We start from the raw sequence: 288,358 nt of genomic DNA, 5'->3' as shown, positions 1-288,358 counted from the left end.
CAGGTGAGTGTGCAGTTCTGCTGGTCAAAGGGGAAGTAGAAGATGTCCAGGCTACGAATGCTGGTTACCCGCATTGGTTTGCTATATGCAACGTGACAATTATTAGTCACATACGCAGAGAGGTTTTCCAGGGTCTGATCCACATTCATGCTAGGTGGCAGGAGGGGAGTGAAGTAAATGCTCTGGTTTCATAGCAGTTTACGTTTCTCTCTTAAGGCGAAGCTTCCCAATGTTGCTCATTATGGCCACTCTGCCATCTTTTGTGCCCACCACTTTCCCTTTCCTCGCGGAGAAGTTGATGAGCCGTGATTGTGCTCCTCTCTGAAATATGTTTTTAGTGGCCCCATGGAATGGGATTGGCCTGCACTGCCCTGGTCTGCTCCTTGCAAAAGGTCTTCCCTCCAGCTCCCCCAGCCCTGAAACTCATGATTCCATGATGATGTCTGGAAGCCACAGGTTCTCACTTGTCACAGTGAATTTATTGATATGACCACATTCTTTTGGGTCCCAGCTGATGAAAGGATTATTCCAGGTCTAGAGCACAGGGCACAGAAGGATGGTTATGGCTGGAACTTGGAGCTGGTTTATGCCAGCATCTCCTGCCCTTCCAGTCCCTTAAAAATATATACCTGTGTATGTATTTTTTCTCAATGTATGTACTATGGGTATATGATAAAAAATTCGACCATTCCAGAAAGTTCAAACATAAAAAGCAATCTTTCTCCTCCTCAATTCACTTCAACTCTATCCATATCTCCAATTTAGTTCCATTATTAATTTCTTATGTATCATTCTAGAAAAAAATTAATGCCTATTCCAGTATTTATTTTTATTTACATGGATGGGATCATACTACGCACGTTGTTATGCATGCTGTTTTTTTGAGCTCGTTTCCTTTTGAACTCTGATTGGTCTTTTTATCCTGAAGATAATGCTTCCCTTTCTCTAGCTAACAAAGTCTTACTGGCTTTCACTTTCCACTCAGGGAAATCTTAAGCTAGGTGCTGGATATATTTGGTCCGTGAAGCTTTCTTGGGGGCTTCCGACTGCATTGTCTTCCTTCTTCCTGTATATTCCATCTGTCTTTGAAAGTTGATTGACAGCCTAGAAAACTACTGGCCCCATTCTGGTTAGATGTATCTGTTCTCTTGGGCACTGTCAAATGCAACAAATGTGATTTTTGCAAAGCCAGAAATAAAAAGGAAGGAGAGATAAGAAAGATGAAGTTACATACCATCTTTAACCACAGAAATGACATCCGCATCCGAAGTTGTGCTTTCTGACGCATACAAAAAAAAAAAAAAAAAAAAATCCAGGATAATTAATGCCATGAAATCAGGTCCTACTCTACCTCCTGCCCTTGTTTCATAAGTGGTCCCATGCAACAATTCAACTTTTCATTCACAATTTCTGAAAGAAAAGTGGGTCAGAAAAATGCAAGTTGTATGAAAATCGTAGGGAAAAAAACCAGCATGGGGACCCGCTGGGAATATGTTCTTTATAGAATATTCCCTTAATGCGGGACTCAAGGACAAATGTACCCTGCAAAAATGTCACTGCAGCATTCTCCTTCTTGTCTCTCCACCCCATGGGATGAACATCGAACTTGTACACCATCCATTCGGGGGACTCATTGCTCACCACTGGACCAATGCAAAGTTGGGTTAACACCATAAAGACTCCTTATTCCCTATTAGCAGCTTATGAAAAGAATGTAGTCAGAACCCACCACTTCCAGGTTGACAGACAGAGTGAAGGAGATGCTGACCTGAGTGGGGATGCTGTAATTGATAACTAGATGGAAGTCCTTCTGTTTAAATACAGTCTGGAAGGCAGCAGGGTCCACCCCATGCTGGTCAAAACCTGAGCAGCTGATGGTGAAAGTGTTTGCCCTTCCTGTAGAGAGCAGAGACCTTAGGAGACAGGAATAGGGTTTCTGCGTTTCCTAAGCGAGAGGAGTGCCAGGCCTGGGGTCTGAGAGCCTCTTGGCAGAGAAAAAAAATGTGGACATGGGGTGAGGCCTGTAAGCCCCTCCTCAAAGGCCAAGCTCTTACTGCCAGGGCTGGGAGGGTGGGCTGGTCTGGTAGGCAAATGGCAGAAGGCGATGTGGTAAGCTGACCTTTTAGGGCTCAGGGCTCAGACCTTTCTTCCTGTGCTTTTGCTCCCATGTAAAGACTACCCAAATTTGTATGCAAACAGCCTCTCCGGGGAGTCTTATTCCTTCCATAGCGGCAACCTTTAGATGCATTTAAAGTTTTGGCTTTTGTTTGACCATACTCTTTTCTCTCTAGCTCTATTATGATTCTTCCTCATAGTCACTGACCAAAATTACCCTAAAATTTTTTCAATTTTCCCTTCCCACTTTCATATTTTCACATTTCCCGAAAAGTTTGGAGAGACATAAACATGAGTGTGGTGTAAAATATGTGGAGACTTAGGAAAGCTGTATGTGCATTTATTGACTACTTGCTGTGGGCTGTGTTCTACACCCTCCTCAAATTCAGTGACTTCTGCTAAGATCAGCGGGAGCCGTTTTCATCATCACTGTCTTGAGAAGTTCTCATTGATCATTCACCACGTGGTTGGTGAAGCTATACAATAAAACGTAAAAGCCCTTTTGCCCACCTCACCTGTGATCCAACCCCGGATGGCTCTGTAGTTATTCCTATAGTTCTAGCCCAGCAAGTTCTTTCCCATGCCTTTTCCCCTATCTCCCCATACCAGTTAACTCATAAGGTACATATCCAAACTAAGGAGAAAGATCCTAAGGCAGGTGAATGTTGTCCTTTTCCCTCCATACACCTCTTCTACTAGATCTTCCCATGTGAGATGGGTAAGGAGCTACCCTGTTCACAGTTCCTATATCTTTGTAGAGAGGATAAGTTGGATATTATAAAAGGGTGGAATTGGAGAGGTAGTAAAATGGTAGGACAGACCAGCAGATCCTATGCAGGCAAATGTGTACTAATCAGTGAAATGTGTCTTTCATCTGTCCCCAAAGGAAACCAAAACACGGATATCACAAAGAAAGGAAGTGTTTAACCCAGCTATTTTAGATGCACTCTAGTTCTGGAGAATAATAGTTTCTGGATTTTGTCCAGAACAGCATTCCCATTTTTCCCCATTTTTGCCCCATCTTACCTGGAAGCAGAAAGCTGACAGCGAGGCAGAGGGGGAGTCCCCTCCAGCACGCCACTCCCCTTCCATGCTCCTCTTCTGAATTCTTCTTTGGGGACTCACTGGTAGCCCCCAAACCCTTGAGCTTAAAGTAGCTTGGACCACACCTTGGTTTTTTGTTTTGAATACTGCTCATGACAGGTGATCAGCCAGAGAGGTCACAGCAAAGTGTCCTGCTTTGCCACTGTCTGGGTATGTCTTCCAGGCTCCAGGCAGGGAGGAAGTTGGGCCAAGACTCAGGGAGAAGTGCCTGTTTAGCAATCTTGTCTAGATGAGTGGTTTTAGATCTGAGTTCCAAGCACTTTTCAGGGGAAATGGGTGACTTGGAAGATAAAGGCTTCATCAGGTCCTTCTGGAAGTTACTGTACCTTAGAGAATGTGCATGGAACCCTGGGAAAGAAATAGTTATACAGGGATGTCTGCTAATTTCACAAGGAAAGAGCCTGTAATTATTACCCTGGCTGGTGTGGCTCAGTTGGTTGGGCACTGTCCTGCAAAGCTGAAGGTCACTGGTTCGATTCCAGTTCAGGGCACAAGCTTGGATTGTGGTCCTGGTCCCCCCTGTTGGGGTGCATGTGAGAAGCAACCAATCAATGTTTCTCTCATACATTGATGTGTTTCTCTTTCTCTTTCTTCCTCTCTTCCCCTCTCTCTAAAAATAAATAAATAAAATCTTTTATAAAAAACACATGTAATTATTGTGTTGCAGACCTAGAAACATATCCTTTATCCAGCTGTGGACATCAGTGATTATTGTCCATATTGAGTTAAGAAGCTTGATTGAGAAGTTAAGTTCCTTTCTCATGACGTGAACCTGACTAACATATCTCTGTCTTCACAGCTAGCACCATGGTGTGGATCTGCCTCATCCTTTGTTTGCACTATTGGGATAGCTTATTCATCAGGTTTCCTCTAGATATCTAGTTTCCCCATAGTCTGATCCTTCATTTTGTCATTATCCTAAAACAACTGTCGGGCTTACCCGGCCTTAGCTAATGTTTCCAAAGGCCTACAGCCCTGAGGCCACCAGGGAATATGTGTGAGTAGAAAAATCATTTGATGAACTTTTTGAAAATACATGCACTCACACCATCCCACCCCTATGGAAGGGTGCGTGTGTAATGTGTGTGTGTGTTTAAAAGCTTCCCAACCCTGGCTGGTGTGGCTCAATGGATTGAGCACAGTCTTGAGAACCAAAGGGTTGCTGGTTCGATTCCCAGTCAGGGCACATGCCTGGGTTACAGGCCAGGTCCCCAGTTGTGTGTGCGTGAGAGGCAACCACACATTGATGCTTTTCTCCCTCTCTTTTCCCCTCCCTTCCTCTATTTCTGAAAATAAATAAATAAAATCTTTTAAAAAAGCAAATAAAAGCTCCCTACGTGGTTCTGATTCACATTTCATTGATAATGGAAGTGTTTGTGAGGCTGTAGAGTCACAGGAACACCTATGTATGAACTGTGGGTGGAAATAAAGCAATTTGTCATGGTCTCTTAAAATAGAAGATGTATGTATTATAAGACCTATCAATTCTACTCCTAGGTCTGTACTAGCACTGCACTGCCAGTCTCATGTGGCTATTAAAATTTAAATTAATTAAAATAAAGAATTCAGTTCCCCAGTCACCATAGCCACATTTTTCTCTTCTTTTCACAATAGCCATACTCCAGATGTTTAGTATATGTGCTGCCGAAGTGAGCACTATTCCACATATTTAATAACCACATGTATATTAGTGCAGAATATGTAATGGAATACTATGTGGCAAAGAGTTTAACTTCACTTTACCCATCAATATGAATAAATTTTAAGAGCATCATATTGAATGATAAAAACAATCTGCAAGCCCTGGCTGGTGTGGTTCAGTGGACTGAGCACAGGCCTGTGAACCAAAGGGTCCCTGGTTTGATTCCCAGTCAGGGTACATGCCTGGGTTGCGGACCAGGTCCCCAGTTGGGGGAGTGTGAGAGGCAACCACACTTTGATGTTTCTCTCCTTCTCTTTCTCTCTCCCTTCCTCTCTCTCTAAAAATAAAATAAATAAAATCTTTTTTTTTAAAAGCTGCAAAATATATGAAGTATGATATTATGTAACATGTATGTGCATTCTGAAGTCTACATATTTAAATAATATATTGTTTAAAATGCATCCATATGCAGTAAAACTAAAACAAAAAGTAAGAGAATAATAAATGCAAAATTTAGGACAGTTATTACCTACTTGGAGGAAAGGGAAATGGCGCTTGTGGAATACTTCAAAGACATCAGTAGTTGTAGGTGAGAGATATAAAAGGACTAACTTTTCATTTTACATTGTTATATCATATTTCAGTTTTTCCCCATGGGTACATTTTCTTTTATTATTACAATTGACATTCAATATTATTTTATATTAATTTCAGGTGTACAACATAGTGGTTAGACATTTATGTAATTTACAAAGTAATCACCCTGATAATAGTGGGTCCCTGGTGCTGTACATAGCTATTACAATATTATTGACTATACATATTCTCATGCTGTACTTTACATCCCCATGACTATTTTGTAACCACCAATTTATACTTCTTAATCCCTTTACTTTCCTCATCCAGTCCCTCAACCTCCTTCCCATCTGGCAACCATTGGTTTGTTCTCTGTGTCTATGAGTCTGTTTCTGTTTGTGTGTTTATTTTGTTCTCTTAAAAGAAAAGATTGTATTTATTTATTTTCAGAGAGAGGAGAAGGGAGGGAGAAAGGGAGAGAAACATCGTTGTGTGAGAGATACATTGATTGGTTGCCTCTTGCACGCCTCCAACTGGGGACCTGGCCTGCAACCCAGGCATGGGCCTTGACTGGGAATCCAACTGGCGACCTTTTGGTTCTCTGGCTGGCACTAAATCCACTGAGCAACACCAGCCAGGGCTGCTTATTTATTTTGTTCTTTAGATTCTACATACAAGTGAAATTATATGGTATTTGTTTATCTTTGTCTGACTTATATCACTTAGCAAAATACCCTCTAGGTCCATCCATGATGTCACAAATAGTAAGATTGTATTCTTTTTTAATGGCCAAGTGATATTCCATTGTATATGTACTACATTTTCTTTATCCAATAGTCTGTTGGTGAGCACTTAGGCTGCTTCCATATTTTGGCTATTGTAAATAATGCTGCAATTAATATAGGGGTGCATATATCTTTTCAAATTAATACTTTCAATTTCTTCATAATAAATATTCAGAAATGAAATAGCTGGGTCATAAGGTAGTTCTATTTTTTATTTTTTGAGGTATCTCCATACTGTTTTCCATAGTGGCTGCACCAATTTTCAGTCCTTTAACAATGCATGAGGGTTCCCCCATGGACATATTTTAAAAACAGTTATATTGAGGTATAACTGATATAAAATAAGCTGTTTAAACACTACACTTTGACATGTTTTGACATATATATTCACCTATGATATCATCATCATGTTCAAGATAATGAACATTTCATCATCCTCCAAAATTTTCTTTGTATCCCTTTCTAATCCCTTTCCTGCCTGTCCTCATCACATTCTGATCCCCAGGTAACCACTGATCTGTTACTACACATTACTCTTACATTTTCTAGAATTTCTGTATCCTTCCCTCTTTCTTTATATATTTATTTAAAGCTATACATTTCCTTTGAAATATTTATCTTCCACAATTTAATATGTACTAGTTTCAAGTCTAGGAATTTTGAAAATTTAATTATTTGTTTGAAATGTGAATTATTTAGAAATACATGTGTTAGCCTACAAATATGTAAGAAGGTATTTATTTTTATTATTCATTTCTAGTTTAATTTTGAGTAAAGAAGCAGCATAGAAAAATTGGTTATGAACTTTAGAAGTTACAACAAGAATCTTGTTGGGATCTTTCTCGGCAGACTTTCCAGCCAAAAGCAGTAAGGCCTCCAAGAATGTTCAATCAAAAAAAATATGGACTATCCCAAGAGACTGATGGACACAGACTGGCTGAGTCCATACAGTCATTCAAACCTAGTAGTAGAGTTATGCTGAGGCTTCCAGGTCAAGAGACTCATTATTCTCAAAACCCCTTAATCATGAGAAGGCATGTCCATTCTTTTATCTCTCCCATTTCCAGTAAGAGACAAGTCACAGGATGTGAAGAACAGTAATATTGAACATAAAGGATGCCTTCTTTAGCCATCAAAAGATGGCAGGTAGTGTTCATAAACCATTTAATTCCTATGCCCATCTTTCTACACAGGATTTCAAGTCAATCCCTAAGAAGGAATCTGCCAAGGATCTTCCAAGTCCAGACAAGTACTGCTACCCTCACAAGTTCTGCGAAGACCAAAATACTGCCCCTATGGAAAGGATGGGAATTGAAATTGGAAGCTATGGTTCAGAAGATCATGGTCCCTAAATATTAGGAGTCTCTCCTCAAACAGTTCAAAGACTGGGGAAGACACAGTTACTCTGGATGACATACTGTCTTTGAAGGTGGGAGTGTTACTGCTCAGGATGCCAAGATGCAGAAGAGAGAAGGTAAGGTGGTATCTGATTCATGCTGTCCAACAAACCAGGAGTTGACCAGAGAAAATCATCTTGAGATGTTTTTAGAGGAGTGACATGGCAGTGGGGACCACAAAGGGAAAACTGAGACACACCCAGACACGGTCACTGCTGGAAAGGTAACTCCTGGTGCCCTGACATCTGCAACCTCACAGAGTGACCTAGGGAGACCAGATGGTCCTTTGGGCAGGGCAACACCTTAAATGTACCTCTAGCAGGTGTATCCATCCCTGAGGCAAACTGCAAGGCTGAAGAGAAGGAAACTGATAAAGTGACATTTCCCCCAACCAAGAGGATTTTCCTTCAGGAGACAGAAGAAGGGGAGTGTCACAAGTGTCTGTTGGTGATATAATCTTTCCTATAAGTCAGCCAGGCAGCTGCTCAGCTAGCTGCCTGCTAAGCAGCCCAGCACCAAGGAATAGACAAGGATCACACACAGTAACTATGCTATTCACTCAGCTCTTATTGAACGGAGGTTCACTCAAAGTAGAACATCAACATGCATTAATATCCTACTCAAACTTTAACAATATAAGAGATTTATAACACAGAGATGCACAGCAATCAATGGGGGATAATGTGAGTTCCAGAGTTTTAGTCTGTGGGTCCAGGAGACAGCACAGTGGGCAGAAGAGTTGTTAGTGTCTTGCAAGGAAGGATCTCTGGAGCCAGGTGGGCAGCAGAGGAGGTGAAATCCTCAGTCCAGTGGGGCAGAGCCTCTGGTGGCCAATGCCAAGAGAGATCAGCATGGCATGGAGCAGCACTCTGGTGTGTGGAGCTCAGCTGTCTCAGCAGTGGTCTGAAACCTGACTCAATTATACATGAAAGGTGGTGTACTCCATCCTTCTGGGTCTTTTTGATAAATGTCTTGGCACCCCTGATGCCAAGTTTGGAATTTGTCCAAGCACCTGTGGCTGTTACAAGGCTGTTTTGCTTAACACCCCTGCTAGCAAGAGTGGAATTTCCCCAGGAGCCTATCTACGGATGGTCCCTCTCTGCAGACATGGCCATTCTGATCACATGGGCAGATATTTTAGATGTGTCTCCTTGCCAGACATGTCCGTTCTGACCATGAGAGTAGGTATCTTAAGTGTGTCCCCTTGCCAGATGTGCCTTTAAGCAGTTTTTCTCTTGAACCAAAGTGTCATGGCTTACTGAAAGCCATTTTAGTTGACACGAGTGACTCCACTTTGTATTATATACTTTATGCTATCTTGATCAGACCAATGTCATTTTCTTGTCTCGCTCTCCACAGGGAAACCCATTGGTAGTGTGAATAAGCAAAAGAAACAGCAGCAGCCACTGCCTAAGCCCCGCTCAGCCCCCTCAGGTACTGGAAGTTTATGCAGATGGAGAGCCAAAGTCGAAAAAGCAGAGGAAAAGGGGGAAGAGAAGGAAGCATGGGGCACAGCCAAGGGAGTGAAAAACCAAATAAGCAGTCCCTATTCTAGAAATCTAAGGACCTCAGATCAAACTGAAGAATTCCACCCAGCCACTGGAAAAAAATCATGCTAAGAACAAGCCATTTCCCCCTTATGTCCATGCAATAAGTGTGAACTTGGAGCCGTTTGTACAATCATCAACACTGAAGAAGAGCAGAACAAATTGCTGAGGGGTCATAAGGGGCAGAGGTCTCTGACCCTACATCCAGCAGCACTGAGAACACAATGGTTCCAGCCTGGTCATTTGTGCTGTAGGGGACGTGGTGACCAACAGTCTTCTGTTATGGGGCACCTGGTTTGCTGTCTGTGTGGCAAGTTGGGACAGTTACTGGAAACATGGGCAATCTCTTTGGACCTCTTTCTCCCCAATATCACACAGCCACTCTCCCAAAGAATCTACCTCCTAAGAGAGCTATGGAAATGCAGAGTAAAGTTAAGGTATGGCACAAAAACCCTTCCACTGTATATATGTACTACTATATGGATGTATATGTCTTTTCAATTTAGTGTTTTGGGTTTCTTTGAATAAATACCCAGAAGTGGAATTGCTAGGTCCTTTTTTGTCTCTTGTTACAGCTTTTGTTTTACAGTCTATTTTGTCTGGTATTAAGTAGTGTTAGTACAGCTTTTTTCCCGTTTTCATTTTCATGAAATATCTTTTCCATCCCGTTATTTCAGTCTGTATGTGTCTTTCGATCTGAAGTGAGTGTCTGGTAGGCCACATATGTGAGGGTCTTGTTTTATTTTTCATTCAGCCACCATGTCTTTTTTTTTTAATGTATTTTATTTATTATGTTGTTACAGTAGTCCCATTTTTTCCTCCTTTGCTCCCCTCCACCCAGTACCCCCTTTCCCTCCAGCAATCCTACCCCCCTTAGTTCATGTCCATGGGTCGTGCATATAAGTTCTTTGGCTTCACCCTTTCCTATATTATTCTAACTTACCCCTGTCTATTTTGTTCCTACCAATTATGCTTCTTAGTCCCTGCACCATTTCCCCATTTATCCTTCTTTCCTCTCCCAGCTGATAACCCTCCACTGTATGTCTTTTGATTGAAGCATTTAATTCATTTGCATTTAAAGTAATTATTGATAGATATGTATTTATTGCCATTTTAGTATTCATATTTTTATTTATTTATTTTTTCTTCAGAAAGAAGACCCTTTAACATTTCTTGTAATACTGGTTTGATGTTGATAAACTCCTTTAGCTTTTTTCTTGCCTGGAAAGCTCTTTATCTGTCCTTCAATTCTAAATGACAGCTTTGCTGGGCAAGAGTAAAAGCAACAAAAGCTTGCCGTTGGCAACAACATAGATGGACCTAGAGGGTATTGTGCTGAGTGAAATAAATCAGACAGGGAAAGATAAATGCCATATGATTTCACTTATATATGGAATATAAAAAATAAAATAAATGAACAAGCAGAACAGAAACAGATTCATAGAACATTTTGATGGTTACCAGATGGGAAGGGGTTTGAGGGGATGGGTGAAAAAAGTGAAGGGATTAAAAGTACAAACTGGTAGTTACATAATAGTCATGGGGATGTAGAATACAGTATAGAGACTACAGTCAATAATATTGTAATAACTGTGTATGGTGCCAGGCAGGTATTGAAAAGATCATGGCACCACTTTGTAAGTTATGAAAATGTCTAATCACTAGGTTATACACCTGAAACTAACACACTATTGTACGTCAATTGTAATTGAAAAAAAAATTTTTTAATTTAAAAAATAAGGTTTTGTAATAAAAATAATACTTGCTCATTGAAAACAGTTAAGAAAACACAGATACAGATATAAAAGAAAATAGCAATCACTCATAATCCCGTTATCCAGGACAAAGTTGTTCATGTTTTGGTGTCTAGACATCCATATCTTTTTCTCTTCACTTCTTCCTAGTTTCTCTCTCTCTCTCTCTCTCTCTCTCCAGAAATAATGTATATATACTGTTTGTAACTTGTTTTCTCCACTTTATATATCATGGATCTGTTTCTATGTTTATTAGCATATTCTCACTTTAAACGGCTACAAAGCCATTTATTTAACTTGAACTTTTTAATTGAGGGCCTGAACTATCTTCCTGGCCCTCCTCCAAGCATTATATTTAGAAGGCTCTCTCTGTTTGATTTTGTGAAATCAGAAGAACCTTTTGGAAAAAATGATGATACAATATTTATTTCAAAGAGCAATTTATCAATGAGAGAGGCAAAGAAAAATGAAATGGAAATGATGATGAAAAGAACATTTTGCAATTATGACTATTTTATAGTAATTTCTTGCAAATGAGACTTGATCTTTTCATCCTTTTAAACTCTGAAAGTGTCTGAAAAACTTAAAATCACATGATATTACACCTGTTTAGGGTGAAGTGTCAAAGCTTCTGCAAGAGGACTCTCCACCCCAGCATTTGTAGACCTATCATAAATGTACTGAAAGACCAATGCTTCCTGGAAAGTCATTTATTGGGGCAGTCAATCAAGGTCCACTGATCTGGACCTCTATTGACAGGGGAGTCAGAAGTTGGTGTGGCTGAGGGACACTAAAAGTGTGCAGGAATGAGAACCATAGAGAGGGCCGTGGCTGTTCTGAACTTACTCGGTTGGACTGTGCTGCAGTTTGGGGAATATAGAAGAGGACATGGTAGTCACTGGGGATATGTGGTTAAGATTAGGAAAGAGGCCAGAGTCTGACTGGCTCTAAGGCAAGGAGAAACTCAAGCTGTGGTTTGTAGGGAGAGATGGGGGTGGGGATGTCCATCTAGGTGTTCCAGAGGACGATGACCGTGATAACAAAGGTGGCCAAGAAGAGCAGGTAGAGGCGGAACAGTAGGGTGTCCATCATGTGGCTGAACTGCACCCACAGGTTGACCAAGTGCTGCTGTTGAACTTCGTCTTCCTGCTGGCCCCTTGATGACCCAGGGGACGCGTTTAACTCTGCCTCTCTGGGACCCGGCACCTTCCCCACCAACTCCACAGGCTCCTTCAGACCTACAGAGAAAAACAGACACCTAGCCATAGGTTGCAAAGGTCACCTGGGAGGGAGGGGAACAGGGAAGAGGGCAGGAGCAGAGAAGTGGAAGTGTCACAAGAGGAAGTGCAGGCAGTGCTGACTTCCTTACCAGGCAGGTGGGCAGGGGTGAGGCCCAGGTCTTTGTTTCCCTTCTGGGGGGCAGTGGGACAGCATTTTGTTGAGCTGGTGTAGTGCAGAAGCAGGGAACGGAGCCACCGGGGCATGGGTGGGGGCTGGGTGGTGGCCAGGTGCAGCAGGTAGGTGATGAAGATGGTCTCCAGCAGGCTGAGCACCATCAGTGACAGACACAGAGCAAAGTAGAAACCTGAGGACAAAGCAAACTATGAATAAACCAGGGCAAATCATTCTACACTTTTCTTCAGCCTGTTTCCCCAAATTCAATCTTTCTACAGAACCCCTTTCCTTCTTAAGTGGAGAGATAGCTGGTTCTCCAGGTTCCCCTCTCTGTCCTCTGCTGCCTTTGCTTCCCCAGGAAGTGGGAGGGGCCATACTGATGAGAGGGGTGCCGCTGGCAGGGAGTAAGTCATTCATCATGAGCAGGAAGACGTTGTAGCCAAGCAGAAGGGTTATCTTGAATGGGGCGCGGTTCTCGCTTTCTGCTGGCAGGTAGAAGCTGAGGGCGTCGATGGCAACCAGAAAGCTACTGGGCACCAGAAGGTTTATGACATATAGTCTAGGCCTGCGCCTGATGGCCACCTGGTGGGGAGGAGAGAGCGTGGAGAATGTGACAATTAAATTGATGTCGCCTATATGTTTATTTGACTGTCTAACCCTTGCTGATGTGCTGTTTGGCTGTCTATGGGATGATCTTTTTAAGTAACACATGCCCTTCTATAGAAAGCCCCCAATTTGTGTTCTAATTTTTTGTGTATCCAACCTGCTAGGGATATAACTGTAGATGTTTAGTGGCAAGTAGGGCCCTTTGCACCATCAGATGGGGGCTGTTCCATTCTTGTAGGAGCCCAGCCACTACTTCTCTGTGCAAGGCTGGTAGGGTATAGGGTGGAGTGGGGAGCAGGTGCTAACCTCTAAGGCTTATTTTATTTTATTTTTTCCTTTTTATTGAATTTATTGGGGTGACACTGGTTAACAAAATTATACAGGTTTCAGGTGTCCAATTCTACAATACATCATCTGGACACTGTATTGTGTGTGCATCACCCTCAAAGAGGCTTAGATCAAGAGGAAAATCACAGGGCAATTGGGGTCAGAAATCGAAAAGTGACCCCTGGACTTACATAGAACATGATCTGGTCGTACACATCGCTGCCCACCAACAGCTTTAGAGTGGCCTTGTTGATGCCCAGGAACTCCCACTCTCCCTGGGTCTGAATGATGTCACGAGACGTGTCTGCTATCTCCCACACTTCCTTATCCATGCCCAGCAGCATGCTGTCCACTGCAAGGGAGGCCAGGGCAGCTCAGTCCACATATGTTGCCAAGCCTCCTGCCCACAAAATTCAATTCTTCTCCCGCTGAGTTTCTTCAACAAATTTTCTTCTAGGTCCTTTTAAAGGAGGGCATCAGCTTTTCAGAAGTAGGTTACACTATAACCGTTACGGGACCAGCAATTCATATGTGTGTGGACTGTAGCACTGACCTTTTTTGTTGTTGGTTATTGAAAACAAGGGTGAGTCAAAGTTGTTATGGGAATTTTGGATATGACTCAAAATGTGAGTTATTCCCATTTTCCTTCTCATTTCCTCAGTTGTATGATGCTGTTTCAGTGGAATCGATCTTGAACAGCTCAACATTTTAATAATTACATGCATACCCATTATAATGATTGATTTATTCAAATCTGCCGCATGATACCTGGTGGCATTCAGTTACATTGATTTACCAGCTCAAGTGTGTTAGCTATTAGGATTAAAAGGGTTGAGCTAAAAATTATAGAGGTGCAGTAGCTCAGGATCAGATACGGTGCAAGGGCCATATAAGATCTAAAGCACTAGTTTTGTTTTGTTTTTTGACTTTATTGAGGAAGTAAAGCAGTAGTTCTTTGTCTGCACCTTAGCAAAACCTGGAGAAATATATAAAAAAATAGCAGTAATTGAGCCCCACCTAGAACAATTAAATTAGAATCTCTGGGGTGATACAGTTATTGGTATTTTTAAAAAGCTTTAGCGGGCAGCCACAGTGGAGAAACACTGACCTAAAACTTTCCCTGATAATCCCTACACCACTTAAATACTTTCCTCTGAATCTTAAATAACTGCCAAAATGTGTCTCACTCACCTGTGTAGAGGAAGGAGGTGAAGGTGAAGGTGCAGTTCTGTTGGTCAAAAGGGAAGTAGAAGATGTCCAGGCTACAGATGCTGGTCACCCTCACTGGCCTATCATACTTTATTCGACCTTCACTGCTGACATATGCGGAGAGACCTGGAGGTGCTCGATCCACCTCCATGCTGCTTGTGAGAGGGAGGGAGAAAGAGGTGCTGTGAGTGCCTTTATCAGCTTTTGTCTCCCTTTCTTCCCAGGTCATACCTTACTGTGCTCTCCTTTTTGGGTCATTTCTCTAATGTCACTCTATCTTGTCTCTTCTACTACTCAGTGTTTTGTAGGAGTCAGTTAATTAAAACTGTGTCCCTGTCTGAATCTTTTAGTGTCCCTGTGCCCTGCACTTGATCCTAGGCTGTTCCTTGCAGATGGGTTCCACGCTGGCTTTCCCCAGCCCAGATACGCACGCCTCCACAATGAAGATATCTGGGAGCCACAGGTTTTCCGCTGATACAGTGAGTTTCTTGAGGCTGACACACTCTTCTGGGTTCCAGGTGATGAAAGGATTGTCCCACATCTGCAGGCAGGGCAGTGGGAAACAGAGGTGAGGGGTGGTCCAACCTTTCCTGATTTCCCTGTTCTGACCCTGTAACTCTACTCATGTCCGTAATGACCACAGCCTACTTCCTCCTCTTTATCCAGCCATGTGTCATTGGCAAAGCACCCTTTAATGGCTTTTGGTCAGGCAGGCCTTAAACATAGCTTAATACCACTTAGGTCCAGGAACACATCAATAGTTCGGCCTGCAACCACTTGACCATTTTCTTGGGTCTCCATTTCTACCTTCCTAAATTGGTCAGGGAGATTTGCATCCCCACAGTTCTAAATGGAGTTATTTGGTCTCAGAAAGATTCATACATTGGGTGGAGGTTTGGACTGGAAAACCTTGAAGTCACTCCTCAAACAAAAACTTATAAATGCAAGTGGAAAGGAGATAGTTGAATCTGCCTTACCAAGTTAATCCACAGGAATGATGTCATAAGCTGGAGCTGTACATCCTGGTGAAGAAATTCCCATCCAGGATTATTAGTGAAAAAAGACTTGGCCCACCCCCCTTCATATCCTTGCTGATATTTGCTAATTTATTGAGCCAGCCAGAGTTCTAAATGTTGGACAGTCTTTTCCTTACTTGTCTCCTCTTGTATCTAGGTACAACTCAGGCTTTTATTGACAGACAGACCACTTCCTTCTGGAGCACCCAGAAAGAATAGGAGTCGAGGATAAATCCTTCCTGAAAAATATATCACTGCAGCCTTTTTCTTTATGTCTCCCCATCTCATAAGAAACTCCTCTAGTTATATGAAATCCATTCAGAGTACCTATTGTTCACCACTGGACCAGTACAAAGCTGGGTCAACAGGGCAAAGGATCCTTGTTCCCTGTTTGAAGCTATGGTGCCCTGGCTAGTGTGGCTCAGTGGGTTGGAGCATTGTCCTGCAAACAGAAAGATTACTGGTTCAATTCCTGGTCAGGGTATATGACTGGGTGGTGGGTTCTGTCCCCTGCCAGGGTGCGTACGAGAGGCAGCTGATCGATGTTTCTCTCTCACATCGATGTTTCGCTCCCTCTCTTTCACCCTCCTTTCCACTCTCTCTAAAAATAAATAGAATATATTTTTTAAAGAAGCTGTGGAAGGTGGAGACCAGGTCTCACCACTTCCAGAATGGCAGACAGGGTGAAGGAGATGTTGACATGAGTGGGGATGCTGTAGTTGATGACTGGACGAAAGGCCTTTCTGTCAAACACTGCTTGGAAGGCAGCAGGATCCACTCCATTCTGGTCAAACCCCGAGCAGTTGATGGTGAAAGTTTCACCTCTTCCTGTAGAGAGCAGACTCTGTGAGAGCGGGTCTCTTGCCAGGGGACATGCTGGGAGGAACAGGTGACTCCTTCCTGTGCCAAGACTCTCCAAGGCCAAAGCCCTTCCTGCCATGGCCGGAGAGGATTAGCTGGTCAGGTAGGCAAATGGTGGAAGTCAATGTGGTGAACTGAGTCAGTGCTCTATCCTCATGCAAAACCTGCTCAGATCTATATGCAAATCAGCCTTGGTGCAATGGCAGCCACTTTAAGGAGTCTTCTAGTGTACCTATCACAATCCTCTTGAGTCCAGGCTGAGCACTTCCCTAAAACCAGTAGTTTAGGCTGCTCTTATGTACTTCTCTTCTGTATTTCTTCCTCAGGGACTTTTGCAATAAACTGCGTTAGCAAAAAGATAAGAGAAGTAAACAACTGCACTTACTAGGAAGATTTGGGAAATATGTAGTAGGTATTATGAATGGATGTTTACCTTGGTGTTGTGCATTGCTATTTTGCTCACCTCAGATTTAGATAGAGTGGGGTGACATGTAGTGGAAGGGGCATTGAAAGTCAATGAAAAGGTGGACTTGGAGAGGTGGTGAAATGGGACAGTCTGGTAGATGCTAATACAGGTAGGAATAGAGGAATGCTGTGTGTCCTGATCAGTGGAATGCCTTTCTATCTGTCACGAAAAGGAAATCAAGACACAGATATTATGGAAGAAATATTTAACGTGTTAATTCTGAACGCCCTCCAGGTGCTAGAGGGAAATTTCTAGATGTCTTCTGGAACCACACTCTAGTCTTCCCTGTTCTTGCCCATCTTACCTTGAAGCAGAAGGCTGACAGTGAGGCAGAGGAGGAGTCCCCCTGTAGCAGGCCTCCCCCCTTCCATGCTCCTCTTCTGAATTCTTCTCTGAGGACTCACCAGTTGCACCCAAACCCTTGAGCTTAAAGGAGCTTGGACCACACCTTAGTTCCTGGTTTTGAATACTGTTCATGACAGGTGACCACTCCCTGGTGAGAGGCTGTGGCCAGAGAGGTCACAGCAAAGTGTCCTGCTTTGCCCCTGTCTGGGTATGTCTTCCAGGCTCCAGGCAGGGAGGAAGTTGGGCCAAGACTCAGGGAGAAGTGCCTGTTTGGCTGCTCTGTGTTGAGATCAATAACAAAATAACTTGCCTTAGTGAGCAGTGTGGGCTAGGGGAATAAGAATTATGTTCTTCTAAGGCCAGGGAATTTGCAGATTTGGAAAAGTGACAATATTTAGGGATTTGGTTATGTATTCATTAGGTTTCATTGCAAATACCAAATTATAATTTTGACTTATGTCTCCATCACTTATTTATTTATTTTTCCAACAGCCCCTAACTAGATTTTCTCTTTCCAATCTCTCTGCCTCCCTGATTCATTCTCCCCCACATCAATGTTCCCCATATATCTTTTACTCTATGCATTAATTACATGATAATAGAAATCATAAAGTTAGCAAATAGAAGAGCTGTTTTTAATGTTTTTGTATTGTCAGTAGTGTTATACATTATCATAAAGTGGTAATCTCAGCTAACATCAATATTAATGGCATGTATCAATATTATATCTTATGTCACATCTCTATAAAATACACAATCGGACATCACATGAGTGAATTGGAGCATTGTTATGTTATATTAGTTACATTTCCAGAAAGACTTGGACATTTTTCTCTTGCAGAGGGATAAAGTTTCTTTTCGAATACAAAAGAAACTTTGTTTGGAATGCAAGAGCATGACAGTCCTAAATAGAAAATGCTGAGGAAGGCAGGAATGACTTAGGGGCCCAGAGTAGGAAAGTGCCAGAGAGAGGGCTGCAGTATCTTCCATTTGAGATATGCCATATGTACAGTCCTTCAGCCCCACACTCTCTGTAAATCATTTCTTTCCTTTTTTGGGAACTTGGCCAAAAGATTGGGCCATCATGCCATGTTAGGACCAAAGTACTGCTTATGTTTGTATCCACATGGACACACACACAGGGGCCACTGCACTCCTGGACTGGCTACAGGTGAAGGACTTTCAAGGGGTACTTGAGTTCTGCAGGTAGGCTAGGCTACCCGACCTTGGATCCAGAAAAAGAGGGTTAACATCAAGCCCTGCTGAATGTAGCTGAAGATGGTTAATGTATATCTTGTTTTTATCGAGGCTGGCTGAAAAACTGCACCAAATCTATTAGTTGGATTCAAAAGTAGACTTAGCTGCCAGGAGATGGAGATGATAGAGGCAGGGAAAAGAAAGCAGTGAGGTGTAGGCTCGCTTCCTACCCAGGGAGACCGAGTTGCAACTCTGGGATCTGGAAATCTCAGGTGCTGTTGCTGCTGGTGGTGGTAATGATAACTAGCATATTGAGCACCTTACTCTATGCCAGGCATTGTAACATCTTTCTTAACAACCTGACTTTAGGTAATCCTCCCAACAATCCTACAACCCAGATATTGGATAGGAGTATGTGGGAAAAAGCAATAGAGCCAAGGAAATAGAGATATGACAACTGGACTTTGTATTTCCTGATCATATTTTAGAACATAGTAAATTTGAGGAAAAATAAATTATGTTATTAACAAACAAAAAAAGAGCATCTACAGTCAGTTGATCATCTTTTAAAGAAACACCTAAAATGATTAATTAGAGACCATTTTCAAATATAGAAATAAAAATGATAGTACTTAAGATAACCAGGGTTGTAGATTTTCTAATGCTTGTGGCTTAAAACAAGCCATGCAAGATTCACATGTAAGTGTCAGCATGGATATCAGGTCTATTTCTACCTTCAGAGATCTTTGGATGTACAATGCACTTTCCACATTGGCCAGGCCTCCATCTCAGACAAATAATTAAGCACCTGGAATGCTTGTTTTGGAGGCCAGCGCTCAGAGTTCATCCTAGGACAGGGTTCCTTGTTACAAATGTGTTTTGGACATCCCTCCTGTGTATGCCTGCCTCCTCCTTCCCTTCTCCAGTAGGCTCTCTGTGATATTTAGACAGAGCTTCAGTAGCTGGGTTATTTTCTAAGTTCATTAGGAATAGCTTTTACCCTACATTCCCAGGAATATCCTGGGGGGTCCCTAAGATTCCCATTTAAGCTCCAAGTTCATGTCTCTTATAAGTCAGGCTGTAGGCTTTCATGATGACCCAGAATTAGGAGATGGTTCAGAAACTCTTTGGTGATTCAGCAGTCCCTATAGGAGTATCGGGGACTTTTCCCACACTTCCCACTTTCTCTGGTCATCTTTGGAGTCTCTGTCTTGGGTTCACATATCTCTAGGATTCTAAGGCACTCAGCCAGGACATCTAAAGACAGAGGCTTTGAATCTGGTTTTAACTGCCTCCTTGGGCAAGCCTGAGGCCAGTTGAGGACTCTTGTGGGCCTGGGATTGCACAGAGCAGAGATTCTTAACCTCCGTACAATTGACATTTTGGCCTGGGTGATTCTTGGTTTGGGGGCCTTTCTTAAGCACTATAATATGTTTAGTAGCATCTCTGGTCTCCCAGATGCCAATACCATCCCCCCCACCCTGACTGTAACTACTAATCATGTCTGCAGACATTGCCGAAGGTCCACTTGGGAGTAATTTGTGCACCATGGAGAACCACTGGCAACTTGGATTCCTAGGGATTTAACACATTTTTTAAAAATCCCAGATGATTATAGGATGGCCACTATGTTCTCTTCTCCTCTTTCTTGTTCTGACTGGTGGGGCAATTTATGGCTTATCTCCATGGAACTTCTCGGATGTGCAGTGAGCAGCCACTTGAGAATCCTTTCAAGCTTCTTGGTATTAGTATCTTGTGTCTCCATGGCTCTGCTCCAGGGAGTCAGGAAAAGGGAGATTGGGCCTTAGATCTCCTGAGGCTTCAGGATACGAAGGCCAGAGGCACAGACACAGGTCACTGGTTCTATTCCTCATCAGAGCACATACCTGGGTTACAGGCCAGGTTCCTGGTTGGGGCTGTGTGCAAGAGGCAACCAATCGATGTCCCTCTCACACATCGATGTTTCCCTCCCTCTTTTTCTCCCTCCCTTCCCCCTTCTCTAAAAATAAATAAATAAAATCTTAAAAAAAAAAATCTCCCTAGAAACTATATGGTGCCATCAAAGCCCTCTGACTTCACACCTGGTCACCTCCTTAGTGATCTCATCCGAGTCTGGCTTCTTCTAAATTATCCTCCACTGTTCAGCCTGTGTAATTTGTTTGAAATGCAGATGTGTCCATATCCTTCTTATATTTGAAATCTTTCAATGATTCCCATTGTCTTTAGCAGTTATGTTAAGATTGACGGAGCTAAAAATTTGTATTTCCAACACATTTCTGGGTGAAGCTGCAGCTACATGTCCCAGGACCACACTGAGAAAACCAGTGGCCCACAGGATTAAAAGGCTTTCTGTGATTTAGCTCTCATCTATCTTTCCATCATTTTTGCCTTGGATTTTATGTTCTAAAAGAGTTGTTCTTATCTTTAAAATGTGTAAGAATTACCTCACACATCTTATCCTCACTCCTCTGGCCCTAAATTGGAATCTTGGCCCCAAATCAGAATTGTAGGCAGTAGTTCTCAAGAACTTATGTTTTTAAACTAGATCCACAGATGATTCTATTGCTCATGGGCCTTGGGCTAACATGGAAAAACATTGCGTATTAAATAGCACCTTGACACTCAATATGTGATTTTTACAAAGATTTTATTTTTTTATTTTTTAGAGAGAAAGGAAGAGAGGGAGAAAGAGAGGGAGAGAAACATTGATTGGTTGCCTGTTGTACATGCCCAGATCAGGGACCGAACCTTCAATACAGGCATGTGCCCTGACGGGGAATTGCACCTGTGACTTTTTGCGTTGCGGGATGACGCCCAATCAAACGAGCCACACCAGTCAAGGCTCAGTATGTGACTGTACTCCTCCATGTTTCCTCAACCTAACATGTATCTTCTACCATTGTTCTCTCGTTCCACTAATAAATCATTAAAGTTCAGCTTAACTCAAAAAAAAAAAAAAGATTTGCCCTCGCTGGTGTGGCTCAGTGGATTGAGTGCCGGCCTGTGAACCAAAGGGTTGCCTGTTTGATTCCCAGTCAGGGCACATGCCTGGGTTGTGGGCCAGGTCCCCAGTTGTGGGCATGCAAGAGGCAACAACACATTGATATTTCTCTCCTTCTCTTTCTCCCTCCCTTTCCCTCTCTCTAAAAATAAATAAAATCTTAAAAGAAAAGAAAAAGGTTCAGCTCAATTCAAGCTTCTGGTCCTTTGTGAAGCCCCCCTCACACACACACAAACACACACACACAGACACATACACACACTGAACTCAGTTGTGACCCTTCAATTGGAAACATCTCTTTACATGGGCCCCTCTCCTCTTGCTCTGTAACCTCATTGAGAGCAGAGAGTATATCTTGTTCTTCCACCCCCCTCCCCCACCTTCCCTCTGTGTGTGGTATATAGTAGTGTGTAGTCAATAAATGTTAGTTAAATACCTGGTCTGACAGTTCACTATGGATAAGGGAAGACACAGGCACCTTTGGGCAGATGAAAGAAAAGTGGTTGAGAACCTCATAGAAGTCCTGAGGCCGTATCAGAGAAGTTACTTGCTGTTCCCATGGTGTGGCTGAGGTGGGGTCCCCCGTCTTGGGTGTAGTTAGGTAGAGATGGGGGTTGGCAGAAGCACAGCAGTCTGAACCAGGTGGGACCCAGAGACCCAGCCTTTTATTTTCTCTGACTGCTCCCTCTAAATTTCTAGTAAAGGGCAGGCTCAGAATGGCTTAACCAGAGCTACCATTTATTGAGTTTGTGCCATGTGATTTATACCGTGTTGGGCACTATACTCACAGTATTCAAATCCTCACAACTGCTTTGAGAGGTCAGCACTATGACTCCCATTTTGCAGATTAGAAAACCGAGATGCAGAGAGGTAAAAAAAAATTGGCTCAGTGTCCACCCATGTGGAAATTGGTAGAATCCAGATTCCAACCCAGGTCAGACTGATTCCATTGCTCTTTCCTTGCTCTTTTCATTATTCTATAGCTGAGAAGTCTGGTGGATTGATCAGAAGGCCCCCAGGTTTCCAACAGTGAAATCCCCAGGCTTAGATAATGCTTGAATCCAAAGTTAAACAGTGGGGATGGGAGCTGTGTTTTTGCAAGTCACGGACACCAACACCTTTCTCCTTAGCTTATGCTAAGGGGGGCAGGGGGTCATACTGCATGGCTTTCTGGTGATCCTATTCATCTGGGACCCTGGGGGATCAGGTTTGGGAAAATAGCTGTAACCTGACAAGGGAAGAATTAGATGGTGGAAGGGGCAAGTGAGAGGCATTGTTTTGCAGCCCATATGGATAGCAATCACACACAGAGACTGCTGGACAGGGCTCAGGACCCAGCAGTGCAGGAGGCAGTCAAAACAGCCAACCGCAGGATGGGGTAAACTTGAGGTCAGGCTAGCTTTGGTGCCTGGAGCAGGAGAGAAGGAGGGTCCTGGGACCCCTGAAGGACACCTGGGAAAAGAGTCCCATAGACAAGTGCTCCCCTGTGGCTGCCGCTTGGTAGGCCCAAGCTCTGATCCCAGGATCTCTGGACATATGACAACCCCTTATTTATAATTTTTCCTTTTCTCCCCTTCATTTTTCTCATCTAAAAAGTGAGAGGATTGAACTATAAAGTCTGTAATTCTTTATGCCTATGCCTCCCACCTAGAATTTGGTTTTGCTCTCTAGGTGTCAGCCTGCATGATAAATAGATGCTTTCTAGGGTGTCACATTTGGCCTCCTAGTTTCTGTACACTTATCAATGACTTTTTAAATCCATGTTTAAAAAAAATAACTTAATATGTGTTATTAGCACCACTTGACAAATAAAGAAATCTAAACTTGCAAGGCTAAGCTACTTGTATGAAGTTACCCAGCCAGCAAGTAGTGGAATCAGATTAGAACCCAGGGTTGCCAGATTCCAAAGGCTCTGTACCATACTATTTTTTCCTACTATTTAAAATAACCAGTGCCAATGATCAAATAAGAGAAGTTATCAAAGGAAGGATAAGAAATTGGATAGGAGAAAAAAATAGGCTTTAAATGAAGCCTGTGACTTCACATCCTGGAGAAGGCCTGAATGAAGGAAGGAGAGAGGAGGAAAAGATGGTAATGAGATAATAAATTTTCATTTCAGGTTAATATGAAACATGAAAAGGCAGAAAGCATGGAAAATACTGCTTATAAGGGTTTAGAGAAGAAGAAAGTGCACAAAAATGTGTGCCTGAGCCACAGGGTAGCACTGCAGATGAATGGATAAGATGAGGAGCTATTAGGCAGAAATAGGCCACCAAATGCAAGATGGCCCAGGTAGGACAGTTGCCATGGGCAGATTTTTCTAAAGAGGTCGTAAATTACCTTGCAAAGCTACTCAGAAGTTTGCCACATAACAACAGAAAAGTCTTTAGCACAAAGTGTCCTTATCATATGATTCTGTTATAGATATAATAAAAAGGCAGCAACCATACCTGTCAATTTTCTGGGAAAGCTCTAGTTTCAAAGGTTGTATGTACTTATCTGTTATGTGTTAAGATCACATGCTTGGATTTTGATTTTGGAGAAGATAAAATCACTATAATTATACCATGCCTTCTCTTACTGAAAGGAGATATAGCATCTTAATTCATGTGTCAAAAAAAGGATAAGTTGCATATTTCTTATTCAAATAAAACTTAAAGCTACTTGCTTGGAATAGATATGAAGAAAATGAGCAGAGAAATAGGTACCATAAAAATGGATGGACAAAACAAAGTGATGCAACTTGATCTTAAATAATTTCAGAACGGCTCAAACACTGGGTGAATGAGCAAAGTCAACATGTCAAGGATGAGTTTCCCGGTGAGGTGACTGTCTCAGGACAGGGCACAGAAGTAGAAGATCTAAAAGTATGACAATAAGTATCAACAGGAAAAAACTAAATCCATAGAGAACACGAATGTAAGATAAATTGCCCACATTAGGTTAGGGGAAATATACACTCTAGAAAGAAATGGATAAAGTGGAAACAATGAACTTGGGTATTAAGACCTATCATGGGGACGGGGAGGGAGGAGGTGAGGAGTATGGAAAACTGAGAGAGGGAAGAAAAGCAAATAGAAAAGAAAGTTGGTGTTTGGCACCCAGATCAGGGCCTTGCTCTTTCTCTTTTAATTCTCTTAAAGTACTACCTGATAAAGTCTTGATGTGGCATTGACCTCTCAACATTGAACTCCTAGAGGACCTATCTGGTTCTTATCCTTAGCTTGGAGGGCAGAAAGTGTAAGAGTCCAGTATCTAGAGTCTGGTTAGGTTCAAACCACACCTCTGCCACTTAACTAGCTGTGGAACCTTAGTCAACAAACAGCTCACTGGCCATTCCGTCACCTCCCTGTGCTTCACTTTCTCATTTATTTCATCTCACTTATTTGAATATATAAAATGAGGATAATAGAACAAAACCACAACTCTAAAACCTAAAGAGCTTTGAAAACCAAATGATTTTTCAAAAATTATTTGGTGGCAAAACCTGACCTGAACTGACAAAACTATTCATAATTTCATTTTTGCTTCCATAGCTTCCACTGCAGAGGCCTTAATGTTTGATTACAGGGTGTTGCTCTGTGCCCCACATGTTCAGAATATACAACACTTGAACAGTTGTTGCCTTTTTAAAACCTGAAAACTTTCAAATTCCAAAACACACTTGGCTCCATGGGTTTGTGGGATATGTAGTTCTTATTTCATAGGTTAACAGTAAGGATTAAATGTGTTTACTCACAAAAAGCACTTAGAAGAGTACTTTCGACGTGCTAATAACTTAATAAATGTTGGCTATTAGTATTCCTGTGCTGTGTCCTTTCTAAAGGACCACTTCGTAGAAAGCTGTGAGTTGAAGAACTGCCCAAATAGTAACAGACACACTAATTTACGTAGGTGAATTCAAGGCTCTTGATCTGAGCCTAGATTGTGTATCCACTGGGTCTTGGACATGCCTGGAGGACTGGCGATGGTCAGAGGAGTCCTCGAAAGGATTCTGGAAACAAGAGCCAAGGACTTCCCTGGAAAAACAATGCAGAGGGGAAAAAAGAAGAATCAAGGGACTCAAGTTCAGTTGAAAGACCAGGGGCCTGAGTACTGGAGTGACTCGAAATACAGCCAGGTATTTCTGCCTCTATACTCCAATTTCCATGGACTTCTGCCTGCAGACAGGAACGCAAGGGAAGAGCAAGTAACAGCTGGTCCTGGTGACTCAGCATCCAGCTGGGAACATCTGTGCTACAGGTGCAGCCCTCCAGTGGCCTGGGTTTGAGAGGGCAGATGCTCCCTCCCGCAGAAAACACTGGGGTAGGCGTAGACATAGGCAGCTTTGTCACCTTTGGGCATCTACAGTGACTGGAGGGAGCCTGAGGTGTTCGAGGAAGAAGAGTGGAGAGGAGGAACCAGGAAAATACTGTTTAGTGAACAATATCGCGACTCTTTTTACTCCTAGCCTGTTGTGACATGGGAAATTTAGGCTTTAGATAGAGAGTCAGATAAATGAAAAAAAAAAAGGAAAAAAGAAAAGGTTGCTAAAAAAAAAAGATTAAGTTTGAGTTGTAATTAAGTTGCTCTCAAATCTGTGCTTTTCTGAACCTGGGGTGTCCAGCAAATCATGCCACAGCTCTCATACATAGTGAAATGGGGCCTCGACTTCCCCAGGCAACCAGTGGGAGAGATGGCCCGAAGAAAAAGACTTTCAAAATCAAATTTTCCAGTTCTTTTGTGTAACTCCCAAGTAAAGCAGATGCCATTTTCAAATGTGCTTTTCTTGGCCTGATGTTCTCTTTTTAGCGTGATTAAGGGCAGATCAACTCATTGCAACTGCAGACAGTTAACAGTAATTCGGGATTATGTTAACGCTCTGAATGCTTAATAATGAATGAATCGTGTCAGGCTCTGACAAAAGGCTTCACCCTTTAAGCAAGAGATGCCTGGTTCTGGCACATTATTAATTTCTGAAGCTTAAATCCAGGGTAACTGGATTTAGGAGGTTAAACCCTCTTTTATTATAATTCCTTCTAATGGATTTGACCCCTTCTCTCCCATCTTCCACTTATACATGTTGACTAATAAACTATTTTAAAAAGAAGGAAAGAAAGAAAGAAAAAACCAAGAAATCTTTTGGTAATGAGAAGTTTCTGTAATAAGACTCTTAAGCACAAGATTTTTTTTTTATACTATAATATAATGCAGGGAAAAACCAGCACTTTTTGCAAGGGGATTTATTGGGGGTGATTCAGTCAAGGACGTATTCCTTAGAACCCAGGCAGGCAAGACATGGGAAGGCTGAGGGGAGCTGATGGCATGCAGGAGCAAGGACCTAACTCTGGGAGGATATAGGAAACCATCCAGGTCTGGTTTGACTGCACAGAAGGTCTGGGTTAAGAAAAATAAGGTGGTTGCCAGGGCTGTGAGGCTGGGATTTGAATGAGCATGAGAGCCTGGCTGGTTTCTGGAGGCAAGAGAAGCTGCAGGCTAGAGCTTGCAGGGGGGTATCTGTCTAGGTGTTCCAGAGGATGGTGACCGTGATGATGGTGGTGGCCATGAAGAGTAGGTAGAGGCGGAACAACAATGTGTCTGTCATGTGGCTGAACTGCACCCACAGGCTGACCAAGTGCTGCTTCTGAGACTTATCTTCCTGCCAGATCCTTGTTGACCCAGAGCACCCATTTAAGTCTGCCTCTCGGGGACCAGGCACCTTCCCCACAAACTCCATGGACTCCTTCAGACCTAAGGAGAGACAGAGAACAAGCTATAGGCTACGAAGATCACCTGAGGGAGATAGGACAGGGAAGGGGGCAGGAGCAGAGAAGTGGAGGTGTTGCAAAATGAAGTGCGGGCAGTGCTGACTTCCTTACTAGGCAGGTGGGCAGAGGTGAGGCCCAGGTCCTTGTTTCCCTTCTGGGGGGCAGTGGGACAGCATTTCGTGGGGCTGGCGCAGTGCAGAAGCAGGGAACGGAGCCACCGGGGCATGGGTGGGGGCTGGGTGGTGGCCAGGTGCAGCAGGTAGGTGATGAAGATGGTCTCCAGCAGGCTGAGCACCATCAGCGACAGACAGAGAGCAAAATAGACACCTGGAGGAAAGGTAAGGCAGGCCTGTGTGAGGGCCGGTGGCCTCCCAGGACTTGTTACTTCCTATTTTCCCCAAGGGCACTTTTAAACAATTATTTTTTAATGTTTTATTGTTTATGCTATTACGATTGTCCCAATTTTTCCCCCTTCCCACCACTTCACCCAGCCTACCCCCCACTTCCATAGTTGATCCCCGCAATGCTGTCCATGTCCATGGGTCCTTCATATATGTTCTTTGACTAAGTCCAAAAGGCACTTTTTAAAAGTCCCTTTTCACTCTGAACTGGTTCCACTGGTACTTGTTGACACCCCATTCCCCCACCTTGCTTTTATTCTTCTGAAAGAGGAGGGGACCATACTGATAAGGGGGGTGCCAGTATCCGGGAGTAATTCATTCATCATGAGCAGGAAGACGTTGTAGCCCAGCAGCAATGTCATCTTGAACGGGGCGCGCGTCTCCCTTTCTGCTGGCAGGTAGAAGCTGAGGGCGTCGATGGCAACCAGAAAGCTACTGGGCACCAGAAGGTTTATGACATAGAGCGTGGGCCTGCGCCTGATGGCCACCTGGTGGGGAGGAGAAAGGGGCAAGGGAGGAGTAGGCTGGGAGGCTGCCAAGCAAGTCAAGAGCAAGAGTTGAGATTTGTCCCAGAACAAACTGTCTAGTAAGGAAAAGTCATCTTCACTGTCCTGTCCCGCCAACAAAATCATCTTAATCATCACAGTCTACCTTCCCAGGGTTTGATTCTGCCATGCCTCTTACCACTGAGACATAACTCATTCCTTCTTAGGCCAAAGTGTGAACTTTCTCCACTTTCAGTTTTATCCCTACAATCTGCTCTTAGCAGGACTAAGGAACCAGATTCTTTGGATATCATGTGCATTTTAACCTTGTATATTTCTGCTTACTCTCCTCAAGGTCTAATATCTAGCGACTTTGCTGGTGGAATTTAATACAGTGGGAAGGAAAGCAAGACAGTGGCAGGTATTTTGGGATCACAAGGATTTGGAATCATAATATCCCCAAGACAGTAGTGTTTCATAAGTTTTCCACCTCTGTTTATTTTATTAAAATTTTTTTTTACTGAATTTATTGGGGTGACATTGGTTAATAAAATTGTACAGGTTTCAGGTATACAATTCTATAATACATCATCTGTATATTGTACTGAGTGTTCACTGCCCCAAACCAAGTCTCCTTCCACCACCAGTTATCCCTACTTTTACCCTCTTTTTCCTCCCCCATCCTACTTTCCCTCTGGGAATCACCATACTATCTTCCATCATCTCTTTTTAAAAGTAAACACAACAATTTCAGCCCTCCCAAAAGTTCTGATGGCCCTGGGGGAAGGGAGACTCCCTTGCAGTGTGAATCACTGCCATAGGAGCTTTGTTTCTTCCTCAGGGAGGATTTATTCCATCAACATTTATCAAGTGCTAGATACTGTGCTAAGTACTGGAGATTTATCAGTGAAAAAAAGTGATAAAAATCTCTGCCCTCATGGAGCTTACTTCTTAGCGCAAGAGCTTATGCTCTAGTTGGGGGCACAAGCTATGTATCTCAGGAGAAGATCACAACCAGGGCCCCTGAGCTCACATAGAAAATGAGTTCGTAATACTCGTCGGTGTCCATAGTCATCTTCACTGTTCGCTCGTGGATACCGAGAAGTATCCACTTCCCCTGGCTCTGAATGAGGTTCTGTGATGTGCTTGAAATCTCCTGCACTTCCTTATCCATGCCCAGGACCATGTTCTCTGCTGCAAAGAGACGCAGACAATTCAGCCTCCCTAAATGCTCCCAATTCCCTTGCCTGGATTGTTGGACTTCTTGCCACTTAGCTTCCACACCCCTTTCAGTGAGATTCCCTCACTGTTCCCAACTTTCTCTCCTCTTCTCTCCCAAAGCCTTTCTCTGCCTCTTTACAGGACACTGTTTATGAGCCTCACTCACCAGTGTAGGTGAAAGAGCTGAAGGTGAGCGTGCAGTTTTGTTCATCGAAGGGGAAATAGAAGATGTCCAGGTTACAGATGCTGATGACCTTCATTGGCTTATCGTATCGGATGTGCCCTTCACTGTTGACGTAAGCCATGAGCCCTGTAGGTGTCTGATCCACATTTACGCTGTATATGAGAAGGACGGAGAGGTGGGTGCTGTGGGCTCCCCATTAGACTTGGCCTTCTTTCTCTCTCAGGTTCCCCCATTCCTGTGCTCCAGCCCCACTTATCTGATTTCCCCCTTCCACCTATCTCCATGTTCCTCGGTTTTGTAAGCTCCTCAGCTGAGATACTGCGCCTTTCTAAATGGAATCTTTGTGTAACCCCTGTTGGTTACATTACGCTCTTCTCTGGAGGTACAGTTTCCTTCTTGCTTTTTTCATCCCTGGTACTCACAACTCTGAGATGAAGATATCTGGAAGCCACAGGTTCTCAATTGCTATGCTGAGCTTCCTGATGTCCCCACATTCCTCTGGGTTCCATCTGATGAAAGGATTGTTCCATTTCTAGAGGAAACCGCAACATGGGACAAATGGAGTGGGAACTAGTTTTAGTCTTGCTCTAGGATCTCCTGTACTTTACATTCTTTTTTCCACTCATTTCTTCACACTCCCGGCCCCTCCCTTGTGACAGCTGTCACAATGTCACTAACAAAGTCTTAGTTCCACTTCCTCAGTGCTCTCAAAGGAGACCTTGAGCTTGGCTTTGGATTCCCAAGAATGGAACCATTTAAATATTGGCTTCCATGACCTTGCTTTATTCCACTTTCTCCCTGTGCCCCATCTCTGCCCTCCTAAACCAGCAGAATAGTAAGGAAGTTTTGTGTTTTCGTTATTGATCTTTCTCTGTTTGAACATGTCTAATTCATGGATATTCTCAGCTTTATCCATTGTAATCTGCAAAGTTGGACCGAGGAGCAGAAAAGGGAAGGTACTATAGTAAAGGGGAAGCTGAGTCTATCGTACCATATTTAGCCACAGGAATGATGTCATCAGTTGAAGTTGTGCATCCTGGAAAAACAATTTTCATGCAGGATCATTAACTCTATGAAGTCAGGTCCAATGTCACCAGTCACCTCTTACTCATTTCCAAGGCTCTTCTGTGTAGCAATTAGGATTTTTAATCGTAAATCACTGAAAAATGTAAGTCAAATAATCCAGAGCACATGGGAAACATAAGTGAAAAAAGCAGTATGAGGCCATTGGGATTATGTTTCTTGTGGAGTGTTCAAAAAAAGGACTTACCTGTAGTAGTGTCATTGTAGCATTCCCTGTTACGGCTCCCTACCCCATGGAATGAGCTGTTAGTTTTACAAAATACAATCAGGAGACCCACTGCTTACCACTAGACCCTTACGGTATTTGGTCAGGGCTTACCACTTCCAGGATGGCAGACAGGGTGAAGGAGATGTTGACATGAATGGGGTTGCTGTAGTTGGTGACTGGAAGGAAGGCCTTTCTGTCAAATGCTGCTTGGAAGGCAGCAAGATCCACTCCATGCTGGTCAAAGCCTGAGCAATTGATAGTGAAAGCACCTCCTGTTCCTGCAGAGAGTAGGGACTCTGTGAGAGGAGTGCCAGCGTTGGGGTCTAGGGAGTCTTTCTGCACAGCGAGAAAGTAGGGGGCATGGGAGAAGCATGTGAGCTCCTCCTTCCTGAGCCCAGGACCATGGGCTGGGCAGGTAGGCAAATGGTGGAAGTTGAGAGGTGAGCTGAGTCAGGACTCCATCCTCAATTCCATTGTTTCTGTCTCCATGCAAAACTTTCCCAAAGGTGTATGCAAACTCAGCCCTGACCACTGCTTTGCAGTGTCCTGCTATGTTCTTCACAATCTCACCAGAAACCTTTGCACCTTCTCTCAATGTCCTTCCATGACTCATCTCTGTCCTTGAGCCATCTGGGTGATATCAGTGACCAATTTTGCCATCATGGTTCTCCTAGTCACTATATTAATAAGGCATGGATGATCATAAGTTAATGATAAAGGAAGTAATCAGGTAGGCAGTGTGAGATCAGGCACTTTCACGCTGGTGGCATCTGGTAGGTAGTGTGATATATGTGGGCTCTTAAGGAAGGAACCCAGGTTTTCAATTTAATGAGCATTTATTGTGTCCATTGTGTGCTATGATTGTTCTCTTCTAACATTCAGTAGTCATCACCACTGAAACTATCTCAGAGAGGCTTCCTTGATACCAGTCTTATACCCAATCCCTTTCTAGTCATACTTTGTGGAATAGAAACAGAGAATGATGTGGTAACTCTTATTTTTAGCTGTTTCCTATGTTATACTATCCCTCATTGCTCATTTTCAATAGTGAATGGAAAAAATACTCTAGACTTGGAAAATTATACTAAAAAAGTGTCCCTCTTTGATGACAAGTCTCATCCATGTCCTTCCTCTTACCATCTTTCCTGTTCCATTTCATTTGGTTTAAGAGAGCCGAGAAAGAATTCTCTTCTACTTAACGTCATCTAATATTCAGAAACCATGGGGACAGATTACATGTTTGGAAAGAGAAAGACATGGGGAAGGAGAAGAGGCCAATAGAAGCAGGAGAGTGGAAAAGTAACTAAATAGAAGAGTTAGTTAACTGTTAAGACCCTAGAAAGAGGTACAAAGCTGTCAGTGTTGTAAGTTTCCATTTTTACCAAAATGAACGCCCAATCACTGACTGCCTAGGAAAAACAAGAATTAGCCTGGTTTCTCTGTTTCTCAAAATTGATAGTCTGCTTTGCTTTTGTTCTTGTCCCATCTTACCTTGAAGCAGCAGGTGGAAAATGAGGCAGAGGAGGAATCCCTCCCCATGGAGCCAACCTCTTTCCATCTTCCTCTTCTTGGCTCTTCTCTGATGACTTAGTGATGATGTTGACCTTAAAAGACCAAGAAGCCACACCTTGAGCTTTGAATAATGCAGGTGTCGGGTGGCATTGGCCACCCCTCTAACAAGCACCCCTAGTGCTAAGAGAAAGCCATGGAGGACTACTTGCTCTGTGACCTAATTGGACCTGACTCTAGTCTCCAAAGGTAATCTGGAAAATCAGTTTGGAGAGGAGGAAGCAAAAATATTTGGTCACTGGAGCAGTGCTAATGGCCTCCTCATCCTGTGGAGTCACTCTAGCATACAATGCATCCTAGAAAAGCCACATAATGACTGCCATTGTCTTCAAGTGACACATGCACTAATTTTAACCCTCTTACTGTCTTTCAAAAATAACAGAGGTCTCCTTTTTTATAATCAACTTCAGACTCTAAGTTTTAAACATGACTCAGGTACTGACAGGTCTTAACTTTTGATTTTTTTGAGTGTATCAAAAGCAATGTGGGCCCAGGTCTACTGGATGGAGGGAGTGAATAGTGGGGTAGAAGGGAGGTGGTAGAGGAATACTGTTTTTAGTAGAGATTGACTTATGAGGTCATGAGTGATCAGCCTGCAAGTTTATGTTGTTTTTGACCATGCTAGTATTTTAAAGAAATTAGTTGTCAACATTTGGAATTGAGAGATTTCACATAAAAACTGTGTTTCTGGATTCATTCAAAAAATGAGATCAAGAAACACTGGGCTCACATTTTTGCTTGACCACTATGTGCCACAGCCAAGAAGCAGTTAAGCTCTTTGGTGCTGCAATAGTCTCTCTAGATCATCACAGTCTCTGTCACCAACTGTTGTCTTGTTCCTGACCAGCTTCTCTCATTCATGTTACCTGCTTGGCCTCTATAAGTGTTTGAGTTGGCTTTGGCTGTTAGGATTGATTTTCTTTTCTGATTCTTAGAGAGCCTTGAGAAGTAATTTCAAAATACTGTTTCATGCCTAGGTGGTCAGAGGTCTCATCAGATTTAGAGTGTGCAAAATTTGATTCATAGAGGAAATCAGAGGTGGTATGGTTAAGTGGACCAAAATAATCAATGGTTTAACCTGTTTTACTCTAGAATTATTTCTGTTAGGGAAGACTCCAGAGAGGGTAATCAGTGACTTAGAGAACAAAGGGCGAGCAATTGCTCACAAGAAGAAGCTTTACAGACTGAATCGGTGTGATGCAGTAAGACAGATTTAAGAGCAAATCCTGTTTCTACTGGAATCATGTCACCTTCTCGCAGTCTTAGTTTTCTCATCTCTAAAATAAGGAAGATAAAACCTCTCTTGCAGGGGTTTTGTGTGGTTGGAGATAATGTATAGTGCCTTTCCTACCCTGAGCAATTAATAATTTGAAGCAGAAGTAATGGCAGTAATGGTAGTTGTTATTGTTATCCTGGCTCAGCTGAGATTGCCTGGGTCACTTCGACTTGAATGGAATCTTCTGGACTTAAACCGTCTGGGTTGACTAAAGGCACCCAGTAACCACAAGCCCTTTTCACTCACTCTCACTCAGCTGGATACTGATAAGCTTCATCCCTCTGCTCTTCTCAACATGACTCTTCATCGTTTGAGAATCCCTTCCCCTTTGGGAAGTTTTTTTCTTTTTCTTTTTTATTTAAAGATGATTTTAAATCGGCCTATCTCAAAACTTTTTCTGCAGAACACTAATTCTACAGGATGTTAAATGCTGTTTCTGAAAAATTATTTTTGTTATTTCAAATTCAAATAAGTCTGAAAAAACTGAATCGAACAAGGCTAAACAGGTTTTATTATTGTAGAATTTCTCAGAGTATTTAGCTAAAATTTGTTCATGTGACTTGAATATCATATACATAATTTTCCAAACTTAGTTGACTTTGAAAATTTCTGCTTCTCAGATACCATCTCACACCTGTCAGAATGGCCGTCATCAATAAATCAACAAACAACAAGTGCTGGTGAGGATGGGGAGAAAGAGGACCCCTTTTGCACTGTTAGTAGGAATGCAGACTGGTGCAGCCACCGTGGAAAGCAGTCTGGAGTTACCACAAAAAAATTAAAATGGATCTGTCTTTTGACCCAGTGATCCCACTTCTGGGAATATATCTGAAGGAACCCAAAACACTAATTTGAAACAACATAAACACCCCTATGTTCATTGCAGCTTTATTTACAGTCACCAAGATATGGAAGCAGCCCATGTCCATCATTAAATGAGTGGATAAAACAACTATGGGACATTTACATATTGGAATTTTACTTGGCAGTAAAAAAGAAGAAAATGTTATGCTTTGCAACAGCATGGATGGACGTGGAGAACATTATGCTAAGTGAAATAAGCCAGTCAGAGAAAGACAAGTACTATATGACTGCACTCATATGTGGAATCAATGAACAAACTGAACTAACAAGCGAAACAGAGACAGACTCATAGATGGAGAGCAGGATGAAGCTGTGCTGGGTTGGAGCAGGTGAGGGGGTGAAGGGATTGAGCAAAAAGGGAAAAGGACGCATGAACATGGACAACAGTGTGGTGATTGCTGGGGGGACTAACTGGTAATGGAAAAAAATACAATAAAGATTAAATTTAAAAAAAAGGAAAGTTTCTGCTTCTTAGAATATCTTGCAGGACTAGTACTCCATGGGTTATTTGGGGAAAATACTGTTTTAGTAAATAGAATAAATCCAGAAGAAAAACTTTAAAAAGATGTCTTAAACTTACTACAGATAGAATATAGAATGCAAGCAACATATATATAAATAAATCAAATTTTCAGAAATGATTTTCTTTTTCTTTTTGGTGCCCCATTCCCGGAAGTACTGCAATACTGGGTCAATGCGCAGAGTGGACAGAGCAAGCTCCTATTCCATCTCCCAACTCCAAAAATCCATTTAATATAATGTTCTCGGATAGAGGACATATCAGATATTAAACTGATAAGAACAGATACTACACTTGATCTTAGCCAAAAGGCCGAGAAGCGATCAAAAATGATTTTCAAATTTATTTTTAGAGAGAGGGGAAAGGAGGGAGACAGAGAGGGAGAGAAACATCCATGTGTTGCCTCTTGCACGTCCCCAACTGGGAACCTGGCCCACAACCCAGGTATGTGCCGTGATCAGAAATCAAATCAGCAACCTTTCGGTCCACAGGCTGGTGCTCAATCCACTGAGCCACACCAGCCAGGGCTAAATAAAATATATATATTTTTAAAGTGAATAGTGCCTTGAGCAGTGTGACTCAGTTGGTTGGGTGTCATCTTGCAAAGCAAAAGGTTGCCTGTTCGATTCCTAGTCAAGGCACATGCCCGTGTGTTTCTCTTGACACCTCTTTCTCATACCACCACATTTAACCCATCAACAAGGTCTGTGATTGTACCTCTTAAATTGCTCTCAAGTCCACGCACTTCTCTCCCTTTTTCCACCACAGTCCTAGCCCAAGCCATCACCCTCTTTCCTGGACAAGATCACTCCTACCCAAACTCTTCTCTTCCGCTCTAGCTGCCTCTAGGTCTTCCTCCAGTCTGCCAGCTGCAGTGTAGTTTTCAAAATGCGAATTTGATTTCTCAACCTTTAACCCACTCACCTTTTAAAACTTTGCAATGGTTGCCTTTTACACGTATGCTAAAGACCATGTAACATAGTCTACAGGCCTTTGGAAATGTATCCTTCCTTTTCCCACCACCTGGTATTGGTTTTTCCCTCCACCTGGTATTGGTTTTTCCCTCTGCCTCCAGTATTCTCTCCTCCGCCACCTTCCTTTTCTAGTACTTACTGCAGGTATAGTTTAAATTTGAATGAATGTTTATCTGGAACTCTAAGCTCTATGAAGGCAGGAGATGTGTCTGTTTTATCTCCACTTTATCTCCATCAAATACTGAATGAATGAGTATATTCAGTAAATTACACAACATAAATATTATTTTAAAATGCATGTAAGTTTGAATTGCCCTAGATTTTCTAGCCCCTTGCCTGAGTGTTGGAGAATAGCACCCCCCAAAACACTTCACAACACAAACACCTTTCAAGGAGGGGATGCTTTGCCATCAATATCATGTAAATAAGTGTAAGTCTTTGGCCAAGGCTATCCTTAGACCACAATAGTGCCATAGATCATTGAAGCCTGGCACTAGGGCTGCATAGGGCTCATTCATTCTTCTTTTTAAAAACCTGTAATTAATATATTTGATGTATTCCAGGGAGATTTTAGGAATATTTATTTTCTTTTATATGAGGGTATCAAATAGGCAGTTTTTGGGTGTTGCAGTGTGTGGGGCATGGTTGGAAGTATTATACTAGTGTGCCTTAGCAAGGTGGCTTGAGGAGCACTGCGGAGAAGTTTTCCTTATCCAGTCAGATGGCCAGAGATGCTTCAGGAATTATCAGTAGAAACTATGTGTCTATGTGTATATGTTAAGTTGCACATACTTCCAACAAGAGGAGAAATGTTTGTTTCTATGATATTAACACTTTTTAATTGTGAAATACTTAAAGGCTACCAAAAATACAGCAAGTGATATTAACAGCACCCATGTACCTAACTCCAAGCTTTGCTAAATTTTAACATTTATAAGTCATTTTAAAAAGAAATAAAATGTTACAGAAACAGATGAAGCCCTTTGTGTGTCCCTCTTTGGTCTCACACTCCTCCCTCCAACAGCAGAGGTAACTATACTCTGAAATTGTTATCATGTCCAAAATACATGTGTAACCTTAAATAACATATATTTTTACATGTTTTCAAAATTAATACAAATGGAGTCATACAATTTGGGTCTTTTTGTAACTTATTTTTACTCAATATTGTTTTTGAGATTTATACCTATTGATACATAGTAGCTCTTGTTCTTTAACTGCTATATAATATCCCATTGTACAAATACCATAACTAGTTATCTGTTCTTTTATTAGTGAAATTTAGGTTCTTTCTACTATTACACACAATACACAATGAATGTATCTCTTTGTGCAGATGCATGGGAGGTGCTTCAGGGTCGCCTTTCTCAGCTAGTGGTGTTAACCCCTAATGTCCTAAGGTATTCATTATGTGTAATAAATTAACTTCTCCCCTTGGCATCTAGAATGATACTAGCTATGTGTTATCCTTGGAATAATTAAGAAAATAATCACTCAAATAATTTTGTGTAGGGCTTAATTCACTTGCAGAAGCCCTTGCTGAGAAAGGCTAGTCTAGAGCATATATGCAGAAGTTGAATTGCTGGGTTCAAGGATAGGCATAAAAAAAATAAAAAAACAAAAACAAAAAAAAACATTAGCTTTTCCCCAAATCCCTTCTTGTCTTTTTCCATTGTAACAGTTATAGGTGGCTCATAGCTGTTCCTGTAAACATTGCATTTCCCAGTTTCCTTCTCAGTTAGATGTGACCATATGACTAAACTGGCATCAATAGAGTGTGATTAGAAATGATGTACACAGCTTCCTGGCTGGTGCCTGAAAACCAGCTCATACCCCCTTCACACTCTCTTTTTCCTTCCTCCTACCTGGGTGATGGGTGATAGCAATGAACAGAGCAACTTGGGGAGCCAAATGTTGAACCTGACAGAACCACTGTCACCCTGGGTCTCTGATGAACTGCAAGAAGCAGAACTGTACTGCTGATCTGGTAGTGATCCCCTAGAAATAAACTTCTTGATTTCAAGTCACTGAATTCTTTTTTAATCCTCACCACCTATGTATGTGCTCTGACCAGGAATTGAACACTTAACGTTTTGGTTACAAGGACGACGTTCCAATCAAAGCCAGTGAATTTTAGAAGTCTACTTGAGGTCTAACAATATAGCCCATTTCCAGGGTTCTATCAATTGACGCTCTATCAGCAATATGTGGAATAACTTGTATTCTGTCTCTACAGATCCTTGACAGTACATAAGTGTTGTCAGATTTTTACATTTCCCTATAAGATGGCATCTCATTGCTATTTTAATTTCCATTTCCCTGATTATTAGTGAGATTGGGTATCTTTTCAAACATATTTGAGTGGCTTCTCTGGTTTTATTTTCTGTGAACTGTTTGTTCACATCATTTTCCTATTGGATTATTTGCCACTTCTTATTGAGTTGTAGAAATTATCTGTACATTTTATATTTTAAAACTGTCAGTTATAGCTTCTGCTTTATCTTTACTTATATCATCTTGTACAAAAGATTGAATTTTAACATAGTAAAATTTTACAACCTCCTTTCTTACTTTTTATATCTTGTTTAAGAAGTTCTCTACTCTCAAGTTCACAAAGATATTTCACCTTTTCTTCTAAATGTTTTGAAGTTTTCACTTTCGACCCTGACCAGGGTGTCATATCACAAAGAGAAAGGATGCTGGTTTGATTTCTGAAGTGGGCACACACCTAGGTTGCAGGCTCTGGGTCAGGAAGAATATGAGAGGAAATTGATCCATGTTTCTCTCCCTTTCTCCCTCTCTTATGTTTCCCTCTCTCTCTCTCTCTCTCTCTCTTAAAAAAAAGTTTTATCTTTCACTGTTAGGCCTTTGATCTACCTAAAATAGATTTTCCTGGTGCTATGTATAAAGTAGTATTCCCTAAGTTAAATACATATATATATATATATATATATATATATATATATATGGATAACCAATATACCAGCACCATTTATGGAATCTTCTTCCTTTCTCTACTGATTTGTAATAATTTTTTTCTGTTACAGCTCAAGTTTACATATATACGTGAGTCTGTTTCTAGCCTCTTTATTGTATTGCACTGGCTTATCAATTCATTTTTGTGCAAGAACACTGTATTAATACCTTTGCTTTATGACACATTAGTGTCTTCACACTATCTGGTTTTATAAAGGTGGAAAAGTCACTTTACTTTCTTTTTTTTTTTAAGTCTCTGAAATGGATAATCATAATACATAGGGTTGTTATGGGGATTAAAAGAAACAAGAATTATATGTAAAGCACCAGATACAGAGTAGGTAGGCACTCAACAGAGTAGTTATGTTATGATCATGTGAAGGTACAGGTGAAACACAAAAAGATAAAGGGAACCTTAGCCTCATTTATAAAAATGTAGGGATGAGTTGGCATACGGTTTCTAAGGCTCTTGCCACTCTAAAAACGGTGATCATGGCATCTCATTATCTAGAAACCAGGCAGCACATACTGCGTGTTGGGCAGTGGGATAAAAGTAAGCAAGGTAGTATCAGAATGCAGGGTGGCTTCCTGAACAAGCAGTCATAAAACGTTAAGTGCACAACAGATAAGGTTGGGGACTGGCCGGCGACAAGGACATAAAAGCTACGGTGACCTTCGCGGTGTTTCTGGTGCATAAACGGCCGCACACCGGCAGGATCTCCCTGCCTAACAAATACCGGGCTGCCGGACCACACAGGGCTACTGTCAACCCTCCCGGCCACCCACGGCGGTACAGGGCTTGAGAGAAGACTGCAGACAGGGTCGCAGAAGTACTGGCAAGGATGGTGCAGAGCTAGGAGCGCGGTGAAAAGGAGGAGCAGCCTGCACCTCCCCCAGGGCTTCTACGGTGCTTCTGGGAAATAGAGTCCTTTGCCGCGTATCCAGCCTCGGGGTCCTGGAAGGAGGACTACAATTCCCTTCAGTCTTGGGGATTCTTTGTGTAGCACGCCTGCGCAGTCTAGCGGCCAATGCCGCTATAAAGGCTTGTTTTGCAACGGAGCTGATGCATAGGAGCGTGGTCGAGTGGCCGGTGCGGCCGTCCTGGACCTGGGGCACAGGTAAGGTAGGGGCTATCGCCGCACCCCGTTCTTACTCCTCGGTTGTCACTTGGATCACGCCCCCCCGTATGTTTTTTTCTGGGGGCGGCGGGCTGTGATCAGGATACGAGCAGTTCGGGGGAAGCCAGAGACCTGAGAAACGGGCCTGGCCTTCCTCTTGTCTTCCGCCGCCCCCTCCTTGGGACGTGACCCCTGCGGGCTCGTGCTGAGGTACTGGCCTGGGAAGGCAGGTAGGGTGGGATGAGTGGTCAAGGGTACTGGCTACATTCCCGGCTGCGGCCACCAGGGGGTGCTGCGCCCGCGGCCCGTGGGTGTGGGTCGCTATCGGCTCGCCAGGCCCCAACTGGCCGTGGGAACGCCCTAGGGGCCGGCGCATCCCAGGCAAAGTTGGACTGCGAGAAGCCCCCATCCTTAAGGTTGTGGGAGGGCGGCCTGGGACACTCCAGCTTAAGCCGCGCACCGGAGGCAGAGCTGCCATCCACCTGAGAAGCCATCCTCTTGGGTCTTTTTTTGCAAATGGGTAAATGGAGGTTTGTGACTTAAGCACGCACAGCAAACCCAGGGCAGAGCCCAGAATGAAACCCAAATCTCATGACTGTCATCATTGCCAGTTCTACTTCCACCACACAGACCTGCACGATGCTTTGTATTTATTACACAGGGATCATTTGGTTTCTGCACAGACGTGGGGAGGTAGGAGGCACAGGAATGATTGGCAAAGCTTCAGGTTTTGAAGGAGGAGATGGGTAGGTTATACTCCAGCGTGAATACGTGAAAGGTGCAGAAGATTGGAAACACAGGTGGGTTGGAGAAGGGGGCTAAATACCAGTCCTCCTTTTAGCCTAAGGTCGGGTCCTTTTGTACACCTTCAGGGCCTGCAACCAGATTCCTGAGATGTTGGAAACATAAGTTATGAAGGCAATTTGGAAACACCAGTTGGCTAATTAAAGTTCTTAATCCTGTGTAACCCCTCTCCCCCCATGCAGTTTCATCTGCTTCGTTGTACCCTTGTGTCACTAGAAAGAGAGTCTTGATTTAAAAAAAAAAAAAAAGAAAGAAAAACAGTTGACCAAATGGCATCAACTCTGTTAATTTTTAGTCTGGCACTTCTTTGGGGTTCTCCCACTTTGGTTATTTTACCAGTGCCATCCATAGCTCTGGTTCAGACTTGAACAAAAATTCCTTTCCATTTTCCCCCTCTCAATAGATAAGGTGAGTTAGCATTTTAAAGAGACTTTAAAACAACTTTAAGGGAAAATAGAAGAAAAGTAATCTAATAGTATTTAAAAATAGTTTAGCCTATGGCTTCTTGGCCTCTGGCTAAGATCAAGTGTAGTATTTGTTCTTATCAGTTTAAAAATAGCTTAGCCTAGTGGTTCTTCCTTAGTTTCTTTCTTCAGATTTGGGCCTTGTGCCCTGGTTGGTGTGGCTCAGTGGAATGAGCATCAGCCTGCAAACCAAAAGGTCACTGGTGAATTCCCAGTCAGGGCTCATGCCTGGGTTGCAGGCCAGGTCCTGGGTTGGAAGCGTGTGAGAGGCAACCATACATTGATGTTGATGTTTCTCTCCCTCTCTTTCTCCCTCCCTTTTCCTGCTCTCTAAAAATAAATAAATAAAATATTTTAAAAAAGAAAAGATTTGGGCCTTGTTTCTTGGCTGGTCTCCATGTGTAATGAATGCCCTGTCTTATATCCCACAGAAGATGGAATCCATCTGTGTATTCAAGGCCAGGAGATAGTTACTTTGTGCCCCTTCTGCCCTGCCTATTCTCATGGCTGTGCCTCTTTCCCCAGGAAATTAAAGAAGCAAGAGTGTTAGAAGTGTTGAGAAACTGCTCCCGCATCCTTCATACGTAGAATAACTTGAGATAACATGACTGAACTTGGCCCTATGTCCTCACTCACTGCCCTGCCCTCTTTGACTGCCTCAGTAACATGCTCTCTTTGACCTCCCTCAGTGTCTTGCCCTCTATGCTCTCCCTCACATCTGTGACCTCCTTCATGACCTGCCCTCTGTCATCTGTCTTTTGTGACCTGCCGTCTGTGACTTGCCCTCTATGACCTCGCTCAGGGACTTGCTCTAGTGAACTTCGCTCAGTACTTCCATCAGGACCAGCCCTCTGTGACCTGCCCTCAGTGATGTGATCTGTGTGTCCTGTTGTCAGTTCTGCCATCTGTGACCCGACGTCTGTGACCGGCCTTAGGTCTCCGGAATTCTAAGAACATGTATTGTGACTATAGTCAGTTTTTGTATCTTTAGTTGCTGGTTTGGCTCAGTGGATTGAGCGTCGGCCTGCGAGCTAAGTGTCGCTGGTTCGATCTTCCAGTCAGGGCACATCAGAGAAGGAAAACTCTGATTCCAAAAAACCTCCGCTGCCTTGCGGCATACCTCTTCAGGGGAAAGGCTAAGGGAGTAAACCCCGACAGAAAATCCGGAGCCGGAGTCCCTAAGGCGGTTTGACATTGTAGTCAACACCGGCAACTCCTGCGGCGCACCTGAAGCCAAGCTGTATCGACTCCGTCTTTCCCTTGGACCCTTCAGCTGCGAAGAGAGGGGGGGTCTGCTGCATGGGCAACAGCAGACCCTCCATATCACCCTGCCCAGGCTCTGTAGCTTCAGCTTCACTGGAGAGGACACTCCAGCGTCATCGCAAGATGTCGATTTAACACGGGAGGAGACAGATACCGTGTCACTCCCGAGTCGGACTGCACAGCCATTCTCGGCGGTGCAGATAGACTCTTAAGAAGCTACACCATCGTCTCTCGAGACAGACGGCTGCCGACGACGACGAAAGTGACTGAAAGAAACTTGCATTATCGTGAGTTCTTAGACAATTGAGGTGATCTTTGTGTTCCTCTTGACATGGCATTTGATATTACAAATCAGTTCCCTTGGCCTCCTACCTTTCAGACTCCCTTCCCTCCTCCTGCCTTTTCTCAAAGTAGGACTAACCTTTTAAATTAGCTAGGTTTGGGAACCTTTGGATGTGAAGGTTGAACTTCTGTGACCCCCTGTAACAAGGATTACTCTTATCTGCAGCTGTAGCCAGACATTGGGGACACTGGCAGGTGCCAGGTTTGTTTACAGCTTAGGCTTATGGAGGTCTCAGTGACGTGATTGCTGTGTTCTTGGTTGTAAGCCAGTGTTCTGTATGGTGCAATTTGTCATTGGACAAGGTGAATTTTTTTTTTTTTTTTTAAGATAAATAACTTCACAGTATCCACTCAGGGTACATGAATCAGACCCCTGAAATGCAAGAAGTCAGGCTTTCTTTGTGCTGGAAGCATGTATCTGTGGAGGAGATTTGGCCCTTTTTATTTAGAGGATTAGTAAATTTTCTCCTTTTTTATGATACCTTAAATGAATTGTAGCCTTGGCTGCTGTGGCTCAGTGGATTGAGCGTCGGCCTGTGAGCCAAGTGTTGCTGGTTCAATTCCCAGTCAGGGCACATTACTAGGTTGAATATCAGGTCCCCAGTCAGGGGCGCGAGTGAGAGGCAACCACACAGTGATGTTTCTCTCCCTCTCTCCTTTCCCCTTTCTCTAAAAATAAAATAAACAAACAAGTTATATATAAAAAAATAAAATAAAATAAAGGATTGTAGTTGTCCGAATTTTGTCTGAAGAGTAGTACTTTTAAATTAACAGTGATTGCCAGCTAGGAATTAATGGAATTCAAAAGGCAACATGGCTACAGTTCAATTTCTAGTGAGGCTGGTATGAAAGGGATTTTCTCAGCTTGTATCTTGGGAAACTTTGAATTATCTAAGAGTGGTGGAAATGTTTCAGAAAGGTATGTATGTATTTTATTTTTTCATAAGTAATCAAAGTTGATACAGAATATTGATTAGAGTTAGCAGGCAAGCAGAGGTTTAGAATAGAGTGTCAGGTCATACTACATTAAACTACATAGATCGGGTGGGGAATTTGTTTTTGTTTTTGTTTTTTAATAACACCTTAGTTGAGATGTAATTTATAAACCATGGAAATTGAGCCTTTTGAAGTATTTTGTTAGTACATTCACAGAATTATGCAGCCGTTACCACTATCTAATTTTAGGACACTTTCATATCCCAAGGGGAATTTGTTTTTATTTTTATTTTTATTATTTTTTAAATTTTTTATTGATTTTAAAGAGGAGAAGGGAGAAAACATCAATGTGTTGATTCATTTATTTATGCTTTCATTGGTTGACTCTTGTATGTGCCCTGACTGGGGATCCAACCCACAACTTTGGTGTAGCATGATGATGCTCTAACCAACTGAGCTACCAGGCCAGGACCCGGGAGTTTGTTTTTAAAGTTAAGGTATAATACTGTTTTGTATGTTAACTAAGTAACTCCATGCTGCTTTAAAATAATATCAGCTACCTCATTACCTAATTATAAAAATGCAGAGATGAGATAGATCATTGGTAGAATAAGTGTTTTGTAAGTTTTCATTTAGCAGGAGAAATTATACCCATTTTAAAATTGTGGAGTTTGTAATTCTTGGAACAAATTTAAATTGTTTTCGTAAATTTTTTTTAAAGACCTATCTCAATTCTCTATATATTGGGTTTGAACTTAGTTGAAAAGAGTAAGTCTTTTTACCAGTGTGTTTATTTTTGCTAATCTTTTTTTGTTTTCCTTAGCAATGGGAAGAGATAATTCTTATTTATATTACACTGAATTTTTTCTTTAAAGTGTGAATGCTACCTGAAAAAAAAATTAATATTAGTATAAGGGTAGAAAATCTTAACTGCCTTTTTTCCTATTTAAATATTTAATATTATTCCTAAATAATATTTGCATATTATTAAGCACAATTTAGGAAATATTGTTCTTGATGAATTTTTCATTTCAGAAATTCTCAAGTGAAACCAGGAATCTATGAGCCGTGGAACCTCCATTAAGAGAAAATGAAGGATATCGACATAGGAAAAGAGTATATCATCCCCAGTCCTGGCTATAGAAGTGTGAGAGAGAGAACCAGCACTTCCCGGCCGGACAAAGACCACGAGGGCTCCAAGTACAAGAGAACTCGGCTGGTCGGTATCTCCTTTCCTGCATCCCTTTTCTTGTCTGCTCATTGTGCTAGACAACACCTTTTCTCATGTAATGCATAGTTTAAAAGAAGTTTCTTTTTCTTTATTGACTTTAGGTCACTGTTAAGATTTTATGGCCCTGACTGGTGTGGCTCAGTGGGTTGGATGTTGTCCTGCAAACCGAAAGCTAACTGGTTCGATTCCTGGTCAGGGCACAAGTCTGGGTTGCAGGCCAGGTCCTCAGTTAGGGGCACAGAGGCAACCAATTGATGTTTCTCTTTCACATTGATGTTTCTCTCCCTCCCCTTTCTTTCTTCCTTTCCCTCTCTCTAAAAATAAATACATAAAACCTTAAAAAGAATTTATGGTCACTTTTAAAAGAGGAGAGTTTGGCTCTCAGCCTTTCACTTGTTTCTCCCTTTGGCTTTTCTCTGACACTTATGCTCACCTTTGGTGCCTTCTGAAAGGCTTTGCTTAAGAGAAGAGAACTTATGGGAGGGGAGGGAGGAATGGAGCAGAGGGAATATGAATAATCAAACTTCATTCATGTGCTTAAAATTTTTTTTTTCCCTCTGCTTCTGTTGTGTGTGTTTAAAATGACTCCTTTGGAAACTCATTCAGATTTCAGACAATACTTGAAACAATTCTAAATTGTTGTAGGATAATCAGTAAGCTTTTCAAGTAAATCCATGTAATAATCTAGTTTCCTCTAAGGGAAATAATAAATATACATTTTAAACAGGAGGAAATATGTTTCTTTTAAGAAAAGAAATTATTCTTTTTCTTGACTTGCAAAAATAACTAATAGGGGAAGTGAGGGGCGACTGGGTTTAGGAAGTCAGGTTTGTGTTCATGTATTTGTTATGTGAAAACTTGAGAAAGATGTGTGCTTTGCAGCTGACACTGGAGCCATTAGCCTGACATTCATTAGCTGTCCCTCTATGGCTGTCTTACTAATTAACATTTCCTCACTAATCAGTGTTTTCTGTCCCCACTGTATTCTATACAGTACTTTCTCATTCAAGCTTAACTTTGGAGAAACAGACATTCAGTGTAATCAGTCACAAATCCTTAAGGTGGCAGTTTGTCACTTGTTTGTGTCCTTTTGTCTAGACTTTGTTAATGAAACATTTTTTGAATATCTTCTGAGTGTTCGACATCGTTAGTATAGCAGTTAAATCTGGAAGAAGTCACCAAGGTAAAAATGGAGCAGAGCTTTGAAGGTTGATTAGGTGGGGATGCTATCAAACTCCTTATATCATATGTGCTTTAGTGGTTTGTGAATAAAATAGCATTGATGGTAGAATGTAAATGAGATAATATATATAAAATGCTTAGAATGGTGTCTGCCATGTAGCCTGTGCTCAATAAATGTGAGCTCTTAGAACTAGTTGTCTAGATTGTAGGATATGAAAGGGAAATTCTGCATGCCACTCTAAGGAACCTTTTATTATGGGCATTGGGGAGCTATTAGACGTTATTGAGGCAGGTTTTCTTTTTCTTTTCTTTCTAATCCTTACCCGAGGATATTTTTTATTGACTTTAGAGAGAGAGGAAGTGGGGGTTGGGGGGGAGGGGAAGAGAGAGAGGGAGAAACATCCAGCGGTTGCCTCCCGACCAACTAAGCCACATAGCTAGGGCAAGGAGGGTTTATTTTTTTCTTTTAACCTTTTATTTTGAGATAACTGTAGATCCACATGCAGTTGTAAGAAATAATATAGAGATCCATATGCACTTTTTCCAGCTTCCCCCAATGGTAACTTCTTGCATAACTATAGTACAATACAACAAGAAGATATTGATTGACATTAATAAAGTCTATCCACCTGATTGAGACTTCACCAGTTTTACCTGCATTCATTTGTGTGTGTATTCTATGCAGTTTTTCACATGTGTAGATTTGTATGAGCTACCACCATAGTCAAGATAGAAAATACGTCCATCCCAAGGATTTCTCCTGCTACCCTTTATAACCACAGCCATCCCTTTCCTCTCTCCCCTAAGCTCTGGCAACCATGATTCTGTTTTCCATCTCTATTTGTCATTTTAAGTATTGCATATAAATGGAATCATATAGCATGGACTCTTTGGAGATTGGCTTTTTTCGTTCAGCATTATTCCCTTGAGATCCATCTAATTTGTTGTGTATAACAATACTTCTTCCCTTTTAATTGTGAGTAGTATTCCATGTTGTAGATAAACCATAGTTTGTTTAACCATTCCCCTACTGAAGGATATGAGAGTTATTTCTAGTTTGTGGCTATTACAAATAAACCTGCTTTTAATGTTTATGTGTAGGATTTTGTGTGAATAAGCTCTATTTCTCTGAAATGCCCAAGAATGCAGTTGCTGGGTCATTATAAGTACATGTTTAGTTTTATAAGAAACATCAATATTTTCCACAGTAGCTGTATAATTTTATATTCCCACCAATAATGTATGATGCATCCAGTTTCTCTGCATTCCTGCCAATTTTGGTGTTATCTTTATTTTTTTAATCTATTGGGGTTACATTGGTCAACAAAATTATAAAGGTTTCAAGTGTACAATTCTGCAATACATCATCTGCACATTGCATTGTGGGCTCATCGTCCAAAAATTTAGTCTCTTTCATCAGCATTTGTCCTGTTTACCCTTTTCCACCTGCCTCTCCCCAGTAATCGTTTTCTTTTTTTAAAGATTTTATTTATTTACTTTTAGAGAGAGGGAAAGAGATGGATAAAGAAAGGAAGGTAAACATCAATATGTGAGAGATACATTGATTGGTTGCCTCTCACATGCCCCCAGCTGGGGACCTGGCCCACAACTCAGGCATGTACCCTGACTGGGGTTTGAATCAGTGACGTTTCTGTTCACAGGCTGGTGCTCAATCCACAGAGCCACACCAGCCAGGGCATCCCCATAATCTTTATTTTAGCCATTCTGATAGGTACGTCTGTTATCTTATTATAGTCTTAATATGTGTGACCCAATGGCTAATGAGGTTGAGCTGATAAGGGAACTTTTTAAGACTTGATATTATCTTGGGAAGATTAGTTCTAAGGCAATTGTAGGGGGAAAAAACCTGTATAGGAGAGAGAAAAAAGACAGCAGTCAGGAGGCTCCTGTGTTAGCCCATGTAAGAGAAGCCATGGGTCTATATCTAAGCATAATAATGAGATGGAGAGGGGAGAGAGACTTAGGGGCATCTCTGGAAGGGGAGGGACACATTGGAGTGCCTAAAATTGGTGGTAAGAATGAGTTTGCTTTTAAGAAGGTTGAATTTGAAGTGCATCCAGGTAAAGTTATCAGTAGATGGACAGAGCACAGGGAAGAAGGAGGACTGGGAAAAAATTGAGAGTCATTAGTTCGTCCATGTATATGAAGCCTTGGGAGTGAGCAGGCTTGCCCAAGGATGGCGTGTGGAGCAGTAACTGGTAGAACCCGGGAAGTCAGTGTGTGGTCCTGTGAAATCTCGGGGCAGGATCCCTCTGCAGTTGGTTATAGTAGAATTGACATTAGGGCCTGCAATGGCAGCTGTAAGCTTTTCCTGTACAGGTGGAGAAGAACTAGAAATAGAGTCACTGTTGTGCCTTTTGTCCCCAAAATGATAAACTCAGGTATCAGACCGCAAGTTTCATTCATGTGATCAAGCTTTATCTTGGAGAACAGGAAGACTAATGACACTTTTATAAAATCTCAGGAAGCTTATATGAATTTCATTTTTATTATTGTTTCATGTTTCTTAAACTTTTAAATTTGATCCTGGTTGTTTTTTTGGGTTTTTTTTTTTTTCCTTTTTTATTATATCCTTGTACCCTTTGAAAGTTTTTATACTTATTTTCATTAGTTTTCTTTTTATTTGCTTAGCCTTGACCTAAGCAATAAAATCTTAGATTTATGCAACCAAGTTTTTGGACACATTAAAGTGAATGCATAACTATCAAATGTTTTAAAAGTTTACATATCACCTAGAATGTTCTTGCATTTAACCTGTCAAAAACCAAAATTTCTTAGATGTATTGATCTTGAATTTGTCTCATATGTTAACAGTTTGCTGATAGAGGGAATCAGCAGGGTGACAAAAAATTTCTGGTTCAGAGATGGTATAAAAAAATGGATAATTTAAGTAGTTGCGAAGCAGAATGACTATATAAGCATATAGTCGGGGTTTTTTCTTAATGTAAACTAGTAATTGGATAGAGATTGCAATTTAATGTCACATAATCATAACCATCACTTCTATAGTAGTTATATAGAGAAAATCTGGTTGCCAGGTATACATTTTCCCTCAGAGGGGGAAAAAAAGAGAAAACTACACCAAGGAACAAAAGATAAGAATAAATCTGTGGCTCTTAATTGGAATACAAGGTTTTACTCACCATCAGTAGCCTTAGTTGGTCCAAAGTCAGAAGCAAAGCACCAAGGAACAAATTCTGATTTTAAACAGGCCAGTGATTTTTTTTTTAAATCAATCTGTAAGCAAAGTTGCCGAGTGCACAGTTTGCCAATATTTTAGTATTGTGGACACATCTTTCCTTTGAAATACTCTTTGGGAAAATTGCTTTTGTCAGTCACATTTTCAAATATTTGTGCCGCATCTGTTTAGAGATTATGAAAGTAAAAATGATGCATTTTCACACCTATCTTTGTTTAGGACTATTAAGTTAATTCTGTGGCCACACACAAGTCCATGCTTAGCAGACATCCTTTAATCCTGAGGTGCTACTACGGGTGCTTCCTGTTGCTGTTAGTTCTTTGACCTAAGTACTAACGTTGGCTGGTGTTAGGCTGGTGTAATTTCAGCAGACATGAAGATTTATGTCTAGACCACTCCTTAACACTGTACTGCAGCTGAGGCATGGTTCTCAGGGCACAGCTCCTTTTCTTATCATTGCACGCATACATAGGCATATGTAGATCACATAACTCCATGAGCCCTGGTTTGTTTCTTTATTTTAAGATGTGGTGCTTTTTCATTTTTTAAGTTCAGTGAACATTTGAGCACTTTCCAAGATGCATGCACAGCACTGAATGAAGTGGATCTGCTGCATATAAAGAGATCTTGATGCTGGACCTGCCTACCCTCCAACAGAAGCTTAAACTCGTAGACATGTACATAGATTACTGTAATGCAGATGCTATGGAAATTAATGAGAAGGCAAGAGTGTTTCAGTCTTTGAAATCAGGGAAGACTTCAGGAGGAGGTAGCAATTGATGGGAGACTTGAGGAATAGGTAGAATTTGGAAAAAGGAAGAACATGCCTGGCAGAAGAAAGTTGTGGACAGGGCCAACTAGGATCATGTAGATATAGAGGAATAGGTTAGTAAGTTTCAGATGATGTATGTGTTCTTAAATAATAGGCCAAGGAGTTTGGATTTTAGTTGCTTTAAATTAAAGTATAAGCAAAAGCAGGACAAAGCTATTTAATGCTTTGCCAACCTTTTTTATTGTGTAATTGTTTTCTTACTGCTCCCAGACCAGAGCTTAGGGTGACTTGTTTTTCATTAGCACGTCAAATCTAGAAAAGGAGGAAGAATGGAAAATAAGCAGAAGTCAACTAAAGTTCATGTGCCCGTATGACTGCTTTCTGTCTTTTATTTTTTTCCCTTCTCTCAAAAGTGTACTGTTGGTGGAATGTTCTTTCTAGCAAGTTAAAATGTTCTGCCTCTAGGCAAGGTAACAAAGCATATATTCACAAAGTCCAGTGACCTTTACTTAGCATTTCCTTTAGTTTCATGTTAGGCTGACCCTTTAACCTGGGCTGGAATTTTCATAATCAGTGAGTTGAAATATTTTGAAGTTATATCCTAGAGATCAGGATGTGGATCTAATCTCTTCATCACCAGGAAATATGATTCTGAGATATATTATTAGGTGAGAATTATGATCTCATTATAGAAAACGTGCAAATTATAGAATATTATAGAAAAAATAAATCACCATTATCCCCTCTACCCAAAGACAACTATTGTTACTAGGAAGTAGTTTTGTTTAGTGCCTTAACACTTTTAGAGGGTTTGACTCTGAAAGCTTTTTCTTAAGGACTAAGGGTGTGTGAATTTGTCTATACCCTTGTGTTTTCAGGGTGAAGGAAATTCATATTTGCAGTCTGCACGATTTTTCTCTTGATTGGTACGCAGTGACTCAGCACATTTTCTGCACAATCAGTGACAGGATGAGTAAGAACACCTGCTTTTTTTTTTTTTTTTTTTTCCTCCTGTAAACATCCATAAAGCTTTATAGAGCTCAGTACGAGTAAGATAAGGGCATCTGGCCTGGTGCCAGGTGTTGGTCTCCAGTAGCAGTCCAGAGCTTTCTGGTGGGGATGACAACAGCGCTGCTATTGGTGCAGAGCCCAAGGGGCTCTGCCGCATGGTAACTGAACCACACAGCACGTGGGTCTTTGTGGGTCTCCTGAGGCTGGCCTTGATCCTAAGCTCTTTTACGAGCTGCGACAGGGCTGCTGCTGCTTTCCTAGGAAGTGCTGCTTAAGTGAGGTAAATATAGCCTGTTGGCTTGAGTTGAAGGAGCTTTCTGTTAAAAAGGAAGAAAAGAATTGGAACTAGCTTCCTGCTTTTTAAAGCAGTTTTAAATACCTCAGTCTTTATTTTAAGATGGATAACTTGGAAGCTACAAATGCTTAATGAAAACTTTTTCAATGAAATCTTGGTTCTGCTTTTAGGTAGCCTTCTGCAAATTCTTTTTAATGCCTCACTATTCATTCCCTCTCTCTTAATCAGAAATTAAAATATTAATGACAGAACAGGAAACTAGGCCTGCAGAAAGTTTTGCAACAGTTGAATCTGTTAACATCAAAATTACAGACTAATATGAAGTTAATTGGCCACACTGAAGTTCTCTGATAAGTAGGATTAAACTCGTCTCTCCCTTCCCTCCCTATGCCCTTTTCAGGGAGTTAGCCTATTTAGATCATTAGGTGTTATACATGTTTAAATTACTTAATATTATTTTTTGAATTAGCTGTTCAAAGAATCGTCTTGAATTAGCTGTTCAAAGAATCGTCTTAACTCTATTGTAGCAGATGAAAACTTCTATTTACGAAAGCTGATACATTGTTGAACAGTCACTTAGTTTTCTTAAATGTTGTATTCTTACAGTAGCAAAATAGCCAAACTGCCCAAATCATCATGTTTTGTTTGCTTCTCACCATTGTCAGCAGTTCCAGCCAGTTCTGAGGTCTGGGAGGGTCACATGATGCTACCACTGATGTCTTATATAGAGCATTTAACGTGGTACTAGGCACTCAAGGAAGTTTTATTTATAAATCTCATTTGGGCCTTTTTTTTTTTTTAAAGCCAAAGCCTGAAACTCTTAAGAGATTTTGTCAAATGCAAAAGACAACATTCTACTATCTGAATCAATGATTCCCAGCCCAGGCTGCATATTAAAGTTATTTGAAGAACCTTTCAAAAAATACTGATGCAGTATTTAAACTAGTCTCTGGGGTAGCTCTCAGGCATCAGTGTTGTTTTAAAGCTCCCCTGGTGATTCTGTTGTGTATCCGGCACTGAGAACTTCTGCCCTAGATGTCATGGGATGAAGTCTCTTCTATTCCCTCAACCAGTGGGACTCCCTGTGTTTCCTGTAAGGTTTTTTAACCTCCCGTGATTCATGTTCAGTGTGATCCCTAGAAACCTTATCATTTAATAACAAAGTGAATCTCACACCCCAGTGTAATAGGAACTTTGAATAAGTTCCTTGGAAGTTAGCTTATTTATGAAACAACTAAAAGCCCTCAAATTCCTGCTGGTTATAGAGTAACACTGGATTAGGAACTGTGGGAAAACACTTTTATCATGGTGGTGATGTGCAGTTATATCCATTGGTTTATTAACAGCTGATCCTCAGCGTGAGGCAACATGGCACAGTTACAGATGAGTGAACTAGTAGTTACAGATGAAATGTGTAAATTAATTCATAGCTGCTGACCCGTAGGGCTGAGATTACCAGTTTCCTGACTGAATAGTAGGCTCTTTCCACTTTATTTTGCTTCCTCCTCATAAAGATTTCATTGTAACATTTTGCTGTCCCCCTTGACTAAACTGGCCATGATTTGGAAGTTCTTAAGGGAAGAGCTTGAGTTGGCCAGGATCCTGTAAATAACCCATTGAAGTACAGATGTGATGAGAATAAAAGAGGAAATGTCCTTGGTAGGTTTCTTTAACTTGGGGATAGGGAAGATGGAAAAGCCCGATATCAGCTGGTCTTGGGAGGGCATTGTCTCTTTAAATTTTGTTAATTTAAAAGAAAATGTTAATTTCTTTTTAATTTAGTTTTTAATATCTTGAGTCTCTTGAAACCTGTATCTAAAATTGCACAACAGTTCCCCTTAAAAATGTGTCTCCCTAGGAGGCTGGGCCATGTACAGAAAAGCTTTCACTTGGACCAGAAAGGTTGAAAAGAAGAGGCTGCCCATTCTGTGTTTGTGTTAAGGTCTTGTGAATTAAGGGGAGGGGAGGGAGAATATGCTGTAGGATATTCTGATTGTGCCCCAGAGACTGCTGTCTTTGTGGGACATGCCAGACAAGAGGAGTAGCGCAGCTTTTAATCCCCTCAGAAGCTGGGAGGCATCTCTGGGTTGCCAGTCAATGCCTGACATCTCTACATTCACAAGAACTTGGATGAATCCTCAGTCCCCAGGCTCAGGAAGGCCACCCTGCTGTCACCCAGCTGTCAGGAAGGGATTGTTTAGCCTGGAGAATGATTTCTGGCCCCTGAAGCTTGTCCCAGGGGCCTCCATACAGGGGAAAGCCCATGGTTGTCCTGTCAGCAGACATTCCACTCTGGCAGCCTGTGAAAATGAGATGGGACAAACTAGATAAGCGGTGTGTGTCCCTGCAGTGTGGTGGGTGTGCTGTGTTATCACAGACACAGGCATGGTGTTAGTGCACACAGAACAGGGCAGGTCTCTTGTACAAGCATCTCTGTTCACTTGTGGATCGCATGTTCCTTGTTGCCCTCACCAGATGGGCATGTATGTGACTGTGTTTCCCTGATCTTTGGTTGAACTATAGTAGAACCTGAATTTCATTGTTCCCTTTTAGCTTCCCATGTCCCCACCCTACTCCGTCTGCATCACCTTGGTAGGAAAAACAATGCTCAGTGTCTCCTAGTCATATAGTCCTTGGGAAGATATAAATAGCAGTAGGATTTCCTTGTTTAATGTTTTCTCAACTCCTGAATCAAACAGTTATTTTCCCCTTGGAAAAAACCAACTGTTGCAGACTCCTCTCGCTGTGGCTGTGTCATCTGGCCTTGGAGGAGCTTTTGTTGTGTGTGTAGTGCTCCTTGAGAGAAATGAAGAGAAATATACCCTCATCCCTTTCCAGGAGAGTCTGTAAAAAGTTACTTCTGAAAAGGATTTAAAGCATCATAATGTAAAAAAACACAGGCCTCATAAAATATATCCTCCTAGATCAGCGTACATCAGGTTTAGCTGTTTAGCTATCTAGGGCTGCCTTAGCACGACTGACATTTGGGACCAGATACTTCTTTGTTTCGGGGGGCTGTCCTGTGCATTGCAGGATGTTCAGCAGCATTTCTGGCCTCTATCCACTCGATGCTAGTAGTGAAAACTAAAATGGCTCCAAACATTGCAAGATGGGCCCTGGGCAAGCAAAATCACCCTCACTTGAGAACTACTGGGCTATACTGTCCAATACTGTAGTCACAAGCCACATGTAGCTGTTGAGTGTTTGAAACACGGCCAGTCCGAATTGAGACGTGCTTATGTATAAGGTATGGACCAGATTTCCCCTGGTGATCCTATTGTGAGCCAGCCAGACTTAGTACAAAAGAAAAGAAAAAGAGAGTGTAAAATAGCTCATTAATAACTTTTGATTGATTACATGTTAAAAGATAAGATTTTGTTGTATATGTTGGGTTAAATATATTATTAAAATTAATTTCACCTATATCTTGTTCTTTCTTTTTTTTTTAAGTATATTTTATTGATTATGCTGTTACAGTTGTCCCACTTCTTTTCCCTTTGCTCCCCTCTACACAGTACCCCGCTTCCCTCCAGCAATCCTACCTCCCTTAGTTCATGTTCATGGGTCATGCATGTAAGTTCTTTGGCTTCACCCTTTCCTATGTTATTCTTAACTTTCCCCTGTCTATTTTGTACCTACCAGTTATGCTTCTTAATCCCTGTACCATTTCCCCATTTATTCCCCTTCCCCCTCCCAGCTGATAACCCTCCAAATGATCCCCATACCTATGACTCTGTTTCTATTCTGGTTGTTTGCTTAGTTTGTTTTTATTTTTTAGATTCAGTTGTTGATAGTTGTGAGTTTGTTGTCATTTTAATGTTCATAGTTTTGATTTTCTTTTTCTTAAATAAGTCCCTTTAACATTTCACATAATAAGGGCTTGGTGATGATGAAGTCCTTTAGCTTTACCTTGTCAGGGAAGCATTCATCTGCCCTTCCATTCTAAATGATAGCTTTGCTTGATAGAGTAATTTTGCTTGTAGGTCCTTACTTCTCATCACTTTGAATACTTCTTGCCAGTCCCTTCTTGCCTACAAGGTTTCTTTTGAGAAATCAGCTGATAATCTTCTAGGAACCCCTTTGTAGGTAATTCTCTTCTTTTCTCTTGCTGCTTTTAATATTCTCTATCTTTAACATTTGGCATTTGAATTATCATGTGTCTTGGTGTGGTCTTCTTTAGGTCCAACTTGTTTGGGACTCTCTGTGCTTCCTGGACTTGTATGTCTATTTCCTTCACCAAATTAGGGAATTTTTCTTTCATTATTTTTTTCACATAGCTTTTCAATTTCTTGCTCTTCCTCTCCTCCTTCTGGCACCCCTATGATTTGGACATTGGCACGTTTAAAGTTGTCCCAGTGGTTCCTAAGCTTCTTGTTTTTTTTCAATTCTTATTTCCTCATTTTGTACTGGTTGACTGTTTGTTTCTTCCCTATGTTCCAAATCATTAATTTGAACCTCAGTTTCCTTCCCTGCACCATTGGTTTTGTGTGGATTTTTCTTCCTTTTACTTAGCTTAGCCTTCACTTCTTCCTTTGTGCATTTGCTGTACTCAAGTATATCTGTCAAGTGTGTGAGCATCTTTATCACCAGTGTTTTGAACTCTGCATCTGTTAGGTTGGCTATCTCCTCATCAATTCATTCTCCCACTGGAACCTTGATCTGTTCCCTCTTTGGGGCCATACTTCTATGTCTCCTCAACTTGACAGGCTCCTGTGTTTGCCTCTGTGTCTTAGGTAGAACTGTCATACCTCTTATGTTGTAAGGGGCAGAGCCTTTGGTGTTCGTCAGTACAGGGTGACCTGTTTCACCAGGTTGTGGCGCTATAGATGTGGGAGGGGTCTGAGAGGGAACAATGGCGCTTGCTCAGTACTCGCCCATTTTCCAGGCTCTTCTCCTGCTTCCCATATGGGACTGGCAACCCTCTAGCTGTTGCCCTGGTTGTGGTTCCCAGAGTGGGTGGGTCTGTGGACGTTCTAGGATCGTGGGGACCCTTTAAATAAGCGGACTCTGCTGAGAGACTGGCAGTTTCTCCCTCTGCCCCAGCCCCCCACTGGTTTGCATAGTCAGAAGCAATGAGGCTTTATTTTCCCGGGCGCTGGAGCTGTGAGCTGTGCGGTCTGGTCTGGTCTGGTGCTGGGAGCGCTCCCAGGTGTCCCTCCCTACTTATTTTAATGTGTGACTCTGCTTTCTGCTGGCCTGCCACTGCTGCTGCCTCAGCCGCTGCTGGCGCACACTGCTTCCTGTCTACCCCAGCTGCGCCCCTCCTACCTGTCTGGTTGAGTATTTCTTCTTTATATCTTTGCTTGTTGGACTTTCATGCAGCTTCATTTTCTGGAACTTCTGGTTGTCTCTAGTTTTGAGGTAGTTGTATTCCTTCTTAGTTGCGGAGGGAGACCCAGCGTGTCTGTCTAGGCCTCCATCTTGGCCAGAAGTCTATATCTTGTTCTTTCTGAATGTGGCTACTAGAAAACGTCAGATGACATTTGTGGCTCTCACTATATTTATGTTGAACAGCACTAAACTGAGTGTAACCACTAATCTTGTTTTAGGCATTTAGTTCCCAGTAAATCACTAGATTAAAATTATTTTTTTTCACGTGGAAAAATTTCCTTCATACAGTAGAGTTATGGAGTCAGAGAATTTAAAATGTTACATATTACCAGTTTGCTCTCCTGAGTACCTACCTGCTAATGGTATATTAAAAATCGGTGCGTTGTTCAGATGATGTCCGTTTGTCTTACCTTTTTCTTCTTCGTGTATTAGGTTTTTATCTATTTGTATTAAGGTATATATAGTTTTATTTTAAAATAACTTATATTTCCTGGTTGGTGACATTGAATGTAGAAGTTGAGAGAGAGAAGCTTTTGAATCAACTTAGTAGATTATTCTGGATTTTGACCTTTTAGAAATTCTGGAACATAATCAGTATAAAGGCAGTGGTTAGAGGTGCAGGGTCAGTTTGCTTTCTCCTGCTTCCCCAGCACCTAGAGCAGTGCCTGGTATGTAACCAACCCCTCGGTAAATATTTGTTGAATGATGGCTTATAAAATCATGTCTTTTTCAGAAAAGCTGACTATTCAAAATATATTAGTTACCTGGTCACTTCTTTAGCTTTATTTCCTTTCCCCTTAATGCTAACTTCATTATGCAAAAAGTTTTTCTCTTCATTATTAAACCCATCCATCTTACCTATAATAGTTTCTGGCTTTAGGAAAAAATAGAGGTGATCTCCTTTCCATAGCTGGGCTTAATTTTCTATATCTTATTCATTTTATCATTTTTATGTAATTTTGGGGGGTTAATTCCAGATGGATTCATATACAGTGTAAAACCTGGATATGAGTTAGTTCATATCCAATCTGGTATTTATTGGTCCCCCGAAATATTCTCTGACTCTTGTTTCCCTACCTTGTCATGTTACTTTTTTTCTGCAAAAAGTGTAAAGGTTTTTTTTTTTTTTAATTATGTGTAGAATAGGCACAATTATTTAAAGTTAATAAATTTTTATTTGAGGGATTTCACATGTTCTAATTCCTTCCACCACCTTAGTTCCTCTCAAGTTTGAGTCTTAATCCCTTTTTAAAATAATTTTTGCTGAATACAGTTGTCTTGTCAGTCAGTCCACAATTCTTTTAGTTGGGTTTCTTTGATCTCCACTTGACTATGGACATAGTTCAAAAATTCCCCACCTATAATCATTGGGACCCAATTTCTTCAAACAATTTACTTTAGGGCCACAGTTAGGGTCAAAGTAGGTGGATCTGCCCTGTTTCTCAATTTCAGACACCCTTTAATCATGAGTAAGTTCTGATCATATTTACTCTTAAGTTACCACATCCTAGAATAGTACAGCTCTTCAGGATATACAAATACCTATAATAAAAAATATTTAATTGTTAGGTCTTTCATAGCTTTAGCAACTCTGTCGTGATACAGTTCCTCCCCACAGCTCTAACACATAGTTTTGTGAATAAAGGAAGCAACATATTACTCTGTGAGGTGTTTCCAACGATGCAGGTGTACAGAAAACCCCCCATCAGGATAGTCCTTAACTACCCTGTCATGTTATTTATGCCTTCCTATAGTAAGCCCTTATGGCTTGAATATACTAAGTCTTTTCTCTTGGTTCATTTCCGTTTTTAATCCATTCAGTCTTAGAATGTTGATAACTCACTTTGCAGAATGTTAATGTAGTAGGATAAATTTATTTTTACCTTTAAACAGACACATTTTTTTTTCTCCTGGCATGCTTGCCCAGGTAAGCTTTTTTAGGAAGCCTAGAGAGGAAGAGAATTAAACATCCAACCAAATAGTTACAAGTATGACATATCTGAGCAGGGTCGTATAAACTTGCTTTTATTATATAATAAAAGCAAGTTTATAATGTATCTGTCTTTTAGCATCTGCTCATCTTTGGTTTAAAAACAATCAGGAAGTGCAGTTTTGCAATTAATTAAAAATAGTTTATTTACATCCTAGTGTTCCAATCATCTGCTTGTGACTTTGACTTTGGAAACTACCATTTACTTATCATGAAGTTAGGTAAGAGAGTCAGAATTAGAGGATCACAGTTTATTTTAATCTGGTACTCACCTGGGGAAAGAGAAGAGAGCTGTCTGAAAGGATACCTATGAGGTCATATTTATTTGCTTTTGTTTTCTTTATTTTTAGAGAGAGAGGAAGGGAGGGAGAAAGGGAGAGAAACATCAGTGTGCGGCGGTTGCTTCTTGTGCGCCCCCAACTGGGGGCCTGGCCCACAACCCAGACATGTGTCCTGACTGGGAATCGAACTGACAACCCTTCAGTTCCCAGACCAGCACTCAATCCACTGAGTCACACCAGCCAGGGGTTGCTTCTTTTTTCTTTTCTTTTCTTTTAAAGGCACATAACATAGTGATCAGGAGCCTCAGCTCTGGAACCTGTATTCAAATCTCTGTGCGATTCAACATCTGCGTGCCTCAGATGGGGGAAATAATAGCACCTGCCTCATAGAATTGTTATGAGGGTTACGTTAATATCTGTAAAGCATTTAAAACAATACCTAGCACATAGTAAATGCCATGTTAGTTTGTTTTAAATAAATTTGCGCAAGATTTCCTGTTACCTTTGAGTAAGCAGTTTGCCTTCACAGATTCTTGCTGGTTGATCTGGCTATAAACAAGGAAGATTGCCCTAGCTTTCTCTGCTTCTTGGTAGTGTCCCAGAGGAGGTGAGATAAAAACAATCTCAGGTCAACAAAACAGAACTGAACGTACTAAAGCTAATAGCAGTTCTCTTTAGCAGTTACACTGGAGTACATATTCTTTAATAAGGTTAATTGAGCAAACTGGATAGATGTCTAATTGCTAGGAGCTACATTCTTTAATTCTGTAATCCCACTAGTGGAATTTATCTTAAATAATCCAGAAGGAGAAAAATAAACTGTAATTGTTTATTATACTATTGATAATAAGTAAAGCAGTGGATAATTGAAACAGAAGTAGAATGGTTAAGAAGATCTCCTCAATGGTTTATCAGGCAGCATTAAGTGATAATGATGCAGATAATGAAGTGACATGAAGATATTTTAGTTGACATTTAACACAGTGCCAAGCTCTGTGTTAGGGGCCAGGGATGCAAAAAAGAATAAGGCAGCCTGCCCTCCAGGAGCTCTTATCAGAAGCATCCCACTGTAGGATGCAGGTGCAGGGAAAGCATAAGAGGAAGGAAATAAATTTCCTGACCTTGAAAGAGTCTGGGAAAACTAAAGGAAAGAGGAAATAGTTGTGATAAACTATAAGGCTTATCAGATGATTACACTGGGGTAATATAGTTAATTCATATTAAATGTTCATTGTATACCCCATACTTTGCTAAGCACTTTTTTTACATTTTATTTTTCAGTTACAGTTTGCCTTCAGTATTATTTTGTATTAGTTCCAGGTGTATAGCATAGTGGTTACTTAGATAATCATAAACTTTACAAAGTGTTCCCCCTGCTATTTCTGGTACCTACCTGGCATCATACACAGTTATGACAATATTATTGACTAAACTTTCTGTGCTGAACTTTACATCTCTGTGACCATTTTGTAACTACCAATTTGTACTTCTTAATCCCTTCCCCTATTTCACCCAGTCCTGCAACCCTCCCTCCCCTCTGGCAATCATCAGTCTGTTCTCTGTGTCTGTACATCTGTTTTAATATAATTGTTTGTTAATTTTGTTCCTTAGATTCCACATGTAAGTGAAATCATATGGCATTTGTCTTTCTCTGTCTGACTTATTTCACTTAGCATAATACCTTCTTAGTCCATCCATGCTGTTGCAAATGGTAAGATTTCATTCGTTTTTTTTTTTTTTTTTTCCTTTTTTTAAAATGGCTGAGGAATAGTCTATTATATATGTGTATCACAGCTTTTTTTATCCACTTACTTATTGATGGGCACTTGGGCTGTTTTCTAGATCTTGTCTATTGTAAATAGCACTGCAACGAACATAGGGATGCTTATATTCTTTTGACTTAGTTTTTTAGGTTTCTTCAGATGTATACCCAGAAGTGAAATTGCTGGATCATAAGGCAATTCCATTTTTAATTTTTTGAAGTAGCTCCATACTGTTTTCCACGGTAGCTGCACCAATCTGCATTCCACCAACAATCCCTGAGGGTTCTCTTTTCTCTGCATCTTTGCCAGCACTTGTTTGTGGATTTATTAATGATGGCCATTCTGACAGGTGTGAGATGATATCTCATTGTGGTTTTAATTTGCATTTCTCTGACAATTAGTGACGTTGGGCATCTTTTCATATGTGTATCGGCCATCTGTATGTCCTCTTTGGAGAAGCGTCTATTCAGGTCCTCTGCCCATCTTTTAATTGGATTGTTTGTTTTTTGGTGTTGAGTTGTATGAGTTCTTTATGAATTTTGAATGTATGTATCATTGGAGAATATGTTCTCCCATTCAGTAGGTTGTCTTTCATTTTGTTGATGATTTCCTTTGTTGTACAAAAACTTTTAGTTTGATGTATACCCATTTGTTTATTTTTTCTTTTGTTTCTCTTTTCTGAGAACATATATCAGAAAAAATATTGCTAAGAGAAATGTCTGAGATTTTACTGCCTGTGTTTTTCTTTAAGGAGTTTTATGGTTTCAAGTCTTACATTTAAGTCTTTAATCCATTTTGAGTTTATTCTTGTATGTAGCATAAGTTGGTGGTCTAGTTTTACTTTTTTGCATGTATCTGTCCAATTTTTCCAACACTATTTATTGAATAGACAACCTTTATCCCATTGTATGTTCTTGCTTCCTCTGTCAAGTATTAATTGACCATATAGCCATGGGTTTATTTCTGGGCTCTCTGTTCTCTTCCATCAATCTATATGTCTGTCTTTATGACAGTACCATCCTGTTGTGATTGCTCTGGTCTTGTAATATAGTTTGATATCGGGTAACATGATACCTCCAACTTTGTTCTTCTTTTTCAAGATTGCTGTGGCTATTTCGGGTCTTTTATGGATCCATAGAAATTTTTGTATTATTTGTTCTGGTTCTGTGAAATACACCATTAGTATTTTGATAGAAATTGCACTGAATCTATAGATTGCTTTGGGTAGTATAGACATTTTAATGATGTTAATTCTTCCTATTAATGAGTACAGTACATGTTTCCACTTATTTACATCCTCTTCATTTTCTTTCTTCAGTATCTAATAATTTTACAAGTACGTGTCTTTTACCTCCTTGGTTAAATTTATTTTATTTTTTTGTTATAATTGTAATTTGGATTGTTTTCTTAGTTTCCCTTCCTGATAGTTCATTATTGATTTCTAAAAATGCAACCAATTTCTGAATATTTATTTTGTATTCTGCTACTTTACTGAATTCATTTATCAGTTCTGATCATTGTGTATTATCTTTTTAATGTATTGCTGAATTTGGTTTGCTAATATTTTATTGAGGATTTTTGCATCTTTGTTCATCAGGGATAATGGCATACAATTTTTTTCTTTGTTGTGTCTTTATCTGGTTCTGGAATTAGGATCATGCTAGTCTCGTAAAATGAGTTTGGGAGTCTTCCCGCCTCTTGAATTTTTTTGGAGTAGTTTGAGAAGGAGAGGTGTTGGTTCTTCTTTGGATGTTTGGTAAAATTTACCTGTGAAGCCATCAGGTCTAGAACTTTTGTTTGTAGGGAGTTTTTTGATTACTGCTTTGATTTCATTAGTTGTAATCAGTTTGTTCAGATTTTATTTCTTTTTGATTCAGTTTTAGAAGATAATATGTTTACAGGAATTTATCCATTTCTTCTAGATTGTCTAATTTGTTGGCTTATAGTTGTTCATAATATTTTCTTATGATCTGTTGAATTTCTGTGGTGTCAGTTGTTACTTCTTTCATTTCAGATTTTATTTTATTTTATTTTATTTTTCTTGGTGAGTCTGGGTTAAAGGTTTATCAGTCTTTTATCAGCTCGTGGCTTCACTGATCTTTTGTATTGTTTTTTTAGACTCTATTTTGTTTATTTCTGCTCTGATCTTTATTATTTCTTTCCTTTACTCACATTGGGCTTTGTTCTCTATCTAGTTCCTTTAACTGTAAGTTTAGATTGTTTATCTGAGATTTTTCTTGTTTCTTGAGGTAGACCTGTAATGCTATGAATTTTCTTCTTAGACTGCTTTTGCTGTGTCCTGTAGATTTTGTGTTATCATTTTCATTTGTCTCAAGCTATATTTTGATTTTTTTCCCTTGTATCTCATTGTTAACCCATTCTTTGTTTAGTAACATGTTAGTTTTCATCCATGTGTTTGTGTGTTTTCAGTTTTTGTGTTGTTATTGGTTTCTAGTTTCATACTATTGTGACCAGAGAAGATGCTTGATATGATTTCAATTTTCTTAAATGTATTGAATCTTGTTTTGTGTCCTAACATGTGGTCTATTCTAGAGAATGTTTCATGTGCCCTCGAAAAGAATGTATATTCTGCTGCTTTGGGATGACATGCTCTGATGATATCAATTAAATCCAGCCAGTCTAATATTTCATGTAAGGCCGCTATTTTCTTTGTGATTTTCTGCCTGGAAGATCTACCCAGTGATGTAAATGGGATGTTAAAATCCCCTACTATGCCAATATCACTGTCAATTTCTCCCTTTATTTTTAACAAGATTTTTAAAAATATATTTATGTGCTCCTATGTTGAGTGCATAAATGTTTACAAGAGTTCTATCCTCACCCTTGCCAGTGTGGCACAGTTGCTTGGAGTGTCATTCTATACACCAAAAGGTTGGGCCTTCAATTTCTGGTCAGGGTGCTTATCTAGGTTGCTGGTTTGTTCCCTTGTCAGGGCACATATGGGAGACAAAAATTGATATCTCTCTCTCTTTCTCAAAGTAATAAACAGATTTTTTTTTTATCATTTTATTTTTTAAATTATATTTTGTTGATTAAACTATTACAGTTGTCCTGTTTTGTCCCCCTTTGCCCCCTCCACCCAGCACCCCCCACTCCTTCAGGCAATCCCCCCACTATTGTTCATGTCCATGGGTCATGTGTATAAGTTCTTTGGCTACTCCATCTCCTATACTGTACTTTACATCCCCATGGCTAGTCTGTAACTACCTATTTGTACTTCTTAATTCCCTCACCTCTTCACCCCTTCCCCCACACTCCCCTCACATCTGGCAACCATCAAAATCCTCTCCATATCCATGATTCTGTCTCTCTTATTCTTATTTGCTTAATTTCCTTTTTAGAGTCACTTGTTAATAGGTGTGTATTTATTGCCATTTTATTGTTCCTAGTTTTAATCTTCTTTTCTTAACTAAGTCCCTTTAACATTTCATATAATAATGGTTTGGTGATGATGAACTCCTTTAGTTTTTTCTTGTGTGGAAAGCTCTTTATCTGCCCTTCAATTCTAAATGATATCTTTTCTGGGTAGAGCAATCTGGGTGCTTTTCATGATTTTGAATATTTCTTGCCAATCCTTTCTATCCTGCAAAGTTCTTTTTGAGAAATCAGCTGACAGTCTTATGGGAACTCCCCTGTAGGTAATTTACTTCTTTTCTCTTGCTGCTGCATACTAAAGTAATCAAGTTAGTGGTAGCAGTGGAGGGATAAACAAATAGACCAATGGAATAGAGTCTACAAATAAACCCATACAAGTCTGGCCAACTGATTTATACATAGGTGAAAAGCAATTTAATGGAGAGATAATAGTCTTTAATAGGTGGTATTGAAACAATGAGACATCTAGAAGCAAAAAAAAAAAAGAAGAAGAACCTTACACCTTATACAAAAATTAACTCAGGGTGAATCATAGATCTAAATGAAAAACTATAAAACTTTTAGAAAAAAAACAGTAGAAAATACTCACGACCTAGAGTTAGATGAAAAGTTCTTAGACATGGCACTAAAAGCACAATCCATAAAGGAAAATAAGTAAATAAATTACACTTGATCAAAATTTAACTGTTGTTCTCTGAATGACCCAATTAAGAAGATAAATACATGCCATCAAATGGGAGAACATATTTGCAAATCATCTGGCAAACGATTTGAATCCATAATAGAAAATAACTTTCTAAACGCAACACTAAGAAAACAATCCACTTAGAAAATTGGCAAAAGACTTGAGCAGACACTTCACCAAAAAGGATGTGTGAGTGGCAAAAAAACACAGGAAAAGATACTAAACATCATCAACCATTAGGGCAATGCAAATTAAAATCTTGAGGAGACACTGAGCCACATCTGTTCAAACAGCTAAACTGAAAAAGTGAGAGTTGCATGTGATGATGAGAATGTGGAGAAACTGGGTCTCCCATAGATTGCTAGTAGGAATGTAAAATGGTGCTGTGATAAATTTCCATGACAGTTAACGTTCGAAGCATAAGTGATGTCCAGCTGCTCTGTATACTTCTTGTGCTGTTGAAAATTAAAACAAGAAGTGAGATCTCCATTCCTGTGCAAATTTGTAGTGGAGATTTTACACACAAATGCGCGCGCCTCCTGAGCTTAAATTACAGTTCCAGCAGTGTTTTTCAGAAATTCTCATTATTTTGGAAATAGTGATGATGGTTGTACAACATTGTGAATATAATTAATGCTCCTGAATTTTATACTTAAAAATGGTAAACATGGAAATTTTTACATTATATGTATTTTGCCACAATAAAAAAATCTGTTTAATTCAGCCATTCAATAGCTTCCACCAACTTTCAATTGGAAGTGATCAATCTATAATGTAATGTCATAATAAAGGCAAATGTCAAGAGAAAGATCTAATAGAATTTTATAATGCCTTCCAAGTGATAAATATGCTCAATTAAAGTCATATGCTCATGGATTGCTTTTCAGTATTTGGCAGTACGTGTGTGAAAAGACATTTTCCTTCTTTTATTTTTCTTTCTTTTTTTCAATAAAGTATAAAATATTTTATTGCAGAGTATTATGTACAAAAAGGAAGTGTTTCCTTGCCTTTCTGTTTAAAAATGTAAAAAATTAACCACAATACTTTTAAAGTATATTGTGATTAGGTCATGGAGTGAGCTCTGCTGTTAAGAATGGAAAATGATCTACACAGGTTTGAAAAGACATTTTCAAAGAGGAAATTGTAAAATCTTGTCACAAATTGGTATTAACAGATAAAGATTTGCAATTGATTTTGATGAAAGGGAAAACGATTTTAAACTCCAATTGAGTGAAATGTCATTCTATTAGTAAATCTTTATTACAAAAAAGTTGTACTCAATTATTATTATATTTTGAATTTTGTCAGTAAACATTTTGTGAAAATTTGTTTTCTTTTGTAATATAAGTACCTCCATAATATCCCCAGTTTTACCTCTTGGCCCACAAAGCCTAAAATATTTGTAGTCTGGCCCATTATAGAAAATTTTGCCAAGCGTTGATTTTTTACTCTTCTTTTCTAATATATGATTTTAAGGCAATTCACAATTTCACCCTATGCTCCGTGTTAGCAGCATCCCACAAATTTTAATGTTATAATTTCTTCTTACCATTTAAGCTGAAACTACTTACTGATTTCCATTTGATGTCTTCTTTAACTCATATTATTTGTAAGTGTGTTGCATAATTTCTGAATATGTGGAGGTTTTCCTTGTTATCTTTGTTACTGAATTCTCACTGAGTTTCTGAGTTATCAAAGACCATACACTGTATTATGTCCGTCTTTTGAAATTGGTTGAGGTTTGTTTCATGGCCCAGCATATAGTCCATTTTGGCAGATGTCCAGTATACACCTGAAGTGGCATTACTTTCATTTTTTTCTTCTTTTTAAGCTTTGGCTATCCAAATAAGACTGGTTGGTCCTTGTAACATTCTGTTCCTACTCTGTACATACTCTCAGTTTCTACTTCCATATAATAGGTATGTTTGTATTTTTAATGTAACTTATTTCTTTATCAATCCAAAGGTTTTCTTTTCTTCCCCTTGTGGTTATAGGCAGCCTAAAGGTTTAAAACAAACAAACAAACAAACAACAACAAAAACCTTTGCATGTACTTGAACCTCAGCAGCCTTTATTTAGTTCATTATTAGGTGCCATAGTCCCTAACCACTAAAGAGGGGTTCACCTTATGCTGAAGAACTTTGTAGTTAATTCTTTTCTTGGTGCTGACTCATTTGTCATTGTGTATTATTCTCTTGAAACTGGTCTGCCTTGCCTTTGACAAAAGGGAAGCAGATGTGCTTCCCTTTTGCCTGGGCTGTGTAGTTTCTGGATACTAAGTAGCAGCCTGTGAGCTAAAGCTATTGTATTTGACGAGCAGTGCACCTAAGTGCCTATGTCTATGAGGACCCCTATGCATGAATTCTGCTCTTTCAGTTCAGCTAATATTTGGCATCTGTTCTGTGGGGGAAAGCCGGGGGGCAGGGGTAACAATAGACTACTTTGTGTAAGGCACAGTGTGTTAGGTGCTATAGCTCTTAACTCTTTCTTAATTTGGGGATCTATTCTTTCTTTCTATTTCACGGTAATTGCTGGAAATATTGTAATAATGTGAGAAAAGGGTGATGTACTTCTTATCTGTATTACCTAAGGAAAAATGCTTCTGCTTTTAGAATAGGAGGGCATATATTTTGAGTTACTTGTAGAGTAAATGTGTCCTGATTCTTGGCCCACCCTCCTTCTGCCAGTCATTGAATTACATGCATTTTTGTTCACCTGACTAATTGATATTTATAAGCTTTATAGCAAACATGTATAACTTTGTATTTCAACTCATGAGACCTTCTGCTTCATGCTGCAGAAATCTGGATATTGGAGCTCTTTAGCCAGGGTGAGAACCCTGTTCTGCTCTCCCTATTGCTGATAAAAGGGAAAGACAGGAGGCATGTGCACATACTGGCTCTTTCTGCATGACAGGGCTGTTTAATTGGGGTCGATCTTGAATATTTTGTCATAGAAAATGGATAAAAGAATTTGTAGTTAGTAGTGAAGTAATTGACTCTCAGTCCATATTGGGAAATGAAAAGTAAAACATTTTGGGGACAAAATATAAATATAAGAATGTACAACACAAAGAGTGAATTCTAACGTAAATATAGACTTCAATTCATAGTGATATGTCAGTATTGGCTCATCAGTAACACATGTACCAGACTAATGCAAGGTATTCATGATGGGAAGTGGATGGGGAGGAGAAGGGGCAGATAAGAAGGTACATGGGAACTCTCTGTACTTCCTGCTCAATGTTTCTGAACCTAAAAGTGCTAGAAAAGAAAATGAAGTCTATTCGTTTAGAGGTTTTAAGTATCTAGTTTAATGTTCCTTAGCAAGTTCATACCGTACAAGTTGATGTTTAACCCTGTGAGCCCTTGGAATTTCTCAGTTAAGATGAACCCGCCTTGCAATTTGAGCTGTCATGTCAGGTAAGAGTTGCTCTGATGTCTTCTCTCCCTATCTGCCCAAACAGCTGGAATGCCAGGATGCCTTGGAAACAGCAGCCCGAGCTGAGGGCCTTTCCCTGGATGTCTGTACGCATTCTCAGCTCAGAATTCTGGATGAGGAGCATCCAAAGGGGAAGTACCACCACAGCTTAAGTGCTCTGAAGCCCATTCGGACCACTTCCAAGTAAGAGGCTCTCCTGCTTAATGACTTCTCTGTGAAGCACCAAAAGGACTGTTGAAAATGTGGGTTGAGATCGGACCATCTGGGGAGCCCTGAGCCCAGTCAGGAGCTCTGTTTACCAGACAGTGTGTTATAAATGCCGGCTGGCGTCTCGGTGTGTGTTGACGGTTTTGCACTTTGGGTGTTCTCTCCTTAGACACCAGCACCCAGTGGACAATGCTGGGCTCTTCTCCTGTATGACTTTTTCTTGGCTTTCTCCCCTGGCCCGCCTGGCCCACAAGAAAAGGGAGCTCTCCATGGAGGATGTGTGGTCTTTGTCCAAGCACGAGTCTTCTGACGTGAACTGCAGAAGGTAGGCGTGTCTGGTCCACCCTGGCGTCCCACCTGCGGGATGCATAGGGCCTGAGCTAGGCATGTGGGTGCAGCAGTGTGGAGTCCTCAGCTCTGTGTCCTTTCAGGATCTGAGCTAGCCGATGGAGGGAGGGGAGCCTGGGATGACTTTCTCTTTGCTCTTCTGCTTTGTCTCCTATTTCACATTTACTCCTGTTTAACCACGGGCTTTCTCTCTCTCTCTCAGCCCCGCTTCTCTTCCTGAGTCTACAGGGAGATTTTGTTGCTGCCTTGTGACAGAATACATTTTTGTGGTAGCTGATTGTCATGATTAAACTCTAGTTTACACCTTTACATTTTACCACTTTACCTTCAGAAAGGGTTGGGGGGACCCTTGAAAAAGGAAGTTCTTATCCATAAACAAATTCTATGCAGGGATAATCTTTTTGGGTAGAAGGAAAGACTTGTTTTTATCATTTTCTGTATCCTAAGAGGCTCCCTATGCAGGGTAAATATGTAGTTGCCCTGGATGGATATCTTTTTTTTCAAGAAGGTGAAGGCTATGTACATAATTTTAAAGGAAAGACTTGTGTGAGTGGTGTCAAAGCCTGGAGACAAAAAGTGATGGCAGGAGGGAAGTTAGGGTGTGCATATTCCCTGGGGAGATGTGTAACGGAGGACATGTGCCCTTGTCAAGACTAGAGAGACTGTGGCAAGAAGAGCTGAATGAAGTTGGGCCAGAAGCTGCTTCCCTCCGAAGGGTTGTGTGGATCTTCTGCCGCACCAGGCTCATCCTCTCCATCGTGTGCCTGATGATCACGCAGCTGGCTGGCTTCAGTGGACCAGTAAGTTCTAACCATTCTTTCTGACAGTCTCCAGGGGCCCGGCCATGGCCAGCTCTAACACACTTGTTCTGTTGCAGGGGTTGTGCTTACCTTTGGGCTAGTTAGCAGCCTTAGAAATGCCTCCAGGTCTGTGGAAAGGGAACAGTTGATTTGGAGTGAATGGTGGCTTGTCAGCAGCTGGAAGGATGTGGGGGCTGTGTTGCCAGAAAAGAAATGGAACTGGCTTGCTTTCCGGGGGTGGGGGTGAAACTGACTGATTCTGGCTCTGCACAGAACTGTGCTCCTTTGCTATGTGTTGACATGAAATGGCAGTCTCGTTTTGGGAAGGTGTGTTTCTCCGTGCTGTGAGTGGGTGAGAGCAGTCTTATGTGGCATAAGTTGTTGAGCTAGTGCCGGTGGTGCACCAGGTGCCTGGAGGCAGTGTTGTCACATGGCTGACGGTTCTACGGCAGATGAGTCCTGAAGACACTAGAGGACTGTTGAGGTTTTTAGTGTCTAACCTGGAGTCCATTTCCAGTTTGGTCTATAGTGTAAACTGTGTGGCAAGTGTTGGGGTAGCAGCCGTGGTTTTTTCCTAGTGTGTACTGAAGCAGAGTAGGTAAGAGTGATGTTCATGCTATTTTTTGGACACCTGTTTCTTACACCTGCTGTGCTGCCTTACACTTGAGACTTTGATTAAATCTATTCTCTACATATTTGCCTTGAGGCATCGGAGCAGTAGTGCTACTATACTGTGCATTTTCCGTGTGTGGGTAAGCTGGAGGTTCATGGTTTTGGTAAGTATGTGCCAAAGATGCATGGTGATTAGGTAAAACTAATTTACAATTTTTCTGCTTTTTTTTTTTTTTTTTTTTTAATGTTTGATGCCTTTAAAAAAAGTTTTGATCTCTTTTCTGAAGCAGAGAATACTACTTTTCTGTTACTGGGTTTCTACGTTAATTGACCAACTAACACATTTTTGTGTAAGTTTTAAGTAAGAGGGACCATGTAACTGAATATTATGTGATTGATCAAAATGGCAAACGTTTTCATAGGGCCAGCTTCCCCCAAGAAGAGCTTCTGTCATTGTTTCACTACAGGGGTGGTGGCTGCTCTGATCTGTCATGGAATTCTTTCAATTGGGTAGCATGATATATACAGGCTTTTAAAATTACATTTGGACAATGCAAGAATTTCTGTGGCTCCCCTCACCAAAAAAATAAAATAAAATAATTCCATAGATTGTTGGGATTTTAATTTTTTACTTGGAAAAAAATTACCTATGCATGTTCAGTCTGGGGGCCTACAGTCACTCCCTTGAGCATCTGTGAATCTCTCTTTTAAGGCACAGCTCACTGAAATACTAATCTTTAGTAAATCCTTCTAGATGCCAGGGAAAGCTGAGAGCCTTCCTTTAAAAGGAAAACAGCAGCATGCTTTTCCTTCTCTCTACCCTTGGGGAAGAGCATCTTGAGGCCTGCATGAGTTCATGAGATTCATCCTAATAGTTGACAAAGCCATGGTCTCGTCCACAGTCTCTCTAATTGATAAAAAAGATTTAAAATTGTAAAGAATGCAAACATCTTGTTTGGAGCTCCCATTCTAATAAGTTTCTTTTCAATTGGAAATTGGACAGTCAGGCTGGTTTTGAAATTGGTCCTAGCAGTGAGCATACCTTCTGTCTGTGGACTTAAATCCTTTCGAGGAACATCCCTTTTAGATTTTTGCACACTTGCTAATATGGCACAACTTTCAAACTGGCTTAGTCTGTTCTCAGAGAAATCTACATAAGAACCCACTTCCCAAATATGGCATGTTTCTTATCTCCCCTCAGGCCTCACTGAACCTTGGTAGCCATATACAGAACAGATGAAGCACAATCAAGTTGTTGTGTTTTGTTTTTAAACTGTTGGCCAGCCAGGGCTGGACATTTATAATCAAGATGATCCAAGGATTCAGTGATGCCAGCAGACCAGCAGACTGTGCAGGGTGTCCAAGGATCACCATAATGTTAATGGAATACCAGCATACATAAGGGTATATGGTCCTGACCTAAGATGAGGGGCCAAATTGTTGAATATACAGAGATGATTTGTGGCCTTCTTGGATTAAAACAGTTTTAAAAGACCAGGCCTGACCTATGATGTGTGTGTAAGGAATTAGCATCTGCCCCGTAGACCTTCAAGAGAAGGCTACCTCCTGCAGTGTTCTATCTCTTGGTAAATGCTAACTCTCAGCTCAAGGGCCTTTGGGGGAAAAGGACAGTGAAAAGCCTCTAGAGAGGTAAGTTTTCCACCCTTCCAGCCTCTCTCCAGCTGCAGCTTGCTTGGTGCTGTCAGAATCTGGACTTGGGGGGAATCTCTCTGTAGTGGAACCAGTGACAGAAGCTGTTCTTTAGAATTTTCAGGATTGGCTGTATTCTGCGGTCAGAATGAGAGAGTCAAGCTGGGCAGAATCTCTCGCCAAGAGTTCAGGTAAGGTGATGTTTATTCACTGGGAATGTTTTCCACAGCCAGACAGCTATGCTGACAATCTCAAGTTTTCTCCCAGTTTGTTTAAATTTACGTGATATATTTATTATAGCTTTTTAAAACTAAATTTTGTTTGGATTTGCCATGAAAACCTTTTCTTTTTCTTTATCCCATACAAAATGATTTGAAATGTAATTGTTTTTTAAAAACCCTATATGTGTTGGAAATTCTTTAATCTGCTGTTTCCTCTTTTTCCCCCCCTTTGAAAGTTTTGCATAGTGTAAGCATTCATTATGTCTTACCTTCCCTGGCTCCTCCCTGTGGGAGGTCCTAACGCTATTACCGTGCTGAAAAATGGCACTCTAAAGGTATGGGAGAGAAAGAACCCCAAACTACATCCTGCTGTCCTTTCACGCCTTCCTTTGGAGACTGTTCCATCAGTGCCGAGGTGTGGGAGAAAGTGCTTTACTGCATCGCCATCTTACTGAGTTGCTTCACGTGAGGAAAATGGGGTTTTGACCCTGCCACTCAGTGACTCAGTTCCACATTTTGGATTGCATACTGGAAAAGAAGCCAATCTTCTTGCTAGTAAACCAACAACACAGCCGTATGCAGTGGTGACCCAAACAATGGATATAAACCTAAAAATCTGAGGGAGGGGAAAGGTGGAATACAATAGTTCTTGGAATCTGAAATCTCCTATTTGTATGATCAGGTTATTTACAGAGACTTGACACAGATCTGATTGGTGGGGATCTCTTAGGATCTAGTGGACATCTGGTATTCACCTCCTCTCAGGAAAAGTGAGATATACCAACTCACCCAGAGAGTCTGGGTCCTGGAATTCAGCATTAGCTGCCTCAGGACGGTGGTGTCTGGCCTCCATTTTTCTCGTCATTCAGAGCTGGCTTCCGGCTACAGTGCCTCTGCTAGAAGGTCCTGGGGTAGGTGGGTGGATGGGTTTCTCATTCATTTTTTTTTCTTCCTTCTGGGTGGGGGATTGGTTTGACTTTCTTTTGCTGTGGGTTGTTTTCGTTCATTTTTGGCAAGATAAATTTTAGCTACAAAGACTTGAAAAGACTGAAGAATGCCACCCATTTTTCCTTGAGGCCTATATTTTTTGTCTTCTGTCCTGAGCAAAAGTCATTCATTCCTCACAGCCTAGTGAACCAATAGCATCAGCAATTTTAAGTAGAGTTACCTTTGGGGAGTTTTTGGTTTTTTTGTTTTGTTTTTTAATTCTCTTTCCTTAGCAGCAAGGTCTTTATTCCTGGAGAATCTACTCCATGGCAGACTCACTGCAGCGTCAGGAGCCCTGACCGATTAAGTGCTGTCAGCTTGATGTACTCCTCCGGACTCTGGAAACAGATCCTGGCTCTATTCTGTATTTCCACTGTGTGTAGCTAAAACAACGGTTGGAGGCCAGATGACCTGTTAGATGGCTAGCCTTGTATAACTTGACTCTGTATGTTCCCATGTATGTTACTGCAATGCTCCTCCTGTTGTACAGTGTCTGTGAGATGCTCTTTGAAGATGGTACTTTTTTTATTTTTTTCATTTTCAATAAAAGTACATTACCTCCCACTTGCTGGTATTTAATCCTGTTGCTGAATGTGCCTTGTGTGAGTGTGTGCTCCGGCGTTGCAGGACCTCAGAGCTGGAGGTGGCACTCGGTGGTTCTTGGGGGCTGCTGCCTTCCTCACTGCAGGTGGTGTTAGACATATGCTACCTGAGGTAACATGTTTTTGTTTTTGGGAGGGAGCGGGGCTTGGGGGGGGGCCATGGGAGGGTCTCTGGATTTGTGAAGTCTGCTTTGTTTGCTCCCTTCTGTGCTATTAAACTGCTGATGTTTATTTTCAGGAATGTTTTGCAAATGCACTTCTCACTCTTCCCCAGTCCAACTGTAGGTACACTGTTCCTTTTTATCAAATAAGCACGTTTGAAACGATCCAAAAAAGGTCTTAATTTCGTTTAAAAGAAATGTAGCCATGTGTGGAGATGCTGAAATAAGGTCAAATATATACATTTTTTTTTTTAATGACCGTGTGTTTAGAATTAATTTCAGCTCACGGGCAGGTTTATGTTACATTAGAAAGAGTAACAGTTGTGGTGGTGTCCTTAAGGAAGAACATTTCAAATTGGAACTGCCTCCTGCAAGATGCCCCGAGTAAATGACTGCAGGCAGGCTGTCTTCCAAGGAGGTTTTCCCCTGTTTATCCACTTATCACTGAACAGTGGAGCTGCCTCCTCTTTCTAACTTAACATAAAACTGCTGCTGGTGTGTGGGTGCCGTGGGGATGCTGACAGTGGTGTGTGTTTCTCCCTGTAGGCCTTCATGGTGAAGCACCTCTTGGAGTACTCCCAGGGCACAGATTCTAATCTCAAGTACAGCTTGCTGTTAGTCCTGGGCCTCCTCCTGACGGAAATCGTGCGCTCTTGGTCGCTTGCACTGACTTGGGCATTGAATTACCGAACCGGTGTCCGCTTGCGGGGAGCCATCCTCACCATGGCATTTAAGAAGATCCTTAAGTTAAAGAACATTAAGGAGAAGTCCGTGGGGGAGGTGAGTCAGGGGTATTTGCTCCAGGGCAGAGAGAAAGCGCCCCCCCCGCCCCCCCCCCCCCCCCGCGCCCGAATTCTTTCTTTCCTTTAGATCCCCTGCTTTGTCCTTTTCCCGCCTCCTGACACGCGTGGCTTGCGTCCTTGCAGGGTCCTGTCACTGTTCTTTGTGTCTCGTAGCTCGTCAATCTGTGCTCCAACGATGGGCAGAGGATGTTCGAGGCCGCCGCCGTTGGCAGCTTGTTGGCTGGAGGACCCATTGTTGCAATCCTGGGCATGATTTATAATGTAATTATTCTGGGACCAACAGGCTTTCTGGGATCAGCTGTTTTTATCCTCTTTTATCCAGCAATGGTGAGTAAGCCTCCTTGCTGCGTTTTGGCAGCTTCTCCCGAGATAAATTACTTCCATTGGGTTATATATAGCAGGTACCACTGAGTCTCACATCTCTTACAGGAAATTTCCTCAAAGCAGATCCTGGGCTGGAAAAGTCTAGGAGGATCTAGATAGTGTTCAATCCACACAGGCAGAATTTGGACTTGAGGACATAAAGTATCGCTTGAGTAGAGATTTTAAAGAGAGGGAATTTGCCCTGGGTGGTATGGCTCAGTGAGTTGAGTGCTGGCCTGCGAACCGAAAGGTCGCCAGTTTGATTCACGTGCCTGGGTTGCTGGCTGGGTCCCCAGGTGGGGGCATGTGAGAGGCAACCGGTTGGTGTTTCTCTCACACATCAGTGTTTCTCTCCCTTTCTTTCTCCCTCCCTTCCCTCTCTCCAAAAATAAATAAATGGAATCTTAGAGAGAGAATTTGGGTGAAGGAGAAGACCAGCAGGTGAACCTCGCCCCTAGGTAACACAGCAGTATTTGAGTCACTCTGTCTCAAGTTCTTACTAACTGATATGGCCCTCCTACTCCCCTTTGATACACTCAATACGTGTGATTACTATGAGAACAATATTTGTCTTACAAAGAGCTAAAATTAAATAACATTTGATTATAATTTAATAAACCACTTTTATTAAAAACAGTACAACTACATGGCACTCATTTTATTTATAAAAATCTTAAACAGATTTATTTCCTAGAAAACCTAGACAATTCTTAAGTTTGATCAGCTCTGATTTGGCATAACACCTTTTTTTCAGATGTTTGTGTCACGGATCACTGCATATTTCAGAAGAAAATGTGTAACCACCACAGATGACCGTGTCCAGAAAATGAATGAAGTCCTCACCTACATTAAATTTATTAAAATGTATGCCTGGGTCAAAGCATTTTCTCAAAGTGTTCAAAGTGAGTTTACAGACTTCATATGTGTATGTGGTAGGAGGACTTTGCCTTCTCTGCTTCCTGAGCATGTTAACTACTAGGAATCCTAAAGTCATTGGATCATAATGACTTATGTTCTTTTTTTTTTTTTTTTTTTTTTTTTATTTTATTTTTTTTTAATTTTTTTATTTTGGTTTTTCAATTACAGTTGTCCCCTTTTCCCCCAATTTCTCTCCCCCACCCAACCCACCCCCTCTCTCACAATCATATCCCTCCCCGTTGTCCATGTCCATGAGTCTTTCATACAGGCTCTTTAACTAATCCCTTCCCTTACTTATCCCCCTTCTCTCCCTCTCCCCTCCCCCCTATTGACTGCTATTCTGCTCTTTGTTCTATTTAGTTCCTTTGTTTGTGTTCTTTAGTTTCCTGTATTAGGTGATATCATATGGTATTTTTCTTTCTTTACCTGGCTTATTTCACTAAGCATAATTCTCTCTAGTTCCATCCATGTTGTTGCAAATGGCAGGAGTTCCTTCTTTCTTTCTGCTACATAGTATTCCATTGTGTAAATGTACCACAGTTTTTTGATCCACTCATCTACAGATGGGCACTTAGGTTGTTTCCAGCACTTAGCTATTGTAAACAGTGCTGCAATGAACATAGGAGTGCATAAGTTCTTTTGAATTGGGGTTTCAAGATTCTTCGGGTATAATCCTAGTAGTGGAGTCATTGGTTCAAAAGGCAGTTCCATTTTTAATCTTTTGGGGTAATTCCATACTGTTCTCCATAGTGGCTGCACCAGTCTGCATTCCCACCAACAGTGCAGTAGGGTTCCCGTTTCTCCACATCCTCGCCAGCACTTGTTGCTTGTTGATTTGTTGATGATGGCCATTCTGACTGGTGTAAAATGGTATCTCATTGTGGTTTTTATTTGCATCTCCCTGATGGCTAATGATGTTGAGCATTTTTTGACTTATGTTCTTATAATTATCTTATGAACTTTACATTGATAAGGATCTTAGCCACTTGTACTCATGACCTTATCTCACAGATGAGGGGATTGAGACCTGAGAAAACTGTGATTTTTCCCCTTCCCCCCAAGATAATTCAGGTAGTTATGAGTAATTCATTCATTTTTGAGGATCCCTGTCTATATTCTCATCCCACCCATAATTTCCTGGTCTGGCCATGATGACATCCCAGAAAACAATATCCAGTGGCTGGTGAGAGCTCCACCTCTGCCCTGTGTGCTCAGTGCTCCGTGGGTGTGTGTGCACCAGAGATAGTTGGATGTGAGATCCTGGGGAGAGGGGTTCTGGGAGAAACACTAGGTGAGGGATCAAGACGGCTGGACCCTGCACCTTAGCTCTGTGACTCACTCATAGGCTTTTCTGACCTGTTGTTTTATTTTTATCGTTTCAATCAATTACTTTATGTTGAGTCACTAGGTTCTCAGTGCCTGGCCCTGTCATGGTCCATAAATTCATTGCAGGCATAAACATGTCGTATGTTAATGCCACAAAGCTTGGAGGAATGATTAGCACAGGCTGGGCTTTGAAAAGATCTCAACAAAAGTTGGAATGATGGGCCTTTTAAAAAGGTGAAATTTAAGAGGGATGTATTTAGAGATACTTTAGAATTTAAAAAAGAAGATATAGTTACATATAAACTTAATTCAAATATAAAAGATATGTTCATTGACCATAATCTCATAATGAGCTAACCTGAATACACTATAGCTAAAAAGTTAAATGCAATTTTAGGTTGAATAGAACTACCATGTTCAGATCAAGGAAGCTGTTTCATTTTCACTGCTTGGTTTATTGATTAAACCTTCAGGAGCATTGTGTCCAGTTTCATAAACTTTATATGTGAGCGGTCATCCAGAGAGGGACCACTCAGAAGTGTCCAGCATTGGATTAGGCTGCTTCATTAAGTAGCGAATTTGTTGCTGATGAAATGGAACAAATGGATGCTAACTGGACGTCTGCCAAGCATGTTGTTAGCAGGGTGACCACTGATGGACCCTCTGGCACTCAAGCTCTATAGTTTTATAACCTTTCTTACATTCCACTCATCCTTCTGCCCCTAACTTTGTTATCTTTACCTGTATGTGTTAGTTTCAAAGGAACATTCTTGCTCATTACAGATTTGGACAAGGAATATGATAAATGTTAGAGCAACAAATAGATTTTTTTTCTTAAATATGACTAATGAGGTAGCTGAAGGTAGTTCCCAATGTCTTGAGCAATGGTAATACCTTCAAGTCAGTACACAGCCTCTCAGGAGAATTTCTTGTAAGTTTAAAAATGTGTTTGAAAATACCTCACCACTTTATTATCATACTTTCTATGTCATGGTCTCATTACTGTAGGGTTGCTCTGTGAATAAGGATGTCAGTTTGGCAACTACTTAAGAAAATCATTTTGTCTACAAAAGTTGTATTTCATGCATCTGGTCACCTTCCTGCTTTTATGTGGAAGTTTATCCCAGTGGCACACTAATAAATCTTAGTTCCTTTTAGTTCTCGTTACTGTTGCAATCTTTCCTGTAAGTACCTAGACAAGAAATAAACAACAGCCAGGTCAGCAAACAAAATGGCCAGTTGCAGGTACAATGAATGTGTCTAATCCTTCTAAACAGAAGAAATTTGCAGGGAGATTCAGACTGAGGCAGATGATCTTTGTATAGATACGTAGTGCTGTTTGCTGCCATTCCTGTGATTTGGTCCATTTCAAATCAGGCTTCTGTGCCAGCTTATAATGATAGGAATTGCTAGGCCTGGTGACCTCATTTTTGCATCACAGGTGTTAGAGGGTCATTTTAAAACCTATGCGTGACTGAAGACCTACCGAGTCTTATTTGATGGCAAAGGAGCAATATCGCAGGTTTCTTTGGGCTTGCTTTTTAGAAACTGGCTTTTTTTTTGTTCTCAGAAACCCGAGAGGAGGAACGGCGGATATTGGAAAAAGCTGGGTACTTTCAGAGCATCACTGTCGGTGTGGCTCCCATCGTGATGGTGATTGCCAGCGTGGTGACGTTCTCTGTTCACATGATCCTTGGCTTTGACCTCACAGCAGCACAGGTCAGTGAGCCCTCAGGGTTGGGAAACTTTAGAAATGCCATATACAGAGATGCTCTGGTACCCTTGTTTCTGGATTTGGAGGTTCCCCTAGTAATCAGAAGGTACTTTTTCATTCATGTGATTAAGCCAAGAAGTGGAAGAGTGGAGATTCAGCACTAATTCACAAATGATGGACAGGTTGTTTTTAGTTAGCTCAACTTTGGGTTTTTTGTTTTTGTTTTTATAAATGTTTATTTATTATTTATTTATTTATTATTAGAGAGAGGGGAAAGGAGAGAGGGAGAGAAACATCACTGTGTGGTTGCCTCTGACACGTCCCCTACTGGGGACCTGACATGCAACCTAGTCATGAGCTCTGACTGGGAATCGAACCAGTGACACTTGGTTCTCAGGCCAACGCTCAATCCACTGAGCCACAGCAGCCAGGGTTTCAACTTTGGGTTTAATTCTGAAAATACAAATCATCCTGTGATTCAGATTTGCTGAAAATTGTATTGAAGGTTCCATAAAAGCTCTGCCTTGAAAACAATGTATCTGAGTCAGCCCTGGGTGGGTTTCCCAGTTGGGTGGAGTGTTGTCCTGTACAACAAAAGGTTGCAGGTTCAATTCCAGTCAGGGCTCATGCCTAGGTTGTGGGTTTAATCCCTGGGGTGCGTACAGGAGGCAACTGATGGGTGTCTCTCTCTCACATCAGTGTTTCTCTCTCGTGCTCACTTGCTAACTCTCAAAAATCAATAAATACCTGGCTCATGTGGCTCAGAGGATTGAGCTTTGGCCTGCGAACCAAGTGTCGCTGGTTCGATTCCCAGTCAGGGCACATGACTAGTTGCACGTCAGGTCCCCAGTTGGGGGCGCGAGTGAGAGGCAACCACACAGTGATGTTTCTTTCCCTCTCTTTCTCCTTTCCCCTCTCTCTAAATAAACAAATAAATAAATTATTTTTTAAAAATCAATAAATATATCCTCAGGTGAGGATTTTTAAAAAATTTCTCTGAGTCATACCAACATTTGACAGTCAAGTTGCAGCCTTCCTTAATCCTGAAAGGAAACTGATGACGTCTTGTGATTTTAGTTGTGTAGCCTCATCAGGCTTAGTTTCTTCTCCTTTCCTCTTTTCAGGCTTTCACAGTGGTGACTGTCTTCAATTCCATGACATTTGCTTTGAAAGTAACTCCATTCTCAGTAAAATCCCTCTCCGAAGCATCGGTCGCTGTCGACAGGTTTAAGGTAAGTGGCTCCCCTCTCCTCCTCCATGTCAGAAGCCATCCCTGGCAAAACTAACCGCTGCCTTTATTCCAGTGGGCCACACAGGCTGGCTGCATTTGGTTTTGGTTCACCTTTAGCCTTTTGACAAGTTGGTAAGGAAGGGGCCAGTGGAGGAGACTGACTCAAGGGATGGAACTAGTTACCATTTCAAATAAATGAATGTTTGCCTTTTATAGATGGCCCACCTAGTTTTGGGCTCCCAAACTCTATGTTTCTCTTCAGAGCTAATCCCTTCTGCCTGGATCTGACATGGATATATGTTGTGTAACTTACTGGGCCTTTAAGTGATTCAAACCTGACAAATCAGACTGTCAGGTGACCATCAGCTCTTTCTCACCTTGATCAACTATCTACCTCTACTGAAATGCTGTCCTCATTTTGATTGGTCAGCATGCTCAGCCCTTCTAGATACTTTCCTTTCCCTGACCTGTGGTTGCCACTCATGATGCAGGGAGGGACTTCAGTGACATGGGATAGTCACAAAACTAGGTCAAGCTGAGAAATGCAGTTAAGTACCAGGTTTTTTTTCTGGAGTGGTTCATTGATCATAGCTTGACTGTGTTCTTTATGCCTCCAGAATAATATAAATACATGATGCCAGAGGGAGATATATTTGGGAAGGCAGAAGGAGATAGGTGTTTGAAAGTGGTTAATACTTAAAAAAAGAAAAGAAAAGGAACAGCACTTGTGTGGGTGGGAATTCCTTGATAAAGCCACTGCAGAGAGTAGTTCCTGCTCAGCGGCAGCAAAACAAGCAACATCGGTGGCTGGGAGGCTTGAGGCTCAGGTGTTGGAGGGGTTAATAGCATCACCTTAGCTGTTCAGGAGAAAACAAGTAGGGTTTACCTCTTAAGAAGAACGAAGAATAGCTTCCCGAGATTTATTTATATTCTACTTGTTTATAGTTAACTTGGTGAATTTTGATTTAAGAGTGCACCTCAGCCCCTGCCCTCCTTCACCCTAACCTGGCAGCTAGAAGGCTAAGAGCCACAGCCATATAAAAAGAAATGGTCTAATGTTAACCAGAGCTTTATTTTGCTGAACCCATAATATCCAGTCATGGAAGAAAACAAATGATAATGACTATAAATTTGTCCCCCTCTCCTTGTTAGTGAACTGATTTGGTGGCATTCTGAATGAAGAAATAGAAGTTTGTGGTATAGATTTGTTCTCCCCTTGATTCTGTACAGCTCTCTTCTCCTCACTTACTAGTGAGGACATGTATTGTTAGCAAGAGTGCTTTCCCATCATAGTTCCTTCTTCTATCCAGGAAGCTTCAGAGTTAGTAAAGGAAGCAAAACCAGCCACAGCTCTATAATATGCCCATGAGACTTCAATCCCTTTCTATCTTATTTCTCTTGGCAGTCTCTTCCTTCCCAACCTCCTTCCCCTTCCTCCCTCCTCCACTTCCTCCATGCCCTCCCCCCTTCTCCTTCCAGGAAGATGATAACCTGTAGAAAGGCAGTGAGAAACCACATTGTGACTTTCCTGATAAAACTGTCACCAGTATAGGGTTGTTACCTTTAGCAAATAAAAACACAAGACACTCATTTGATAATTGCATGGGATATACTTACACTGAAAAATTCATCGTTTATTGGGAATCAAAATTTAACTGGACATCCTGTGTGTTACTTGGCAACCCCACAAGTAGACCCCTCTTGTGCTTAACAGATACATTTTGATTTGATTCTTCCAGTGAATGAGGGTGGTATTTGGATGATTGGTGTCCTGTGGTGAAGTTGAGATTTGTGGTTTCTGTACCTCTAAGATTCTGTTGTCCTGGCAGGTGCAAATTCAAGTAGATACAGATTCAAGTGGTGTGACTCAGCACACCATGGCAGAGTGACCCGAAGCTGCAATCCTCCTGGGAGATGTGGGAAGGAAACATGGGGAAGAAGCTGTGCAAACTGGAGGCATGAGCACATTTTTTAATTATCCACTGAGATTTAAAAAGCCCTTTTATTAACTCTTTAGGGGAGAGAAATGATGGGAGTTCTGTCAGCATATGGTTTTACTGTGTGAAGTTGGTCATGCTATCTGGCATTTTATTCTTAGCTCAGTCTTTTAGGAAAAGGCTCTGAACAAATGAAATGAACAGCTGTTTTCAGAACCTAAACCTAAGGTTGACTAAGTGTAAAGATTACTTAGGAGATTTATTTTGTTTTCTTCTTCCTTCCTTCCTTCCTTCCTTCCTTCCTTCCTTCCTTCCTTCCTTCCTTCCTTTCTTTTTCTTTCTTTCTGTTTTTTTTTTTTTTTTTAAATCTAGGAGATTTAGAACCAGGCCACATCTGGGAAGATTGGGGATTAGGAACAAATAGGAGGTGGTGGTGATTTAAAGGAAGAAAATAGTAAACTTAGAGCTTTAGGATCCAGCAGAAAGGGCTTGCTCTTGGGGAAGGGGATTATATGATATATTTAATAACACCTGCATACTTTAAAAGAGTTAGGTGTTCTCAGTAACTAAACGGAGAGTTCTGACCCTAACCGTCATCTTTTCTCTACAGACTTCCTAATGTTTAAATTTAAATTAAAAAAAAAAAAAAGATTTTTAATTTTTTTATTATTGGGACTTTAACTGGCATAGCATTCTGTAGAGAAGATCACTTGTTTAAAAGAGTTGTCAGAAGTGGGTTCAAAGTCATGGACACATCAAAGTCCTGGGCTAAGATTCATTTTGGTCAGTGTTTCTGATCTGATTTCAGAAATACGTAGCTTTTCATGTGTTCCCCTAACAGAACTCAGTGGGCCTCTGGGAAAGAGTTTTGTTTTCTTCCTAAGGGTGTTTCTGAGGGACATATCCTTCACTTCCACCCAAGTCCGTTCCTTTGGTTGTTTGAGTTTCCACAAGTTCCAAAGTGGGGTGTTGAAGATATGAGAACTTATTGGCAAGAAGGTGTACTCTACCATTGATGAAACCTTAGGCACTGCTTTTTACCCTGATCAAGCTAGGCCTGGTTCCAGTCTCTGCTCAGCCTCTCTCCCAGGCATGTGCCATGTTGTGGGTGGCACAGGCTTTGAGGTTCTACAAGAGTGGTCTGGAAGGGAAACAGAATGATGAGGGCCTGTGTGGGAGAGCAGCGTGCCCTTTGGTTTTTCTGCTTGCCTTTTCTCACTGCAACTCAGCAACTCATGCTTGAGAACGAGGACCTGCATATGGGCTAGTTAAATGTCCTTTGGTCACATGAGCCTGGTAGGACATGAAAAGGCATGTAGTTGGTAGTGTAGAGTGTTGGACCATTGACACGGCCCTGTCCCTCCTGAGGGTGTCCCCACACCCCTGTGACCTCTCTCTGGGCCTGAGGCTGGGCTACACTAATGAGCTACCTTTTGCCCTTCAGCTTCCTTCCACTGTATAGCCTGATGTGTTTTGCTGCGTGAGTGTACACCCTAGGCTTGTCCCCCTGGTCTTGATCCAGTGTCTCATCTTTGCACCTCTCTCACAACTCCTATCAGAGTTTGTTTCTGATGGAAGAGGTTCACATGATAAAGAAAAAACCAGCCAGTCCTCACATCAAGATAGAGGTGAAAAATGCCACCTTGGCATGGGACTCCTCCCACTCCAGTATCCAGAACTCACCCAAGCTGACCCCCAAAACGAAAAAAGACAAGAGGGCTGCCAGGGGCAAGAAAGAGAAGGGGAGGCAGCTGGAGAGCACTGAGCATCAGGCCGTGCTGGCAGAGCAGAAAGGCCACCTCCTCCTGGACAGCGATGAACGGCCCAGTCCTGAGGAGGAAGAGGGCAAGCACATCCACCTGGGAAGCCTCCGTTTGCAGAGGACACTGTACAACATCGACCTGGAAATCGAAGAGGTAACCACTCGGCCTCCCCGCACCCTGTCTGTCTACCAGGTGTCTATTCTGGCAAGAGCAGACAGCTGCTGTTCCTTTTAGAAAAGTACTTTTGTAGCTGGGAGTGATTTTGAACTAATGAGCAATTCCGGCCAGCTCCACCTCTAAAAGGAATATTTAGGCATACAACAATAAAAATGAATAACAACTGGCCTAATGAGATACTCATTTTATAAGCAAGGAAATGAAGCATTCAAGAGGATTGTCCAAGATTTTGCCCTGAATAGATTTCTGGTTATTATAGTTGTATGTGAGCTGTAATAATTATTTCTGGTTATTATAACTCTGTGTAAGCTTCTCATTACAACTGTGCTATGCACAACACAGAACCTGGAGCGTATAGGTATGCTAGTATGTTGTAATTTTTTATTTTATTTATTTATTAAATATTTTATTTATTTATTCTTAGCAGAAGGGAGGGAGAAAGAGAGGAAGAGAAACATCAATGTGTGAGAGTTGCCTCTTGCACACATCCCCAATTAGGAGCCTAGCCCACAACCCAGGCATGTGCCCTGACTGGAAATCAAACCAGTAACCTTTCAGTTTGCGGGCCAGTGCTCAATCCACTGAGCCATACCAGCCAGGGCATAATTTTTTATTTTTAATGCAAGTAAAGGATGATTATGGTATATCATATCACAGCCCAGGTGGCACAGGACTAGAGTCTCTCAGAGGCCCTCCTTTAGAGAGAGGCAGGAGCAGAGATTCCTGGTTCAAGGCTTTTAAAGCACAGAATACGACTGGAAACCAGCACCATGTTGAGGGTCGCAGATGTAATAATATATTCATTTATTTAACTGCCATTTTTTGAGTGCCAGGCACGGTTATAGGGCTGGGATAAAGCAGGGAAAAACCAAACAAATGAAATCCCTGCCCTCTTGGAGCTTACATTCTAGTGGGCAAAGACAGACAGTAGATAAGTGGGGGATGTGTTCCAAGACCCCTGTAAATTCCTGAAACCATGGATAGTGCTGAACGCTAGTAGTTTTTTCCTGTGCCTACATAGTTATGGTAAAGTTTAATTTATAAATTAGGCATAGTAAGAAATTAACAGTAGTAACTAATTAAGTAGGACAGTTATAGCATTATACTGTAATAAAAGTTATGTGAATGAAGTGGGTCTCCAGAAATTTTTAAGTTTTTCAGTCCAAACCTCTTCCTGAATCTGTGTACTATCCCTTACATGCAGGAAATGTCTCTGTGTCCCGCATTTCAGAGGATTCCTTGCTGGGGTCTTTCTGTAAGCTCAGTGCTTTTTGGAGCAACACATTGCTATCATCGGAATGTGTTTTCTGCTCGTGTCTTCCACCCACAAATTTAATACCTCCTTCATCTTAACTAAGCACTTACCACACACTTGTGGCTATAACTTTACAGTTTAAGGTACAACAGCAAAACTAGCATAAATTTCTTTTTCCTTCTTCACAATTCAAGGATGGAAGATTTGTTCTTATCAGAGATCTTAGTAACCACAGCATACGATTTTTCCCTTCCTTATTCAATCGAGAACTTGTACTTTTATCACTCACAGGAAGTGCTTTACTGCTGCTCTTAAGGTATCTAAGTTGCCAGCATCACTACTCTTGCCCTTTCTAAATAAAATAAGGGTTTCTTGAACATAAGCACTTGAATATGGAAATAGTCGATCTGATAACAGAGATGGCTATTAAGTTAAGTGATGAATGGGCAGAGTATACAGAGTAGATTCTCTGAACAGAGAGGTGATTCACGTGCAGGTCAGGATGGAGTGGGACTACAGGAGTTTTCATCGCACTAGCCAGAGTGGCACACTATTTAAATCTTATGAATTGTTTATTTCCGGAATTTTCCATTTAATATTTTCAGACCACGCAAGTAACTGAAACCACAGAAAGCAAAACGGAGGATGGGGGAAACTACTGTATATTGTATGTCAGATGGCGATAAGGGCTATGAAGAAACCATGAATAAACGGTGGTAGAGTGTGGGGGCAGTGAGCATGTGTTGTTGCAATTTAAATAGGTTGCCTGAGGGAAAGGCCTTGCTTAAAAAGTACTATTTGAGTGAAGACCTGAAGGGGGTGAGGAAATGAGTCATGTGGTTCTCTGAGAGAAGAACATTCCAGGCAGAAGGAACAGAAGCTCAAAGACCCTGAGGCCTCTTACTGGAGCAGAGGAAGCGTGGGAGAGAATAGTAGATGCCGAGGGTAGAGACTTAGGCTTTACTTTTTTTATTTTTTAAGATCTTTATTTATTTATTTTGAGAGATGAGAAGGGAGGGAGAATGAGGGAGAGACGCATTGATATGTGAGAGGAATATCAATCGGTTGCCTCTTGCACGCCCCCAAGTGGGGACATGGCCTGCAACGTAGGCCTGTGCCTTAACATGGAATCGAACCAGCGACCTTTTGGTTCACAGGCTGGCGCTAAGTCCACTGGGCCACAGCAGCCTGGACTGGCTTTACTTCTGAGTGGGAAGAGAAGCCATCAAGGATTTGGAGTAGAAGAATGATGTGACCTGACTTAATGTATGAGAGAAACATTGTAGTTTCTAGATCTAGAAGAGTACGCAGGCAAACAAGGAAGGAAGCAAGGGGACCAGTTAACCTAGAGGAAACATCATTAGGGTGCCTTGGACCAAGGGTGGCAATAAGAAATGTTTACCCATATAACTGGAAGTAGGGAGTGCTGGGTGTATATCAATTCAGCAACTGACCAGAGGCATGTGACACAGATCAGAGCTAGACTTGCAGAGAGAACAAAGAGCTCCAAGCTCTTGAAAGCAACAACCAAGAGGGGGAGGTGGTTCTTGGTGAGATCCCTGGAAACAACTAGTGGCTGAGGGCATTCAAGTCACTTTTTTATTTCATTTAACTCTTAACAGGCTTCTTTTGAATAATGATTATCTTGATTATTGAGGCAGCTCTATCACATTGTTAATGGGCTCTATTAGAGGATTAGCACTGACAGCAGGAATTGACTCTCCTACTTTCTACCTATTGATCCTTTAGAGACCACATTTCTCCTGATCCTCCTCTTTAGGTTGGGGAAGGGAACTTAATGTTTTCTCATGCTGGTATCTTATTTAGTCACCATTCAGTCATCAGAACAGAGTTTTCTTTGCGTAAACCTAACTGACCGTAGCAGAGATTGAACCTGTGAATTGGTTCTCTTTCAAACTCCTGGATCACATCAAAAACTTTGTTCCACATATTTTTATTAAGTACTGTACACTACTTGCTTCTACAAGGGTAACTCCGTTCCTCAAGTTGCTCAGAGCCCCTTGAGAGAGATAATATTAGTTTAAGTAACAAAGCCAAGATCTAACAAGTGGCATGTGTTAGTGGAGTTGGGATTCTGATCAAGACCCCTCTGCTTCCAGAGTCCGTGCTCTTCCTACGCCACCACTCTTCATTCCTTCCTGTGCTGTTAGACTTTATCCAATGCAAGGTTGCTAAACAGATGGCCCTGTGAAGAATCACCTGTCGGTTCTTCAGAACTTTTAACATTGCCCGTTGAGAACTCATTATTTTGCTTATTTTGCCTGAGGATTTTCAGTTAATCACAAGTTTGGTTTTCCACTCTTATGTGGGATTGATGGCATAGATATTCTTCATATTCTTGGAAATGTTTTGTAGAAAAAATGGAAGCAATAGTACACATAGTTTTTATTGAAAATAATTTATAGGCCCTGGAGGAAAAAAATCATAATAAAATAAATTTTTGAGTTCTCTCCCAAAAACAACAAAATAAGCAATCAAAAGACACGGATTACCAACAAAGTAGGAAAGGGGCTGGATCTTTTTAAAAGGGATGTGGGAGACTGTAATGTGTGTGGCATATTTAATTTTCCCCAAAACTTGCCCATCTGTTACCTTAGTGTATCTCCACAGAAACCCCATGAAGTAGGTGCCTGACAAAGGAGAAAAGAGGTTTGTGACTTGCTTGGTGATCAGGAAGGCAGTTTCTGTGTTGATAGACTGTAGTGAATGTGTTTTTCCTCAGAGAAATAGGAGGCCCCTGGAGACGAGTGGTCAGTGGTCCTTTTATGACCTCCCTCTTGCTCTGTGGTTTTTTTACAGGGTAAACTTGTTGGAATCTGTGGCAGTGTGGGAAGTGGAAAAACATCTCTTATTTCAGCCATTTTAGGCCAGGTAAGATTTTGTTATTGTTCTTGGCATCTTCTGCTTCTTTCTCTGGACTCTGCTTTGGAAGGGTCTCAGGAAGAATGAATTTATTTCCTGGAGAGAATCAGGAAAGGTAGAAACAAAATGAGCCCTTAATCTGCATCTCTCCTCCCCACATTCCCCACTGCATTCCCACCCCTTAACAGCATTGTCGGCTATCTCCCACCACTGGCGTATAGTGGGTAGAGGCCAAGGGTGCTATTAAACATCTTCCAATGCATAAGACAGCCCCGCAGCAAAGAATTATATGGCCAAAATGTCCATAGTACTAAGAAACTTTGCAAACTACTTTTGACACATTTGATCAGTCACAGCACCTTCTCCCTACACTGCACAAATCTTTTTTTGTGTTTCAGTTGCTTTTTCATTTTTCTTGAAATAATAGAGCATAATATGCCGAAAATGTGGCATATCTCCTTCCATCTTCAATATGAAAATGACTGCACAGAAATTCACCAATTATGATAAGTTTTTTTAAATGCACAGTGATATGACGGCTGTCACAATACAATCTAACAAAATTGCTTTAAATGAAGTTAAAGATAACTAAGCATACTAGAGCCATCATATGGGAAAAAAGAAACATAATGGACTTTTCGGCCAACCCACTAGCAGCCATGACCCTAGACATGTCACTGTCAGTCCCAAAAAGAGCCCTGAAAGAAGATAAAATGGATAAATCAGTTCATATCAGTGACTGTGGCTGAGAACGCTATTCAAAGCGCATGGCTCATCATACAGCTTCTTCATGTTGGGGGGAGTGGGTTCGCCATCACTGTATAGATTCTCTATAATACTAGTTGATGTCTAAATGGAATTTTTTAACCTTTGGTTCTCATTTTACAGAATCAGCTGAGCTAGCTAGTAGCCTGGATTAATTCTGTAGATGAGTTGGCCTACCAAAAGATGGAGGCTGTAAATCCTTACAGCATCCGCCCCAGGGGATTCCGAAAGGGCCTTCCACTTGTGCTTCCCTTAATTAAAATCATTTGCAATTAGGAAGAAAGGATATAAAGTAGCTTACAGGTTGCTGAATGAAGTGCTGGTTCATATAAGTTATGGGTTGTGCTGGGCTCCCATCACACATAAGCAAGGAGAACTTTTATTTTCTTTGTTGCTGTAGCCCTGGAACAAAGGTGAGGTCTGACTTGGAGTCCAAAAAACATCCAAGGAAATTGCCAAAACTTTCAACTTCATTGTGGAATGTGGGGGGTTCTGTTGGCTTAGGGTGATGATTTTGCATTCTGATGCCATTGGATGGTGTCTCTCTCCCTAGATGACGCTTCTAGGGGGCAGCATTGCAGCCAGTGGAACCTTCGCTTATGTGGCCCAGCAGGCCTGGATCCTCAATGCCACTCTGAGAGACAACATCCTGTTTGGGAAGGAATTTGATGAAGAAAGGCAAGGAATGTTTGGTTTCTGTCATGCTTTCTGTCTTGGCCATTGAGATGCAAGGCAGCCCAAGTCAGCCGGCTCTACTCCCACCATGTCCCTGACACTGGGTCTCTTTATGTTCCTCAGATACAACTCTGTGCTGAACAGCTGCTGCCTGAGGCCTGACCTGGCCATTCTTCCCAACAGTGACCTGACGGAGGTAAAAGCCTTGTGCTCCTGAAGGGGCGTGTATTTAGTGGAGAGGATCCTGGGAGACGGGTGGCGGGGCTGTGCCAGAGCCACCTCCTAGGAGTGCATCTTAAATTCATGGGAAAAAAGCCTACACACTGAGATTCACTTTCTCTGGGACTTGATGTTAGGAAGGCATTTGTGCCTTAGGGCAGGGATAGTAACACTACAGGTTTTGAGCATATAAATATTTCATATGTTAGGTGGATTTTAAACAAAAGCTCATTGTTGGTTCAGAGTTAATGTTTTCTGCACTATTCACTTTTAAAACCATGAGTCAAGCCTGTGCATACTGAACTTCTTCCCTGAACCATGTTCTGCCAGCCTCCTTACCCAGATGCAGTGCGTAGAGAGCCCTCTTCCTTTAGGAAGAAAGAGGCCACTGCTGCTCTGACCCATGTGGCTCAGTTGGTTGGGCATCGTCCCTCAAAGGGAACGTGCGCCTGTTCAATTCCTTGTCAAGGCACACACCTGGGTTGCAAGTTTGGTCCCTGGTCAGGGCGTGTATGGGAGATAACTGATTGATGTTTCTCTCTCACATCAATGTTTTTCTCCCTCCCTTTTCCTCTCTCTAACAATAAATAAATAAATAATATTTTTTTAAAAAAAGAAGAAAGAAAGAGGTCACTGCACAAACCCATCCTTCAGTTCTCTGCCCTGGAGCAGTTCCAGAAGTGTATCTTTGGAACTGGCTTTTTGAGTCCTGAGACATTTCCCACAACCAGCCCTGGAGGTCTCTGGGGCTGGCAATTTTATTCAGCTGATTTCAGTAAAATCCCTCAAACCAGACTTGGTGAATGTGTTAATTAATTCACTGGCTCTCAAGTCACTGGACTCCAGATCAGCAGCATCAGTGAAACTGGAAACTTGTTAGAAATGCAAATTATTAGGCCCCACTCCAGACCTGCTGAATCAGAAACTCTAGGGCTGGGGCCCAACAACCTGTTTTTACAAGCCCTGCAGGTAATTCTGATCCTTGTTCAAGTTCGAAAACCTTTGAATTAGTTGAATGTTTTTCTAAGGACAATGTTTTTAAAAATTACAAGCCAGTTACCATTTGACAATTGATTTATTCACTTGTCCTTTCAGTAACATTAGGTGCTTGCTGAGTGCCAGCAACATGTGCAGATACTTCTGGGCATTGGGAATATCAAGGAATAGGACAATCATCTGCACCCTCAGAAAGCTTACAGTTGAGAAGATGAGACATCCACACATGAGGCACAAAATAAACTGATGAAAGAGTCCCCTATCTTCTGAGTGTTAGTGAAGAAGACGTGGATGGGGGGGTTTGCAGAGGAGAGGATGCCAGAACTGAACAGATACGGTACAGGAAAAGGCATGACAGTAGTCATATGTGTTCATACATATACATCGTTAAAATGGCTTACATCCCAGGGTGTGCCAGGGGATTGGCAAGGATGCTGAGAGCTGCTGGGGAAGCTGCTCTGTATGCCATGTTTGGTTCTTGAGATTCTGTCCTTTAGGGCCCTTGAAGAGGTTTAAGTGAGGGTGGGACACAGTCAGCTTTGTGTTCTGGAGCGCTCATTCTACTTACTCATAGAGAATGGACTGGAGAGGGATGTCCATGGGGAGTGGCAAGGCCAGATGTAAGATTGATTAGTAACCAGATGGTTGTGGGAGAGAAGGAGGCATCTGGGTTGACCCCTCCAGCTCCAATGTGGGCCCTGGCAGATCATAGTGGCTGCTCATCCAGGTGGGGAATTCAGTAGAAGGAGCTGCTTTGGGTGGAGGAGAGAAGCGCTGACTGGGATGATCACTAAGCCCAGTTCTGGACTTGAGCTGGTGGCTTCACTACGCTTTCTGGGCTCCTGTAGATTGGCGAGCGAGGAGCCAACCTGAGTGGTGGACAGCGCCAAAGGATCAGCCTCGCCCGGGCCTTGTACAGTGACCGGGACATCTACATCCTGGATGACCCCCTCAGTGCCTTAGATGCCCATGTGGGCAACCACATCTTCAACAGTGCTATCCAGAAGCACCTCAAGTCCAAGACAGTTCTCTTTGTTACCCACCAATTACAGGTATGGTGCTTTCTTCCTTCCCCAAGCTGCCCACCGTGGCCTGAGAAAACAGAGACAGAGAGTAGGGCTTGGTCCCTCTAGGTACCTTTGTGGTCTCCTAGAAGTTCGTGGAACCGTCCGTATTTATTTACTCAGCAGATAGCTGACTAGCCCATTGTACCAATAAAGCTGGCTGTACCAATGTACCAGGTGGCTATCTGAACCAGAGATCCTTAGAGTGTTTTAGCTTCTGCATATAAATCCGTAAATGAAAGGGATAGGCTGAAAGTAGTGTGAGTATGAGATAGTTTGGAAATTACCATGTTAATTTAAGTGAGAACTATTTAGGGAAAACAAGGTCTTTTCCCTCAGTCATTTCATGATAAGCAGACACTTTGGAGAGGAGCTCAAGAGCGTTGCCACTTGCTTTGTGTATGTTGTCAACTTTAGGGTTAACCCCCCATACTGCTGTAGAAAGTCAGTAAATATAAGTACTTCTGAATGTAGTAAAAGGGTGTGAAATTTAATGCAAGGCTTCTGTGGCTCTACCAGTCAATTTATGTCAAAAGCTGGAGGAACTGCACTTGGAACTACATCATGAGGCATCATAAACTAAATCAGGTTCTCAGTCCTGGCATTGCTGACATTTTGGGTCAGATAGCTCTTTGATGTGGGGGTTTGTCCTGGGCATCCCTGGCTTCTATCTGCAAGGTGGCAGTGGCACCCCTCCCCCAATTTTAACGACCAACAGTGTCTCCAGGTATTTCCAGATTTTCACTGCGGGGGCTCAATCGCACCCAAGTGAGAACCGCTAGACTAAGGGATAAGTGATTGGATTATTTGCACAAATATCAGCCACACTGTGTTATCCCTGCCTTTATCTCTAGTACCTGGCTGATTGTGACAAAGTGATCTTCATGAAAGAGGGCTGTATTACAGAAAGCGGCACCCATGAGGAACTGATGCATCTAAATGGTGATTATGCTACCATTTTTAATAACTTGTTGCTGGGAGAGACACCACCATTTGAGGTAAGAATCCTGTGGCGTTTGTATGCATCTCTACATTTCTCGCAAGGGAGGCATGACCTTACTATGATCAGCTGAATTCAGTGCCTGTGTCCTATTGGGAGAGCCCTGTTTTCTGATGACCAGACTGCTTTGCTTTAGTTTACATACTAGTTCGACTCTAGGAAAGCAGGGTTGTGGGGCTGTTACAGAACCCCTGGGCTGCTCCAGTTGAAAACAAACCCACGGGCTCTTTAGTTAGGGGCCCGATTGCCCGCCGCCAAAATTATAACTCTCAATACCAGAGTTTGGTGAAAAGAAAAAGAATTGTTTATTTAACAGTTATATAGATTTAGTTATTTGCGGATTTCTGTTGTTAAGTCTTATGTTCTTTAAAACACCCTTAAACACATATCCTTGCCTCCCCCCCTACCAAACCAGGCTAGTTTTAGAAAAGTTAGAGAAACCGCTTCCCTACTTTCCAAACACAGTTCAGCTTTACCAGCAGCTGCCAATCACTCAATTCTGATTGGGGAGGTCCTTTCTGTGCTGTGGTGCCCTCCAGCTCTCAATGCAGGACCGCCTGGATTCTCAGCCTCCTTGCAAACTGCCTTCTTCCTGCAAACCGCATGGATCTCCTCTCCTTCTTAAAACCGCATGGCGAGAGCCTCTTAAAGCAGCCCGGAGACCCCTTCTCCGAGTCACATGGAGAAGGCCTCTTTACCAAGCCACGTGGAGGGAGCACACAAGAGAGCGAGAGAGCGAGAGCCCCAGACCGAGCGCGGTGAGCGTGAAAAGAGAGCGATAAAATGTCCACAGCTGCTTATATATCCCTGACTGCGTCATCTGACGCAGTGGGCGTTGCAAACCGTTCTGACCATTCACAGACCCTTACGTAGGCTCTGTGTGCTTTCCATACCGTCCCCCGGTTCAAGACTCCTCCCATCTACCTGAGGCTTTGGATGCATTAAAGCCATTTTGCATAAAAAAGACACTAGCCACCAGCCTCAGGCATGTGGAAGCATTTGAAAAGCTGCTTACTTCTCCCCATCCCCCAGCAGCAAACTCTGGGGATTTTTGGACTCCCCTGTTTCTGTAACAGTTTCCCCCCTCTCAGACTTAGACCCTTTATAATCTTATAAAGGACAATGGGCGAAGGTCTCATGCTCCTCTAACTGCTTCCTGCTGGACGTGGTCGTTGTCCTACCTACCCTTGGGTCTAGAAATCCCTAATAAGAGTGGGGATGTAGGGGAGGGTGCCCTTCCCACATGGGGAAGGATCTTGCAGAGTCCAGGTCAGTTGGCTGTTCCTGGGTAGCAGCATGCTTAGTTTCCAAGGGCTGGCACTGCTGGACAAGCTGGCATCCTTGTCGTATTCTGAGGGCAACAGATTTGGCAACAGGGTTAAAAAACACAATTCAACCTACAACCACTATATACAAAAGACAGGAGTTAATTTTTCAATGTCCCACATTAGAAAAAAAGAATGGCTTCTTTGGAGGAAGGTGTGCAGGGCATGTCACACCTGTCCAAAGCCCTTTTGCCCAATTCACTTAGCTTGGGCTGAGGGGTATAAATTTTGGATTTCCCCCCTCTCAGACCTCTGGGCCCTTTCTGTCCAAGCCATTAGGACAGAAAAGAAAGACCAGTTTTAAAGTGAAGCCCGCAGACCACCCCATACTTCACCAACTCAACCACTTAGTTCAGCCAAACCGTTGAGTCTCAGGAGGTGGCGATGCAGATGGGCTTCTTAGGTGAGGCCTATATGTACAGATAATCACTCAGGTAGAGATCATAGGCTTACGCCCTATGAAAACAGAAAGAACATGCATGTTAAATCACACAACACAATTGACAAACCAGTTTTCAAACTTGAGAGACTGTCTTATTGTTAAGACATCCACTTGCAAGGCGCCTGACATTCTTCTTGCCTGTAAATTAAGCATCCTTGATAATGTCACAGACTTGGTTTAACTTTCAAATGAAAAACAAACTTTATAGACAGCTGCACTGAGCATTGTGATTTTCCTTGAGTCACAATTTTTCTCCTTAAGATCACCCTCCTTGTCAGTAAAGGGACTACATTAAGTCCATTTATAATTTAGCCTGTTCATTTGCATAAAAACAACAAGAGCAGCAGTGATTGATCACATATGATCCGTAAGTCTACTATGCTGGAACTTACGCGAGGAACCTTCATGTTGACTTTAGTCTGCCCATCAGGGCAACAGAAGCTGAGCCACACACCTGCCATTCAGCCTTGCCTGCAAACACCTGCTTTCCCAAATCCTTTGGGTTTTCCATTGTGCCTTGAGGTTCCTTTTATCCATCCTTCAGGAAAGCAACCTTCGTTCCTTCCCTGGAAAGACTGCCATGAACCGCACAACCAACCAAGGTGTCAGGCCTTTTTCCTTCTGGGCTTTCCTTAGCTTCAAAAGTCAAGTCCAGTTCCTCAGGGCTTTCTGGTGACAACCAGAGCCTAAGCATGCCTCCTTCAGGCATGTCATTCCAGTCAAAGTCTTGGTTAACAATACCTTTATTAACAACTGGTCTTTTTAGTTTTATGCAAAGAAACCTAATGTAATTACTTACTCCTTTAAATTGCCAAATTCTGGAGGGATCAGATAGGGAGAAAAATACACAGTGTGAAGGAAAATCCTTGTCCTTCTAACATTCCCTAAAATTGCATTTTCATGCCTTATACTTTCTTTTGTTCACTTTTCTACATGTGAAGTTTTAACTTTCTCTGGGAAACCTCAATTTTCCTTTCAGATTATATGGCCAGTACCAATACAGAGAATTCCAGACCTTCCTTAGGTCCCCAAGAATTCTAGACCTTACATAGGTCCCCAATGGCTAATGCCAAACCAACACAGGGAATTCCAAATGACCTTTCATAGGTCCCCAAAGGCTAAATGCCAATCCAGGGAATTCCAAATGACCTTTCATAGGTCACCAATGGCTAAAGCCAATCCCAACACAGGGAATTCCAAATGACCTTTCATAGGTCCCAAGGCTAAATGCCAATACAGAGGTACAGTAACCATACAATTAGACCACAAGTAGTTGAGGTTTCCCTTTTCCCAGGTTTAAAAACTTTCACAACCTTTCTACATTTTTTATGACTTTCCACAGACCTTCTGCAACATTCACAAACTTTCCATATATTTACCCATTCAGATTTAACCATAACCCATTTCCAATTCTTTTCCACACTGTAAAGGACTCTACCCAAACTCAGTATTTAGCAGCTAAAATTTCCCTAGATTTGTAGATATTCTGCAGTTTTCTGAAGCTTAGACCTTGCAAATACCTCTCATGCAACAATGACTTGAATGTTTAGACATATACCATTTTGCAAACAAAGCACATCACCTTAAGAGCATACCTAACCCACCATTTTGCCCGCTTCAAAGATGGTGGCAGCATTACATCCAGCATCTTTAAAGACGGTGGCACCCATAAGTACCACCCACAAGATGGTGGCAAACCCACGTGACTCATCCACCATGGTGGAGCACTCACGTGGCTTACCCAAAATGGCAGTATACCTATGAAGCTCAGTGTCCAATTCACAACCTTCATGCGGGCTCTGGAGAGAGAGACCCATTTCTCCTCCTGCAGAGGTGGAGTCATTGGCTTTGCAGTCACTTCAGAGGCCATAACCAAAAGGCGTGCTGAGAGGGAAGTCCCTTGAATCTGCAGACGGGTGGGCACTGCAGAAGCCACGCTCACCTGCAGAGGGGGCTGCGCCCCAGGAGCCCTGGATGCTGCCTCGGGAGCTGCCCCTACCTGTGGAAGGGGTGGTGCCATGGGAGGCGCCTTTACCTGGGCGCAGTTTGGCGCCAAAACAGTTCCTTTGTCTCCCGGATTTAGAGAGTTAAAGAGAGCTACTTCTTCATTTTCCTCCTCCGGCGTTTGACTTTCAGGAAAAGGCTTTTTGGCCTCTTCTTCCCTCTGCACCATTATTTGGCCCTCTATTTTTGCTAAGGTCTTATTATGCAACTCTACAAATGCATCTAGATAATAAACATCTTCCCAATTTCCCGATTGCAAACAGTACCTCTTTAATTGATTAATCACATGGTAATTCAGAGAACCATTCACAGGCCACCTTTTCTTACCATCCAGAATGTACTCAGGCCAAACAGTGTTACAATAATAAATTAACATTTTCTTAGTCATAGGATAACGACAGTACATATCCCAATTTTCCAAAATTCTCTTCAGTGGACTGCACTCAGGGGCTTGCCAAGAACTGCTTTTATTGACCCAGACATACATGACAATGGCTAAAACCAGAAAAACTCCAAAGACCAAAAAGCATATATACCACTCAGGCATCCATAGTTCTATTACTTCCAGGAATTCTCCTAATCGGACAAACAAATCTAGTATCCACAATGCCATTATTTCAGAAATACTTCAGAAATAAGTTTTAGCAAACAATCTTACTTCTCTAATCCCTTCTCGGTTCTATTTTCTTTTCACCACATTGGCGTGCTTAGGCGGTTGGCGCCCTCAGAGGGTGTCTTTCAAGGGGGTCGACCTGCCACGGGCAATTATTAACGTCCCATCTGGGTCGCCAAATTGTTACAGAACCCCTGGGCTGCTCCAGTTGAAAACAAACCCACGGGCTCTTTAGTTAGGGGCCCGATTGCCCGCCGCCAAAATTATAACTCTCAATACCAGAGTTTGGTGAAAAGAAAAAGAATTGTTTATTTAACAGTTATATAGATTTAGTTATTTGCGGATTTCTGTTGTTAAGTCTTATGTTCTTTAAAACACCCTTAAACACATATCCTTGCCTCCCCCCCTACCAAACCAGGCTAGTTTTAGAAAAGTTAGAGAAACCGCTTCCCTACTTTCCAAACACAGTTCAGCTTTACCAGCAGCTGCCAATCACTCAATTCTGATTGGGGAGGTCCTTTCTGTGCTGTGGTGCCCTCCAGCTCTCAATGCAGGACCGCCTGGATTCTCAGCCTCCTTGCAAACTGCCTTCTTCCTGCAAACCGCATGGATCTCCTCTCCTTCTTAAAACCGCATGGCGAGAGCCTCTTAAAGCAGCCCGGAGACCCCTTCTCCGAGTCACATGGAGAAGGCCTCTTTACCAAGCCACGTGGAGGGAGCACACAAGAGAGCGAGAGAGCGAGAGCCCCAGACCGAGCGCGTGAGCGTGAAAAGAGAGCGATAAAATGTCCACAGCTGCTTATATATCCCTGACTGCGTCATCTGACGCAGTGGGCGTTGCAAACCGTTCTGACCATTCACAGACCCTTACGTAGGCTCTGTGTGCTTTCCATACCGTCCCCCGGTTCAAGACTCCTCCCATCTACCTGAGGCTTTGGATGCATTAAAGCCATTTTGCATAAAAAAGACACTAGCCACCAGCCTCAGGCATGTGGAAGCATTTGAAAAGCTGCTTACTTCTCCCCATCCCCCAGCAGCAAACTCTGGGGATTTTTGGACTCCCCTGTTTCTGTAACAGGGCTGGTGAGCCAAGGACTTCTGTCACTGCGAACTTATTAATAAGGCAGTGACAGGGAGAACAAATGGGCTCTGTGTATTGTCAAATAAAGAAATGTCCAAACCTCTAGAGAATTTTTCTGAGTTTGTTTTAACCAAACTGATGACATTACTGGGAAGCAAGATCTCAAATGTTCTGGAGAATGACATTTTGCAGTTTCTTTCATTCATTTGGAATTAAGGAAGGAGCGTAAGGAAGATTATGTGGAGGTGGGAGAAGATTAGCTTATGTAATGATTAACAAGATGATGTGTTCCCTTGAGGTAGTTACACTTTACAGGGGCCTGGGAAAAGGATTACTCCTGGCATTTCATAGCTTTGCTAACCTAGGTGCACAAGAACAATGGACAGGGTTGGTTTAAGCTTTTTACTAAAGAAGTGGAGCTAGGGCATTACTGCCAGCCATGACCTGCCTGGTTTAGATCACCCTATGAGGTTACTTTCAGTTAGATTTTTTTTTTTTCAGAGCCCACAGTGTGTCTGTCGTTCATTCCCAGTTTAGTTTCAAAAACTCCCATCAATCCTGATTGAAGCATAGGCAGCTCCTTTTTCTAAATAAGTGGACAAGGAACCAGGGAAGAGAAATTGAACATTGCATACATTTTAAAATGATCCATGGTATCCTGGCTTTTGACTTGACACTCATTAACTAACAACTGTTATGTCCCAATTACTGGATTGGGTACATCATAGATGTTGTCCTATTAAGTTATTTAAACATAGCTCTATAGCAAAATTGATTTTTCATCACTTTTACAGCTGAGGAACTGGGAGCTCAGAAAAGTTAAGCAGCTTGATAATGTTAAATAGCAAAATTCAACCACTGAGTAAACTTGAAGATTTAATTGGCTTTATTAAGTGATTAGTGAATCAGGCAGCATCCTGTCTGGCAACTTGGAAGCTCCCAGGAGTGGTACAAAATGGAAGGTTTCCATAGGCAGAATGGGGGTGGGAAGAGGAAATTAAAAGAGTGGATTATTTCAGGCAAAGTTCATTTTCCCTTGGGGGAAGGTAGGAGGTTCTTATCAGGCACTTTACTAGCGTTGATCAGGAAATTCCAGACTGAGTGGTTTAAAATTGCACTCCTAGGAGAGGCTGAAACTGCAATCAGGTTAGGTACTAAGTCCTGGTGTGTTTAGCAGAAGTGACTCCATTTTGGCCCTATTTTCTTTTTAACACTAATAAGGGCACTTTGACTCTAAAGTGCTTTCTCTGCCATGCTTCCCTGCCTGCTGTGGCCACACAGAAAGATGGCAGTTTTCCGTGGCTTTACTCTGGCACCAAGTTAGGCAGACATGCAGGTGTACTAACTTAGAGCTAGCCAAAGAGCTTGTTCTTCCTTCTTGCCAACCTGCTCTCACATGAACTCCTTATTCTGTGGTTGCTTTGGGTCTTAGGGGTACACTCAGGCTGGACTAAAAGCTTTTTCTTAGCTACCAGGTCATTTTGATGTCTGCAAGGGATAAAAGCAGGAACTTACTGGGATCTTTTCTGGGAGTCTTTGGGTGTCATCCTTGTTTGATTTCAGGTACAGTACAACTGAACAGTACAGTTTATGACCGATTTTTTTTTCGGCCTTTTGGAATAATTCAGATATTCCAAGTGTCATCAGTAACTTCCATAGGGACACCCTGATGCATATTTGGATTTATGATCTCACCCTGTGACTCTCAGAGTACTCTTGAGATTAGTTCCTCCTCACTATAGATGTAGAGGGGAAATTTTTTGAGAGGAAGAGAAGCTAAAATATGAAATGTCCACAGAACAATAGACTTTGAGAGTCAGTGAGTTGTAGTGGAGGAGCATACTTTCAGTTTGTCACTTAACTTTCCTGAGCTTCAGTTTCCTCATCTTAAAAAGGGGATGGTACCTGCCTCCTAGATTTTTGCATCAATTAAATGAAATATGTAATGTTCTTACTCTAGTACGTGGTCAGCATATGGTGATTTTATCTTTAGACAGTGCATTTTATTCATGTATTGCAATAAATATAGTATTTAGAGTCCTAGCTTATGTTCCAAGTGTGGCTCTAAATTTTATACTATTTTGTGATTTTTTTCACTCTCATTATAAAGTCTAGCTGGAGAGCAAACTGGGGTCTATGGCATAGACTTCAATGTAGTAAACTATATTAAGGGAATTTCCTGTATAAAGATATAAGAGGAACTTAGAAAGGAGAACATTAAATAGTTCCTAACCTCTCAGGTTCAGTTTGATGAATGCTGACTAAGCTCCTCTGTGCCCTGTTGTGGCACGTTCTGGGTCTTAGGCCCTGTGTGGGTTATAGCCGTGAGTGAGAGACATCGTCTACCTCCAGGAGAGACTCAGTCTCTTAGGGAAGACCAGTGCACTGTGCTCTTACACTAGGTCGTATTTATAGCAACTGTGCTTGCTGTAATAGAGTACTGCTAACGAATTGCCTGGCGGCGGGAAGTGAGGGGAAATTTATTCTAGCCAGTTCTGAGTTGCCTCAGGGAGGGTGTAAGATTTGAATCTGGGGAGAACTGTTACTGCATTGGGACAAGAAGAGGGTCATTCCCAGTGAAGAACCAGTGTGGACAAAGGTACAGAAGTGGGAAGTCACAGTGATGTGAGGAATGGCAGGAGAGCCCCGGGAACAGAACAGGAGCTTGCAGTTAGCTGGGACCAGAAGTGGAGGTCCATAAACCCAGGCTGGGGGGTTGAGGGTGTCCTGTGGTAGCAGAGTGGGAAATGATTGGCTCTCTGATTGTATTTAGTGATGTGGGGATCAGAGATGGAGGAATGGAAATGAACTAGCCTTGATACTTCAGACAAGCTGGAGTGGATGAGAGCATAAAGGCAACTCCTGTGTTTGGAGTTTAGGTCCTCTGTGACTCTGGGAAGATCGGGGTAGGAACCCAGATCTCAAAGACTGGAGGAGTTGAGGAAGTACAAGAAATAAGTATACGTGGCCCTTTTAAGAAATTGGACTTATCTCTTTCCAGTAATAGCAGCAGCTTGATAGATGATTCTCTAATATATCTGTGGACATTTGTCTGAATGGCTATATTGTAACTGGCAACACTTTTTTTTTTTTTTTTTAATATTAGATTAATTCAAAAAAGGAAACCAGTGGCTCGCAGAAGAAATCACAAGACAAAGGTCCTAAAACAGGATCAGTAAAGAAGGAGAAAGCAGTGAAGCCAGAGGAAGGTAATGACCTTTTTTGAGGTTTTAGTTTTGTCATTCAAATATGTCAGAAACTATGCTATGTGTAACTCATGATGTTCGATAACATTGTGTGTTGTATAGTATCTGGCCTTATATTCCTGGAATAACAGAATTCTTATATAGTATCAGGAGACCACAAGGCACCTTCTGTTTGCTTAAACAGACCAAGGCAGTAAGAATGGCTTTTGATCCTATCTCCTATGCAGGGTGGGGTCAGGTTATTACAGGTGATCATTGCTGAGTCATCCTGAGTATGGAGAAACTGAATGGTGGGCAGAGGTAACCCTTCCTCCCTGTGACTCACCTCTGCTCTTCAAGTCAGCGCCAACCAAGGCAGAGGCATTCCAGCTCCAAGCATGCCTGTGTTCTCAGCAGCTCCCTGTGAGAGTGGCACACTCCTCGGACTGCCCCAGAGCTGCGGCAAAGAGTGACATCTAGGGTTTTTCCTACCTGACTGACTGAGATCTTGGGAGGTAGAAAAGCAATTTACAGTACTTCAGATATTTTCACTGTGGTGAATTTTAAGCTGCCTGTCTGTCCCCCCATCCCCCCCCCCAGAAAAAGAATGCAGTTCTGTTCTGTTTTGTTTTTAGGGTGGTTTTTGGGTTTGTTTGTTTTTTTTGGTATTTTGTTGTTGTTGTTGTTGTTTTGTGCCATTTAGTCCTCTTACACCCCACCCCCCACCCCCCGCAGTCCTGTTGTGAAGCTCCTTCTCTTCCTGTTGTGTCACCTCCTCACCTGAGTTTTGGAATCTGGGGTTTTAAATATTTGAGGTTTTGAATCCTGGCTCTGCCACTGTTTTCACTTCCTTGTGCTGAAAACCGCAGCAGGTGTTTGGTGTTAGGAGTTAAGCATCCTCATTTACCACTGCCTGCCTCTTTTCTTTCTTTTAATAAACCAGATTTTAATTTTGAATTCAGGTGTGACCTAAGATAGCTTACTCACACACACCAAACAAACAGAGTGCAAGACTGAGACATCTGTCAGTTCTTGCCAAAGGCGGCATAAAAAGACAGAATGTCCTTAGGGAATATTTGTTCTTATCTACACAGCCTCTGACCTGGCACTCAGAACTGTTCAAGTGTCCCTGGCCTGTGCGGCTTGTTCCAAGACAATTAAAGGCGTGTGAAGGGGGAGAGGTTTCCCGTGGGGCTGTTTCTCTGCAGTCTCACCTCAGCAGCAGTCACCTGATCACACCAGGGAGCCCCAGCAGCCATCCTTGCATCCTTCCTCTCCTCCAAGGGAACCTCCTGAGACTCCGTGCCCCTGGCACGACCCTGGTGCTGGCCCTTATCATCTCGTACCTAGGGTAGCTCTCTGTCCTCCGTGTGGACAGCTGGGAGATAGAGTGGAAAACGAGACCAACCAACTCACCTTCCTGCATGAAGTCTTGCGGTGGCCTCCTCCCATTTTCAAAGCAGTGTTTTCTGATTGCTGTCCCGATGTGGCACACAGAGGAAGTGCCATTATTTGTGTGAGACACTGGGATGCATGGAAGAGGCTGCTCGCTGCTGGAGGTGACTGACCGGCCCTCCCAGGCCCATCTATCCCAATCGGGCTGAGAGTGCATTCTCCACACACATGTAGCCCATTCTCTTGATAAGTTCTTGTCTGAACAATAATGTTCAAATACCTCTGACCGCAGCCTGCCTGATTGGCCTGATCGGCCTGATCCCTGCCACTCCACGGGACACATACTGTTCTAGCCATGCCGACTCAGCTGTCTGTACTCACTGTCTGGCTGCTTGCCCACCTCTCTACCAGTGTTCACATTATCTCCTCCACCCATAGTTTCCCCACCTGCTGGCTCTCACTTACCTTCGAGGTGCAGTACAGACTACACATAAAGTCTTCCCTGAAACCTCCCTGCTAAACATCCTGCCACTCCCCCAGGTAGGTTAGATACACCCCCTGGATGTTCCCTGCTGCCCTGCCTATAGCTCTAGCACTGCATGTAACACACTTTAGTAGCATTATGTGTTTACTTATTCCTATACAATGGACTGTGGAAGGATCCTCAGGCAGATCTCAAGGGCAGGGACCTGTTCTCACTCTTCTTTACTACTCCAGGGCCCATCCTGGGCCTGTTTATAGGAGTTGCTTAATAGATGTTAAATGGATGAATGAATGCACTGATAAAGAGGAAATAATTCTGATCTAGAAACCTATGAAACTACAGGCTGTCTTTGATTTTGCTCTTTTGTAGGTGACTTAATTTTGGAAAAGCAATTATTTCCTTCTGAGTTTGTGTTTCTTTTTCTCTTACCTAGGGCAGCTGGTGCAAGCGGAAGAGAAGGGGCAGGGTTCAGTGCCGTGGTCAGTGTATGGCATCTACATCCAGGCTGCTGGGGGTCCCTTGGCTTTCCTGTTCATTATATCCCTGTTCATGTTGAACGTGGGCAGTACTGCCTTCAGCAACTGGTGGCTGAGTTACTGGATCAAGGAAGGAAGTGGGGTAAGGTACTCACTAATGGGAAAACTATACGTCTAAGAATATAAGAATATGGCCATCTCTCCATATTCCCTGACCATGCTTGAAGAAACCAGTTTTCGATTAAAAGACACAATGAATAAGAGTCACCCAGGATGAAAAAGATGAGTCCCTAACATAACCTCACAAGATAGTTGTTCCTCATCCGTCAGAAAAAGGAGGGAAACAAAGCTCTCCTTGGGTTTGTTGCACCCAGTCCCAGAGTCATTGTCCCTCACCGTCCCCTTGAGCTGAGCAAGGCCCTCAGTACGGTTCTTGGCAGTCCTTAGGAGTCTTGCCTCACAGAGCTTTGCCTCCAAACAGAACACCACAGTGACTCACGGAAACAAGACCTCTGTGAGCAGCAGCATGAAGGACAATCCTCACATGAATTACTACGCCAGCATCTACGCCCTCTCCATGGCTGTCATGCTGGTCCTGAAAGCCGTCCGAGGGGTGGTCTTTGTCAAGGTATGCAGTGGTGACGTCTGCCCCTCCACACCCTGGTGACTGCTCAGGCTTTGGCATGGCCTCTCTCGGGTTTATTTGGAGGAGGGGCCCTCCTTTGCAGCGTGATGGCCTTCACTGAAACGGCCTGTACCCCATTAGCCTTGCCGCCTTCTACTAGCCACCGCATTCCTCCGTAGCCTTCGGCCCTTCTCCAGGTTGGGGAGTGGGTATCCTGTGGAGTTGGAACCGAGCCTGCCCAAGCTCCTGGGCCCTTGGGCCCTGATCGCTTTGCGCTCTGTTCCTTAGGGCACACTGCGAGCCTCCTCCCGGCTCCATGATGAGCTTTTCCGCAGGATCCTTCGAAGCCCTATGAAGTTTTTTGACACTACCCCCACGGGGAGGATTCTCAACAGGTTTTCCAGAGACATGGACGAAGGTATTTCTCACCACTTGCTGGCTGTGTCCTCCAGCCTTCTAGATGGTATTCCTGGATAAAGCAGTTCTGTCCAGCCTTAAGATTTCGAGAGCACAGTGGCTGCTGGTGTTTAGACCAGGAACATTTTAGTTGGGGCATTTTCCCCAGGATGCAACTTATATTTAGGCAAAGGACCCATCTGATTTTTCACCTTTCATCTAAGTTTTCACTCAGTCTTATCTAACCTGAAAACAAATTCAGAGGATTGAGTTAGTATAAAGGCTTTGGACCAGGGGCATCTGAGATTCCAATACATATGTTTATTTGTGGGGTAGACCATTGCTGTCTGGACACCTACAGCCTCCGGCAGGTTTTCTGGGTGCTGCACGGGCTGTGCCAGCACCAGAACTTAAATACTTCCCGGAGCCCAGACTATTAGTAATGCCACCTGACACTTATTGAGGGCTTACTGTGTGTTGATTGTTCCACATGCCCCATCCTAATCCTCACAGCAACCCTATGAGGTAGGTATTGTTTCACCCACTGAATACATGAGAAAGCTGATGTCTCGGAGATTAAATAACTTGTCCAAGATTGTGCAGCTGTCAGATAACAAAGGTGAGAACTGAGCCCAGATCTTTTTGTCCCCAAAGCTAATCTTTTTACTGCACTGCGCTGCCTCCAGAGGAGTTCATTTCAGATGTTGATAAGCAGTGCAAAGCCATGGCCACAGGTAGCAAGGGCTCAAAACCCTCACTGGTGCACAGAACTGATGCAGGATGTGATTCCATTTCTGCTAAACTATACACACAAACTGAGAAAAGGCTGAAATTAAAAAATCAGTGGTATTGGTATATCTGGGATTTACATGAAAATACTGCAGTCCCCTCCCCTCCAAAAAAAGGTAGAAGGAGGAGATAGCCGGAAAGGAGATGAAATATTGGTAACAAATGCTTGAGTTTCTGTACTCTTGACTTTTGTGTATGGTTAAAACTTTCCATGATGTTGGTTTTGGTAAAAATGAAGATTATACATATATTACTTTGTAAAGAGGGAAAATGTTTAAAGGGATTGGGCAGCATAGTGAACCCAAAAGAGGGCACAGGGGAGATAGAATACTTAAATTTTCTTGGGACAAGAGAGCAACCAGGTTTCTAGATTTTTCTTTAATCAGACTGTTTAAAAGACAACACACAAATTTCAGATAGTATTTTGGGGAACGTCCTTTTTGGTACTGTTTCTCCTGTTTGTGGATCCCCACGGCCTGATACGTGTTTCTTTACGGTGCCCCCAGTCGATGTGCGCCTGCCCTTCCAGGCTGAGATGTTCATCCAAAATGTCATCCTGGTGTTCTTCTGTGTTGGAATGATCGCAGGGGTTTTCCCATGGTTCCTGGTGGCAGTGGCGCCCCTCGTCATCCTCTTTGCAGTGCTGCATATTGTGTCCAGGTGAAGAGGAAGGGTTCTTGTCCTACCAGGCAGAGGGTGGAGCCAGAGTTTCTTGCTACCCTCTGACACAGAACTCATTTTCTTGCCAGGGTCCTGATCCGAGAGCTGAAGCGTCTGGACAATATCACGCAGTCTCCTTTCCTCTCCCACATCACGTCCAGCATTCAGGGCTTGGCCACCATCCACGCCTACAACAAAGGGCAGGAGTTTCTGCACAGGTTAGTTGGTCAGAATGGGGGATTACAAAGCTCATTACTGAGAGTACTAGTGATTTACAGTAATTATCTCTGATTAAAATCCACTTGCTTGAGAAATTAGGGGAAAAGGGGACAACTGTAATTGAAAAACCAAAAAAAAAAAAAATCCACTTGCTTGGTGGAACTCCCTTCTGAGCAGATGAAAAGGCAAAACACAGATTTGGAGTCTATTGGCTTTCGGTCCTTAATGGCTGTATTTGATGGGGTTTTGCTTTTGGGGGAGAACAACAAAAGGTAGTCATTGATACTAGACTGGCATTTTATTTAGTTGTTGAATATTGTTCATATGAGACATTAATGTACCTAGATGGTCATTGTGGAGATTTGTGCGAACACGGGATTGGAAATAACTTAAAAGCCTTCAGCAGAGGACTGGATAAAGAAGCTATGGTAGCCCTGACTGGTGTGGCTCAGTGGTCTGAGTGTCATCCTGCAAACCAAAAGATGGCCTGTTCATTACCCAGCCTGGGTTGCGGGCCAGTTCTCCATCTGGGTGTGAGAGGCAACCATCAATGTTTCTCTCCATCTCTTTCTCCCTTCCTTCCCCTTTCTCTAAAAATAAAATAAAACCTTTAGAAAAAAGAAGCAGCAGCTATGGTACACTCATGGAGTGGAACATTATGTGGTTCTTAAAAAACATAAGGCAGCTCTAAAGGTACTGATATAGAATGGCTTCTAAGATATATTAGTGAGTGAACAAGGTTTGGATGTGTATGCTATTCTCCCTTTTAAATGTGGGTTTGAGTATATGATGTTTAGAATATCTCTGGAAGGGTACACAGGAAATAAATATTGGGTTGGCCAAAAAGTCCATATGGTTTTTTCTGTAAAATAAAAGTCATGTTTTTCATTTTCATCAATAACTTTATTCATTTGGATATTTTGAGAATGTCAGCTATCTCCTGTGTGGTAGAACATTGATTGTTCTCAGTTAATGTCTCGATTTGATCGCTACCAACTTCATCTGGTTTACCTGACTGTGAAGCATCGTCCAGCAAGAAATCTCCAGCACGAAATTTCACAAAATACTTTTTTGACATGTTCAGTCAGTCACAGCACCTTCTCAATATAGTGCACAAATCTATTTTTGCATTTCAGTTGTGTTTTTACCTTTCTTGAAATAATAAGGCATAATATGCTGAAAAATGTTGCTGATTTTCTTCCATCTTCAATATTAAAATGACTATACAAAAAATTCACCAATTTTGATAAGCTTATTTAAAAAATGCATGCTGATATGACAGCTGTCACAATACATTCTAACAAAATTGTTTTGAATGACATTAAAGACAACTAAGTGCTACTAGAGCCATCTCACAGAAAAAAAACAAATGAACTTTTTGGCCAACCCAATAGTTGCCACTGGAGGAGGAACTGAGTAGCTAGAAAATGGGGAGGGGAAAAATTGTCTTCATGCTAAAACTTTTGTACCTTTTAAATAGTCCATCCTGTGTATATACTGTCTATTCCAAAAATTAAGTAATTTTTAAAAGAAAATCTAAAAGGTTAGGTTAAACAACTCAAAAATAACCTTAACTTTCAGTGAAAAAGATTAACATAAACTATGTACATATGTATGTGTATGTATATATATACATACATGTACATGCAAGTACTTTGAAAAAAATGCTGGAAGGAAATGCAACCGATTACTAACTCTCATTTTAACTGGTAAGATTACTGGACTTCTGCATTTTCCCCTTCTTGGTTGCATTTTCTAATTTTCTCTAAAGAGCACATATCTATTATAAGGAAGAAATGTGACTTTTTTTTTTTTTTTTAAAGCAAAGCCCATTTGCATGGGAAGACTTTCTGCTCTGGGGTCCTAGTTGTGTGTGGCACCCGATGGGGTCTGATCTGCTCTCTAGGCTTCCTAGTGATAGTGGTGTCTCCCCTCCTTCATTGGCAAAGGTTGTCTACATGTTTTTTGCTATGGTTTAGCTCCTGGCCCTGGGTTCTATGGCCTTGGCAAGCAGATACCGTTCTGCCCAATGATGATGTGTCAGTAATCAATTTCCACTTGACTATTCAGTCTGAGAGTTTCCTTTTCCTGGCCTTGGGCCATTTCTGCAGTTTGCCTTTGTAACCTCTCTTTCTTTGAGAAAACGACCCCAAAGATGTCTGTCTAACATTTAGCACAGCTTCTTTATTTGGTCTCCTTCCCCCATGCTTTTCCTATGCTAAAAAGTAGATGGTTTTCTCTTTTCCCCTAACATCTGTAATGTGTTTCTTTGAAAGGGTAAAACTAGAAAACCCCATGTACTCCTGTGTGTGGAGCAGGGAATACTCTGCACTCTTGAAATTTCCACATCATTCTTCTAGTGACCGTCCATTGTTCACCAGAGCTTTGACATCATCCATGACCAGGGTCAGGTGGTAGTTCATTTGCTTCTTAGTGCTCTGCCTTCCTCACAGGTACCAGGAGCTACTGGATACCAACCAAAGTCCTTTCTTCTTGTTCACGTGTGCAATGCGGTGGCTGGCCGTAAGGCTCGACCTGATCAGCATCGCCCTGATCACCACCACCGGGCTGATGATTGTTCTCATGCATGGGCAAATTTCCCCCGCCTACGCGGGGCTTGCCGTCTCCTACGCTGTCCAGGTCAGTCTCTGGGATGGGGCATCACCTTTGCTCGTTTGAGTCCTTCCTGTATTGGCCTAGGAGAGACATGGCAGGGGCCTCTGCCCTAAGCTACCATTTCACCTCAGGATTCCTAGAGTATAGTTGGTTAAGAAACACTGTCTCCTCAGTATGCTTCTTAGATACATTTTATTTTCAGACTCCTGCTTTTCCCAATGCTGTTACATATGGAAGCCCTTCTGGTCCTTAGGGATGATTTAAGGTCTTTAGCTCAAAGAACAACTGGGCACTTGAGATGACTAGGTATTTGAAGATGTTAAGGAATTATTATTAATTTTTTTAGATGTCATCATGCTACTGAATAATGGTATTGTGATGATATTTTAGAGAGATACAAGCTGGAATATTTATGGGTGAAATGATAGGATATCTGGGATTTGCTTCCAAATAAAACAGAAGGGTGGGGTGGTATAACTGAAACAATATTATCATGAGTTGATGGTTTTTTAAAATGGTTGTTTGGTACACGGGAGTTTATTATACTGTCCTTTCTCCTCTTGTATATGTTTGGCATTTTTCCATATTGGAAAGATAAAGAAGTAGTCAAAGGAGACCTGAGAAGAGATACATATCTTCACAGATTTCCAAACCAAGGGTGTCTGTCCACGATGTGTAGACTTACTGGACGAGCAGTAACAGAATCCTCAGTCTGAAGGGCACAGCGGCCCTGTGAGCACTTTCTGCCCAGCCTGTTTCTCTTAGTTGACTTTCCTGGAAGCGTTCCCACTAGTTGCTCGCAGGTTGACATGTATCTTTATTTGCTGTGGCTGCCGCAGCAGGTGCAGGTACAGATACAAGGTGAAGCTACAGATACATGTTGATGGACCTGTAAAGGTGGATGGAAAGCCTTTGATACAGGGAAGTTAGTGCCAGCAGTACCACAATGCCACCTGCATTCACAGAGAATTACAGATGATTGAGGATAATAGGCATTGTCTTAACTGTTTAGGGAATGACTCATTCCTAAAACCAGCTGCTATTTGTGCCCAATTAGTTCTTATGATTGAGTTGTGGTCCCCTAGATGAAGGAGGTTTTCTAGCGTCGCCTGGCATTCATTAATAATGAACTCTCTTGGATTTTTGTTTTCCATTATCAGTTAACAGGGCTGTTCCAGTTCACCGTCAGACTGGCAACCGAGACAGAAGCTCGCTTCACCTCTGTGGAGAGGATCAACCACTATATCAAGGTCAGACTGCGACAGGCCTTGTACTGCGATCTCACCCTTTGCGGAGTCAGTTTACCCTTGGTTTACCCTTTAAATGCCTCAGTGGATGTGCACGGAGGAGGCCTGTCTCTCTGCCCTCTCTTATCCCACAGAGAGGACCGGCAGCCTCTCCAGCCTGCAGGGAATGGAGAAGAGAATTTGCATACGGGTTTCTAAATATATGTGTGAATTGTGTGCTTAAGAACTTTTCGTAGGCTAATTTCAAAAACGTTCCAGTTAAGCTGACTAATGTAACATTTTTCTCACGCTGTGTAAAACCATGTATCGTTTACATCTCAATCTGGTTCACTTGTTAACCAGAGATGGCCTCAGGACCTCCTGCTGTGATTGAGGCAAAGACAAAGGTAAGACTCTCAGGAGATGATCTGGATGCAGGAGGTCTTGGGTGGGACCCTGGCTTCTGAAATTTTAAAAGCTCCATAGCTAATTCTAAAGTGCATTCATAGTTTAACAACCAGTTAATTTAGTTGATTAGTGAGATTACCTAGCTCTTCCCACCTTCCCTTAGTAACCCTGCAGTCTTGTCATGGGGCAGCATCTTCCTAGTGTCCTAGTTGGAACTCTGAAAGCAATTTTCTGCAGAGAAAGAGCCATAAGAAGTTAGGATTCTCAAATTTAACTCAGTTCGTAGGAGCTACCTATCTTGCAAGCTTCCCAGAGACTTTATCAGCTTTTATATCATTGTTTACATGGGAAGAGTACATTCCAAATTCAAAATAATTCACTAAGCATAGTTTTGAAAAACCATCCTTTCAGTTGAGAACTAATGTATTGTGTAAACTGCATTTTCTTGCAGAGACATGCTTCAGTGACTTGTTTTGACAATGAACTTCATTACCTCATTAGTCATAGGATACCTGCCCAGGCTCTGTAGCTTCAGCGTCATCGCAAGATGTCGATTCAACACGGGAGGAGACAGATACCATGTCACTCCCGAGTTGGACTGCACAGCCATTCTCGGCCGTGCAGATAGACTCTTGAGAAGCTACACCATCGTCTCTCGAGACGGACGGCTGCCGACGACGACGATTTCTGAAACTTACAAATGATTATTCTGAGAAAGAATGGCACACGGCGATCTAATATATCTGCTAATAGCTGCTCCTTATATTTATACATTAGCGTCTATGCTCAGTGCTGTGGTCTGTGGAGGATTCATGGGTGTATACACGAATATGTAGTTTTTGCTTTAATATCGCTGTTGGTGAGAGTCTCTTGCTGGAGAGGTCGGGTTAGGTAGTCAGCCATGGTACAGAATGAACCCTGCACGAACCACTGCCCGTACCCAGCTGGGTGCCTGTCCCAGCATGAGTCCTTCTAGCCTAGAGTTTCAGACTTCAGTGCCCACCCCCCAAGTGCAGCAGTCTTTGGCCCATATTTCCCTGTAAGGCTGTAAGCCCCATGACTAGTTGCCAGAAAGTTTTAAAACATTGCTTGGTTTGACTGTTGATAACAAAAACGACAAGCAGTTATATTAAACAATTTTAAATCTGGAATGGATTTCCAAGATTATCTAAGCCAGTCCCCACAATTTGCAGATGAGAAACTAAGACCTAGAATTGGGATTAGAGTCTGTTCCTCCTGGATTGACTGAGATATGTCAGAATGCCAGGATCTAATTAAATGGTCAAAAAACGTTACCTTTCTTTGGGTTTAGGCCAATAATTTTCTAATGGTAGAAGCCTGTAGTGAGTAGAATATTTTCAAAGAATTCCACTAAACACTGTTGGGTTGAAGAGGAATAGAAGACCTCATGCTCTTCACCTTTGGTCTCCAAGGCAGTCTTTTGGAAGAACTCCTGAAGACAGGAGGCAGTCTGAGAGTCACTACTCTGCCCCAGCTGCTGTGTAGTGATTAGCCGCTGTAAACTTAGTAACTGTTGTGCTCTGTCTCTATCTCAGCATTTACTGCCAAGGGAATCTTGCACAGCAAGGAGCCAGGGCTGCATCTGCTTCTGTGTGGTGGCTATGGTTGTCCTGGTTTAGCTTCTCTATGACAGAGCCCCCACAACCTGTGGTCAGTCTGAACCGGCCACTTCTGTCTCCCCAGACTCTATCTTTGGAAGCACCTGCCAGAATTAAGAACAAAGCTCCCCCTGCTGACTGGCCCCAGGAAGGAGAGGTGACCTTTGAGAATGCAGAGATGAGGTACCAAGAGAATCTGCCTCTGGTCCTGAAGAAAGTGTCCTTCACCATCAAACCTAAGGAGAAGATTGGCATTGTGGGGCGGACGGGATCAGGTAAAAATACTCTGAGTCCTCTCTGGAGAAACCTGTGAATCTGTCAGAGTTATTGACTATCTCATCCCTTCAAACTAGATCCCCTATTGATGAGAGATCAGTGTCTCAGGTCTCATTGAAACCACTTCTCTAGGATTATTTTCAACCCTGCTTTTCTAACATTTAGTGCTTCTTGTAATCATAAAAGTATACGCTTCCACTGCAGAACACATGGAACATGAGGCAAATTACAAAAGGGGTAAAGCACCCATAACTCTGCTACCTGAAGAGCATTACCATTAACCTTTCAGTGGCTGTCTTTTCAGGTGTTTTCTTTCAACAAATACATTTATAAAGATGAGGTCATTTTACACACACTGTTGCATGGCCTGCTTTTAAAACCACCAAGTGTTTTCCATGTCAGTTAATATTCTCTGATATGATTTCTATGCAGCATGGTATGAAATTCTATTTTATGGATCACTGTAATTTATACCTAATAAATTCCAGTCGGAGGGCACAGAGGTTGGTTTACTGCACTGAAGAGCACTGCAGTGAACATTCTTATTTCAATGAAGTCAAGAGTATTTGAGGTTGCTGGGATAGATTGCCAGGTGGCATCCTGTTTGTCAGACACTAACACAGCTCTAAATACAAAACCCATTTCCCTTTGAAGACAAATTATTTATTTTTATTTTTTAAAGATTTTATTTATTTTCAGGGAAAGGGGAAGGGAAGGAGAAAGAAAGGGAGTGAAGCATTGATGTGCAAGATATACATTGATTGGTTACCTTTCACATGCCCCCAACCGGGGACCAGCCCGCAACCAGGCATGTGCCCTGGCTGGGAATTGAACCAGCGACCCCTTGGTTCACAGGCTGGCACTCAATCCACTGAGCCACACCAGCCAGGGCAGAAATTATTTTCTTGATCTGATGTCATTTGCAAAGAACTAGAGAGCAAGTCTTCATTTTAGGCATTTTACTTCCCTCTTATTCTTAGAAGTGTATTATGTATTCCCTTTAGATTTCTAGGGTCAAGACTTCAGTAATGTTTTTCTTTCCTTCTTTTCTTCTTGAATAATGTCTCAAAGATTGAGTGTTGTCTCCTTTTACCCTGTTGACCCTTGTATAAGAGGTCTCTCTGGGTCAGTTCTCATGAGCTTTCTGGGCTCCATGCTTCCTTCTCATCAAAACTCTTCTAGCTTTTTTTCGTGCCCTGAAAAAATAAAAAGAAGCCAGCATCTTTTCTGGGCAATTTACTTTAAAGAAACTGCCAGGAAGAAAAGAAAAAGTCATTTCCTGCTCCCTGTTTGAAGGAATTACTTCATGTCAAAACAAGATACTGCCTCTAGGTATTTTGCACTGGCAAGAGAATGCTCAGCCAAGGAGGGTGAGTAAGCCCAAGGCTCTTACTCTGCTCTCTCCCGGGACTCCAGCTGCTATTATGCATTGGCTCCCAGAGGTGCCCAGCTCTCCTGAAAGCTCTGCCTAGTGTCCCTTCCTGTTATTCCCTTTCACACGAGTAAGACAGACCAAAATTCTCACAGACTTTATTAAACCCTAAATATAATAGTTACAGAAGAGAAATAAACAAGAAAAATAAAATAATTATAAATAGCCTAACTTACAAAGTCTAAACTAATCCTAATAAGCTTCTTCCAAGTCTCATAGACCCTGGTCCTGCTGTGGTTGTAAGGACTTCGTTGCCTTATTTGCTAGCACATTCCCAGAGATTTAGGCAACTATAGATTCGGAGAACTGTCAAGTCTTCTAATTCAGGTGTTCCAACCCTAGGTGTCTTTTATTAAGGTGGAACAACAACCTATTTATGTGAGCACCATGCCTTGGCAGGGAAGGAGAGGCTCCCTCCCCTTCCTCATTTCCGGGTAAGGGGCCACTCACCAGATCCCCCAATCCTGAATAAAGCCAGTCACTTTTAGGAGAAGGCCTCATTAAGAACAGTCCTGTGACATGGGCTTGGGTTTCCCAACTCATTTTTGGTAGATGGATGTGAGGAATTCTGCTTTAGGAAGATGGACAGAATCCATTAGGTTCTTTGACAGTGCCAGCCCAGGGGACACATAATGACAGCAGGGATGTGGCTGCAGACCCTGGGGCAAGGCACATATTTGTACCCCCAGTGATGAAGTCATGAGGCTTCCTGAGAGGTCTTTCAGAGCCTGGAGATAGGAGGAGGGTAGGCATCCAGCATCCAGTCGAGGCAGTGTGGTCTTAACAGCTAAAATCATGTACTTCTAAATCTAAACCCTGGGTCTGAGTTGCAGGAAAGTAGATAGACAGCACTATGTCAGACTGACTTTGGGAAGGGGGCACTAGAGAGAGCTTTTTAAATGTTAATGTGTTTTGACATTTTAATCTCAGTTCAGAGAATCTATCCCAAGGAAATCGTCTGAGGCAGGAGCAAAGTTGGAGCACTGACATGCACCATAACATTATTATAGTAAGTTTTAAATAAACTACATGTCCAACATTAGAGGACTGGATAAGTAAGTAAGAGTACATCCAGCCCTGGCTGGGTGGCTCAGTTGGTTGGAGTGTTGTCCCATACACCAAAAGGTTGTGGGTTCAGTCCCCTGTAAGGGCACATACAGAAGGCAACCAACCTCTCTCTCTCTCCAGCCCCCTTCCTTCTCCCCCTCTTCATACTCTGTCTCTAAAATTAATAGAAATATAGCCTCAGGTGAGGATTAAAAAAAAAAAAAAAGAGTACATTCACATAATAGACTGTATTACAGCTACCAAAATTTTATCTTGAAAAGTAATATGATTGAATGCTTGTTCTGTAATGTTAAGTGGAAAAAGTGATTATAACATTGTCTGTCTGGTATGCTCTCACTTCTGAGAAAAAGACTATAAGGACATGTGTCAAAAATAATGGGAGTGATTATGAGAAATTGCTGTTAGTTTCTTGAATTACTTATGTGACTCAGTTGGGTTGGGCCTTGTCCCGCAAAGTGAAAGATCACCAGCTCGATTCCCAGTCAGGGCACATGCCTGGACTGCAGTTTCAGTCCCCAGCCGTGATATATATGAGAGGCAACCAATACATGTTTCTCTCTCCCATCAATGTTTCCCTCCCTTTCTTTCTCTCTTCCTTCTCCTCTCTCTAAAAATAAATAAATAAAATTAAAAAAAAGAAAAGCTGTTCTGCCTATCACTGTGATACTGAACTCATTGTTTTACCCCCCCCCCCAAAAACTGCTTTTCTACCACAGTTGCCTGTCCTGGCAGAGTCATCTACAGCCACTATTTACTCAATTCGGAGCCTCCTTCCCTTGTGCTTTTGCCCCAGAACGTCTCCCATTCCAGCTGCCATGGTGGGAGGCCTTGTCTTGTTTCTCTCTGTTATGTTAATGGGACAGAAGAGAAGGAAGACATCTTGTCCTCTGGTTTGCCTCTAGCTCAGTGGTTCTCAACCTTCCTAATGCCACGACCCTTTAAAACAGTTCCTCATGTTGTGGTGACCCCCAACCATAAAATTATTTTTGTTGCTACTTCATAACTGTAATTTTGCTACTGTTATGAATCATAATGTAAATATCTGATATGCAGGATGTATTTTCATTGTTACAAATTGAACATAATTAAAGCATAGTGTTTAATCACAAAAAAAATATGTAATTATATACGTGTTTTCAGATGGTCTTAGGCGACCCCTGTGAAAGGGTTGTTCGACCCCCAAAGAGGTCACGACCCACAGGTTGAGAACCGCTGCTCTAGCTCCTTTGCCAGTAAGACCTCTGTTCTCACTTTGCCTGAGAGGCATGTTTCTGTTTTACTCTTGTGTAATGGTCCTTTAAATTCCTTCTCAGGCTGAAGCTCTGTGATTTAAATGTATATGCTTGGTAGCTCAGGAAAGTTCACTTTTCTTTTTTGCCTGTTTCTGGCGATCATTTTATACATTATCTGAGTTAATCTGCTGAAATAATGATCGCATAAACCGGTTTTGTACATTGTTAATGAGCCACTTTTCTGCATGTCTTCTTGCTCCTCAGGGAAGTCCTCCCTGGGCATGGCCCTCTTCCGCCTGGTGGAGTTATCTGGAGGCTGCATCAAGGTTGATGGAGTGAGAATCAGTGAGATCGGCCTTGCTGACCTCCGAAGCAAGCTCTCCATCATTCCCCAAGAGCCAGTGCTGTTCAGTGGCACTGTCAGGTGAGAACCTGAGCGCCCTGGGCCAGGTGGGCATGTGAGAGCCTCGATCTGGGACCGAGACCTAGTGACCTCCAGTCTACAGAGTTTTTCCCACTACTCCATGTGCTCCCCATTGCACAGGGACAGGGCAGCTCCGTGGGACAGGGCACCTCATTCATGGAACGGGGCTCGGAGTCCCTGCAGTGTGGCAGTGAGCAAGTAAGAGAGAGCTGTGCTTGGGTCTCGGCTCTGTGACTTCGGACAAGCTACCTGACCACCCCTAAACTTGTTTCTTCATCCATTAAGCCTTGTCATTGTGAAAACTGAATAGATTTGTACAAATTATATAAGCACAGAGCCCAGCAAATAATGAGCATTCAGTAAATGGCTGTGGCCATTATTACCGTATCCTCCATCCTCCGCGCTATTCTCTCTCCTAGGTACACATCACGTTGCCATTCTAATGATGGTTTTCAGGCATTATTACTCACATTCTTCCATTTTCCAGTATCTTCTCCCACCTGTAATACTCTGGAATGAAGCCTCTCTGAAATCTGCCAGCCTGCCAAAGATAAAGCTCTTCTTCTTGACCTGTTACAATAGTAACTAAGAAGGAAATCCTATTGAATCCCATTTTATTTCGTTATGCTTTATCCTGCCTTTAGCCTTAAGCATTTGCCTCCTAAAAACAATGAGTTTCCATAATTTGTGTCTATTCTTATTCAAGTCGCTTCTCTTTCAAAATAAAAATAGTTATAACTGTATGGTCGACCTAGACAGGACTTCTTTTGTTTTTAAATCACTCTAAAAGTAATATTACCATTTCTTCTTTAATTTTTATCAGTTTCCCAAAAAATTAGTACTAACTTAAGTTCAAATTATCACAGGCAATGTTCACACTTGTCTTAAAAACTAGGTCCTTCACCCTACCCAGCCCTACCCCTTTTCTTTAGAAATGACATTTTTAAAAATTTTAATCTTCATTGTATTTTTTTTTCCCATTACCATTTAGTCTCCTTATACCCCTCTTCCACCAGCAATTGCCACCTCACTCAGGGAGGTTTGGTAGATAAACTGAATTCTCACCTACTTTCATATAAGGTCAACACTGTTGGATGTGTTTATTTTGGCACTTCTCTAAAACACTAATGAATTTGGACAGCATAAACTGGGTCTGTTGATGATAATAAGTCATTCCCTTTGGGTACTGAGATAGCAAGGTCAAATACATAATGTGAGAAGAGAATTAGAATTTATTGAAGATTCAGGTCTAAAAATAAGAAATTGAGAGGTATTGCCAAATCTGCTCTTCTTTCCTATATATCTCTACTTTTAGATGCCAGAGGAACACCTTAGAGAATAAAATTGGCCTTATCATTTTTGGCTCAGGAAAAATCTGTATTTCTCTTCATTTTTAAACTATCATTTGAAAGAGAGTAGGAAGTTAGGCATGCCCAACTTCACACTTCCTGGAATACACTGCCACCAAAAAGCCTCTGTGTTCATTTCAGAATTTCACAGCATTTCCTGTGAGTCTGGAGTCAGGGCTTCTAGAGTTCATGCTAAGAATTGATAGGCTGGCATGTGCAGCTGGTGTTCACAGAACATGGAAACACAGCTTTTGTGGGAGTTGAGACCATTTGTTATCAGCTCCAGAGACATGTTGCCAGTTGATGAACAAGCTCAGTAGTTGGAGTGCTAATGCCCTGAGTATTAGGTTATTGAGCTCAGAGTGCTATTTGGTCATCAGCTATGCAAACTTAGGAAATCCTAAGTTTCATTTCTGCTTTCGGTTCGTTTGCTTTTCTTAGAAAATTAGAAAGCCTATGTAATGAGTTTACCAAAACAAGGGAAGGATAGATCAGTTGTTTCCTCAGCTTCCTCCTTGAGACTCCACATTTGGAGACTGTATCTCAGTCACCATTAACCAGCATTATGGGGGAGTACATCTTCTTGAGATACCGACATGCAGTTAAAACATATAAAGAACTCTTAAGAGGGAAAACAAGGTAAAGCCAAAACCAAACTGACAAAACTCAGAAAAGGTCACAAGATAAAGTGTCTGAATTTTTCTACATACAATCTAAATCATAGACCAGTCCATTTGGCCTAGATTAGCCTGAATCTCAGTCCCTTCCAGTAGCTGCATCCAGCCCTCCCTCATCTGGCCTGGGTTTGAGCTGTAAGGCCTTTGTTTCTGTGGCCAGTCCCTTTCCTCTGCCTTTTGCCTGAGTAATTAACTCCAAGAAGAGAGGTCCCTTCTCATCCCGCCCTAAACGCTTTTGCTGACTCTGGAAATACTTTTTTTTTTTCCAGAAGTCCCTGTGCTCTTGCTTCTGCCCTAACCAGCCCCTGCTGGAGTCCTCACCATCCTTGTAGACTGTCTGCAGCCCAAGTTGGCTGGTGGTTAATCTGCCCCTCAGTGAGACTGGTTGGGCTCAGCTGTCACTCTAGTCTGTCTCTGAGTCCCAGTGTCCTTCTGTGGAGTGGGCACCTTCTGATCACCTGGAGCATCTCTGTGTGGCGTCCATTCATTGGCAAGAGGCAGTGTTCTCATTTCTTCCTAGTCAGATGCCCCCTCTCCTTTTCGATCAGCCCATTAATTTTTTTTTTTTTTTTTAACTTTTGAGGACTCTCTCGCTCTCAGCTCACCACACAACAACAGTGACTGAGTCCACAAGTGACTCCTGTTTTGGTTCATTCTGGGCCCAAACACCTTCAGACAAGCATTTAGGATTCTAGGTGAATGGAAGATGCTCCACATTTGCAGCAGGATCTTAGAATCTCAAGGTCTTTCAGTTATTTGGGTTAATTTTTTTTTTTTTTCTTTAAGAGACTCCCTTTTCCTTCTTCTTTTTTTTTTTTTTTTTGACAGTCTTGATCCCTCTGGAACTGGTAAGGACTTATCAAAAAGACTATTCCTCCTTGAGGCATGCCCACTCAAATCTCCTTTTCAAGAGAATTTTCTTTCTTCTAAACTCTTAAGAGTCCCCACAAGAATGCAAACAGGAAACCAGTGGGCAGCAGCAGATCCTTGGGCTAACCCCCTGACCCTGTCTCCAAGGCCCCCTTTTCTCTGACTTCCCAGTGAGCTGACAGCAGCCCTGCCTTGGCTCACTTCTTTCCTATAATGTTTCTAGAGAGCCAAAGCAGCCCCGCTTAGTCTCCTGTTGTTTTTCTGTCCTAGGCCCTTCCTTGCTTCACTGTCAGTCAGATCCTCTTCTTTAATTAAGAGAGCCCTTCTTAGATGGCATCCCTATAGAGAGCAGTCTTCTCATCCTGATATTCAAGACCCTGGGGTTATTGTGCCACTTGGAAAATACATTGAATATATAGGTCAGAAAGCCACCAAACATTGGAACCAAGGCATCTAATGTGTCCACAGAGACATTGTCAATTTAACAGCTGCCAATTATTGAGCATCCTCCATGTTCCAGGCATTGTACATATACTCTCTAATGTTTATAGCAACCTGCCAAGCCATATCTATGTACCCATTTTACAGAAGAGGAAACTGAGGAGTAATTTGTCCAAAGTCACGCCAACGGTAGGAGGCAGAGCAGGGATTTGAGCCCAGTCTGTTTGCATCCTCTGTGTGTACCCTCTCCCTTTGTGATTTGTATATCTATATTTCTTAATTTTTTGGTATAACTGTATTATAAAAGTTAAAAGTTTTATAAAGAAGAAAGTCTGTTCTTAGAGCCAGAAGCAGGCTTCTCAGCTTCCACCTCTGGCTGGCTAGGGAATGAGCCCTCCTAAGGGGTTTAAGCCCTCCTTCTCCCACCTGTCTTTCACCTTTTACCCCAGACAGCCTTGGCAATATGGTCCATTCCATACCGGATCACTGAGAAAGTCCTCTTATGTTTCTCCGTAGATCAAACTTGGATCCCTTCAACCAGTACACTGAAGACCAGATTTGGGATGCTCTAGAAAGGACGCACATGAAAGAATGTGTAAGTAAAGCACTGAGGGCAAGCTCTGCTGCAGTTCCAAGGGTGGAACTGCAGGGACGCTGTGGTCAGTCCCCAGCCTGCTCAGGCTGCCTCTGCCCAGCCTGGTCTGTCCCTCCACCTTCAGGATGTCTGTTGGAGGGATGCTTTAAAGCAGGGCTTCCCAGGCATTTCAGAAAGGGCATAAAAACTGGTATTTCCTGACCCCCATCTCTTCTCCCCCTCCCCCTGCCCATGATCATATTGCCCTTCTTACTATCCATTGATTGAGGAGATATAAATGACAACCACTCAGAATTCAGTAATGCTTTTAAATTTATTATAACAGTATAACATCCTTTTGGAGTATCTGTATATGTGCAAAAGTTACATCTCTTATTGAGTCTGCAGAAAACATGCCATATGGGTCTGGATTCACAGATCTGTTAGGGCAGATCAGCAAGTACCCTCCAGGGGCCAAAATCTACAGATGGATTCCCCTCACCTGGAAGAGGAGCTCTCCTGTCCCTGCTTAAGTGAAACTCAGGATCCCCTGCCCTAACTCCACCCGATCACCTCTGCTTTTCTCTCTTTTAGATTGAGCTTCCTCAAGTAATTTCATTTGAAGAATAGGTTCCATAGCTCACAAAAAGAAGTTTGACAGCCGTGGACTTACAGCTTTACACTTAAGAAAGACAGCAGTTTTATTTACCCCATCTCCTATTGCATGGCTGTATTTTCAGTGGCCCCAGAATGAGGCCCACTATGAGCCAGGATTTGAGGACATGAAAATATTAGAATTTCCGGGCATTTTGAGAGTATAAAGCTAACAGAATAGTATATTTGAAATAGGGACTGTCCTAGCAAATGTGAGTCTTGGTGTATGTGATCTTCACACCTGCACCTTTTTAGGTGAGCCAGGTTCGTGGCTAGTAATTCCTTCTTCTGTTTCAGGATCATTTACCTTGGCCACTGGATTTTTGACAAAATTTAGGGTTTTGTTTTTTTTTTCCTTTCCAAATTTTACTTCTTTACCTTCTCACTACTACTTTCTTTCTCCCTAGATTGCTCAGCTACCTCTGAAACTTGAATCTGAAGTGCTGGAGAATGGGGAAAACTTCTCAGTAGGGGAACGGCAGCTCTTATGCATAGCGAGAGCCTTGCTCCGCCACTGTAAGGTAAGGCAGTGTGGTGGGCGCTGGGGAAGGCAACGGCACGAGAGAACAGGGAGGTGGAAGAGCAGCCTTTCCTTGTGGCACTCCTGGCTCTGAGCCCAGTGGTGCTTTTTAAGAGAGTGCTCAGGGGTGTTCCTGAATTAACCTTGACACAATTTGGGTATGTGGGCTTTTTTGTTTGTTTGTTTTTATTTTTAATTTCCCTGAGCCTTCAGTTTCCAAGGGCAACTTTTGTTTCTGGCCAGTAGTTATAGTACTAGAAACCGTAGACTCAGAAGATTTAAAAACTGCGAGACATACTCAGGTCATGAGATCCAGTCCCCTCATTTTAGAAACTGGAAGAGGGAGGTCCAGAAAGATTACTGTGTGTGTTTGGAGTCAGAGCACGTGGGGGAGTATTTTGTTAGATGAGTATTATACAAATATCCCTTTATTTATGGAAATCAAGGCAAACATATGGGTTTGATGTTGTATCAATTCTAAACAAGACAGTATTTGTACATATGTGTACCTACTTAGAAAGAAACAATATATAGTATAAAATTCAAATGCTAAAATATGTTTTAGTAAAACCTAAATTAACCAGAATGCTTAAGGAAGTGGTTGGATCCCCTTTCCCCTGTCTTCCCCGGCAGATTCTGATTCTCGATGAAGCCACAGCGGCCATGGACACTGAGACAGACCTACTGATCCAAGAGACTGTCCGAGAAGCCTTTGCCGACTGCACTATGCTGACAATTGCCCATCGCCTGCATACGGTCCTAGGCTCTGATAGGATTATGGTGCTGGCCCAGGGACAGGTACTGAGCCCCTGACAGACCTGGGTTTGGCATGTGACCTTGTCTGGGAGGACTGGGCTGATGGGCATATTAGTGTGGTTCTGAGCTTTCAGGAAAGCAGCCATAGCAGCTCTAGTCTGGTTGCTTTGCGGGGGGTGGGGAGTGGGGGCCGATACAGTCCCTCCCAACAAGGGTCTCAGTTAGAGGCACTCTTGGGTCCTTGTTTTGCTTTACTACCTGTTCATTTGTTGCATGAAAACAACAGTACTCTGACTTAGTCCAAGAGCGTGTTTAGTTAATAATTAATTCACATACACAAGAAATGCTCAAGGCGTCTTGAGACCAGCCACCACATGTAGTTTCCTTTTTGCAATTGTGTAATGGTGCCAAACTTCGTATCCTGCTATTCCAAGCTTTCCACAGCCTGGCCCAGCCTGGCCTTCTTCATGTCCCTCTTTCCTTGCAGGTGCTGTCAGCTATAGATAATCTTGCATACCCTAAGTTTTCTCACCTCTGTCTTTACTAATATAGTTCCATCTACCTAAAATGCCCTTTCCTTTTGTTCCCTTTCCCTTCTCTACCTGCTTACAACCTGCCTATCCCTCACGAAAGCCATTGTCTACCTGTCCCCTCACAGGACAGCGTCTGCTCTGGCACCCAGGGTCATGCCTTCATACAACCAGTTCTAAGGAAGGATACTGTGTCCTTTGGCCTCTATCAGGCAGGACAACCTTCCCTAGAAGCACCCAGGAGACTGTCTTCCATCTCCTTGGCCAAGGCTGTGTCCTGTGCCTTTCCCATGCAGCAAGGGAGGCTGGGAAAGTCTGTGGCATTTTCAGCCAACATCGTGGGAGGTCTGCCAGCATATTGTTCACTTTACTACTGCGATTTTCAGAGACGGCATAGAAGTCCATCATAGGAATGGCTAATTAACTGAGACGATCCCTTACTTCCCCTTTTCCCCTGCCAACTAGGTATCCTGAGCTATTCCTTTTCCATCTGTAGGTTTAGATGAGCTCTCATCACAAGATGATATTTGCCTGCTATGCCTTTGATTTGAGCTGCAGAGTTTTCCCTTGTAGCTTATAATACCTTGTTGATTGATTCCTTCACACCTAAGGCTGAGAATTAGATAAAGGAGGCCTAGAGGTCTGTCTCTCCAACCTTTCCCTTTACCCTGGTTAGTTTACAACATTAAAAAAAAAGAACCCATTTGGCCATGGCATGGCTAGTTGAATTGTCACCCTTGATTCCATCCTCTGGGGCCTTTGGACTTGCTCCCCTTCCTGAGCAGTGGATTCTCTAAATCACTGCAAGTGCCCCAAAGTCACATCCTGAGGCCATCTCCTTCCTTTGCAGGTGGTGGAGTTTGACACCCCATCAGTCCTTCTGTCCAATGACAGCTCCCGGTTCTATGCCATGTTTGCTGCTACAGAGAACAAGATTGCTGTCAAGGGCTAACTCCTCCTGCCGCCGTGGAGCCTCTTTCCTTCGGAGCATCGCCATTCCCTGCCTGGGGCGGGCGCTCTTCCTGTCCTGCCGAAACCTTGCCTTTCCCGATTTTATCTTTCGCACAGCAGTTCAGGATTGGCTTGTGTGTTTCACTTTTAGGGAGAGTCATATTTTGATTATTGTATTTATTCTGTATTCATGTAAACAAGATTTAGTTTTTGTTCTTAATTGCACTCTAAAAGGTTCAGGGAACCGTTATTATAAATGTATCAGAGGCCTATAATGAAGCTTTATACGTGTAGCTATATCTATATATAATTCTGTACATAGCCTATATTTACAGTGAAAATGTAAGCTGTTTATTTTATATTAAAATAAGCACTGTGCTAATAACAGTGCACATTCCTTTCTATCATTCTGGTACAGTCTGCTGTACTGGAGATCTGGTTTTGCTATTAGACGACAGGAAGGGTAGCATATTGTTCTTTGTTAGCTGGTTGCTTCACGGTGCCAGGTTTTCTGGGTATCAGAAAAGGAAGATGTGTGGCAATCGTGGGCCCCCCAGCAGCCCGCTCTGTCACCTCCCCACATCCACCCCAGGACAGGGCGGAGTACAGGGGGACCACCGGAGGCCACGCAGTGCACCGTGAATTCTCAGGGCTCCTGCTTTCTGTCCTGGTGTCACTTCCCTGTTTCTGTCAGGAGAACAGCGGGGCAAAGCCCCGACCCCTTTTCACTTCCTCCCGTCAGGAATGCGAATCATGGGAACATTCCTCGGCGAGAGGGACTTTCTTTCCTGCCTTCCTCTTTTTGCTGTTGTTTCTAAACAAGAATTGAATCTATTCAGTGTCCCACTGCCTCAGGTTCCTAACGCTGGCCACTGCACAGAGCACTCCAGCTCCTAGACCTGTTGGTCCCAAACCCTGGAGCCAACTGCTGCTTTCCCCGGTGGTACTTTCTCATTTGCCTGGTCCCACACCTCCACCGTCCAGTGACAGGGTTCAGGATTTTGTGGGTCTGTTTTCCTTCCTCACTGCAGTTGTCGCACAGTCTCTTTCTCTCTCCAAAGTCTGCGACTTTTAAGCAGCTCTTGCTAATCAGTGTCTCACACTGGTGTAGAAGTTTTTTGTACTGTAAAGAGACCTACCTCAGGTTGCTGATTGCTGTGTGGTTCGGTGTGTTTCTGCAAACCCCCTTTGTGCCGTGGGGCCAGTAGCTCAGGTGGGCGTGGTCGCTGCTGTCATCAGTTGAATGGTCAGCGTTGCATGTCGTGACCAACTAGACATTCTGTCGCCTTAGCATGTTTGCTGAACACCTTGTGGAAGCAAAAATCTGAAAAATGAATAAAATTATTTTGGATTTTGTAAAACTTCTGGTGTATAAAGTAGTTCTCTTGGAGGATGTCTTTGAATGACTTTGGAATACCAGACCCTGGTTGTAAACATCCAGGTGGAGTTATGTCTGAGAAGGGCCAATCGCAGAGCTGGTTGGATGCAAGGGGCGTGGGGCCCCGCAGGCCTGACCCCACCTGTGGCGGGCCCTAGGCGCTGATGGTCACCAAATAAAACCCCTGCGCTGCCATAAGAGGGCTGGGCCTGCGAAGGGTGAATGCTTCAAACAGTATAATTGCCCTTTCAGCCAATTCATTCAGCTTAACTCATTGAGAATTAAGTACCCGTTCAAAAGGGTAATTGTTCTAGAGTTTCTCAATATAGTGTATTGAAGGCAGCCGAGAAGGCTTTTAAACTCTTCAGTACTGGTTCTGCTGACCATCAGCAAAAATCGTATCTTAAACTTAGCCCTTTTTATAAACTACTGTCTTGAAAACAGCAGCTTGGCTCTAAAGTTACAGTTTTTCTTCCCCATTTTGAGAGCTCAGGAGCCACATATGACCTGTGGCTCCCGTGTTGACAGCGCCAATGTAGAATGTTGCCCTCATCGCAGGAAGATCTGCTGGACAGCACTGATACAAACCACTTTCGTGGATGCCCTGATTTACCTTCCCAGAAGGGCAGCAGGAAAAACTGCTAAGCCATCCCATTCAGGCTCTCTGTAGTACTGTGACACCAGCTTCCCCTCCTGTCAATCCTGTTATCTCTTTGATCTCCTCCTACCTCTCAACCTGCTTTGCCCCCTTAAAGGAGGCATTTTCCCACCTTTGCCCACTCCTTGTTCTCTCTGTGCATGGATTCTTTCACTGCCACAGGTATGGTGACAAACCTCCACTGTGGGCTTGGCCTCCCCTGGTACCTGTGCCTGCTGAGGGCCTCCATGGCCATCTCCCAGGTGACTCACACAGCTTCTCAGAAATCAGTGCTCCTTGTCTTAATTAGTAACTGTACCATTGTCCTCCTTAGTCTTCAGGCAAGAAGCTGAATTATTTTAACTCTCCTGCCCCTTCCCAATAAATTGTCACCTCCTAACTAGTCTCCCTGCCTTGGTGTCCCTCTGGACCATTGTACAATATTTACTACTGACAATACGCAAACCAAAACTGCAAGTTGGTGGAATACTTCACATCCAAGTGCCCATCAGTAGACGAATGGATACAAAAAGCTGTGGTACATTTACACGATGGAATACTACTCGGCCATAAAAAAAGCAGGGGCTCTTACCTTTTGCGACAGCATGGGTAGACCTGGAGATCATTATGCAAAGTAAAATAAGCCAGTCAGAGAAAGACAAGGATCATACAATCTTGCTTATATGTGAATCTAATTAACAAAATAAACTGAAAATAGAAACCGAGGAGTGGGTGGTTACATGGAGCAGACTGACAGTTGTCAGAGGGGAGGGAGGTGGGGGACTGGATGAAAGAAGATGAAGGAATTAAGCAATAAATAAATAAATACACACATACAGACAACAATGGTGATGGCCAGAGGGAAAGGGTGTGGGGGAGATGGAGGTGGGCAAAGGGGGGATAAATGGGCATGGAAAGAGTGCGTTGGGCGATGGGCACACAATGCAGTTTGCCGATGAAGTTTTTGTTGAGCTGTACACTTGAAACCTGTGTGGTTTTTTGAACCAGTGTCACCCCAATAAATTCTATTTTAAAGAAAGACCAACTAGACTACCAATGGCTGAAATCTTCAGGGGACAATCAGTTGCTTAGAGGGTGGCCCATAACTCTTGGCTTGGCTGTCAGGATGCCCATCGTTTGGCTCTAACCCTTCTTTTCTACTCAGCATTCCTAAAAGCCAGTGTTTTCACAGTTTTAAATCTGCAGTTTTCTCAGCTTGGAACCCCTTGGTCATCTTGTCAAACAAAGCCATGTTTATCTTTTTAAACTGAGTTCAAATACTGTTTCCTCCACAAAGCCTTTCTCTTCAAACCAAATTCCTCTGGGTTCCTACAGTCCTTTGCTTACACACCTGTTTAAGGTTATTTTTTTGCTTTTACTTTGCATATTCTAGTTGGTTATTTTCTTATAGTTCTGCCCATGAATTTTTAATCTCTCAAAGGCAGTAAATCATCTTAATTTTGTATACTTTATAACTTCTTTAAAAAATTTTTTTAAATATTTTATTTATTTACTTTTAAAGAAAGGGGCAGGGCCCTTGCTGGTGTGGTTCAGTGGATTGAGCGCTGGCCTGTGAACCAAAGTATTGCAGGTTCGATTCCCAGTCAGGGCACATGCCTGGGTTGTGGGCCAGGTCCCCAACTGGGGGCGTGTAAGAGGCAACCACACATTGATGTTTCTCTCCCTCTCTCTAAAAATAAATAAATAAAATCTTTTTAAAAAAAAGAAAGAAAGGGGAAGGGAGGGAGAAAGGAAGAGAAGCATCACTGTGTGGTTGCCTCCCCTGCACCCCCAACTGGGGACCTGGCCTGCAACCCAGTCATGTGCCCTGACCGGGAATCGAACTGGCGACAGTTTGGCTCATAGGCCGGCACTCAGTCCACTGAGCCACACCAGCTAGGGCCATTTCTGGTTTAAGTATTATGTTTTACATATAATAGGAGCTTAATAAGTATCACACTACTCAACTGACTCTTTGAGTACTGCCTATACACGAATGCTCAAAGTATATTTGTTAATAAATATCAGCATTGTAGACTTTCATTTTGGTCATGGCAAAAAGAAATCTGATAACTTAAAAGAGACAGAGAACTGGCATCGAGGAACATAAACCCTTATTTGGAATGACTTCAGGAGAGCCAGAAAGAGAATGCCCAATTTGGGGAATGGCTTAGTGAGGTGACAGGTCCTCTCCTACCTTCTTTCTAGTTGCCATCCAGAAATATAGCTTAGCATGAAAGTAGATGAGCCAAGGGGACACAGAAGGCCTCAGTTAACGAATCTTACCTTGCACTGATGGGTACCTGCACTGTCGTGCACCCTATTTCTTTTAATAACTTCCTGATTATAAAAGTAATGCATGTGGAAAGGTGCAATGAAGAAACCAAAGCCTGCCTGTGCCCTACTGTGGCAGTGTATTTTCCAAACATGGCTGCAGCAGCATCTCCCACCCCACATGCTTTCCTACAGCGTGACCTTGACAGTCTCCCAACAAGAAGAGGAGTCTGTCTCTCTACCCCCTTGAATCTGCGTGAGCTTTGTGACTACTTTGACCAATAGAATATGGCGACACTGCCAGTTCTACATAAAGCCCTTTTACAGCCTAGTAGCTCACACTTCTGTCTCTCAGAAATCAGCCACTACGTAAGCAGGGCAAATACACTGAGACCACCACACTGTGAGATTTACAGGCCGCGTGCAGAATTCCTGGAGGATGGGATATGGAGATGAAGTGAGGTGAGGGAGTGGCATCAGACAAAGGAGTAAAGCCATTTTGGCAGTGGAACCTCCAGCTTCAGCCATCCCACTGATGTTACAAATCCCTGAACAAAATAAAATGCTTTTTAATTGTTTTTATTATTTTTGAGAGAAGAAGGGAGGAGAGGAAGAGAGAAACATTGATTTTGTTGTTCCACTTATTTATGCATTTATTGGTTGATTTCTGTATGTGCCCTGACTGGGGATTGAACCCGCAACTTTGGCATATCAGTAAGATACTCTAACCAGCTAAGCTACCTGGCCTCAATTCTGTGACAAATGTGGGTTAATAAATATGTCCTGAAAAATCTGGATTCTGATAACCTCATTGGAAGCATAGCTCCAGAACTAGGCCCATTCCTTCTAGCTGCCATTAAGGAGATGGTATGTATTTGGATAGTGGTAGAGTGGAGGGGGGTACCTCTTTTCCTGGAATCTTCTCCCTCAGGCTTGAGCTCAGCATTCTTTCTGAGCTCAGGCAAGCTCCCACCCACCTTCTCAGATGGACTCAGCTTAGGAAGACTAAGCCAGGTGCTGCCCAAGTGAGAACTGTCAAGAGTTAGGACTTGGTCTCCCACAGCCATGGCACAGCCACTTCCTGAAGGGGAGAGCCATCACCCACCCAAGACTGGCCCAATGCCAACCAGTGTTCACAGACACATGGCCAAATCAATGGAAGGGTTTTGTAAGCAGACTCCATGTACATTTCCTTTAGAAGCTCAGCAGCTGGTCAAGATTGGCCACATACCATGTGATACAACCACTGACATTCAAATATAGATAAGAAAACCAATGATTGGCTAAGAGAAGTGATGTCTTGGGAAAGTACATGCCATCCATTCATTCCTATACCTGATAGGGTTCTGCCAATAATCACCCACCCAAGTCTCGCCATGTCGTACTCACAGAAAGACCCCTTTGGTTTCAATACTTTGTCCTTGGCCACTACTGGGGTCACCATCAGAAACAGGTGCATGAGGAAAGCTGCTGGTACATCTAGTAACTCTGTTGACAACATTGTCTACTAGGTAATAGTCCATACAAGTATCCCTTTCAGAATATGGTATCAGGAAAATTATCCACGTATGAGTGAGACTTTTGGAACACATCGTTTCTCCCTTCTCATTTTGACTAACAGGAAGCTCGGGCACTGTAAGTACATTTATCTCCAATCATTTCCCTTATCCTTTATAAAATTTTGGGTCTTTCTTTTTGTCTGTCTTGAATATATTTAATATTTTAAATAAAAACTGTCATAACTTTTGTTTGCATAAGAGGAATATGCTGAGTATAATTATGTCTTTATTAAAAGACATAATTCTGGGCCCTGACCAGTGTGGCTCAGTTAGTTGGAACACCGTCCTGTAACCAAAAGATTGCAGGTTCTATTCCCGGTCAGGGCACCTACCTAGGTTGCAGATTTGATCCCCGGTCCAGTGCATATGGGAAGAGGAAACCAACTGATGCTCCTTGGTCATATTTATGTTTCTCTCTCTCCCTTGCTCTCTCGTTGCTCTCTCCCTTCCTTTCTCCATGCCTCTCTCTCTAATAGCAATAAAAAATGTCCTTGGGTGAGGATTAAAGAAAACCCACATAATTCTGGTCTGAGGGATAATTCTACTGCTCCCAGAGCTCTTTGAAGGCAGCTGCATTGGGATATGGGTGTGCCCGTGTGTGCTTATGGGGAGGGTGTCGGCTGCCCTTTGCCACACTCTTCAGACACCACGCCTCCTACTGAGCTCTGGGTTAACACTCCCTGGGGCCCAGCAATGGCATGGGAGTGTCTTCTGCTGCCCCACTCCCCCTCTTCAAAGCTGAGGTTGAAAGAAAGCAGCTCCCTGTGGGAACTTCACTGAAACACTCAGCAGAATTCTAGTTGGGGAGTTCATTGCAAAAAGTCAGATGTAATATGATTTCCCCACCTGCAAAGCCTGGAATCATACAGGGTCAGCAGTTGCAGAGTGTTCATGGGGAACCATCGAACTGGGATGCTTTAGAGAGTGAAAGAAGTCATGATTAACAATAGCATATGCAAAGCAGGACTATGTCCTCTAATACTGCACCCTCCCTTGCTTCCTAGATGTGGTCTCTGAATTTCACCCTCCCCTCCCTGGGGCTCCGAACCCTTCCCAGAAATAGCTAGTCTTTTGGAGACTTCATCTGTCCAGAGGCAGTCAAGCCACCTGTAGTTATTCCCATTCACTCCCACGAGCCACTGGGGCGCATTATGCAAATTAAATACAAACATAAAACATAAAAATCTCTCCCTTTAAGTGTATGGAGATAAGTTTGGGGACCTCTCCTGTCTCACCTCTCCTCATTTCTTCCATTTCTAGTGGTCTTTTCTTATTTTTATCTCCTCTCCCATTCATCCTGGAGGGAGATGAGGAGGGACTTGGCCGGAGTGGGGTGCGGGTTGGCCTACCCTGCAGGCACTGAGCATGGATATGGTGCTGGGTTTGGGTAGATCTAGAGGTGGGAGAAAGCAGCTTTTTCATCTGCTCTCCATTCATTTCCGGGGGTGCGGGTGGGTTGAGGGATCAGCAGTGAGGGGCAGCCTGTTATGGGGAAGGGCTCCTGCCTGGGGTGCAGCTCCCTTGGTTAAGGCTATGACATGCACTCTTTACCCGCTGTTTCTCCAAAAGCCACAGAAGACCCCCACCCCCCCACTCCCCAACGCACACCCCACCAGGTTCTGCAGGCAGAGAAGGAAGGAGGGGAGGAAAGGGCACCTCAGCTCTAAAGAGGAGGTTTCTGGGTGCAGCGGCAGACAGGATGCAAACGGCAGACCTGGGACCAGCTTGGACCCTGTGAAGGAGGCCTCTAGAGCTGCATCAGAACCTCTGAAAGCAGGACTGGCTCTGGGTTTTTCACATCTGTTTTCTCTTAGCCTTCAACAAACTTCCTTTTGAGTGTGCAGCTTGTCACACCTGGGACTTGGAGACAATAGGCCTGCATTAGAATTGTAGCCCTACCACTTTCTTGAGCAAATTCATTTGGCCTTCTGAGACTTTCCTCCTCTGTAAAGCAGAAGCAGTAACATCCTTCACAGTACTGTAGAGAGGATTGGCTCAGAAATTTGATGTAAAAATACCTCATTCAAGACATTTTATTTGGTATGAGTTGTTCCTAGAAGAACAGGAGAGAGAGGCAGGACACACACAGAGCACCACAGCCTGGGTGATGACAATGGCTGGAATCAAAGGGAGGCCACCTGTGAAGGTGCAGCTTGAGGATGGGCTACCCCATGGTAGACATTCTCTGCATGAGACTTCCCTTTAAGTGGAAACCTTGTGGCCCACCTTCATCATCTCACTGTGGAGCCTGCACCTGGCAATCAGACACTGAGGGTCTCAGACAAGCAATGAAGAAGGGGCTACTGCCTTGTGACCTCCATTCCAGATCTGTGTCCTCCTGGATGTGCCATCCCTGAAATCTGACTGTAGTCTGACCCTGTGTGCAGAGTGTGACTCTGTTCCAGGAGCAACATTCCATCCTCATGGGCCAGAACACTGTGACTCTTGAGCGAGGGAGAGAGGAGAGGAAATTTGTCAAAGTTCAACATAGTTGGGAATGTTGAGCAAGCAAGTCTCCCACTAGAGTAAAACATTTCTATGTCTTAAAGAAAAGGCCTTGGGTGCTATATATCTGAGAAGCATTCCTGAACACAATACCCGGATGACAGCTGGGCCTAAATGGAATATGGTCAGTGGGTCACAAGGCAGATGACAGACCCATCTTTCTATCCCACCATTGTCTCCAAAACCAGAGTCACCACCACAGCCCAACTACCTTCATCTCTGCTAAAGCCTCTACTAAAATCCTCATGACCACCAGCATCACCCGTCCCAACCACCCCCAGAACTATCATTCACATGTGCCAAAACCATCTGAATTAAACAGAAGACTGGGAAGCATAGCAGCTTATAGGTGAGATATTTCCATTGAGAATGGCCCCTGTACTCAAGGAGTTCACATCACAGTGGGAAGAGGAGGGGGCGTGTATGAAAGAGAAAGTCTGGGCACGTGTAAAAGGAGTGGCATGCAGGAGCTCCCATAAGGGAGTCCCTGGTCTACTCACACAGAGTAATAGTGAACACCGTGGGACTGGGCTTTGAGGGGGTCCACCAGGTCCTCCTATCAGTGAGTCCACACCACCCACTGACATCTTGGGACTCCAAGCAATTGGATGACACTGATGGAGAAATCCAAAGAAAGGTGGACCTGGTGCCTGACCTTAGCAGCTTTTCATACTGTAGAAAAGATGGGATGGTCACCCAACATAATTAACAGAGCCAAGGATTCAGCCCAGAATTAGGCAAGGACCACCGTGGGAGATGGCTGGGGTGTTCGGAGGTAGTGGTTAGAGATCGAAGCTTTCAGAGAAGTCTACCTCTTACACAATGTTTTGAGGAAGAGGGGACATGACTTGTTGGAGAGGAAAGGGAGCAATTTTGTGGAAATGGAAGGAGCAGCAATATTTTAGAAGCGTGGCACCTTATCCACAGTACTTTCCCTGAACTCAGCTCATCCTCCCATCAGCCCTGGGAGGTAAGCACTGCTATCGTCACATCCGGCTGAGTAGGACCGACCTTGAAGATAGAACTAGAGGTGGAGACACAGGGGGAAGGCACTCTAGGCGGAGGGAACTGCCTGAGCACAGGCATAGATGTGGCAAAGCAGTGACCGTGTCGCTGGAGAGGCTGGTGTTGGCTTTTCCGCATTAAACCCATTGAACAGTGTCCCTGGAGTCATGGCTGGCTCTGTGCCTATGGTTTCCCTGACTCCTGCCCACACGCCTTCGTAAACAATCTCTTTATTCAATTACCCTCAACTACCCAGCTTGAGTGTACCAGGCATCTCTTGCACAAGAGCTCTATGAGATGGCTGGCTAAAATTATCTCCATTGTACAAATGAGGAAACTGAGGCAAGGGGAGGCTAGATAACTTACCCAAAGTCACACACCTAGTGTGAGGTAGAACTAGGTGTCAGACTCCAGCAGTCTGGCTCCAGGACAGCTGAAGCAAAAGCAAAGGCTACAGAACTTGACTGCAGACGAATAGAGGGACCTTTGGCAGGGGAGGAGTCCAAACAAACCAGAGATTGGAGCTGGGGTGGGGGTGGGGTGGGGGTGTGGTGACTGGAGGCAGGTTAGTCCCGTTAGGCCTCCAGAGAGGGTTGCTTAGTGCCTGGGCAGAGGAGAGCTGGCACCCAGTTTTTGTCATGCTGAGACGCAATAGTATATCCCGAGGGGAAACAATGCCACGTTTAGAGGTTGCCCCTGTCTCTCCCTGAGCTGACCCATGCGACCAGCTGAGACAGCCCAGTCGGAGGCTGAAAGCACCTCACTGGCGTTGCTCTCCATGGTCCAGAGGTGAGGCTGTTATGGGAGTGAAGGTGTTCCAACCTGCGCCAGGCCGGAGCCCTGTGGTCCAGGTGTGCAGCAGGGTCTGGGTGTGACTGGTGTGACCAAGTGGATTTTCTCCACTGGGAGAGGACTCCTGGGACTTGCCAGCCTCCACACACTGCCTGAGAGCACCGGCATAAAAGTGGAGCTCAGGCAGGCTGGGAGAGGAGGGTGGCCAGAGAGGGTGAAAGGGAAGGCAGGCTGGAGTGCACCGGAAGGCAAGGGGCGAGGGGAGGCACAGGCCAAGATGTTCTTCTTCTTCAGTGGGCTGGAAGTTTCTCTTCCTGAAACTTGTCACCTTCTATGGGAAAGGAGCTGCCTTCCTCCTAGTTCCTTCCCCTTCCCCATCCTAGGAAACCTGTGGCAACTAAGCTTTCAGCTGCACCCGGAGACACTGCTCCAGATACGAACTCTGCACTTGAGTCGGAGGCCCTGAAGGGGTGGGCAGACGGACCCTCCGTCTCTCTCAGTCCAGGGACACTGGAAAGAAGGAACTGGGGTGAGACACATGTGGACATGAATCCTGGTCCTCCCACTCTCTAGCTCTGTGGCCTTGAGCTTCAGTTCGCTCACCTGTCAAATGCAGGGTTGTTGGAGGACTGCCAAGATTGAATGTGTAAGCCCTGGGCGGTGTGGCTCAGCTGGGTGTCATACTGCAAAAGCAAATGGTCACAGGTTTGATTCCTAGTCAGGTCACACGCCTGGGCTGCGGGTTCAGTCCCCGATTGGGGCGTGTACGAGAGGCAACCGATGGATGTTTCTCTCTCACATCGCTGTTTCCCTCCCTCTCTTCCTCCCTCCCTTCCCCTCTCTCTAAAAATAAAAAATAAAAAAATCTAAAAAAATTGCATGTGTAGACTTGAGAGAGTTCTGAGGCAGAGAAATCCACTGCTAAGTGGAGACAGGTATCTCACAGCACTCTGCTGCAGGAGAGCACTGTCTGCGGTTGGAAGGAGTTTCCGGAAAAGCCACTTGGGATGGAAATTGCTGCGCTGCAGCTACCACCTTCGAGGCTTCTGTTGTGTTCTGGAGCCGAATGGCTGCTGAGAGCTCTGGAGGGCAGGAGACGATTCTTTGCCCCATGACAAAGCTCAGTTCCCATGGATGTTGACTAAATATTTATTACAATTTGGGTGAGGATGGCTGTGATCCCTCGGCTCCTCAGGCAGGCGGTGAGCGCTGTGCTGGGGGTGGGCAGACCTAGGTTTGAGGGCTTGGCCTTTTGCTGTCTCGCCTGGCATTCATTTTCTAACTCATAAGATGGAGCTAACAATGCCTACCTACTACACTTATGCTGTGGGTGGACTCGAGTAACAACTGTGCAGCCCACGAGGGACACCGAGCCCAGAAATAACTGTAGTGGTCATGTAATATTCTCTGTGAAATGAGTGGAACATACCCATTCTCCAGGACCGCTGGGATTCATTAGGGTCCAGACGCTGCGTGTGTAACACTGAGCCCTGACTATTCTAAGTCTACAGGGAGCCTGCAACCCTGCCCCCCCCCCCACTCTGGGGGGATCCCAGGGTTTGGCTTGTCTTAGAAATGGAGTGGTGGAAGCTCTGACAAGGTGCACTTGAAGTGAGTATGGGCGTGAGAAGGCAGGGGACTCATGCCAAGAGGAAGGTCCCGGAATGGGGCCAGCTGATCTTTTTCCACAGACCTGGGACCCTTTCTCTCCACAGTTGGCTCAGACCAATGGCAGTGTGTTCACCACATGGGTGGGCCCGATGCCCGTGGTGGTGCTGAGCGGCCCCGTGCAGCACGTGGCTCTGCAGCCACCGCCTCTCCTCCCTCGTTCCCTCCCTTCCCTTCTTTATCTCCTCCTCCATTTCTAGTGGGGACTCTTCAAGGCAAAGTCAGGCTGACATCCTGGGAGGAGGGTATAGTTGAGCCCACCTTGAGGGCACCAGGCTCATGAACCTAGCAGCCCCCACAATGCCCCTCACTGGCTAATCAGAGCCCCAGCCCAAACTGATTGGGAAGGCTGTCCTGGGGTCTCCCTCCAGAATGGGGTGAAAGCCAGATGGCCTAGGCCTGGGAGGTTGAGAGGGGCTGCTGACTGTCCCCCAACCTGGGCCCGGGGGTCATCTGCAGCAGTGGGCACACGTGGCAGCGGCAGAGATACTTCTGCCTGGCGACCCTGCGGGGGCTGGGCCTGGGCAAGCTGGCACTGGAGCTGCAGCTGCAGGAAGAGACAGCAGAGCTGGCTGAGGCCTTCCACCTGGAGCAGGGTAAGGAACAGGCTGGGGGCAGGCTGTGGTAAGCCCACCTAATCCCCAAACCACAACGCGTCCCTGCTGAGGAGGCTGAGCCTCTTCTGTGTGCCTGTGTGTGTGTGCATGTCTGTGTGCATGTGTGTACACAAAGGGGCAGACCCTTTGTGGGTCCAGGAGGGAATTTGAGATACATCACTAAAGTGGGAGTTTCTACAAGGTGGGTGGGTACAGGCACAGGAACGTCCTGTCCACTGGGAAGCCAGACGCCCTTCCTCTCTGCAGGTGGGGAAATGTCCTCCCCCAACATCTCAGGCCTTTTACACCACCAACCTGTTTCCCCTCTGGAATATCCTAATCCACACCCCTGCCCTCCCTGTGAGAAACCATCGCTCCTTTCAGACTGAGGTCACCTGTCCTAAGAAGCACCGCCCCCACCACCCCTAGTCCCAGGGACAGCCAGTCCCTCCACCCTTCATTTCAGCAAGCTTGCCCGGCATGTTATTGTCATTTATAGAGTGTCTGCCCCCACACCTCTCTCTGAACTCACAGAAGGTGCTCAGTGAGTGTTTGTGGAGTGAACGTGTACAGAATGAGGTTGAGCGAATGCATGAAGTAGTCAATGGGTGACCCTAGCAAGATCGGATGTGCGCTCAGAGCAGTGCCCTTCTTGCCTCCTCACCCTGAGCCCCGCCCCTTGCTCTCAGGTAGGCCCTTTGACCTTCAGGTTCCCATTGTCAGGTCCACGTCCAGAGTCTCTGGGGCCCTCATGTTCGGCCACCACTTCCTCTTGCAGGATCCCTTCTTCCAGGAGCTGACTCAAGCCATCAACTTTGGCCTGGCCTTTCTCAGCACTGTTTGGGTAAGTTAGCCCTTGGAGAGGCAAGAGTGTGGGACCATTGGACAGCTGGAGCCCCAGGGCCTAACAGGGAGGGCAAGTGGTAGGCAGAGAGAAAGCCGCAGGGCCCTGATTCCGGGTTCCGTAAGTGGCTGCTGGTCAGCACGGTGACAGGTCGCAGAATCAAACCTTTAGCATGGCTGTGTGGACAGGGAGTAAGGGGCAGGTGACAGCCCCGTAAGCACAGCGAGCTGGGCCGACCACATCCCAGCTGAGCCCTAAGCACAGTCTCTGCTACCACTGCTCTCACTTCTGTCCAGATCATTTTGGGAGTGTGAAAGGTTTCCAGGTGACAAGCAGTCCTGGGGTGCCTGTGTCAGAGGCCCCAGCCCTCTTTGGAGCCCCCAGCACAGCTCTCAGCTGCCCTGGCTCAGGGGCCAGCACCTGAGCAGCACCCGCGTGAGACTCTCCCCACAGCTATACCATCTGTTCCACTGGATCTTCTACCGCCTCCCAGGACCTCGCCAGAAGATTTTCCAGTACCAGGAGGTGGCGAGGGGCTACATCCACCAGGAGATCAGCAGGCACAAGCTCAGGCAGGGTCTCCAAGGCCCCCCAAGGACTTCATCAGTTGCTACCTGGCCCAGATCACCAAGGTGGGTCTGAAAGAGCTTCAGAGGGAGAGAGGGGCTGTCTTCCTGGGCTGTGCCTCATTCCGAGGCCCCAGCCTCAGCTCCCCATCTCTGCCTCAGTCCTCATGTGCTCTGAGCCCCCTGAAGCAGCAACCATTTAGGGTTTTTCCTCCTCTTTTCCCAGGCCAGGGCTGCCTTCTCCAGACAAGGGTCTGATGGGAAGCAGAGAAGTTGGGTGGTGTCAGGGCCAGAACCCCAGGGCAGTCCCCACCCCAAAAGCCAGTGTAGTCCTCAGATTCAGACCCTTTCAAGGGGTCTGAACCCAGGGGAGTTCTGTCCCACAAATGTAGGGACAGACCTGGCCTCAGGTGGCCACCAAGACTCTGTAAGGGGAGAACTTCAGACCAGAAGCTGCTCCTCCTCCCGCCAACCCATCAACCTCCTGCCAGGCCACAGATGACCCCATCTCCACATTCAACAAGGAGAACCTGACCCAGGTGGTGACTGACCTGTTTCTGGGAGGCACAGCGTCACCACCCTGTGCTGGGCGCTCATCTACATGGTCCACCATGGAGCTGTCCATAGTAAGGGGCCTTGGCCACTCCCTAGTTCACTTCCCTGGGCCTCTTTCCCCGCTATGGGACCTCTGGTCTGCAGGCACCTGCCCACAAAATACTCTCTTTAGTCTCAGGGTCCCAAGGGTGGGTCCCACTCTCCCTGCTGTAGTACAGGAAGCGTTTGTGGCTTTGAGTCAGACAGGAGAGACTTCTAGTCCCACCTTATTACTTGCTGTGTGACCCAGGGGGCTGAGAATTTACCTAACAGATTCCCAGGTGGTGCTGATGTTTTGGGTTCAGGGACCACATTTTGAAAACAACTACTCTGTGTCACTCTTAATGACGCAGAATGCTCCACCAAATGGATGTGGTAATTCTTAACCTTTATTGGTGAACATTTAGGCTATTTGCAATTGATGTGCCTTAGGCTTGCTCTGTATTTTATATTATTTCTTTAACAGTAATTCTAGTAGAAATACCTGTCTTGTTTCTCTTGTTTTATAACCAGGTTAGAAAACCAAGTATCAAATAAGAAGAGGAAAGTTATATCATGATATTTAGGTCAAGAACAGCTACTGTATATGTGCATAAAACTTGAGTTGGGGCTTCCTGGGAGTCAAGGCAAAAAAGGAAATCCCAATTGATTATGACTCTCATTACATAATGAAAGGAACCATGCCTGTATCAGGAAAACTTTGGCTATCACCCTCCAAGAAGTTATTATAAAGATCATCATTCATCATATCCTTTCAGTGGGCCAGGGGACAATGCATTGGATTGTGCCTTAAGTAAGGAGTTTTTAATATTCTTCAAAATGGTAGCATCATCTTATCTCAAGGCTTTTTAAAAAATAAAAGTTTACCATGAAGTTGAAAACATTTGACAGAGAGTAAAAAAATATAGTTGAGGTTTGTAGCCCTCTGTGACCCAGCCTGAGACAGGTTTCCATGCAGGTTCCTGACATGAGCTGGAAGGAAACACAGTAATTCTTTCTCTTTGCCAAGGTTCACTGTGTACGAAAGGCTTTCTACTCACCACATTGTTCAAGTTTCATAAGGACTGACTGAGCCATTCATATCCTCGATAAAAGATGTTGATTGTATTAGTTATCTTTCTATCTTACCGTGTAACAAATTACTCCAAAGCTTAGCAACTTAAAACAACAGAATTTATTATCTCGCTGTTTCAGAGCATCAGGGATCTGGGTGTGGATTAGCTGGATGCCTCTGATTCAAGGTCTCTCACGAGGTTGTAATCAGGTGGCTGTCTGGGGCTGCAGTTGAATCTGAAGGTGCCACTGGGGGAGGTTCCACTGGAAGCTCACTTACATGGTTGTCTTCAGGGGTCACTTGCTCATGCACTGTTGGCTGAAGGCTGCCCTCAGTACCTTGATGTTTGAGCCTCCACATACAGCTGCTCAAAACATAGCAGTTCACCTGCTTTAGAGAGAACAAGTGAGAAAACACCCAAGACAGAAGCTACAGTCTTGGAAACCTCATCTCAGATACGAAAGCCCATCATTTTTGCCATTTTCTGTTTGTTAGAAGTGAGTCACTAGATCCAGCCCACCCTCGAGGGGAGGGGATTTCATAGGTAGTGAATGCCAGGACTTGAGAATCATCGGGGGTTATTTGAAAGGTAATGTAGCACCAATGCTGACATTTTAATGAAAATGAAACAGTCACACATCTTGGTGCCCTGGTGCAGGGTGACTACTCTGTGCCTGGAGGTGGTGACCAGAACCCCAAGACTTTCCTCAGAAAGCAGCCTTGGCTCAGCACAGATACTCCATCCTGTCTGTGGTAGCAGCCTCGCCGGTACGGTGTGGCACACTATGAAAGCGTTATGGAAGTAAGGTAGGCGGCCCAGCCTTCTCCACCATGACTGTCTTTGTTTAACTCTTAATACTGCGGTTCAGGGCAGACTTGACTCGAAGCGCCCTGCCGGGTTGCAATTATTTATTTCATCAGACTTGAGATTCCAGCCTCCTTACATTTCTTCTTTATAACAACCCTATCCTTTAGCTGTTATTGTTTTTATTATTCTTTTTTATATAGACAGGGAAACTTCAGCTTGAATAGCTCAAGTAACTGCCCCAAACATGCAGTAAGTGATTAACTGAGTTTCAAATTCATGTCCCTCTGATTCCAACGCTTTTGCTTCTTTTTACCACACTCCCGGCTGTTCATATTGCTCCAGAAACACCTCTCGACATCAGTAAATGAACCAGTGTGTGAGGTGGAGATGTCCTGCATTGTCCATCGGTCTGCCAGATTGGCTGATACGGAGCTGTCCTTGGCAGTAATTGGCTAGCAAGCTCACAGGTTTCACGAATGTCTCCCAAACTGTGAGGAGGACCATGCCATCAGCTCATCTTGCTGCTGGCCTGGCAGGATGCTCTGGATCCTGGTTGTCTAAAAGCCAAATTAGGTCAACTTTAAAAGGAAGGAACCAGGGTTCAGCTCCGTTTCATGCCATTTGGGATTAGAAATTTCCTTATTAAGAGTTCATTCCTGCCAATTTGATTCTAGGAGTTGTTCTGTGATAAGAGCTCCCAGGGAATATTAACAGCCTGGAATCAATATTGAGGTTTTCCAACTTGGGCGAGAGATGTCTCCTGAAAGTAGAATCAAAGCTTGACAGTAGATCGTTAAATGTTACAGATGTTCCTAAACTCCTCTGAGCTGTTCCATTGAGTGGTAATGACAACAGCAATGGTTCCTAATACAGTGGTGACATTTCAAACCTGTCTCTTCTCAGACATTCTATTTGATTATGAACTTCAAAATGCCATTTATTGGGAAGAAGCTAGCAGAGAGTCCCCAGGAGGTACCAAGCAGGCAGATGGCTCTGTCATTCGGGGAAGAGCGAAGGTTGCCCTTTTAGTGTGCTGGATTGGCTATGCTCTGAGCCTGATCCACGAATTAAGATCAGTCAGTCACTTTGCAAGAAGTCCAGAACATCACCCAGGACATGATACAAATAATTATGGAGGGAAAAGAGCATTTTGCCAGGAGACTCTGCATCTGAAGGTGACTAATAAGAACTGTTGTAATACAGAGGTTACTTCATCCAAGTAGGGAAAAGGAGGGGAAATTCCCAGAAGCATAATTAGGATATGTATAGTTCTCAAGGCAGCAGCAAGGACATGTGTCTCCCAAACCTTCTGTTTAAAACCATAGAGAGCCCCAGCTGGTGTGGCTCAGTGGATTGAGTGCCTGCCTGTGGAGCCAAAGTGTCGCTGGTTCAATTCCCAGTCAGGACACATGCCTGGGTTGTGGGCCAGGTCCCTAGTTGATGTTTCTCTCCCTCTCTTTCTCCCTCCCTTCCCCTCTCTCTAAAAATAAATAAATACAATTAAAAATATAAATGAATAAATAAAACCATAGAGAGACCAGGTCTGAGTTCCTGTGGGTCTAGATAACTAGGGCCAGGCCCTTCCCGTAAGGTGCAGTACTGCAACTTAAAAAAAATAAAAATAAAACAAAAGAAAAGGAAGTGCCTTCTGGAAGTATTTACATTGTCTGAATTTCTGCATTTTTAAATTGGCTTCTGTTTGGGATGCAGGCTTCAAACTCTACTGAGTATTTTAGTTTTGTTTTTAATTTCAAGATACCTTTGTGAAAACCAAGAATCCTGTCCTGCAGCTAGTCCTCTGGTCCCCACAGGGATGGATAAATTCATTCTCTGGTGTTGGTTTGAGCCTTCCTCAGAACCCCTGGAGCTGAGTGTCCTGGTCCTGGGTCCATAACCAACCCCATCCTGGCTCCACTTTGGCCTCCGGGTCAGCCCAGGCAGGGCCCACATGCTAAGGAGCAGAAATCACCAACAGAAGGAGCCTTTGGCTCTTTTCAGCTCCCATCTGATCAGCTGGAATCTCTTTCCAATCATGCACTTCTGCTTTGACATAAAGTGAGAGCTAGGCTTAGGGTTAACTTCTATTTTCCCCAATCCTAGAGTAAAGCTTTCTGTTTATTCTTCTTTTTATTATGCAGTCTTTCTTTCTCTTTGTCTATCTGCCATTTCATTTCTTCTCTCTCTCTCTCTTTCACACACACACACACACACACACATGCACACAACACACACACACAGTGTTCGTTGCGCTGTGCAGAACTTGGTCTCCTCCAGCCATGCCTGCAGCTTCTGGCCTTCTCCGTAGGAGGCAGTGGCCATCTCTGGCCTGGGTTGGAAGTTCTTAGCATAGGGGTGGGTAGCCCCTAGCCAAGAGAGTGTATGTTCAGCCTCGTCACTGATTTGAGCCTGGATAGAAGGAGCCTGGAGAGGGCCTGGCTGCCGAATCTTCATTAGGCCCTCTGGACCCTGGGAAACTCTCACCAGCATGTGGGGTGTTCTCTGAGCTCACTGTTCAGCCCAGGATCCAGGCTGGGTGCTGGGCCAGCTGAGGCTCCCTGAGCCACACCAGCTCATCTCTGCAGGGCACCATCATCCTGCCTAACCTGGTCTCAGTGCTCAATGACCCTGAGTATTGGGAGACCCCTTGATAGTTGAACCCCGGTCATTTCCTGGACAAGGATGGGAACTTCAGGGTCAATGAGGCCTTTGTGCCATTCTCTGCAGGTACTGGGCACAGCACTGGGCCATGGGCGGTGGGACATGGACAGCTAAGCTACCAGCCTCTGGCCTTTCCCCCTGTTTCCAGGGCATCAGGTGTGCCCAGGAGACCAGTTGGCTCGAATGGAGTCCTTCTTGATGTTTGCCACCCTGCTCAGAACCTTTTGGTTCCAACTGCCAGAGGGGAGCCCGGGGCTTAGACTGGAGTACATCTTTGGGAGCACTCTGCAGCCCTAGCCCCAGAAGATCTGTGCAATATCCGATCTGATCTGCCCTATCCCAGGTCCTAGGGAGAAGGGCCTATAGCTAGCTGGGGGTCTGTATTCCCCCTCTATCTTCCCTTGCTGTCTCTGGGCTCCTGAAATTTTGGAGAAGGTGAAGAGCAGGAGTCCACCTAGCTCCGCTGCTCATAGTTTCCCTTAACACAAACTCTATGGAGTGACATTAGAGAGTAGACTTTTTAAGCTTTCCACAAAGATAATTCAGTTTCGGTAGTTTAGTTAGGTTAGTTATGCTTTGGCAGGGAAGGATTTTACAAGGTTAGTTAAGGTTTGGCATTAAATTATTGCACAAAATTAATATGGGGAGCCAAGCATCACAAGGTAGCCGCTAAGGAGGTTCAGTGGGAAAGTCATTCGAGCAAAACTGTAAATATAACAACGCTTCCAAATACAACTGATGCTGGTGTCTGGAAAGCCAAAACTGGGCAGCTTATCTTCTGCCCTCTCCTGCCCTCTCCCGACCAAAGTGAAGAAGTGCGGGTCCCTGCAGACCTAGGACCGGAAAATACCTGCCCTAGTCTCTCTATCAGGCAAAGCCAGCTTCCCGTGCAACTGTTTTCATCCAACAATTCCTCCACCGAGGACTCTCTTTACTTCAGACCCTCCCAAGGATCCCCAAGTTTTGAAGCATTGTGTCTCCAGGTAAGTCTTGTTTATTTAAAAAGAGTAACCTGTATTAAGGAAATACAAATTAAAATCAAACTAAGAAAAAAAAAATAAAATAAAATCAAACTAAGATATCAGTACACACCTATTAGAATTGCTAAAAGCAAAACTGACAATCCCAAGTACTGGAACTCTGATTCGCTGTCGGTGGGAATGTAAAATAATACAACCACAGATCTTCTTTGGCTACTCCGCCCCCTTGCCCCTGGCTGGTTTGGCTCAGTGGATTGAGCCTCGGCCTGCGAGCTAAGTGTCGCTGGTTCGATCTTCCAGTCAGGGCACATCAGAGAAGGAAAACTCTGACTCCAAAAAACCTCCGCTGCCTTGCGGCATACCTCTTCAGGGGAAAGGCTAAGGGAGTAAACCCCGACAGAAAATCCGGAGCCGGAGTCCCTAAGGCGGTTTGACGTTGTAGTCAACACCGGCAACTCCTGCGGCGCACCTGAAGCCAAGCTGTATTGACTCCGTCTTTCCCTTGGACCCTTCAGCTGCGAAGAGAGGGGGGGTCTGCTGCATGGGCAACAGCAGACCCTCCATATCACCCTGCCAAGGCTCTGTAGCTTCAGCTTCACTGGAGAGGACACTCCAGCGCCATCGCAAGATGTCGATTCAACACGGGAGGAGACAGATACCGTGTCACTCCCGAGTTGGACTGCACAGCCATTCTCGGCGGTGCAGATAGACTCTTAAGAAGCTACACCATCGTCTCTCGAGACGGACGGCTGCCGACGAGGACTCCGCCCCCTCTCTGGCCCCACCCATGTGTATACCGGTGGGCGGGGCCAGCCGGGTCCCCAGGCTCTTGCGCCCGCAGAGCCTGATAGAGCCTTAGTTCTACGCAGTGGGTGAGGGGTGAGTGAGGATGAATAGCTAGACCCCTTGTCAAACGTGCAAGCTACAGGGTCCTGAGAAGTCTTATTAGTTTTGACTAGAGATCACAACATACAAAATCTGCCCTACAAGGTGAACGAGGACTGGTATTTATTTTTTAGTTCACTGAACAGAAGAAATCCAAGCTACTGCTTGTAAATTTACCAAGGAGGAAATAATCTCTGTTGCTGCAGGATGTGATAAAACTGGCGAGTACCCTGTCCCCCTATTAAAAGAGCCTGGGAACTTGGTCTAATGAATATACAAATTCCTTAAGTTGTGGAGGCCATGGACTCGGAACTCCTGATGCCTGTTTAATTACTGAAGAATTGGCTTATGTATGTACAGGAGTTCATGCTGCTATTGAAGCAAATTCTTTGGGGGCAAATACCTGTTATTATTGCTGGAAATGATCAACAACAAAGAAGTATTTGGGAAGGATGACTGAAGAGCCAGTGATATGTGTCTAACAGAACCTGAAGCAAGCTCTGATATAGCCAGTATAAAGACAAAGACCAAGGCAGAAAAGAAATGAGATGAGTATATTATTAATGTCAGAAGATGTGGAAAACCACAATCAGTATTTTTTTTTGGCTCGTTCTGATCCAGATCCCAAGGATCCTGCTAGAAAACCTTTTAAAGGATTTATTGGGGGAGCAGACACCCCAGAAATACAGATTAGAAGAAAAATTAAATATGGCCAGCAATGTTCAGATACAAGAGGTCTTGTCTTTGAAGATATGAAAGTGCCTAAAGAAAATGTTTTAATTGGTGAGAGAGCTGGTTTCAAAATTGCAGTGGGAGCTTTTGCTAAACTAGACCTCCAGTAGCAGCTGGTGCTGTGGGACTAGCACAAATTGCTGTGGAGGAAGCTACCAAGTATGCACTGGAGGGGAAAAGTTTTGGAAAGTTGCGTGTAGAGCATCAAGGAATATCATTTTTACTGGCTGAAATGGCAATGGGAGTTGAGCTAGCTAGATTAAATTACCAGAGAGCAGCCTGGGAGGTTGATTCTGGTTGCTGAAATACTTATTATGCATCTTCTTGCAAAGGCATTTATTTGTTGGAGATACTGCAAATCAGTTAGCTACTGAAGCTGTGCAGATTTTAGGAGGCAATGGATTTAATATAGAATACCCTGTAGAAAAAATAATGAGACATGCCAAAATATATCAGATTTATGAAGGTACAGCACAGATTCAAAGGCTTATTATAGCTCATGAACACATTGGAGGGTACAAAAATTAACAAGATTGCTGTAGGAACATGATTAATTGTTGGGTAAATAAAACATAATCCCTTACTTAAGCTACAGAAAAGAGGAAGGGCTTTAAGACTATAAACAGCGTGAGGGAACTTTCTGGGGTGATGAAAATTTTCTGTATCTTGATTGTGATGATGGTTACACAGATGTGTGTTTGTCAGAAATCATTAAACTGTACACTTAAAAGGGTGAATATTATTTTATATAAATCATATCTCAATAAACCTGACTTCTGAGAAAGGAATGTCTTATCTTTATCCTTTATTTAAAAGATATACATATGAATAAACCAGTGTTTCTAGTTAGTAGGATATCAATCATCACTGCTACATTAAGCTGGTAGAATTCCAGCCAGAAATAAGGAAATGTGATGTATTTAGTTTAGCCTCTGGCCTGTTTGCAAGCAAATATATAAGTTCCTCTAGGCTTTTTGAGATCTTGAAGCTTTCTGACAGATAGCTCATTTTCTGTGTGGAACCACACCCAGCACTGGGGGAGTCCAGACTGGGTGGGACCCACTGGACAAGTGAGGTCCCAGAAAGCAGCGGAAAACCTGGGGCTCTCTTGCCTGGAGATCCAGAGCCAAGGCTGATGACTCTTTGTGACCCAGGCAGGCCCTAAGGTGGAGAAAACAAAGCGGGTCCTAATTCAGCTGCTTCTTGCCTTATTCTCCTGACCCTCTGCCAGTTCTCTTTTGGTTAGTGCCCTTGTGGTATATTAAGAAATGTATTTGGTCTTTGTCCCCATTTCTGGCACAAAGCTCCTCAAACCCCTGGAATTTCTTGAGTGATAGGAGTGTCTTTTGTTAGTCATAAGAAGCCCTTTTTCATCTCATGCTAATGAGGTCATTTAGGATGGAACCCCCGGGTAGCCTCAGAATGGGGCTGGTGACCCAGTTGGAGGGTTGGAACTTTCAGGCCCACATTGGGAAGGTGTGGGGAGAGAGAGCAGATTAAGTTCTGTAAAAGCTCTTGAACAAACAATTTGATGAGCCTTCAGGTTGATGAACAAATCCACATGCTGGGAGGGTGGTGCACCCCAATTTCATAGGAACAGAAGCTCCTGTGCTGGGGACCTTCTGGATCTTGCTCTATGTACCCCTTTATGTGGCTATTCATCTGTATTCTTTATAATATCTTTTATAATCAGTTGATAAACATAAGTAAATAAGTCCCTGAGTTCTGTGAGCTGCTCTAACAAATTGATCAAACCAAGAAGGGGATCATGAGAATCTCTGAGCTATAGCCTGTTGGTTAGAAGCATGAATGATGACCTGAACCTGTGGGAACAGTCTTATGGGACTTATCCCTTAATCTTTAGAATCTGACACTATCTTCAGGTTTTGTCAGAAATTAGTTAATTTCTCGATGGTGTTGAAAAACACCCATTGGAGCCTCTATCTGGAGCTTGCAGGACCTCTAACACCCACGGCTACCACCATCGAGCCTCCTGCTTCCCAGCAATTGTCATCAGTTTGGCTCAAATAAACTCATAAAAATTGTCTACAGGTTTTGGATGTTTATTATGCTGACAACAGGTCCCAATCAAGAGCTGAGAGCCCTGATATTTTTCTACCCTATTGGAAACTTAACAAATTAGCCTGACACAGTTTTACAGATGCTGGTAGAAAACGCAAGAATTTTGGGTCACAATTTATTGCTCCCAGAACTAGCATTAGCCAGAGTCTCAGTATTTTTGTGCTGATTGTCTGAGCTCCAATTCCCATGGGGGAACTCAATGAGGGCTAGCTGACACCTGCGCACTCAGTGGGGTGCTACAGGAGAGGAATGCTGAGCTCAGGAAATTGGAATCTTTTATAATAGGAAGTAAGCATGCCTTGGTTTTGTATGGCAACAGTGTCTTTTTTCTTCCAATGTGTTATGGACTGAATTGTGTCCCCCTAAAGTTTAAAAATCATATGTTGAAGCCCTAATCCCGAATGTGATAGAACTTGGAGATGGGGTCTTTGGAAGATAATTAGGTGTAGATGAGGTCATGAAGGTGGAGCCCTCATGATGGGATTAGTGCTCCTCCAAGAAGAGACTCCAGAGAGCTTGCTGTCTCTCTTTGCTATGTGAGGGCACAGCAAGGAGTTAGCAATCTGCAGCCAGGAAGAGAGGTTACACCAGAACTTGACCATGCTGAGACAGGCTAGTGAGCTGGGACAAGTGGAATAGGGAAACTGAGACAGAGAGTTGCTGACCAAGCAGTTTGCAGCCATCAAACAAACCCTATCTTCCCTAAACCAATGCTGGCTGGGTAGCTCAGTTGTTTAGAACACTGTGCCAATGTGCGAAGGTTGTGGGTTCAATCAGGGCACATAAAAGAAGCAATTGATGAATGCATAAATAAGTGGAATCACAAATCAATGTCCCTCTCTCAAATCAATAAACAAAATTTAAAAATAATACTTTAGGAAAAAAAGAATAAATGGTTTACCCTTCTCCCCAACTAGAAAAATAGCTCAAATCACCCTACTCAGGGAGCTAGATAGCAGAAATCCAGTTAATGCCATTTGCCAACCACACCCAAGAACAGATGAAGTTAAGGGAATAGATATTATTTTGGAACATCAGCATAAAGCTAGTGAGTATGTTACAGAGTGGGGGGTCTCCAAAAATCCCCAGAGCCTGCGGGTTGGGGGATGGGGAAAAGAAAACAGCTTTTAAGATGCCTTCACATGCCTGTGGCTAGTGGCTAGTGTCTTTGTTACACAAATGGCTTTGATACCTCCAAGGACCCAAGAAGATGGGAGGAGTTTTGGGACGGAGAAATGGTACAGAGAGCACACAGAGCCTGCGCAAGGTTCTGTGAATGGTCAGAACTGGTTACCACACCCACTGCATCAGGGGATGCAGTCAGAGGTTTAAAATAAGCGGCAGACATTTTTGAGAGAGTTCTCCATGCGGTTTTGAGAAGGGAGAATACAATGCAGCTTTGAAAGGGCAAAGAGAGAACCATTCGTGATCCAGTGCAACATGGCACATGCTTTCCTGGACTGTTATACAGAGGCTGATGACATCGTACTCCAGATCCTGAAGGAGACAGCTGACAGATTAAGGGGATGGGGAACTTCTGGGCATGTTTTTGGCTTCTAGCCTTTTGGGGAGCAAGGGAAGTACCAGGTCCCGTGGGAGAACAGGGCTCTGAGCTGAAGTGCTCACTGTCCTCCCCAGGTTGGAATATTGTAAATAAAGATGTTTTCCTCAACACTAGTTGTTGGGTTTTACACCAAGGCACCACATGAAAGAACCCCCTTTCGCTCTGTAACAAGTATTATATTGAGATCCTCCCCAAGACCTCCCCTAAACCCACAGCCTTTAAAACCTTAAAAACAAAGGTTCCAGCACATGCATGTTTCCTCCCGGGAGTGCGCCCACACCTTTCCCTTCCCCCATCTTCTTAACCCCACCAGCATGCATCTTCTAAACCCTAGGGGACCCCACAAGGCTTGCAACCAGGGAGCAATGGGGAGCGGCAGCTCATCCTGGGCTAACCCCCTGAATCTGTCTGTCTCCAAGGTCCCCTTTTCTCTGTCTTGCTAGAGGGCCAACGCAGCCCCACCTAGGTGCTCCTGTTGCTTCTTCTATCCCAAGCACCTTCTTGTCCTAGTGTCACCAGCTTTAATAAACACATTCTCAGAATCACCTGAACTTTAAAATCTTGCCTGTACTAAATCAAGAACCTGCACACTACTGGCTGGCCCTAGGCAGACCCACTCGGGGCCAGGTTCCTCTTCAGGTAACAATGCTAGCACCTTGACCTTGAGATAGGATAGTGAAAAGCCAGGAAAATTCCTTGGCAAGTAGTATAGGGAAACTGAGACAGATAGCTGAGCACAATGTCTCAGCAATTTACAACCAGGTGCAGATGGTCCCCAGGGCCAGGCCCAGAATGCTTGGCAGGGGGAAAAACTGAGAAAACAAGGACCACACCCACAGGGTGGAAGAAACAAGAAAACTGGTGACTCCCAAACCAGTAGAAAATAATTAGCAGCAAAGGGCAAATGTAATTAGAGGGTCTCTGAGCCAGAGTTAACAGTATTAGCATATTTACAAATCAGAAAAGGGGCATTCCTCAGCTCAGCACAAATGCTTCTGAGGACAAAGTATATCTGAGATCAAAGGTGGGGAGATAGTCATCACCAAACTCTGGGAAATGGGAAAATGTAACTAGACAGCCCAGCAAACAAGAAAGAGAAATTTCAAAGAAGATCTGGAGACAGACCTATAACCAGATCACCCTCAGTTAACACATTGTGTACCAGGGTATTTAAATACCTTTTAATCCTCTGTTCTGGCAGGCTTTTAAGATTTAAATATGGTTATATGGCTAATATTAATGAAATTACTTCACAAAATTAACAAGCTACTACTATCCTTAATAAAAAAAGCAAATGAAAAATTACTACTGAATGTCTAAATAACTTTATTTGTTTAAAATTACGCGATCAAATGACGAGAATTCTTGCCATCCCAACGCCAGGTGTTAATTTAGTTAATCGCGTTAGATTGTAACTCTGGAGTATCCAGCATGGAAAAACGGGAAAGGAGGAGGAGGAGAGGGGAAGGTGGAGGAGCTTTACTTGCATTAGGATAAAAACAGCCAGCTCCACCTTTTCTGCGTGCACCTTGATTTGGCTTTTAGGCTGTGCCCAGAGCTGCAGATCTGTGAATAAACAACTGCCTCAGTTACTGCTGAAATCCTGTGTCCCAGTGCTTTATTATGAGTGTTTCTCACAAGGGTAACCTCTTCTCCCTGGGACTTTCCTCCCTGGAGATAACATCTAGGCCTGAGTTGTATTTCAGCCCCAGGCCCAGAAAGGCAGCAAAACCATGTGGGCCATGCCAGAACCAACTGCAATGACTGAAGAGCCCCTGCTCCGTCACTGAGCAATCAGTAGAGACCACGACCCTGAAAGGACACACCTGGAGAACTGATGAGTATTCTACTAAAACCCTCCCCTGAGAACTTCCCTAAGATTCCCCCCCTGCAAGAAAGAGATAAAAGCCTCCAGACAAAGGATCGAGCCTTCTCTCTCCCTGGAGGGAGCAGCTGGTACCATTTCCTTTCCCTCCTTCTCCCCCTTGTTTCCCCACAGGCATATCTTCTCAGCTTTAAGGCAATGGGCACCTGGCAGCTTGTCCCAGGCTAATCCCCTGAACCTGTCTCCGAAACCCCAGCCTAGTCTCTCCTGTTGCTTTTTCTATGATAAGCCTTTCCCTGTTACACTGTCTCTGGCTTTAATAAATGTAGCCTCATAGTCACCTGGACTTGTGTTGTGAAATCTTTCCTACACGACATCAAGAACTCACATGCTACAGCTGGTCTGAGGCAGCCCCGCTCAAGGCCAGTCCCCTCTCTGGTAACAACCTCAGACTTCCACCCTCCAGAATTGTGAGAAATAAATGTCTGTTGTTTAAGCGACTTGATCTTATGGTATGTTCTCGTGGATGCCCAAAGTAAGCTAAGACACAGGGCTATAAGCAAGCCTGCCCCTTTGCTCTGGAGGAAAGTATCTTTATCTTCCAACGTTGTTTGCTTGCTTACCACTTACTATTAAAATGGTAGATATCCCAAGTTCAGTGTTCTTTAGCTGAGATGCAAATCTACTGCTTGTTCAGCATCCATGTGGCCCATGGCACTGCCGCTGTGGGACTTAGAGAACAAGGGGAACCCGTGCAAACGTGATGCACATGCTGCTTGTTGAGCTGTGTGAGTAACAATCTTTTGTCTCTGACTCAAGAGTCTCCTGGTTTCTGCCAGCATCCAAACTTATTAGTTTGCAAATAGAGTAAAATCAAAGTCCCAGACTTGACTGTCAGGGCAGCTTTGCTCTGAGAAATCACCCGGAGACCACTGTGGGATTAGGCAATGCATTTATTGAGGGAAAAGGGGAAGGGGGGAGGGGAGAGGCAGCTCCCAGACCAACTCAAGGCCCCATAGGAGCAAGGGGAATTCGGAGCAAGGGAACTGGGAACAGGGAATGGGCACTCTCAGTCCTCTTCGTGAGCCTGTAGGAGTCCCACCCGCTCTTCTGCAGACACTTTTTTTATACTTGTCAACCACACATTTTGGTGAGGGTGAGTTTGCTTATCAACCTATTCAGTAGATCATTTACATCTCATTGCCCCCCCACCCCAAACCAGGTAAGTTAACATAATGAGCTAGGTCCATTACCATTTCCCCTGGGAATGGTTTGAGCCATCAACATATCTTTCAGGAGCTGCTAGGTCCATTAGCATGCCCTTTGGGAATGGCTAAGTCCAAGGCCAGGTTGATTAGCATATACCAAAAGTCCAGGTGTGCATTCTAGCTGCCTCCATGTTCTGACATTGATATCTATGACATAACTAAAGTGAATTTATTTTAGTTTCTCAAACAAGTCATGCCCTGGGAGACATCACAAATGCTATTCTCTCTGCCTAGAACATTTTGGCCCTTCACTTCAGTTTCCCTGGGAAGTCTTCTCCCTGTCTCCCATTCCCCATCTCTCAACTGTGTTACTGGCTCCTCCTCTAAACTCCCACAGAGCCTTCTGCTTCTCTGATCACAGCACTTTTGTTACAGAATCCCTGGGCTGCTCCAATTGAAACCTAGAACCCCTGGGCTGCTCCAATTGAAGCCTAGCACCCATGGGCTGTTTAGTTAGGGGCCCGATTGCCCGCCACCATAATTATAACTCTCAATACCAGAGTTTAGTGAAAAGAAAAAGAATTGTTTAACAGTTATATAGATTTAGATTATTTGCGGATTTCTGCCGTTAAGTCTTATGTTCCTTAAAACACCCACAAACACATATTTCTTCCTCTCCCTACCAAACCAGGCTAGTTTTAGAAAAGTTAGAGAAACTGTTTCCCTACTTCCTAGACACAGTTCAGCTTTACCGGTAGCTGCCAATCATTCAATTCTGTGTTATGGTGCTTGCCAGCTTTTAATCCAGAACTTCGTAGATTCCCAGCCTTTCCTTTCCAAAACCACAAAGGTACTCCCCCTTCTCCAAGCCGAAAGGTGTTCTCTCCTATTCAAAGCAGCATGGTGTACCTCTCTTTTCCAAGCTGCATGGCGTACCCTCCTTTCTAATCCGCACGGAGAACCTTCCTTTTCAAAACCGCATGGTCAGTCCCGTTAAAATGTCTGCCGCTTATTTTTAAATCCCTTACTGCGTCCTGTGACACAGTCAGCATGGTCCCCAGTTCTGACCATTCACAGACCCTCAGAAGCTCTGTGCGCTTTTTCCATACCATCCCCTGGTCGAAGACCCCTCCCATCTTCCTGGGCCTTGGATGCATTAAGTCCATTTGCATAACAAAGACACTAGCCACCAGCCTCAGGCATGTGAAGGCATCCTGAAAGCTGCTTCCTTGTCCCCATCTCCCAGCCGCAAGCTCTGGGGGTTTTTGAACACCCCCCCCCCCTTCTGTAACACTTTGCCCAATGTACTGCAACTGCCTGTTTATTTATTTGAATGCTTCTCTCCCAATAGAGTGGGATCTCTGTGATGTTGATGGGGGAAATCAAGAGTTGGAAAATTTTAGTTTTAGGTAATAGTTAATAAGCTTAGTAGTTAATGCATGTAAAAACTATTGTTTCAGGAACTGGAGGTATGGCCCACCCCGACTCCAGGATAGCACAAGAAATTCAACCTTTGTGCTCCAGAAGAGACCTTAAGCAATCAAGATGGTATCTGAGCCATTGTGATCCAGGGAAAACAGACATCCTGCCACCCAGGACACAGGATTCAGATAGAAAATCACCAACAATGGATGAAAGGATGTTAGGGAAATTGCCAGAAGGCAGCTTTTATCTGATTATCCTTTCCTGAATTCCAATTCCCTTACCTACACTTTTTTCCTCCTTATAAAAACGCTGGCTCGAAAGGAAATGGTCAGTTCGTGTACCTAACCCACTATCTTCTCAGATCGCCAGCCATCTGAATAAAGTCGTCGTCGTCGGCAGCCGTCCGTCTCGAGAGACGATGGTGTAGCTTCTTAAGAGTCTATCTGCACCGCCGAGAGTGGCTGTGCAGTCCGACTCGGGAGTGACATGGTATCTGTCTCCTCCCGTGTTGAATCGACATCTTGCGATGACGCTGAAGCTACAGAGCCTGGGCAGGGTAATATGGAGGGTCTGCTGTTGCCCATGCAGCAGACCCCCCCTCTCTTCGCAGCTGAAGGGTCCAAGGGAAAGACGGAGTCGATACAGCTTGGGTTCAGGTGCGCCGCAGGAGTTGCCGGTGTTGACTACAACGTCAAACCGCCTTAGGGACTCCGGCTCCGGATTTTCTGTCGGGGTTTACTCCCTTAGCCTTTCCCCTGGAGAGGTATGCCGCAAGGCAGCGGAGGTTTTTTGGAGTCAGAGTTTTCCTTCTCTGATCTGAATAAAGTACCCATAAAGATTCAATATCTTTCTCTGCTTATTGGTTCTGGTAGTGACAAGCAGCATGAAAGCCGACTTTTCTGGTTTCAATGTTGTTACAGAACCCCTGGGCTGCTCCAATTGAAAACAAACCCACGGGCTCTTTAGTTAGGGGCCCGATTGCCCGCCGCCAAAATTATAACTCTCAATACCAGAGTTTAGTGAAAAGAAAAAGAATTGTTTATTTAACAGTTTTATAGATTTAGTTATTTGTGGATTTCTGTTGTCTTATATTCTTTAAAACACCCATAAACACATATTCTTGCCTCCCCCCTACCAAACCAGGCTAGCTGTAGAAAAGTTAGAGAAACCGTTTCCCTACTTTCCAAACACAGTTCAGCTTTACCAGCAACTGCCAATCACTCTTCTGATTGGGGAGGTCCTTTCTGTGCTGGGGTGCCCTCCATCTCTCAATGCAGAACCGCCTGGATTCTCAGCCTCCTTGCAAACTGCCTTCTTCCTCCAAACCGTGCGGATCTCCTCTCCTCAAAACCGCATGGCGAGAGCCTCTTAAAGCAGCCTGGAGACCCCTTCTCCAAGCCACATGGAGAACTTAGCTTCTTTATTCCGCATGGAGAAGGCCCCTTCACCAAGCCGCATGGAGGGGGCGAGAGAGCGAGAGCGCGAGAGCTAAAATGTCCAAAGCTGCTTATATATCCCTGACTGCGTCCTCTGACGCAGGGGTTGTTGCAAACAGTTCTGACCATTCACAGAACCTCACGCAGACTCGGTGTGCTTTTTCCATACCATCCCCTGGTTCAAGACCCCTCCCATCTACCTGAGGCTTTGGATTCATTAAAGCATTTTGCATAAAAAAGACACTAGCCACCAGCCTCAGGCATGTGGAGGCATTCTAAAAGCTGCTTCCTTCTCCCCATCCCCCAGCCTCAAACTCTGGGGATTTTTGGACTCCCCTGTTTCTGTAACAATGTCAAAGATAGTATTTCCTAAAATAGACCCCAGAATTAGCACATTTTCTGGCATACTGTATGTATGCTAAATGCCTATTTATGAAATGAATGCAGTGCTATTATACTAATATGCATAGAGCCATATAAAGCACAAATAAAGGTCATCTAAATTAAAGTGAAGGTCTTCAAAGGGCCTTAAGGGAAACCAGAATATGTCAGCACAAAATAAGCCTCTTTGACATAAAAGTTATTTTGAGCTAAAGGCAACTGTGAAGCAGCAAATGCAGAAAATGTTTCCAATTTTCTGCCTAAAGGCAAGAAAGAAATGTCTCCTTTCCTGGAGAAAGACTCTTAATAAGCCTGGAGATGGAGACCAGGGACCAGAGTAATCTGCAAACAAACCTAGTTAAACTAACTCTTATCCTCCTAGTTAAAGAAGATAAGGATTACCTAGCCCTAGGTGGTCTATCCCTAGCACAAACCCTACTGTCTTGTCAATTATTCACAAATTCTTGGTTATTTGTCTAAAAGATGTAAAAACTTTCTGTTCTGGTTCACTTCATTCTCTTGTGAAGACTCCCGTGTACATTTAAAAAATTCAATAATAAGATCTGTGTGCTTTTCTTTTGTTGATTTGTCATTGTCAGCTAATTTTCAGACCTCTTAGGGACTCTAAAGGTCAAGGAAAACTTTGTCCTCACATACAGCCTCCTAGAGGAGGTGAGGTTGGGGTTATCTGAAGGACAAGTTGGTTAGGAAGGCTGAGGAGGGAGAGAGGGGAAAGGTGCCTGAGGCAGAGACAATGGTATGTGAACTCTGGGAGAAGTAGCAACACAAAATTAGTTTGCCTTTCAGAAACTGCAAATGGTTCAGTATGGCTGCAACTAGGGTCGAGGGAGTGATGGAGTGGCAGGAAAGAAAGCTGACGGATAGGTAGGTAGCAAGGGCTGCTGGATCCTAAAGTTTGGGCTTTATCTAGAAACAAGCTTTTCGTTTCAGGCTTAGACGTTTTATTAACGATACGAGGTGCATCCTCGTACGTGTGTCACAACCTGAAATGGTGAAATGCAGAAAAAAATAGTAATTAAGAAAACTTGGGCCCTGGCTGGTGTGGCTTAGTGGATTGAAAACTGGTTTACGAAAGGAAAGATTGTGGGTTCGGTTCCCAGTCAGGGCACGTGCCTGGGTTGAGGGCCAGGTCACTGATTGAGGGCATGCGAGAGGCAACGAATTGATGCTTCTCTCACACATATATGTTTCTCTCCCGCTCTCTCTCCCTCCCTTCCCCCCTCTCTCAAAATAATAAATAAATAATCTCGAAAATTAAAAATAAAAAAAAACTCGGGTTACAATGTTGTTTTCTCCATTTATTTATCTTTGAACCTCTGCACCATTGCAAAACAGTAATATCAACCTCGAGTTTAGGAAGGATTAACTCAGAGAAAGTGCCTGGTGCTTGGCATTACTCAATAAATGTTAGTTTTCCCTTTCCTTTTTCCTCTGGGCCTCCCCTGCAAATGGGATGGAGGGCCAGTCGCTCTCCCAAGCCCCTCTGAGGTCCTGGTTTAGGTATCCGGGGGGAACCGCTAAGGTTCTCCGAGCTGGTCCCCAGTCCCTCGGGTTGGTCCGGCGGAGGCTCAGCCGCGCGGGGGCGCTGTAAGCTGCTCCTCGCACTCTATGGTTTTTCCTTCGCCCCGGAAGTGGTTCCGCGGTCGGGGTTGGTAAGGTTGGGCCATGGTGGAGCAGAAGTTGGGAAGATGGCGTGGCGAGGTTGGGCGCAGAGAGGGTGGGGCTGTGGTCAGGCGTGGGCTGCGCCGAGGAGCTGCCGCAGCTGCGAGGGGCTCCCTGTGACCCTGTCCCCGCCGCGGCTGCTCGAGCGCAGGTAATGACCGCCCCTCTACGCTTCTCGCCTCTCGGCCCTTAGCTCTGGCTGCGCATCCTCGAGGGCGGAGGCCGTACGAGCCTCTCGCTGCTCCCGGCTCATCCCACTGCCTCTCCGGTCCCTTCTTATCCTCCCCCTTTCTTTTCTCGCGTCTGTCCAGTTCTCGCCGTGCCGCCCTGCCCTGGGCTGGGCGCAGAGTGACCAGCGCGGTCCAGCTCTCTCCGTGAGCGCGCACTGTCCCCCTTTCCCGTCGGGAAGGACGAGACGGGAAGGGGAACTAACCTCTGAGGGCTAATTGTGTGCCACGCCTCGTAACCCCTCCCTCCCGCCTTTCTTTCCCTCTCTCGCTCTTCTTGCTTTCTTTCAGTCTCCCTCTCCATCTCTAACTCTTTTTCTCCCACTCTCTTTCCTTTTTCCTTTTTTCCTTTCCTTCCTTTAGAAATTTTGATCTTTTTATTCGTTAAGCATTTTTTTTTGTTTGTTTGTTTAAAGTAGACTTGAGCCGTCTCCCGGTGGCTCAGTGGTTGGAGCGTGGTCCCATACACCAGAAGGTTGCGGGTTTGATTCCTGGGTTGGGGGCGTAAGGGACACAAGAGGTCATGTTTCTCACGTGGATTTGTTTTTCTCTCTCGAGTCAGTGAGCATGTTCTCGGGTGAGGATTTAAAATAAATAAGTACATAACATACATAAATACATAAATAAAATTGCAGACACCATTCTTAGCAGGCAGCCAAATCCACCCTTCAAGGCCATAATTTGTCAATCCATAATTTAGCAGCTTGTTTAGAAATACAGAATCTCAGATTTACCCCACCCAGACCTATAGAATTTGAACTTGAGTTTAACAGGATCCCCAGGTGATTGACATGCACATTAAAAACTTTCCGTACTTTTGGTAGGTGGCAACTCTGCCTGCACATGTGAATCACCTGGGGAGCTCTTTAAAAAATTGATGTTTCAGCCCTACCCCCTGGAGAGAGTTATTTAATTGGTATGGAGCTCTGGTATTTTTAAGTATGGCGTTACTCAGAGATATTACGGTTTCAATTCCAGACCACTGGAATAAAGCGACTCACAGTAAAGGGAGCTGTAATAAAGCAAGTCGTAATCTTTGTGCTGGTGGAAGGGCTTGCCTTCAATTTGTAAATGCAGCATCTGTGAAGTGCAGTAAAGTGAAGCGCAATAAAATGAGGTATGCCTGTATTTTTAAGAGCTCACCAGGCAATTCTGATGTGGTGTATGGGGAGAAAAGGGTGTTTTGTGAGAGTTATTTGAGTGAAACTGATGACATGCTGGGGAGCAGTATCTCAAGTGCTCTGGAGAATAACAGTTTTGTAGCTGCTTTTATGCATTTGAAATTCAGGGGGGAAAGTATGAAAGATTATGTGGAGGCTGGAGGAAGTGAGACAGTGGTCAGAATACAGAATAATTAAGATACTGTGCTCTCTGACAGGCTTTAGTAGAAGGGGTCTGGTACAACACTGCAGTGATTGGGGGTTGTGGGGGATAAATGGTAATGGGAAAATGCAATTAAAAATAAAATATAAAAAAAGAAGGGTCTGAAAAGGAGGAATTCAGAGGTGTGTTAACTTAAATACATGGAAACAATAGTGTTTGCTTAAGACCAAGATAAGCCTTCTTAATAAAGAAGTTAGGTGCCTTTGGTGTGAATACCTACCATGACGTGCCTAATTAAGAATTTATGCTCTGGCCCGGCTGGTTTGACTCAGTGGACTGAGAACCGGTCTGCAAACCAAGGGGTCGCCAGTTCCATTCCCAGTCAGGGCACGTGCCAGGGTTGTGGGCCCAGGTCCCCAGTTGGGGGCGTGCCAGAGGCAACCGCACATAGATATTTCTCTCCCTCTCTTCCCCTCTAAAAATAAGTAAAATATTTTTAAAAGAATTTATGCTTAGATCACCCTGTTAGATTACTTCTATAGAAGTCACCCTTTTTCATCTGCAAAGTTTATGAACATGTGCATGCACATGGGAGTACTCAGTGATAAGTAACCCAAAGGAGTGGTTAGAACTTGAGTTTCTATACCATTTTAACAAAAGAACAGTTTTAGAAAAACGGCAAGGCAAAGGAAAAGGACTTTTGAGTTTCTAGGGCAGCAAATTGTGGGAAGGTACTTTATGAGGGAACTGATGGAAGTTGAGGGCTAGTTATGTAGTTTCCTCTGGTGTCTTCTCTGGGTTCCTCTGTGTTTACAATTGTCTCATGATTAAGTTCTGTCCTTTTTAGTGAAGAGGGGAGAGTGAGTACACCTTTACAAATTTATATCCTTTAGGCAAATAGAGGCAAGGCAGGGCACTTTTCTTGTATTTGCTTCATCTTAGTTGCCTTCAGTTCAAAATAATCCTTACACCAAAGTGGCATATTTTGGGGTGGCATATTCTGCTACTCTTCAGGAACCAAGATTGAGAATTAATGTTTTAGACTAAGCTTTCAAAGTCATACCTGTGTCTGCCTCTGCTGATGCAGTAGATTAAAAAGCATGGCCACAGAGTTGAAATCTATTTCCCTACTCCTTGAAGCTGGGTTGGCCTTGTGACTTGCCTTGACCAGTAGCATGTGGCAGAACTAATGTGCACAGAGTCTGGGCCTCAGGAGGCCTTGCAGCTTTAGCCTTTTGCCTCTTGGAACACTCCCACTGCTGTGGTAGAAGCCCCTGCTAGATTATTGATTACTAAGAGACCATTTGGAGGAAGGCAGCCAGCTGACAACCAGTACTATGGCTCTGGATAAGGGAGTGAGGCCATCTTAGACTATCTAGTGCCAGTTGAGCAGTCACATGACTGGCTACATAAGTGACCCCAAGTGAGACCAGCAGAAGTCTCCAGCTGAGTCAGCTAACTTACACACTCATGAGAAATAATAGATTATGGCTTTAGGACAATTAATTTTAGAGCAGTTTGTATGCAATAATGAGACTTGGAGAAGCTGCTGCCAAATCAGGATCTTCTGACCAAAGTAAAACTATGTTGCCTCCACCATTATTTGCAGTAGCAAAATTGATGCCTTGTCCTGCCTTGTCACCTGGAAAATAAGTTTTTATTTTTTCCTTTTTATTGAATTTTTTTTTGGTGACACGAGTTTAGTAAATTATATGGGTTTCAGGTGCACAGTTCTATAACGCATCATCTATACACTGTATTGTGTGTTCACCACCCGGAAAGAGAGTTTTTAGCTTTACAGACCCTGCAGCATATGAATGTACCCTAGGTAGTAGGGATGACGCCCAACCCACTGAGCCACACCAGTCAGGGCTTCAGCTTTTTACGGGACTGCAAACTGTGGAGGATTGATACAGATTGTTTTGTTGATTGATATACAATAATGGCCCAAATAAGTTCCCATGAAGTTGCTGTAGTTTATGTTTCCCCTTTCCAGAGGAGAATAGTTCAGTGATTTGACTAAATCTACCTGGGAATAGGTGTTCTGGCTGCTTCTGGGCCATTGGGTATGAATAAACTGAGGTGGCAATGATGCAGGCCAAGTGGGGAAGCTCGTAGAGGTTCTGATGTTTGCAAGATGCAGCTCTGTTTCTTTTTTCCTTTTTTTTTGCAGCTCTATTTCTAATCTGTTATTTTCCCCTATAGGTTTAACTTTTTTATTCAGCAAAAATGTGGATTCAGAAAAGCACCCAGGAAGGTAGAACCTCGAAAATCAGACACAGGAACAAGTGGTGAAACATACAAGAGAAGTGCTTTGATTCCTCCTGTAGAAGAAACGGTCTTTTACCCTTCTCCCTATCCTATAAGGACTCTTGTGAAGCCTTTCTTTTTTACTGTTGGGGTAAGAGCTCATATTATTAGGAGCTTCGTACCTTGCTGTAGGTGCATTGTTCAAGTACTTTTGTCCTGTTTGGTCTCCCTTAAAGGCAAGTTGAGGGGGAGGCCGAAAGGATCTGGGTGTCTTGGGATCATGAATAATTACAGGAGAACGTACATTTTAATAATTGCTGTTAGAATCTGGTTCACTTATGTAAGCCCTGGAGAAGAAACTTATGGGCTTCATATTTGGTATAACATTTCAAGTGACACTAACTTAATATTTTGCATTTTCTTTGAAAACTTCTAGCAGTAAATAGGCCCCAGGGTACCGTGAAGTTAAAAGAAAAGGGAAATAAATGTTATTTTCACCTAATAGGTTTCACTATGCCAGTTGTTCCTTCTGTTGGTTTGTTAAAAGCAATGAAAATAAAGTCATTATTGTTCTTGTAACTGTGTATAGATTTAGGTCTCAAATTTATTCTGTAATGTATTTTATATAGTTTACAGGCTGTGCATTTGGATCAGCTGCTATTTGGCAATATGAATCACTGAAATCCAAGGTCCAGAGTTATTTTGATGGTATAAAAGCTGATTGGTTGGATAGCATAAGACCACAAAAGGAAGGAGACTTCAGAAAGGAGGTAAAGATAAACATGGCTTTCTTTGTTCTTTTGACAGCAATTCTTGGTCTGGTTACTTATTAAGTGTTTTTAGTTAATGACAACATTAAATCATAAGATGTGAAATCAGTGCACTTAATCTTTAGAGTCAAGTATTTATTAATATTTTGTATACCTGACAGTGTTATACTTGACAGTGTTCCAAGCAGTTTTCCCTCTCCCCATGTGTATTAAGAATCACCAGGGATGTTTGTTAATGTTTTGGGGCCTCTTCCAGGCCTACTAAAATTTAAGGGCCAGTTTTACTCACATCACCTTGCTGGGTTATTTTGATTTTATATTCCATATTAGAATTACAGAGAGTTTTCCAAAATATTTATGTCTTAGTGGTAGAGATAGTATGTGGATTTTAAAAAGCTTCTTAATGACATGATGTTTATACACCCTCTGATATATACCCACTGTTGAGTGTTTTTAACTATGCTCAGGGAATGAGACTGTAAGAAGAGGGTACAAATATAGAGCTTTTAGAGCTTTTATTACTTCATATGCAAGTTAATGGCCCTCTTTGCTCCTAATAGATTTTTTTAAAAATACTGCCTTTTACATAAAACATATATTTTATTTATTTCACTTGACATACTTATTGAGCTCTGAGACCAGAAGCTATTATGTGGATCCAAGTGCATGTGTTTTTAAGCACCTTCATTTCTTTTATGATACACTGTCCCTCCAGTTTGGAAAGAGGGTCTCTGTCCTCTTCAGTCTTCTCCTTCCTGGGAACTCAGTCTTGGCCGGCAAGAGTCTGAGGGGCAGCCTCTGGTTTTCTTTTTCCTGATGGAAGGTTCCTTTAGGTGGGGAGAAGGATTCATTTCACCTTGGCTCCCCATAGATGCAAACAAGAAGCATGAACCCTACCTGTTTTAGAGAGGCTTTATGTCAGCAGAGCAATGGATATAATATATATAGGTGAAAAGCTACAGTGAGTGGTAGTGATTTTTATCCAATTCAATATGTTTGAGAAATAGTAAGACTAACATATTCCATAATCCCAGATCCCTTAGAAAGTTACAGGTTTCTAGCATGTCTGCACTATAAAGATCTGATATCCAAATGTTTCTTTAGAATGGTGGAAAATGACAGAAGCAATATACATAATCTTCACCTAATGATGAATTCATTTATTATAGTTGATAGGTTACAAAACACAACATCGATGCCCATTAGAGAATTTTGAATAATACATAAATATAACATGGGATGTGAAGTCTGGGGAAGTCCTGCCACAACTATATATGTAGCGAGTAAGGTCTGAGAGCTCATACACAGTTTAATTATAGTTACAAAAATGTAATTATGCATGGATCCATATACATAATGATCTGTGACATTTCTTTTTAACCTTGGATTTCTTTATGTATTCGTATACAAAGCCTGGTTCATTTTATAGTAGAATTATGTGTTTTATTTAAAAACTTTAATTCAAACAGATAAAAAGAAAGTAAAGAGAATAGTGTAATGAACTCCTGTTATTCAGATTCAGCGGTGGTTGACACATAGCCAACTTTGTTTTCCATCTAGTCCCTTTTTTCCCTCCCTTCCCCACCACTGATAACTATAAAGCAAATCCTAGGTGTATTTCATCCATAAAAATGTCAATGCATGTCCCTAAAAGGTTAGGATACTCTCTCCGTCTTTTTCTAAACCTCAATACTATTATTACACCTTAAAAGAAAGGCAATTTTAGTGGAAAATATTCTGATTTAAAATTTTAAAACTAGATTGGAGCTTGGTGAATAATCACTTGATACTTATCAATATCTGATAGTTTGGTAAGTGCTTCACTTTGTTGGTAGTTCTCACAACAATACTGCTGAGCATCTCCATTTTATGATCAGGAAACTGAAGTTAGAGGTAATCTGTCTGAGCTCACAGGGTTAATCCGTCTGTTGTAAAGCACCTGTGCTTTCCACTCTCCCACAAGTTTATTCTGTCTGTTGTTCAGTAGGGATGTTCATATATACAAAGCATTTTCTTTCTGGCTTCTCATTTTCCTACTTTGAAGGTATTTACCATATGGTGATACGCAGTTTTCCTTCTGTTTTAGATTAACAAGTGGTGGAATAACCTAAGTGATGGCCAGCGGACTGTGACAGGTTTGTGTTAGCTTACACGTTTTAACCATTCAAGGAAAGAGAAATCAAACCAAAAGGTACAGTATGTCGTAGTCAATGGCTTTTGTACCATGTTCACCAGTGGTTTAGAAGACATAGGGAGTCTCTGTACCTTTAGGCAAATGTAAAAGTGTAAAAAACAGTGTGGCATAAAGGTAAACATGATGCTCTGGGTCATTTATTTTCTAATTTTGATCTCTCTTTGTTGTAGAATCCTAGCTTGTGAAATAGGTTAAGAATAATTATTGCTTCTGCTGTTAAAGACTAAAGGGGACATTGAAGAAGTACCTTCTTTATGCAGAATGCTTTATACTGTACACTTTCTCTCCCTACCTCACAGGGTTGCTTACAGGTTAGTTATTTCCCTTTTTACAGATAAGGAAACTGGCTTTCAGAGAAGGAACTTTTGGAAGGTCACACTGCTAGTAAGTAGTAGAACTGAGTTTCAAAACCTGGGTCTGTCTGATTCTAGAGCCAATTTTCTCTTTATTATACCATGTTGTTTATAAAATCCTCTTAAGCATGCCATGCATATTATGATTATTTTTGTTGATAAATTTTTATAGAAAGACAAGTCTGACTCTTCTGGGTAACACCTGATATTTGAGATTTGTTATATGGACTTAAGTTATTTAAGAAATTTGGGGGAATGTATTTGAAAGTTCTTGAACTATTGTGCAGGTAGGAAAAATAATCTTCCTAGGGAAATAGCAAAATGTTGCTTTTTCTAAAATATGGTTAGACTTAATGGTACTCTTAATTTTCTGTATTCACATAAGTGGAGAAAAGGTGCTTAACTCTCTTCATTCAGGCTGTTTTCTGTCTGGAAGGGTCAGTTTTTGTTTCCTTATTGGAAGCTGACCTGGTTTCAAGCTTATGGTTCAGACATTGCTTTCTACAGGAAGTGCATCTTATTTTCTGAACTCATTGCACCTTTTAATAATATATAACAGAACCTGCCTTATATAATTTACATGTAACATCCTTGAGGACAATGATGAAGTTTTTCATTTGGTTATAGCATCTAACATGTAACCTGCACACAGTAAAGGCACTCTGTTAAAATCTGTTGAGTGAATGAATGTTGACTGGGATCTTGAATCAACAGGGAGATTTTTCAAAGGTATATTGCCATACTATAGGTCTTAATAAATATAACTTCAAGATTACTCTATAATAGCATATCTGTTTCCATTGGAATTAACAGGTTTGGGTTTGTTTATAGGTGTACTTGTTTTCTGAAAGTAACCAAAATTAACTACTTTAGGATAGCAAAGTTTCGATTTTCTTTGGTAGTTTCAGAGTACCTCAAAATTAGTTGATACCTAATATTTTTTGAAGATGGTAAAGATTTTATGTTATTTAACATTTGAGGAAACCTGGGATCAGAATTTAAAACCTTTCTCATGCCAGTAGTTTATTCAAGAAGTTGGTATATAATTAAAAATCAGAATTCTTTTGCTTATCTTCTTTTTCTTCAGTTATATCAGTTATTTTGCATGAAGGACATAGCAGTAGAGAGGCAAACGGTTGTGGTCTAAGTAGCAGCTTGAGTGCAAAGTGCTTCAGCCACATAAAACGTGAACGATCATGTTAAGATCTTAAATCCTTATTGTCAGATTATCTATGAGACTTCTAAAGGCTGAGAAAAAGCTCTTCGAATCTGTTCAGTGTCACCTCAGGTTTCTCTTGTGGGAAATAATTATTCTGGTGTAGTGATTATAATTGTACAACATGTATTAGTGATGCTTAATAGTCAATTAACTGTGTACTAAGATTCTCGTGGTTAATAAACCTGTGCTTTGGTTATGTCTTGTCTCTTTTCAGAGGCGCCAGTTCTTACTTGCTGAGCTCTCCTGATTGCTTCTCTTAGGCTGATCCTAAGTGAGGTTGACTCAGCTCCTGGTTTTAATTGAGGATAGATTTATGGGGTGATAGTCACTTGTTTTACTCTCTTTCCTTGGATTGTTGATGTTCTATGAGTGTTAATTTTTTTTTTTTTTTTTTTTTTTTTTGTATTTTGAACTTGACAAACCCTTAGGAGGCCACTGACCAAGAGTTTCAAAGCTCTGTGAGACCAATGTGCTTCTGTGGTTTATAGTATTTATACCTAGACAATGGGAGCATGAAAGCTCTAGTAGGTTAAAGATTTCGTGCTATGCCCAACATTTCATGTAAAGACTTTATTGGTATCTGAACCTAATGGGCTCATAAATTTGGATGGCAGGATTTTGGCTTTTGCAATTTCGGGCAGCAAAATGTTTTATCCAAATGCATGTGGTTTCTAAACTTGTGATAGTAAGCAATATGTCAAATTTATTCATATCTATTTGGTTCTTACATTTTAGATAAGAACAGTTCATATCATAAAGGATATCTGTATTTTGTTGTTTTAAGATAGAGGCTCAGTTGTTTGGGTGTCATCCCACAGAGTGAAAGGTTGCTGGTTTGATTCCTGGTTAGGGCTCATGCCTGGGTTGCAGGTTTTGTCCTCATTGGTCCTCAGGGCGTATACGAGATGCAACTGATTAATGTTTCTCACATTGATGTTTCTCTCCATCTCTTTCTCCCTCCCTTCCCCTCTCTCAAAATAGGTGAAAAACCTCCCTTACAGCTGATGGAGTCCCTAGTTTTTGACTCTTCTGTCTCAGCCTGTCCCTGAGAATCACTTTTTCAGGATGTGATAGAAAACTGGTCTTAATCCTTTTTGTTTATTTGATTGGCGGGTGTGGGGATTTTTTTTGTTTGTTTATTTTTTGGTCTTAATCTCTATTGTTATACAGAAATATTTCCCAAACTTCACATTGCTCTGAAAAAACTTTTTTACAAGTTCACTTGGTATTTGTAGGATGAGGTTGCATTCTGATGGCATTCCTCAAAGTTAGACTGGTTTCTGATCCTTTTATAGTTAAGCTAGTTTCCTATTCCATTACCTTGATCTACAAGACTCTCAAGCCTGCACTGGAGGTCCCCAGGCAACACCCAAGGGGAGTGTTTCCCCCACCTTTCCAACTTCCAGGAATGCCTGTGAGGTACTTTCCAGGCTTTCCTGGTAGTGCAGCACAATGCTGACTTTATTGCGTTGGGATGCAGGTAAAGCTAAGAGGGAAGAACCTGCTAAATTATTTTATCTAAGTGAGGAGGGATCAGGAAGGAGGAGGATGGGGAGAGAAATCTCAAAACTGCCCTAGTTCCTCTACTTGTCCATATATATCTATTATCAACTGCAAAGTTGGGGTACTGCTGTGCCCCAGTCCCCGACCCTCTGCCCAGCCGCTGAAGTCTTCTTTTTGTTCTTGCTGCTATTTTGTTTCTACTGGGAATAGTTTATTTCTTAGTTTCAATCTTCTCTCCTTATACCTTTCAAGGATTTTGAGCTATACCTGACACACTAAGGTCTCCTTCCCTATTCCTGAAGTTGTCGGTAAAGCTGTGTTTCACTTGGCCTTATGCTTAGCTCGCCTTTCTAATCAGTTACTATTTCTCCTGTAACTCTCACCTTCCCAATCTTCAGACAAGTTATTTCTGGGGAAAGAATGACAAAACTAATGCTTGAGTGCCAACTGTGCTTCAAGTACTATGCTAGGTACTTTATGTACAAGCAAGTATATTTTTAGGATAAGTTACTGGAAATAGAATTGCTGGATCCAAAGAGTAGATACATTTAAAATTCAGTGTATTGTCAGATTGTTTTAAAAGGAGTTGTATACCAGCTTAAACATCTTCTAACAATGTATAGGGTTTAAATCAGTCATTTTGATTTCTAAAACTTGCTCACAGGGGAGGTTAGGCACTCTATCTGCAGGAAGGGTGCAGAGAAATAATAATCCCTTTTTGTAGTTAGTGATTATTGTAAAGGTCTTTGCCTCCTTTATCGTGAATTTGCCCCATTCTTTCCATGTGTTTATATTAGTTATCAACTGTCTATATCTCAGTAGGAGGATGGAAGATGGGTAGTCTCTAGATTTCTTCGGTTCTAGGAAGCTGTAGGACCAGCCCTTACTTAGTTTTGTGGATATTTCCCAGGATGAGAAATTAAAGTCACTGTGGGAGGCGGACAGGATGACCCCTGTGCATGCAGTGCTGGTTCCCAGAGAACCTGAGACAGGGACCCACTTGATCTCAGGTTTTTGGCTCCTCTGGGTGTATGTGCTTGTCAGTATCAGGGCTGGCCAGGTCTAGCGTCCTTCAGGTAGAGGAGCTGTGGAAGGATGAACTGGCCCATCTCAGAAACAGGGAACCTTATACTTAGCTGCTAGACTCCAAGTGGGATAATGAGTCCTTTTTTAGAAAGAGCAAAAAAGAGGTTGTACCATATTCTTTGGGCTAAAGAGGAAAATAAATTGAGGTCACTGAACCAAACATTGCTTCCCATATCAGTGTATTTTTTTTTTAAATCAAAATATCATTCACTTATAAAATTCATCATTTAAAAATGTACAATTCAGTGGTTTCTCTTACGTTCACAGGCTTGTGCAATCATCATCATCATCTAGTCCCAGAACATTTTCATTATCCCAAAAATAAACCACATAGACATTAGCATTCATTCCCCTCAGTCCTAGGCAACCACTAATTTTTTTTTCTCTGTGGATTTGCCTGTTCTGAACTGGCCTTTTGTGCCTGCTTCTTTCACTCAGTGTAGTGTTTTCAGGTTCACCCATGCTGTGGCATGTGCCAGTACTTAATTCTTTTTATGGCCAAATAGTATTCCATTATAGAATATATCACATTTGTTTCTCCATTAATCTGCTGATGGGAATTTGAGTTGTTTCCACTTTTTGGCTACTGTGAATAATACTATGATTATTCATGTATTGAGTCCTTGCTTTCAATTCTTTGAGGTTTATGTTTAGAAGTGGAATTGCTGGATCATATGATAATTCTATGTGTAACTTTTTGAGGAGCTGCCAAACAGTTTTCACAGTGACTGCACCACGTTACATTCCCACCATCAATGCACAAGAGTTCCAGTTCTTTATATCCTTGCCCAGTAATTATTTTCCTTTTTTTTATAGTATCCATTCTAATGTGTATCAAGTGGCATTTTGTGGTTTTGACTTGCATTTCCCTAATGACTAGTAATGCTAGCATCTTTTCATGTGTATTTATCTTTTTATTGAGGTTTGAGTGTTCTTTATATATTCTAGATACTAGACTTACTAGATATATGGTTTGCAAAGACTTTTCCTATTCTGTGAGTTGTCTTGTCACTTTATTAATAGTATTCTTTGAAACGCTACCATTTTAAATTTTGACAAGGTCTGTTTCATCTACTTTTTATTTTATTGTTCTTTAGCTATTTTATTTTATTTTTGATTTTAGAGAGAGGGCAAGATAGGGAGAAAGGGTGAGAAACATTGATGTGAGAAAGAAATATGGATTTGGTTGCCTTCTATACGTGCCTTGGGGGACCGAACCTGCAACCCAGGCACACTCCCTGACTGGGAATTGAACCAGCAACTTTTTTGTTCGCAGGACAATGCCCAACCAACTGAACCACACTGGCTGGGGCTTATTACTTGTTCTCTAAGTGGTTACATCAAGGAAACTGTGGCCTAATCCAAAGTCATAGAAATTTACACCTGTTTTCTTCTAAGTGTTTTAAGTTACAGCTCTTACAGTTAGGTCTTTGATTCATTTTGAGTTAATGTTTGTATTTAGTTTGAGGTAGTGGTTCAGTTCCATTCTTTTGGTTTTGTACATCTACTTGTCCTGGCACCATATGTTGAAAAGCCTGTTCTTTAACCATTGAATTGTCTTGGGACCACATTAAAAAACCAGTTGACCATAGATGTATGGATGTACTTCTGGACTCTCAGTTCTGTTCCATTGATCTGTTTATCTACTCTTATGCCATACAATCTTGATTACTGTAGCTTGTGTTGTAAGTTTTCAAACTGGGAATTGTGAGTTCTCCAACTTTGTTAATATGGAGTATTACTTTTATTAAGATTATCCTATGTTGAACCAGCCTTGCATTCTTGGGATAAATTGCACTTGATTGTGGTTTATAATCTCTTTTATATGCTGCTGAATTTCGTTTGCTAATATTTTCTTGAGGATTTTTCCATCTATGTTCATAAGGTATAGGGGTAGTTTTCTTCTGATGTCTGTCTTTTTTTAAAATCCTCACTGGAGGATATGTTTATTGCTTTGAGACAGAAACAGAGATAGAGAGAGATGTATATTGCTCATTTGCCTCCTATACGTGCCTTGACCAGGGATCAAACCTGCAGCCTTTTGGTGTACGGGACAACGCTCCAACCAACTGAGCAATCCTGCTAGGGCTGGTTTTGATATTAAGATAATACTGGCTGCATTGAATGAGTCGGGCAATGTTCCTTCTGCTTCTGTTTTTTGGAAGCATTTGAAAAGGGTTGGTTTCAGTTCTTTGATTGCTAGAATTCATCAGTTATAGTAAATTGAATAGTGTCCCCCAAAATTCATGTGCCCCCAGAAACTCAGTGTTATCTTTTCGTTTTTAAGATTTTATTTATTTTTAGAGAAAGGGGAAGGGAGGGAAAGGGACAGTTATATGGGAATGAGGCTTTGAACGAGTTCTGTACCCACTCTGTTACCTCTTGTGGTTTCCAGGCTGCACTGGAAAAGTTGATTGTTTTCAAGCATAACTTATAGGTGGAAAGTTGGGCATGGGACTAGGGCAATTAAAATACCTCAAGCTCATTGTTCTTAGGATTCTGCTATTTTTCTTAAATACTGGATGGTTGCAAGCCTTTGGCTAATTTCTGGAGTTCTGAAAAAGTGGATTCTGACCATTTTTGCCAATTTTTTCACCGTTTTTATGAAGGAGAGATTTTTTGGAGGTCCATTCTTCATTTTCTCACCGATGTAATCTAGTACATCACTTTTGGTAAAGGTAGGCACTTAGGCAGCCGCAGCCTTCCCAAATCAATAACACCAAGCTTATCCAAGAAGTCACTGAGTCAGGAGGAGGCAAGTAACACTTCTAAATGGAGGTACAAGCAGAATCCTTTTCCAGTTCTGTTTCTCAAAAGAGAAGGAAGGGGGAGAAACAATTATTCTTTGAGCATCTGCATACTAGGCATATGTACTATCCTACTTAAGCCTCATTACAATGTTCGTGAGGTGTAGGAGTATTATGTTCATTTTATAACTGAGGAAACTGAAGTGAAGGGGATGAAATGCCACAGGCCACAAAGCTACTAAGTGACATACCTAGGATTCAGACCTGCAAAGGCCATTCACTTTCTACCATATTTTTCATGTATTAGGTTGTGACTATGTGACCGCTACGTCATTCAACTCTTTAAAGTAGATTTTATTAACCCCATTTTATGGAAGAGGAAACTGAGGCTAAGGGTTGGGCCTCTTGCCAGGGGTATAGTGTAAGTAGGACAAGTCAGTTCTACTGGATTCCTTTACCCACACTTTTGCGCTGCCTCATAAGTCTAGGATAACCATACATCCTCTTCTCATCACCTACTATTTGGGGACAGTCTGTGCTCTTTCCCAGAGAACGAGCCCCTTGTTAGCCCCTGAAGTTTTAGAGTGGGCAAGGTCAAAAGAAATCCTCTTGGCTACCCATGTATCTAGCAGAAAGAGCTATAGATTAGGAATTCTGGCTTGGATTCTGGAATTTGGATCTTTGAAAACATGTACCTCTTAGAGCCACAGTTTTCTTATCTGTTCGGCTGTCAAACCGAAAGAAAGAAAATACCTGCTACTTTTCTCATTTCTTTTTAATTTGTTAGTATGTTTATAATGAATAATAGTGGTTTGTTTACATAATTGGGTGTGTTTATTTGGTAGTTTACTGATGGGATGCCTAATCATAGGTCACTGATCTATGAAGTAAGGGGTTTGGGCTACAGTGTGTATCAGTGCCACAGTCTGTCATAATTTACCAGAAAGGTTTTTTGTATTTGAGATGAAAACTTGGCATTGTTAACTCTTTTGCTCCTGTTGACTTTGATATATTTGGTTATTTTTCCTGTTTTCAAGTCTTTTCTCTAGTTATAGTCTCTTTAGCCAGCGATGCTCTCCGATTCTCTACAGTGTTGTGGTGCTTGTGATTTCCAGACATGTGTGCTGTATGTCACCAGTTTCAGGAACTGGTAGAGGAGGCAGAGTAGTTGCCATTTTTCATCCTGGCATGCAGGTTCAGGAACCCTATCTTGCTCTCTTTGTATTGAATCACAGTTGGAGCAAACGACAGAGCTCTGACTGATTTGTCTGACTGTATGTTTCTGATCATGGAAACCTAGGCCAAACTATTCTCAGTTCTTTTTTACTCTGATATATCTCAGTCACTACAACAGCCTGGACCTAACAGAGTTCTTTGGGTAGTAAAGATGTTTATCTCTCCCCAAAGATACTAAAAAGACCTTGGTACAGACCACACTAATCACTGCTCATTTCCTTTAGTTAGGAGTCTTTTCCTCCATCTGAGGCAGCTCTGCCCTTCCTCTGCTCACCTGCCCCACGCAGAGTTCCGGGCTCCTCATGAGGAGGCACCCTCAGTGCTCATACTCGCCTTGCTTCAGTCTCCTTTTCCTCATCCTTCCATAAATATTGTCCCTCTTGCCAAAGATGGTATAAGAGCTCACAGTCCCACTAGGTAAGAATCTGATAAAATTGATGGAATCAATTCAGCTAAATGCAATACAACACCATTTAATTTACATTGGAGAAAGAAAAAAATGCTTCTAGTTCATCTATGACACACCACTAATTTTAAGATGCATCCTGATTTCAGATATTAAATGGGACAAATATCTTAGAATCCATGACGGTGGTAGTTTCCCTTCCTGCCTATCTCAAACCAGAGAACAAACACTGGAGAGACGAGGAATGCCAAGGGAAAGCTAAGAGCCTTGGAGGGTGAGCAATATGGAAGCCAAAGGTTGCTCCCAAGATGGAGCCAGCTGACAGGGACTATACAATGAATATCTTCTAAAATAAATCCTCTACCAGACTGTTGGAATCAGTCTTTAGTATCATTGCAGATGTTGAAAGGGCTAGCTGCCCGTTGCCTAGAGACTGAAAGAATGAATAAATGTTTAAATGCCTTTAACTTAAGTAGGTGAGTGTCTACTATGTGCAAGGAGTTTTGGTACATAAAATTAATGTATTTTTAAAAGTTTGTAGTTTTCAAGAATAATAATTTTGTGACTAAATAGTTAATTCTATCATTAAATAAACCTACTCAGTTGAATAGTAGTTCTAGTAACATCAGTTCTTGCAGAGAAATTAAAGTCACCCAACTCTCACATATAAACATGTTTTCGAAAGCAGTTGCAAAATTCTTCCAGATTATTACTGACTTCTTACCTAATGAGTCTTAAACATATGGATCTTCTTCTATACAGATAATCATAGATGTTTCATAAGCTATCCAGATGTTACATAGCTTTTCTCCTCTTGGCCAAAGGTCCTAGTCTGCACATTATTTTAAACAATAATTATAGATCTAATTATTGATTTAGAAGAGTAGACTTGTGAAGACATAAACTATGGATCTGAGTGAAGGAAGTTAGCTTCTAAAGCATTAGCAGTCTTTCAGGAATTCTCTGACTTTACCAGCCTGTGACAGTTTCGATACTTAAAAATACTGCCTTCACTTACTTTCCTTAGCTCACCTTTTTCTCCCCAAGGATATAAAACCCTTACATAATTATGGTAGAAAATCTTATTCAGTTGGACTTTTAAACAGACTTTCTTTGCTCTTATTTTTAACCTCCCTAAACTATAAATATTTACTTCGTAGGTATCATAGCTGCAAATGTTATAGTATTCTGTTTATGGAGAGTACCTTCTCTACAGCGGACAATGATCAGATATTTCACATCCAATCCAGCCTCAAGTAAGTCTAACACGTGATTTTATTTTGAGATAGAGGTAATGTGAAAGAAATATGCTCTATATTAATTTAAATGCTATAAAAAGGATGAGTTCTTGTTAACAGTTATAAGAAAAATCAGAGGATAGACTGTAAGCTCTTTGAGAACAGGAACTTCAGCTCTTAACTGCTATGTCCCAGGTACCTACAATGTGCCTTGCACGTAGTAGATAGCTAAATATTATTTAATGACTTAAGATATGTGATCACTACAAGTTTTTGAGACGTTATGTACAACTCCATGTCTGTAATTGAAATTATTTACTAATTCTTTCTTCTAACCAACTTTTGCTGTAAGGACAAGTTGCTTTCGTAGAACTGAGAATTTTTATTGTTGCTTAATAAGTAGAAAAGAGATTTAAGATATATTTTTATCACTTTGAAAAATGCTCTCTTAAACCAACTTATTTAACATTTTAACTGGTTCTGTTTTTGTTTCTCATGTTTGATTTCATAGTAATAATGAAAAACCTCAAATAGACAGTTTTTCCATGATTACCAGACTTTGTTTTTCTTTCTCTTGTAGAGGTCCTTTGTTCTCCAATGTTGCTGTCAACATTCAGTCATTTCTCCTTGTTCCACATGGCAGCAAATATGTATGTTCTGTGGAGCTTCTCCTCCAGCATAGTGAACATTTTGGGTCAAGAGCAGTTCATGGCAGTGTACTTATCTGCAGGTAATAAGCTTTATTCTTAAAGGATTCCCAGACAGTTGGTGAGTTTGGAAGCTAGTCTCTTCATGTTATAGGTGAGGAAAGTGGTAACTGAGAGGTAAAGTAAATGACCCTATGTCATTCAGCAAGTTGTGCAGTGGGTCAGGCTTTTCTTTCCCTACAGAATATCTGAAGCGATAGACAGAATAGGTACTCATGCTTGCACCTCACAGTGACCTAGGTAGAAACCCGTGTGACACGTTAGTCTCTGGGGTGGAGATCAGATATGGAAACCATTTTAATGCCTCACTAAAATTACTGAACTGTGACTTATTTCTCAGGTGTTATTTCCAATTTTGTCAGTTATGTGTGTAAAGTTGCCACGGGAAGATACGGACCATCACTTGGAGCAGTAAGTATCTCTAATTAATTTTTTTTTAATTTAGGTTTAAGCCCTGGCTAGTGTGGCTCAGTGGGTTGAGTGCCAGCCTGCGAACTGAAGGGTCACTGGTTTAATTCCCAGTTAGGACACATGCCTGGGTTGTGGACTAGGTCCCTAGATGGGGATGCACTAGAGGCAACCGATTGATGTAGCTCTTGAACATTGATGTTTCTCTCCCTCTCTTTCCCTCGCTAAAAATAAATTTAAAAAATAAAAAATAAAAAATTTAATTTAGGTTTTAACTTCATTTTAAAATAATTATAGTTACAAAAAAATGACAAAATTAGTACAGAGAGTTTCTATATACCCTTCACCCTACTGTTAACTACAGAAGGATTATACAATTATCAAAGCCAGGAAATTAACATTGAAACAATTCTACTGGACTTCCAGCCAAGAGGCAGGCATAGGTAGACACACTGAGTCTCCCTCCACAACTAAGAAGGAATACAACTACCTTAAAACGAGACAACCAGAAGTTCCAGAAAGTCAAGCTGCATGGAAGTCCAATGAACAAAAATATAAAGAAGAAGTACTCATCCAGACAGGTAGGAGGGGTGGAGCCGGGGCAGAGCGGACGCCGTGTGGCTGCGGTGGCGGCAGCAGCAGCTGTGGCCTGCTGGTGAAAAGCACAGTCACATGTTTAAAAAAAGTAGGGAGGGACACCTGTGGAGTGCTCCCAGCACTAGATCAGACTATGCAGCTCATGCTTCTAGCACCAGCGAAAATAAAACCTCATTGCTTCTGACTGTGCAAACTACGGGGGATTGGGATGGAGGAGGAAACTGCCAGTCTCTTAGCAGAGTCCATTTGTTTAGAGGGCCCCATGGTCCTAGAACTTTTGCATACCCACCCACTGCAAGCACCACAACCAGGGCAACAGCTAGAGAGACACCAGTCCCATATGGAAAGTGTGAGAAGTGCTTGGAAAAGGGGTGAGTGCTGAGCAAGCAGCATTGTTCCCTTTCAGGCCCCTCCCCCACATACAGCACCACAACATGGTGAAAGGGGTTGCCCTGTACTGACAAATACCAAAGGCTCTGCCCCATACAACGTAACAGGTGTAACAGCTCTACCTAAAACACAGAGGCAAACAAACACAGGAGCCTGTCAAGATGAGGAAACAGAAGTATGGCCCAAAAGGGGGAACGGATCAAGGTTCCAGTGGGAGAACTAAGCAACAAGGAGATAGCCAACCTAATAGACACAGAATTCAAAACACTGGTGATAAAGATGCTGACAGGCTTGACAAATATGCTTGAGTATGGCAAATGCATAAGGGAAAAAGTGAAGGCCATGCTAAATGAAACAGGAAAAGCCACACGAAACCAGTGCTGAAGGGAAGGAAACCGGGGTTCAAATCAAGGATTTTGGAGCAACCAGTACAGAATGAAGAAACAAGAATTGAAAAAAATGAGGAGAGGCTTAGGAACCTCTGGGACAACTTTAAACACACCAACATCCAAATCACTGGGTTGCCAGAGGAGAAGAGGAAGAGCAAGAAATTGAAAACTTATGTGAAAAATAATGAAGGGAAACTCCCCAAATTTGGCTAGGGAACTAGACATACAAGTCCAGGAAGCACAGAGAGTCCCCAACAGGCTAGACCGAAAGAGGACCACACCAAGACACATCATAATTAAAAACCCAAAGACTCAAGATAAAGAGAGAATTTTAAAAGCAGCAAGAGAAAAGAACAGTTACCGACAAAGCAGTTCCCATAAGACTACCGGCTAATTTCTCAAAAGAAATTTACAGGCAAGAAGTATTCAAAGTGATGAAAAGCAAGGCCCTACAACCAAGGTTACTCTATCCAGCGAAACTATCATTTAGAATGCAAGGGCAGATAAAGTGCTTCCCAGACAAGGTAAAGCTAAAGGAATTCATCATCAGCAAGCCCTTATTATATGAAATGTTAAGGGATTTATTTAAGAAAAAGGATAAAATCTTTTAACATTAAAATGACAACAAACAACTATTAACAACAGAACCTAAAACAAAAACAAATTAAGCAAACAACCAGAATAGGAACAGAATCATAGGTATGGGGCTCATTTGGAGGATTATCAGCTGGGAGGGGTGAAGGGGAGAAATGGGGAAATGATGGCAGGGACTAAGTAGCGTAACTGGTTGGTACAAAATAGACAGGGAGAAGTTAAGAATAATATAGGTGAGGCTGAAGCCAAAGAACTTGTATGCACAGCCCATGGACATGAACTAAGAGGGGTGGGATTGCTCAAGGGAAATCGGGTACTGGGCAGAGGGGAGCAAAGGGAAAAGAAGTTGGGACTACTGTAACAGCATAATCAATAAAATATTTAAAACCTAATCTATATCTAGAATTTATACATTTGTAAAGCCTTGAAAATTTGAGGCTATAGCTTTTAACAATTGACCATTTTTATATGCTGACTGGAAGAGAGTACATATTGAGAGTAATCAAGAAGATAGGAAAACAACGTGGGTGTCCATCAAGAGATGAATGAATAAAGAAGATGCAATTATGTATCTGTATACACACATACACAATGGAATATTAGGCATTAGAAAGAATGAATTCTTGCCATTTGCAGCAAGTGCACTAAGTTGAACGGAAAGACAAATACCATATGATTTCATTTATATGCATATTTAAAAACAAACGAACAAAAAACACAAAAGAGAAACTAATACAGAGAACAAAGTGGGGGTGGGGCATGGAGGGATGGGTGAAAAGGGGGAAGGGTATTAAGTATAAACTTCCAGGTATAAGCTAAATCAAGGGGATGAAATGGACCACATAGGGTGTACAGTCATTACTATAATCACCACTTACAGTGACAGGTGGTTACTAGACTTAACTGTGGTGATCACTTCATGTTGAATCATCATGTGCTCCTGAAACTAATACAATATTGTATATCAACTATAATTTAAATTTTTTTTAAATGAGTAGTCAGAACATTGGGTCTGATCCCTATAAACCAGAAAGCCTAATCTAGCATTGGAAAGTTCTAACTAATTACAGATTCGAATCTGATACTATCTGTCTAGACTATATTTGAGTATCTGCTTTGCAGGTTAGATGGCTAGGCATTGTACTATAAGCTGGGGATACAGCCAGTGAGCAAGTTGATCAAAATTCCTGTATGTTCCAGAAGCCTTAAAAAAATTAAATTACCTATGTACTTTCTTTTGAATTTCATGGCTGATTTCTAGGCATATAGAAATATTTGTGTAATATTTCTCTAAAGAATACACATTCATTGTGTACATATTTAAATACTAATGACTTAAATGCATTCAGATAGATTTCATATTTACAGCAACTCAAAAAAGGATAACTTAGAAAAGAGTGCTTATGTAAAATAATCACCCCATGATTTCTGTATTCCTCAGAATTTTGTATACTTTTCCTAATCAGGTCTTTATATTGTTCTATGATCTACATGCCTTTCTTAACATACAAGGAGGTTCCCTCACCCCCAAATGGATTATCTTCTGGAGGGTGGGCCCCTTGTAATACAGGCTTCCCCTGGTAGGTGAGTGTTCTAGGAACCACCTGTATCAGTGTACCAGCTGACATTGTTGTGAGAGGTTGTGTTCAGCTTCAGTGAATATTTCTTGAAGACTTTTAATGTGTTTGCCCATTCATGATGGGTGATTTACGAGCACACCTGCCCACACCGCACTGAGTGTTCAGCAGTTTTGACCAAAAACAGCATGACCCCCATGGCCCACCCTCCCTATTTATTTGATCTTGCCCTGGGTGACTTTCTTTTGTTTTCTCTATGAAAAAAGTTTTCAAAGGGAAATAGTTTGTGAGCATGGAAGGGGTGAAACAAAAAATGGCAGAAGCACTAAAAGGCATCAGAGTAGAGTTTAAAAACTTTTGAGCAATGGAATAAATGTCTTGATAGGTGTATTGCATCAAATGGAGAGTACTTTGAAGGTGACTGAAGTTTAAACATGTAATAATAAATATACAATTTAAAAATAAAGATTTTATTTTTAGAGAGAGGGGCAGGGAGGGAGAAAGAGGGAGAGAAACATCAGTGTGTGGTTGCCTCTCATGCACCCCTAACTGGGGACCTGGCTTGTAACCCGGGCATGTGCCATGACTGGGAACTGAACTGGCGACCCTTTGGTTCACAGGCCAGTGCTCAGTACACTGAGCCACACCAGCCAGGGAAAAATACAGTTTTTTATAAATAAATTGCAGTTTCTTTTTGGTCCCCCCTCGTTAAGTCCCATTATTCCTTGATGGAATTTTTGTTTTCCATATAAATTTGGTGCTGGTATAATTTATATATTTCAGTTTCCATTCTGTACCTGATTCATCAGGTAAGCAAGCATCTGTTATGTGAAGGCAGTGAAGACCACTGGCATGACTCAAATGTGAACTCTGACTTCGAGTTCAGTTTAGTTGGGGAGAAACATACACACATCTAATACACTCTGAAAGGGCTGAGTATTTTCCAGATAACTCGGCGGGGGGCGGCGGTCTGAGTGTAGGGAGACTTTCTCATAAGCTGAAAGAACCTGGGAGGGTATTTTGATGTGTCCTCAGACAATTGTTACTTGCCCTTTGCACCTAAGAAAGTGATGTCAAGGGTGAACAGAGGATGGCGGCATGGTATTGGAATTAGACTGGGTGTGAATCCCAGCTCTGCCACTTGTCTGTGATTTCTAGGACATATTACTTAACCTCTCTGAACCTCAGTTTTCCCATATAAAATGGGGATAACACATCTATTTTTTATTTTTAATGCAAGGGTGTCTAGCATGCTTAGCGTAGTAAGGAACATGTAGTAAGAGATGTGGAAGTGGTAGTTCCTATTTATCAAAATCCTATAGAGCCCCAGCAGGATAATTATTATCCCCAAATACTCTCATTCATTCTTGGTTAAAATTAAACTAAATAACCAAGTATAATGTATTTTTAATGAAAAAACGGTGGGGGAGGCACTAATCATAAAATTGTGTTAGAAAATATGAAGTATTAGTCTTAATGTCTTCATCATAATCCTTTGTTAAAAGATGAAGGAGACTGCTAAAGAATATTTGTCAATTACCATGTTGGCACTAGAGAGCAAGAATTTGTTAAGGGTACTAGATTTTGGTAAGGGTTTGTTAGAGCTGTGCATATTATGAACCTCATTAAAATGAGTTTCTTACTAGTTTTTAGCAGGAAGCTTTTCTCTAATCTGCTTCTCAAAGTTTATTTTCTGCAGAACATAATTCTTCATCTTGAGATGGCAAAGATAATCAAATGTTTGTTGTAGGAGACAGTATTTGTTAAAATGTTACAGAGGCCCTTGCTGATGTAGCTCAGTAGATCGAGCACCAGCCTGCAAACCGAAAGGGTGCCAATTCGATTCCCAGTCAGTGCACATGCCTGGGTTGCGAGCCAGGTCCCCCATGGGGGTGTGTGAGAGGCAAGTGACCGATGTTCCTCTTGTACATCAATATTTCCCTCTCCTCCTTTCAAAAGTAAAATCTTTTTTTAAAAAGTTACAGAAATTTTTTTCACTTGAAGTTGTAAATTTGTAGACCAAATTTGTTTGCCAGTATTATGATAATCTGTTACCATAATTTCATTGATTTAACTTGTACATAAAGTGAAGTCTCTTATAGAAATGTGTTTAGTCTTTTCTTTTTTCTTTTTTAAAAAGATTTTATTACTTCTAAAGCAATGGGAAGGGAGGGAGAAAGAGGGAGAAAAACATTGATTGGTTGGCTTTTTTTTTTAAGTATATTGTATTGATTATGCTGTTACAGTTGTCCCAATTTCTTTTCCCTTTACTCCTCTCCACCCAGTACCCCCCTTCCCTCCAGCAATCCTACGCCACTTAGTTCATGTCCATGGGTCGTGCATATAAGTTCTTTGGCTTCATCCTTTTCTATACTATTCTAACTTCCCCCTGTCTATTTTGTACCTACCAATTATGCTTCTTAATCCCTGCACCATTTCCCCATTTCTCCCCCTGATTGGTTGGCTTTCACAGGCCCCCAGCCCACAATCCAGACATGTGTCCTAACTGGGAATCCAGCCAGGAACCTTTTGGTTTGCAGGCCAGCATTCAATCCACTGAGCCACACCAGCCAGGGTTCCTTAGTCTTTTTTACAAGGTTTCAAGTAAAATAAAATGGTCACTACAGCAGATTCATTTGGAATTCCATTTTGATGTATCTGTAGCGTTTTGAGTGTATCTCCTTATATAACATTTTTAGTGGCTGCTCTACGTATTGCAGTATATACACATCACTTATAGGAGTCTACTTAAATCCCACACGTGAGTTTCTTTGGGTAATTCATGCTCACTCTCTGGTTGGGGAGTTTTATTGAAGTTCAAGAAGTTCTTTTTTCGTTATTAAGTGAAATGATGCATTTGACATGTTTAACACTGTCTCTGGAGTTCATTAAGCACTCACATGCTGGTTGTTCCACATCTCATTGCCTGTAGTTAAATCCTTGCCAGGTGGTTACTGTGTGATGGACTTGGAACCCCTTTGCCCAATATTTTGTATATTAGTTACCAAAAACTTTTAAACTTTGTGTTCACGTAGAAGTTTGTGGCTTATTAAGTTTCTGGGAAAGTATTGCTACTTTAGATATTGTGGTCACTAAGCAGTTGCATGTTGAGACTTTTCACATTTTCACGTGTGTTAACTTGCAGTCGGGCGCCATCATGACAGTCCTCGCAGCTGTCTGCACCAAGATCCCAGAAGGCAGGCTTGCTATTATCTTCCTTCCAATGTTCACGTTCACGGCAGGGAATGTGAGTGTTTTCACAAAGTAAAGTGTGGGGAGTGGTGATGTTTTTATATTGACTTGAATTCTTGTCCTTAAATAAGAAATGTCAGTGCTGGAGGAGTCAAAGTTGTATCAGTTATGTTCTCTTTTGCTGGCTTGTAGGCCCTAAAAGCCATTATTGCCATGGATACAGCAGGAATGATCCTGGGATGGAAATTTTTTGATCATGCCGCACATCTTGGGGGAGCTCTTTTTGGAATGTAAGTTTGAGTATAATTGGTCGCTATACAGCTTTTTCAGGTCTTTTTCCTCTCGCACTGCTAAGGAAGGCAGAGTACACGGCGGGGGGGCAAGTGGGGTTGGGAGGGCGAGGAATCTGCAACATGGTTTGGCCTTGCCCAGTTTTGCCGTGTGAGGTGGGGCATGAGAATATCAGCCTTGCCCCTGCCTACGTCCTTTGTAGAGAGAGACCCTACTGTTAACCTCAGGTCACCCCGACTCCTGACCTGTCATGACTCCTAGCCCCTTTGGAGACTATTCTCCAGCCCCCAGTCTGGGCTGACATCTCCTTTCCCCAGTCTCAGGCCTCCTCTCCCCTGCCCAGACCCAGCCCTGACTTCCATCCCTTGGGTGCTAGGTGCACACTGAGCGTGCAGAGCTGTGCTCTGCCTGCAGTGAGTGTCCATGCACGCGCGTGCCAGGCTGAGCATCAGAAACCGCTGGTGAGCACTTACTGAGCATCTGTTGTGTGGCAGGCGCTGAGCCTACCTCACATTACACTGTTATTTCCTCCATCTTATGGGTGGGCTCCGAAGTGCTCTTCCTCGGGTCAAACAGCTCTTAAGTAGCAGAGCAGAGAGTTCAACCCTCCTCCCAAGCCCTGTCATACCATGTTGAGTACAGTTGCATTGTGGTGCAGACTGATCTTCCACGTGTGCTTCAGACAGTGTTCTTTTGCCTGAAACAGTCTCTGTCGCAGAACTTCCCTCAGGACTCCCAGAGCCCATCTGACCACCGGAGTTCCTGTAGCAGAGTTACCACCTGTCTGATGTGTGGGGTCCCCTGATGGCCTAGCTTTCTTGTATAAATGCTGCCTTTTGCCCGTACTTGGTTTTTACTTCATTTCATGGCAATGGGAAAACTTAAGTTTTTTTAATTTTATTTTTTAAAGTAAAAACATCTAAGTGGAGCAGTTTTGCCCAGTAGGCGGTAGAATTAAATGCCATTTTTAATTTTCAGTGATGATTAAAGAATAGCATATGTGAGTTCTAGCTTTAACGGCAGCAACACATTATAAATAGTAGAAACTGACCTGGTATTACAGGATGAGAAACAGAGAGACTGATGAGAAAGGGTTCTGTTTTATCCTTCCATGTATACTTAAAGCATCTTCTCCCCAGCAGGTTTTTATTCTTCTGAACTATAATTAGATGACCTTTTTCCATTCTGAAAATAATTGGATCAAATGCATTTTATAGTCCAGGATCTGAAACACAGAGGAATCCTTTTTCTTTGCTGTTTCTAATTCTACCTTCTTTCATTTACTCTATCTCAGTCATCCAGAATTCACCTTTAATCTAGATTTAGAAATCTTCACAGTGGTAGATTCCATTAGTGTGCTGCACATTTCCTTGACTTTATGTCCCTCACCAATTTTTATGGTCTTCATTTTGTACTGTTGCAATAATAATAGCTAACATATATTGAATATTTGCTGTATGCCTGAGCTAAGGACTGATTGTAATAAGTAATTCTTTAAAATCCTGTGAGGTAGTCCATTTTATAGAAAGGAAACTGCTTAAAGAAGTGGATTTGTTCAAGGTTACAAAGTCATTGCAGAGCTTGAGTTTTAGACAGCATCAGACTGAGGCTGCAAAAAGAAAAAGAGAAAAATTGTTTTGAAGTGTTTTCCTAATTTAAATTTAGCCAAATTTTAACTTACATGTATAATCAGAACAGTGTACCTGTAAGATTAAAATATTTGACTCTCTGCTCAAAATAAGTAGGTTAAAAAATTTTGGGATGAACACTTTATTAATGGAGAGTATCTGACAGGTGATTCATTTCTTGCAAGAGTTTTATAATTGCATTTGAATCTTAGTTGCACTTTTTCTCTTGTTCTGAGTTCACCACAGAATTTGACTCTTAAGTCCAAGAATTCTGTTAAATACGTATTAACTTGCATTTCTTTTAATATCATTTTTTTTCTTTTTGTGAGTTTACTGATCTTATTAATTTTTCAAAGTTTTAATGGTCACTTTTTATGATCGGATTTTAACTATTTTGAGTGAATATTAAGATTTAGGTACAATTTAGTCACCTTACAAAAAATAGAACATTTAAAAATGGTAAAACCTTAAACTGCTAATCTGATACCGATCTTAAAGCAAATAGAGCATTTTTTTTTAGTCAGGTGTCTGGGAGATACAAAGATCAACAAAATCTGGTCTCTGCCTTGGGACAAGAAATCTGGGGAGACTAGGGCAAAAATAAAAGATTTCAAAACAGCCATTTCAGATCAACCCCACCTCATCCAGGTAGCCCTCCAAGCCTCCCCAAGCCCGGGACAGGAGGTTCATGCCTCTGAGTTGCACTTGCAGCCTGTGCTGCTTTCGGGTAGAGCACTGGGTCTTGCAGAACCTCGACCTCTCAGCTTCTCAAAAGCAGGCCCTTCTCATCTGTCACTCACTCTGTTCTTCAGTTTATAGTAGATGCTCCCTAGTGCTGCAACAGCACAGTGGTCACAGCACTGGTTTTGGAGTCAGACTTTGGTTCTAGTCTGAGTTCTGGAGATTCCTAGTTGTGCAATATGAGCAAGTTAAGTTACTAAACCTCTCTGTGCTTCAGCTTGCTCAGCTCATTGCTTCAGGTTCCTTTGTAGGCAGTTTTTAACAGGAGAGTGGGGATTGGAACTGTAATTTGAAAGATGGGCAGAATTTGGTTCAGCACACAACCCTTGTGTAGCCAGGTGGAAATGATGAAAAGCATTTATTAGCCATCACTGGTAAACTACTTGTGAATGTTTTCACCAGGCTTAGTATCGGTCTGACCTGCTATTAGCACCTTGGGCACATTACCTTCTCTCAGACTTGGTTTCCTCGTGTCTGTAACAGGAAAAGTGATGCTTAACTTGCAGAGATGGGGTGAATCCCAAGTAGTGTGTGTGAAGTACTTCCACTGTTCAGATCAGTCACATGTGGTCTCACCCTACTTAGATCTTTTACATACTCCATATATTAAAGGTAACTCAGATTTATATTGAATAAATTAGCTATTTTAATAAGCTATATAGTAAATTTTTTAAATGTCAATTTGATATCATCATTGTACTTAACCATTTGAATGTCACACTGTTTGAATGTTGGGCCTGCTTTTTTTTCTTTTCCCTAGATGGTACATTACATATGGTCATGAACTCATTTGGAAGAACAGGGAGCCTCTAGTGAAAATTTGGCATGAAATGAGGACTAACGGCCCCAAAAAAGGAGGTGGCTCTAAGTGAAAGTGGGGTTGGATGATACCGGTCATCTGGTCCATGGCCCGAGAGCCCCAGGAGCGCATCGGCTCTGGAGTGGAGTGCCCACATCTTCGCTCCTGCCGGGAGACACCCAGTGTCTATAGCTTTCCCCACATTGTAAACTGCGTCCTCAGTACGTGTCTCATTAGAAAGTGAACTAGGACAAAGTTGTGAAATAAAGGTTTCTATCTCTAGTTTGTAAACAGAGGGTGTGTGTCTCTTTTGAGGAGCACTAATGCAGCCCTGGAATCTTGCACAGGGACCAACCTGATGGAGTCTTGGAGGGAAATCTAGAGTGGCTCCCAGGTTTTTGCACAATGGCCTTCTAGAATCTCTGCTAAGCATTTATTTGTACCTACCTACCCCTTTCTTGGGTTGATTAACAGATAAAAGTTGTGTATCTTTCTCTGACATGGTCTGAAACAATAGCTGCAGTATTTTCCAAATTTTCCCAAGAAAGGTAATGTTTCCTGGTAGTAAGTGACATATAAAAAAGGCTGTGTTTAGGTTTTTGCTTTCTGGGTTAAAATTGTAGCTTAATTAAGACTTAAAGGAAGCATCTTGGATAAATTCGGACTTGAGTCTGAGCCTAATTTCATCTTACATTTGAAAATGACCATTCTTTGAATTGAAGCATCTTACTGAAAGAGCAGGCAGTGGTCATCATAAGTAGCTTCACTTTTGTGGAACTAACTTGCCTTCATGATTGAGAAGTATTTCCAGGAAATGGAATTTGAGAATTTAAGTTTTTCTTAAGCAGATTTACAGGAGAGTTTTTAGTGTTTTAGTGCCTCTCCAGATCTTACAGCTTGCACTGGAGAGGAGTGAAGGCACTGGCTTACCAGGTGCTGGGCATGGGGCGCTGGGTTTTGGGAGGCAGTGGGTCACACCCACCTTACACTGTGGAAAGCTGACTGGCAGCCTGTCCCCAGAACATAGGGATGGTCCAGGATTTGTCATTTATTCAAATCTTTTTCCCACTAAGCCAGACTCTTCTACTGTGAAGTACCAGTTATTCTTACCAGATAGAAGGTTCTATTCTGGTTTTAAACCAGTGTCACTTCCAGGAGGAAGAATTTTTTTAACCCAGTCCTCATTTTGCCCGGAAGGAACCAGGGCAGTCACTGTGGGAACTGCCTGAGGTCACAGTGCTGTGCTTTCACTTTTTGAAATACATGATGCTGGCAACCCTGTGTGTACAGATGAGGCAAGAAGTGCTTTTCAGAGGTGGGATGGGAGGCTGAGATCACATGAACATTTCATGGGGAGTCCAAAATGAGATTCATGGCTTGCCAGGAGCAGATCAGGAAAAGTCTCCCTGCTTTGTGCTGGTTAGGAGAGGAGCATTTAGAAGATCAAGTCCCTAAAGCACTTCTCTGTCCAGTACATCCTCTTCGCTGTGAGAGGCCGTGGAGGTCAGCACCCAGCTCTGGAAGCACAAGCCCTAACTTAACTGCCCACAGCTTTGCCAATTATCTCTGCTCCCGTCTGCCCACTCAGGCATTGACTTTATCGTGTCTGCTTCTCTGCTGACACTTGATCACCTCAAGGACGTATTCTGCCTGGCTCGTGTGCCTTTAGCTGTGCTGCCTCCTAAGTGTGGCATCCCCAGAAATGCACCTGTTACTGCTCTGTCTTCCCCACTTACTGTGGCTTCAGTCATCATCATGAGCGTGACTTCTGAGCTCTGGACTCAATATCTTCATATGCTAACTATAGGGTTCCAGGGGCTGGGACCCCACTCTGCAGGCACCTCAAATATAACTGCTGGCTCAAGGAGTGATATTGCCAATTGGAAGCCAGAAACCTGGAAGCCATTCTGGATTTTCCTCTCACATCTTATTTCTGGAATCCAGCTCCTCCTCTCCACTCCGAGGGCCCTATCTTAGTTCAGTCCCTCGTTTCTAACCTGGACTGTGGAGACTGTTCTCCAGCTGGTCTGTAAAATGTCCTTGTACTTTTCCACATGGCCACAGAGTGCTAAAAACACCTCAGTCGTTCCCTGTCGTTGCCTGTAAAAAACTTAGGGCTTCCTAGGCCATCCGTGGTCTGCTCCCGCTGCCTCTGGCTGAAGCCCTGAACCTTGGGACCCTGCATTCTGGCTGGTCCAGTTACCCTCCTTTGCTCCAAGCAGTTTGAGCTCAGTCCTTTTATTGTTTGATGAATGAAGTAAACAGAAGAGCTGCTTTTTTTGTTGTTGGCTTTTTGTTTTTTGTCGTCGCCGTCCCCCGTCCCCCCCCCCCCCCCCCCCGCAGGACTGAGTATTTTAGTCACCAAATCTCGGTGGCTAACCTCAGGGCCTGGTACAGAGATCACATAAAGGCAGCTGTACCTTCCAGTGTCTTCCACAGTATACTCTTCTGGACCCTCTTGGGCCATGGCCTGGCCTGGGCATTGTGTCACTTTGCTGTGACTTCAAGCTAAGTCAGGCAGTGGTTTGGAAGAGGAGCCGGCATTGTAACTGGGGGTGGGGGGGTGGGGGTGGGCTGTACTGCAGTGGGCTTTGAGGTGCAATACCTTGGATGCCATCCAAGTATATGCTTGAAGTGGAGCTCTGGATAATTAGTGCTGTTTCATTAGCATTATTAGTGTAATTGTCTGCAGTGCTCACGGAGGCCATGGGTCAGATATTCAGGAAACCTTTGAGTGAGCCCAGGGAGTTGTTTCTGATACTCGCATGCAGTATAGCCTGGAGTGTTACCCAAATTCAGCTTTTGCAATAAAACAGGAATGTAGGCCCACTAGTGGCCGAGGGTTTGTGGCAGTTTTATAAACTAAATAAAGCCTTCGACCGTGCTTTAAAACTAGGGATTTTAGAACGCCGGGAGAGGTCGGTTGAGGGCTAATGCCAATTCTCAATGAAAACCGGATTGGCTGTCACAAATTTAGCATGTAAAGGCAAATAATTGGGTGACTCACCCGGTGATTCAAACACGTGTTCTCTGGGAAGCATGGCCCCAAGATTTTCCTGTGACCCCTCATCACTGCACCTGCCCTGAGCGACTGCGAGCCCCCACGGTGCAGCCTGGCACAAGTGCGGCAGCCATGGGCGGTCCCCGAGAGGAACAGCCGCGCGGGGGCGGAGGCAGGCTGCCCGAGGGCTGACTGGGGGCGATCCGCAAGAATCTCATCATCCGACCCTCACCCTCTCTTAAGTAGCCAGGCCTGATTTATAAGATATAAGGAAACTTGGGGTTAAATTATGAAACATCTAAAAGTTGGACCTTGTCAGTGCCTCCAGGAGGTTTCATCTCCCCCATCCCCGCTTCAGCGCCCTTCCGGTTGCGCGCTGTTCCCTGTCCCTCGCCCCGCTCCAGTGTGCACACGCGTGTCCCAGCGTCCCACCCCCCACCCCAGGCTGTCACCGAGTCCTACCCCTCCTACGTGGCCACCCCCGGCCCAGGGACGGCGCTGCGGCGGCGCGGGGCGGGATCGCGGGGGCGGACACGCCGGGCAGGGGCGGTGCAGCCGGAGCGCGGGGAGCTGAGCGGCGGGCCCCGGGCCGGCATGGCGTGGCCCTGCATCAGCCGCCTCTGCTGCCTGGCGCGGCGCTGGAATCAGCTGGACCGCTCAGACGTGGCGGTGCCTCTGACCCTGCACAACTACTCGGACCTCGAGAGCCAGGAACCGGGTCCTGGAGGTGCCGCCTCGCGCAGGGGCGCGTCCCCCGCAGGCATCCGGGACCCTGGCCGGGACGTGCCACTCACTCAGTACCAGCGGGACTTCGGCGTGTGGCCCGCGCCCGCGAGACCCAGAGATGCGACCCAGGGGCGCAGGCCGGGGGCAGGCGGCCGCAGGGGCAAGTCCCCCGCATCTCCTGTCCAGGGGATCTACGTGCTCCCCATCGGTGATGCGGACGCGGCTGCAGCAGCGACCACGTCGTACAGGTACGGGACTGGGAGCCGTGAGGACCAGGATGGGTGGGAGAGAGAGAGCGCCCATCACATACACGACTTTGGCGGCCTCGAAGGTCATCCCCTGCAGGAGTCTCTTTCGCTGCTTCCCGACCAGTCCCAGAGTGAATGAGCGAGCACCTCGGGCTAACGAGGAGCTCACTACCTCACTCCCAGCCCGCTCCCTTCTTGGGCTGCAACGAGTGTGAAAGCTCTGCCTCCGACTGAGTTAAGATCTGCTTGCCTTCAACTTCCACCAGGTGGGCCCAGCATCGGAGGGGTGAGCGCAGGCCCACCGCCTGAGCTTTCTCTGGCCAGTGCTCTCTGCCCGGGGTTGGTGGTGAAGCCCAAGCAGGGTTCCCTAGTGGATGGTCCCCTGGGGATCCTATTGACTGAGGGCCGGTGACTTGGCTTTCACTGAGGACAGGTCTGTGGGTGCTCCCTATGCCCAGCTCCCCCACCCCCAGCTTGGCCCCTGGACACCTGAGGGCTTTCTCCCTTCTTTCTCTCCTTACAAAACTCAGACATACTCACTGTAGAAAAGTTGGAAATTACAGAAATAACCGCATCCCGATCTGGTAGTTCCTTCTAATCCCTAACATGCATTTGAGTGCATATTCATTTATAGTTATTACAGGGTTCGCTTCTTACTGTATACGTGTGGATGTCTGTGCATGTTACTAGATGTTCTTACACAACATGATTTTTAAGAAATGTGAAGTATTTTATCTTATAGATATGCATCTATCTATCTACCTCTAAATACTATAAATGTACTCTCATGTCATTGAATATTCTAGTCTGGGGCTATTACAAATGCTATTCCTTTGGTCCAGTTGCTTCGCTTCTGGGAATTTCCCCCATGTGGGTTGGAGCTAAGGAACATAAGGTCTGTTGCAACATCGTACAGCAAAAGATGGAAACAACCCCACTGTCCTGCTGATGGAGGGGACTGGTTAATTATAGCTCCGCCATAGGATGGGCTACTGGGAAGCCCAGAATGCACTGATAACAGAAGCTCTTCAATAGGTCCGCATCAAGCCCTGGCCAAATAGCTCAGTTGATTAGAGAGTACTGTCCCCATACCCAAGGTTGCAGGTTCAGTCCTGGTCGGGGCACGTACAAGAATCAACTAATGAATGCATAATTACATGGAACAACAAATCAATGCTTCTCTCTCTTCCTCTCTCTCTAAAACCAATAAATAAAAATTAAGAAGAAAATAGGTCCACGTCAAACCAGCAACACGCAAAACAGCATGCCTACTACTGTCTGCCTTTTCGAAAGAGGTATCGAAATACACAAATCTACACATATCTACTCAAGCAAGCACAGAATCTCTCTGGATGAATAGTAACCTTTGAGAGAGAGAGAGGTAGAGGGGTGAGGAGGATGGATGGATCCTGCCCAGGGAGGAAAGAGACTGAGTGACTTTTCACTCTACTCTGTCTCTTGGACTATTACCTTAAAAAAAAAAAAGTACAGGTGTTACCTTTTAAAATTAAACAATTTTTTAGAAAAAAAAACTTCTGTGATAAGCATCCTTATAGCTACATCTTTGCTCCTATCATAATTTCTTTAGTATAAATTCCTACATGTGGAATTAAAGGAGTAAAGGGCTATGAACTTTGCACCTCAGTTTTATTTTTGAATCAACTGTATTGAGGTACAATTTCCAGACAGTAAATGCATCCACTGTAAGTGTACAGCTGGGTGACTTCTGTGTAAGCCTGGGCACCACCACCATTATCAAGACATGCAGAACATGCCAACTCCCCAGAGGCTCCTTCACGGGCCTTCACTTTTTAAGAACTTGACAGGGAGTGGTTGTTGCAGGTTGGGCCTGTGTTCAGGGACACATGCTCTCAGCTTGAGGGAGTGTCGGGGGCAGGGCAGGAGGGGGTCAGTGCTGATTGCTGCACTATGGGACCCTGAGCCAGCTGGAGGGGCCTGAACGGCGAGGTCTGGGGGGGCCTGAGGTCCTGGGTGTGCAGTGCCTTCCCGTGGCTGATGTTCTAGGTGCCAGGAGCAGGAAAAGGCAGCAGCTTCAGCTCAGGGAGGAAAGCGCTTTCTAATAAACAGAACTGTCGATGGGGCAGCTGCCTCACGTGGTGCTGAGCTCTCCTCACCGGGATGTTCAAGCAAAGGCTGGGCTTTAGAAGGGGTCCCTCACCCATGGTGAGCAGATGGCGGGCCTGAAAGTCCTGCTTGGTCCTCCCAGCTCCAGTGACATGACAGGCACTCATTATCACTCTTCTTAGCATGCACTGGGCACCGGGCTCAGGACTTCCCATGGATTATCTCCCCAAGACTTCCCAGTGATCCTCTGGAATCAGTTCAGTTCTTGCCATCCCCATTTTACAGATGAGGAACTTGAGGGGCTGGCACAACCTCCCACAGAGCAGGAAGTGGAACCCAAGTGCATCTTGCCTCAGAGACCAAATATTTTTTTTAAAGATTTTATTTTTAGAGAGAGGGGAAGGGAGGGAGAAAGATAGGGAGAGAAACCTCGATGTGAGAGTGGTACATCGATCGGTTGCCTTGCACACGCGTCCCAACTAGGGACCAGCCTGCAACCCAGTCATGTTCCCTGACCAGCAATTGATCCAACAGCTTTTTGCTTTCCCAGACCAAGCCCAATCCACTGAGTTTCACTGGTCAGAGCTATTATCTTCTTGACCAGAGACATTGGTCTGCCTTCCTCTCTCCTGAGCAGTCCCCAGGTCCTGCTGATTCCACCTTCGATCCCTTCTATGTCCCTGCTACAGCCCGCCTTCAGCTGGGCTCCAGCCCCAGCCCTGCTCCAGGAGCTGCCAAAGGCAATACTCTGGCCACTGGCTCTGGTTGCTTCCTGCTACGGGAAGCCTGCAGCTGCCCTGGGGCAGCAGCCTGAGATGCCAAGCCCAAGGCCCAGCTCAGTTTGGGGACAGAAGGGCACACCCAGGGGAGGACCTGCTTCCCCAGGAGAAACAGAGCAGCAGATGGCTCAGGCAGCCGGTCTCTGGAACCTTGCAGCCTCAGGAGCAAAAATGATCTCCTAGGACCCTGGCCCAGCTTGCCTCCTGGCATCTGAGTGCTGACCACAGACAGCTGCTCCCGGCACACGCGACCCGCCCTGTGGGGCCCAGCTGTGCCGCTGCCAAGGAGAAAAGGCAGCTTTGTTGACCTCAGAGCCTGAAACCCAGCCAGAGCTCTGGGTGGGATGAGACAGGCGTGGGTCCAGCTCGCATGTGGGTGCTGCTCCAGCCAGCTGGACACTCTTCCACAGAACACGGCCTCGGCCAGGTACGCCTGTGGACATGACCGGTCTCTGTCTTCCTAAGCTCACTGGCTAGTCGTGGAGTTGGTATTTAAAATAGGTCTTTTTTGTTCAGAGGAGTTGAGGAATTAAGTCTTCATCAAAAGAATGCTACTCCGAGGACAAGGAGGGAAGTGGTGCCAGCTTCCCTGCGGCACACCACCGCCCCTCCCTGCACCCATGCTTGGGCGCAGAGCCGTGCAAAAAAGCCAGACCGTCTTGTAGGCTTTTGTGATGGTCAGTATGATTGATTCTCTTCTGCAGGAGTTAATGACACAAATCATCAAGAAACTAAACATAATATTGAGCCTTCTTTTCCTTCTCACTGGGAACCAGGTATGCAGGGCTTTGCTGTGCTGGGCGCTGTCCAGGCCAGCACCTTCTCTGGACATAGGGCCATCAGCAAGTGACGCGTGTTGGAAATGAGCGACCTTCACTGGTTCTGGGCCTCTAGGGCTCCCTGAAAGTGGCCCAGAGACAATACAGGGAGCACCGGAGGAAAGGGCTGGGACTTGCTTTGTCTCTGAGACCCAACACACACCAGGTGCTTGCAGTTTGGGATGAATAAGACCCAGGTGCTGACTGAGCGCCTTCCTAACTCCCTGCCGCAGCTCATCTGCAACACGGGAGTTAAGTTTCCACTACATTTTAATTGGGGGTTGGGGGATGAGTCAGGTGAGCAGACTTCACAGTGGAGGAGAGAGCCAGGCTGCAGAGTTCATCTCCTCAGCTAGTTGTTTTTGTTTTTAAAGATTTTATTTACTTATTTTAGAGAGATGGGAAGGGAGGGAGAAAGAGGGGGAGAGAAACATTGATGTGCAAGAGATACATCCATTGGCTGCCTCTCACACACCCCCAACTGGGGACCCGGCCCGCAACCCAGGCATCTGCCCTGACCAGGAATTGAACCTGAGGTTTCAGTTTGCAGGCTGGTGCTCAAGCTACTGAGCCACACCAGCCAGGGCTGTTTTTGTTTTTAAATATGTTTATCAATTTTAGAGAGAGGGAGGGAGGGTGTGAGCATGTGACATAGATGTGAGAAACATCGATTGGTTTCCTCCCATATGTGCTCCAACTGGGGATTGAACCCTCAACCTAGGTATGTGCTCTGGCCAGGAATCAAACCCCCAGCCTTTTGGTTTACAGGACAATGCTCCAACCAATTGAGCCACACCGGCCAGGGCTGCTAGTTGTTAGTGTAAAGAGAAAAATGAGCACCTGGAGCTGAAGCAGGATTTCAGCAGTGGGCACAGCCAGGAATATTCCAAGAGGTACAGGGCGAGGGCAGCGGCCCTCAGTCAGGGGAAGGGGTGGCTGACCCTCTGCAGGGCCATGACTGTGTTCTCTGCTCCAGACAGGAATTCCAGGCCTGGACTGGAGTGAAGCCGTCAAGATCCACAAAGGCAAAACCCACCAGAGTCATCACAACCCACAGCTCCAGATGGGATGGCAGCCCTGGCGCTAGCTTCCAGGTCAGCCGTAAGCTGATGCTGTAGTGCGAGGGGCTGGGGGTCTGCAGGGCTGGCTGCAAGGGGTGTGGGACCAGGCCTTTCCCAGATTAGGGACTCAAGTCAGATTTAATGGTGTAAAATGGCATTATGGCCAGGGCAGCAGTGTCCCAAAAACCACATCGTCCCCCAGCCAATAGTAAAGCAAGGCCCTTCTTTGTTATTGGCCAGGTGAGTGTCCCCCTAATGCTGGCTTCTCTGGTGAGCAGGGCCTCTTTCCCTTCTAAGTCCCAGTCTTTCCCTTGACCACTGAGCAGTAGTGACAGGCATTTGTGGAAGCGAAGATGGAGGGAGGGGAGGACTATTCAGCTTCCTGATTCCACCCCAGGAAGGCTTCAAGGAGCAGAATGGAAGGCTCATGTGCCATGTTTGACCTACTAATGCAGTGACCCTACCCACTGCAGAGGGTCCCCCACACCCTTCAGTTTAGTCATCTCCACTCTTGGAAGACAAAGAGGAATTATTTTTCTGGAACTGGGAGGAGGAAGAAGAGGAAGAGGCCGAGTGATATGTGGCCATGTTTCGTTTTCCAGGTCCCTGAGGTGAGGAAGAAGTTTGCTCCTAACCCCTCAGCCATTTTTCAGGCTTCAGCTCCCCGGATCCTCAACGTATGACTGCCCAACAGTGGAGAGCACCACCTGGGGGGTCAGAGCCGCTGCACCAAGGAACGGGCCTGAGATCTTGGGACCGGACAGTCCCCTGCTATCTGAGGGGAGGGCCCTTTCTCACCGCGGGCCATGTCTCCCTCCCCAAGTTGCCCACGGGCTGCAGGCCTGTGCAGGGCAGAAGCACAGATGGGGACCACCCAGCTCAGCTCTGGACTTCAGCCATCCTCTTCTTCCTTGAGAAGTGTGGATTCCGGTTTTTAAATTGCCTTTTTCGTACATCTTTCAGTTTTTAAATCTGAAGAACTTGAGGATCAGTTCTGTTGTGAGCTGAACTGGTTGTTCCGGGGGCACTGAGGCATATGGACATAACAGGTCCTTGAAAGAACCAGTCACGTCTACTTTGTTTCCAGACTGCATGGTAATTTTATGACCTAGGGTAACCCAAGGAAAAGACTGTCCTTGGCTACACGTTCAAGTTGTAGAACTCTTAGGTTATCACCTGCATGTTATTCATAATAACCAGGAAGTAGTTTCCAAAAGAAGAGTTCCAGTCACAGGGTTTTAATTTCAAAGACATAATTTCTTCATGACCAAGACCCCTTATGTTTTAAAAGTGTTAGTATTTCCTGGGATGAGTGCTTGAAGCAGTGAACAAATGAACGCTATTTACCCAGTGGAAGACTTCTGAGCCCCACATTTTACTGCCAATTCCATTTTTTTCCCGTTAACATATCAATAACTTGAAGGCAACTACCATCCACTTTCTCAGAACTGGGAGCTTTTTTAAGAAGACCGTAGCATTAGCCTCAGTCCCTGAAAGACCAGCCTTTACCGCCATGCCCACTCTGCTCGTGACCAGGAGGTTAGGCCAATTTTGATAAGAAAACAGGAGCATTTCCCTTTGGGTCTTTATCTCTCTCCAGTCCCCGAGTGGCTCTAGCCTGAAGCACTTACTTAAGCCCCAAAAGTGGTATTCGGGTCTTAGAACCACCTCAGAGGGGAGGTGGGGCTGTGTTTCCAGCTCAGGCTGTAAAGGGGGCAAACCCTCAGAAGCACCAGCTCTGAGGATCAGTGGAAAGGGAAAACCAAACCCGTATGCTTACACAAAGGGTTCTATTCTTTCACTTCATTGGCTTGCTTATTAGATATTTCTAAGAGAAAAGAGACTGCCTGCTGGGCATTCTGTGGGAAATGAGCACATTAACCGAACACTCTGAAGAGTTTACTGAAATGCAAAAATGTACTGTTTCAATTTCTTGTTTCTCTAAAATTATAAACGGGCACTTTCTCCTACGACTTCCTTCATTCTGCCATTGGTAATAAGGACTTTAATGTCTCCTGGCTGCTGCTGGTATTCCTGGAGGCTCATCAAGCCTGAGCACCCTCACATGAGTCTTTCACAAAACCCAGCAACCTCCCTGTCACACTTAACCCCTACCCCCAGGAGCCTCGGGTAAAACGACTGTCTTTGAAGTAGTCTTGGACTCAGATCTTGAATTCTCCACTTGCTAGCTGCGAGCATCCGTGTCCTATCTGACGAGGTGAATACCCTATCTCGCTAAGAAAATCCTTGTTTATGTGCAGGGTGCTTAGTAAACTGCCAACAGAGCACAACTGTAGTTGAAATTCTTTCCTGCCCAAGCCCCTCCCCCCCTTTCCCAGGGAGCCGGCTCTATCCTCATGCACAGCTTAGTTCCATCCACTCCAGTGCCACCAACACAGCCCCTCTCGCTAGGACCTGCCCCGTCACAGGAGCAACCTGCAGCGCCCTTCCGTGCCCCAGAAGCCCGTTCCATCTGGGCCGCTGTACCTGAGTGGGGAAACGCAGGCCTGCTCCTTCCTGGCATAACTGCATGCCCAGGAGCCTTTCTGGATGCACTAAAACAAATGGCTTTTCTAACACCCCAACCTGATAACCTTCCTTACTAAATTATTAGGAGATCCAGGTCCAATCTAGGTCTTAGTAAAGCCTAACATTGTGTTACTGGAGTGGCCTTAAGAAGCAACTGAGACAACAGTCTCAGGCAGCCACGTGGTACCAACCCACAAATATCACATGTATATAACATATATTAACAAGGACAAAGCATTGGAATATTAATGGTGGTTATCCTTAAGATGGGAATTTACGGGTAACTTCCAATTTTTTTACCCCTTATTACTTACTAAAGTTTTTAAATAATCATTTTTGTATTCTGTCAAGAAAAAGTTTTAAAAATAAAAAGTTCAATCTGTTAATTTCAGCCAAGAGAGGTCACTATTAACGACCCATACCCCAAGTCAGCTAGCACAGCCAACAGCTGCCCCCACCACCTGGAGGCTGCACTGCCAGGCCTCGCTGCCAGGGGGAAGCCCCCAGGGGCCCTCCACCTGCAGTCATCCAGAGCAAGGCTCCTCCTCTCTGTGCTCTGTGGTGCTTCAAGCGCAAAAAACCCACTACAAATACTAATACTTCCATGCCTTTAGTAATTCCAGGACTTCAGGCCAGACTCCAGAAAGCAGCTTTTGAGAAAGCCTGGCCCATGGTGGGCAGATGGGGCAACTCCCCCTCTGAGCAGGTCAACTCTGCGGGCTCCATGCACGCAGGCCCTTCAGTCAGTAAGAGAGGGCCCTGAGTAAGGTGCTGCCTGTGACAGGGATTTTACCTGTCTATTCCGTGGCGCCTGTCTACACTGGAGCTGAGACAACATTCAGAAAGGAAGCCTAAGCCCCTAGTCTCCTTCCTTCAGACCATCCACCTCCATAAAGGTTGACAGAGAAGTCTGGTCCCAAGAAAAACTATGTGCCTGGGCTGTCTCACAGTCAAAGCCTTTAGTTTCTTCCTAAGGGTGGATATAAAAAGTTGTCCTTTTCAAACCTTTCAGCATTTTTGGTGATTTTCTTAGCCATTAGGATAACAGACGGTCACAGCAGGACTGTCACAGGAGTCACCTCTTTAGGACCTCAGTGTAGACCAATTCTATCACCCACAAACCAGTGAGTCTGTCAAACAGGAGCTGCTGTTCCCTTTGCCTTGGCTCTGAGCTCAACTCAGCAGTTTTCCTTTGCCCCAACTGTCAGAAATCAGTATGTCCAAGGTCAACATGCATCTTCCCGAATTCTTCAGATTTTTACATAACTGATATTTTCTTGGATAGCCTCAAGTTCTTTCTGGAAAGAAGAGGAGGAATCTAACACATAAATACCTGTATCTTTGCCCTATCCTAGCTCTTTCTGACCTAATGTAAGAAGAACCCTACCAAAGTATAGTGCTTCGAACTCAGAAAAACCCATCACGAATACTAAAAGATTTATTGTAGGTTACACAATTATGTTACACATTATGACATAAATACATCTGAAACATTAACACAAATGGAGATTGTTAATTCATTTAATAATTTCTTTTGCAAAAAGACCATTCCTTTAGGCTTTCATCCCTGTGGTGTATCTGTTCTCATCTGGATGAAAATCTTCCATCCCAGAGAGCTCAGTCACAGCCCACTGCTGAAGGAATCTATACTCTTGCCCGCGACCCTTGCTTGGTGGTTCACATGGAGACTGGCTGAGCCTTTATAAACTACTAAACTAGCTTATCACTAAGCCAGGGCACGCCCCCTGCCTTAGGAGCAGACTTCCTTCTGCATTTGCAGTTCTCAGTTGCTGAATAAAGAGAGGGTCGATTTCTCATCCAGTCACCTCCCCGCCTCCTTTTCCTGACAATCATCTACAGGACTCATGAAGACACACAAATTATGTTGCTTGGGTTAAGTTTCTTTAACTGACTCACAGGTTTCAAATGGTCTTCAAGCAGTTTCCTGACAGAATAAATTTATCCCTTTGCTTCCACACAGACTGTGTTAGGAAGCCCAGGCCAGAGTCTCTTTAAATGGAACTGCGTATCATCCAAGTAGAGATAACCCTCCTCCTCCTCCTCTTCACTTCTCCCTCCCATTTCCTATGGACACAACCTTTTCTTGTGGCCTCTGGGCAGACATCCCTGTCTCTTGGCTTCGGCAGTCACTTCTCTACCTTTAAGGCACTCGCAAATGTTTCTTTGAAACACTTTCCTTCTTGTGAAAAACGTGACAGAGAACAGGACATGAAACCCACAGACAACCTAGTGGGCCTGTCGTAGGAGCTGTTCCCGTCACTCAGCACGGACGCAGCAGCAGCAGCTCCTGCAGACCACACCCACCGTGAGGACCACCACTCTGCCGGGCATATGCGCAGAGCTGGTACCAGCCTGCCAAGAGCCTGAGGTTTGTGGGTGTTGTCTTCTATGAACATATTAAAGAGCTTCTTGGTTTTAGTCAAACCTTTCTGGACCAATGCCAGGATCCGTCTATCCCTTGACCCTGACTTGTCTATTGCTTATCTCTGAGACTGGTTGTAGTAACGCTCCTGTGTGCTATAAAGAAAGAATTCTGCTCTGTCTGCAACCTTCCAGGCCTTTATGCTTTCCACACAGCACTACCGCATCCCGTCACCGATGCACATGGGCTGAGTGCAGGCGCCCCACACCACGGCCTCCTGCCCAGTGCTGCAGCCCAGTCCTACTCCAGATGTGACCAGGGTAGCTGTTGGGGCTGCCTGTAACCCCATCCCACAGACTGGGTGAAATCTCTAGCCTGTAAGACTCATGTTCTGCCTCTTGGAAGGAGACTCGGGCCCAAGGTGCCTCGTGAGGGCAACCCAAGGAGAGGAGGACCTGAGACACGGCCTGGCCCAGCTCTGGAAGCCTCTTGTGGAGCTGCATAGCGTGAACAAATGCCAGCTGACAAGAGCACCCACAGCTTCACTCTAGAATCAGGAGACTTCTGTAGTCAAGGGACTTGATCTGGGACTGAACGTGCTGGTGTTACACTGCGTTAGGTGGAGGCGACGGTCTGGTAGCCGTGATGTTCTGAGGCACAGAAAACAGCCTCCTTCTCCAAACAGAAGAGTCCTCACAGTTCCAAGCTTAGGATACAGCTCCAGATCCTGCTCTTCCGTGGGCATCTTCCTTCCACTCACTGATCCTCATTCAGTATCCCCATGTGTTTGTTTGTGAGGAAGTCCAGGAAAGGAATGTTGCAAATGGCCTGGTGAATATTACTCACTGTAATTTCTTTGGGAATCCTGGTCCAAAAAAGCAAAGGCTGTTAGGTGTGATTCTCTCAAGCATCTAATTTAATCAATTTATCTAAAGGACCGCCTCCTGCATAGGTCCTGACAGAGGGGGACAACGGTGAGTGACAAGCATGGTTCAGGGCCACTGGGGGTGTGGGGAGTGGCTAGGTACCCTCTCTCTCCCGACGAGCAACTAAACTGTCAGGAAATATCTGTAAGCCTGCTATCGCCAACTACAGAGATAACAGTACCTGTTGTGGGATGCTGTCTGGTATCCAACCGCCAAAGCCTGTCGTAGGATGTCACTCACCAGCTGCTCCGTGGCCTACAATAGAACATGCTGTGACTCTCGGAAATGGCCATCTGCTTGCAGGCAAGAAGGACAGATCTGACCCCATCCCATACCCTACAACTTGGGAACAACTGCATCTAAGGATCAAAAGCCTTTAAGGAAATATTAAAGACTTAAATAACAGACCACGAATAACAGGCCAATGTGATGGAAGCTGTGACTTTGAGAAATTCAATGGGGATAATTTTCATTAATCAGATTTTTTTTATTTAAAAAAAAAATTATTGATTAGAGAGACACTGATTTACTGTTCCACTTAGTTATGCACTCACTGGTTGCTTCTTGTATGTGCCCTGACCAGGGTTTGAATCTGCAACTTTGGTATATTTGGATAATACTAAATCAGATGTTGTTTTTAAGGAAAACAAGTGGGGGTTATTTATCCCTGCAGTGGGAGGGGACACACCAGGAAAGGAACTGCTGAACGTAGAAAAGGCTGAGTAAAAAAACTGGTTTTGCCATCTTCTTGCCCAGGGATGGGGCAGTCGTGCCTATTTCTCTGTTGCTGTTGCGACAGGTGCAAGAAAACCCAAGGCCTTGCCTTGTCACCTCCTGAAGCAATGAGAGCACCACCTGTTACCTCAGACTACTTAAAAAGCACTGGAAATAACACTAAAAATATCGTTAGTGACATCGGCAAAGAAACTCTCATTGGAGATATTTTAACACCTAGAAGAACCATACTTTAGTTCATTTAAAAATCAGAAAAAGAAACCTTTACGCCTGAATAAGATGAAAAATCTTAAAACTTATCACCTCTGTTCTAGTTGTCCTCGTCCCTTACTCCAAACAGCCTGGCATCCAGACTGCCCTGCCTCGCCGTCCCCTTGGCTGCCAGTAGGTACCCACCTTTAAAATCATGTCCTCCACCACTGACGCATGCACGTCCTTGTGAAGCGCCACAGGCTGCAGGGTGATCCCGATCTGGAAAAGCAGAAGGAAGCATGTGTTCCTGTTTCTGCACTAAAACAATCTCTCTCTCAACAGACACACTTCTCTGATACCCAAAGAGATGTCCAGTTGGAATAAAATATCCCATTTCTCCATGTTTCTGAGTGATGGTTAACAATGTTCCCCTTCACTGGAGAACATGATCAGGATTTGCTATAAATTCTGATAGTGGGAGCAATACAATGGAAAGCCTGGAATCAGATGAAGGCCCTATTCGCACCAGGTGATGAAGATGTACTTGGAAACTGTGTCTTGCCCCATTTTTCATTTCCTCCTGTGAGTGACAAACACCGCCATCCCCTCTGGGTCCTCAGTAACTGTAGGCGGCAGACGCTGAACAGCTGCTGAGTCCCACCAGAGGGTAAACACTTCTCCCTGTTCCCTGAGGCACATCCACACCACAGACAGGGAGCAATGAACATGCGAGGGAAAGCTTACCCTCTGAAGTATAACTTGGAAATACTAGACATGCCTCATGAGAGAAGTGTTTCTACTGAGGCAAGTGGGAAAAAAGGAGATGAGAAATAAAAAACTCTCTCGCTGCCCTGGCTTCACTTGCGTGTTCAACGAGCCACCTCTTCACACGGAATTAACATCTTGCCTGAGGGCCCTGGTGTGGGAAGCAGACCCTGAGTTTATCAGGCAGAAGCAAGTCATACATTTACTTCCCCAGAAAAGCCTGCTGCCAGTTTATGAGGCTGAATGTCGCACCTTGCGCTGGTCTGTGATGTAGCAACACCACAGGCCACAGCCCCTACCTTCTGGGTAATGTCACCGATGAACTCTGACCCTGGTGTTGGTGGCAGGTAGAACTTCAGTTCTTCCTGTTTCTCCTCCTGTTCTTTTTTGATGTTTATCTGCAACGGCTCGGAGAGGTTGAGGATATCCACCTCTTCTTCATTCTCCGGTTCTTTCTTCTGAAACTGCTGGAGGTCCTCCAGCTTCCGGCAGAGGTTGTCAGCGGAGGAGAAGGATGACAGGCACTCTAAATGAGAGGTAATCAGTCTCATCACAGCTGTAGTGACAAAAGAAAAGGACTTCCCACCTCCGTAAGACCAATGGTCTGGGACCCAGAGAACAGGGGTGAGCATCGAGGGAAGGGACCTTCTTTCCAGTTCTAAAATTCTGTGGATCTATAACTAAGAGAACCAGCAATTCATGAGGCAGAGGAGCAGAGACAGGCATCCTGTATGTGATACGTCACAACCTGAGATCAAACAGCACATGATTCTGACACTGCCCATAACTAGGCCATCTCCCCACCCCTCAAATATCAGTGACTAATGGGCTTTTTTCGTATTTTAAATCTGGAAAATTCAGAAACGCACAGTGAAGAAAACGAAAGTCACCCATATTCTCACTGCTCAGAGATAAGTATCGTTAATGTTTTAGTGTACATCTTACATCCAGGCTTTAATAAGTTAATTTCTACAAAATCTAATGAAGAGTACTGAAAGCTGAAAGCCAGTAGGGGCTCTGCACATCTTCCAATGCTGCCCTTTCACTTTCTGGAGGAGTAAGTGAGGCCCCTACCAGCTGCAGGTGGGCTTATGAGCACAGCTCCTGGCTGCTTCTGTTGTACTGACTGGGTGCTCAGAAATGAACCAGTCACATTAAGAAAGCCCAGTGCATGTGACACATTATGCTTCCCGTTTACTACCAGTGAAGTAAGGAAGTAATCAACATGGTTTGTCTCTGCTCCCCAACGAGCTTAGATTTATAAATATGCCAAACCCCCAGGTTCTGATTTCAGTGCTGCTGGAGATCAGAGAAAGGAGAGGTCACCAGTATTGGGGCTCTCAGGAAAGTGTCATGGAGAAAATGGGACTTGTGCTACGTCTTACAGGACCTCCTGCCCCTCCCTGTGCTCCAGGTTCCCTCAGGCTGGGCGGTGGATCTTCTGGTTTTCTACAGAAACAGGATCTGGAGGAGAAAACAACCCTTCTTCTTCTTTAAGGTGAGGCTCAAACCACTCTCCCCATATATCATTTATGCCCTGCTCCCCCACCCCCATCATATCATAAAGCAATTTATTTTATCGTTGTTTACACCTGTGCCTCCAACACTGGGCAGTGCACTTCCTAGCTAGGTAGGGAGATAAAGTATCAGATAAGACAGTGTCCCCAAATTCAATGAGATCGGACAGATTTGCCTACGAGGGGTTATATGGTCACAAAGGAAGAAGTCACTACTACCCGGAGGAACGGAGGTGGGTTAGCAAAGTCTTGATATGGTGCTGAGGAGGGGTCTCCTGAACAAACAGTGCGTGCCTACTGTATGACCTGGGCCAGAACATTCCTGGCTGGGGTTTAGCGCTTGGGACACTTGGGCACAAACAGTCCTGCAGGGACTGTGTGAGTGGGAGGTACGGGGAGGGACAGGTGATCAGAGGTGAGCAAGGCTCCTGTGCTCCACGGTACCTCGCAGCCGCCCAGGGAAACTGCTCGAGGCTGAGGAGAGGAGAGGAGAGGAGAGGAGAGGGAGTGCCATGCAAACCGCCTCGGCTGCCGATGACGCCGTGAGGGCCTCCGAAGGCTTACCCGGCTCGCTGTCAATCTGCGTCAGCACGTCCTCAATGGAGTCCCCGTCGCTCCTCAGGCTCTCGGGATCGGGCGGGGTGTAGCCGTGGCAGCGGCACCAGTGAGCTACGTGCTTGGTTTTCAGGGGCGTCAGGTGGTGAAATCGTGGATTCTTCTCCAGTATTTCTTGTAAGACTTTTCGCATTGTCATTGCTCTTTGCCACTTAAAAAGAATTTTTGAGCCATAACCAAATTCTTCAACTTAGCAGCATGTCCAAACAAATCACCTCATCAAAAATCACCGTGCTATCTTGTTAGAATCACTTTTTTTCTAAGGAAAACAAGTCTGACTGTGTTACTCCTCAATTTGAAAAAGGAAAAGACCTCTTACCCAATGCTTCTAAAATAAAACAGACCTCCTAGGTTTGGCCTGTGAGGGTTTCACCCGGTCTCAGCCTGTGACCTCCCACCTTCTCTGCCTTCCCAGCCTTTGCCAAGCCCACCACACGGACGCCCTCCCAGCCCCCCATGCGTGCCTCCGCACCCACTATTTCCTCCCCATCCCGCTGTCTGGCACAGTGGCTGCCACACTGCATGCAGCCAATAAAACACTTGCCTTAATTTTAACATACTGAGATTCACTTGAAAATGTGTAAAAACGTTTACCAATGCAAGAAAAGAAAGTAGACTGTTTCCAAAGGCTAGCTACAAGTCTTTGAAGAACAAGCTCTTGAATCGAGGAAAAAATCCTATCAAATATTTAACAAAACATGCTTCCCATTTTATCCTTGTTCCATGAGAGAAGGTTTATGGAAGCTGCCAGAATGCACGTGAGCTTTGGCTCTCACGCGGGCCTCAGCTGGGAGTCGGAAATTACCTCTGCAGCTCTCCTCTTTCCAATGTTCCAGCCACAGTACTGCTCCAGAGACTTTGCAGAAAAACAGCTGGCATCTTCACCTGGAAGGCACACGTCCAACAAATTCTGAATAAAGTTACGATTTAATTCAAATCTTATTTGCTGGGGGCATGTCCAAAAGTTTCTTTAGACTTCATTATTGAAGTATGTTCCTTACTGGCAAGTTCAGATGCTTCTTCTTGAAAGAGAAGGCATCTCATGCGTGTGCACTCAAAACAACATCCCTCCCTCGGGAGACCGGCTCCTCTGGTAGAGAAAGGCCACCTCTGGCACGAAGCAATTCGGTACATGGCCAGGGCACTCCTCTGGGAGCCAGGAGGCTGCGCTCTGGCCCTGGCCTGGCCATGAGCTGGGAGGCCTGGGGAATGCTACACCGCCCCTCTGGCCTTCAGTTTTCTTATCTGTAGAATGAGACTTGGGAAAGATGGCTCTTGAACTGCCTTCCAGCTCTAATACTCCATATTGGTACCTAAATTTTTTTTTTAATTAATTAATTAATTATTTTTTATAATTTATTTTTGTTTATTTTATTTTTAGAGAGAGGGGAAAGGAGAAAGAGAGGGAGAGAAACATCACTGTGTGGTTGCCTCTCACTCACGCTCCCAGCTGGGGACCTGACGTGCAACCTGGTAATATACCCTGACTGGGAATCGAACCAGCGACACTTGGCTTGCAGGCCGATGCTCAATCCACTGAGCCACAGCAGCCAGGGCTTCCTAAATTTTTTTTAAAAAGATTTTTGAATGTTTCTTCCGCTGGGCTGGGAAAATATCGCTGAAAGTTTACTTTGAACTATCTTAAAATGCCCCTCGAATTTTAACCAAGAAAAAAAGATAATTTCTTTGTTATTACTATTGGAATAAAATAAGCAGGGTAGTCTGTAGTTGGCCTGCCATTTTCACATTCACATGAATATAGCATAACAGGATAATTTCATCCCTTCCCTCTTGCCAAGAGCACACACCTAAGGACCCACAGGCTGTGCGTCCTCAGCAGAGGCTGTTCATTCCGTTAGAACAAGAGTGTGGAGAAGCAACCCATTCAGCCTAGCTAACAATGGCAGTGAGAGCGACTTCACAGCAGGAGGTCGTGATGGCCACACATTTCTGCACAGTGAGTGGCAGTAAGTGGTGGAGGGAGGACAGCGGCTCTGGATCAGACAGAACTGGGTCTGGTCCTGCCTCAGGACCCACAGCTAGTGACCTTGAAGTCACTTAACTTTACTTATCCTTGATTTCCTCACATGTGACACAGAGGTGACATCCTCTATCCCACAAGAGTCTGATTAAATATGACAGTCAATGAAACAAGCCTACGGGGTCTGACACATTGAAGGCAAATGGTAATTTCTTTCCTTATTAACCCTGCAAATGAGCTAAAACCTCCTAATATAACTACCACATCAATATGAGTTGACAGTACACATGATTTAAGTTAACTCAATATCCCAAGTAGTTCACAGCTTAAAAAAAAAATGTATCTATACATTTAGTCTTAATTGTCTTACTTTTTGCAGTGATTAATGGGATCTTCTTTACTATTGCTGTTAAAAGTTGCTGGATAGTCTCTAAATGGTCTATTCTGAGGATAAAGAACAGAAAATTAGGGTTGTAAATACATGTAACAGTTTCTAACCATGTATACACATAAACTTATTTATCTGTCCCCCCGTTCTGAGGGAACTTACTGGCGGGCCCTCCCTTTCATCGATGCCTTCTTTATAAAAGAAAAGAAACATCAAGACTAAATGAAGAGATGAGACACCAGAAATGGCAAATTATGCAAATATCAAACATTGTATTTGACTTATATTTGTAAATAGGCACATCATCTTTTTGCACTGTGACTGCCACTACAGCAGAAAATTCTATCATATAAGTAGCACTGTTACAGTTCAACACTGTCACCTATCGTGTGAAAGTGGCTGAATTTCTATTGTCCCCAGCAGTTTGAGACACATCAGAATATGTGGTCAGAGGTGGGTCCCCAATTTGGAAATTGGAGAATCCTGTTAAGTATTTTTAGAAGAAGCAATGAGTGTGTACAGCCCATAAAAAGGCAGCTGTTTAAACGGGTGTGTGGGTACTGGGACACAAAGCGTGTACACACCTGAGTAATTACATCATGAACAAAGTAAGTACAGTAAGTACATGCTGGCAGGCTTGCCGGAGGGAGAGCTGTCATTCCACTTGAGGCTTCTGAAGCTACGCATCAAGCACTGCCTCCAGGTCACATTAATGTGTGAAATGAAGACTCTGAGCTGTGCACCAAGTGGCAATCCTTGTTCCCCAGACATGGACAGGTGTCCACTCATCAGAGGACTTAACTCTATATACTCAACTCTACACACATTCAACTGTCACAGCCCAGGTTTTTTAAAAGTTTCAGAAAAACATCCCCAGTGCAACTTCCTTAGAAAGGACTGAAATAATTACTTAATAACATAATTTCCCAGCTCGGAACTTTCTTCTGTTTTCACTGCTGTCTGACCCTCCTGAGAGAGGCAGCCTGGCCCGGGAGTTTCTGGTTCAGTCTTCACTGCAAGGGAAAAGCGACAAAGGGAGAGCTGTTAAGAGTGTGATGACGGAAGGGCACGTGCAGGCAGAAACAAAGCCCTTCCGTGGAGACCCAGTGGGAAACTGCCACAGCAGCTGGTATGGGGCACAGCCAGAGGACCGGGATGGTGCCTGTCGTCACAGGGCCAGCAGACAAGGGAAGAACTGTTAGCTTGGGTCTCATGGTCCTGTCCCTACTGTCGCCTTAATCTGGCCTGCCCTTGACCTCTCCACAGCTAAAAACACTTCCCTCTTTTAAAGTCCAGGTTATAACCCATGTTCCATACAAATTCCCACCCATCTCTATGCCCCACCAACCCCAATCAGACACCCTCGATTGAAATATTCCAGCATTTACTTTCCACATCATTTATCTGAAATTTATTAAGCATTACTTGCTGTCTACTCCAACTCTCTTCAACATAACTGTACATTCTTGGAGGGCAGAAAAATTGCTACATCTCTGTTTCCCTCAATGTTAAGGGTACTATATGAAACAGGATGCATTTTTGAGGTGGCTGATTCACAGATGCTGAAAATTCAAGGGACTCATTACAGTAATGTGGGCAAATATACTGTGAGAAACTACATACCTTTTGTAGCAGGTGCCGGGGCAGAGCTGGGGACAACTGGAGTTGGGGCAGCCACAGGCAGAATGGTAGGTGATTTGTTGGCAGAAAATGACTGAACTACTAACAGGGACCAAAAAAAAAAAAAAAAAGAAAAAACACGGTTGGGAAAGATACAAGAAATATAGAAATTATTTTAATGAGGATGCTCTAACTCCCAGGTGATAGCCCCATTTCAGACTGACATCACAAAAACAATCACAGTACCACAGAAACGGTAAGGTCCTTCTTAATAGTGATTTTTGACAAGGTGGACTGTTCACGATTGCTACTAGGATAACTAAGTCATTATCCATCAACTGTGGAAATGGGGACTTGTCACTCAATTAAGAAAATGAAAATCTAATGGGCCTGAATTCTCATAAATGCTTAACATATTTCCCCTCTATTCAACTTTAGAAATGGGCAGCCATTTCTATGAGTCAATTGAGTCATTTGGGTTTTACTGTCAGTCCTATAGTTGGTGCTCTGGAGTTTAAGGTGCCGGGGAATGCTGTGATAGCCCAAGGGCAGGCTATTGAGTGGGAGCAGTCACCAACAAACAGAATAGGGACGTCTCCCCAGACAGACCTGGAGACAATCACAACATGACAGACCCACAGTGAAGGACTTACCTTTATTCACGGGCATCAGTATGGTCTGCACACCTCCAGATGTATTGACACTGAGGGGTTTGAGCTGGCTGGGGATCGTCAGGACAGCCTGCTGGGGATTGGATTGACTGGAGTGAATCTTTAATAATCCTAAAATAAGTTGGAAGATAGGGCCAAGCTGAAGATCAGATGTTTCCTTGAAGTCCCTGCCCTCTTTAGCACTTTTATTTTCTCATGAGAGGATGTTTTTAGGACACTTACCCTTTCAATAAACAGAGAGCTGGAAGCATGAGGCAATGGATGTGGCAGATTTTACAATGAAACAATGGTGTGATAATGATTTATTTTTACCTCACAATCACAAATACAGAAATTTTTAGGAAAGCAGAACTAATACAATAGAGAAAGTCATCCAAAGTTCTATTGCAGAGACAACCAGTATTGAATATTTTGAAATAATTCTTTTCCATGTTTTCTACGACAATTGGTTTTGTATATAGCTGTAATACGTACAAACTTGGACATAAAATTCTGTATTTTGATTTGGATAATTGTCATTTTCCTACTTAAAAACCTTCTGACTCCTTACTGCCTAGAGAATGTTTCCAAAATTAGTTTCAAAGCATTCAGAGTCCATTAGATTTAATCTGGTCCCAATTTATCTGCATCTCCTTTATGCCATTCCTATGTAAGTAATACTTCAATCTGTCTACTCACTCTACTTTATAGTTTCCTATCTCTGTGCAACCTCTATCTTTCAAACATCAGATATTCTCAACTTACCATTTTAGAAAGGTTCATCCTCTCCCACTTTATTTTTTAAAGATTTTTATTTACTTTTTAGATAGAGGGAAAGGGAGGGAGAAAGAAAGGGGGAGAAACATCAATCGGTTACCTCTTGTGTGCCCCTAACTGGGGACCTAGCCTGCAACCCAGGTGTGTGCCCTATCAAGAATCGAACCCGCGATCTTTGGGTTTACAGGCCAGTGCTCATCAATCCAACTGAGCCACATCGGCCAGGGCTCCCACTTTCCTTTTAACGTCATTTCTATAACTATTCTAGTCATTCAGAGGGCCAGAAAAAAAGAAAAAAAAAGGGGGGGGGTACAAAGGGCTTTATTATGAAAGAGCACATAAGAAACAACACAAATACCTGTTATACTACAATACTTAAAAACAGCATTAGTAGCCAAAGATACTTTAAGGCACTGGAAAGCAGTTCCTTTAAGGAAAGGAATCACTTTAAAATACTTTCCAGAACAAAGCTTTAAATAAACAAAAATTTTTTTCTTTGCAATAGATTAGTGTTAAATCAGTCCTAGTCATTTACTGAGATGCACCCCCAGAGAGTAATACAATGACTTGATGTTTTCATTTTTTATAATTCTTATTTTTATTAAAATATTACATGCTTATCAGCTGAACAGTAAAAAGTGCTAAAAGGCACTTTGCTCCACCTCCCGAGCCTCATCTAGTTGCTCAGTAGCATCTACTTTTGACCCTTTTAGTCCTTTCAATTTTTATCACAGTATTTTTAAAAAGAATGTGTATGTTGTAGGCCTTGATTCATTCTGATGTAACATTTTGCTATTACATACTTCTGTTAGGATAGATAAGCATTTTAAGGCACTTATACCTTTTCTTTCCCAATACTCCAATATCGTTCTCTATTGATCCAAAGGATATCACAATACTATGATTCCATTTTTATTTTCTGGGCTTAAAAATGTCCTTTTCATTTGCTTAGTTCTTTTTTAACATCTTACTAAATCTTCCCACTTCCTTCAAGAATACTGTAAACCACCCCTTTATACAATTCTCCACCTAGTCAAATCTAAATAATTTACAGTTCCTGCTTTTATAAAAGAGAGCCTTCCTGGAGCCCTGACCGCCAATTTGGACTGCTGCTTTCTAGTCCTGCAGCAAAGTCACATCCCCTTGGCCTCCCTTCCATGTCAGTCTACAAGTCCTCGTAAACATATATTTTAGTCATATCTTGAGACAGGGTGCATACAAAATAGATTTGTAATTTTGCCTGCCAGAAAATATGTCTACCCCAACACTCAGTAACAATATGGCTGACTCCAGAATTCTAAACTGAAAGTAATTTCCCCCCAGAATTTTGAAAAGCTGTATTCTAGCTTCCAGTATTGCTACTGAAAAGCCCAATGATAATATAATTTCTGAACTTCTCTTTATATCTCTGACAGCTTTTAAGATCTTCTGTGATTTCATGAACAAACTGTGCCTCCATGTGAGCCATCTTTCATTCATTGTGCTGGACACTGTGACACTTGACCCTGGAAGTTCGTGCCCTTCAATTCTGGGATAAATTGTTTCATTTCTTGGATCATTTCCTTCCCACTATTTTCTGTTTTCTTTCTTGAACTCCTTTTAGTCTGATGGTGCTGGGACTCCCTGATACATCATCGAATTTTCTTTCTTAGTGTCTACTTCTTGGTCCGTCCCCTGCTTCCACTTTGTGCCCCATAGTTTAGTCTAAAGGCTGCAGCCAGTGATCCTGTTAAAAGGTAAGGCAGATCATGTTACTCTTCAGCCTCCGGCGGCTCCCCCGAGAGTGAAGTCAGAGTTCTTAGAATGACCTACGGAGGCCTGAAGTGATTTGGCCCCGTCACTCCGGCTTTGCTTTTTTTTTTTTTAAATAAATTATTTATTTATTTGTTTGTTTATTTATTTTTATAGAGAGGGGAAAGGAGAAAGAGAGGTTGAGAAACATCACTGTGTGGTTGCCTCTCACTCGTGCCCCCAACTGGGGACCTGACGTGCAACCTAGTCATGTGCCCTGACTGGGAATTGAACCAGTGACACTTGGCTTGCAGGCTGATGCTCAATCCACTGAGCCACAGCAGCCAGGGTCGGCTTCGCTCTTAGTGCTCTTTCTGTGGCTCACTCTGCCCCAGCCACAACGCTGATGGACCTCATTCAAACTAGGTTACAATGCACACAAAACTTGAATTAAGAAATCACTAGCCCTGGCTGCTGTGGCTCAGTGGATTGAGCATCGGCCTGTGAGCCAAGTGTCGCTGGTTCGATTCGCAGTCAGGTCACGTTACTAGGTTGCACGTCAGGTCCCCAGTTGGGGGCGCGAGTGAGAGGCAACCACACAGTAAAAAAAAAAAGAAGAAAATCACTGGTCAGTTGATTCTTTTATAAAAACATCATTTAGAAAGTTTCCTTGCAGCATCTTATGAAACTAGAGCTTAAAGCAGGGAGACTTCACTTAATGCATGTTAAAAAGCCAGAAAAGAGGGGGCATTAATTTCTTATAATAGTAATTCTTTTTATTTCCACTCCAGTCCTGACACAGAGCCTCCAAACATTCAGTTAGTGAGAAAAGCACACCCTATACTAGCTAGAACTTGATCAATTTTAACCTGGAAGTGGAAGTCAGTCATGAAAAACAGACCGGCCTTAAGTCTTTTGGTCCCTAACTACCCCAAAGCAAATGAGACACAGGGACTTAGTTGTTTTGAGTCCTGTGTGGAATATAGTGATGATAATAACAATAAGAACAATAATATCCTCAGTCATTTATCCAAAGGTACTAAGGTGTGTGTGTGTATTTACGGTTGTGTGGATCTATGTGTATCTCAGTGGTACTCAGTTTTTTCTGTTAAGCAGTACCACTTGGTACAGTTATTCTACGATAAGACAGTAATCTGTTACATTATTATAGAAATTAAAGACTGTTCAGAAACTTTTGTAACAGTTTGACAATGCTGTGACATTTTTATTGTATCTTATAAAAGTATCTGTCTGGCTCTGACAGGTGTGGCTCAGTGGTTTGGGTGTCATTCCACAAAGCAAAAGGTCACCAGTTCAGTTCCCAGTCAGGGCACGTGCCTGAGCTGTGGGCCAGGACCCTGGCTGGGGGTGTGCAAGAGGCAACTGATCATTGTTTCTCTTATATATTAATGTTTCTCTCCCTTCCTTTCTACCTCCCTTACTCTCTCTCTAAAATTAAAGTCTTAAAAAAAATGTTATTTGTCTGTATTGAATTATAGAAAAACAAAACTGATCTCTCAAGTTTGAGAGGCAATGCTGTTTATTATATCAGGCCCCTGGCATCTCAGACAGCACAATGGAATCAAATATATTAATATTTCTTTGGAAAAATACAGATATTCATATTAAGTAGTATAAACAGTCTATCAAGGGAGGCCAGATTTCACCTTAAAATTCGTTATAGGGGAAAAATAAACTTTGATTTCATAGCTTTTTGGATTTTAAAATTGCAGATAAAAGAATGTGAACTAACAACAATGCCGACACTGAAAATGGTAACAGTAGCAATTATTTATACACTGGCTACTACATGGCAGACATGCATTAATATGCATGTATTAACTCATTTAGTCCTCTCAACTTCATGAGGTAGGCATTATTATCAGGAAACTGAAGCAAGTTATTTAATTTTATAAATATTTTATTTATTTATTTTTTTAGAGAGGGGAAGGGAGAGAGGAGGAGAGAGGGAGAGACATCAATGTGTGGTTGCCTCTCACACACCCCCAACCAGGGACCTGGCCCATAACCCAGGCACGTGTCCTGACTGGGAATTGAACTGGTGACCCTTTGGTTCACAGGGAAACAAGCACTCAATCCACTGAGTCACACCAGCCAGGGCTGAAGCAAGTTACTTTAATTAAGGCAATCTGGTTCCAGGACTTGGGCTCTATATGTTACCCAATGAGTAAAAGGGCACACTTTTCTGGGGTTTAGTGTCCAAAACATATCATGCATCTTGTCAGACCTCAAGCTTGTCACTCTAATACTGCCCAATATAACTAATGTTTAAAATCATGACTTCTAATTTGTATTTTACATGCTTTATTTGTCAAAGCAAAGAGACATATGATATTTTATGAGTTCCATTTAAAACTGATTAAAAAAAAAATATTGGCACTTTATGAGAAAAACCTCAGCTTTCCACAAAATTAATTATAAAAGCAGTTAAAATACCCAAAAGAACTCCACATCATTTAAAAATTACTATTCAAGAAAAAGAAAACATTATTCAATCTATAAAACAATCTCAGACTTAAAAATTTATACATAGGTTTTAAATAAGAGCCTATCTAAAACGCAGCTACCTGGAAGATGTTGCTGAATTATTTTTAATAACTTATTATAAAAATATAATATAAAAATATTGCTTATAAAAATATTCTAGCCCAAAGAAAGGAGACAGAAATAATATCTTTCTGATACAACTGACCTGATACTGTGGCTTTTCCGGAGATGGGGTTTGGTGTGGACACAAGGGATGTGGCACTGATGACAGAGGGAGCAGCAGCCTTGCAGGTCCCCATGGCAGCCTGGCTCACACACACCTGGTGCTGCCCCGAAGTTTTCATTACAGAACCTATAGTAGATGATGAACTGGCAGCTGTGCCTTCTGGCTGCTCATCCACAGGGCCAGAAATAACAGAAATTAAAAAGAAAGCAGTGTAACTTACATAGAACAGTGACTGCCATGTAGCACACTTAATAAATATTATTATCTATTACTACCTACCTATTAAATGTCATGCCATTTAAAACTATTGCTTCTTTAGTTTGGTGGGTCCTATGCTTTTAGATTTCATGGGCAAGGAAAATTTTTAAATGAGGAGGTAGCATTGGGTTACCTCACTTTAAAAAAGGATACTTCAGCCCTGGCTGGTGTGGCTCAGTGGACTGAGCACCAGCTAGCGAACCAGTGGTCTACTGGTTCGATTCCTGGTCAGGGCACATGCCTGGGTTGTGGGCCAGGTCCCCAGTTGGGGACATGCGCGAGGCAACCACACATGATGTCTCTCTCCCTCTCTCTAAAAATAAATAAATAAAATCTTAAAAAAAAAAAAAAGGTATTTTAATACCAGGAAAAGGAGGAGGATATAATCTCAGAATGTAAAAGTAGAATAAAATGAGCTTCATTAAAAACTCACTATAATGTTTTAAAGTGTGCCCCACTCATTCTACCAACACCTCCTACACGGCCCAGAGAGAAAAGCCCTCGGGAGAGAGGACTGCCAGCGGCGATGAAGGCTGTCCGCTGCACCGTCACAGATCAAAGGGGAGGGAAGTATCCCCTTTCACCTGGGGACAGGGAGGGCAGGGTGCTGAAAAATACTTTGGGTAAGAATGTGCTGTAGCACCTATCAGTGTTTCATTTCTTCCTTTTCAGAGCTAATATTCAATTTTATGGCTGTGCCACATTGTTTATCCAAATCAGTAATGAAAAGACAATAAATAACCCAACTAAATAATGGGCAAAGGATCTGAATAGACCTTTCTCCAAGGAAGATACACAAATCTAGAAAAAAAGAAAAGATACTCACTATCTTCATTAGCTATAGGAAAATGCAAATTAAAACCACAATGAACTGACAGTTCCCACCCACTAGAATGGCTATAATTTTTTTTAAATGAACAAGAACAAGTGTCAGCAAGGATGTGAAAAAACAGATCTTCATGCATTGCTGGTGGGAATCTAAATTGATGCAGCAGTTTGGGAAAACAGCCTGGCAGTTCCTCAAAATGTTAAACATAGTTACTAGATGATCTAGTAATTCCTTTCCTAGGTATACAGCCAAGAGAAATGAAAACATATGATTATACAAAAACATGTACAGAAATGTTCATGGCAGCATTATTCACTGTGGTCAAACAACCCAAATGTCCGCCAACTGCTACTGGGTACAGATCTTTCCCCACCCCCAGAATGATTAAAGAAAAGAAAAATTCTGGAATTAGATGGTGACGGCTGCACAACCTTGAGAACATAACATAAACCATGAAATTGAACACTTCAAAATGGCGAATTTTAGGGTATGTAATTACGTTTTCACTTTAAAACAGCAATATGTGCCTACGGAATATCTTATATTTTTACTACTTTTATGTTTCAGGGTGGTTTTTTACTGTCATGCTAATTCTCACCTGTTGTGCAGGACCATTGGCTGAGAGGGCCACAGCTGGGGACGTGGCAGCTGTGATAACGCCGCCTGCGACCCTCAGCATTGTGGTTCCAGGCTTTGAGAGTTGTGAGGTGGCTGGCACAGACTTCAATGTACCATCTGATATTTTCATCAGAGAGGCCTGTGCTCCAGGGGCTGCCTGTGGAAAAAAATGGGTAGAAGTAATAATGTTGGCCTGGTTAACAGGCACAATTTATTCCTTACTTATATTTGCCCCTAGAATTAAAGCATATCCAAGAAACTCTTGCTAATCAAAACTATATTGTTTGTGCACCTTTCCAAAAAATTCTCAAATTTATGACCTTCAATCCTAATGTAGAATGAGTAAATAAATGCAATTGCAAGCCACTCTTTGGCGTCTTCAAAAACACCAGACCATTGGTTATCAAAATAACTGTGTCCAAAGTACTCTTAACCATAATCTTTAAACATGAAAAGCAAACTGAGAGGGCCAAGTTTAAGTGGGTAAATTAATGGTACTCTAGGCTAGCACAGGATTAGCATTTCGTATTGGAGGATCAGTCAACAAATTACAGTTTTAACAGTTTAAAATAAGGTTCAGCCAACTTTTCATATAAATGGCGTGACTAAGCATGTTTGGCCATACAATCTCTGCTGCAACTCAACCTTAGTGTTATAGCATTAAATGGGAGTGGCTGTGTGGCAATAAAATGTTACTTAAGATTTTTATTTATTTAATTTTAGAGTGAAGGTAGGGAGGGAGAAAGAGAGGGAGAGAAACTTCAATGAGTGAGAGATACACTGACCGGTTGCCTCTCACGTACCCCCAACTGGGGACCTGGCCCTAGGCCAGGCATGAGCCCTGACTAGGAATCAAACCAGTGACCCTTTGGTTCACAGGTCAGAGATCAATCCACTGAACCACATCAGCCAGGGCATAAAACGTTATTTATAAAAACAGAAAGCTTTGGGTTTAGTTTGCTGACCCCTGGTCTAAATGGTTGCTTTGTGCCCAAAATTAATGCACACAAGTCTCTGAGAGCAGAGAGCACTTTTACCTAGCTTATGTCATTTAATCTTTTCACAAACTTTATAGGGTAGAGTTTAATGCCATTTTAGAGAAGAAAAGATTAAGCTCAGTGACTTTATCGGGGTCACGGAGCTAGTAACTGAAGGAGCTGTGATTAGAATCCAGGAGTAGCAGCCATGGCATAATGTGCATTGGAGTCTTAAGCAAATTAAAACCACAATTAGTATCACTTCATACTCACAAAAATGAGTAAAATTAAAAAGAATGATGATCTTTCATGTCAGTGAGGATGTGGACCAACTGGAACTCTACCACAGTCCTTATGAAAGGGTCAAATGGTATAACTACCCACAAAACCATTTGTCAGTTTCTTATAAAACTTCTTACACTCAGCCTATGATCGAGCTATTCTACTATACAAAATGATCTCTGCAAGAATGTTCATAACAGTATCATTCATAACAAAAACTGGAAACAATCCATACATCCATCAACAGGAAAATAATGTCATGCAACAAAATACTACTCAAGAATAAAAACTATAAACAACTGATACACGTGGCTAAATCTCAAAAGGATTATGTTGAACTGAAGTTAGACACAACAAAGTACATACTATATAATTTTATTGATATGAAATTCAAGAATAGACAAAAGCTAATCTATGATAACAGAAAGAGAAAAGTGGTGATAGGAAAAAAGTGGAAAAGGAAAGTTCTGTATTTTGATTGCGATAGTGGCTTCATGAATATAAATATTCGTTAAAACTAACTGAGCTGTACACTTTATGATCTGTGCATTACTCATGTATATTATATCTTAATATTATTATCTTAATAAAAGGCAACAGTAACTGTCTCAGCTGTGGCAGAACACAGCACAAGTCACTGCACTGGCTGCAGCATAAACAGGTAAGAATAAATCAGCTAAGGTTTAAAAGAATTGCCTCATATGTGTTTGAAATAATTAAGAGCATCTGACCAAAGAGAAATCAGTACTCAAGGAAACCCAATGCTGGTAATTTGAAGAGATCAGTAAAACTGATAAATCTCTAGCTAGATTGATCAAGGAAAAAAGAGAAGATACATAATTATCAAAATCAAGAATTAAAAAAGGAACAGCACTAAAGATTCTACAGACATTAAAAAGATAATGAGGGAAAATTATGAACATGTTTATTTATGCCAATAAATTCGACTACTTAGATGAAACGGATGAATTCCTTTAAAGATATAAACTACCAAACTTCCCTCAAGAAGAAATAAACTGAATAGTCCTGTATCTATTAAATACATTGAAATTATAGATAAGAACCTCCCCAATTAGGAAAACTCCAGGCCATTATGGCTTCACTGCCGTAATCTAAACAGATAAAGAAGAAATAATACCAATTCTATATAAACTCTTCCCAAAAAAGTGAAGAGGGAAGTTTCCAACTCATTTTATGAGACCTGCATTACCATGATACCAAAACCACAAAGAAAACTAGTGGCCAATATCCCTTGCGGAAGTTCTAATTAATTTTTCAAATTAAACTCATTATGTTAAAAAAAAAAAAAAAAAAAGGATAATATATCACAACCAAATGGGGTTTCTCCCAGGAATGCAGATTTGGTTTAACATGTGAAAAATTAATATAACTCACCACATTAACAAACAAAAAATGAAAAGCAATATGATCACCTCAGCAGAAAGAGTATTTGACAAAAATGCAGTATCTATTCCATGCTTTGAGAACAGCTGGTTTCTATGGCCATAGAAAACGCACTGTTTGCCCTGACTTATGTAGCTCAGTTGGTTGGGCACCATCCCACAAAGCAAAAGGTCGCCATTTTGATTCCTTGTCAGGGCACATGCCTGGGGTGTGGTCCCTGTTTGGGACGCGTTCAGTGGGCAACCATTCAAGGTTTCTCTTACATCAATGTTTCTCTCCCTTCTCTTTGGAGCTCCTTTTCCCTCTCTCTAAAAATAAACAAAATCTTTTTAAAAATGCATTGTTTGTTGATAACTGGTATCATACTGTCTACATCCTTGTTTGTTTCATTTGGTAAATTTTTGAGACCTAGCTACAGATCCAGATGATTACGCTATTCCTCCCCCAGTTAAAATTCCCTATTATCATTAGTTGGCTTATACTAAAAAAGTGCTGTAGAAACATGCACCGAACTCCCTATAGCACTTACTTACTGTATAGTGTGGCTGAAATCACCTACTACACTATTCAGAATCTCCTGTATGAAGTCCCTCCAGAGAAATTTTAGAATGAAGTGTCAAGAAATTATTTTTTTCTTCTCTCTCACAAATAGTGTGAACTTTATAACTGCTCATATTTCTCATTTTACTTTGGCAAATTTATTAACTATATAGGACATTATTATTTGCACATCTAAATAAAACTGTGGCTTTATCTTCTCATTCTACTTATATTTTCCCAAATCTCAAGATTTTATTCTTATTTTTCTATACTATTTTATTGTTCATTTTCTTATGTAACCTTATTTCTTTTGGGAAAGAATAAGCTGTAGATATATAAATAAATGCCACAAGCACCATACATTTGTACATGTATTTACCTGAGTAAACAAAGTGGTTTTCTGTCCAGAGATGACTTTTAATGTCTGCTGTCCTTGTGCAGAAGATGTGCTGACTCCCAGTGTTCCTTGGACCACTGACCCAGTGGTCAGCTGTTTTCCAGATGTCTGGGGTGATGGCTGGCCAACTAAAAATGTACCCTAAGTTAGAAAAAATAAAGACCTAATCAGTAATTTGAATTCAAATAACTTGCACTGATCCTTTAAATCACAAGGTCCCATGTTATAAGCTACAATGCTCCCCGTATTCTGCAACTTAGTCAAAAGAACTGAAAAGAACGGTGCTCAGTGTCACTACCCATGGTCATCTCTTGTCAAACTCTGCCCAGAAGTTACGAAGCAGGTGTTGGAAACTCGAGTTTTGCAACCAAGTCCTCAAAGCTATATATCATCATTTTGACTGATTACTATCCCTCCTTCTCAATAAAACTGTCTAGAACCAAAAATCCATTACTTTCCTTAGAGGACAGCCAAGACTTCAGTGAGAGGGCAAAGACGGCAGAAACCTTTCCCTAATCCTGAATCCAACCTGACTCCAAACACCATCACTTCACAGTATCTCTTTGGTTTCTCCCTTTTAAGAGAAAATATTCAGCTGTACCTTAATACTGTTTATCACCTCATGGATCTGAGTGACATCAGCATAGCGAAAAATCTTTCTCTGAATCAGAAAGATCTGGGTTTAAATCCAAAGCTACCACTGGCTTATCAGAGAGGCCTTGGATAAGTTACTTAAGTCTTTCTGAATCTCTTACTTCTCTCAAAACAAAACAAGCCCCAAATAATATAGATTTATAACATGGCTAAAATGTCAGTATTTGACTCCTGATCCCAGAGCTGAAATGGTAAATCCACTATAATTAAAGGCAGGTATTGAATAACTAAATGGAAAGATACCAGTCACAATGACCGGACCTGAGGTGTTTGCTTGAGGATGTAAGATGTGTAAGTCAAGTGCTGAGCGATCCCTCCAGGCCCAGCAGGGCTTTGGGTTCCTCCTGCTCCTCCTCCTCCTCCGCTGCTGCCACCTCCACTGCCACCTGCACTGCCACCGCCGCCTCCTCCTGTGCCACTGCTACTATTGGCAGCTGAGCCAGATTGCAGGTCTGCGAATACAATGAATGACAGCAGCATCACAGAAAGCATCATGAAGCTTAATGGAAAACTGGTGAGCCCACAGAGATCTCCCTTACAGCACAATTCCTCCCCTTTCCAATTCTTCCTTTCTCTGGCAAGAGAACTTCCTAGAGTTGAAGAGTGACATCTATTTACTTTCAACTGAATGGCAGTTGACTAGTTCAGCTCCAAGGACAATGAAGAACTTATCTTTGACAACTGTTTTGACTTAGTTGTGGAAGATCAAGAAAAGTCTGATACTGACATTTTCTAACCCAGTATTGATTTTAATTAACACTTCAATGTGCTCAAAGACATGCTTCCACTTTTTGGCATCTGATTCAATTTAAGTGAAACTGCTGGAATTTAGTGTAATTTTACAGTACTGTCTCTCTTCTGTCTCTCCCAACCCCTGGGAAAAATTAAGACTTTCCTCACATTTATGATGACTCCAGGGTCCCATTATTTCTTGCTCTTCAAATTCCACTTTAAAACCTCTGGACACTTTTTACTTCCTTTTTGGTGACATACGGTATGTTAACTAAAATCTAAATAGCTCTCTGATGAATTTTGGAATACTTACACTGTTCTTTTCTTACATATTCAACTTTTTAATATACCATTGTTTAGATCTGAGAAAAACAATCCCAGGGTGAGAAAGTGGAAACTACCCATTAGAGGCAATAAACAAAATGGTGATTAGTTCATACACTGCATTTTGGCAAGAGTGGCTAATTTCTAATGAACCTGATTGCAGTACCAACTGTACTTCTGATTCAGAGGGAAATAAGTCCTTTTACCTTTCCTATTGAACATTATCCAAATTGTTTTTCTCTGTATGTCAAAGCAAAAGTTTATATATCTAAATAAATCACTTAATTTAAAATTGGGGCTTTAAGACATATATTTAGGCTGAGCCTGTATTTCTCTTTCCTTCTTCAAGCCTAGCAAACTTAAGAAGCATATCTAAACAATGGCAGGCAGAGACACTTGCTTCCAGTCCTGTTCTTATGTCCTTCAATATAACCATAGGTTCCAGCTTTTGGAAGTAGACAGAATGTCTTCCCGGGTATCTCCAGTTTCAGTACCCGCTGGGAGAAAGATCTCTTCGTCACTGACAGTTCCCATAGACAGCTTGCTCCCAGCATAGCCTCAACAGCCACACCTGCTCAGCGTAATTTGTCTCTGGTCCCAAGCTCTCAGTAGGTACACTTAAAATAATAGTGCCATCTTTAAGATTATGATTAAAGTTATATTATGCATATACTTTAAGTGCCTTTGGGCCAATATAACCATCATGCCCCCAAGCAGAGCTATGGAAATGCATCCTAAAACAGATAAGAACTGCCCCTCAGGTGAATAAGATGAACATACCCAGAGACCCAAGAACCAAATGATTTAATGATGAACTAACTAGCATTATTGGTGGCTCGCAGGATGGCTCCTTGAGGGATCAGCAGCAGTTTTCCTTTTCCTGAAGGGTTCTTGCTGTTTGTTGTAAGGTAGAGTTTAGTGCCAGGTGGCAAATTTGCCAGGTTGGCCAAATTAGTGGCTGGTAGCTGCAATGTTGCCATTACTAAAATGGTAAAAAGAAAAAGAGGAAACACACTGAGATAACACGGGACTGAGGGCAACGCCATCTCTAAAATTAAGAGTAATAAAATAATTTAAAAATACTAAAACAGTATACTCTAAAGTTTGTTTCTCTGATGCGTAATGCTTTAAAGGTGGATATTCTTAAATACCTTGCTTTTAAAAAAAGTTTATATACTAGAATCAGCTATAAACTATAAAATAATTCCTATTTGTATTTCAATACGGTGACTAAATATCCTTTTTTGTCCAGAACAATTCCAGTTTCCACCTATGTTTCATTTTAATTAATAATGGTTGGTGTTACTCTCAAAAGTAAGGTGATTTAGACAATCAAAAGAATCACCCTATCAATGGATTAACACACAATCTTCCCATTTTGTTTAAAACCCCTTTAGTCCCTTTCTAGTAAGGGATGGATCTACTGATTTGAAACAAAATTCTAGCCTCCCTCACGAAGAACTACAAAATGTTACAGTCAACAATGGGCCCAAATGCTATGAAACTGTACTGTAGTTTGTCTTTCCAAAGTCTAACCTGTATCAGAGAACTTTCATTTACCTCTGAGAATTTACTTCTTGATGCACATGGCTATAAAACCCCTAAATGTGAGTCTGAAAGGAGATTTGTATATCAAATTCTCTAGTGTCTTTGAATTCAAATCTCAAATGAAACGAAGCCTACAGAACAGTAAGTCACAGCACAGGAATGGCCTCCCACGAACTTCTCCAGCCTGCTAGAGCGAGCTTCCTAATTACCACCAAAACTCTGGGAAGCGAGAACCCTGGAAGCTGCCCCAACACATCAGGGACTGATTGAAACTGAGCACCATCCCTCACCCTTACCAGAACTAACCCCATCTTACACTTAACACCTCTGTGCGTCTCTGCACTGCCAGGAGCACAGCACTCTGTGGTCAGCCACCTTCCCTAAATCCCCTCTCCGCTGCTGAACAGCCCACCACCCCATCACCAAAACCGGTCTTGCCCCTCCCTCCGATCTCCTTCCCCGGCCCCCAGGAATTCCTGCTGCGATCCTCACACCCTCTAGAACCTCAACTTCCTTGAACATTATCTTTTTGTGATAATTAAAACTGTTAGTCCTCTGAAGATACAACTTCTCCAGCAGCCCCCTTAGCGAGGGGCTGTTTGGTTGGTTAGTTTGTTTCTTGTCTTACCTTAACATCCCAGAGCCAGGACTAGGGGAGAAACCTTTTTGCTCTCCAATTTGGCTTTCAGACCATTATCAACCCTCACTCTAGGGAAAACAACCAACCAACCCAGCTCCGCTGCAGTTCCTGCTGGCTGTACCATCTCATCCCTCTTTTTAACGCTTATTTACTGAACTCCTTCCTGGTCACTTAAGTGCTGAATACTGACTGACTCCTTACTCAAAGCCTTACTCTCCATGCTAAAGACTGTCATTCTCAGTGGCAGCACCATAGATGATATTTAATCCCCTGGCTTCTCAGCTGCTTGATATTTGAAACTCCAAAAATCATTTCTTCCAATGCATCTCCAGCGCTCATTTTTAATGTCACAAACGAACTTCGTCATCACCAGCAGTTCATCACCTCTGAAATCTTTATTTTGTGCATCCACTACCTTCTATCCTTCCAACTCACTGCAACAATTCTTTAGTTTCATCAAGACCTTCAAAAATTAGTAAATATTGTATTTAATGTTTCAGGTACATATATTTTTTCATGTCTTCACAGAAACAACACATCAAAGCCTAAAACGCATTCAAGGTGTTTAAACTTTTGGTTGACAGAGAATGCATTAAGTCAAGTAGCTTAAAATGCTACAATGACCACAACAAGTTTTAAGTCTGAAATACAACCCAAAGTGGAGATGAGGACAAATGAAAATTATTCTGCAAACCTGAAAGCAGCATAAAATTACCCTCTATTTTTATTATTACTGCTAACACACACACACATACACACACTCCTTAGTCGGTTTTCCAAGACAGAACCAAATACCAGACAAAATCACTAAAGAATGTTCCGGCAGGTGCTGCTGAAAGGGCCGCAGTTAGCATTAGTTACCTGAACCCTGGGGTCCACTCTTCGGGGGGCCAGCCGCTGTGACCTGAGCCTTGGTTAAGGCTTGCACTGGCTGGGCGACAATGGTTCCTCCACCTCCGCTCACAATTGCTTTGGCAACTCCTTGGGTCACAACTTGCTTTGGACCAACTGCTTTGGCGACGGAAGAGCTGGCCTTGGCTACAAGGATTTGGCCACCACTGATTGCCACGGCCTGTTTCACTGTTGAAGGTAAAGCGGACCCGACTGGTACCCCAACAACCTGTTTAAAACAGAGGAAAGTCCAGCAGTGCTGCTTCTCCCAGTCCTTTCAAAAGCTGAGAACAGAACAGTGTTCTAGCAAAGAACAAAGCAAAGTCCTAGATACAGTACATGGAGTAAAGTAACTGATGATAGATGTGAACAGCAATATTTCTTACAATTTGGATATTATTACAATAAGAGGTTATAGGTTATTACCATGCTACTTCTTCCAATTGATTTTTAAGAAAAGTTATCTTTCTGGGAGGAGGAGTGGGATGGGCAGAAGAGGGCAAAGGAGGAAAAATCGAGACAACTGTAATAGAATAAGAACTAAAAAATGATTTTTAAAAGTTGTATTTTTCTATATACTTCTAATCTTTCCTTTCCTAAAAGTAGACATTTGGTTAAAAAAATGAAAGCGTGTAAACAAAAAGGCTATTTAAATGAATTTTAAAAGATTTTATTTTTAGAGAGGGGAAGGAAGGGAGAAAGAGAGGAAGAGATACATTGATGTGTGAGAGATACATTGACTGGTTGCCTCTGGTACACGACCCAACGGGGACCAAACCTGCAAAGCAGGCATGTGCCCTGACTGAGAATCAAACCGGCAACCTTTCCCTTTGCAGTACAATGCCCAGCCAACTAAGCCACACCACCCAGGGCACATTCGACTGAAGTTTTACAGACTCACTCTAGTACCCAAATAATTAAAGTTAGAAATATCTGGTTCTCAAAATACTTAAAAGTGAACTCTTTAAAAGAAAATACTGCACAGCTCTTATTTTTTAATAAATTACATTTTATTGATTATGCTATTACAGTCGTCCTGGTTCTTCCTCCTTTGCCTCCCTCCACCCAATACCCTCCCCCCCCAAGGCAATATCCCCACCATTGTTCATGTCCATGGGTCATACATACAAAATTCTTTGGCTACTCCATTTCCTACACTGTACTTTACATCCCCATGGCTGTTCTGTAATTACCTATTTGTACTTCTTAATCCCTCACCTCTTCACCCATCCCCCCCACATCCCCTCCCATCTGGCAACCATCAAAACACTCCGTATCCATGATTCTGTTTCTGTTCTTGCTTGCTTAGTTTGTTTTTTAGATTCAGTTGTTCTGTATTTTTTGCCATTTTATTGTTCCTAGTTTTGATTTTCTTCTTTTTCTTAAATAAGTCCCTTTAACATTTCATATGATAATGGTTTGGTGATGAACTCCTTTAGTTTTTTCTTGTCTGGGAAGCTCTTTCTCTGCCCTTAGATTCTAAATGATAGCTCTGCTGGGTAAAGCAATCTTGGCTGTAGGTCCCTGCTTTTCATGACTTTGAATATTTCTTGCCAATCCCTTCTAACTTGCAAAGTTTCTTTTGAGAAATCAGCCAATAGTCTTATGGGTATTCCCCAGGAGATAACTACTTTTCTCTTGCTGCTTTTAAGATTTTCTCTTGATCTTTAACCTTTGGCATTTTAATTATGATGTCTTGGAGTGGACCTCTTTGCATCCATCTTGTTTGGGACTCTCTGTGGTTCCTGGACTTACATGTCTATTTCCTTCACCAAATTAGGAAAGCTTTATTTTCATATAATTTCCAATTTCTTGGGTGTTTCTCTTCTCCTTCTGGCACCCCTATGATGAGAATATTGAACCTCTTGAAGTCCCAGAGGCTGCTTATATTATCCTCATTCTTTTTTTTTTTTTTGGATTCTTTTTTCTTCTTGTTCTGATTGGTTTTTTTCTGCTTCCTTATGACCCATATCATTGATTTGATTCTAGGCTTCATCCACTCTACTGTTGATTCCCTGTAAACTGTTCTTTATTTCAATTAGTGTATCTCATTTCTGACTGCACCTTTTTTATGCTGCTGCGGTCCTCACTAAGTTACTTGAGCATCCTTATAACCAGTGTTTGAACCCTGTACATGATAGACTGTTTATTTCCATTTTATTTAGTCCTTTTTCTGGAGTTTTAATCTGTTCTTTAATTTGGGTCATGTTTCTTTGTCTCCTCGTTTTGGCAGCCTTTCTGTGTTTGTTTCTATGTATTAGGTAGAGCCGCTTTGACTCCGTGTCTTGGTAGTGTGGCCTAATGTAGATGTCCTGTCAGGTCATGGACTCAAGCTGGATACTCGACGTGCGCCCTTTGTGTGGGTTGAGTACACCCTCCTCTTGTAGTTGAGCCTTGGTTCCTATTGGGAGGTCAATGGGAGGGATTTAGCCAGGCCAGTCAGTTCAAAGGATTGGCACTGACAACTGACTAATTGCTGCCCACTGTGGAGGATCAGCTATGCAGGGGTAGGGTGGTGGTGCTCTAATGAGGTCTGTAGCTGTCCACTGGGTGTGCTGCCCCTGGCGTTTCCCAGGTGGTGCAGGCCAAGGTCAGCCCCCACCTGAGTTTTGTCCAGGGCCACCCTGCTTGAGCTATAACACAATCTAAGATGGCTGCTACTTGTGTTGGGCTTGGAGATTCCCAGGTGAAGCCAAGCTGTGATTCTAGTCTGGCTGCTGCTCGTGCCATGCCTGGGACTACTCAGGAAGAGGTATGGAGGCTGGGGGCTGAGGCCAGCTGTTGCTTGTTTGAAAGGATTTAGGAAGTTGTGAAGCTTGCACCAAGACCAGCCAGCCATTCATATGGAAAAGCTACTGTTTATAGAGCAGCTGTAAGCTGGGTGGGATGGAGCTTCAGGGGAATCTCCAGGGTGGAGCAAACAGCGTTATCTAGTTTCATGGATTCTCAGACATGGCACTCGCCTGCAGGCTCTGCCTGCCTTTCTGATAGAAAGCTGTCCCCCAGCTCTTGCCTTGATGCCAGCCATTCAGTTCCTTCCTGTATGCCACTGGTACCTTTCAAGCTGCTACCCCGATACCAGAGCTCAGAGGGAGTGAGTCTGAGTAAGTTTGTGTGTGGGTTCTTTAAGAGGAACTCCTTGGGGCTCCAGAAGTTTCTTCCACCAACTTAGTCCCCGCTGGTTTTTGCAGCCAGAAGTTGTGGGGACTTATCTTCCTGGTACTGGTACCCTGGGCTGGTGTGGGGCTGGGACTCCTTGCTCCTGATATTTCCCTCCAGGATTTTTATCCTGTGGGACCAGCCCGTTCTGCATCTCCACCCCTCCTACCAGACCAGATGGATGTGGTTTTTCAATTTCGTAGTTGTCAGACTTCCATTCAGCTCAATTTCTGCTGATTCTGAGTGATGGTTGTGCTATAATTTAGTTGTAATTTTGATGTGGATGTGCGAGGAGGCAAGCTGTGTTTACCTACGCCTCCATCTTGACCAGAAGTTACTAGAGAGCTCTTTTAAAACAAATAGTAGGATGTTCAATTAGAAGAAACAATTTTATTAATGGCAGGGTGGGGCAGTATCTTCTCGCAAGTTATTTTATGAAAAGAATTCATCAGAAACTAGATGAAATGATTTTTATAAGAATGGCAAAAAGATCTGTCTTCAAAAATCAAGAAAATAGGAAGTACTTTTTACTCATCAGATTGGAGGGAAAGATTTGTTAAGTCTGGTAACACCAAGAACTGGCTAGAGGAAACAGGAGCGTCTGTTCACTGCTTGTAGAGAAGTAAATTTGTACAGCCACTCCAGAGAGGTATCAGCATATCTAATAAAACTGAAAATTCACTTAACCCATGTTATAGCAATTCTCCTTTCAGGACTACAGCTGATGCCTGAATATGGAGGTTAGGGGTGTGGACCCCCCCATCGTCGTCGGCAGCCGTCCGTCTCGAGAGACGATGGTGTAGCTTCTTAAGTGTCTATCTGCACCGCCGAGAATGGCTGTGCAGTCCGACTCGGGAGTGACACGGCATCTGTCTCCTCCCGTGTTGAATTGACATCTTGCGATGACGCTGGAGTGTCTTCTCCAGTGGAGCTGAAGCTACAGAGCCTGGGCAGGGTGATATGGAGGGTCTGCTGTTGCCCATGCAGCAGACCCCCCCTCTCTTCGCAGCTGAAGGGTCCAAGGGAAAGACGGAGTCGATACAGCTTGGCTTCAGGTGCGCCGCAGGAGTTGCCGGTGTTGACTACAACGTCAAACCGCCTTAGGGACTCCGGCTCCGGATTTTCTGTCGGGGTTTACTCCCTTAGCCTTTCCCCAGAAGAGGTATGCCGCAAGGCAGCGGAGGTTTTTTGGAGTCAGAGTTTTCCTCCCCATACAGTTGAAAATATCCAAGTATAACTCGATTCCCCCCAAACTTAACTATACCAGTTGCCCCTCAATATCCACAAGGGAGTGGTTCCAGGAGCCCATGCAGATACCAAAATCCATGGATGCTCAAGTCCCCTATACAAAGTGGTGCATCTCAATGCATACAGCCAGCCCTCTGCCTCTGTGGGCTTCCAACTACAGACTGAAAACAGTACAGGCATTTATTGAAAATATTTATGTATAAGTGGACTTGTGCAGTTCAAATTCATGTTTTCAAGGGTCAACCGTATCTTTTACGTAAATATTCAAACACACAAACACTACATGTTACTTATGGCTATATGTTTACATAAGAAAAGTATGGACTGAAAAGGTACACATCCAAGTTCATGTCAGTGTTGCTTTTGAAAAGAACAAAGTGAACTTCAACTTTATCAGTCATGTTTTATTTGGAGAAAAAGTGATTTAAATTAAGTATGAACATGTTACTTCAGGGTGGAGGATATGTGAGTACTGATTATATTATTCTCTATATTTTACTGAAATTTTAGAATCTTTATAAGTTAATAAGTAATAGGATTACTTAAGAGATGGAACAAAATGATAAACTATATACAACTGATGAATGAGATTTTTAAGTTAAATAATTACTAACTCACACATAATTTCTTTTCAAAGAATGTGAATATAGAGAAATACACTTGCCATGTGCTTGGATAACATGACTGATGTCAAGAAAATGGTTCCCTAATCAATTGTTATAAATCACAGTGTAGTACAGAAGAGAGAGTACAGGTTTTTCTAAGCAGTCAGACCTGGTTTCCCTGTTTTATTTCATCAGCTAGTAGCTGAATAAGTTATTTAACCTCTTTGAGGTTTAGCTTTAGACACCTCATCAACAGTATTTATCTCATACGATTATGAGGCATAAATGAGAATGTGTTTATAAAATCCAAGCCAACATGCCATACATGGTAAATAACAGCTGCCACTGACCATGATGCTCATTATTATTTGAAGAATGGTAATCTATGAAACTACATGGAGACTCAATGCAGAGAGAGGGCCAAAGCATACATATCTGTCACTGTGTCCAGCATCTGTCCAGGGCAGAGTACCTTGATCTCAAACCTAAGATTGTTAGTCAAATAGACATTAAAGTATATAACATCTGACCTCTGCTTTAAAATATCCTAGGAACAGAAATAAGATTGGCAAAATGCTGATAATTGTTGAAACTGGGTAATGGGCACATGGTATTCGTTACAAGTCTCCCCATTTTAACCTAAACTTAAGAAAAGAAGAAGGGAAAAAAGGAAGAAACAGAAGAATAAAAGAACCAATTTTTTAAGAAGCAAGTTGACCTAAAATGGAGAAGAGAAATTCTCCCAGCTGTCCTGGCATGGTTCAAACAATCCCTAAGGATTATCCAAATCTCTTTATTCTGACTGTATGAGCCTCATTCTGCAGTCAATACAGTGTTCCTGTGGCTGCAGAGCTGGGAAGGTCATCCCCCTTCAAGATGTGAAGACATAAAATTCCTCTTTATAATCAAGAAGTTTTCTGTGCATTTATTTAAAAAGTTTCTTAATAGAAAAACATGTTTGGCGTATAGCAGAAATTGCCGGTTGAACCCCAATATTCATTCTTTGCTTCTGTCTCATAGAACTAAAGCCCCAATTTTCATCTAGGGACGTGGTGACTTAGAATAGCAACTGTATCTCCCAGACCCCACACAAGTAGGTTTGGTCATCTGCTTTCTGGCTAAAGCATGTGAAAAGATGCGATGGGTGCAACTCTTGGGTTATGCCTCCCCTCTCCCCCCATTCCCTTTCTCTCTTCCTCCTGGCCAGAAATATGAACATGGTAACATGAGATGAAGTAGTTATCTTAGCCCACAAGGTGAGAATCAAATTTTGAGAATGACAGAGCAACTAAATAGGAGTATAGATTCTTGATGATTATGAAATCAACACACCAGAACTGCCTACTTGTCTTTCATGTAGGAGAGAAATAAACTTACTTAAGCCTCTGGCTTTTGGATATCTTGGTTACAGCCACTGAACTTTTTTCCTAAGACAAGTCTTCACATTTTCTAAATGTATCAAATTTAACTATTGCACAATCTAAATTACACAGACTCTATTTCATGTTCCTAAAGAAAGCAAAATTCTTAAAGGAAAATAACACATACATACTGAACCTATTTGTTTCCCCAAATTCCATGCATCTGACTTGCTTTTCCCTCCTTGTGCCAAATTCTATCCTCATGCTTCAAAATTTCCAGGATATGATACAATCTCTCCAACAGCCAAATAAAATGTGGTATCCTAAACTGGCCACAGGAGGGCAGTTTTTATTAGCGAGGCTTATCCACTAAGAGCACAGCACTCACAAGATTAACAGCTCCTTTGTTCGAAAACATGGAGAATGAAGAAGTCTCTGTTCTGGGGCGGGGGTGGGAGTGGGGAAGCCCTGCACACAGCTGTCTGTGGACACCACAAGGAAGGCTCCTCAGCAGGCAACTACAACCCTGAATTAGTGTTTTTTGTTTGTTTCTTAAGCAATGCAACATTTTGGCCTAGAATCTTCTCTGTGCTCCTAATTTCCTTCTAGTTTTACAAAGCAGCCACCCTTCAATCTATAGTTACAAATACATCACTTTGATTGTTTCTATTTCTGCCCTTCCTGTGCCCTTTACAGATATTTGCAAGTCATAACTTACTTTACTGACATGAAGGCGAAGGCTCTGGGAATGCGATTTTCCCTACAGACACTGAAAAAGAGCCAATTACAGTGCGGTACTCCATGATACCAACTATGGCCGTCGTGCTCGTGCACGAATACTGAGGGCTCATCCTCAGCCACATACGTTAGCGCCCGCTCTGTGCTAGGTCCTTCACATGCAGTGATCTCTAATTCTTCTACAGCTCTAAAGACAGGATATTTTTCCAGAGATAAATCTGCCCAGGTCACACCAGTGATCACTGGCTGAGGTCTGAAGTTTGTAAGAAGCTCTTTTCTGAAGCTCATACTCTTTACTATACATACTGCTTGCTTCCCACATGAACCCACTGATCCTATCTCTTTTTAGGTCAGAAGTAGTACCTCTCTCTACTTTCATGAAGAAGATAAGCTGTGTTTCTACGGTGCCAAAGTTGTATGGAAAGTAAAAGAGTACCATTTTGTTCACCCTTTCTGTTTTCCAGCAGTTTCTAGGAAGGTACTTCAGCAATAACCAGGGGACCGTCTGTACTTGCAGATAGCTCCTTATCTCAAGTCCAAAAATGAAATAAATTTCCGGATAAAGTGATGTCTTTTCTCATGCCCTACTGCTTCTTTGCAGTTCTTTCACATTCGTCTATGGCTTTTCTTTTTAGTGCCCTTAAACTTATCCAGGGCGTTCTAGCGCAAACCGATTATCCACTTCCTCTTAATCCTCGTTGTCATTAGGTAGGTGGCAAGGCGACAAGAAAGCCAATACAGTTTAGCATTACTGGATCAGTGGATTTGCAAAATGCAAAGCAGCACGGAGTGGAAACTTAATTGATCTTGAGTGTCTGAGCATAAACAGCAATGTTTATTAATTCAAAAACCTAAATCAGTAATACCATATATCTCTAGGTGAAATAAAATAGGTTTTAAAGAACATATACGAAGTGTCTGAAGAGGAAGTCCAGATGACAGTAACTCACTCACTAAAGGACATTGACAAAATGCTTGCCCCTGACCCAAACAACAGGAGCACTAGAAAGCAGCTGAGGCACCTGTCTTACCGATTCTGGCTACATAAGCCATGAAGCCAAACTTGATGCTGTAGCTCATTGACTCCTAAATTTGCCTAATCACATAAGTCAGTAGGGGAGCTTTTTAAAAATCCAGATTCCCAGGACCCCCAAGATCTGCTTCAATAAGTTTGAGATAGGAGCCTGGGTATTTATGTTTTTTAGTCCCCAGGTGATTCTTATGACCAGATAAGTTTGGGAAAGTAACAGACTCTTACACATTCTAGAACTACCTATATAACATTATGATTTTTTTTTAAGTTGCTTTTAATATTAATCATTAAATGTCATGCTTATTGTGTAAATAATTGCTTTTTAACTGTGCTGGCTTTTCAAATTCAAGTATTACCCAGAAAAGAAAATAATACAACAGCTAACTCAACCAGCTGTGGTTACAATCAGGGACAGGGTTTTCATAGGTGTTTTTTGTATCATTGTTTGTTACATTTCTTTTTAACACTATAAATTTCTATTTTGACCAATCTGTAACTATCTAGACTAACCAAAATATCTAAAAGCTTTTTGTATTTTAAAGTATTCCTCTCAAAACAATTCCCTCTCCCTAGATAGGCTGGCTCTCAAGTTGAAAAACAAACACTTCACATAATGTTCTTAATAGCTTTAGAATCTATCTGCTCCCAAAGTGAGACAATTTAACTCTGGATGTTCTAAAGGCATGTTTAGTTCATAGAAAATGTCACACAAATTTTCATTAGCTCTGGAATGAGAAGTCTTGGAGTCAGCAGACCTGGGTTCAAATCCTCTGTCACTTATTAGCTGTAGAAAAACATGGATCTACATGCAATTTTACAGTTCTCCCAACACATGGATTCCCAACACCTCCAAATTATAAAGAAAAGAAACTCTCCAAAGAGCCAAGAATCATTCAACAGATCACACAGCCTGGACATCAGATGTATAAACTACAGCACTCTCCTATCAGAAATAAGCAGGTCAATCAGTAGACCTTAGTCCTGTCAGTCACCCATTTTAGAATGAATCACATGGAAAGCTGTGTCCATGAAGTCAATTGCTTTCACTGCCCGAGGTCACGTTGTATCCCTTTGCCTCCTTGCCTGTTCCTGGACACCCTATAATATTGTACACACCCCTGCTCTTGTCAATGGTTACTGTAAGAGCAGATGGAGTTAACAGCAGCTGACTTGCTTTTCCAACGGGCTTCCATCTACAGGTTTTTCTGGGATTGGCAACCCTGTCACCCATTACGTTTTCAGCACTTGTCAATTATTTAGGCAAATAATGGTCATTTACTTGTTGACCTCCCCATCCCTACCCAACACAAACCTTGGAGGGCTGAATCTTTGGTGACTGGGCAGTCCCTTCTCCAGCAGTTATGACCTGTTTTTGAGGGGACACAGCTATCATGTGACCCCCTTTCACAGTCACGTACTGAGGGAGTGGTGACTGGCTGGCAGCTCCTGTTGTGGGCACGTGAGAGGCTTCACCAGGTTCCTGTTTGATGATTACCTTGCAACAAACATGATAACGATACTGAATAAACATCCCAAGATAAAAGCTACTAATATCTGAATCGATTGTAAGAATTAAATTAATGAAGCTTGATCTGTAAAGAAGGACTCCACCAGAAGTGTAAAAATACTGCTTAAAGACAGCCCATAACAGCTATTAGAGAGACCAAAAGTAGGATCTGGACTTGATCTATGTATCTGCAAACTCAACCTCGTCATTTGTTTTAGAAGTTGGCAAAAGGCAGCAGAGAGGCACACAACGAGCTCTCTGAGGGTGCGGTGTTGCTGGACCCCACAGATCCCTGGGGACACCACTGAATAAATGGAAGCACGTCTCTGAGTAGGATCTGGTCTCAGCATTGAGACATAGTAAGTTACACGTTGTGGGGTAGTGTCAATCCACTCCAACATGCCGCAAAAAGAGACTATGTAACAAGACCATATCAACTTGTAGGATAATCCCCTAAAAATACTCACTTTTGTGAAAGCTCCAAGTCCTCCAGTTATAGGTTTGGGACTCTGAACCTTAGGGTGACTCCCAATTGGGCAAAGGGGTGGCATAGATGCAAACAAAGAATCCTCTTGCTGTGAATGTAAAAATACAATTGTACAATTAGAATAAATGTGTGATTTCAGATACTCTATAGTCACTTATACTTAACACAAATATGTGACATTCTCTAGCACCATAAACCACAAAGCAAAACAAAACAAAAAGCCCAAAACTCTTTGGGGTCTTCCAAGCCTCTATACCTGCATTTTTTTATATCATTTAAAAAACCAAATGCAAAGAAAGGCTATTACCTTGCAGGAGCCTACTCATTTGTGCCCCACTAGATGCTGGAAGACTGCTATCATAATACTTTTGATATTTAGTTGACTCACTGGTTTCCAGTTCTAGTCTCCTGCTAAATAGTAAGCTACTAAAGGACAGGCACTATGCTGATTTCTTTTCTATCCCTAGAGCGTATGCACTAAATAAATAAATGAATGAAACAGGCAATTACAGTGTTTCAGTATATATACCCTTTTAATAGTACTCACAACTTGACTTGTTATGGGCAAGAAACAAAAGTTAAGAACACTGCCTAACTGTGTAATGAAAAGATCATCACCAAGTATTAGAAAACAGACTGGCAAAGAATTAAGACCTTAAAGGAAATTACTATAATTCAGGAATTTGTATAACGCAATGCTCATAGATTACACTGAAATTAGAGAAAAACTTCGCCTTGTACCAAGAAACCAGTGATATAATCATCATTAAGTGCCTAAAAAATGCTATGTTAGCACTAGTCATGGAAGAAATGATCTTTGAATTCTCAGGAATTCCCACACAGGAGTTTATACCTCAAAAGGTCTAGCCTTAAGGCAGCCATGACAATGATAAATAAGCTGAATGACTAACCAAAGAGCACGGATCAAGCTTGCTAAACTGAGCACCTATCTAACACTTTGATCGGAACAAGTCAGATAATATTTGGAATTCCAAATATTATCAAAGGACTTATTACTCTGAAAAATGAAAGAAAAAAAAAGTAGAAAGAGAAATTATTTTATTTTCAAGTAATTAAATGGCTGACATGTGGAAAAGGAAATAAGGAAATATATTTATTCCTTGTTGGTACAAATATAGGAAAAAAGAAATGTATTGTCTGATGAATATTTTTACAAGGAAAAATTTGTAACAAAGCTGTTCCCCCTACATCCCCCCAAAATAGGCCTTCTCATCATAGTAAGTTTTCAAATAGATACTGGGTAACCAGTAGAAATGTGGAGCCCTGGCTGGCATGGCTCAGTGGATTGAGTGCTGCCTGCGAACCCAAGAGTTGCCAGTTTGATTCCCAGTCAGGGCGCGTGCCTGGGTTGTGGGCCAGGTTCCTAGTTGGGGGTGTGCAAGGCAACCACGCATTGATATTTCCCTCTCTTTCCCCCTCCCTTCCCCTCTCTCTAAAAATAAGTAAATAAAATCTTTAAAAAAAGAAATGTTGAGAAACATTTCCTTCTTTTCTAAAGATTTTATTTATTTTTTTAGAGAGAGGGGAAGGGAGGGAGAAAGAGAAGGAAAGAAACATCAATCAGATGCCTTTTTTAAGTGTTCCAACTGGGACAGAACCCACAACCCAGGCATGTGCCCTGCCTGGGAATTGAACCAAGGACCTTTCACTCTGCAGGACGATGCCCAACCAACTGAGCCACACCAGCCAGGCGGAGAAACATTTTCTACACTAGGAAAAGATTAAGGTAAGGTGTAGAACTCTGGAATAAGATGATTTTCAAGACACTTATTAGCCTAGAGGTTCTACTTCATAACATTTGCAATATCAACTCAAACACAGCCTTTAAAACTGGCGAAGTGTGATAATGCAATAGAGTGTTACCTTGACAGTAGATGTTACGAAACTACTTCCATGAATTTTAGGAATAGGGGAACCTGTGTCTTGGGAGGCCTGAGAAGCAGTAGAGAGTTTGTTTGTAGGACTTCCTGTAAGCAAGGCAGATTTAAAAGTAAACTATAAATAAAATAAAATTTGCAAAACAGAATTGTAAAGCATTTTATACCGCCCTATCCTTTTTTCCTACTATTTGTTTTTCATTTTTAAGGACTGAAAACTTACAACCCCGAAACTGTTATAGAAAAAAACACTTATGGATTCATCCTACAAAGTTGACCACTTCACTAACCTGAAAAGGGACAAGAAGCTAGTAAGGGCATGTAGAAGAATAAGTAAAATAAGTAGACATACATATACTCTGTTACTTACATAAAAAGATACGATAACAATGGTATTGGTTATTTAATAATGTGCAAAACCGTATGGACGCAAGAGAATGCTAGCTCCTTCAGAGTAGTTTCATCAGGTTATTCCTCTTTGAAAATACTGTCAACATTAAACATTTTATACTCCATTTGTACAACTGCTGTTAGGGTCTGACAAAAATAAGTCTCATTATCTACAGTATTTGATCACCTACCTATTTACAAACTTGTCTGCAAAGACATTTGGCTGGTTGCTAAAACTAAACATCCTCAAAGGACACCTGTTCGGCTCCCCTAAGTATACTCAAAAGGCTGTTTGGTAATTTCTGAAAGTAGCATTTATTTTTAAAGCAGTTCCACAATTACAACAGCTGTTAAAGAAACCAACTTCTCCAAAAAACCTTCTTGGAAAGGCCCAACATATTCATGTGTGTTAAAATCAAATATTTGGGAAAAGAAGTTTCATTACCTTAAGAGTCCTCTCCCTTTTCACTATTCCTCTTAATTAGAAGTGAAAACTACAGGAAAGTTTACACCTAGGAGCATGTTGAAATAGTTTAATTGAAGGGAAAAAGTAAAATGTCAGTGAAAGTACTTTAAGAAACACGTGAAGAGCAGTGACATGAGATGATGGTGACGAACACAGTGAACCCACAGCCTCCTTCCTCGTCCTGTTAGCACTTTCTCTTTATAATGGTGGGGGATACTTTCCTCCCACATGTCAAGTTTATCTTTTTTTTTTTTTTTAAGGTTTTATTTATTTGTTTTTAGAGAGAGGGGAAAGAAGAAAGAGGGAGCGAAACATCAATGTGTGGTTGCCTCTCACGCGCCCCCAACAGGGGACCTGACATGCAACCTAGGCACATGCGCTGACTGGGAATTGAACCAGCGACACTTGGCTCATAGGCTGACGCTCAATCCACTGAGCCACAGCAGCCAGGGGTCAAGTTTAGCTTATTCGCAGAAGAGTAAAGATGACTTTGTAATTTGACAAAGGTAAAATATATATGGCACATTTGTATTAAAGCTTAATTGGAAAGTTAATAACTACATTGCTTGTAGCCCCACCCCCCAATGTCTTCCAAATGAAATAAAATCAACTCTCTCCTTTTTAGGGGGGATTAATTATGACTCATTTTGATCTTTAGAAACTAAAAAGAAATCTTAAGTAAATTCCTAAAAATATAACTTCTACAAAGAGTCAATCTTCCCTCAGAGAAACAGCACCAGTATTACTCTTATATATTCCCTCTGGTTTATGGATAAAGATTTTATTCTCCCATTAAATGGCTACTAAGTCACGCTAGGATTCCATCTTTAGAGATATCAAATCTTTGGATCGCATAAATATTGATCAAACACACACCTGTAGTGGGAGTGGTGGCTCCAATAACCTGCCCTGGCTTGTCCATGATAACATAGGGATTACTAATAACAGAGCTGGCAGTGCCTTGCTTCACATGGACTGGAGTGGAAGTTGGGGTTCGAGGCAATGGTGATGGACTTGGTGTTGATATAGGGGAACCTTTATTAATTAAAAAGAGAAAAAAATAAACTAAACAAAATAGATATATTCACTTCATCTAAGAAGATGCTGGAAGATAATGAGAGGAGGATAGGGCTGCCAGGACAAGAATGACAAGTTGGGAAAAGCAAATGACTGTGTTTCAGGAACTGAGCAGCAGCAGCAGCAGTGCAGCGGAGGCCAGGGATTAGTGTGTCACGCTCTCTACAGCCTGATCCGTGGAACAGCAGTATTAGCATCAGCATCACTGGAGAGCTTGTTAGAAACAGATTCTGAGGTCCTACCACAGAACTACCAAATGTAAATCTGAACTTTAACAGGTTTCCCTGTAGGCACATTAAAGTTCAAAAAGCAGTGCTTTACATAACTGTGAAACCACTGACTCCCTAGATGATAAATCTCCTTAACAACTTTGGCAGGTTATGGTACTGGTTATACTGGAAGATGCTAAAATTAGGAAATTAGTAAGTGATTAGTTGGACTTAGGAACCAGGAGTCTTGATTTGCAATTAACTTCCAATAGAAAAATACAAAAGTCACCCACCCCAAACAAGTTTCTGTCCGTACTATGTCGCAGCCACAACCCAGAGAGTAAATTCCCAGAGAATATGCTCAAAGGTTCCCAATGGACTGTTAAACATCCTCTATTGTCTTTCATTGATCAAATTTGTCATCCATGAATTTCTCTAAACTTTAAACCAGTTTATAGATTCAGCCTCTTCCATCTCTGAATCAGCAAGTTCCAAAGTGCTTCTAACTGGTAGGTAAAATTACACATTCTTTAGTTCTCAATTTCAAAGACCTGGATCATGTTTCTGCTTAGTTCTGTATTTTTAACAAAGCCTCCCATTTCTCCCCTTCATGTAAGTATTATACAGAAGCCTCTCAGTGCCTACATATTTTTATTGACTCTCTTTCATGTCTTTCCTGAGTTGGTACAGCCCAAACCATAAAGTATATTCCTATTAGACGTTTATCCAACATAAATGTGATAATGTCTTCAGGCAATGAGTAATTCAACACTGGTGAAAAGGAAGTCTCAGGCCCCAGAACTACCTCCAATGTGGTTAGAGAGTATAAAAGATATTTCAACTCCAAACCAAAAGGCCTCTATCTGTTTTCTATTACTAGTTGCTCTGGTTTCCTTATACAATCCCAAAACGTAACTCCCACTTTAAATTCAACCATAACCCTAGCAAACATTTCACCTGTGCTGATTCTTGGAGATAAAAATTTGATCTCTTTTGAGTTTCATTTCTTGCCTCATTTCAAAAATTGTTTCCATATAGATGACTTTTGTTTTTGCTTTGTGACATCTTCACTTTGCTTTGCTAATCAAAAGTGATTATTTGTTAAATAAACAAAAACCTTACTTAGTTGAACTAAAAAAAAATTTTTTTTAAAGCCATAGTACTTTGCGTTGTCATTCCAATAATTTTTACACACATCAACTTCACACACATCACCTGTATACCTGAAACGATCTTGCAGCTCATGGTGATAGGCTGGAAGGATTTCCCAGGTGACTCAGGATTAGGAACCTGACTCGGTGGCACAATTTTGCAGCTTGATGCTATTGGCTGAAAAGCTGAATTGCCATGAGAACAAAACATAACCTTCTGGGATGTTGTCATTTTGGTGGGTGTTCGTTCCAATGAAGATGGCAAAGAATAAAATGTAGTGTGTCTCTCAGTTTCAGTACTGGCTGGGAATCCTCCTTGAAATGAAACAGGCAAATGATGTCATTAATCACTTTGAAATAATAAAATCTGACCTTTGTGAGAAAAGAATGAAACAATAAAAATCTCTTATCACTTCAAGAACCATTTAAGCCATTTACTAGTAGTAAAATAAATACAGTCCATGGTATTTATTATCCCTTTATACGTTTTGGAATGAAGTGTGTTAAAAAACACATTTCAACTGAGTAAATTTTAAAGACTTTATTAGCTTTACTCAATTCATGAATCAAGCAGCATCCAATCTAGCAGAGGGAGAGGAGCTCCTTGGAGCTATACAAAATGCAGGACTTTGAGAGGAAGAAGATAGCAGGAACAAGGAAGTTGTATGAATAAAAAGCAACTGCAGTGAGGTCACCTTCTTTTAGCAGGTGGCAGGGGTCTATCAGGCAGATGACCTACTGAGTGCTGCTTAGGTGACTCCTGACTGACTGGTTTAAGATGCCATTTCTGGGAGAGGCTGAAACTGTTAACTCAGTTTCAGTTTGGTCACATGAGGCTTGGCATAAGTGACCCATTCAAGGCCTGTTGTCTTGTTCTTTTAACAAATGTAAATAAGCCTACAATCGAGTTTTGTTAAAATGCTTCTTTAAAAAAAAATAGGAAATATATTAACTATAAACCATATATAATATAAAAAATACACAAGTTCATTATGTTCTCCCATTTTTTTATGAATTAAAAATTGTTTAATTAAAGAAAATCTCAAAAGAAAGCATTCAATTAATCTAATGATATCCTGTCTTATTAAATGCCCATAAAGAAGATGTACTGAAATTTAAAGAGGAATAAGGTTGACATTTTATAAAAGAACTAAAATATTAATATCACATTAAAATGTAGGCTAAGATATTAAGCTAACACCATTTAGAATCAATTACATTTCTTATATGTAAGTTATATTAAGTGAACACTTAAATACTGAAACATTTGTTGATGATGAACCTTAAATTTTAAATAATATATTTAATATTTAAGTTTCTTGTTCACACAGTTGGGAACCTGACCAGAAAGTCTCCTGTAATTTATTAGAAGAAACCACTATAATCAATAAAGAATAAAAACTTAGTGCTTTTTAATTCCAGAAAAAAAATTTTCTTCTACTTGAAAACCTGGCAAAATTCAATATATTTCTGTATCTATTATATATAATCATAAGATAACTTACAATATATGGTATCTTTAATCAATATCTACTACATAAAAAGAATTGTAACTCATTAAATTAGTTGTAATTCACTATATTTAATAAAAGGGTCTGAGTGCAACAATAGGTTGGAAAGACAACAGTGATGCTACTGGACACAACCACATCACAGGGCTATTTTTGGATGGTTATTTATAGTTTCTCCCTGCTGAGATGAATAAGAAATAGCTTTTCCATTAATGAAAAAGACTGATGCAATTAAAAAATGCAACTGTATTTATCTGCTTGATATTATGATAGGTGTTCCCTGAGCCAGATTGAAAATCCTTTATTAAGATAAAAACAGGTCCTTTCCTTCGTTTTTGTCATGTTTTTAATACCTATCTTCTCTATAATATGGTTGTTAAAATATCCACGTTCTCCTCCAGTGAGACAAATCCACAAACCCAAACCAGAGCAGAAATTCGGTTTACTGATACACCCCAACCTCATGGACTTGGATAAACCTAGCTTTTCTCTGAGTTACCTGCTGTCAAAAGAAGCATCAAGAGACAAAAGCATTTGACAGAGAAAATGGTTTTACAAAGTTTGTCCTGTAAAATGCAACAATACTGCAAAATCAGGACTAAAGTTTTTGTTAGTGAATCCTCCAGTTGTACAGGAAACGTTAACGGGTTCATTTACTTTATGAGAGGGGGCAGGGTGACTATTTATCATTAGGGTATCTCATAGCGGAAGAGGTGGTTTCTCCTTGCTTAGCTATAATCGAGACTTGTGTTCAAGTCTTCTTCTCTAATGCACACATACAACTCATTTTTCCAATTCACTACCATTAATTTGGTGTTTTGCTCTATTTTCTCATGTGGGAAGAATGGTACCTATTCCTTAATTAATGATTTGTCATACTTAAATAAAATTTGTGGACTGGTCTAGTTCGCAACACTAATTTATTCAAGTATGTCCTGGAGAGGAGTATAACTTTTTGTTGAATCTACAAAAGTAGCAATATAGCCATAAAAAAATATATGTAATGTCTATTAAAAAAACGTAATGCTTTTTTGTGAGTTTTGTGTTCTATAAAATGTTAGAACTTAATGAAAAATATTTTCTGAGATAAGCAAGCATTTAGGTATTTTTACATAGAACTGTGTAGTAGAGGCAGCATGCCTACTTATGGAAATTTCCATACACTCTAAGTCTCTGAAGGCAGCAGTTCAATATTATGCAAATGAGAGAAAGGAATGCCCCTGAATGACTCCTTCATATAAGGAAAAAATACACTTCCATACAAGGAAAAATATATTACCTTTCTCCACAGAGGTTTCAGGTACTGGCTCATGTGACTGCTTTATAGGTGAGGAAGCTTTCACTGGGGCTGGAATGGTCAAAGGCAAAGATGGTGGGGCATCAGAGATGTCTGACTCAGAGGACTGAGGATAAATGGAGTCTTCTCCGAGAGAATGCCGGTGGAGCTCAACATCCACTACCTAAAATTGGGCAATAACTGGGCTCATGAATTCATCATCAGTGCCCCAGAAAGCCCCAAACCTTCTAAGAATGTGGTACTCTAAGAGATGTGACAAATGATTTCTAATACTACTTGAAAGGCAGTTTCAATCTCAAGAACTAAGTAATTATCCCAGAATATAATCTATTCTGGCTTAATAATTTAGTAAAACCAATCATAAAATTGGGGTCTTTCCATTTGTTGTTTCAATGTCTTAGAATACTCTTCCCCAAAATCTTTGCATGTCTGCTTCTTTCTCACCATTAGGTCTCAATCAAGTGCTATCTTTTCAGACCTTCCCTAACCAACCTACCTAAAGCAACTCTCTTGTCCCCCAGCTATTCTCTATTGCACTTATTTGTAAATGAAACCTTATTTGCTTTTATGCTTACTGTATACCTTCTCCCCGTTCTCAATACAACCTAGAATATAACTCCTTGAGAGTAGTAGCTATCTTGTGTAGAAATATGTATCCCCACTAACTGAACCAGTGCCTAGCATATAGTATGTGCTCAATAAATATCTTCTAATATATTTCCCTAAACAGAGAAAGTTAACTAGCTAATTATAACTATAATGACCACCGCTCATGTATCATAAATACCAAAACAAGGGGGTGGGGTGAGGTGGCAGAGGAGGAGAAAACAAAGTTGGAGATCTCACACTTTCTGATTTCAACACTTACAATTACAAAGCTAAAGTAATTAAAACACTGCGGTACTGGCATAAAGAAAGACATATAGACCACTGGAATAGAATACACCCTCACATATATGGTCAAATGATTTCTGACAAGGATGCCAAGACCACTCAATGCGAGAATGTCTCTCAACAAAATGGTGCTGAGAAATTTGGAGATCCATAAGCATTAGCCTGAAGGTGGAGCTTTACCTTACACCATATACAAAAATTAATTCAAAATGGTTCAAAGACCAAAACATAAGACCTAAAACAATAAAACTCTCAGAAGAAATATAGGAGCAAAGCTTCCTGACATTGGATTTGGCAATGATTTTCTGGAAATGACACAAAAACAGGCAACAAAAGGAAAAACAGATAAATTGGACTATGTCAAACTAAAAACTTTTGTGCATCAAAGGACACAATCAACAGTGAAAAAGTAAACCCACACTATAGGAAAAAATATTTGTAAATCATATATTTGATGAGACTAATATCAAGAATACAGAGAGAACTCCTAAAACTCAACAACAACAAAACAAACAACCTGATTAAAAAGTGGGTAAAGGATTTGACGACATTCCTCCAAAGAAGTTACACAAATGGCCAATAAACACATGAAAAGATGCTCAACATCAATTAACATTAGGGAAACGAAAATCAAACCCATAATGAAATTACCACTGCATACCCATTATGATAGCTACTATCAAAAAGCAATAAAATGACAGGTGCTGGAGAAAGGAACCCTTATGCACTGTTAGTGGGAATATAAAATGATGCTGCTGCTATAGAAACCAGTGCGGCAATTCCTCAAAAAATTTAAAACAGCCTTGGCCGGGCAGCTCAGTTGGTTAGAACATCATCCTGATATGCCAAGGTTGTGAGTTCAATCTCCCCTCAGGGCACACATAAGAAACAACCAATGAATGCATAAATAAATGAAACAACAAATTGATGTTTCTCTTTCCCCCACCCCTTCCTCTCCCTCTCTAAAATCAATTTTAAAAAAATTAAAAACAGAATTACAGTATTAGCCAGTAATCTCATATCTACTTCTCTCTACACAAGTATTAAAAGAAAGGACTTGAACAAACAGATTCACATTCAAAGCCAAAAGAAGTAAGCAACTCAAGTGTTCACTGACAGATAAAATGGCTAAACAAAATATGGTGTGTAATACAATGGAACATTCATTACTTTTCTGGAAGGAAATTCTGACACGTGCTGCAACATGAATGAACCTCGGGAACATTACATTAAGTGAAATATGACAGTTACAAACACACACACATACATACACACACACTGTATGATTCACTTATATTGCATCTAGAATAGTCAAATTCATTGAGACAGAAAGTAAAAGAGCCGTTGCTAGGGGCTGGGGGCAGAGGAACATGAGAATGACTGTAACTGGCTACAGTTTCAGTTTGCTAAGAGGGTGACAGCAAGGACTGCACAAAAATGTGACTATATTTAATAACACTTAAACGTATACTTAAAAATAGTAAATTTTATGTGTATTTTATCACATCTTAAAAAACTAAACAAGGAGGATATAATTATTTTATTTTATTTTAGCACTCATTTTTTTTCTAACTAAAAATGAAGATCAATTTTCAGTCTACTTGTTCCCAAATAATACTGTAGGAAAAAAAACCTACCGTCTCTGCTCCAAGAGTCTGTAAGCCAGTATAAGTTCTATCCAGCTATTAAAAGACAAAAAGAAAGAGTAAATCTTAAGATACAATCTTATCTAAAATCTCTTTCACCCCAAGTCTTCATAACATAGAATCTACTTTTTCATAATATAAATTACCAATTCATCAGCTCAACAAAAACCCCCTTAATATTCTGGGAGAAAACTGAGTAAAATTAATACAAACAATCCCAGACACAGGGTAGGTATTATACTTATAAACTATACATTTCTAACAACCCATTCTAAGGACAATCTAGAAATGGATGAAGTTTTACACAAGATGTTTACTGCAGCATTATCTATAGCCACAAAAAACAAAAGCAACAAATAAACCTGCAGCGACAGAGGAATGCTTAAGAAGTAAACCATGGACCACCAATTTGTGAAGTATTATGCAACCACTTAGATGATGTTTACAAAGACTATGTAAATGTATTTTAGGCTACATCATTTTCATGTTTTCTAGTTAATAAAAACAGCCTCTCTGTAACCTGCATTGTTTCCTTCTTGGGACCACATTTCCAGGGAGACACTGATAAAACGGAACTGTTTTCAAATAAAGAGGAACTAGAAAGCACAGCATATAAGAAATGTTACAAGAACAGGTTTTGCCTGGAGAAGAAATGACTTAGGAGAGTCATGAATGCCATCATTAAACATTTTTAGGGTTCTTATAAAACAAAACAAAGTCCTGCTCTGTGCTACTCCAGAAATCAAACTAGGACAAATTGTCAGGTGCAGTCGCTGGAGGGAGAGTCTGGAGACCGGGTGTAAGGTGTAAGCAGTTTATTGAGCAGGAGGGGACTGGGTGAGAGGGAATCTACTGCTGGACCACCTCAGGGGCCCGCAAGAGTAGGAGGTCACAATACAGGTGTCTAAGGGTTCAACGCCAATCTATACATAATAAATAGTAAAATTAAGTTTTCCTAAAACTTGATATATTGCGTTTCAATCTTCCACCAGGAACTCTTAAGTGATATGGACAATACAAGTAGTTATGAAAACTATGCAAACAACTTCCTTTATTTTAGAGATAAGGGCTGGGCCCAGTGCAATATGAGATAGTATGTGCAAAACTAATTTACACCTTCCTCTAGCTAAGTGGGACCATATTTTGCCCCTGTGAACAAAGTGACTGTATGTTCTTCATTTGGTTTGAGTTGTTCTATATGTCATAGAGCAATCTAGTCTTACAGTAGGAACAATCTGCACATGAAGTTAAGCATTGCTGTCTTACAATGGCTGCATAGAAAGCAATGGAGGGTAAATTTCATTATGCCTTCAGGTTGAAAAGACGCATCTGTAGAACAAAGGGAACAAAAAACAAAATTCTGCAGGTGTACTCAGACTCCTTTAGTTCAATTTTGGGAGTCACTAACAGGAGCAATGTGAAGTCTAACATTAGGAAATGCATATAAGACTACTACAGAGAGGGCCTAGAGGAATATTAAAAAAAATGGTCTGTCTTCTAACTATAAAAGTTAAATGTTTATTATACAAAATTGGAAAAATACTTAAAAAAAATAAAAACAGAAAAAAAAAAGGCAGTGGAAATAGCCCACAATGTCATTAGAGTGATACTTGGCTAACAAGTGACCCTGCTAACAAATTTTTCGGCTAACGAAGATTTTTTTCGCTGTTTTCGGACTCAGCCAACGAATGTTTTAGTGGATGTGCGCGCTAACATAAAACAGCAAACATGAATGGTCGGGCCATTCCAGGGGCTTATCTTTTCCGTCTGTATGTGTGTGACAAAGAAATGAGCTGACCACATCACATAGGGGAGACCACCACACGACCGGGGTGTTTACGTTTGAGGCAGTGAGAAGTGAGACGCCTGATAACATAAGTGCTTCAGATTTGATGAAGATGTACAGTAGTCCCTCTCTATATCGCAGTTCACTTATCGTGGCCTCGCTGTATCGCGGGATTTTTAAAAATATTATATTTATTTATCGCAGATTTTTCGCAATATCGCGGGATTTTGCAGTACTGTATAGGTTGTTAAAGTTATGTAGGTTTAAGAGTGTAGAATATGTGAATATGTTTAATAACGTAAGTAGTGTTTATAAAAGTGCGGAAAAGCTTAATAAGGGACTGTGAACGGTTTAGGGTTAGAAGGGTTTATAAAGCCTTAAAATATATATAAATACTAAAATAAATGTAAAGTTCCTACTTCGCGGATTTTCACCTATCGCGGGGCGGAGGGGGTCCTAGAACGTAATACCCGCGATAAGTGAGGGAATACTGCATTGTAATAGTGTAAAGATCGTCAGTTTTTCATTCTACTTTCCATTCTCCTTCATCCATTTGGGTAGCTGTTCACTTCACCCTTTGGTGAGTTTTTGCCCTTTCAGAGTGTGCTTTTTACTATTTTACAAAACTTATCTTTAAATAGTGGGCAGCATCCAGAAAGAATTAAATGATTTTCTATAGAAACCTATGGGAAATCACGTTTCAGCTAACGAAGATTTCAGCTAACGAATGTGATTCTGGAACAAATTATCTTTGTTAGCCGAGGCATCACTGTACTTCAATTATGTACCCCAACGTATTTGCATATTTCTATTGTGTTTCTTTTCTTTTTTTAAATCATGGTTGACCTCATACTATACATATAGTTTTATACTCTGTGTTTTTGGCTTACTATGTAATGGTAATTTTTCCCCAAGTATAGAAAATACTTTGTAAAATATAATTTATAACAGCTGCATAACAAATCATGTGGATATATCAGTGAAAGATTTCTGACAATACAAATCAAAAGTATTACAACCTTGTATAGTATTTTACATTTTCTGAAACATGTTCACTTCAATCTTTACTCTTAGGAGATAGACATATTCTTTATCCTTATGAGACAAACAGACAAGGCTTATTACAGTAACTCCTTATTTAAAGTTGTGGACTTGAAATGAAACATAGTATAACAAAACCAAATAGACTACAGGCTCATTACTATAAACAAGAGTTAAGTTCGTATAACATTTCATCATAATGACATTGAACAAAATATTATTTAAGGACTCAGTATTTGCTTCATTTTATAGAAAGTAAGTAGATTTAAAAAAAAAATTAGCCCTAGGTAACACAGTAACAGTTAACTCTGGTCAGAAATTCCAGTGTTCTGATTATCTGACCAGTTTATCTTTTTAAAGAACACACTTTCAATTGTTTAAACAGCCCCTCCCTCAAGCTTCAGAAGACAAAGTGTTACAGCAGTAAGCATAGCACACTCAGAAAGATTGATCCTGCTTCACTATCCTTGGCCTAGATGCTTCTCCCAGAAGGCCAACATACTATTTTAAGTATCACGTGAAAGAGATACTTCATTTCCAGGGAGCAATGTTTTGTTACAATACCTTCAGATTATGTATGATATCTATCCGCTTGTTTTGGCTGTCCTTAAAATGAACTTGAACTCTTACAGGAAATTCACCCCAGCCTCTTCTGGTCAGGTGAAAAGGAGGCTCTCTAGGGAAAAGCAGATTATTAACACGTTATCTATGTGTAATCATTCTAAAGGAAAAGTTTTCTCATAATGATAAGTTAGAAATCCACATCTTTTTGACAATCATTTACATTTCCTCACCTGAAGCTAAATCAAAATGTGCATTATAATAAAATGCTAAATTATAAAAGAAAAATCAACTCGAATCTACACTAAATTTTCAATTACTGGATACTTAAGAGCTAAGACATTTATACCATATACTCCAATGTCATTATTTTCACAAAGAACTAGTGATTTGATAGATATCACAATATCAAGAGTCAAAATCCTTTATTGGTACTTGGCAGACAAAGGTTGTGAAGTATAAGTTCCCTACTCCAGATATTCATATTTATTCCTCCACTCTGGCAAAATACAGAATAAATCATGAATACTCAATTTGAAAGTGAGAATTTATTGAATGTATCTAATCAGAGGACTTCAGAGATCATATGTTCACAATATGATCATCCCCAAACAGTGACTATGATTTTTGAGGATAGAGGGGAACATGTGTGAATGCTAACTGGACTAAAGGATTTTCAGTCAAAAGATAGTCTGTAAAGAAAAAAGAAAAATTGATGAAAAAAAGACTGGCAAACTTGTAATAATTGGTGTTGGGTACACGAGGGTTCCATTTACTCTGCTCTTGTATATGTTTGATATTTTCCATAATATAAAATTTAAAAAATAATTGAGCCCTAGCTGGTGTGGCTCAGTGGACTGAGTGATCCCTGGGTGATTCCCAGTCAGGGCACATGACTGGGTTGCGGACCAGGTCTCCAGCTGAGGGTGTGCAAGAGGCAACTGATCAATGAATCTCTTGCACATTGATGTTTCTCTCCCTCTATCCCCCTCCCTTCCCCTCTCTCTAAAAATAAATAAAATCTTTAAAAAAGAGAAAATGCTATTGATAAATTTGGTCATTTAAATTTCAGTAAAGCTAAATTGACAGGCTAAATTCATTTTGTAATATTCAGCAATTATACTGGTTGTATGCTGAATTTCTCTTATAACGGATGTAGTAAATTAGCTGTGTTCTCCGATCTATGTACATAGGCTAAACTCTAGTGTATAAATAAGAAGAGAACTGGGAAGACAGACAAATGGCATAAAAGAGGCTATTTCAATAATGTGAAACTGCGTAAATTTCACAAAATGAATTTTATTTACTATAAACAGAAAATAGTATAGATGGATAAGATGAAAGAAATTTAAAGAGGAGCTAGGTATGATCTTTTCCTTGGATTTTCTCAGACTGTCGTAATACATCTTATTAAGTGTGATTCAGTATACCTTTACCTGCAGGTTAGTAAAGATTTTTTAGTAAACACAAATTCACATATTACTGCATAATACTTTTTTCTTTTTTAAAGATAGAGGGAAAGAGGAAGAGAAACAAAAACATTGGTGTGAGAAAGAAACATTCACTGGTTACCTCCCTTATGTGCCAAGACCCAGGATTGTACTCACCCTCAGACCAGGGACTGAACCCCTGACACCGCCCAGGGCTACATGATATTTTTTTACAACTTAAAATCCACGTTTTACAGATTTCCAATTCTTGGGGTAAGAAATGAGAAAATAGGCATTGGTTTGCATTGTTAATGTAATGAATTTTTAATGTCTTCTTTTTGTAAATCAGATTTTTATCATAATAAAAATATGGTTAATACATTTTAAACAATTCACATGATTGATCGGTGTTATTTTTTTACCATATAAAACATAAGGAAATATCTTGCTGATCAGGCCAATAAAACATATCCTTTTTATTATTTATATTTTTACAGACACAGTACTTTTAAAAATACTTTTATTGATTTTAGAGAGAGAGGGAGAGAGAAACTTCAGTGTGAGAGAGAACCATCAACTGGTTGCCTCCCATACATGCCCCAATCAGGGATTGAAGCCACAACCTAGGCAGGTACCCTGACTGGGAATCAAACCCCTAACCTTTTGGTGTATGGGACAATGTCCTAACCAACTGAGCCACACCAGCCAGGGCCAGACATAGCACTTTTTAAACACATCTATTTCTTACCCAATTCACTAAAATACCTGTAGTAGAACATAGAATACTGGGCTCATTTGGAGTCAGGCTATCTAAACTCAGAAAATATTATCACTGTATCACTTATCTTAAACTATAAAACATCGTTAATATCCCAAGCATTCAAGTAAATAATCACTTACTATAATTTAACCTCTGGAAAAAAGTAGGACAAAGAAGTATTAACTGAGGGAGGAAACACTGAGTTATGTCCTGAAGGACGGAGGGCAGACCTTTAGAAAGACAGCCACAGTGTGTGTGTGCGCATTTGTACACCAAGACAGACAATAGGCAGAAGGGATTCCTGGCCGAGAAAACAAGTCGCCAGTACAATTCTAAGAGAGGCTAGATGAGCTGTATAAATACAAGAATTTCAAGGGAGTGTTTAGAAGTTAAATTACTTTTCTTACAGTTCATAAAGCTGTACTTCTTAGGGTAAATAACTCAAGACTGCTTACCTAACTTCCACAAGGTCATTGGGTTTATAGCTGGGATGAAGGAAGAACCAAACTTTCTTGACAAAATGATTAATGCTGGGTTCTCTACGAGACCCTCGGACATACACCATCCATTTATGGGTTGATTGGTCATTTTCTTCTCTCTTATCGGGAGGTATATACCTAGAGGAGAAGAAAAAGAAGAAACTAAATTATTTTTTCCTTCAAAACCTAACAAAGCAATTATCACCTACTTAAAACAAGATTAAAAATAAATTACAAGAAGGAAACTAAAAAATTCAGTTACATGGAGATTATAAACAGCATGCTACTGAACCACCACTGGGTCAAAGAAGGAATCAGAAGAGAAATAAAAAAATGTCTTGAGACAACTGAAATGGAAATACAACACACCAAAACTTAAGGGATGCAGAAAGAGCAGTTTTAAGAAGGAAGTTTATACCAATAAAAACATACATTGAGAAAAAAGGAAGATCTCAAATAAACAACCTGACTTAATACCCCAAGGAACTAGAAAAAGTGAAACTAAGCCCTAAGTTAGTGGAAGAAAGGAAATAACAAAGATCAAAGGAGACTAAAATGACAATAAAAACATAAAAGAAACTAGGAGCTGTTTTTTTAAAAAGATAAACAAAACTGAAAACCTTTAGCTACACTTACCAAGAAAAAAAGAGAGGACTTAAATAAAATTACAAGTGAAAGAGGGGTGTTTGCAACTGACACCACACAAACACAATGAATCATGAGAGACTACAATTATATGCCAAAAAATTGGACAGACTAGAAGAATGAATAAATTCCTAGACATATACACCCTAGTAAGGCTGAATCATAAAAAAGCAGGAAATCAGAAGAGAAAAATTACTAGTTAGGAGATTGACTGTAATCAAACCTCCCAACAAATAAAATTCTAGGACCAGATGGCTTAAAGGTAAATTCTACCAAACACTTAAGGAAGAACTGGTATCAGTGCTTCTCAAATTCCTCCAAAAAACAGGTGAGAAACTCATTTTACAAAGCCACCAAAAGGCAAACAAAGACACTACAAGAAAAGAAAATTACAGGCCAACTGATGCAAAAATCTTCAACAAAATATTAGCAAACAAAATTCAACAGTATCTTGAAAGGATCATTCACTATGATGAAGTGGGATTTATTCCACGTATGCTAGGAAGCTTGACAACCATAAATCAATCAATGTGATACACCACATTCATGAAATGAAGGATAAAAAAGGCACGTGACAAAGTCAACATTCGTGACAAAAACTCAGTGAACTGGTTGTAGAGAGAGCATACCTTAACATAATAAAGGCCATATACAACAAGCCCACAGTTAGTATCACATTCAAAGGTAAAAATACTAGAAGCTTTCCTCTAACATCAAGAACAAGACAAGGATGCTTGTTCTCACCACTTTTAGTCAACACAGTACTAGAAGTCCTATAAGAGCAATTAGGCAAGAAAAAGAAATAAATCAGAAAGGAAGAGGTAAAACTGCCCCCATTTGCATATAACACGATTTATATATAGAAAACCCTAAAGACTCCAACCCAAAACTGTTAGAATAAACAAATTCAGTAAAGTTACAGGACATAAAATAAACATTAAAAAATCAGTTGTGTTTCTATACATTAACAATAAACTATCAAAATGAGAAACTGAGATAATTAAATATATAATGGCATCAAAAACAATAAAATACTTAGCAATAAATTTTAACCAAGGAAATAAAAGACCTGTACACTGAATGAAAGAAACTGAAGAAGATAAAAATAAATGGAAAGACTTTCCATGTTCATGGACTGGAAGAATTAATATTTTTAAAATGTCCACACTACCCAAAGAGATCCACAGATTCAATGCAATCCCAATCAAAATTCCAAGGATATTTTTCAAAGAAATAGAAAAAAAAAAACCTAAAATCTGTATGGAAAAAAGAACAAAGCTGGAGGCATCCCACTGACTGATTTCAAACTACATTACAAAGGTACAGTAACCGAAACAGTATGGTACTGACATAAAAACAGACACATGATCAATGGAACAGAATAGAGTCCAGAAATAAACCCATGCACATACAATCAGTTAATCTACAGCCAAGGAGCTAAGATATACAATGGGGAAAGGATGGTCTCAAAAAATGGGTGTTGGGAAAACTATATAGCCTTGTGCAAAAGAATGAAACCTTATCTACACCATATACAAAAATCAACTCAAAATGGATCAATGATTTAAATTTAAGACTGAAAACAAACAAAAACTCCTAAAAGAAAACATAGTGAGTAAGTTCCTTCACACCAATCTGAGAAATGACTTTTTGGATTTGACACCAAAAGCAAAGAAAACAAAAGAAAAATAAACAAGTGGGGCTTCATCGAAGTAAAAAGCTTCTGCACAGGAAAGGAAATCATCAACAAAATGAAAAAGCAACTTACAAAATGGGAAAAAATGTTTGCAAATCATATATCTAATAAGGAGTTATCATATTCAAAATAAATAAAGGACTCACAATTCAACAGCTCCTCCTCCCCAAAAACAAAAGCCCCAATTTAAAAATGGGGGAACTCAACAGACACTTTTTCCTGAAGACATACCAATGGTCAACAGGTACATGAGAAAGTATTCAATATCACTAAACATCAGGAAAATGCAAATCAAATCCACAATGTGTTATCACCTCACATTTTTGTTAGAATGGCTATCATCAAAAATACAAGTCACCTAAAACTAATGCAAAATAATATTGAATGCAAACTGTAATTGAAAAATAAAATAAAATAAATACAAGAAATAACAAGTGTTGGCAAGAACATGGAGAAAAGGGAAATCTTGTGCACTATTGGTGGGAATGTAAATTGGTGCAGCTACTATGGAAAACAGCATGAAGATTCTGCAAAAAAATTAAGAGAACTACCCTATTTTTGTGTATATATATGCAAAGATAATGAAAACAGGATAATGAAGAGATATCAGCACTTCCACTTTCACTACAGCATTATTTACAATAGCCAAGACAAGAAAGCAAGTGTCCATCAACAGATTAATAAAGATATGATTATATATATAATGGAATATTATTCAGCCACGAGACATAACAAAAGGAGATTCCGTAGTTATGACATGGATAAACCTTGACAGCATTATGCTAAGTGAAATAAGCCAGAAAGAGAAAGACAAATATCATATAGTATCATTGATACGTGAAATCTACAATAAGTTAAAAGGTTGCCAGGGCTGAGGGTTGGGGAAAATACACAGAGAGATTGATAAGAGGGTACTAGAATGGGAAGGGAGGGAGAAAAAGAGGGAGAAAGAGAGGGAGAGAAACATTGATCTATTGCTACTAGCCTGGGGACCTGGCCAGCAACCCAGGCATGTGCCGTGGCCAGGAACCAGACCAGTGACCTTTTGGTTTGTAGACCGGCGCTCAACCCACTGCGCCATACCAGCCAGGGCTAATCCTTTTCTTTTAATTTTATTTAGTTTTTGGTCTATGGGGCATTTCCCTAAAGTTTGTTTCATTTTCTGATCATTACTATGTAATTTAAAAAATAATCAACCTTGATTTTCCTGCCAAGTGGGTACATGATGTAGAAATAAACTGATACATATTTTATTCTTGGGTTAGGGAACCTCTAGACTTTGGGTCAGTTCCATGCAGGTTTCAGGGTGCTAGAACTTTGGGCTTTTCTGGTTCCTATTCATTGCCACCAAGAGAGGTGCAACTGGTTTGGCCTTTTAAAAGCCAAAATAAGTCCTGTCCATGGTAATGCTAGTATATTTAGCCCTCCCTTTTGCAGTTGTTTTTATTTCATGAGGCCCCTTATTACTTCTTTTTTTTAATTTTATTTTTTGGTTTTTCAATTACAGTTGTCCCATTTTTCCCCCACTGCTCCCCCCCAACCAGCCCACCCTCCTTATTACATTCTGTTGAAAAATATGGTAATGGCCACCTATGTGGGCTGTCGATGCTTATGGTCATCCTTAGTGATGCAGTGGGCCAAGATGCTTAACCTAGTTCTTCTTCAATTTTCTTACCCAGTCTTGACTCTGCACTTCCATATATAAAAACAAGCCTGTGAATTTCATGAACCCCGTTATCCCATTGGGACTTGAATCAGAATATCTAAATAATGATTTGATATTTAGTTCTTTCATGTCTTTTAATAAAGCTTTTATAATTCTTCATGAAAAGCCAGCATGTGTTTTATCAGATTTTCATTGCTACAGCAAATATATCTTTTAAAATTATGTTTTCTGATTTTGTGGCTGTCACACAGAACCAACAGACTTCTGCGTACTGATATTATATTCAACAATCTTGCTAAATTCTCTCCTTAATTTTAAAACTTGAATTGTTTTAGATTTTTTCTATAGAACATCATCTGTTAATGACATTGTTTCTAATTTCCCAGTCCATATTTTTTTAATTTTAAAAATCTTACTAGTTAGTATCCCAAGAGCAATGTTTAATAGCAGTGACACCAGGCTTTTGACTTGTTCCTAATTCTAAAGGGAAGACCTAAGTTTACCACTGAATATGATATTTGCTATCAGTTTTTTGAAGATATTCTTTATCTGAGTTAACTAAATTCCAAGTCTGTCACACAGATTTACGATAACTATCAACAGATGTTGAGTTTTGTCAAATGTTATTTCTGCATTTTTTGAGGTGATCATGTTTATCTTCTTTAATCTGTTAATGTGTCTATTATATTTACTGATTTATAATGTTAATCCAAAACTACATTTCGTGCTCATAATTACCATTTCTATAGTAACTGAATTCGGTTTGCTAAGGATCTGTTCAGTATTTTTGCATCTATATTCAAAAGTGTAAAAGTGCTATAATTTTCCTTTTCTTATGAACTCCCTGTCAGGCTTTATTAAAAAAATTAGGATATGTTCATAATGTAAGTTGGTAAGTGTTGTCTCTTTTTTCCCTCAGAAGATTTTGTACACAACTGGAATTATCTATCCACTTGGCTTGTAAAGCAATCTAAGACAAGTGGTTGGGTTTGGTCTTGTCACAGGAATATTTTAAAAATCAATAATTACGGGACTTTCAGCCAAGATGGAGGTGTAGGTACACATGCTTCTCTTCCCTCCACAACCATAAGGAGGAATACAACTACGTCAAAACTAAAAACAACCAGTACTACCAGAATATAAAACTGCATGGAAGTCCAACAAAGATATAAAGAAGTAATAGTCATCCAGACAGGTAGGAGGGGCGGAGCCAAGGCAGAGGGGACATGGTGTGGCAGTAGCAGTGGAAATAAGGCAGTGTCTGTGGCCGCTGGCGGAGAATGAAGTCACATTTATAAAAGCCGGAGGGACACCTGTGGAGTGATGCCAGACCAGATCGCGCAGCTCACAGTTACAGCACCAGCAAAAATAAAGCCCCATTGCTCTGACTGTGAAAACCAGTGGTGGTTGGGGTGGCGGAAGAAGCTGCTAGTCTTTCAGCAGAGTCCATTTGTTTAGAGGGGCCCCATGGTCCTAGAACATCTGCAGACCCACCCACTCTGGGAACCAACACCAAGCAACATCTAGAGAGGCACCAGTTGCATATAGGAAGTGCAGAAAGTGCTTAGAAAAGGAGTGAGTGATGAGCAAGTGGCCTTGTTCCCTCTCAGACCCTTTCCACACATACAGCACCACAACGTGGTTAAATGGGTCGGCCAGCACTGACGAATACCTAAGGCTCCACCCCTTACAATGTAACAGATGTTACAGCTCTACCTAAGACACAGGGGCAAAAACAAGCAGCTGTCAAATTGAGGAGACAGAGAAGTATGGCCCAAAAGTGGGAGCAAATCGAGGTTTCAGTAAGCAATGAGGAGAGAGTCAACCTAACAGATGTAGAATTCAAAACACTGGTGATAATGATGCTCACATACTTGACAGATAAGATTAAGTATGGCAAACACATAAGGGAAGAAGTGAAGGCTATGCTAAATAAAACGAGGGAAAAGCCACATGAAACCAATGGTGAAGGAAAGGAAACCCAGGTTTAAATCAATGATTTGGAACATAAGAAAGAAATAAACAGTCACCCAGTATAGAATGAAGAAACAGGAATTGAAAAAAACCAAAGAGGCTTAGGAACCTCTGGGACAATGTTAAACGTGCCAACATTCAAATCATAGGGGTGCCAGAAGGAGAAGAGGAAGAGCAAGAAATCAAAAACTTATGTGAAAAAATTATAAAGGGAAACTTCCCTAATTTGGCTAAGGAAATAAGACATAGAAGTACAGGAAGCAGCGTCCCAAACAAGCTAGACCAAAGAGAACCACACCAAGACACATCATAATTAAAATGCCGAATGTTAAAGATAAAGACAGAATATTAAAAGCAGCAAGAGAAAAGAAGAGTTACCTACAAAGGGATTCCTATTAGACTATCAGCTGATTTCTCCAAAGAAACTTTGCAGGCAAAGTATTCAAAGTGATGAAAAGCAAGGACCTATAACCAAGATTACTCTATCCAGCAAAGCTATCATTAAGAATGGAAGGGCAGAGAAAGTGCTTCCCAGACAAGATAAAGTTAAAGAAGTTCACCATCACCAGACCTTTATTATATGAAATATTAAAGGAACTTAAATAAGAAAAAGATCAAAGCTATAAACATTAAAATTGACAACAAACTCAGAACTATCAACTGAATCTAAAAAATAAATAAAAACAGAAAACAAACTAAGCAAACCATCATAAAAGGAACAGAATCCTAGGTATAGGGATCATTTGGAGGGTTATCAGCTGGGAGGAGGAAGGGGGAGAAATGGGGAAATGGTGCAGGGATTAAGAAGTATAATTGGTAGGTACAAAATAGACAGGAGGATGTTAAGAATATAGGAAAGGGTGAAGCCAAAGGACTTACATGCAAGACCCATGAATGTGAAGTAAGGGGGTTGGGATTGCTGGAGGAAAGGGGGATACTGGGTGGAGGGAAGCAAAGGGAAAAAAAAGTGTGGGACAACTAACAGCATAATTAATAAAATATACTTAAAAAAACAATTAAACTTGCTTAGTAATACTAAGACTACTCAAAGTTTTCCTTTGATGAGTCACTTCAAATTGTATTTTTCTAGGAAGTCTTGATTTCCTCTAAGTTTTCAACTATATTGGCATAAAGATGTAGTTTCTTCTCATCTCTTTAATAGTGCAGCATCTATGTTTTTTCATTTCTAATATTTGTCTTTTTTCCTTAATTTCACCAGTGTTATGTATGTATGCTGTTTATTTATTTTCCTAATTTCTTTGCTTCCCCCACTCCATTATTTCATCTAATTAATTTTCAGCTTTTCTTCTACTAGTCAGTTAAGAAATAAATCTCCCTTTAACTATCCCTTTAGTGTTATCCTACAACTTTTTATTTTATCTAGTTCTGATTATTTTAATGTGATTTTTCATTGACTTGTGAGTTGTTGGTAAGTGTTTTGAATTTCCAGGTAACATAGAGGTTTTCTAGTTATCCTATTGTCATTGATTTTTAATTTTACTGCACTAGCAGTCAGAAAAAACATCTGTATGATATAAGACCTTGTTAAAGCTTGCTTTATGGCTTACTATATAGTCCATTTTCATAAACGTTCCTTGTGTGCTTAAAAAATGTTTTTCTTTTAATTGTTTTGTATAATATTTTCAAGCTTTGTTATTGATATTCCAATTTTTAATATTTATATGGGTAATTTGACCTATCAATTACTGAGATGTATATAAAGTCTCTCAGTATGGTAGTACATTTGGCAATTTCTGCTTGTGATTCTATTTTAAGACTATGTTATCATTTTAAGACATTTTAAGACTCTTACAAGGTGTATAAGAATTTACTTATCTTCTTGGTGAATAGAACCATTTATCATTATATAACTGTCCTTACCTCTATGAATGCATTTGGTCTTAAGTCTTTTTTGCCTGATATTAATAAGCTACCTTTGTTTTCTTTAGTTTTATAAGAGTTTATTTGAGCCAAACTGAGGGCATAGGTATGCCAGGAGCAAGATACTATTTATTTACTTTCAATCTTTCTGTATTTAGATGTCATTGAGAAATACAGAGATCTGAATTTCAGGTTATTTTACCTCAATATAACAATTACTACATTTTAACTAGTTAAATCCATATGTATTTTTATGACTGTTGATATATTTAGATTTGTATCAGTAAATTACTGAATATTATTTCTTTTTTTCCCTCTTTACATCCATCCTCCTGCCCCTGCTTGCCTTTTTCTAGAACCAGTCTTTTCCTCTTTTTTTCATTTAACTTCCATCCCTCACCTTAGGACTTTTAAAGTTTAAATCTCTGTATCTGTTCTTTTAGTAGTTATCTTACATATTCCAGCAAACACTCTTAACAAAGTTTAAAGCAAATCAGTATTTTTACCCTCTTCCAGAACAAAGTCTTCACAACTTTCAAGCCCATCATTCCCTCTCTACTTAAAATCCACGATTAACCAGTATTTTATTTCTAGCTTATCTTTAAAAACCTACAAATTAGACGTAACTGTCTGAAAATATCGATGACTGTTTATCTCCCATACTCTTGTGGCCTGGTGAGTCTATCTAGATTTCTAGTTGGGCCTTTTCTGGGCTAATCTGTCCTGTACTATAGTTAAGACCCCAACTCTAACACTTCACATGAACTATTTAGTACCCTTAGGTAAATACGTGCTAACTCCAAAGTAATCTATAGCCCTTTAATCTGGAAGAATTAAGACCTGCTCTGCAATTTTCTGCTACAAATTAAAAAATTTCAATTTGGGCAACTAAATAAATATTTTTAGGAACTAGCTAAGGCCCCTAAGATTAAAACTAAGTCAGAATAAGTCAAAAAACTGCCCTGGCTGGTGTGGCTCAGTGGATTGAGTGCCGGCCTGTGAACCAAAGAGTCACCAGTTCAGTTCCCAGTCAAGATACATGCCTGGGTTGTGGGCCAGGTTCCCAGTTGGGGGCACGTGAGAGGCAACCACACATTGAGGTTTCTCTCCCGCTCTCCCTCCTTTCCCCTTTCTCTAAAAATAAATAGAATCTTTTTAAAAAAAGGTCAGAAATTCCTCCAAACTTACCCACTTATATGCTTATGTAAAAGCTCATGTCTTAGAAATTTTTACCAAGCACAATTTTATTCTATGTCAAAGATCAGCAGACAAACCATGGCAGAGTCTTAAGTCTCTGAATCTTAGTTAACTTTTCAAACAACTAAGAGTTTGGAAAAAAGAATCCCTGAGACTCTATTGTAATACTAGGATAAGAGTATGCCTAAGTTCTAGTAACAAAAATGGATAACTGAAAATGAGACAATTCAACTGGATACTCACTTCGACACATTGCCCACTACTATTGTTTTCTTTACAAAAAGTCGTGAAGTCTCATCTCCTGTAAGATCAGCATGCCGCTGCTCTGTTTTATGGGAGCCAGTAACACTAGAAGTGTCCTGAAAGAAATCATAATTTTCATTTTCAATCTGGACAGCTTTTAATAGGCAGGAATTGCAAAATAATAGAAGATATGAATGAAATAACTCAGAATTTTTTTATTACAAAATTCTGTGGCTTTGTGGTACCTCAGAGCACAAAAGAACAATTTTACTATCATTTTTGCATTAGTTGAGACAACAAGTTTATACAATGTAATTCCACATGTATATTTTTTTTAATAGGCATACACATCTGTTTTGTATATGCAAATAGGATGTGGAAGGATACACAAGAAACTATTACAATGGTTACGTCTGGAAAATGGGAATAGGGAAGGGCTTATAGAATTTATTCTCTTTTCAAATGTCTATACTATCAAAACATTTTCAATGAGAAGTAATATAAACACAGTGGCTAATTTAAAGTTTGACTACGGAGATAGACTGCCAGGGTTTAAAGTCTGGTTCTTCCATTTACTAGATGTGAAAAACGGGTAATTATTTAACTTCTCTTTCTCAATTTCCTCACTTATAAAATAGGATGATAATAGTTTTTACCTCACATGATTGTTTTGTACAGTTCTTAGAGAAGTGCCTAAAACACAGTAAGTACTAAATATCTGTTACATAAACATAAGCATGTATATATTACATAAAAGATGATAAATTCCTAAATTCAATGACCAATACAACCTAAATTCTTTATAATTATAAAAAGAAAAACATATGGTATTGTCCCAGAAATAATACTGAAAAAGACAAGTAAATCCAAACATTGAGTTCTGATATTTGAGTGTAGCATTATGATAATTTTTCTGTTCTTTTTACTTTACTGTTATTTAAATTTTTTAGCAATGAACACATGAATTTATAATCAGAAATTTTTAAATTTTTATTTTTATCAAAAATAAATCAAAGCCTTGATGTCTAATGTGGAAAGCAACCTTAAAATTTGCTCTATCACAGAACACTTGGCTGAGAAAACCCATCAGTCTCTTCTCTACAGCCAAATATCATACCAAGAATGTCTGAGCAGCTTGAGATGGCAACTCCACGAACTGGATTGAAGAGCAATAAACGGCTTTCAATTCTATTTATTATTCATCACATTTCCTCCAGTTACCAAGGCATCTTAGAATATAGTTTCAGAGGAAAATGCTGAAGAATCACTGCTCTTGAGAATGAGCATGACAGAGTAGAAAGACCTTGGGCAAGATTACCACACTGCCAACTCCTCAAGGTTTCTTTCATATCTATGTGAACGGCACTAGGAGTTGTACCATGCAAAGCAGCCCTGAATTTTAAAATCAGAAAGACATAGGCTCTGATACTTGTGGGCAAATATAACTTTAATTTCATGGAGACTCAGCTTCCCCATCTCTAAAAGGGATTTAATTAACTTATTTCCCAGAGCTCCTACGAAGGTTAAGTGAAATAACATGTGCATACTCTAGCAAATACTAGTTCCCTTCTCCTTTGGCTCCCTCCCATCCATCCAACTATACCCTTCCAGTATTTCGACTTGGTCTCTGTTCCACGTTGTTTGAGAGTCTTTCCTCTATATCCATATTGCTGTTATTGTCTTTGTCAGATAAGAAGTCAGTGTGTTGAGATAAAGAATCACTTTCAGAATGATTGGCTGATGGTGTTTCTGATCTCTGATTGGCAGGAGATGATGACCTTGATGGTGATTCCAAAAATTTCTTGATAGCAGGATGATTAAAAACCATTGTATCACATGTCTTTGATCCCTGCAAAAAAACAAAAGCAATCAAAACAAACTTTAATCAAACTGACCAAAAGGAGGCAAAATTTTGATCATTCCAAAACCCTTATCTATTTCAGGATCATACTTAAAATCTCTCAAAATCTCTTCACACCTACAAAATGAAGTCCAAACTCCTTAATGTGGTCTGAACCAACAGAACAAGAGTGGTAAATAACTATGCAAAGATCCTAAAACCAAAGGCTACAGACACAAGTCTTCTGAAGGTAAATGAAAAATAAAAGTAAATATATAGGAACACATAGAAAGCAAACTGACTTAAAAAAAAAAAGAAGTTTCACATGGCTTTACATAAACACAACAGCTCTGAGGTCCCCAGCTGGGGGCAAGTGAGAGGCAACCACACTTTGATGTTTCTCTCCTTCCCTTCCCCTCTAAAAATAAATAAAATCTTTTAAAAACAAATCAAGATATACAAGAGCTCTGAATAAAATATTTCTGTAAGAAATAAAGATAAAAAATATATGCGTATATAATAGAGTGCTATAAATTGATTAATACTGACATAAAGTTTGCCCTCAATTCAGTACTGAAGCCTAGGGTATTTTCCTGTATCTCATTATAGGCAATTCCAAATACAGTGTATTCTGTTATATGACATGATACACTGTAGCTACCTCCTAGGAAGCCCAGCTTTTAAAAATTGTGCTATTAAAATAATTGTTTTAGAAAGAAAAAAGGAACCAGAGACTAGTGTTTCAGAGTCAAAGCAACAAAGTTGTTGACTTTCAATAATAAATAATTGAGACTTTAAATAATTTAGAGCTATAAATGTATTTTGGTATAATAATCTAAAAATAAATGGCAGATCATAATAGACAAAAATATACCTAAATATCCTTGAATACATCCTAATCAGAATATACCAAGATAAAAATCACTGCATTTCTAGACCACAAATAGCACTATTTAAAACTGATAATAACAAAAAGAAAAAAGGAAAAAAGGAAGAAAATATTAAACAAAAAACTAGCCCTTCAGAGTAGCTATATTCCTATGTCATGCAACCACTAGATCAGGATGTCTATCTTGTTGAATCCAATAGCAAGCCACATAACAGATGACATCAGAATCTGCTCTGGGTGAAATAGTCTCCCAAAAATTCATGTCCACCTAACTCTGTGAATGTGACTTTACTTGGAAATATGGTCTTTGCTGATTTAATCAAGTTAAGACGAAGTTATTTGGACTGGGGTAGGCCCTAATCCAATGACAAGGGTTCTTCTCAGAGGGAAACTTGACCCTGGCTGGTGTGGCTCAGTGGACTGAGCACCACCCTGTGAACCAAAGTGTCGCCGGTTCAATTCCCAATCAGGGCACATGCCTGGGTTGCCGGCCAGGTCACAGGTTGGGGGCGCATGAGAGGCAACCACACAATGATGTTTCTCTACCTCTCTTCCTCCCTCCCTTCAATCCTCTCTAAATTAAATAAATAAATTCTTTAAAAAAAGGGAGGGAAACTTGAACACAAAGAGAAAGAGAAGATACACAGAGAGAAAACATCCATGTGAAGGAAGAGTCAGAAATTAAAGTGGTGCAGCTACAACCCAAGGAACACCAAGGATTGCTAGCAGCCGCTAGAAGCTAAGAGAAGGCTAGGAAGAATTCTTCCCTAGAGCCCTCAAAGAGAGCATGGCCCAGCCAACACCTTGATTTGGGACTGCTAGAATTCAAAATCATGATCAATTCCTGTTGTTTAAAGCCAACCAAGTCTTTAGTAATTTGTTATGGTAGCTGCAAAAAAGCAGTTCAGACTCTAATGTTTTATGAAAACTTCTGCAATAGAAGAAACAACTTCCTACCATCTAAAATTAAACTCAAATAATACTCCAGACTTCTCTAAGACAACATCAGGAGTATCACCAATGCCAGGCACCCTAAATTTCCATGGGATGACATGAAGGTACCTCTTCAATGTAAAAGCCACAGGGAACAATGCAGAGCAATATGCCATCAAGCCGCCCCCCTTCTCACAAAGCTAGTACTGTCCAAAAGAAGACCTACCTAATTCTAACTGGAAAAGAAAGCCTTAAAAAAAGAAATTTTAAAAAGAACAAAATCATGCTGACATTATCAAAATGTCAAATAATCCGTTCTGTTTCTGTTCAATTCTATCCCCATCCTTTATTACGGGAACAATCAAGTGGTAATCACAGTAACCAAATGATTACACGTATTATCACTCACAGGCTGACTATTGTATTGTCTCCTGGTGTAAAACATGAGGTATATAGCATCACCTATGAAGTACAATTGATAAGAAGATTTAATCTTAATCTAATCACAACTTTAGACTTGACTTCCAATTTACAGAAAAAGAGAGGGAATGACGTAATAACCCAAGGGAAAAAAATAAATTCAAAATGTGAGACAGTCTAATGGAAAAATGGCCTGGTCTCTTCGAATAAGTCAATATCCTGGGGGGAAAAGGTGGGAGAACCAGTCTAGATAAAACGAAACTAGAGAAACAAAATAGCCAAATGTTCCTATAAACCTTGATTAGATCCTTGTCCAAAAAAATAAAAACAGCTTTAAAAGATATTTTGGGGACAACTGGGAAAATTTGAATATGGACTGGTTAACAGATAATGTTAGTGAATCATTCTCTTAGGTACTGTGACTACATACAAGAACAGCCTTCAGGAAATACATATTTAAATATTTAGGGGTAAAGTGTCATGATGCCTAGAACTTACTTTCAAATAATTCAGAGAAAAGTAAAAGATAAAGTAAATATGGAAAAATGTTAAAATTATTGAATCTAAGTGATGTATTAATAGGTGCTCATTTAACTTTTTCAGTGTACTTGGAATTTTTCATAAGAAGTAGGGGGGGGGAAATTGGCTTCTTGAACAGGGCAAATCTGAAACAAAAAAATTACCATTCATTAGTAGTAAAAAGTCAAAGGAAAATAAATCTATCTATAATTTACTCCAAAGACGACCATAATCAAACGAAGAGGAATAAGGCAATTTATTTTTATATCTGTAAAGCCTAATAACACTGCTAAAATTAGGAGTGGGATTAAGTAAGAAAGAGAAAAATGTTAGTAGCAATATTGACAAGGTAGAGAAGTATGATTAAAGAATTACGGTTGCCCTGGCTGATGTGGCTCAGTTGGTTGGAGCATCATCCTGTAACTGAAAGGTTGTGGGTTCAAATCCTGGTCAGGGCACATGCCTAGGCTGTGGGTTTGATCCCCGGTCTAGGTGTGTACGATACCCATCCTAAATGTGCAAGAGACAACCAATGAATGTTTTTGTCTCACATCTATGTTTCCCTCTCTTCCTCTAAAAACTAATGAAAAAATGTCCATAGATGAGGATTGAAAAAAAAAAAGAATTATGGTCGACACAATAAATTTATGTACATTCCCAGGAAAGTAGGTGAGGCTTCTTGAATTCTGAAGGTCAATATAAAAAATGTTTCAAGCCCTGAGTGGGTAGCTCAGTTGGTTTCAGCGTTGTCCTAATACACTAAGGTTGCAGGTTTGATCCCTGATCAGGGCATATACATGAAACAACCAATGAATGCACAAATAAGTACAATAACAAATCGATGTCTATCACTCTCTCTCAAAATCAATCAATAATTTTTTTTTTAGAAGATCCTTTAAAAAAAAGGGTTTCAAAGGTAGGAATTCCACATCAACAACAATTTCCCCTTCATACAACAAATATGAATGGCCAGAAATGACTGCAAATGAGGAACACTTACCTCAGAAACTTTTAGAAGTCCTGCAGAAGCATAGTAGTTTGCAACAATGCAGGCACGAAGTTTATCCATCATCCTTCTTGCCTCAATCAGTCGCTAAAAACAAATGTTAACTCATTACTTTAAAAAATGGGAATGACAGACAGATATACAAGTAGTTCATAAAATATGAAATGTAAATGACAAAAAAAAGCTCAACCTTGCTAATAAAGAAAAAAATGACCATTTTCCATCTATCAAGACTGGCAAAAGATCTGAAAGAGTGACAAAAATCAATGTTTTTGCAAGAGTATATAGACATATTAATATGTAATTTAGGTGCACACATGTATAGTCATTGAAATGTCCTCAAAGATTTGGGCACAAGAGCAAAGAGAAATTATCTTTTGGGATGAAAGTTCAGGTTATGTTTTTTCTTTATCTTTTCCTGAAATTATGTTAAAAAAATAAAAAAAGGCATGTCTAGTCATCATGTATAGATTATTTTTCAATTAAAAAAAATTATCATCATCATTATACCTGGTCAATGACTGCAATTTCATGTTCTTTATTCTTCATTTCAAGTGCAAACTGTTCCTTGATAATAGTCTCAATCTTCTGTACAGCAGCATCTCGAGCTAGACAAAGAACACAAAATAATCCACGGTCTAATTAATCAGTGTTTGTCTTAACTAAGCAAGCAAAAACGAAACCCAAGAGACAATAACTCTGAAGTAGAGAAATCTATTGGCTATCACTTGAGCCAGTGATGAGAAGTTAACATCATTAATATCGGGGAAAACTGACCTCATGTGTTTTCTGATATGATGCATTGAGAAAACTATATCACTATGTGGCATTCTGGCCAAAAACGCCAAATCTAATCACAGTGACATCAGCAAAACCTAAACTGAAGGACATTCTACAAAATAAGTGGACTATATAATTCAAACATTACTATTCAAATATTAAAGTCAAAGAAAGGTTCAGTCCTGTCTGGTGTGGCTCAGTAGATTGAGCACTGACCTGTGAACCAAAAGGTCGCTGGTTCCCAGTCAGGGCACATGCCTGGGTTGCAGGTCAGGTCCCCAGTTGTGTGCATGCAAGAGGCAACTAATCGACGTCTCTCTCACATCAATGTCTCTCTCCCTCTTTCTCCTTCCCTCCCCCTCTCTCTAAAAATAAATAAATAAATAAATAAAAATAAAGTCAAAGAAAGGTTGAGGAGATTAAAAGAGACTAAAGAGATAAGACAACTAAATGCATTGCATGATCCTGTATTGGCTCCTAGAGAGGGAGGAAGTTATAAAATACAATACTGGGATAACTGGTAAAACTTGAAAATGGACCACAGATTAGATAAAGTAATGGATAAATGTTAAAATTTCCTGCTTTAGATACCTGTACTATGGTTACATAAGAGAATGTCCTTTGGAAATATACAGACGTGTTTACATGTATTCATCTTCTGCCCAATGACTCAGAAAGAATCATGTGCGTGTATATCTGTGTGTGCATGCACTTGCACTTGGAGGTGAGGGAGAACGATAAACCAAATGAGGCATAATGTAAACAACTGGTAATTAATCCTGATAAAAGATATACAAGTACTTCTTGCAATTTTCCTGTGTGAAAATAAGTCAAAATAAAATTACTAAAGAATAAAAAGAAAGCCATGAATATTCTGAAATATTTGGCAACTCAGGAGAAAGTAAAGTTAGCTAGAGCAGTAACAAAAAAATGCAGGAAGTATCCTTCTGTAGAGAAGGATCTAGCAAGCAATTCAGCAGTTTTTGATCACAACTACCCAAAGAAATGAGTAAAAGAAAAAATTGAAAAGAAAATGCTTCTGAAGGTATAGAATTCAGATGATGACTACTCAAAGTAATATGTAACTCAAAGGTAAAATTATCAAACTGTGTAGCTGAGCCCTGGCTGGTGTGGCTCAGTAAATTGAGCACCGGCCTGCAAACTAAAGGGTGACCAGTTCGATTCCCAGTCAGAGCACATGCCTGGGTTGTGGGCCAGGTTCCCAGTTGGGGGCATGTGGAAGGCAACCACACATTGATGTTTCTCTCCCTTTCTCCCTCACTTTCCCTCTCTCTAAAAATAAATACATAAAATCTTAAAATATATATATATGTAGCTTGATACAAGAGAATTAAAAAAAAAAAAAGAACAGCCAAACTACAACCTAGAATTTTGCAAAATGATTTAGTACATATTTGTAAGATGAAAATACCACCACCCATGCTTTGGAATACAGGAAAAACTGGAGAGAAAATGTGGACTCTGTTCACCCAGCTCACGTTCTCCCTGTAAAATATGCCATTAGATGGGCGATTAAAACTAGTAATGGTATAAACATTCTTTTAAAAAAAAATTTTTATCCTCACCTGAGGACATTTTTTTATTGCTTTTAGAGAGAGGAAGAGAGAGAGAAATATTGATGTGAGAAACACCGACTGGTTGCCCCCCATACACACCCAGATCAGGGATCGAACCCACAATCCAGGTATGTTCCCTGACTGGGAATCAAACCCGCAAACTTTTGGTTACAGGACAACACTGTAACCAACTGAACCACATTGGCCAGGGTGGTATAAACATTCCTGTAGATATTTCTGCACAGAGGCAAATGACTGATATTTCTCATATTTGAGGTAAGACTATTTTATATTATTATTGTACTTATCCTTGCTTATATAAACTTTGTATGCTGAAACCAGCAGATATACTCAGGAGAGACTGGAAGTCTCCCTAGAGACAATGATCACTGAAGGATGTTTTATCCTAAGTTATTAAAAAATAAACTCTTCTAAACTATCTTTCATGGAGTAAATACAAACAAAACAACAAACAAAGTAAAACAATTTAAGCAAAGGGAAGCATCCCACCAAATCTACTCTGAGAAAAATTCTGAAAAATAAAAATATGGCTGGGGATTAAATACAATGTGGAACAAAGAGGAAGAATAGCAAACTGTAACTCAATAACAAAAAACTGTCCCTGCTTAGGCTGAGTACTTGGGAAGTTAGATTTAAATTGAAATTATGATGTTTACTAAAACATTCAGGTTTCCCTATTCTTGTTTTTATTTTTAAGAAGTTATGCCATGTGATATATTTGAGTTTCATGATACTTTCACATTTATTTGGCTTGTTTCTGAAAGGAAATGACATTTCCTTGTAAATAAAATTACAACTGAAAGGGCAGAAGTTGCAGTGGAATGTTTTCATTATTTGGAATTAGACTTAATAATTTTTGATCCACAAAGACTTTGGTGGGGGCAGGAGAGGGGTACAGGATTACTCGACTGCACTTACAGAGACAGCACCAGAGTGGACGGGAGGGATACCTGAGGAGCAAGCGGTCCCAGCTCCTGGCCAAACCACATAGCCCACAGTTCCAGCACTTGGAAGATAGACATCTGCTACCTCTGGCTGTAAAAGCCAGTGGGGGTTGAGGTGATGGAAGAAACGGCTGGATTTTTACCACTTAAAGGACCAGCACGGTCTTAGACAAATGCACCCACACCGGGGCAGCAGCTGGAAGCGCGCCAGTAGCACATGGGAAGGGGGTGAAGTGATTGGAAATGGGGTGAGCACCTATATATTTGAGAACCATGTGAAACATCTAATGAAAACAAGTAATATTTAAAAATAATTTTAGCCTTATCTTAGCAATAACAGCCATGAAACTACAAGTCTCATGAGACCATTATCCTATCAACATTAAAATAATGTGTAACTATTAATATAAAAAACCTTAATCTAGCCCTGACAGGTTAGGGCTCAGTTGGTTGAACACTGTCCTGCAAAACAAGAGGTTTCTGGTTCAATTCCAGGTCAGGGCACATATCTGGGTTGTGGGTTCAATCCCCGGTGCAGGCACGTATGAGAGACAACCGATTGATGTTTCTTTCTCACATCGATGTTTCTCTCCCTCTCTTTCTCCCTCCCTTTCACTCTCTCTAAAAATAAGTAAAATCTTAAAAAAAAAACAAAAACCTGAATCCATGTACTACCTATAATCATCTCACATGACACCACACTGTAGCACACATGTAAGACTTTATGATACCTAACATACACTGATAGCTAAAACTTAGAGCCTGTCTCATGACTGATGCTTTAACTGTCTACCTGACTGTTCCTCTCTTTTACGCCACACATGGTGCACTTAGTTAATCCCTCTCACAAACCTCTTCAAATTATATACAACAGTGGAAATGCATTTCATTTTAGCTCCTATAACTCTCACAGGAGGCATGTGCCAAAAAAGAAAGAAATAATTTCCTAAGTATGTGAATTTCTACCTGAATTCTCAATTGCTTTGTGCCGCTTATTTGGAAGGGCCACAGATACATCTTCATAATCAGGGTCAGTTTCTTTGATTGTTCGCTTGATTCCAGACATGACGACATCCGTTCTTCACTGTAAGGCAATAATAAATTAATAAAATAGACTGATACTACTACCTACAAATATGTGTGTACACACAAAAGGGATAATACTGACACTTAAAAGTCTTTGTAAATATGTACATATCCTTTTTAAAGCCAAAATCACAACTTCAAAAGTTTACTGAAAGAAAAAAAAAATCTTCATATCATTGTCTGTTATAAAGCATGGGTTTCCTTTCAAGAGAAAATCCTTTAACAAGGCAGAACATTGTTCAGACTTTTCAAAAGGAGCCAGGTTTTCATAGAAGGGCCATCGTAAGGAAAGGGAAAAGGAAAAGGAAAGTAGAAAAGAAGAAAAAGAAGGAGAAGGGAAGGGAAGGGAAGGGGAAGAGAAGAGAAAGGGGAGGAAAGGGAAGGGAAAGGAGCCGAATCTAATGAAAACATGGCAAACACATACAGTAACTTGGAATTCACAATGCATCAAGCATATTACAAAATATGAGCAATACAGTTAAAGTTTCAATAATTTATTATTATTATAGAAATCCTCTCTATGGTACTTACACAGTACCTGCTACAGTCAGGTACTCAATAAATAGTGTTATTGATCGTTTATTATTACTTATAATAAACACAAACTGTATACACGTATTAAAATCCAATAAATCTTCTAGGTCTGCACTGTCCTGATACACTAGCCCCTACCCATATATGGCTATTTAAAGTTAATTAAAATTGAATAAAACTTAAAATTCGGTTTTGTTCTACATTTCAATATTTTATATTTCAGACTAGTTACCAGTGGCTAGTAGGTACTATATTAGAGAGCACAGACATAGAATATTTATATAATTGTAAAAAGTTCTAGCCCTGGCTGGTGTGGCTCAGTTGGCTGGGGTTGGTTCATAAAGCGAAAGGTTGCTGGTTCACTGATTCAGTTCCCAGTCATTCAATATTTTATATTTCAGACTAGTTACCAGTGGCTAGTAGGTACTATATTAGAGAGCACAGACATAGAATATTTATATAATTGTAAAAAGTTCTAGCCCTGGCTGGTGTGGCTCAGTTGGCTGGGGTTGGTTCATAAAGCGAAAGGTTGCTGGTTCACTGATTCAGTTCCCAGTCAGGATACATTCCTGGGTTGTAGGTTCTGTCTCCAGTCAGAACAAAAGGCAACTGATCAATGTTTCTCTCCCTCCCTTCCCCTATCTCAACAACAAAAAACAAAGTTCTACTGGACACAGCTCCTCTTCCAAATGGTGTTTCATTGAGCGGTCAGTGCAGGATATGCTGTCCAGACCAGCACTCTCCAAAAGAAATATGTGAGCCACAAACAAACATAGTATCTTCTATCAGCCACACTTAACAAAGGAAAAAGAAATGGGTGAAACTAATTTTAATAATATATTTTATTCAACCAATGTGCCCAAATTTTATCAATCCAGCAATGTAATCAATATAAACAGATTAGCAATAAGATATCTTACGTTCTTATCTTTGTAGTAAATCTTTAAAGTCCAGTGTATATTTTAAACTTAGAGCATATTTCAATTTGGACTAGCCACATTTCAAAGGCTCAAGAACCATTCATGGCTAGTGGCTCCCTTATTGAACAGTGAGTATCTACCAATATACAGATTTAAAAAATTGGACCAGGATGGTTACATGAGTTGTCTCTTAGAGCATTAACCTATGACATAGCAAAGACAAGAAGAGTTGTTTGATTTCCAAACCTCTGCTCTATCACCAACATAGATTATGTACCTAAGGCAAAAATACAATTTGTACTTATTGAGTTAATACAAAGTTTTAAAATAAAATTAACAGAAATGAAATGTTAACTCAAAGATATTTATTTTTCATTCACTCAAAGTTAAAACAGAAATAACAATTTAAAAGTCTCTTTGCTTTTAGTTCAGTTCTTTCACCCATCCCAGAGATAGACTCACTTGATTCAGCTGGGAGACAGACTCATGTAATGATAAATGAATATGTAAATCATGGATGTAAGAGAACATCCTTCTACCCTCACCAGTGTGACTCAGTTGGTTGGGCATCATTCTGCAAAGTGGAAGGTCACCGGTTTGATTCCTAGTCAGGGCACGTGACTGGGTTGCAGGTTCAGTCCCAGTCAGTCAGGGTGCATTGGAGTGACAACTGATCAGTTTCGATCGGTTTCTCTCCCTTTGTCCCTCCCTTCTCCCTCTCTAAAAATTAATAAAATCTTCAAAAAAATAAAAATTTTAAAAGAGAACATTTTTTCCTATAACTGTTATCTTATGTAATACCCCTAAGGCAAGCCAGCACATCTCCCAATCTGTTTCTGTGCCAAACCAGTTCCTCAGGGACCACCTGTCTTCTACAGTTTGCCAAGAGTCTTATGGGATTACCTGTGAGGATGAGGAAGTCCAGCATCACCTTCACTCATCCATTCCAGGGACCTCAAAACCTGTATATTCTCTTCCCACCACCCCCATCAAGTAATCTCAAGAATGACAGTGGCTTTTCCCCAGAAAGGCTGGGGATCCTTGAAGAAAATAGTATTTTATTTTACTCTCACTTAAGGGATAAAGTAAAAACTCTCTTTTAACTTTTGCTCTAAAACCGAGGAACTAGAACAGAAAAAAGGGAAGAATTTGGTGGTGGAGGGGATTGAGTGGGTAAGAAATCACCTACTGAGTTAACTTGTTCTGCCAAGGTAATTCCTATTTCATTCCTAATTCCTTGTAAGCAAGTTTCTCCTGTCATCTTTAGGCATAGACTTGAGCTTCCAAAAGCCATGTTTAAATAATTCAGGTTTGCTTCAGCCTAGCAAGAACAATACTAAGGTATACACCTGCCACATTCAAGTATATGCTAGCTAAGGCTAGGCACATCTGCTGAAGCAGCTATCATTATGATGTAATAACTGACTGGAGTGTGTAACAAATCACCCACAGTTAATAATAAGTTTTGGATTCTTCTTGTCTGATTTTGATATTTATGAAAAGGAAATGTGAGCAGTTGTTAGATACCATCAGATTCAACTCTGAGGGGGGAGGGAGGATAAGGCAACTAAATGGTAATGGGGAAAAATACAATAAAGATTAAATTAAAAAAATTAAAAAACAAAATAATAAAAAAATAAATAGCTCAATTGGCCAAAAAAGAAAATGAAAAAATAAAAAGAATACTGAGATGGTACTGTGAACCATTAAAAAAAAAAAATTGTTACTGTTTATAATTAGTCTGTGAGAAAAGATTTTTTTCCATACCATGGGACCAAATCCAAATATAGAAATATGTGTAGTGTTGATTACTGTAATTTGAAATTTTTTATCTCACTGAAACAGCCTTATTACAAACAGTGAATGTTATCCATTTAACTTTAAAAAATACACACTTCTCCCATGTACAATATAAAAAAGTAAAACTACCCTGGATCACACCCATTCAAATAACATAAAGTTGTCTGAGTTTTTGAAAAAGGTTAAAGACCAAACACAAAACTAAATCTTTTAATATTCTATACTTTGAAATAAACCCTAAGAAAAATAATTTTAATTATATAACTAAAATCACAAAAATTATGTAGTATATAGTCACTAGAAATTCTTAGTAAAAGGTTTTAGTTCTCATATCAGAGGAAATCTAGAACGTAGTCCTAGAATCCTGTCTTGCAGACACATCTCACAAGATGCAGCCAAAAGCAGTAAAATCTGATAAAGAAAGTCCTTGAAAAATTTGCTCTATACTATGTGAGTTATCTTCTCAATATAAAATTCTGTGGTCCTCATGGCATTTGAATCTCATTAGAACCACTGAATTTTGTGCTCTCATTCAAGACAACTTTGCCCATCTGATTTAAAAAGGGGGTGGGGAAAAGCAGCCAATCATTTTCCATCTGCTTCCATACAGACAAATGTTTCTAAGATGTTAATAATGGTTTTATAATTCTTTGGCTCTGTTTCTATAGTCTTCATACAAACAATATTATTCACAACAGCCAAAACATGGAAGTGTTCATTAACACTTGGATACACAAAATAGACAAGACATACACTGGAATATTATTCAGCCTTAAAAAGGAAATTATGACATGTGCTATAACACAGGTTAACCAAGAGGATGTCATACTAAGTGAAGTAAACCAGTCACAAAAAGACAAATATTGTATGATTCCACTATGACAGCTACATATTTTTACTATCTAAAGAACTCTTAACAATAAATTAGAAAATAAAATTTTTAAAAAAGTAGCACAGAAGACAGGAACAGAAACTTACAAATGATCAATAAATGTGAAAAAATCTGTCACCAGATTAGTAATTAAGGAACGGGAAAATTCGACATCATTTTACTTTTATCATACTTAGTTTGGGGGTGGATAAAAAATAAGGTGTCTTGAAGAAGAGACACTTTTTTCTAATCCACACTCACTGTCTTCATTTTCTCGCATCCCATTCAATTATTTCAATCTGTTTTCCACCTTTCATTTCTAAAACTCCGGATAGTACTATACCAATGAACAAAACCAATAACCTCCATGATGTGCCCTCACCTGTGGCTCAGTTGGTTAGAGCGTTGTCTCATACACCACAAGGTTGTGGATTCGATTCCTACTCAGGGCACATACCTAGGCTGCAGGTCTGATCCCCTTAGGGGGCTCACACCGAAGGTAACTGATCAATATTTCTCTTTCTATCCCTTCCTCTCTTTCTAAAATCAATAGAAACATATACTCGGGGGGGGGGGGGTTTAAAAAATAAAAATTAAAAAATAACCTCCACAATGCCAAATCTAATTGCACATCTTACCAAACATCTTAGAAATGCTGATAAAAGGGCCAATTCTCCATCTTCCAGAAACTTATCTCTTTTGGCTTCCATGACACAAATCTCCTGCTTTTTCTTTTACCTCACTGGCTGTCTCTTCCAGTTCTGTGCTCAATCTCTACCAGACCTCACAATACTGGAGTGCCTGAGCCTCGGTTTTTACTTACTTGTACTCTTTCTCCCTAAGTGATCTCATATAGTCCCAAAATTTTGATATCATCTATATAACTGAGTACTCCCAAATTTTTATCTCCAGCTCTAGGCTCTCTTCTGTGAGTTCCAACCTGTACACCCAACTGCCTCCTCAACATATTGACTCCCTAATATGCACCTCAAATTCTATACATCCAAAATATAACTCATGATTTTTTATTTTTATTATTAACACTATTACAGATGTCCCCATTTTCCCTCCCTTTGCCCACCTCCACCCAACCTCTGCCAATTCCCTCTGGCCATCACCACAGTGTTGTATGAGTCCACGGGCTATGCATGTATAGTCTATGTTCTTTGGCTAATTCCTTCCCCTTCTTTCATTAAGTCCCTTCCTCCCCCCTTCCCTCTGACAGCTGTCAGTCTGTTCAATGTATCCACGCCTGTGTTTCTATTTTGCTTGTCAGTTTATTTTGTTAATTAGATTTTACATATAAGTAAGATCATTTGATATGTCTTTCTCTGACTGGCTTATTTCACTTAGCATTATTTTTCAAAACTCATTATTTTTCCCATCTCAAATTTCTCTTCCATTCTTCTTCTAAATGGCAGCATCTATCTAGTCATAGATGCTCAAAGCGAATATTGAAGAAAAAGCAAAGAAACCTCCCTTTTCCTAACCAACCCATTTCCGAGTTTTGTTCATTCTTCCTCCAAAATATTTTAAAGTCTTTTTACCCTTCTCTATCTCCACCATCATGGACCTACTCAAGATACTGCAAACAGCACCTTAACTGGTCTCCACATAGCAGTCGGATTATGAGCCTTATCTACTTGAAACCTTCAAAGGATTCCTGTAAAAATGGAATTCGTAATCAGGGCATCATCTGCTCCTATCTTTGAAAGGATATACACAGCCAAAAATATACACTCAGTGATAATCTCTGTAGACAGGGAAACTATTCTCGTTTTGCTTATCTATTTTTAAATTTTTCTATGATGTAGTTGTTACTTGCTTATTAAGAAAAAGGAAATGATAGTGAATACTACTCGTTACACTACATTTTACTGGCTAACCAGAAAAGGGAATGGAAAATTGTAGGTAATCTTTCACTGTTACAAGCTTTGATGAAAATACTAGCTAACATATATCGAACTCTAAGAATTATTGATATTTTTCCTCCTCTACTTTCTATTTTTAACATAATTACATTCACAATAGGAAAAAAATGTCAGGATATAAACCTCATTGTCTTCTGCAGCCTGGACACAATCCACCAAACCAGCCTTTCTTCCAAGTCCTCACTTTCCCAAGCTTTCCACTCCAATCCCGCACTATCTCACACTTTCCTGCTTTAATTCTGGCACCACCCACGGAAGATCCCGCAACCCTTCTAAACCCTCCTTATCCTTCACAGAGGAGGGGGGACGGTAGGAAGGGCGACAGGTTGGAGGGAGATTCCAGGATTCTTGTTGGTAAATGCACAACTTGCTAGTGCTGTGGCCAAATCTCGTCTACAACCCCATCACAGGCCACCAAGCTTAACATCATGAAAGCTTCGGCCACTGGGGCTCAAGGGACCCCCATCCCCCAGCCAGCGCTGTGCCCTAACACACACACATACACACACACACACTCACACTCACTCACTCTCCGGGTTCCTCCTTCGGAGACTACCCAAACATACACACTCACCCTGGAGCCTGCCTCCTCCTCCAGATCCTCTCCTCTCTGCAATCACACGCGGCCTCGCTCCGCTGAGCACCTCCCTCCTCTCCCCTCCAGGGGCCGCGGGGCTGGCGGAGTGGAGGAAGGGCGCGCACGTGCCCGCGCCGCCCCCGCCCAGACAAGGCCCGGGAATGCGGTGCGCGCTCCCTACCGGTCCCATCCCGCTCCAGCGAACGCTCACCCTTTCCCTGGACTCCGGCTGAAACGTTGGCCAGGACGGACTCCGTGGGACACACCAGGGAGGTGAGGGAGCGGGGTAAACCCCGCAAAGCGCCGCCACCGCCACGAAGCCCCACTGGCACCGGAGCGCGCGGAAGCACACGGCCGTGTTGCTGGCCCGGCTCGCTCGGCCCCGCACGTCACCAGCCGGGGCGGGGCGGGGCGGGGCGCGCGCGGCGGAGGCGCGCGCTGCCCGGGGGCGGTGCCCGCTGGAATGTGGGCGGGGCCCGGATGGGAGGTGGTCCTGTCCCAGACGGTCTGACCCAGGTCCGCCCTGCCCCTTTTCCTGGGAAGTACGGGCATTGATTATGGGAGCTTCACCATCATTTATTGTTTTCCTCCCGAAGGAAATGGAAAGTTCCAGCCCCAAGTTTGACAGAATATTCATTCAGCCGGCATTTATGAAGCTTACACAGTTATAGGATTAACAACAGTGGCTATGATTTTCGTGGCATCTTGTACCAAGCTTTGTGCTAGGTGCTAAGAAATACAAATAACTATAGTTATTACCAGCTTACTTTATAGATGCGGAAACTGAGGCTCAAAAAGATTGGGACTTACTTGGGTCTCTTAACTAGTGAGTGACAATCTATCAAGTCCAGATTTTCTCCTAAATAGCTCCTGAGCCCACACTACCCTTGCCCTTGCCTTATACCACCCTGCCCCAGGCACCATCTCTCTGCTCAAGACTGCTCTAGCCTCCCAAATGGTCCCCGGGAATCTGCTTCTGTCCCCCTTTGATCTGTTCTCATTATGTAAAGATTTACCACTCAAGAGGAGGGGTAGGTTTAGAGAGGATTCACTTTATAATTGTTTATATATGTTATCAACTTTTTGTATGTATTTAATGCTTAATAAAAATCTTTTAAAGATTTTACTTTTTCATCTCCAATAGCAGGCCTGGTGTATTGCACATAGTATAAGTTCCAAAAGTACACGTTAAATGAATAAATGAGAGCCAGGAGCTGACTCCAAAGTCCTGCATGATAAGGGAATCAAGGGGTTTAGGTCTATTGGGGGTAAACCAGATTAACAATATTTGTTCAGCAAATTTGTATTGCGTTTCTATTCTGTGTTTCGGCACTGTGTGCCAAGCGCTATGTTAGGCACTGAGAATCAGAAATAAACAAAAACAGTTTTTATCCTTGTGAAATTTATGGTCAATCTTATGTGAAAGGCCAGGAAAGACCTCACTAAGTCTTAAGCTAAGACCCACAGAGAGAATAGGAATTGGGGAGATAAAAATAAATTTCATGGAGAAAAAAGTAGAGTAAGAGGTCAGCATGAGTGTGTCAGTGTCCCCCTACTTTTGGAGCCTAACCCTGAGGCAGGAGCACGAAAGTATCCAGTTAAGCAGGAAGGGGACAGGAGCAGGGAGTTGGAAGCCCACTCCCCCTGGCCCAGCTCTGAAAGCTGCAGAATACTTGCAGAAGTCTCACACTGAGCAGAGCTCAGGAGCAGAGAGTGGCACTGGGGAGAGAGAGAGGAGTGTGAGAAAATGCTGCTGGACGTCCACAACTTGCACGTGGCATGCCAGAAAACTAGCCTTCTGTGTATGCTCCCTGCCAGGCAAACAGAAAGTAGCATGGTTGAGAGCCATGGACAGGCCAGTGGCTCTGTGCCAGGGGCCAGGTGATCCTAAACCAAAGGCAAGGGCAAACTGATTGACAGGGAATGGCTAGAGAGTGTGGCTAAGACCCCGAGGATGGACTAAGCTAAAGACCCCCCAGCAACAGAAGAAGTGCTCCCAGCTGGTGAGCAGAGCATGGATGGAGGAATCAGCGTGGGAAGGTGAAGTGTCAGACTCTCAAGGTGCTGAGAAAGCAAATCATGAGATTGCCAGTTAACAAGCTCAGCAACTGATGCCAGCAGGGTCATGGTGACCAGGAGTGACTCCAGAGCAGAGGTCAATGAGGACCCAGGCTACAGTTCCCAACTCCTGCCACTTCCTTCAAGTTTCCAGTTGATCCCACAGGCTATCTTGGGAAGTCAAGAGTGGTAGGGGAAAGTTCTGACTTGCAAATTTGAGTTGACTGAATTTACCCCAAATGAGACTGTTTAAGACCAGATAACTTCAATCGGCAAGTTTAAGTTTAGCCCCATCCCCAACAGGATCTGGAGCCCATGGGAAAGTCTACATCGTTTAAAGAGAAACGAACATAGCTACAGTTTTTTACACATATGCAAGCAATGTGTCCATTTCAATAACAGAGATAAACTCTACAAAGGAAATGGGCAGGATACTGAGAAAGCACAGCACAGAGGAACCAAATTTAATGTGGAGGTTGGAAAGTCCTCCCTGAAAAAAATATTAAATGAAACCTGAAGTAGTAGGAGCTACTGGGTCATGAGAAAGTCTAAGACAAAGTAAAGGAAGTCCTGGGTAACTGAAGCAAAAGCAGAGCAGCTGGGGATGAAGCTGAGAGCTAGTCAGAAGGAAGTTCACACAGGAGGTGGTGTTAAGGTTTTGATCTTCATGGTAAGAACAACAGGAAGTCATCAAGGATTTTAAGCAGGGTGGGGGTGGGGGGTGTCAATGTATTCAATTTCCCTTCAAAAAAAAAATCATTTACGTTCTGTTACCCAGCAAAGCAGGGCTCATTCACATAGTGCCTTGGTGTATTACCCAACAATTAGCGTTGAGAAAAACAGGTCTGTCTTTACAATATTCCAACCTGGAGGTGGGGGTTGCTGTGAGCATTCCTGTTTTTCCCTGAGCCCTGTTTTTCCCTGAGACCCAGCACTTCCCTTGCTCCCCAAAAGGCTATAAACCAAAACCAAACCCAATAGTTCACCATTCCTTATCTGTCAGCTCTCTCCTTCAGGACCTGGGGTATGTTGTCTTCAGCCTCAGTATAATAGTCCAGAATAGCATGTGCTGTGTTACACTGGATCATGATGAAGTCCAGGAAAGGCACAAGTCCTAAAAGAGTGTCCTTTCCTTATGTCTTGAGTTCCAAGAGTCCAGATAGAGGTCCGGGTCTGCAAGGCGGAGTCCTTGGTGGCTTCGGAGTCAGCTGGAGCAGGGATGATCAAAGCAGCATATGCCTGCTTTCATACTAACCCAGGTCACAAGGCCAAATCCTGACTACAAACTGCATAGCTGCTTCTTCTCACATGGCTGCTACAACCTGCTGCTCCATCATGCTCTTCTAACATGCTCCTTCCATCACGCTTTTTCTCATGGCAGACGTTGGCCCCCTTTTTCATTCTTTCAAACAGCATCCTCCTTCCTTGTGGCTCTCCCTTATTTTAAATGCTGACCTGAACCCCCATGCCTCATTGTTATGAAAAGTATCTTAAGTTTTATCATCAGCCCTTTTACTCAGGTGGCCACACTGCTTCCCTTCAAAAAAAGTTCAGCTATCCTCTTGTCATTGATATACAAAGTATCTCAGACCATAGCATCAACTGCCCTTTTACCTGGGCAGTAGTACAGCTATTATCTAGTTACCAGCCTGTCATAGATAAGCAAAGTACCTTAAAAGCTGTACTATCTCCTTCCCAAAACCATGAGCTGTGGGGACATTGGGGATCACCCCCTCATTACATGACTAATGTGGCTCAGTTGGTAGGGCGGTGTCCCGCAAAGCGAAAGGTTGCCATTTAGCTTCCCTATCAGGGCACATGCCTGGGTTGCAGGTCAGTGCTAGTATGAGAGGCAACCGATTGATGATTCTCTCTTGCATCCGTGTTTCTCTCCCTCTGTCCCTCACTCTAAAAATAAATAAATAAAATCTTTTAAAAAATCACTTACTGGCAAACAGGTGAGTAATGACTGGAAGGGTCTGTGACCAAAGAAGCAGCCAGACAGTTGGAAAGCAATTTAAGTTGTCCAAGTGAGAAATGAGGGAGGTTTACACTGAACAGTGGAGATGGAGGGAGATGGATAGATTCAACAATTGGAGAGAAAATACAGAGGGACTTGGTAGTGAGCTGGGAAGAAGCTGGGAAGGATAGGGAAGGAGACTGCCCCCTGCTAAGTCAAATGACATGTGAGAGAAAGCCACCCTATCCTCCAGGTTGGCAAGTGGCTGGAGGTTGGATTTCAGGCCCCTCCTTGGCCACATCTCCTCAGGCATCATTCCCCAGTACAATCACTAGAGGTGGAGGATGGGGTACAATCAGTAGTGGAGTAGGATGGGGCGTGAGGGATGGGGTAGGGAGAGATGAGGGGTTGGGGGTGGATAGTAAATGTACAATATTAATGAAAAGAAAAGCAACTAGTATTGAAGTTAGTCAAGAAGGTTCCAGGAATGCTGACACTGACCCAGGAAAAGGAGCCGGTAGTTTGGGGGGGGGGGGGGCTCGCACTGGCAATTGCTGGAAACAGCTTCTTGTAGCAGAGAAGCAAGGAAAGCTTGGGAAGGGTGGTGAACCCAAAGCTCGGCCTGAGTGGGGAGGGGAAGCTGGCTTATTCAGAAAACTGTTGCTAAACTGACCAGAGATTCCCAGGCCCCATGTATTCTGCCCCCTTCTCTGGGAAGACCAACTACCTTTCCTGAGATTAACAGGAGCTGGATTCCTGGAGCCCTTGAGGTAATGAGGTTCCCCTACCAGCATGCAGACACTAATTAGACTTGTAAAATGAGAACCTCACTTATTTACATCCCCAAACTGTTCAAGCAGTTAGTGCCTGAGAATTACATTCAGGTAGTTTAAAACAAATGTCCAAACAAGAACCAAACATTTGATAGCCTATTTGGATTTTGATAAACCATATTCCACGCTGGTAGATATTATTGGACCCTACCCTAAGCCCAAAGAATCCATGTATTGTGCTTCTCCTCCTCCATGTGGACTGTATGGTCACCACAGAATACAGACTTTGGGAATGGGAGAGATGATGGAAGATATTTTCATTCATGAAAGAAAGAAAAAAAAGATATTTGCCCTGAAAGGAAACTTTCTATTGCTGGAACTGGTTGATTTCTCTGTGTTTGCTTTGTTGATATAAGAGATGTCCAGGCCCTGGCCAGGTAGCTCAGTTGGTTGGAGCGTCCACTCCATATGTCTAGGTTTCAGGTTCATCCCTGGTCAGGGCACATACAAGGATCAACCAATGAATGCGTAAATGGGTGAAACAACAAATTGATGTTTCTCTCTCTCTCTTTCACTCTCCCTTCTTCTCTCTCTCTCTCTCTCTCAAAATCAGTGAATTTTTTTAAAATTAAAAAAATTAAGGAAGAAATATCCAAACCTGCAGAGATTTTTTAAAATATATATATATTTTTTATTGTAGACAGAGAGGAAGTGAAGGAGAAAGAGAGGGAGAGAACCATTGATGTGAGAGAGAAACATCAATCAGTTGCCTTTCACACACCCCCAACTGGGGGACCAGCCCTACAACCCAGGCATGTGCTTTGACTGGGACTCGAACTGGTGATTCTTTGGTTCACAGGCTGACACTCAATCCACTGAGCTACACCAGCCAGGGCTATACAGAATTTTTAATAAGTTTATTTGAGCCAAATTAATGAGATATGCTGGGGAGCAAGATCTCAAATGCTTCACAGAGTAACAGTTTTACAGTTTCTTTAATGCATTTGAAATTAAAAAGGGGGTATAAGGAAGGTGGGAGAAAGCAAAGTGAGTTTTAGATTATAGGATAGTGAACAATGTTATGTGCTCTCCTGAGGGATAATGCTCCTGTTGAGGGGTATTACTTCTGATATTTCAAAGGGATGTTAACCTAGATGTACAATGGCTTAAAACCTTTCTATAAAGAAGTTACATGCCTGGGGCATGACTACCCACAATGACCTGCTCAGTTAGAAATTTATGATCAGATCACCCTGTGAGGTTACTTTCCATAGAACCCCCTTTTTTCCCATTCACAGTTTCATATAAAAACGACGCCTCTAGATATAGAGAAATTGGACCTCTCATATTGCTGATGGTGTAGCCGCTTTGGCACAGCTTACTGCAACCAAATGCAGGTCCGGCTTCCTGCCACAAGGAAAGTAAAAGTTGTGAGACAGGTGCTGGAGAGAAGGAAAGTGGTTTATTCAGATGCCAGCAATCTGAGAAGATGGGGGACTCTTGTGTTAAAGCCCATCTTAACATCTCAGTGCAGGCAGAGGTTTTTATAAGGAGGGAGAGGGAAAGCAGAATAAATGTAACAGGGGTCCCCAAAAGTCCCCACAGCCCATGGTTTTGGGAATGGGGGGAAGAGGATAGTGCAGTCTTTAAGGTACTTTGCATATCTATGGCTGGTAGCTAGTTTCTTAGTTATGCAAGTGGCTATGGCTGCTACTCAGCACCAGGGAGATGGGAGGGACTTTGGCCACAGAATGGTGATGAAAGAGCTTATGGGGCCTGCATGAAATTCTGTGAGTAGCCAGGGCTGGTCAACACACTGACTGTGTCACAGGCCACGGTCAGGAATTTAAAATAAGGTGGCAGCCATGTAAGGGGGAGAGCCACATGGTTTGAAAGGAGGTATGGGGAGCCATGTGGTCTGAAAGAAGGAAAGGAGCCAGGCAGAATAAAAGATGTGCTGGACCACGCAGTTTGAAAAGACTGGAGAGGCACCGCACCAGCCTGCCGTGAGGTCTGGTGTGTAGGAGGAGAGCCATGATGTAGCAACGAGGCAACTTTGTAGGAGAGCTGGTTTGCTACAGGAAAGGGCCGTGTGTTCCAGGCTAGTAAGAAAGCTGGCATGCTGCTGCTTTGATGGTGCCAGCTCTAGCTGACTCTGAAGCCACCGAGGACTCTGCCTTGCAGGCCTAGACTCTCTCTCTCTGGACTCTTGGAACTTGGGACATAAGGAGAGGACTCTCTCAGGACTTGTGCCTTTCCAGAATTTCTCCATATATTCCTGGACTATTATAAGGAGGTTGATGACATCATACCCCAGGTCCTGAAGGGGAGAGCTGACAGATAAGGAACGGGGAACTTCTGGGCATGTTTTTGGCTTATAGCCTTTTGGGGAGCAAGGGAAGTGCTGGATCTCAGGGGAGACTAGATCTCCGAGCTGAAGTGCTCTCAGTGCCCCTCCAGATTGAATATTGTAAATAAAGACATGTTTTTCTCAGCACTAATTGTTGAGTCTTACACCAAAGAGCCACGTGAATGAACCCCTCCCCCCCCCTTTGCTCAGTAACATAAAGACATCAAGGGAAGGGGTTTGGAAAGTTCTCTACATAGACTAGCACAGTCCATTTTGACAAGGACTTCGAAACTGGTCAAGCAATGGTCTGGTGTTCATCATCCTGGTTTTCATCATCCTGGTTTTACACTTGGAGGTCAGCAAATGTAGAGCTGGAATGACTGAAGGTTAGAGTCAGTATCTTTTGAAGTTAGTAACTAGAATTGTTATACAAACATGCTGTTTATCTGCAAACTACATATTAGTCAGAGTCAGCACTTACAGAAACAATGTCAAAAGAATGGTGGGGTGTGGTTACAATTCCCCACTGTTACCGTTGCCACTGTTGCTTTACCATACGACCTAGCAGTTAATTCCTAGGCAAATCCCTGAAATGAAAGCATGTGTCCCCACAAAATTTGTACAGGAGTGTTCATAGCAAAAGGGTGTATCAATAAAGTTTTTTTTTTTTAAAGAGGCCTCTGGGCATAGGCTAAAAATGTCTAAAAATTACTTGCAAAGGTAAGGTAAAATAAAAATAAAATTCAAGCTGTAATTTCAGTTTCTGGTGAACTTTAGACAATGTAAAAAGGGGAATGCACAAAAATAGTTCCATTAAACTTCTGGGTCAAATTTTTAAAAACTGAAGACTTTTGATTTTAATTTGGTTACATTTCCTTATATATGTAATCACCTTCCTTTTTTCTTTTTCTTTTTTTGAGATATTTTCATTTGTTTCTAAATTAGAGTACCACACTGCAGTTCTCTGTTATGAAAGATAAATGACATTAGTACTGAGCTTATTTATATTAGTTTACAGAATTGTTTATATCCTTTAATTTCCTTGATGGTATTTACTTGTATTATCCTCTGCTAGCTTTTATCATGATCTTTTCCTGGCTTCCTAGTTAATGGCCCATCTGTTCTAGAACTGCCCCCAAATGCCCTTAGTTAAGAGGTAGAGTTCTGATTGTAAATAGCCTTCATTCCCAAATAAAATAAAGAGAACTTGAGTGGCCTAAACTGAGACAAAACAAATAATGTTGCATATATCTGGTTTCAAAAATCAGTTACTGCCCAGTGTGCTATCCTGCTGACGCTGATGTTAGAAATAGTATTCCACCTTCACAATGGGACATCTAATGGCAGACTGTGGGACACTGCCCCTGTAATCAATTCTCAGATTCCTCCGATGTAAGTGAACAGAGGATTTTAATTGGGATGAACAACCTTCTATAAAGTGACCTTGGCAATAAGACATAGCACATGTGTAATAACTTTTATTCTCCAAATGTCTCCAAACTCATATTTTGTGTGACCATGATGTTTCTCCTTCTGTACTTGTAAAATGCCTTGTTTATATGTTCAGAATAAATCCATCCAGGTTTTGTATTCTGCAGTTGAGCAGCAATAATGTTAGAACAGTCATAAATATGCCTAGAGAAGAATTGTTCACATTATAAAAGGAACAAGAGGAGGAAAAATTGTCAGGGAATTTTCCTTGCTGCTTTCTTTTCTTTTTTCTTTTTAATTGTTTTGAGAGAGAAAGAGAGAGAGAAGCATCAATTTGTTGTCCCACTTTTTATGCATTCATTGGTTGCTTCTTGTATGTGCCCTGATCGGAGAGCAAACCCACAATACTGGCATACTGGGACGACGCTCTAACCAGCAGAGCGACCTTGCCGGAGCCCTGCTGCTTTATTTTCTATTCATTGTGGATAAGGCTGAGAGAAGAACTTGGGTAGTCAGAGTTTTTGTGTAGAATGAGTTTGGGTATTCATGGCCTCAAATGCAGACAGTCTGTTTTTAAAGTAAAAAACAAAAAGAAATAATAATATGGGATATGATAGCTGGAAAAACTCTTTTTTGACCCTTAATTCTGTATTCCTTGTACAACGTTGACATTTTTATTTGTGTAAAAGATTTATTTATGCAACAACATAAGGATAAGAAGCTGCGCCTCTCCTCTCCTGCTTCTGTCACTCCATCTTTCTTCCTCTTATAACTCCTTTCAGACGTGGCATACAAAGCAGTTTGGCAGACTCCACATCTATCCCCAGCTCTTCCTCCCCTATCTTCTTCTATAGAAACTGGAAAATTAAACACTCAATTTCCTGCCCTCCTTTGCAGCCAGGAATGACCATGTGGCTCAGTTCTGGCCAGAAGACAAAACCACAAGTTCAATTGTTACTGGAAAGGAGACTTGGCCCTGAACTGGGCTGCCTAGACTCTGCCAGTAGGGTGTGAGTTCTTGACATCATACAGGAAAGTTTTCGCAGCAGGGGTCCAGGTGATTTTGAGAGTATGTTTCTTAAAGCTGGGGATGGTTAAACAAGGAAGGGTCGAGGATAGAAGAAGCAACAGGAGACTGAGCAGGGCTGCTTTCGCTCTCTAGAAACATAGGAAAGAAGTGAGCCAAGGCAGGGCTGCTCTCAGCTCACTGGAAAAGGGAGCCTTGGAGACAGGGTCAGGGGGTTAGCCTGGGATGAGCTGCCGCTGCCCATTGCTCTGCTGGTTGTAAGTTTCCTGGGGACCCTTAGAGTCTAGGAGATGAACGCCTGTTGGGGAAGACAAGGGGGAAGGGAAAGGTGTGGGCCTGCTCATGGTGGGCGAGCTCGTGCTAGGTCCTTGGTTTTGAGGGTTTTTAAAGGCTGGGAGTTTAGGGGAGGTTTTAGGGGAGATCTCAATAGAACATTCATCAGCTTTCCCAGGTGTGCCCTCTCAGGGTCATGGTTTCTACTGATTGATCGGTGCCAGGGCAGGAGGTCATTAGTCATTGTAGCTGGTTCTGGTGTTACCCGCCTGGTTTTACTGCTCTTCTAGGCCTGGAGCTGAAATTACAACTGAGGCCTAGATGTTATTTCTCCGAAGGAAAGGTCAGGGGGTCTATCTGCCTCAGTTTCCCTATTCCTTTGCCAAGGAATTTTTCTAGCTTCTTACTATCCTGCCTCACAATGAGTAAAAAGAGGAATTGGAGGATTGTAGCTAGTCCTGCCTTTGCCCCTCCATTCCCTTCTTCCTACCTTGAATTTGGATGTGATGCCAGAAGGCACAGCAGCTTTCATTCAACTATGAAATTACAAGCCAACATGTTAAAAATGGTGGGGCAGAAAGGAAGCAGGAGCCTGGGTCTTTAATGACAGTATTGAGCCTTTGTACCAGGCCTGGACCGCCAACTTGTTATGTAAGAAAAATATCATTTATTTGTTTAAACAACTTGTGTTCAGGCTTTCAAATATTTGCAGACAAACACATTCCTGTATGACACATAAAATTTCTCCAATGTGTTTCTTTCATTATTCTCCTCAACTTCCCTCATAATTGTGTCTCAGTCTCTACCCTAGGATCCTTGTTCTGTGCCTCTGAAGTTGTGTGTCCTCTGTCCTTGGTCTATTTGCTTTTCTTAAATAATTTCCTCCCTGTACAGAGCATCAACAGCCCCTTAGCAATGAGTTCCAAATCTAGACCATTGCATGGGGGCTCCCATCCTGAACCTGGACCATTATTTTCAAGTGCCCTTTAAGACATCTCCCCTTGCGTGGCCCTGGGGGAAATTCAGCCTATCCACAATTAAACCTACTTTTTTCCCATTCAAGGCCTGTTTTTCTTTCTTTCTTATCTATTTTGGTTAGCAGTTTCACCACCCACTCAATGATCTAAGATAGCCTTTGGAATCTTCCACTGTGAATTTACCCTCAGGGGTCATGTCCTATTAGTCCCTAGGTGTTACTGAATCCATTTTCTAAATTCTTCTTAGGTCAGCTGCCCACCCTTTCTTACCTGTTTCCAGGCCTCTCCTCCTAACAGGTCCTTCTATCTGCCTGCTCTCTCCCTCTAATGCATCTCCATGGCAGGAGCCAACTTTCTACAACATGGATCTGGTCACCTCAACTCTACTATTTAAAAAACCTCCCAGTGCCCCACCCCCATTGCCTAAGATTTGTGGTTCTCAAATTTTACTGTTCATCAGCATTACCAGAAAGACCTGTTCAAACACAGGCTGCTGGATCCCTCCTCCAGAATTTCTGATTCAGTAGGTCTGGGGTGGGTCCTAAAATGTGCATTTCTAACAAGTTTGGGGATATTGCTGATCAGGGACACGTTTTAAGAACCACTGACTTAGGCTAAAATTAAAACTAATTAACACCAAGTTTAAGCTCATTTACCATTCACCTTCCCAGTTTCTGGCTGCTGTGCACCACATTTCTTATTATTTCCACAGTCACCTTCCACTTTTATGCAAAGTCAAGGTCTTCCCCCTGCCTAGAATGCACGTCTCCCTTCTCATTCCTCGCAAACTGCCTTCCAGATCTTCAAGAAATTGCCTGCCTTTCCTTTCTCCTGAAGAATTAATTTACTGCTTTCTCCTGTACACTCCTTCGGCATTTCATAGTTTTGCTACTTAAACCGGTCCTCAAACAACAGTAGAGACATCACCTGGGAGTTTGTTGGAAATGCAGAATCTCAGGCCCCATGTCAGAGCTACTGAATCAGAATCTGGAACTTAACAGGATCTCCGGGTGATTCTTGGGCTCACTGAAGTGTGAGAAGCACTGCCGTGCAGGGCCTTGTGCTAGGCACTGTGATAGTTGTTTTGATGACAGTA

The 288,358-nt window shown here is 42.0% G+C and overlaps 6 protein-coding genes, 2 non-coding genes and 3 pseudogenes across 13 annotated transcripts in view; 5 read left to right on the top strand and 6 right to left on the bottom strand.

Annotated features, from left to right (window-relative positions):
• The window catches only part of LOC150020981 (5-hydroxytryptamine receptor 3C-like), a 5,290-nt gene extending 2,083 nt beyond the window's left edge, over positions 1-3,207 (bottom strand). The window contains 5 exon segments of the mRNA XM_090286070.1: positions 1-150; positions 416-534; positions 1,235-1,279; positions 1,730-1,945; positions 3,142-3,207. The exon segment at positions 1-150 is cut by the window's left edge and continues 17 nt beyond it. Coding sequence (XP_090142196.1) covers positions 1-150; positions 416-534; positions 1,235-1,279; positions 1,730-1,945; positions 3,142-3,207 — 596 coding nt within the window.
• Positions 3,208-11,837: 8,630 nt separating this feature from the next.
• LOC150020980 (5-hydroxytryptamine receptor 3C-like) lies at positions 11,838-17,171 on the bottom strand. 2 transcript variants are annotated; one of them, XM_090279355.1, is made up of 9 exons: positions 17,105-17,171; positions 16,135-16,301; positions 15,435-15,479; positions 14,889-14,998; positions 14,440-14,609; positions 13,440-13,600; positions 12,693-12,897; positions 12,290-12,505; positions 11,838-12,158 (listed from the first exon to the last, which is right to left on the bottom strand). In XM_090279355.1, exons 1-9 carry the CDS (start codon positions 17,169-17,171, stop codon positions 11,929-11,931), a joined length of 1,371 nt encoding a protein of 456 aa, XP_090135481.1. In that variant the 3' UTR covers positions 11,838-11,928. The 2 variants fall into 2 exon arrangements, with proteins under 2 accessions (XP_090135481.1, XP_090135518.1); XM_090279392.1 differs by lacking the exons at positions 14,440-14,609; positions 14,889-14,998; positions 15,435-15,479; positions 16,135-16,301; positions 17,105-17,171 and having other exon boundaries at positions 12,657-12,897; positions 13,440-13,463.
• Positions 17,172-26,843: 9,672 nt separating this feature from the next.
• Positions 26,844-32,230, bottom strand: LOC150020979 (5-hydroxytryptamine receptor 3D-like; annotated as a pseudogene).
• A 2,804-nt stretch (positions 32,231-35,034) lies between these two features.
• Positions 35,035-35,225, bottom strand: LOC150020978 (U2 spliceosomal RNA). The gene has a single exon (XR_016513557.1). It is a non-coding gene; the product is annotated as a U2 spliceosomal RNA (small nuclear RNA).
• A 4,662-nt stretch (positions 35,226-39,887) lies between these two features.
• Positions 39,888-125,731, top strand: ABCC5 (ATP binding cassette subfamily C member 5). Of its 2 annotated transcripts, none has more exons than XM_090274613.1 (30): positions 39,888-39,969; positions 44,814-44,997; positions 68,402-68,559; positions 68,753-68,908; positions 69,584-69,731; positions 74,511-74,744; positions 74,921-75,094; positions 75,885-76,032; positions 78,945-79,093; positions 80,213-80,320; positions 83,816-84,172; positions 88,272-88,343; positions 89,653-89,777; positions 89,898-89,970; positions 91,838-92,041; positions 92,908-93,051; positions 101,625-101,727; positions 104,016-104,200; positions 104,540-104,686; positions 104,972-105,101; positions 106,375-106,528; positions 106,618-106,746; positions 109,201-109,387; positions 110,524-110,613; positions 112,702-112,891; positions 116,889-117,048; positions 120,902-120,980; positions 122,021-122,134; positions 122,767-122,931; positions 124,270-125,731. In XM_090274613.1, exons 2-30 carry the CDS (start codon positions 44,869-44,871, stop codon positions 124,369-124,371), a joined length of 4,314 nt encoding a protein of 1,437 aa, XP_090130739.1. In that variant the 5' UTR covers positions 39,888-39,969; positions 44,814-44,868; the 3' UTR covers positions 124,372-125,731. The 2 variants fall into 2 exon arrangements, with proteins under 2 accessions (XP_090130739.1, XP_090130748.1); XM_090274622.1 differs by lacking the exon at positions 39,888-39,969 and adding an exon at positions 40,644-40,769.
• LOC150020977 (U2 spliceosomal RNA) lies at positions 41,271-41,430 on the top strand (annotated as a pseudogene).
• LOC150020976 (small nucleolar RNA SNORA18) lies at positions 58,413-58,542 on the bottom strand. Its single transcript, XR_016513714.1, has one exon. It is a non-coding gene; the product is annotated as a small nucleolar RNA SNORA18 (small nucleolar RNA).
• Positions 125,732-136,184: 10,453 nt separating the features above from the next.
• On the top strand, positions 136,185-146,433 carry LOC150020974 (medium-chain specific acyl-CoA dehydrogenase, mitochondrial-like; annotated as a pseudogene).
• Positions 146,434-157,492: 11,059 nt separating this feature from the next.
• PARL (presenilin associated rhomboid like) lies at positions 157,493-185,665 on the top strand. 2 transcript variants are annotated; one of them, XM_090274599.1, is made up of 11 exons: positions 157,603-157,660; positions 158,715-158,853; positions 161,265-161,460; positions 161,939-162,079; positions 164,166-164,214; positions 173,984-174,079; positions 174,642-174,791; positions 175,109-175,179; positions 181,869-181,970; positions 182,108-182,205; positions 185,336-185,665. In XM_090274599.1, exons 2-11 carry the CDS (start codon positions 158,849-158,851, stop codon positions 185,445-185,447), a joined length of 1,020 nt encoding a protein of 339 aa, XP_090130725.1. In that variant the 5' UTR covers positions 157,603-157,660; positions 158,715-158,848; the 3' UTR covers positions 185,448-185,665. The 2 variants fall into 2 exon arrangements, with proteins under 2 accessions (XP_090130715.1, XP_090130725.1); XM_090274589.1 differs by lacking the exon at positions 158,715-158,853 and having other exon boundaries at positions 157,493-157,660.
• A 3,270-nt stretch (positions 185,666-188,935) lies between these two features.
• Positions 188,936-196,065, top strand: MAP6D1 (MAP6 domain containing 1). The gene is made up of 3 exons (XM_090274577.1): positions 188,936-189,349; positions 194,008-194,125; positions 194,695-196,065. Exons 1-3 carry the CDS (start codon positions 188,970-188,972, stop codon positions 194,773-194,775), a joined length of 579 nt encoding a protein of 192 aa, XP_090130703.1. The 5' UTR covers positions 188,936-188,969; the 3' UTR covers positions 194,776-196,065.
• Positions 196,066-198,041: 1,976 nt separating this feature from the next.
• Positions 198,042-276,762, bottom strand: YEATS2 (YEATS domain containing 2). Of its 3 annotated transcripts, XM_090274548.1 has the most exons (31): positions 276,625-276,762; positions 269,661-269,778; positions 265,883-265,980; positions 265,367-265,459; positions 261,369-261,614; positions 259,766-259,881; positions 250,440-250,601; positions 247,798-247,909; positions 244,398-244,442; positions 241,849-242,029; positions 239,131-239,373; positions 237,498-237,656; positions 235,752-235,855; positions 233,848-233,955; positions 233,186-233,368; positions 223,700-223,958; positions 221,471-221,632; positions 219,856-220,046; positions 218,923-219,081; positions 215,321-215,497; positions 213,615-213,798; positions 208,397-208,525; positions 207,747-207,845; positions 207,034-207,136; positions 206,106-206,179; positions 204,560-204,639; positions 203,704-203,905; positions 201,922-202,148; positions 201,062-201,136; positions 200,112-200,185; positions 198,042-199,869 (listed from the first exon to the last, which is right to left on the bottom strand). In XM_090274548.1, exons 2-31 carry the CDS (start codon positions 269,758-269,760, stop codon positions 199,761-199,763), a joined length of 4,254 nt encoding a protein of 1,417 aa, XP_090130674.1. In that variant the 5' UTR covers positions 269,761-269,778; positions 276,625-276,762; the 3' UTR covers positions 198,042-199,760. The 3 variants fall into 3 exon arrangements, with proteins under 3 accessions (XP_090130674.1, XP_090130691.1, XP_090130683.1); XM_090274565.1 differs by lacking the exon at positions 233,186-233,368; XM_090274557.1 differs by lacking the exon at positions 237,498-237,656.
• Positions 276,763-288,358: the final 11,596 nt, after the last annotated feature.

Source organism: Furipterus horrens, unplaced genomic scaffold (assembly GCF_987537825.1).
Source record: "Furipterus horrens unplaced genomic scaffold, mFurHor1.1.pri manual_scaffold_1, whole genome shotgun sequence".
In the NCBI taxonomy this organism is placed as follows: domain Eukaryota; kingdom Metazoa; phylum Chordata; class Mammalia; order Chiroptera; family Furipteridae; genus Furipterus; species Furipterus horrens.
The sequence above is the reverse complement of the archived record's forward strand: the minus strand, read 5'-3'. Positions and strand labels throughout refer to the sequence as shown.

Coding starts and splice junctions, on each gene's coding strand:
- LOC150020980 (XM_090279355.1), bottom strand. CDS start 17,171: ATGGAAGGGGGGAGGCCTGCTACAGGGGGACTCCTCCTCTGCCTCACT. Junction 16,302..17,104: donor TGTCAGCCTTCTGCTTCAAG/GTAAGATGGGCA, acceptor TGCTCTCTACAG/GAAGAGGTGAAACTTTCACC. Junction 13,601..14,439: donor CACCTCCTTCCTCTACACAG/GTGAGTGAGACA, acceptor CCTCCCTTGCAG/TGGACAGCATGCTGCTGGGC.
- ABCC5 (XM_090274613.1), top strand. CDS start 44,869: ATGAAGGATATCGACATAGGAAAAGAGTATATCATCCCCAGTCCTGGC. Junction 89,971..91,837: donor CCAACAGTGACCTGACGGAG/GTAAAAGCCTTG, acceptor GGGCTCCTGTAG/ATTGGCGAGCGAGGAGCCAA. Junction 104,201..104,539: donor GGATCAAGGAAGGAAGTGGG/GTAAGGTACTCA, acceptor GCCTCCAAACAG/AACACCACAGTGACTCACGG.
- PARL (XM_090274589.1), top strand. CDS start 157,536: ATGGCGTGGCGAGGTTGGGCGCAGAGAGGGTGGGGCTGTGGTCAGGCG. Junction 164,215..173,983: donor TGGCCAGCGGACTGTGACAG/GTTTGTGTTAGC, acceptor TTTACTTCGTAG/GTATCATAGCTGCAAATGTT. Junction 174,080..174,641: donor CACATCCAATCCAGCCTCAA/GTAAGTCTAACA, acceptor TTTCTCTTGTAG/AGGTCCTTTGTTCTCCAATG.
- MAP6D1 (XM_090274577.1), top strand. CDS start 188,970: ATGGCGTGGCCCTGCATCAGCCGCCTCTGCTGCCTGGCGCGGCGCTGG. Junction 189,350..194,007: donor GCAGCGACCACGTCGTACAG/GTACGGGACTGG, acceptor TCTCTGCTCCAG/ACAGGAATTCCAGGCCTGGA. Junction 194,126..194,694: donor GCCCTGGCGCTAGCTTCCAG/GTCAGCCGTAAG, acceptor TTCGTTTTCCAG/GTCCCTGAGGTGAGGAAGAA.
- YEATS2 (XM_090274548.1), bottom strand. CDS start 269,760: ATGTCTGGAATCAAGCGAACAATCAAAGAAACTGACCCTGATTATGAA. Junction 265,981..269,660: donor CAAAGCAATTGAGAATTCAG/GTAGAAATTCAC, acceptor TTCTTTGTCTAG/CTCGAGATGCTGCTGTACAG. Junction 239,374..241,848: donor TGAAACCTCTGTGGAGAAAG/GTAATATATTTT, acceptor TTTCATTTCAAG/GAGGATTCCCAGCCAGTACT.